Source organism: Ambystoma mexicanum, chromosome 3p (genome assembly GCF_040938575.1).
Source record: "Ambystoma mexicanum isolate Mex_15411 chromosome 3p, UKY_AmexF1_1, whole genome shotgun sequence".
NCBI lineage: Eukaryota > Metazoa > Chordata > Amphibia > Caudata > Ambystomatidae > Ambystoma > Ambystoma mexicanum.
The window spans coordinates 1,182,516,563-1,182,804,920 of NC_090925.1; the positions used below are offsets into that span (position 1 = coordinate 1,182,516,563).

The 288,358-nt window shown below is 44.2% G+C and overlaps 1 protein-coding gene across 4 annotated transcripts; it reads left to right on the forward strand.

The window, feature by feature from the left end:
• Positions 1-61,525: 61,525 nt before the first annotated feature.
• LOC138581337 (F-box/LRR-repeat protein 21-like) lies at positions 61,526-211,851 on the forward strand. Of its 4 annotated transcripts, XM_069652598.1 has the most exons (7): positions 61,526-61,687; positions 77,479-77,574; positions 113,169-113,244; positions 174,896-175,271; positions 180,264-180,386; positions 187,823-187,994; positions 209,316-211,851. In XM_069652598.1, exons 1-7 carry the CDS (start codon positions 61,531-61,533, stop codon positions 209,957-209,959), a joined length of 1,644 nt encoding a protein of 547 aa, XP_069508699.1. In that variant the 5' UTR covers positions 61,526-61,530; the 3' UTR covers positions 209,960-211,851. The 4 variants fall into 4 exon arrangements, with proteins under 4 accessions (XP_069508699.1, XP_069508700.1, XP_069508702.1 ...); XM_069652599.1 differs by lacking the exon at positions 77,479-77,574; XM_069652602.1 differs by lacking the exon at positions 113,169-113,244 and having other exon boundaries at positions 61,551-61,687.
• The last annotated feature ends 76,507 nt before the right edge of the window (positions 211,852-288,358 follow it).

Below are 288,358 nucleotides of genomic sequence, written 5' to 3' on the forward strand. Positions count from 1 at the left end.
CAGTGCTGTGAAGTTATAAAAGAGACCCAAAATTACAACCAAAGCTTGTAATTTATTATTTTATTGTTTTATTTCAATTTATGTTCAATGCTGTCTCTGCCCAGAGGGTCTCAGAGTGCCTAACAAAGTTTAAAGTTTCATAAGGTGGGAGGTAAAACAGAAGTTACATTAAGTTTCCGGGATAGGATAAAAAGATTGGGATAGACAAGTGATAGCAGGGGCGATGCAGGGACTGAATGACATGTCGGGAAACAGGAATGTTTTGTGGCTCTTTTGAAAAGTGTTGTTGGAGGCTGCAGTTGTGAAGTGGAAGGCTGTTCCGTGCTCTGCGTCCCACTGGGTAAATGCTTTTTTTGTGAATGTTAGTTTGCAGAGTGGAATGTTTAGAAGATGTGGGCTTGCTTGTCTGGTGTTTGTTTGGGTGATGTGTTTGAGTTTGTCTTGAAGGTAAGGTTGGGATTTGAGGTGAAGGGATTTCAATACAAGGCAGACAACTTTGAATGCAATTCTCTGGGACACAGGGAACCAGTGCAACTGGGTGATGGCAGGGTAAGGTGTTAAACTTTGATTAGTAGAAGGATCACCTGGCTGTAGAATTTGTTATGGCTTGCAGGGGGACAACAGTGTTGTTTGGGAGTCCAGTGAGGCGAGCCTTTCCATTAGACAGAACCAGTGCTTGGACTGCAGGGCAGAAGTTGTCAGGGGGAAGATGCAAGGAATTAAAGGTCAAGGTAAACTTATAAAAACAGTACATAGTGAATACATGTCATATCAATACGTGGGGTTGAACCTGGTGACAAATTCATTATGATGGTTTTCAGTGGAGCTCTATGAGTGGATGAACATTGGTACAATAATCATTGTTTTTTATAATGTGCTTTAAACCAACAGAGTTTCCAAGCCCGGATTTTGCTTCCAAGACGAGCGCGTTGCCACTGAGCTATACTACACATATCAACGATTCTTCTGCATGTCTTTGTTACTGGACTTGGATGCCATCATATGGCATGTGAGTGTGATGACAAAGTTACCGTCAGACCACCTGCAATAGTTGTCAGGGTGCATTGCATTTGGGAATATCATAATTTAGGTCTGAGGTTAGTTCCACAGCACTATTTTCTCTTGCAAAAACCATTGGTGAAGCACACATTTATACTGGAAATGACAACAAGTATTCAAAGTGGAATAAACCACTGGCAGGCATTGAAGCCATTTGCAGGTCTTGAACATTCTCAGAGAGGGAGAAAATGCATTAAGGGCGATGAAGCCTGGGGATGTGGTTGATGGATTTCACGGTGGGGCATTTCGATGGTGGTGGGCAGGATATTATCATAATAGTTTGGCGGCAGCCTGCATCTGATGAAGTTCTACTATCCATCGATGGGCCGAAAATGCTTCCTCTTCCATCCCGCAGTTCTGATTTCCCAAGACATTGTTGCCAGGTGTTAAAGTCCAAATAACACTTGCACTGACTCAGAATGTACTTGGGGCCAAACTTCTGCTTCCAACTATGTCCCCAGAAAAGTTGTTAGAAGCAAAAACCCCTCTGCTGGCCTCTCTGGTGACTGCATGAAAATTATTTGGTGAATTATTTTCCTTTTTCCTAGAAGCACTTAGGCACCGCTTCGCCGGCCACTGCTCTTTAGCGCTGTGATCAGTGGTAGGCGTCTACTGAAAAAAGTAGTGGAACTGTGGTCTCGGCAAGTGAGAGGGTAGGCGGAAGCACAGTGCAACATGTGACAAGATGTTGCGTCCGGGGCATTGCAATAGTCTACGTGACTAGTAACTAAACGAACTAAAGCTCCTATTTCAAGGTTACTCTTGCACAGGGACATGAATGGACAAATCCTCTATGTAGAATGGTGAATATGTCCGCATAAAGTAGAGGAATGGCATGGTAAACAGAAGGAACAACGCCCCCGACCTTTCCCGCCCATTTCCATCACTGGCTGTGATATATTTAAAGTGCAGCAGCAGGTCTTCCCCACTCTCTCATGATGTGGCCATGGGCTGAACATTCTTGATGGCTGCAATGGGATCAGTCTTTCGTATTAGTTATTAGGAAGACAAGAAAAATACCTTTGAATTGGCACGTAGTCTTGTGAACTGTGAGAAGTGCACAGTAAGTGGCCCAAAGTGTGGTGTTATTTAGGCTGAAAGATAAAATCACCTGAAGTATAAGCTGGGAAAGGAACATGGCTACCTGCAGGCTGATGGCTGTTAAACGCAGCAGCGCTCCTGTTAGTGCTTCAAATGGACAGAAATCATCTTCGGTACAATGCTCAGACAGATGGCCCTTCTAATGGTTTATCTCTAAATCTACTCAGGAAACGATAACCTAACAAAACAGTGCATTGGAATGTGCTTTAGCTAAAACCAACACAGGTTGCTTAAACGTACACAATGTCAATATCTTGTTACAATTAACACCATGCAAAAACTGCCCACTGTATGCACACTTTTTGTGTTACTTTGTACATAAACTGAACTGCACGTTTCTCAAAGGTGACTTGTGCATTTGCAGTGTAATTGATGAGCTGGCCAGGCCTATTTGCATACATTCCCAAACTACATTTTGACAAAGATCCCAGCATGCATGTGGGTGCTGGAATCACATTTCAGCGATGGGCCCATAATTCTAAATTTTGTAAAAAATGTAAACAAAGTTTCCCTGTTTGGGATGATAGAAATGTGAGTGTGATAGCGGCTGTCCATACCTCGCTCTCCCACTAAAAATGCATGAAAGAGCCAGAATTGACGCTTTCATGCATTGCATATCCTCTTGGACCAGCTCAAGCATGAACATGGGAATGGTTATTATTGCAGCTAATTTTTTTGTCAAGTTAAACTGCACTTTAAAATGCACAGAAACACCCCTTTATTTGCAGAATTGTGTGGAACATGGCATTTGAAAGCACACAACTCTGACACACATTCAGACATTTTCTGTGAATTAGGGCTCAGATTTGTTTGGTGCCAATGATGCCCTGTTCTCGTGCATCTCATCACTTGTGCCAAAACAAAGGTCTGAGTATCTGGCCCTAGTTCTGCGAAAAGAGCAAGTACTGCTGACAAAGGAGTTAGGAGACCCCCATTAATGTGCTTTGGGGTGGCATGTTTGATTGCATGACGTGCTTAGTATGGAAGTGTAATGAGTGGGTAAATAGGCATTGGACCCTACAATGTATGTGCCACTCAATATATGAACCCACTCTAATCCTCTCATGGGATTCGCCCTGCCTCACTAAGTGTTATTGGAGTTCCACCAATGAGCCAAAACTAAACAACAACATTGCCTTTGGGTGCATAAACACCCTGTCCCTGAAGGTATTAAGTGGGGCATTGTACATGAATGCACTCTATTGTTGGACACATCAATTCAATTGTGTCTGCACCTTTGTACTCATTACAGAATTCCACATTTCGGAGTTAAATATATAACAGCACCTGTATATCATGTGTCGAGAATTTGGAGGATGACAATCTTGAAGGGGTACTTTTGAAAGGCAACGAGCTTAATTTCTTACACATATTCAACACACTATGGTGTTAAATTATTGTTCAGTGACCCATCTCCTTTTTTGTGCTTAAGCCATCACTGAGAGATGAGGGACGTTCCTTTTACAGTAGTTTTCCTGCCTCAGTTTGTTTTGTTCAAATCTAGTCTAGAATAATCTACATTATACAATCATTATATCTATAATTGCACTAGTGCTCTGCCAGGACAGCCGCAGTTTTAATTTTAAAAAAAGGAACCCGCAGATTGCACTGAATGACTTGACCTACAATGATTAATTGCAGGCTTTTGAAATTCATGGCAATCTGACCTATTTGTGGAGTGCCATAAAAAATCACTCTGCCTCTCTGTAATAATACCTCATGGCCTACAGTAAATTTGCACCGTCGAGTATCTTAACAGCCGGGTTCATTCTGAAAGGCAATGCAGTTTTTTCTCTTAGTTTTTGTCCAGGATTCCCAGATTTCGATGCCAAATAAGAAAAACATTTGGATAATGATGTGTTATTTATATAGCGCCTTAATCCAAAGCACATATTTGCATATAATATCACCCAACCGAAATTGGTATTCATTTATCGACCTCAGAAGGAAGAAAGGCTGAGTTGGCCTTGCCGTGAATCGAACCTGCGACCTGCAGATCACGCTCAGATCGCAGGAGCGATCACTCAACCCGCTGAGCTATCTTACTGGCTATCTGCTGAGTTTACGAGCATGCCCTTTCCACCTGCATGTTGGGACCCAATGGAGAAGCAAAGATGCTATAAAGGGTCACTGTAAATCCTTCAAATTATTTTATCGAAAAAAAGAAACAAGAGCAACAGGTCAGAGTTCTTGAGGGAGGAATGATGCCCATGCATAAGTTAAGTGCATTCATTTTCTGGGCGAATAACTATATCTTACTGCATCGGGCCCGATAATTTGCAGGCGCAACCATTTGTAAGGCGAGCTCAGTTCCCAGACTTCCTTTAGTTTAAAGAGTTGCCATTCATGCACTGCCGATGACAAGGTTGCATCTCATCCTCGTGTCATATTCACTCGTGTGTATTGTGAACCAGCCACAGGACCGGCTGTACAGGCGCCACAGTAATGGTTAAGGCGGAGCTGCTAGATGCCTCCAAATAATAGCCTCCTCTGCACAACCTTCAACTGGGAAATGTCCTAACCTGATGATGCCCACACATGTGAACCATACCAGATTCACAAGGCACTGCAGGATCGTCATAAGTTGTTTTCATCCTTTGACATTCAATGCATTCAAGATGCTTTATGGTGTTTGGAATATTTGCTTTAGCCTACAAAACAGCTTAATTGTGTGCTTTCTAGAAGCACTACCAATGTACTTCTCTCTCAGGAAGCTGAAGCACATTAAGAGGGGCAAAGCATGTCCTACAAAAACCTTACAATTAATGTGTAACTATCAAGTTTTCAAAATCATGATTATAACTCGAAGGGCTGTAGATACACATACATGTAAGCAGATATTATTAGGTATGATGTATTGTTCATCTATGCCTATTACCCAAGCATTTTTTTTGGTTAACATTGCAATACTAGGCCACTAGGAGTAGTATTGTTATATTACTATTGATGCATTATTTATTTGGAGTTGTGTAAGCCACATACGCCCTGACAATCCATCCTGGCTTTGTCTGCCACCAGACATATGCTTGCAAAGCCTCTGCTCTGAAGTACCACCCCCTCCACCCATATGTAAGTGTCATACATTCCTAATACAGAAATTGTGTCCCACTACAGTGGCCGAAAACTGTCCCAGTAAGTTACCATCCTTGCCCTCACCTGTTGTGAACCCAGGTGACCTGCAATCCTTTGGCCTTGCTTTGTCTACCTTATGAGAGAGTGGACATCGATGCAATCAAAGAGAGCGGGTCCACCATAATGCTTGTGAAGTCTCTGAGCCCAAGCAATCCCCAAGACGCCCACTTAGAATCATCATGGTTCTTTGGATGTAATGCATCTGTGAGACAGTGCTCCCACCCACCTGCTCCCACCCACCCACAAGCATCATGGAGTGCTTAATGGGCATGTGTGTCCCATATTATCAGGCCTTGTCAATTCATGTCTATTGAGAGTAGGCCAGCACCTCAACAGCCAAGGAAATGGCAACTTGGTCAAGGGAAACACCTGTTTGCCTGGCTTTCCCCCCATTGCCATTTTCCCAGAACCATTCCAATATGGTGGCCATGTCAACAGACATGAACCACAAGAATATTATGCCCAAGATTTTCTCGTATGCTCAGACATATGCACTACAACCCCCACAAATGCAGCATGTACCGCTTCAAATGCAATCACTTCAAGGGCAACCACAGAAGCCTCCTAAGCAAACAAAACAAGCACAACCGCAGCAAGCACAGATACAGCAGGCTCTGGTACAACAATGGAACATGACTTCCGGAACACAACAGGACCCATCACCCAAAATGGGGAGTGTAACTGTGGTTGAAGGAAAACCTTTCTCAGGTACGGGGATTAATTTATATTCAAAATAGGACAGCCCACAGAGTGTCTTGATGTGTTCAGTGCTACACCAGACCCCCAAGAGGAACCAAGGGTCAAGGTGAAGATAGGTGGTATGACATTTTCATTTTTAGCAGACACTGGAGCCACTCGTTCCTGTGTCCGTGAGGGAAAATACCCAAAGTCAGGCACTGCCATGAATGCTCAGGGGCTCTCTGGAGCAACACATTTAATTCCTTTTGCAGATGAATAACCAATTTCCATACAAGAGCATGATATATATATATATATATATATATATATATATATATATATATATATATATATATATATATATATATATATATATATATATATATATATATATATATATGTCAATGCCATTATTATATTCTAGGCAGATGCCAGTCAATATATTGGGACGTGGCTTAATGACAAAGCTTAACATGATGATATCTTTCACTGACAAAGGACTAGTGTGTGTGCTCTACTCCAGGAATACACTATATGAATATGGGAGAGTTTACACTCGTCTTTACAGGCCAGTAAGCTTTAAGAGGAGAGCCTTTGGATTCAGACAGGTTTTTGTATGGAGTGATTGTTTTATTGTTATGACTAGCGAGGTTGAAGGTAAAATATTGAGAATACCTGATGAAATTCTGTTCTGACCAGAAATCCCTATGGACGATGAGAACGGGCAGATCATTCCCTTAGAATTAGAAGGAACAGTGGTCAGAGAAGAAAGGGTGATGTTACATGGGACAGATGATGAAGGAAGGGGATGGGAAACAGTGATAGTACTTAGTGAAGGAAAGAAGTGGACAGATTTGGCAGACAAATAACTGTTTAGATATGACTATTCTGATGATGAACTAGTGTTTTCTATAGGTATCACTTATTTGATTAAAGTAAAGAATATAGGAATAGTGCATAGAATGGCATTGGTAAAAAGAAGGCTGCCATTTTTTCAGGAAGACTTGAAGAAAGACCAGAGATTTTGTGGACCAAGAGCCCATGTTATGTGAGTTTATTGCAAGAGATAGGTGCAGTTAAAATTAACTTAAAACCAGGAGCCCTTTTACCATGAGAAAAGCAACAACCCTTGCATAGAGAGGCGGATGAAAGTATATTTAAAACCATTTACGCTTCAATGAAGCAAGACATATTGGTGCCATCAGACTCATCATGTACCACGGCTGTGTGCCCTGCAAAAAAATCAAGGGGGGTTTGTGGCGCTTTATTCAGGTTCTTGCCCCTCAACAATATAGTTGAATCTGAGGTTCCTTTGGTTCAAAATCCTGCAACTATACTGTGCAACAAAAAATCAAAAAATAGTCCATAGGAGCCCCTCTGCGAGAACGAACATGGTCCATTGACCTGTTCTTTGGGAAGGTACCCACTCAAGAGTCTGCAGCCACACTTTGGCTCACTGTACCTTTCACAGATGGGAAATGTCTATTTGCATATCAGTCTTTGTCCCACCCATATGGGCAGTCCAGCACCGAAATGCTATGGCAATTCCCTTCTGAACAAGAGTACCAACAGCAACCCCATACAAATGTTTTAGCTTTCTTAGGCCTCATCAGTGAGGTGGAGCTGTGCCTTCTTCAGCAATGAATACTCCAAACTTTATAAACCGATCACTTCCTTCCTGGCTGCCGCCTGGTGGAATCACTCCTAGATTGTTTCCTCCCACACATACAAACACATTGGTTCCATCTTTGCTGATTACCTCGGCTCTGGGCTGTCGCTCCCGGGTGCTAGCCTGTCTGGTCTTCTGAGCCAGCAGGATGGTGTCAGGGCAGTCTCACCCTTTTCTCCATGAAACCAGAACTACACAGAAAAAGGAGAAATCACCCACAAAGAAGAAAACAACAAAGACCAAATAGATGAGCCAAGAATTCAATCCTCCGATTCTGACAGTTTTAGACGCCAAAGGATTACCACAGCAGCAAATATGGAACCCTCACTCCAGGATCTTTTGCGTGGTATGCAGGAATTATCTACAGAGGTCCAAAACCTCAAGGCGAAGAACGCAGCCGTGCAGCGACTCATGCTCTCCCGAGACTCAGCATTCCAGCAGAGTCCTTCCGAGGGAGGCATAGTGTAAAAGTACAATGGAGCATCTAAAACATTGCGCTCATTCCTGGATTCCTGTATGGTACACTTTCTCTTTAAGCCCTACTATTTTTCCACTCATAGGGCTAAGGTGGGATTCATAGTGTCGCACCTCGTTGGCAATGCCCTTGCTTGGGCTACACCGTTGGTAGCCGCTGGAGACCCTCTGTTGGATAACTACGATGGGTTCCTCATTGCATTTAAGACCATGTTTGATCGTCCTGATCAAGTGGTTTCAGCCCAGGAGAAGCTACTCGAATTCCAACAGGGTAGACAAGACATATTAACGCATGTTACTCGTTTTAAACAGTTAGCTAAGGAGGCTGATTGGCCACCTGAAGCATGCTTCCCCTTGTTTCTCAAAGGGCTCAACAAGGAAATTAAGGAGTGACTCACTCTGGTTCCTTCCAGTCCCTTCTGGACTCTCTACAAATCGACTTCAGACTCCAGAAAAGGAAGGCAGAAAAAAGAAGGGTTCTTAGACGTCAACTGAAACCCTTGCCTGTGTATCCTAGTCCCAGAGAGGCTTCTCAGTCCTCGCAAACAGAATCAGGACCCATGCAGTTGGGAACCCTACAAGGACCCCTGATGCCACAGGAAAGAACCCGAAGGATCAACAGCAGATTGTGCATGTATTTGCACCTCGGATAAACATATGGTCAGGAATTGTCTGATTGCCCCGCAAAGGTGTTCGGGAAACGCCAGCTCCTGATCCTAATGGAGCCCAGTTTCGGGAGGTCGACACATGCTCCTCCTTTTCTGCTTCTTTGGGCCCGGCCGAGAGGTGTATCCTGGTAATTCTCCAAGTGACTCCGGCTTCCACCACAGGAGTAATCCATCCGGTCCTGGCCTTGGTTGACTGCGGTGCCATGGGCATCTTCTTGGATGATGAATGGGCCCAACAACATCAGATACCCAGAGAGTCCAAGGACATGGTACAGGCGGTGGAAGGCATCGACTGGCACCCGCTATCTTCTGGACCCATTACTCAGCAAACGGCAGAACCTCTGCTATCGATCAACAAACACCAGGAATTTTTGTGCTTTGACATCATAAGGGCCGCCGACTATCCAGTGGTTTTGGGTATGCCATAGTTACAATGTCATAACCCATACATCAGAAAGGCAGCAGGTTCCTTGTTCCTTGGTTCTGATTTTTGTCTTTCACATTGCCTCTCCACAAAAACCCAGCTTGTGGTGTCTACCAATAACGATCAGCATGAAAATCAATAAGTTACTGTTTCCAATATCAACCAGGTTCCTGAGGCCTATTGTCAATTCTCTGATGTCTTTTCAACGGCCATTGTACAGACCCTGCCACCTCACAGGCCTGAGGATTGTGTGATTGAAATCGATGAGGATGCTGTTATACCCTTTGGTGAGATGTTCATTTTGTCAGAACCCGAGAAAAGAGCTCTCTCGGAAAATGTGGACACTAACTTGGCAAACGACACAATCCATCTCTCTAAGTCCCCCACTGGGGCATCTTTGTTTTTTGTACCCAATAAGGAACTCCGTCCATGCCTGGAATGCAGAGGTCTGAACCAATGCACCCCTTGCCTCTCATTACAAACATCCTGGAAGCCCTCCGGGGAACTGTGCTATTCACCAAACTGGATCTGTGTGGGGCTTACCATCTTATTTGCATAAGGAAATGAGATTAATGGAAGGCCGCCTTCCGGACACCCTTCGGTCATTTTGAATACTTAGTTATGCCCTTTGGTCTCTCCAATGCTCCCGCTGTGTTCCAGCGTTTCATGGACAGAGTATTTTCGGACAATGTTGTCCCTGTTTGTTATTGTCTTCTTAGATGAAATATACTGGTTAACTCGAGAGATCCGGCCTTGCACCAAGGACATGTCAACCAAGTCTTGCAAACTCTACGGGAGCACCATTTGCTAGCTATGCCCAAAAAATGCATCTTTCATGTCACCAAAGTGCGATACTTGGGATTCATCCGAAGCCTTCAAGGTGTGGCCATGGATCCATCCAAAGTCACTGCCATCACCTCATGGCCTACTCCTTTCTCAGTTAAACAGATTCAGTCCTTCCTGGGCCTGGCAAACTTCTATATGAAATTCATTCCAACCTTTTCATCACTAGTTCAGCCGATTATTTCTCTTTTGAAGAAAGATAAACCTTTCAACTGGTCAACAGCACTGGAGTCGCATTCAAGACACTTAAGGGGAAGTTTACTGAGGATCCTATTCTGAGTCAACCGGATGTTTCCAAACCATTCATGGTAGAGACTGACACTTCGGAATATGCCATAGGAGCTGTCCTGAAAGAAACACAAGATGATGACCTTGAACATCTCATTACATACCTCTCCAGGACATTTAGCATCAGTGAACAACAGTATTCAGTCCTCGAAATGGAGTTGGTAGCTGTTCGTCAACCCTTCACTGATTGGGCCACCTCCTTCTCTGTGCCAGATATCCAGTACAAGTAAGGACCGACCATAGAAACCGACAGGTGCTCCAGTCCTTGAAGTGCAGAAACAGCCAACAGGCATATTGGGTGTATTTCTTTGCCCAGTTTCAGTTCAAGATATCCTACATTCCTGGTTCGTCAAATGTTTTTGCCGATGCACTCTCCAGGCGCCAGGACTATATTCCTGATGAACCATTTCCTCTCCAAAGGATGTTCCCGACAAGGTCTTTGTTGCCCAGGCCGAGGTACTTTTGGAGAAAATCCGATTGGAAACCCAAATATCAAACTTATAGAGAGACGTTTCCAGCACAAATCCCTGGGCTCTGACAACCAAGGACGGCTATCTCTTTAAGAATACAGCCTTAGTGGTTCCCACTCAGAACCTAAGAGAAAGGGTAAAATGCCTCAGTCATGATACTTTCTTCTCCGGACATCGAGGAATCAGAGCCACACTACAGACCCTCAAGCGACAATACTAGGGGCCAAAATTGTATCCTGATGTCCAGGGTTACATTCAGACATGTGCTGTTTGTAATACAAATAAATACGAAAACAAGCGACCAGCAGGACTTCTGCTTCAACCAGAGTTTCATTCACATCCTTGGGAAACTATAGCTACATTTTCATTTCAACCTCCCTCCATCCAAGGGACACACCACCATCATGGTTACCATCAATCTCTTTCCGCGTATGGCATATTTCACTCCAATGACAAAGCTAACTTCAGTCAGTGAGATGGCAAGTATCTTTGTAAAGGAAGTATTCAGACTACACGGGCTGCCATCCAAGATCCTTTCTGATCGTGGTCCCCAGTACACCTCCCGGTTCTGGAAACACCTGTGTCATCTGCTGGGTATTGAACGAGCCTTATCCTCTGGCTATCACCCTCAGACCAACGGGATTACCGAGAGGGTGAACCAAACCGTTGGACAATATCTTTGGTGTTTTTCCTACCAGGTACAGGATGATTGGTCAGTTCTAGTTCTGGTGGCTCAGTTTGGCTATAACAATTCAGAACATTCTGCCATGAAAACCAGTCCTTTCTATTGCAACCATGGATTTCATCCATCAGTTCTTCCAACGCTCCTACCTTACCCCAATCTTGTCCCTACAGTCGATGCCTGGATAACTGATCTGGTGAACCTACACAAGAACGTCAAAGAACACTTACAAAAGGCCAGGTCAAACGTCAAAAGATTTGCTGATACTAAACTTCGGCCTTCTCCAGCAAACATAACCGGGTACAAGGTCTGGCTGTCCTTCCGACATCTGCCCAGACATTTAAGACCCAACAAGTTATCACCATATTTCTATGGACCATTTTCTATTACAAAGATCATTAATCCAGCAGCCTTTCGACTGCATCTTCCCGAGTAATGGAAAAGGATCCACTGTGTCTTCCACACTTCCCTGCTGAAGCCCTACCATCCTTCCACAAGAAGAGAAATCCGGCCTCCTCCTCTCATCTCCAACGATCAGATTGAATATGAAGTCTCAAGGATATGTGATTCTCTGTATCGACGAGGGCGACTATAATATCTTGGGGAATGGAATGGCTATCCCCCAAGTGATCGATCTTGGGAACCTGAATCCAGCATCCATGCCCCATGCTTGGTCCATCAGTTCCATCAGATCCATCCGGCAAGCCCTGTGGAGCAGGGTTTCAGAGGGGGCATGCTGTCATGATTCGCTTTCACTGCCCCTTTTGGACTGCTTGGAAGGTCCAGCGCCACTTTGCGGCGTCCATCTTTACTCCCAACTGTACAGCCTTTCTACCTATGTTTCTGGCTCTGCTGCTTCCTGGCTGCTTGCCGCTACCTTACCTGTGTTTCCTAGCTCAGCTGTGTCCTTAACAGATTCCACTTACATGGACTTTGTCTTCAGCTCTGCCGCCATACTGGCCACGTGGCTGTGCCTTCTTCAGCAATGGATACTCAGAACTTTATAAACTGATCACTTCCTTCCTGGCTGCCCTCGGATGGAATCACTCCTGGGTCCATCTTTGCGGATAACCTTGGCTCAAGGCTGTCCCTGGAGCTAGCCTGTCTGGTCTTTTCAGCCAGCAGTGTGGTATCAGGGGAGTCTCACCTTTTTCTCCACGAAAGCAGAACTACAAAGAAAAAGGAGAAATAACCCACAACAAAGAAAAATACAAAGACCAAACAGGTGAGCCAAGATTCTCAATCCTCTGATTCTGACAGTTTGAGATGCCAAAGGATTACCACAGCAGCAAGAATGTGTCAGGAACTGCAACCACGTGGTCTATGAAAACCTCAGTCGCGAAGCACCAGTCAGTGAGATATAATAAACTTGCTGACCTGTTGTTAGGGCCACAGGTAAGTGAGAGCAGGAACACAGGAACCCGGATCGCTGTAAAGAAAGGCAGTGATTAACTACTAATAGTGTATTGATTGATTGATTGATTTATTTATATAGCGCTTTATACCAAGGCTCTGTACAGTGGAACAACATAATACAAAATAACAACAACATTTAACAATGAGAGTAAAATTTACATCATGAATCATTCAACAAAACAGTGCAAAGAGCAATTAATTTAGGAGGGGGGTGGAAAGGAGAGAAGGAAGAGGTGGGGGGGAGTAGGAGATGGACAGGGCGAGGGAGAATGGAAGGGGAAAAGAGAGGAGTAGGAGAGCGGAGAGAGGAATCAGATGAGGGTAAGAAGAGGAGGGTGTGGGGGGAAGTGAAGAGGGCAGAGGAGAAGTTTTCAAGTAGGGGAATGGAGGAGGAGGGATTGTAAGGTTATTTGGCGTGTTACAGCACAGAGTACAGCACTACTACACAGGTAGCAAACAGCACAGAGTACAGCACTACTACACAGGTAGCAAACAGCACAGAGTACAGCACTACTGCACAGGTAGCATTTTTTTTTTTTGCAGCACCACCACAAGGGTGCGGTGCATTGCTATATGTGTTACCAGATTAACAAGAAAAGACAGGCTATTCAGTCAAAAACGATTTTAACATATAAGATGCAAATCTATTCTTACAGTTAAAAGCACACGTGCTCATTTAAAAATGCACACTATTTTTCACCTGAAATGCCTATGGTGCGAGAGACACATTTGAAAATAACAACTAACATAACTTATAACTAACCTGACTAATGAAACATAATCCACTAATAAAAATGTGTCTCCACTGCAGAATTAGGCCTATTCTGAAAGTGAACTTTTAAACGCACATCCATTTTTTTTTCTGTTCACTCTGCTGCCCTGTCCACATAACTACAGGAAGCAAATGGGCTCGAAAGAACAGGAAATCAGTTGGTTACAAAGTATTACTATAAAAATGAGCCATTGTGTAGAGAAGGAGGAGATGGCGTGATTAATTCTGATTGGAGCAGCGTCATAGCAAGTATCATGCTAGAGGGAGTGATCAGGTTTTTGCTGGGGGGAGTTTGAGGAAGAGGAAAGTCAGTCAAGATTTGGCAGAGCTGGGAGGAAGACCTTTTCCTGGTTGGAGCATTCCTATCTGCAAAAGCTGAGAATTCCAGGCAATGACCCCGGTTTGAGAAGGCAGGCGTTCCTTTTACTGGGGTTAATCTTCAAGGGAGCCACATTCAGAAAGAGAACAACTAAAGAGATAAGGTAATTACAGAAGTGTGGGAGCTGAGTGTGTATGAAAATATGCAGTCAGTGTAGGGAAGGAGACTCCTGTGCGTGCCTTAATCAAATGCTAATGTTGCGATTTGAGTTCTGTTCTCCGCCACACTCTTTGCAGTGTGTCATAGACAAAGCTGTTACTGTGCTATTGTATTTATTTCTGTAAAGAATGAGATTGTGTTTAAATGCAACTTTTATAATACAGAAAAATATTTGAAAGCAGACGGGTGGTGTGTTTACTATTTACCATTACAATGCTGATGACGTGGGGAGATTTTTAAACAATGCAATGGTCATTTTAAGACAGATGTGTGCATGTCAGATTCAGTATGAACAGTTGTGAGTGACTGTAGCATAGCTCGTTGGAGGTACATGAGCCAACGGGAGGAAAGACTCTCTGGACATAGTTCCCTACCGTATATAAGGTAGTGGAAATTACCACAAAATTACAGCATATAGCTCTCTGTCGTAAATAAGTCAGTGAGATTGCCCATGGTGGCACACTAACACTAACACTAACACTGAAAATGTGGTATTCCTGAAATGTAGGCCTGAGGTCTCTCTAGTGATTACACGAAAAATCTAAGCAAAGATAAGGGATTCTGGACATTGGGGCCACTAATAAAACAAGGGAATAATGCTCACCAACCACGCATACCAACCACGCATACCAACCACGTATACCAAATATGCATGTCTAGGTGCTGAAATAATGCATGTCCACTGTATTATTGTTGCACATGGCCAAATCTGAATACAAGGAGTAATTATTGCTAAGTTATTTTTCGGCGGTAATAAAATACCGTCAGGCCCCAAATCTCCACAAAATACCCTACATATTTATGGTGCGTTGCAGGCCGGGAAAGTGATCATAGAGTACCTACTGGGCGTGGCAAGCGTGTCTCACACTGCCATTTGCACATTAATGGGAACCCATTTTATAATAGCAGTGTGCCACTAAAAACGAATTTCAGAATGTCACAAAGGGAAACCACATTCTCAGATCTAGTGCAATATTTAGAGGCAAAGTTATTTGCACATGGGAATTGGTCTTCGAATAGCACGTTAGAATGGAGTAACCGCATTCAGGGTGAGGTGCAGAAAGAAAAACTAGACAATATTTTTGCAGAAGGCAGCATAATTCAGGTCTGCCTTACAAGATTATTGAATGCAGCCGATAAAAGTGCAGAGAAAGACTGTTTAATACGGCTATGCGGCAAAATATGGTTTATTTTAAACAAGACCCTGCGAATGCAAGAGAATGATACTCAGCTAATTAACAGGTTAAAGACTGAATTAGAGGGGGCAAGTAAAAATCAGGAAATGTTGAGAGCAGAATTGGATGTATGCCAAAAAGACATGCAATTAAAATGCAGAGACTTTGATACTCAGTTATCCAAAAGCAAGAAACAATTTGAAGATAGTGAGCAAGAATTGGCACACTTAAAAGCCTTAGTGGATCACATTAGGCAGGATAAAGATGAGGTTGTTTCAGAAATGCAGATTTTACAAAAAGAACATTGTGAAAAAGAAGGTGATCTCCAGAGTGCAGAACAAGAAATGATTAAAATGATCCAAGAAAGAGACAAGAGAAATAAAGAGTTCAATGAATGCCAAATGCAAATGTGCGAAATGCAGGAGGTGATTAATAAAATGAGTGATGAAAATAATTATTTGCAAAATGAAGCAACCAGACTCCTTAAAAAGTGTAAGGACTTAGAACAGCAAATGTGCATTCCCAGGTCCCAGGAGAGGCGGCAGGGTACCACATTCAATGGAGTGGAGGTGAATTCTAGCTCTGCCCAAAGAGCTAGTGCTCCAGTGACTGGGCCGGTGACTGAACTTGGTTGCAGCGCCCTTGGGGGATTTGATACTCCCATTGGGGGCAGCCAACAATATCATACACCTGAAAACAGGATTGAATCACAAAATAGTGCAATTCCATGTATTGCAACAAGTAGGCCGATAAAAATAATGAAATCCGTTAAATCCCTGATCAAACCATTTAAAAAGGGAGGTGAATGCTGCATTGAGGATCACTTAGAAGCGGTGCATGACATTTTTAAAGCACTCCAGATACCTAAGGAACAGTACAGACAATATTTTCATTTAACTTTAGATGCCCCGACGGCCAGCATCATAAGGGGATTAAATGAACAGCAGAATATGACATGGCTGGAGTTTGAAAAAGAAATTAGGCGTCATTTTTCTCCTTTTCAGTCATTGCAGGAGGCAAAGAAAGTCGCGTACACAATTACTGCTGGACCTAATATATCCCCTTGCCAATTTTTACAAGACTTAAAAAGAGCATTTTCTCGCTTTGATGTATCTTTTGACTCAAATTCCAATGAGTTTAAAACTGCATACTTCTATGGGCTACAGAAAGACATCATATCCCAATTGGTCCGTGAATTTGACCGTGACAAGTCCCTTGAATGGATTGTACATCAAAGCACAAAACTATATGAGGTACTCTATTGTCAGGGTAGAGAAAGTGATAAAATGAAAGATACTAGACCTAAATCTAAAGAACCCTCAGCCACAGTAATGGAAATCAGGTCAGCCAAAATGTCCCTTGACTCTGCTCAAAGCCAAGGTACAAATAATGTGACACCTGAACAAAGGGGTAATCAACAAAGATCGCCATTTCCTGTACCAATGTTCCAATCACATGATCCTAGTAATAGAGAGAGCTACATCAGCCCTAGGTATTTAGGGGACAGACCCCTGGTAGGATACCGGTCTGATATGGCAGGTATGAACAATAACCAGAGACAAAATCAAGATCAAAGAAATGATGGTCCCTACCAGTCATTGGGGACACAGAGCAGATTTGATCCCAGCACCATGATATATGGTAATCAGGATAGGCCCCGATATGTGGATCGATTTACTGATAATGGAAATCAACATAGGGGCCAGTATCCACAATCTGAGAGACAGGCCATAGAGGCTCACAAAAAACATTAGAAATACTAAAGGATTATGCTTACTGGCCACATATGTCCCAAGATGTGGAATTATATACTAGAGGATGTCTAGTATGCGCCCAATTTAAACCTGCTTCACCAATGCATAGAGCACCATTGATGAAAAGAGGCCTAACTCTCCCATGGTCAGATTTGCAAATAGACTATGTAGGTCCTTTAAAAAGGTCGAGCAGGGGACACCGTTATATTTTGAGTGTGGTATGTTTGATGTCGAAGTGGATTGAGTGCATTCCTGCACCAGATTGTAGTGCGCATACAGCAGCCACATTGCTGGTGAACCATGTGTTCTCAAGGTTTGGGTTGCCACAAAGAATTGAGTCAGACAGAGGAAGTCATTTCACAAGTACTCTAATGAGTAAGGTATGGCAAATACTAGGTGTGAAAAGGAAACTACATATCGCATATCGGGCGGCGTCTTCAGGTACAGTTGAAAGAAGCAATAGGTCTGTTGTGGATATTTTAAAGAAATTTGTGGCAGAAGCGGGTTCCAGCTGGGATTTGCGTTTACCATTGGTTTTGATGGCAATCAGGTCGACTCCTGCCAAAGCAACAGGTGTTAGCCCCCATGAGGTCTTAACAGGTAGGAAAATGGTGTTACCACAACACCTACTATACAGAACACATGAGCAAACCCTTGTGAGTGCATCCACAGTTCATGAATATATTGATGAACTGAGGAGGCATTTGCAACATGCATTTGCTTTTGTGCAGAGAAATCTGGAAAGAGCTGCTGACAGTGCAAAATCGTATTATGATAAAAAGACATCAATAAAGGAATACAGTGTAGGGGATCAGGTATACAAGTTTCATTTTGGAAAAAGTAAACAGAAAAATTCTAAATTTCTAGCAGCCTGGCAGGGGCCATTTCGAATTATAGATAAGGTATCTCCTGTGGTTTATAAAATTTTGAAAAATGAAGGTGAAACAGCAATAGAGCAGTTTGTCCATGTAAATCAAATCAAACCATGCCATCCCAGACATGAGATCAGGCAGCTTGAGCATGTAGAAACAGATAAAGTCCCTTGAACACAAAAAGAGAAAATAAATGGGTGTAATCAGGAGGCAGTGACAAAGAAGTTAAAAAAAGTTGATTGTTATAATGGCACATAAACACTGTAATATATGTAAAAATAAATAAATAAATAAATAAATAAATAAATGAATAAATAAATGCACATATAATGGAAGCTCATGGTTGGTGTGCAGAGAGAAAGTGTGTTAAATATTGAATATCTGCTTGTTTTCTTTTAACTTGTGTTTAATTTCAGGAAAAAAAAAAAAAATGAAATATTTTTACCAAGCATGTTTTATTTTTGGCAAAAGGATGAAGTTAGTATTATGCTATGTACTTAATTTGTTTATTTTCTATTTTGATTTAGACAATTAACATTATTTGGTCGGAGGTTCCGGGATCAGAGCCCACAGGAGAGACGATGGAGTCCTGGAGTCCCCTGGATGAAGACCAAAATATGCCTGCCTCCAGGTGGAGGTGAAGACAAGATAACCAGAATGCTAAAAAGGATGACTCCTATGGATCTAAGATTGCCAAGATGAAAGTGTACTCGAATGAACCGAATAACATCGCTGGTCGGGACATATCAGAGGCAGACAAGAGTCCTAACATATGGAGTTCCACGTATTTATTATTTTAATTATTTATTTTAATTTGTTATATTAATTATTTGTTTTAGTTAGTTGTTTTATTTCTTTGTTTTTAATTGACTTGGAAAATCTAAACTTAAAGTAATGCCACTTCAACTGAGAAGGCAAATGTAGAACATTTTGTAAACTAATGAACTCAGATGAATACTGTGTTGATTGCAAATTTTTCATTGATGCACATGAATATTCATTTTGTTGGATTGCTATATTGTAAAAGAAAAAAGAGAGAACAAATTGTTTTTAGGAATTGGCTTGGATTATAGCCAAGTTCTAAAAACAAAAGGAGGGTATGTAAGGATATTTGGCGTGTTACAGCACAGAGTACAGCACTACTACACAGGTATGTAGGGTATTTTGTGGAGATTTGGGGCCTGACGGTATTTTATTACCGCCGAAAAATAACTTAGCAATAATCACTCTTTGTATTCAGATTTGGCCATGTGCAACAATAATACAATGGACATGCATTATTTCAGCACCCAGACCTGCATATTTGGTATACGTGGTTGGTGGTATTTTGGTGAGCATAATTCCCTTGTTTTATTTGTGGCCCCAATGTCCAGAATCCCTTATCTTTGCTTAGATTTTTCGTGTGATCACTAGAGAGACCTCAGACCTGCATTCTAGGAATACCACATTTTCCAGTGATAGTGTTGGTGTGCCACCATGGGCGAACTCACTGACTTATTTACGACAGAGAGCTATATGTGGTAGTCTTGTGGTAATTTCCACTACCTTATATACGGTAGGGAGCTATGTTCAGAGAGTCTCTCTTCCCGTTGGCTCATGTACCTCCAACAGGCTATGCTACAGTCACTCACAATTATTCATACTGATTTTGACATGCACACATCTGTCTTAAAATGACCATTGCACTGTTTAAAAATCTCCCCACATCATCAGCATTGTAATGGTAAACAATAAACATCACCCGTCTGTTTTCAAATATTTTTCTGTATTATAAAAGTTGTATTTAAACACGATCTCATTCTTTACAGAAATAAAATGGTACAGTCAAAGCATTGTCTGTGACACACTGCAAAGAGAGTGGCGGAGAACAGAACTCAAATTGCAACATTAGCACTTGATTAAGACACGCACAGGAATCCTACACTGACTGCATATTACCGTACACACTCAGCTCCCACACTTCTCATTACCTTATCTTTTTAGTTGTTCTCTTTGTGAATGTGGCTCTCTTGGATTAACTCCAGCAAAAAGGAACGCTTGCCTTCTCAAACCGGGGTCATTGCCTGGAATTCTCAGCTTTTGCAGATAGGAATGCCTCAGCCAGTGGAAAGGTCCTTCTTTCAGCTCTCCCCAATCTCGACTGCAGCAGGACACAGGAATCTGCATTCAGTCAGGAGCCCCACAGCCAGGTCTTCTCCCCAATAGTGCAGAAAGATGTCTGCCTGTCTTTTTTCCTGATACTGCCCACTAAAACTTTCCTCTCAGCCCTCTGTATGACGTGTCCCAATGAAATCCATCATCTCTCATCCTCCTACTCTTCAACAATAGCTTTGCTTATACATTTGCAATTGTTGCAAATCTGACTTCCTTCTTCCTGCAGTTACTGTGCACAAAAACACGGAGAATCAGGCAGAGAAGAGAAGAAAAAAATCTGCACACGCATTTAAATGGTTTTCAGAGTATGCCTAATTCTGCAGTGGAGAACACATTTTATTAGTGGGTTATGTTAAATAAGGTTTTATTAGTCAGGTTAATTGTTAATAGGTTAGCTGTTAATTTTCAAATTTGTCTCTAGCAATATAGGCATTTCAGGTGAAAAATAGTGTGCATTTTTAAATGAGCACGTGTGCTTTTAACTGTAAAAATAGATTTGCATCTTATATGTTAAAATCGTTTTTGACTGAATAGCCTGTCTTTCCTTGTTAATCTGGTAACCCATATAGCAATGCACCGCACCCTTGTGGTGGTAATGCAAAAAAAAAATGTGCTACTTGTGCAGTAGTGCTGTACTCTGTACTGTAACACGCCAAATATCCTTACATATACCCTCCTTTTGTTTTTAGAACTTGGCTATAATCCAAGCCAATTCCTAAAAACAACTTGTTCTATTTTTTTTACAATATAGCAATCCAACAAAATGAATATTCATGTGCATCAATGAAAATTTGCAATCAACATTTCATCTGAGTCCATCAGTTCATAAAATGTTCCACATTTGCCTTCTCAGTGGAAGTGGCATTACTTTAAGTTTAAATTTTCCAAGTCAATTAAAAACAATGAAATAAAACAACTAACTAAAACAAATAAGTAATATAACAAGTTAAAATAAATAATTAAAATAATAAATACGTGGAACTTCATATGCCGGAACTTTTGTTTTGTCTCTTTTGTTATGTCCCGACCAGCGATGTTATTCGGTTCATTCGAGTACTCTTTCATCTTGGCAATCTTGAATCCACAGTAGTCATCTCTTTTGGCATTCCGGTTATTTTGTCTTCACCTCCACCTGGAGGCAGGCATCTTTTGGTCTTCATCCAGGGGACTCCAGGACTCCATCGTCTCCCGTGGCCTCTGATCCCGGAACCTCCGACCAAATAATGTTAATTGTCTAAATCAAAATAGAAAATAAACAGATTAAGTACATAGCACAATACTAACTTCCACCTTTTGCCAAAAATAAAACATGCTTGGTAAAAATATTTCGTTTATATTTTTTTCTGTTTTTTTTTCTGAAATCAAATACAAGTTGAAAGAAAACAAGCACATATAAAACAGCATTCAATATTTAATACACTTTCTCTCTGCACACCAACCATGAGCTTCCATTATATGTGCATTTATTTATTTATTTATTTATTTATTTATTTATTTATTTATTTATATTTATTTTATATTATATTTTACATATACTACAGTGTTTATGTGCCATCATAACAATCAACTTTTTAACTTCTTTGTCACTGCCTCCTGATTGTACCCATTTATTTTCTCTTTTTGTGTTCAAGTGATTTTATCTGTTTCTACATGCTCAAGCCGCCTGATCTCATGTCTGGGATGGCATGGTTTGATTTGATTTACATGGACAAACTGCTCTATTGCTGTTTCACCTTCATTTTTCAAAATTTTATACACTACAGGAGAAACCTTATCTATAATTCGAAATGGCCCCTGCCAGGCTGCTAGAAATTTAGAATTTTTCTGTTTACTTTTTCCAAAATGAAACTTGTACACCTGATCCCCTACATTGTATTCCTTTACTGATGTCTTTTTGTCATAATATGACTTAGCACTGTCAGCAGCCCTTTCCATATTTCTCTGCACAAAAGCAAATGCATGTTGCAAATGCCTCCTCAGTTCATCAATATATCCATGAACCGTGGATGCACTCACTAGAGTTTGCTCATGTGTTCTGTATAGTAGGTGCTGTGGTAACACCATTTTCCTACCTGTCAAGACCTCATGGGGGCTAACACCTGTTGCTTTGGCAGGAGTCGACCTGATTGCCATCAGAACCAACGGTAAACGTAAATCCCAGCTGGAACCTGCTTCTGCCACAAATTTCTTTAAAATATCCACAACAGACCTATTGCTTCTTTCAACTGTACCTGAAGACGCCGCCCGATATGCGATATGTAGTTTCCTTTTCACACCTAGTATTTGCCATACCTTACTCATTAGAGTACTTGTGAAATGACTTCCTCTGTCTGACTCAATTCTTTGTGGCAACCCAAACCTTGAGAACACATGGTTCACCAGTAATGTGGCTGCTGTTTGCGCACTACAATCTGGTGCAGGAATGCACTCAATCCACTTCGACATCAAACATACCACACTCAAAATATAACGGTGTCCCCTGCTCGACCTTTTTAAAGGACCTACATAGTCTATTTGCAAATCTGACCATGGGAGAGTTAGGCCTCTTTTCATCAATGGTGCTCTATGCATTGGTGAAGCAGGTTTAAATTGGGCGCATACTAGACATCCTCTAGTATATAATTCGACATCTTGGGACATATGAGGCCAGTAAGCATAATCTTTTAGTATTTCTAATGTTTTTTGTGAACCTCTATGGCCTGCAGTTATGGCATCATGTGCATGGTGTAGCATTAGTCCTCTGAATGAAAGGGGTACTACCCACTGTATTTGTCCTGTTATGGACTCTCTAATCATGAGTCCATCCTGTAATCTGATTCGTGTTTTGTTCTTTAATAACACCCTCAACTCTTCTTTTCCCATACAATCTTTTTCTGTGAAAGGATTTTGTTCAGGATCTATCAAATGATTATAATAGATTCCCAAAATTTGATCATTCTTTTGTGCCTCAATCAAATCTTGGTCTGGCGTGTCATGACGCCACTGCACCACCGGTTGATCTATCTCCTTTGGTGCTTTAGAACGTGTCACTGCATCAATTTGTATTTCACCCATTAAATAATCAATATGTAGCAATTCTCCCATCACAGCCCCAATCTTAGCCAGATGGTCTGCCTTATCATTTCCCTCCTTATCCTCTCCTGGTGTTTTTAAATGCCCACGAATTTTTCTCCAGTATATTGTTAAATTATTTTCTGACACCAATTTGTCTATGGCTTGTATCATTTTTCCATGTTTAAGTGGCTTTTTGTTGTATGTAACCATGCCTCTTGCTTTCCAACCAGGCAAATACTCCACAAAGCTATTCCGTGCATAGTCAGAATCAGTCACCAGGACAATTTCACTGAACTTTTTATCAATTGCAGTAGCATTTGCTTTATAGATGGCTGCCAATTCCGCCACCTGACTGCTCTTATCTCCAATCCTCATCCCTATACTAGGAACGCCTTCACATTTCAACCAGACATTTCCTATTCCTGCCACTAATTGTTTATTACTGTCATTTTCAATGTGAAAAGCACAACCATCCACATATACAGTTGGCAAAGACTTGCATGTTTTTTCATCAAAAGCTTTGTGTGGTGATTGTTCAAATTCCTGTAAACTAGCTTCCACTTCCATTTCATTTGGTATTTGTTCAGCTGCACAGTCATGTAAATCAGCTAACCCTTGAGCAATTGGGCTCTTTTTATTTTGTCCATATCTTACTTCTACGGGAAAACCTTGTAATGCCAGCGTCCATGAAGTGATTCTGGATTGCGCTAGATTGCCTGATCTAATTCGTTTACTCTCTAAAAATTGCAAAGGTTGATGATTTGTTTCAATAATCACCTTTTCTCCCTGAACAATGGGGCGAAATTTTGTAGCGCCCACACAGTGGTTAATAGGGCCTTCTCACATTCATTACATTTCATTTCAACTTGGGAAAATGCCTTACTTGCATATGCAATGGTTTTGTGATTCAAATCGTGTTTTTGTGATAACACTGCTGACATACAATGTTCAGAAAAGCCTATTTCTATAAAGAAATCCCTGTCCTTTATGGGGTATGCTAAACATGGTGCCTTTACAAGACATTCCTTCAATCTAGCCACTGCATCAGACTGCTCTCTTTCCCATCTCCAGGGAGTATTTAGTTTAAGCAGTTTAGTCAATGGTTGAGTGATTTCTGCATAATTCTCAATGAACTTTCTGTTATAGCCTGTCATCCCTAATAAACTTTTTACTCCTTTCACATTTTTAGGATCTTTTAATCTTTGTATGGCCTCTATTTTCTTCCTTTGTGGATTTAGCCCATGTTCAGTCACTTCATGCCCTAGAAAGTTCACTTTTTTCTTGCACCATTGTGCTTTTTGCAAAGATACTTTGGCGCCTGCTTTCTGCAATTGGCCAAGCACATGTCTTATTTCATCAAAATGGCTTTTAAGGTTTTCATTTTTTATCAGGACATCATCCACATAAACTATTGTTCCTCTTTCCGCTGCATCCGGCATGGCCTTTCTCAAAAATATGCCAAATTCACTCCCACTATTGATGTACCCGAACGGAGCTCTAAGCCAGGCATATTGAGTCCTGTCAAATGTAAAGGAAAATAAGTGTTGTATCTCCTCTGCCAATGGCACACACCAATATCCAGAGGTGAGATCTAACGTGGTAAATACATTTGAACCATGTATCTGAGCTAGGCCCTGATCAATGAATGGTAGTGGCCATCTAGATACTGGTACTCTTTTATTTAACTCTCTTAAGTCTGCACACAGCCGCCATTGACCATTTGGCTTTAACACACCTAAAATAGGCGTATTGGATGTGCTATGAATGGGCCTAATTATTCCCCGTGATTCCAAATTTTTAATAATCTCTGCCAATGATTCTAAACATGCCAGCGGTAGTCTATACTGGCGTACAAACACTGGATTTCTGCTACAACCTTCTGGTAGTGTGGCCACATGTAAATCAGTTAAACCACAATCATAAGCATCTTTTGCAAATACATCCTTAAACTCCATAAATATTTCCCTCAGGTTGCGTCGATCCTCATCGCTGTCACATGCATCCGCTAAGGAGATCTGCTCTTCTACCATTCTGGAAAATTCTGGAAACTCTTCTGGTAAAGGAATCTCAGCGCTTTCCTCTAACTGTGTGGCTGTGTCTTTTTGTAGAGCTGCCACTTTTAAATATTTTGGCATATCAGCTTCCACTTCAATGGGCTGATTTCCTGTTTCATTTTCATTTAAATTAAATATTATGCAATCCTCTTGATGGCAGCACACTGTCTCATTTGAATCATAAGGATACACAGAATGAATTTTAAATATTCCTTTGGGCTGAGAGTCCAGGTGTTCTGGCAACTCGCCCTTGGCATCTACATATTTTTCAGGAATATTCCCAATCACCATGTTATTTAAATCTGCCGTATAATGTGATTTTTGTATGGCCATTCCTAATGGGGAGTTTTCCTCTAAATGAATATCCTGATAACCTTTATTATTTACCATGATTTTTACAGATCCCTCACCAATGTCTACCAGTGGAATGTATTCATAATCCAGGCCTTGCTGTTTTATGGATTCATTCAGGCATACAAATGCATCAGAGCCTTTCATCTGCTGCCCATTTTTGCATTTCAGTGTTATTGCAAACTGTTTTGTAAATGCAGGAATAATAGTATCTTTCCTTATTTGTAATTCGATGGCATAAGGAACCAGTTGTGCACAATGATAAGCCCTTCTTTTGTCTTCAAATTCAGGTGCCGGCCCACCTAGGCGTGACCATATTTTTTGATTAAGGAAATCTAACACCATACACATTCTGTGCATGATGTCATTGCCCATGTAAAATTCATTTTGTGCTCCATTCACTATCCATACATTATGGTAAATTGTTTTCTGCCCAATGCTAATTTTAAGCATGCATCTGCCTGCAATTCGGTTTTCAAAGTCTGGATTGTCCAACCCAGAAACATATTGGTTTTTAATCCTAAATTTCGGGATTTCTTCCCTCTCCATAATTTTTTGCAACAATTTCTCATTAATGAAACTCCTTTCATGTCCAAGCGCTAAAGTGGCTTTTATTGTTTTAAGATAATCATTTATACCAACATGAACCCATGGTTGCTCATCTTCCATGTGTATTTCTGCGAGAGTGGTAATGTGTTTTTCTGAATCTGTTTTAGGAACAATATTCTGTTTGCATGTTTTCTCTTTTAAATAGAAACGTAATGTGTGCTCATCTATGGCAGTCTGCCAATCTTTCCTTGGGTCCAAGTATATTTGTACAGGTAGTTTTTCATTGTCGCTCTGATCTTTGTCTTGACACATTAATATAACAGTGACACTAGGTATGCAGCTATTCTGGAGATATACCTCCACAGCATCATTTGTTTTGGCAACGGTGTGACATTCTTTTATATTGCTGTTTTGTGATTTTAGTTTCTTAGGCCTCAATGGTTTTTTGGTTAAGGACCACAGCACTCCATTCACCCCATCTATGAGAGGAGACAATCTTTTCAGGCAATCTGTCCCCATCAGAAATGGAATTTCACAAATAGATGTGATCAATACCTCTTGTTTCATTCTGTGCTTTCCTATTTTTATGTCAACCTCAGTTACACCTATGATGGGCACCTCCTCCCCATTAAAGTTATGCACTGGGCCTTGATTTGCCTTCACTGTGATCTGACTCTGTGGAGGCCTCCCTTCATTGATACTCTTTGCCAGCTCCTTGGACATAATTGTGGCCTGTGCGCCAGTGTCAATCATAGCGAAGGTGTGGCATTTTTCTTCTACAGTGATGGGTGCATAATATCTGTCCTCAACTTCCTCTAATACACATAAGAAATGTGAATTCTTACTGATTTCAGGGCTCACCTTTCTCAGGTCTTTTTCACTTTTGGCTAAGCACATTGGTAAATGAAAAGACATTTTTCCCTCCTTTTTACCCATTTCTGTGCGAGATATTTTATTCATTTCTCCATGTTCAGAGGTTTTTTGGAGTGTGGCCACTGTTCGCCCATCCATCTGGGTAACATCAGAGACCACATTACAACCTTCCAACTGAACATGTGTAACAACATCATTCAGCAATTTGTCATTTTTTAATTCTGTGCATTTGTGATCATTTAGTGTAATACCAGCCCTTTCAGCCTCTTCAAAAATATGTGGCTCAAAGAATTCTTCAGGTGATTGACTTGTACCCTCCTTGTGAGTATTTCCTTTTTCTGTCTGTGTTTGGTCATTGTTTTGCTTGCCCAGGGAAGGAGCTATGGCATCCCCACTTACTCCCTGTTCACTGGTATTCCCCATGCATGAGTCATTTTTCTTAAATCTGTTCCTTTGTTCTTTTGGAATTCCTAATGTTTCTTTTTCATTTGTGCAAATCTTTACTGTTTTATTTAGCTCTAAGTTAAACCGTACCTCTTTTTTAGAAGTATTTGCACTTTCTGTCACAATTTCATTTACTGGTACTTTCATTTTTAACCCATTAGTCACCTCAGAGTTGTTATGCAAAATTATATCAGAGCAATCTGTCATTTTGGCACTGCGATTATCATGAGTACTTAGTCACTTTTCGGAAGCCCCCCGGTCATTGCTATGGCCATCAGCCCCCTCTTTGGAAGGTTGTTTTTGCGCTGTATAGAGCTTTCCTATTTGCTCAGCTAACATTTTCACTTGGGCCTCAAGGCACTGGAACCTTTCCATCTCTCTAGGATCCTCTTTCTGTGGCCTAGGTCTATATTGGTTGTTTTCCCCCTGATTGGATCTATTCTGATACCTCTCAGGTGATTGATGTCGGTTGGGATGGTTTCTGAACTCTTGATTCATTTGTGGAGGGGAGCGGGTTGCACCCATCCTTTGATTATAGTCCCCTGGTGGGGAATCATTGTACTGGCGTGGACTGTAGTTCACGTTTTGCCTCATGTCCTGTCTCTCAGATTGTGGGTACTGGCCCCTATGTTGATTTCCATTATCAGTAAATCGATCCACATATCGGGGCCTATCCTGATTACCATATATCATGGTGTTGGGATCAAACCTACTCTGTGTCCCCAATGACTGGTAGGGACCATCATTTCTTTGATCTTGATTTTGTCTCTGGTTATTGTTCAATCCTGCCATACCAGGCCGATATCCTACCCGGGGTCTATCCCCTTGATACCTAGGGCTGATGTAGCTCTCTCTATTACTAGGATCATGTGATTGGAACATTGGTACAGGAAATGGCGATCTTTGTTGATTACCCCTTTGTTCAGGTGTCACATTATTTTTACCTTGACTTTGAGCAGACTCAAGGGACATTTTGGCTGACCTGATTTCCATTACTGTGGCTGAGGGTTCTTTAGATTTAGGCCTAGTATCTTTCATTTTATCACTTTCTCTACCCTGACAATAGAGTACCTCATATAGCTTTGTGCTTTGATGTACAATCCATTCAAGGGACTTGTCACGGTCAAATTCACGGACCAATTGGGATATGATGTCTTTCTGTAGCCCATAGAAGTATGCAGTTTTAAACTCATTGGAATTTGAGTCAAAAGATACATCAAAACGAGAGAATGCTCTTCTTAAGTCTTGTAAAAATTGGCGAGGGGATGTATTAGGTCCAGCAGTAATTGTGTACGCGACTTTCTTTGCCTCCTGCAATGACTGAAAAGGAGAAAAATGACGCCTAATTTCTTTTTCAAACTCCAGCCATGTCATATTCTGCTGTTCATTTAATCCCCTTATGATGCTGGCCGTCGGGGCATCTAAAGTTAAATGAAAATATTGTCTGTACTGTTCCTTAGGTATCTGGAGCGCTTTAAAAATGTCATGCACCGCTTCTAAGTGATCCTCAATGCAGCATTCACCTCCCTTTTTAAATGGTTTGATCAGGGCTTTAATGGATTTCATTATTTTTATGGGGCTACTTGTTGCAATACATGGAATTGCACTATTTTGTGAGTCAATCCTGTTTTCAGGTGTATGAGATTGGTGACTGCCCCCAATGGGAGTATCAAATCCCCCAAGGGCGCTGCAACCAAGTTCAGTCACCGGCCCAGTCACTGGGGCACTAGCTCTTTGGGCAGAGCTAGAATTCACCTCCACTCCATTGAATGTGGTACCCTGCCGCCTCTCCTGGGACCTGGGAATGCACATTTGCTGTTCTAAGTCCTTACACTTTTTAAGGAGTCTAGTTGCTTCATTCTGCAAATAATTATTTTCATCGCTCATTTTATTAATCGCCTCCTGCATGTCGCACATTTGCATTTGGCATTCATTGAACTCTTTATTTCTTTTGTCTCTTTCTTGAATCATTTTAATCATTTCTTGTTCTGCACTCTGGAGATCACCTTCTTTTTCACAATGTTCTTTTTGTAAAATCTGCATTTCTGAAACAACCTCATCTTTATCCTGCCTAATGTGATCCACTAAGGCTTTTAAGTGTGTCAATTCTTGCTCACTATCTGCAAATTGTTTCTTGCTTTTGGATAACTGAGTATCAAAGTCTCTGCATTTTAATTGCATGTCTTTTTGGCATACATCCAATTCTGCTCTCAACATTTCCTGATTTTTACTTGCCCCATCTAATTCAGTCTTTAACCTGTTAATTAGCTGAGTATCATTCTCTTGCATTCGCAGGGACTTGTTTAAAATAAACCATATTGTGCCGCATAGCCGTATTAAACAGTCTTTCTCTGCACTTTTATCGGCTGCATTCAATAATCTTGTAAGGCAGACCTGAATTATGCTGCCTTCTGCAAAAATATTGTCTAGTTTTTCTTTCTGCACCTCACCCTGAATGCGGTTACTCCATTCTAACGTGCTATTCGAAGACCAATTCCCATGTGCAAATAACTTTGCCTCTAAATATTGCACTAGATCTGAGAATGTGGTTTCCCTTTGTGACATTCTGAAATTCGTTTTTAGTGGCACACTGCTATTATAAAATGGGTTCCCTTTAATGTGCAAATGGCAGTGTGAGACACGCTTGCCACGCCCAGTAGGTACTCTATGATCACTTTCCCGGCCTGCAACGCACCATAAATATGTAGGGTATTTTGTGGAGATTTGGGGCCTGACGGTATTTTATTACCGCCGAAAAATAACTTAGCAATAATCACTCTTTGTATTCAGATTTGGCCATGTGCAACAATAATACAATGGACATGCATTATTTCAGCACCCAGACCTGCATATTTGGTATACGTGGTTGGTGGTATTTTGGTGAGCATAATTCCCTTGTTTTATTTGTGGCCCCAATGTCCAGAATCCCTTATCTTTGCTTAGATTTTTCGTGTGATCACTAGAGAGACCTCAGACCTGCATTCTAGGAATACCACATTTTCCAGTGATAGTGTTGGTGTGCCACCATGGGCGAACTCACTGACTTATTTACGACAGAGAGCTATATGTGGTAGTCTTGTGGTAATTTCCACTACCTTATATACGGTAGGGAGCTATGTTCAGAGAGTCTCTCTTCCCGTTGGCTCATGTACCTCCAACAAGCTATGCTACAGTCACTCACAATTATTCATACTGATTTTGACATGCACACATCTGTCTTAAAATGACCATTGCACTGTTTAAAAATCTCCCCACATCATCAGCATTGTAATGGTAAACGATAAACATCACCCGTCTGTTTTCAAATATTTTTCTGTATTATAAAACGATCTCATTCTTTACAGAAATAAAATGGTACAGTCAAAGCATTGTCTGTGACACACTGCAAAGAGAGTGGCGGAGAACAGAACTCAAATTGCAACATTAGCACTTGATTAAGACACGCACAGGAATCCTACACTGACTGCATATTACCGTACACACTCAGCTCCCACACTTCTCATTACCTTATCTTTTTAGTTGTTCTCTTTGTGAATGTGGCTCTCTTGGATTAACTCCAGCAAAAAGGAACGCTTGCCTTCTCAAACCGGGGTCATTGCCTGGAATTCTCAGCTTTTGCAGATAGGAATGCCTCAGCCAGTGGAAAGGTCCTTCTTTCAGCTCTCCCCAATCTCGACTGCAGCAGGACACAGGAATCTGCATTCAGTCAGGAGCCCCACAGCCAGGTCTTCTCCCCAATAGTGCAGAAAGATGTCTGCCTGTCTTTTTTCCTGATACTGCCCACTAAAACTTTCCTCTCAGCCCTCTGTATGACGTGTCCCAATGAAATCCATCATCTCTCATCCTCCTACTCTTCAACAATAGCTTTGCTTATACATTTGCAATTGTTGCAAATCTGACTTCCTTCTTCCTGCAGTTACTGTGCACAAAAACACGGAGAATCAGGCAGAGAAGAGAAGAAAAAAATCTGCACACGCATTTAAATGGTTTTCAGAGTATGCCTAATTCTGCAGTGGAGAACACATTTTATTAGTGGGTTATGTTAAATAAGGTTTTATTAGTCAGGTTAATTGTTAATAGGTTAGCTGTTAATTTTCAAATGTGTCTAGCAATTTAGGCATTTCAGGTGAAAAATAGTGTGCATTTTTAAATGAGCACGTGTGCTTTTAACTGTAAAAATAGATTTGCATCTTATATGTTAAAATCGTTTTTGACTGAATAGCCTGTCTTTCCTTGTTAATCTGGTAACCCATATAGCAATGCACCGCACCCTTGTGGTGGTAATGCAAAAAAAAAATGTGCTACTTGTGCAGTAGTGCTGTACTCTGTACTGTAACACGCCAAATATCCTTACATGTAGCAAACAGCACAGAGTACAGCACTACTACACAGGTAGCAAATAGCACAGAGTACAGCACTACTGCACAGGTAGCAATTTTTTTTTTGCAGCACCACCACAAGGGTGCGGTGCATTGCTATATGTGTTACCAGATTAACAAGAAAAGACAGGCTATTCAGTCAAAAACGATTTTAACATATAAGATGCAAATCTATTCTTACAGTTAAAAGCACATGTGCTCATTTAAAAATGCACACTATTTTTCACCTGAAATGCCTATGGTGCGAGAGACACATTTGAAAATAACAACTAACATAACTTATAACTAACCTGACTAATGAAACATAATCCACTAATAAAAATGTGTCTTCACTGCAGAATTAGGCCTATTCTGAAAGTGAACTTTTAAACGCACATCCATTTTTTTTCTGTTCTCTCTGCTGCCCTGTCCACATAACTACAGGAAGCAAATGGGCTTGAAAGAACAGGAAATCAGTTGGTTACAAAGTATTACTATAAAAATGAGCCATTGTGTAGAGAAGGAGGAGATGGCGTGATTAATTCTGATTGGAGCAGCGTCATAGCAAGTATCATGCTAGAGGGAGTGATCAGGTTTTTGCTGGGGGGAGTTTGAGGAAGAGGAAAGTCAGTCAAGATTTGGCAGAGCTGGAGGAAGACCTTTTCCTGGTTGGAGCATTCCTATCTGCAAAAGCTGAGAATTCCAGGCAATGACCCCGGTTTGAGAAGGCAGGCGTTCCTTTTACTGGGGTTAATCTTCAAGGGAGCCACATTCAGAAAGAAAACAACTAAAGAGATAAGGTAATTACAGAAGTGTGGGAGCTGAGTGTGTATGAAAATATGCAGTCAGTGTAGGGAAGGAGACTCCTGTGCGTGCCTTAATCAAATGCTAATGTTGCAATTTGAGTTCTGTTCTCCGCCACTCTCTTTGCAGTGTGTCATAGACAAAGCTGTTACTGTGCTATTGTATTTATTTCTGTAAAGAATGAGATCGTGTTTAAATGCAACTTTTATAATACAGAAAAATATTTGAAAGCAGACGGGTGGTTTGTTTACTATTTACCATTACAATGCTGATGACGTGGGGAGATTTTTAAACAATGCAATGGTCATTTTAAGACAGATGTGTGCATGTCAGATTCAGTATGAACAGTTGTGAGTGACTGTAGCATAGCTCGTTGGAGGTACATGAGCGAACGGGAGGAGAGACTCTCTGGACATAGTTCCCTACCGTATATAAGGTAGTGGAAATTACCACAAAATTACCGCATATAGCTCTCTGTCGTAAATAAGTCAGTGAGATTGCCCATGGTGGCACACTAACACTAACACTAACACTGAAAATGTGGTATTCCTGAAATGTAGGCCTGAGGTCTCTCTAGTGATTACACGAAAAATCTAAGCAAAAATAAGGGATTCTGGACATTGGGGCCACTAATAAAACAAGGGAATAATGCTCACCAACCACACATACCAACCACGCATACCAACCACGTATACCAAATATGCATGTCTAGGTTCTGAAATAATGCATGTCCACTGTATTATTGTTGCACATGGCCAAATCTGAATACAAGGAGTAATTATTGCTAAGTTATTTTTCGGCGGTAATAAAATACCGTCAGGCCCCAAATCTCCACAAAATACCCTACAGGATTTAAGGAAAGTGCGAAATGAGGTGAAGGTTGTGGTAGAGCGGATTGTAAGACGGAGCGAGTTCCAATGCAGGGGTGCAAGGAGTTGGAATGAGCGGAAACGGGAGGAAGCGCAAGGGGAAGGAGGAACAGTGAGAAGGAAATGGTCAGTGGAGCGAAGGGAGCCGTAGGGAGTAGAAGGAGAGGAGGGAGGAGAGATAAGGAGGAGCAAGACCATGGAGGGATTTGAAGACAAGTCAGAGAAAGTAGAACTTTAGTTGTGAGTGGAAAGGTAGCCAGCCAAGGTGTGAGAGCGAGGAAGAGATGGAGTCACGGGAGGTAAGGAGACAAAGGGTACGGACAGCAGAGTGATATATGGATTTTAGAGGGGTAAGCTGAGATGCGGGAAGTCCAAAGATTAGAGAGGAGCAGTAGGAGAGGCGGGAAAAGATGAGAGAGGAAATTAGGAGTTTTGTGGCGTGGAATGTGAGGGAGGGACGGATTTTGCGTATATTATAGAGGTGGTATTGGCAGGAGCGGGAGGTGAGTGAAATGTGTTGTGAGAAGGTGAGAGAGGAGTCAAAGAGAACGCCTAGATTACGAGCTTGGGGGGAGATATCACAACCAGAAAATGAACACCTACCTAAGGATGGTGGTGATGTGCTGTGAAAGATGTTCTGTCTCTACACCTGAAGGGGAGTTTAGGAAAAACCAGGGGAGTAGGGAACAGGAATGTGGATCCAGCAGCAGCAGATCTATGGCGGCACATAGCGCAAAAAATTCTGTTGTCCCGAGGGACACAAGAGGGATGCCAGGAAACGTAGGTGGAAGGGAGCCGTAGCAGGTCCCTGCAGAGAGAGACAGAGGCTTCTTGCAATGACAGCAGTAATGAGGCTAGACTGAATCAATCCGGTAAACAGTCCGTGATCAAATAACCTTGCAGGTTGTCAACAAATCCAAACGTGATCCGAGCACAGTCCAGTAAACAAAGCGTAGTCGTTAGCAGAGTCGGGTGAAATGTTCCAAGAAACGTGAAGCAGAAGCAATCCGGGGTAACTGGATGTATGGGTGGAGCTATGCTAGAGGGACATGATGTGAAAGGCATGACAGAGCCCCCCGAAAAGGCCCACAACCCCCTGGGCTGGACGGATATTCCCTGTGAAACCAGGAAACCAAAAGCGGGGCATTAACATTCCCAGCAGGTTCCCAGGACCTCTCCTCGGGGCCAAATCCCAACCAATCCATGAGGTAAAACAGGCGACCCCTAATGTGTCGGGAGCCAAGGATAGCACTGACCTCAAATTCCACGGGAGCACATGGAGAGGCCTGAGAAGGTGGTAAAACAGCCCGAGTAGTGGGGAGAAAAGGTTTCAGAAGGGAAGTGTGAAATACTGGGTGGATCTTCCACGTGCCGGGAACCGACAAGCGATAAGCCACTGGATTGATCACCCTAGAGATCCTATAGGGGCCCACAAAATGTGGCAATAACTTCTTACAACCAGGAATGCCCAAATGCCTCGTCGATAACCAGACCTTGTCACCAACATGGTACGAAGGAGCTGAAGTCCAGTGCCTGTCAGCGGCTTGACACATGAGGGACTGAGATTCCCGGAGATAGGACAGTGTGTGGTCATGAATGGCAGACAGGTCCCGGATGCAAGCGTCTATGGCAGGGGTGCCTGAAAAATGAAGGTCAGATAAAGACAGAGTGCAAGGATGTTGGCTGTACAGAACATAGAGGGGGGAAAAACCAGTGGAGGAATGGGGGGCGTTGTTTTACGCGAACTCAGCAAAGTGCAACACACAATGCCATGAATGCTTGAACTGTAAGGACAGGCAACGTAAGTGCTGTTCGAGTGATTGATTGACACGTTCAGTTTGGCCATCGGATTCCGGATGATAGGAAGAGGGTAATCGAGCATCAATACCAGTGAGTTTAGTGAGGGATCGCCAAAAGCGTGAATTAAACTGGGAACCCCTATCGGAAATGAGGACAGAGGGGAGACCAAACAGGCAAAAGACAGAACGAAAAAATAAATCAGCCAAGGTGGGAGCAGAGGGCACCCCAGTACATGGAATAAAGCGGGCCATTTTGGTAAAGGAGTCAACCACGACCCAAATGAAGTTGTAACCCTGCACTTTGGAAAGATCTTTCACGAAATCCATGGATACCGTATGCCAGGGACAGAGTGGGAGGGGTAATGGTTGAAGTAAGCCCAGGGGTTTGCCTCTCCGGTTTTTGCACTGGACACAGACAGGACAGCTATTGACATAAGTACAGACGTCTTTGCACATAGAGGGCCACCAACACCACCGTTGCAATAAAGCCAGGGTGCGCCTTTGACAGGGGTTTCCATTAATAGGGGCATCATGTGACCATTCCATTGCACGAAGACAAATGTTGTGAGTGGGCAAATAGAGTTGTCATGCAAAAAGGGTAGCTCGTTGTGAATTACTATGTCTCAATCCTGTATTTGGTCAGGATTACGGGACGTCCATTGTTTGATGGAATCGAGTAGAGGGTCTCGAGGGGTACATAAACAAATGACATGTTGCTTGCCTAGAAGGGATTCAGGGAAAACTGGGAGAGAGTCACCACCAGGGAGGTGTGACAGGGCATCTGCTTTGCCGTAGATAACACCAGGGCGATGTCTCACAACGAAATCATAGGCGGAAAAAGAAAGATGCCAGCGTACCTGTCAATTGTTGACACATCTAAAGGTAGCCAGATCCTGCAGATTTCTATGATATGTATACACAGTGATTTGGTGTCTGGCGCCTAATAGATGATGTTGCCATACTTGAAAAGCGTCTTTCATGGCCAGTAATCCTTTTTCAGTCACTGTATAGTGAGATTCCGCTGCAGTCAACTTACGAGTATTAAAGGCTACTGGATGAAGAAGACCGGTGGAGGGACAAGATTGGGATAGAACAGCACCCAACGCATAAGAGGAGGCATTAGCCTCGACAATGAAAGGTAAGTCTTCCTTGGGATGTTGAAGAATAGGTGCTCTAGTGAAGGCAGTCTTTAGAGTGGTGAAAGCTTCTTGCTGTACATAGGACCATAAGAACAGTGTTTTGGGACTGGTAAGAGTGGTTAGGTGGGAAACTATGGAGGAAAATCCTGGAATAAAACCCCGATAAAAATTGGCAAAGCCAAGGAAAGTTAGAAGCTGTTTTATGGTGGTGGGAACGGGCCAATCCAGGACCGCCTTGACCGTCGAAGAATGCATGGATAACCCACTCGACGAAATGTGGAACCCTAGAAAGTCTACTTCAGTTACATGAAATAGGCACTTTTCAGGCTTGGCATATAATGCATGGGCTTTGAGTCTTGCTAGAACATCCCGGACGTATAGTAAGTGTTCACTGATGGAGGCAGAGAAAATCAAAATATCATCTAAGTAGAATATGACATAGGTGTCCATGATATCATGAAATATCTTTTCCATAAACCGCTGGAAAGTGGCAGGGGCGTTACATAGTCCGAACGGCATTACGGTGTATTCGTAGAGCCCGTGTCAGGTACAGATCACGGTTTTCCATTTGTCGCTCCACCAAATGCAAATTAAATTGTAGGGACCTCGGATGTCGAGTTTTGTGAAAACCGTAGCCTTGTTCAAGCGGTCCAATAGGGGGCTGATAAGCCGTATCGGGTACCGGTTCTTTATGGTCACCAGGTTAAGCCGCCGATAGTCCACACAGGGACGGAGGTCCCCTTCTTTCTTTGGCAAAAAGAAGATAGGACTAGCTGCAAGTGAACGAGACGGCCTAATGTGTCCAATACTGAGGGCATGCTGGATATACTCTCTAAGGGTCTGCTCTTTGGAAGGGGACAGCGAGTATATTCGACTAGTGGGAATGACTGCATCCGGGACCAAATCGATAGGGCAGTCATAGGGACGGTGTGGTGGAAGATGTTCAGCATATTTCTCATCAAAAACCTCTGACTACTCTTGATACTCTATGGGAATGCAGGGCACCGAGGCTCCTATCATGTGATTAGGAGAGTTGGAGTCCATAGAATAGGACTCATCAAACCCTACAGTCAATCGAGCCAGGGCACCCAAAACCTGGGAAGGAGAAGTCACGGTATCTGGTATCATAAGACAATGTTCCTGGCAGTAGGGGGACTCAAAGAATATCTTCCCACTTGACCAATCGATGGAGGGGTTATGAATACACAGCCAAGGGATGGCCAATATCATGCCGAATTGGGGTGTAGTGATGAGGTCAAAAGAGACTGTTTCCTTATGAGTGTCTTGAATGATTACAGTCAGAGGGGCCATGTGTTGCAGGATGGGGCCAGACACAAGGGTGGTACCGTCTACTGCCTGTATGTATTCAGGTTTTTTCTTATTTTGTAGGGGCAAATTCAAAAAAGCTTCAATTGTAATGTCAACATTGTTGCCAGTAGCCCCTGAATCTACAACCAATTGAACTGTGTGTGTAAGATTATCAGAGGACACAAGGAGAGCAGTAAGTACTATGGGATGTGTGATACCAGAAGAAAACATAGGGCTTGCCATGGGCTCATCCGGGCCTCTGGAATTAGGGACGAGCCTTCTGCAAATCCTGTGGTTTGGGACGTGGGCGTCTTGGACATTCCCTAACATAATGTCCTTGCAGTCTGCAGTAGAAACAAGCATTGGCACTCCGGCGTCTCTCCCTTTCCGTGGCAGTGATGGGGCTCCTGATGCCCCCAATTTGCATTGGCTCACTAGGTGCAGGGACAGATACTGCAGGGCGGGGGAATTAAACCAACCAGAATCCCTACCTACTTTGGATTTACGCTCAGCATGTCGGGCGTCTACTTGCAAGGCCAATTCGACTAACTCTGGATATTGAGCAGGCAAAGAGGGAACTACTGCCAGGGCATCTTTCATATGGTCACTTAAACCTCGGTAAAACACCACTGCCTTTTTGCTCTCAGGCCATGAAGTCTCAACCGATAGTTGATTGAAACGGGTGATATAATCAACCAAAGAAGATTTTCCTTGGGTTACGTCCAATAATTTCAGATCGCGGGCTTGTGCTTTGTGACGGGTGTCGAATACACGTGTCATTTCGGTAACCTAACAAAGTCGTAAAGTACAGGATTATCGCCTTCAAGTAGGGGGTTGGCCCAGGTTGGCCCAGGTGGCAGCTATTGCACTTAAATGAGAGAGGGTGAAGGCAGCTTTAGTAGTGGAGTCCGGGAATGCTTGAGGGTGACAAAGGAAGTGTAGCTTGCATTTATTGATAAAGGTACATCATTTTTGGCGAGCTGCCAAGGGGAATGGGGTAGGGACATGGAGTTGGCGGGCTGGGATCACTGGGAGCACTAGGGGTTGGTTGTGGATCCCCAAATTCTGGGTCTGCGGGCTGGGCATGTCTTTCATTTTGGATGGTATGCAGTCTTTGGTGTATGGCTGCCGCAGCGGCCGCCATATCCACCCGCATGACTGTAATTGCCTGAACTAAAGTGGTTACTGGGTCTCCTCCGGTGGCTTCCATAGTCCAAGTAGAGGCTTATCAATATGTCAGGAACTGCAACCACGTGGATGTAAACGTCAGTCCCGAAGCACCAGTCATCGAGATATAATAAACTCGCTGACTGGTTATTAGGCCCACAGGTAGGTGAGAGCAGGAACACAGGAACCCGGACCGCTGTAAAGAAAGGCAGTGATTAACTACTAATAGTGTATTGCAACAATAGTATATCACAACCAGAAAATGAACACCTACCTAAGGAGGGTGGTGATGTGCTGTGAAAGATGTTCTGTCTCTTCACCTGAAGGGGAGTTTAGGAAAAACCAGGGGAGTAGGGAACAGGAAAGTGGATCCAGCAGCAGCAGATCTATGTCGGCACGTAGAGCAAAAAGTTCTGCTGTCCCGAGGGACACAAGAGGGCTTCCAGGAAACGTAGGTGGAAGGCAGCCATAGCAGGTCCCTGCAGATAGAGACAGAGGCTCTTTGCAATGACAGCAGTAATGAGGGCTAGACTGAGGCAATCCAGTAAGCAGTCTGTGTTCAAATAACCTTGCAGGTTGTCACCAAATCCAAACGTGATCCGAATGTAGTCCAGTAAACAAAGCGTAGTCATTAGCAGAGTCGGGTGAAATGTTCCACGAAACGTGAAGCAGAAGCAATCTGGGGACGAAGCAGAATTCCAGAAACCAAAAACAGATGCAAGATAACAAGGTCGAGCAGCCGCGTAGCAACTGTTGCGAACAGCTGATAAGCAAAGTTGTAAGTGAGGGACTTCCTTATGTACGTCCCGTTCCAGTCACGTGATCGGGAAGTGTGTGGTCACGTGATTGGTTCCGCGTTACGTGGCCATCTGGAAAAGAAGAAACAGAACGCCTGACAACAATATGCTGCTGCTGGGTGCACGCAGGGGGGCTCAAGGTAGAGGGGTTGCCTGGGGTAACTGGATGTAGGGGTGGAGCTATGCTAGAGGGACGTGATGTGAAAGGTGTGACAGTATGGAACCCTCACTCCAAGATCTTTTGCCTGGTATGCAGGAATTATCTACAGAGGTCCAAAACCTCAACGCAGAAAACACAGCCTAGAGGCAAATTGTGCTCTCCAGAGACTCAGCATTCCAGGGGAGTGCTTCACTTATGAGGCCCAACTATGCCAAAACACATGTATGGGTTTGCTATTGGTACTCGCGTTCAGAAGAGAATTGCCATTGTATTTCGGTGCTGAACTGCCCATGTGGGCTGGACAAACACTGATATTCAAATGGATGTTTCCCTTCTTTGAAAGGTACAGTGAGCTTAAGTGTGGCTGCAGACTCTCAAGTGGGTACCTTCCCAAAGAACAGGTCACTTAGCCGTGTTCTTTCTCACAGAGGGGCGCCTGTGGACTATTTCTTCATTGTTTAAGGGACTTAGGTTTAGTCACCCTAAGTTTCCTAGTGTCATCCAGGTGTTGACCCCTTGCTCACTGTTCCACAGCTGTTCCACAGGCACAGCTCCACCTCACTGATGAGGCCCAACAAGGCTGAAACACCTGCATGGGGTTGCTGTTGGTACTCTTGTTCACAAGAGAATTGCTATAGCATTTCGGTGCTGGAAGGCCCTTGTGGGCAGGACAAAGACTGATATGCAAATTGATTTTTCCCTTCTGGGAAAGGTACAGTGAGCTAAAGTCTGGCTGCGGACTCTCGAGTGGGTACCTTCCCAAAGGACAGGTCATTTAGCCATGATCTTTCTCATAGAGGGGTGCCTATGGACTATTTTTTCATTGTTTAAGGGACTTAGGTTTAGTCACCCTAGGTTTCCTAGGGTCATCCAGAGGTGGACCCCTTGCTCACTGTGCTCAGAGTGGCACAGCTCAACCTCACTGATGAGGCCCAACAAGGCTGAAACACGTGTATGGGTTTACTGTTGGTACTCTAGTTCACAAGAGAATTGCCATAGCCTTTTGGTGCTGAATGCCCATTTTGGCGGGACAAAGACTGATATGCAAATGGATATTTGCTTTCTGTGAAAGGTAGAGTGAGCTAAAGTGTGACTGTGGATTCTCGAGTGGGTACCTTACCAAAGAACAGGTCATTTAGCCATGTTCTTTCTCGCAGAGGGGCACTTCTGGAATATTTTTTAATTGTTTAAGGCACTTAGTTTAATCACGCTAAGTTTCCTAGGGTCATCCAGACGTGGACCCCTTGCTCACTGTGCTCAGAGAGGCACAGCTCCACCTCACTGATGAGGCCCAACAAGGCTGAAACACGTGTATGGGGTTGCTATTGGCACTCTTGTTCAGAAGAAAATATCCATAGCATTTCGGTGCTGGACTGCCCATGTTGGTGGGACAAAGACTGATATGTAAATAGATATTTCCCTTCTGTGAAAGGTACAGTGAGCTAAAGTGTGGCTGCAAACTTCCAAGAGAGCATTGCTTTGAATTCCTTTTGTTTTTGCCATATGGAGTTGTAGTGTATAATTTCCTTCTATGTCACAACCTTCCATGCTAAATAATTGCATAGATAACGCCGACAGTGATCTGTTTCCTGGTGCCCAAAGTAATAATTGTGAGTTTGCTGTCAGGAACCCTTTGTAATGATAATTTGCTGTGATTCACCTATGATACACAATTCAGTTAAGGCTCTATGGTTATTTGAAGCGGTGCCCAAAGTAACATTTGTATGAAGGGTTCCCAGATACCACACCATTAAATACAAAAATACAAAATACCATGAACTTGTAGCATCAAGTGTTGTTTTTTAGAGACCCCCTCCTGTACGAGGCTCCCTCCATAATCTTTTCGGGAATACATCTCAATCATTTTCTTCTTGGTACCCACTTCTGCTTGCTTCCTCTGTTCCCCCCCCTCACAGTGCTGCCCACTATCATCCAAGATCACGTGTTGCATTCCACATAATAATACCATGGCGCCTCTGCACGCCTCATCACCATCACCTCACTCAACGAGCAGTCCCCATGATAGATCGCCAAAGATATATAAAGGACACTCTAAATTGCTTACCGAACCCTCCAATTACCTTCTGGCACTAACATTCCCAAATTCTCCACTCGAATGCACTGTACACAGACCATCTAAGCCAGTCACACAGGGCAAACTAACGATTTCCCCAAGCGCAATCCTCTTACATTCCACACCCACTGCAAGTGCATCCCCTCCGGATGGGCACACACGACTCCCCTCTGGCTAAACATGCTTCTATGATCACCAGACAGTTCACCTAGGGTCAGACCCACATGCAGAGCTCAGAGTTCTGGTCTTCAAGCCTCAGCACAACAGCAGAAGCTATCTTGCATGCTCCCCCTTTTCTGACTAACCTAACCCGCACACTTTCCTGACTAACCTAACCCGCACACTTTCCTGACTAACCTAACCCGCACACTTTCCTGACTAACCTAACCCGCACACTTTCCTGACTAACCTAACCCGCACACTTTCCGTTTTAGATCCACAAGAGTGCATGGAAACCACACACATTTCCGTGGTGCAGGGATACATCGCAAATACCATTTTACAACTGCCATTTATTTGAGAAAGTGTTGGGTTCGTTTATATATGAGTAATGATAACCATTACATCAGACAATGTTTGACTCCAGTTTCAGGGCAGAAGCAGGCACTGCACTTTTTCTTTCCCATACATAGATTTTCCAGGGGTGTAGTATGGCGTGACGTTAGTGAGACATTTGGAAAATAAAATGTCTAATTTTTAGACTCCCCAGTGGAAGTTTTCAGGCAATTTGTCAGCTCAATCTCTTATCTCACTCCAGCCGGATGCTACTGCCTTATCTCTGTGAATTACGATAAGGCAATCTAGTCAATTGATTAGCGAAAGTGCTGTCATACTCCCTGCTCACTCAGTCAGCCCAAAACCATCTCAGCATCTCAGAAATAGCTGCAGACAACTGTTTTTATAAAATATTCTAAGGGCTACGTAGACATGAAATGGTTTGTAGTTTAAGGAACTGTAATAGGAGTAGAACACATAATTAGACACAATAAATATCAACACTACTGATTGTGCTTCACCATAGAATGTATAATCGGGAATTGTATTTCCAATATTTAGCAATTCCAACTCCTTTCATAACATGAAACATTAAATATTTTATTTATTTATCTTATCTGTTTCTAACGCGCCAAAGCCTGCAGGCATCAGGGCACGGAGAGAGATCACGGATGGCAAACTATGCAAACAAATGTGTCACTAACCTGAATTATAAGAAATATTTATGAGAAAATAGGTGCCTTTACAATATATGGTCAATCATATTAGGCATCATCACGACTTTGGCGGTTAAATCTAGCGGTCGCGCTATTACCGCCGGATTTAACGGTCCGCCAAATCAGGACTTTGGCGGATTTCGCCCCAGCTCTTGGCTGGGGGGAAATCCGCTGAAAATTTGCGCTATTACCGCCGGCGGGAAATCTGCCGGCGGTAAGAGTGCACATTTTCCCCATTGAGCCCAATGGGGAATGGGGCATTCCCGAATGGGCTCAATGGGAATGAGGAATTACATTACCGCCGAATTCGTGATCCGGCGCTATTAGCACCGGGGAGTTCGGCAGTAGGGTTAATACCGCTGGCGGTAATACCGCCGCCGTTACCGCCAAAGTCGTGATCAGGCCCATAGCAGGGTTAAAATGCCCTTGAACATTGATGCCATGCCTTTGATAATTGCAGTCCCTTTACACAATATGATCATACATATTACAGAGCTAAACAGCCATGAAAACTGTAAACATGCCCTTGAACATTGTAGTCGACACGTGTTTCGATCCCCTAGGTCTTTCTCAAGACTAACACTCTAATCAAGGTACTTGCTGGTAACATACCATTTGGCATGCTAAAAATAAGTAAATCGAAATATCATACAATGACATAAACATACATTGACATTGATCATAGATCAATAAAACAATTTCACATTCAATTGGTAGAAGAACACAAAAGAAACCACACAGAAAAAAACAGAGAAAACTATTTATGTCGCCTGGGTTCAATTTATCTCATTCCCTCAACTCAAACACTGCTTGTGTCAAATTACAGCTTGTGGCACTCAGACCTCCTAATACTGTGTGTACTCGAGCAAGAACTTCCCCCACCACACCACTGTGACATGCACTAGGTTGCCTGTGCCTAATTTATATTGTTCCAACTATGAAATGATGTGTGTCATGCTCAAGTCCTAGTGATGTTAAAATCTAATTATTGTCCACTGTCAATCTCTAGAACTCACCAAGAGATTTCAAATATTTAGCATATTTCTTGTCAGGCAATTCAAATCATCCATTGCTACTGAGCTATATTCTGAAACATTATTAACATGCTTGGATCTCCAAATTACAAAGTGTTGGGTTAGTAATTACTTGTAAAATATAACTAATCAATAGGTTTGACCACTTGTCCTTCTTCTCAGTGGTTAATATACCCATTCAATTCTATAGATGAAGTTAAAATGATACTGTCAGTCTTGATCAATAAAACTCCCTCTCCTGAAATGAATGTGACTAAACTGGATTGTCAACACTAATGATTGTGCTTTACCATAGAAAGCATAACCTGGAATAATATTCCCAAGATTTAACAATTCCAGTCCCTATCATATCAAGACTCTTTAAAAAGGCTGCTTTTACAAAATACGATCAATCATATAGCACAGCCAAATTCCCTTCAACATTGATGTCATGCCCTTCATGATTGTAGTCCCTTTAAAAACTATGCTCAGTCATATAACAGAGCTAACTGCTCTTCAAAATTGTACACATTCCCGTAAAGATTATAGTCATTGCATAGACTATACTAAAGTACTGTCATTCATGTTAGCCATGTAGTACTCCTGTTGTCTTCTCCATAGTGGTATTCTCCATATCATTAAATGCTAAATGAATCATGGTTAACTTATCATCCAATTAATTGAATGATAATCAATGATTATAATTGAATATTGGTTCTGATTGTTTGCACATTAGTCAAGCTCTTCCTGTCTTAATAACCTAAGTGGGATACCTAAGCATTCTGCATGTTTTTTCCTAAATAGGATGAATCATTAATTGATAGCTTACAAACTCTAAAAACCCAATCGCCCAACACGCCTACTTACCTTTTTTCATTAACAACCCTGTTTAAGGTGTAGTTCTGGCGTGATTGGCATGCCATGTTAAATCCGACGCAGCACCATGTTGTTTACCTTATTATATATGCAGAGTGATGTCATGGGTACGTAACGCATGATGTCACTTGCCTTATTCCTAATGTTATGTAAACAGAAGCATTATTACCAACATCGTGCGTTTAAATCCATACTTTTGTGTATTTAAAAATAAAATGTATCCTTAATATCTGGTGTAACATGATACTGTAAAGCTCATGTTACCCTTTGAATATTCATGTGACAACTTGGAAACGTCTGCCATTCCTGTCCATATTTCAGTTATACTCATATGTGTGAGCAATGTTAAATATGGATCCTGATGGGCATAATAATATTAGACTAATAGTGATCTCTGGAAGTCTCTGTCCATTGTTGTTTGTTATAGTATTCATGGTGTCTTGGGGATTGGTCTTCCCTATCCAAATATTTTGAGAACATGGAATTCTGGGATTCTTGATCCAATTCAATCCATTGATTGCCTATCTATAATTGCATACTTGGCTTATTGTCATGTGCAAATATGTACATCCTCAATTCTAGAAATACAGATACCAAGTCATCCTGCTGGTAAATTAAATTAACATTTGCTAGAATACTTAGCTTATTAACGTATATATTATAGGGGGCAATAGCCACCCTATCGTTAAGGTGATTCGGGCTCCCATAGGAACCCCTCAAAATTCTATTGTTAATAACTTTTGATTAGAGTAACGTATCACCGAAGGTGATTAAGGACTTGCGCCACCCCCGTCTTTAAGAAGATAACACTTTGTTTTCCAAAAGTGCGGCCTACTTGCCATTAATTTTCCCTTAGACAAATAAGATCAATTTTTTCCAAAGCGCACAGCACAAACCGTTGGACGGATTTGGATCGGGTCCAAAACAACTTGGTCACAAAGCATTGACTTGCGATCCATGCGTGGTTTGGAGTTATTACGTGCATCAGCTATTTAAATATTTGACAGAGAAGGGGGGTAAACCCTTCTCAAAAAGAGACAGCTATATCTTGGGGATTTAACCAAAACAAGGGTTTTTGGGAAATGAAATGACCACCATCGATGCGAGAGATATTCGAGGTTATAGCTGAGGATACCGGAACATGAAACACAGGAAAAAAGATATTTGCAGGTAAAAAAACATGCAAATGCCATCAGGCTGGAGGTGGGGGGTGAGTAGAGGGCACCAAGTGAAATTTGGGAGTTGGAGGTGGTCTAGGCACTGAGTTTGCAACACAAATCTTTCTGTAGGCTTGGCCATCACCTCGAATACAGGACTTTAAGTGGAGTGTGAAGGGGTCTGAAATTCAACATACCTAAAAGTGATCACAGCCTTTCAATCCAGCTTCCCAACACAGGCCTTTAAGTGGAGGGGGTCTGAATCCAAAATTTCAAGAAATCATCCCAATAGTTCTGTCCAGCTTCAACACACAGGCCTTTATGTGGAGGGGGTCTGAAATCCAAAACTTGAAGAAATCATCCCAGTCTTTCTGTCCAGCTTCCCCAACACAGGCCTTTACGTGGAGGGGGTCTGAAATCCAACATTCGCAACAACAAAAAAATCCAATTTTTCTGTCCGACTTCCCCAACACAGACCAAAATAGGGGGGCATCTAAAAAACAAACTGCTAAATCACAGTGTGCTTATTTTAAAGCAAAAGTGTGGATAAAATAATAATTGCCATATGCATTTGTACAAATCTGTAAACCAAACTGCTAGCCTAGTAAGCGCTGTGAGAAACCTGAGATCATTCTCCCACCGACACCTTCGGGATTTTCCATTCTGTTGGCCAAATAAGGGCCATCGCATTTGGATCATGACCCTGGTGATGGACAAGTGAGGGAGAATCACCTGAGTGGAGGGTCACGAGGGATTGGGAGGAGAATGTCGAAGTGTGGCACATGGTATTTCCCCAGTCCCAGTAATACACCAACCCACTCTCCCTCTGCCTTCATGGAGTATTTTCAAGCTCACCCCATCTGCCCCTCCCCATTTCCAACAAAAAAATAGACAAATAGGAGGCAACTAAGAGCAGTACAGTTTACCCATTGACATTGCATGGGAAAGTAAGGGAACATGACTATAGAAAGAACTTACTCTGTCCTGCTGATAGGGTCAGGCAGAGTCAGGCCTTTACTAATTATCATTCACACCTGACTCAACTTGACGGTTTTCACAACTATAAAAGGTGTGGCCTTTTTCGAGAGAGTGAGTGAGCTGAGGATGCTGTATTGCACAGAGGAGCCAATGAACAGAGACTGAGCAGAGCTGAGGGCTTGAGGAGAACGACATGCCGATATGCTGGCCTGGTGTCTGTGAGGGGCTGCAGCATGGCAAGGGAGCAGTGGCTCCATGGCACCAGAGTGAGGCTGGCTGCATCCTGCTGGTGGTGTCCAGGTTCCCTTGGGACTTGTGCCAGTCCCAAGGGTGACTGGGGGCAGGTGGTGAGACACTGACCTCAACCCAAAGTAAGGGATTGCCGGTCAACTTGATGCTACCTGGTGAATTTCACAAAAGCAGTGAGCAAGAAACTCGGTAGCATGCGTGTGACTGTAGCGGGAGAAAGGCACGGAATATGAAGTGTCATGGAGCGAAAGGCAAGCGACAGAAGGTACATGATTTTTAAGACGAAAGCAATTGGAAAAGAGTGTGAAAGACACAAAAGCGAAAGTAAGAAGCGGCAAGTGTATAAAAAAGCGCTGAGAGAGCAGAAAGCAAAGGAGAGGACAGAAAGGTGTGGAAAAAGGTTGCAAGTAACCCGCAACAAAAAGGAGGGTACAAGTGAGCACCGAAAGGATAAGAGAAATGTGCGAGAGGCACGGAAAGGAAAAGGAAGGTTCCAGGGGCACGGGAAAACTTATAGGAAAGTGAGAGGCAGTGCAAGTGTGCACAAGATAGCAAGAATGGTACAAGTGTGTACAAGAAAGTAAAGGAAGGTGCAAGTGTGCACAAGAATGAAAGCCGAAGACACAAAGGAGAATAAGAAGGGGTGCAGGAAGCACTTGAAGGTGGACAGATTAAGAAGGAAGCTCAAGGAATAAAGAGTGGGGTTACAGATTTGAGTGGTCATGCCTAGGAGGAGCAAAGACCCAGGTGGTTTTGAAAGTCTCTGATTGTTCCCCTCAATTGAAGTGTGTATTAAAGAACTGTGTTTAAAAAGAAAGGTACATCGTGATAAGTTGAACTTCTATTTTAAACCAGTAAGCTGCCTGAGCTTGGGGAAGGGAACCCAGAGAGGCATCACAAAGAAAGCAAAGTGCATCCTTAAAAAACGGAATTTATGTTGGAAACTGTAAGGGGCATCTGCTTGAGTAAGGGAACCCTGAGAGGTCTAACCAAGTTGGGGATGTATTGTTTTGTAGCATTGAAAGGATTGAAGCTTGGGGAAATGAACTCTGAGGAGCTTCAAAAGGAACTGTGTTATATTTCTTTTGTGGTTTTTGGAACTTGAACACGTTGAACTTTTGGGTAGGGAACCTCAAGGAACCCAAAGATATTGGAGGTATTTGTGAGAATTGCAAGGGCTTTGTGGAGAAGGTTTTTATGAATAGCTCTGTTTTAATTGAACTACATTTTCATGAAACTGACCAACCTACACCTGGCGAGAAGACCACATGAAACCAACCTTGGCTTCTGATTTTTTGTTGAACCCCTATCTTTTTCTTTTAAGAGATTTCCTAACACATTTTGTCAAAGAGTGAGTGCAAGCATAGGTTTAGACAGAGACAGATTTTTACTTTGCACTTTAAGACTTCGACAGTGCTTAGAAACACCAGTTAAGGGAACCATCCTGGGAGAATAGCTCAGCGGCAGCGTGCGCGTCTTGGAAGCAAGACGACACGAAGCAACAACAGGTTCGATCCCCGGGTCCGCGCTTAGAAACCTCTGGGTGTTTAAGCGCGTTATAAATACGTAACTAAGAAAGAAAAAAAATACGCAACTAAGAAAAACAAACAATTCCTGTAACAGCGCCTCGATGCCTGCGGGCTGTGTGAGCGCTTTATAAATGTAAAATAAAAAATAAAATAAATCCCTTTAGTGTTAGGGCCAGTTAGGCATTACACCAAACAAGGAACTTTAGTAAATAAAGTTTTGAAACTGACATCTTTGAGTCTGTGTCTCTCTCTTGATACCATGCCTATCTCACATAGGGTGTCAGGGGTGGGATGCAACTCAACTGAAACAAGTTGGAGGACCCTGAATTATGAGAAGTTAATTGATAGAGCCTCCAGCCCCACAGTGGCCACTAAGGGGTCTGTTGGGTTTGATCTTTATAGAATCCAGACAGAAACCATCCCACCAAAGGAAAGACATCTTATCCCTACTGATCTTGTTCTTATTCTACTACTCCGAACATCCATCAGGTTGGCACTCATGTCAGGGCTTGCGTGGAAGTTTGACATAAATGTACTGGCCGGGGTATTAATAGTGCCTGAGGTACTTGAAAACAATTTAGAAATCTGAGCTTGCATCTGCTCGTTTGGTGTGGATTGTTGGTAGGTTGGTGGTTGTGGGGAATAAGGGCAATCATCTCACTGGTTGGGTGAGTTATTCAAAATAGCTGGGTTGTAAATGTACAAAATATCTTCAGGTTTTTTTTTTCACTGAGTTTTCCCCTTGGAAGATAGGATATAATCATTTGTACCCAGAATAGTGGGTTGGGACCTGTAGGATTTAGTACTCAATCTTCAAGAATTTTAATTGCTTTTGCGGTCGTTTTTGTACCCGGGTCTTAGATTCAGTTTGTCTCTTACTGGCTTTGGTATACCAACTGAGTTAGCTGTCCTATTGGCGTTGGTGTACACATGCATCTTTCTTTTTCAATGTCTTTCGTAAATTTGTTGTCCTGTTTATATCAAATGTGTGTTCCTGTGTAGGTGACTCAATCTTCCAGGAACTAGCATGCTTTTCGTGAGTAATGAGTAAACATGAAGTGTGCTGAATTGCCATTAGGAGGGAGCATCACGTGTCTAGATTGCCCTGATCCGTTCTCTCAGAGGGTATTGAAAGGTCTGACTTATTTCTTATTTATGTCCATTGCTAACTCTGTCTGCATCAGGAAACTTTTCAGTCCCATGGCTGACAATCTGGGTACGCCTCATGTACTTAACTGCTCTGCCACGTCTGTTCAGTGACTTGGGCATTTCTCCCAATCCCTGTTTCTCCCCTTACAGAATTTTCAACAACACCCACAGGTGTTACCCAGATTTCAGATGAATGCTGTTACACAGCCTATATCCCACATTACTCTACCCACAATGAAAAGCAGTATTCAGTTCTTTCAGTTCTCCAGAGACATGGATAGGTAAGGGTCAACAACAAGAAAGATAACAAGTAGAAATATAGCCTGTTAGAGCTCCTGTACTAGAGTGTGAAATACAGACCTGTCTCTCAACTTGCGTTGCACATAAAAGGTTTCAAGTGACAAGGTCTGGGTTGAGAAAAGACAATCACAGAGCTTGCATCCAAAATGGTCTCTTTGCATTCATCCAGAACACATTCACCTTTGTCCCTACTCGGTACTACAAGACTACGACGGACACTACAGTCTCATGATTTCTTACATCAGTAGGGAGCATGGATGCCCTGCTTTTAAACGGTGGTGGCCAACCACTTTACTTTATTTACTTTAGATAGCTAGTTCTGTAGGCAGGGTACTTTCCCTCCTATTACTTCAAGCAGATTCTATGCTTAAAATCCAAATATGAATATTTTGACTAATTACATAGCATCACAATACATTAATGCAGTTACCTGAGTTCACCAACACACGATTTGTTGATCGGCTCTTGCTTCTGCTTCTCCTCTGTCTGCCTTGCTTGGGTCTTTGGTTGCTCCAGATGGTTCCCCCTCTGACTAAATCATCTTTTCTGGGCCTGAGTGGATCACCGAGAAGTGCTCCCGGTGGCCCAGGTCTGGCCGCATAGCAGCGGGAATCTGACCACTCATGATTCCAGTGAATTGATGAACACTTTATTAGTAAAGCAGAAGCAGACACATAACCAACGGAAACACAAAACTTTGCTGCAAGTGAAGCCCCCTCCCAACTCCGGGTGTGCCTCTTATACCCACATGAATGCATGAGTTTCAATGGACGAGAAGTGGTCTCAACCTGTCAAGGTCACACCTTGCAACATTTTGGTGACAGAGTACAAGTCCTCATTATACAGCCTTTGATGCCAGCTGCACTCTGTGATGCTTACTATTTATTTTGTATTTATTTTATTTCAATAGACATTTGTAAGTCACCTATACACAGATGTTGCCAGGCACGACAAAACAGGATGGGGGCTGGGGGGACATGGGAATCATACGAGTCCAACAACAAGAACAAAGAAACGGTTATATCAGCATTGTGATAATCCTACTGTGCAAGTGCATGACAAGGTAATAAGTGAAAGGGGGGGGGGAGTACAAGACTGGGGTATCCCCACGGGAGGGGGCTGGCAAGTTCTGGTTAGGCCATGGCGGCAAGTGCCAAGGGAAAGAGGGGAGAGGAAGAGTGCAGTCTACAGGAGGACTTGGTTGGGATAGTCCTGGAAAGCGAGCCAGAGGGAAAGTGCTGGCAAAGAACACTGGGAGGGACTGGTGGGGGTGGTCTGGTCCCTGTATGACTCTGAAGGGATCAGGGCCCAGTCGCAGCGGCAGGGGAGAGATTAGTACGGGAGGGGGAGGGGGAAAGAAAAGGAGACAAGGAAAATCTTTAGAAGTTTCTGGGAACTTAAGAAGATCTGGCTCACGTCTGCGGGGGTGGTGGATGCTGTTCCAGATAGAGGCACCAGCCGAGGAGAGGGATATTCCTCCCACACTCTGTTTGGAGAAACGTTTGACCTGCAGAAGGTTGGAGCCAGAAGACAGAAAGATTCTGGTTGGGAGGAATGTTGGGAGAGAAAGATGGATGTAGAGAGGTCCAACGGTCAAGAGAGGTACCAGGCCCTGTTATCATTGAATGCAGCACAACATGATACATTTCACCAAGGTGAATATACTCCCTAATAATTTGCACTCGCTCTGAGGAAGGTGAGAGTCCTTGTAATATGATGACTTCCACCAGTTAAAGCCGCTTTTCAGTAGAGAAGCGAGAGCAGAGAACGTAGCTGGTAATACCAAAAGGGATATATGCAAGAAGCATGAACAGTGAAGGTGAGCATTCATTCATGATAGGCAAAGCGCTTTTCTACCTGTGACATGCGCAGTACAGGGTCCCATTTCAACTCATGCAAGTTAAAGACAGTAGTTTAAACATGGCAATTGGCAAACAAAATACAGTAGTGCACCGTGAACAGGGGTACATACATGCATATGATTTATTGCTTATTTTTCCTCTGCATGATGCTAATAAATACCCTACAGTGACTAAGTACCACAGTGTCAAGATATGATGCTGGTAAATATATTATAGTGGCTAAGTCTCAAAGTGTCTAATGCTTCCTGCTGTAAAACATTACATTGGGAAAATTTCAGAGTGGCAAAACTTTATAGCTGCTTAATCTCACAGTTGCAAAATATGATGCTGGTAAATAACTTACAGTGCCTAAGTATCACAGTGGCAAAACCTTCAAGTGGATAATTCTCACAGTGCTGGTAAGTATCTTAAAATGGCTGCCTCATAGTGGCTATATATCACAGTGGCAAAACATGATGCTGGTAAATGTGTTAGAGTGTCTACATCTGACAGATGTTAAAACTTATAGTGGCAAATCACAAAGTGGTAAAACCTTGCAGTGTCCAGATGTCAGAGTGGCAAGATATGAGGCTTGTAAGGACGAAGGTGAAGGACGGCTCTCCCAACCAATTTCCACCTTTTGTGGAGTAAAACAAGGCAAGGCTGCAGACTAGCAGCAACATTGTTTAATCTTTATCTAGCCGATTGCATGAATGATATAGACAAAAACATCGTCAACCCAGTGCGGACGGGCACAATAGAGTTACCCTGGTTAGGCTATGCCGATGATTTGGTTCTATTAGACTACACACCGGCAGGTCTTCAATCAAGATTAGATTGTCTACTCCATTTCTCTGAAAATAATGGGTTAAAGATTAACATCGCAAAAACAAAGGTAATGGCATTTCGAAGCACTACGAAGCAAACACGGTCTAACAACTTTAAGTGGATGCTGAATTCAGAAATACTTGAAAAAGTCGACTGTTACCGTTACTTAGGAGTCATAATTGACTCTAAGCTACTATGGAAACCCCACTGGGAGGCTACTAAACTGCTATGTTTAAATAACACTGGTGCCATTAGTAAATTTATAGGAAAACAAGGAGGCATCTCTGTAAATACAATTTTATTACTGTACGCAAGTAAGATAATATCCTGCTTATTATATGGTGCTGAGATCTGGGGGAGTAAATTTACCAATGAAATGTGTTTATTAGAAGGAAAAATTTTAAAAACACTGTTCAGGTTACCTAGTTCAACATCTTGTGAATACATTTTATTAGAATGTAACATTCGATATGCGAAAGACATCTTAGAATACAAATCCGCAATGTTATACGCTAAATTAAGTATGCTATCTATTAGTACTTTTGTGGTTGAACTGATGAAAACATTTACCAAGGAGGGTCATAAAAAACAGTTTGTATCCTTAAGCAGATTACATACGATATATGAGAAATGGGCGACAGTTAATTCAAAGAGTTGGCTACTCCTCAAGCAAACTAAGATTAAAAACGTATTACAAGGAACTATATATAGCCATGCAAAAGAACGTGATATGATTACTCTGTCCACAAAATCCACTAGTGGCTTATTCCTAGAATACTGGACGCCAAAAACTGTGAAACCTAAATATCAATTTGCGTTTCCGACCGCAGCCACTATAAGACAGTACTTTTTGTTTAAGTTCAACCGTTGTGATACTCTGGAAATTTTAGGAGCTAAACTCAAGCTCGAGAGAAATATAAGGTTCTGTCGATTATGTGGAACCCTAGAAATCGAAAATGCGAAGCACTTAATATGTTACTGTGAAAGTCTTACAGTTATTCGTGGAAAATTTCTCTCTCGCTATAATAACACCAGTATCACTGAGGATGTTGAAATTATTTGGAAAAAACTACTAGAAGGATATGATATTAATTTAATATATCATATGATGAAATTTTATAAACTAGTCTTAATAATTTTAAAGGATTTATCTGAGAGTATTTTTGTATGAAATTTGTTTTTAACTTTTATGGATTGTGTGATTTTTGTATGTTAAATTGTCTGTGTGTGTAAATTGTTTGTATATGTAAAGCCATTATTTGGCTATGAGCATATTAAAAATAAATAAATAAATATGAGGCTTGTAAATACTTCTGAGTGGTCAAGTCTCACAGTGGCAACATATTATACCTTACAGTGGCTACGTCCTACAGTTGTAAAATATTATAGTGCCCAAATCTCACTGTGGAAAAATGCGATGCTGGTAAATACTTTACAGTGGCTAAGTACAACAGTGGTAAAACCTTATAGTGGCAAAATCTCACAAAGGCAAAACCATATAGTGGCTAACTCTTACAGAAGTAAATCCTTATATTGGCAAAAAACAGTTGCAAAAATATATAGTGACAAAATATGATGCTAGTAAATAGCTTACAGTGGCAATATCTCAAAGTTTCAAACCTTATAGTGACACATCTCACAGTGGCCAACCCTCACAGTACCTAGATCTCACACTGGTAAGACATGATCATAGTAAATAACCTGCAGTGGCTAAGTCTCACAGTGTCAAAATATGATTCTGTTAAATACCTTACAGTGACTAAATATCAAAGTGTCGCTATATATGGCTAAGTGACTCATTTCTTACAGAGGTTAAGTCTCAAAGTGGCTAAATCGTACATATTGAAAAACCTTGCAGTTGCACATGTTCACAGTGGAAAAAACTTTCAGTGGCTAAATCTCACAGAGACAAAACCGTATAGTGGCAACATCTCATAGTGGCAAAATCACACAGTGGCAAAACCTTACAGTGGCAAAGTCTCACTGTGGCCAAATCTTACAGTGGCTATATTGAAGAGTGGTAAAACCTCACAGTTGCAAAATCTCACTGTAGAAGAACCTTATACTGGCTAAATCTCACAGTGACCAAATGTGATTGCAAATACGTTTCATTGGCTACATTTTGCAGTTATTAAACCTTATAGTGGCAAATCTCACAGTGGCACAACCTTACAGTATCTAGCTCTCACAGTGACAGTAATGATGCTGTTAAATACCTTAGAGTGGTTAAGTCTCACCGTGGCAAATATGATGCTAGTGCATTCTTACAATGGCTAAAGCTCACAGTTGTAAAACCGTACAGTGGCTAAATCTCAGAGTGGCAAAATATGATGCACATAAATATCTTACAGTGGCTAAATCTCAAAGTGGCTACATTGCACAGTTCTAAAACCATAAAGTGGCAACATCTCACAGTGGCAAAACCTCATAGGGGCTAAATCTCACAGTGCAAAATATAATGCTGGGAAATACCTTACAGTGGTTACGTCTCACAGTTTTAAAATTGTATAGTGGTAAAATATCACAGTGGCAAAACCTTATAGTACCACTCGCGTCCCCTGCACACTCAAGGTACTGTCACTAGACAGTCAATAGGTATGATTATCTAGGGATGGCTCTGTACAATCATATAAGTCAACATGTTTAAGGAAGAGTTTTAAACGGATAATTCTAAGAATAATTATTTTACTAATACAATGTATATTAGGTATATCTACAAGAAAGATTTAAAGGTGTTATTTCTACAACCAGTTACTATTTAGTAATGTTTAGAACAGATAGTCTTCACAGTAATTTCAAGGTACAAATATTTGTTCACAAATATTATTCTGTTGGTAATTGTAGAGTTTCATGTATTCACATACATCAAATTTTATCAACAAATACATTTTATATAATGCAAAATTGTGCAAATATGTAACAGTCTCTGTTATTTTTCACAGGTAGCGGTACGCAGTATTCTCAATGCATTTTGGGGAAATTCCCTTCATCAGGAGTAGATATTAGAGTTTCTCAAAGTCTATTAATCTCCATAGACCTTCTTCATTTTCTAAACTTCAATGTTGAGTTTTCAGGATATCTATAAGAGAGATCATAATTCTCAGAATCTGACTTGCTACATTTCACAGCTGTTTCTTTATGATTGGGTCTACCATACATTATAGAGTTTCCTACCTCGCATTGGTGCCCCGAGGTTGTCTCTAATGCTATAGTTACAGCAGTAGTTCAAGATCACTTCCAGTAACTTGTCTAGGTAAGTAAATCACCTATAATTCAAAAGTGAATCTACTACCAATGCGAGTTAGGAAACTCTATAATGTATGGTAGACCCAATCATAAAGAAACAGCTGTGAAATGTGAGCAAGTCATTTTCTGAGAATTATGATCTCTCTTATAGATATCCTGAAAACTCAACATTGAAGTTTAGAAAATGAAGAAGGTCTATGGAGATGAATAGACTTTGAGAAACTCTAATATCTACTCCTGATGAAGGGAATTTTCCCGAAACGCGTTGAGTATACTATGTACCACTACCTGTGAAAAATAACAGAGACTGTTACATATTTGCACAATTTTGCATTATATACAATTTATTTGTTGATAAAATTTTATGTATGTGAATACGTGAAACTCTACAATTACCAACAGAATAATTTTTGTGAATAAACAAATATTTATTATCTTGAAATTACTGTGAAGACGATTTGTTATAAACATTACTAAACAGTAACTGGTTGTAGAAATATCACCTTTAAATCTTTCTTGTAGATATACCTAATATACATTGTATTAGTAAAATAATTACTCTTAGAATTATCCGTTTAAAACTCTTCCTTAAACATGTTGACTTATATTCTTATACAGAGCCATCCCTAGATAACCATACCTATTGACTGTCTAGTGACAGTACCTTGAGTGTGCAGGGGACGCGAGGGGTCCACAACCTGTGGATACCCTTCCTTCTTTTGTTTTCTAAAACTCACAACCTAGTGTCATGGTTGTGTCTCTCTCCTCTGCACCTCATTACTAATATAAAAACTATCAAACAGGTCCATTCCTGAACTACTCAGGTGTGCATATGTGTTCATCGTTTCCCTGTGTAAAACCTTATAGCACCACACTCTAACAGTGGCAGATCACTTAGTGTCTAAATCTCAAAGTGGCAGATATGAGGCTAGTGAATTTGTACACTGACTAAATTTCACAGTTGTAAAACCTTACAGTGGCTAAATCTCACAGTTGCAAATTATGATGCACATGGATATCTTACAGTGGCTAAGTCTCAAAGTGGCTACATTGCAAAGTTGTAAAACCTTATAGTGGCAACATCTCACAGTGGCAAAACCTCATAGGAGCTAAATCCCACAGTGGCAAACTATTATGCTGGTAAATACCTTACAGTGGCCACATAGCAAAGTTGTAAAACTTTACAGTGGAAAGATCTCACAGTGGTAAAACTTTATAGTGCCATACTCTAACAGTGGCAACTCTTTTAGTGTCTTAATCTCAAAGTGGCAGATATGATGCTGGTAAATACCTTACAGTGGCTAAATCTCAAAGTAGTAATATCTTATAGTGGAAAACTCTCACAGCGGAAAAACCTTATAGTGCCAAGTTCTCACAGAGTCAACATGTTATAGTGTCAATATTTCACAGTGGCAAAACCTTATAGTGGCACAATCTCACCGTAGCAAAAGCTTATAGTGCCAAATCTCAAAGCAGCAAAACCATATAGTGGTCACATCAGAAAGGGACAAGATCGCACAGCATCTAGATCACAGCCTTTTGTATGTCTCAAAAACCTGTATGTATATGTTCTTTATTTTGAAGCACAACAGGTGCTAGTATCAGAAATGTACCTGCACCAGATAGTGGTTGCTATAAAAGCTAACATAGCATCACTATGGTGAAGGTCTACAAATTGATATCTTCAGACAAGGCATTGTAAAGCCTAGGCACCGCCCCATTGATGATCATAAAGTGTTAGACCAGAGTGTTGAGTAGGAAGCATAATTCAAGACTGCAGAAGCAACCCGTTCATGCTCGTATCCTGGCTTGCCAGCAGACAATACAGTGATCCTGGACAAATCATATTGTATGACTTACATTACTGTGCTGTCTTCTGTGAAAAGGGTTTACATTCTCAAATAGTGGTAACATTATTTATCCCATTACCTGGTCATTGTTTTTATGTGTGCCACTTGAGTGGAAGAGCTTCTTGAGGGACACAGAACATATATCTAAGGCCTCTGGCAAGCATATGTTAAGGCCTACACATTTGCAACAAAAAACGGTTTGATTTTTTGTAAAAGCAAAGGATTTTCTGTGTGTTTATAATTAACAAATTCACAAGCCTGTGTTTTGGATTTTTTTAATCTTAAAAATACACAAGAGAAATCCAGAAGAACTCTTTGAAATCACTCAATTAGCATGCTGCTACTTACATACTTCCCTTGATGATGGAAACAATGAAGCTAGAACAATTCGTTTTTTTCATACTATCTATATTTATAAAAGTGAAAATATGTAGATTTGTGGCTGGATTTGTGGCTTTGCAAAGTGTTGTTCCTTTTACAATTACACACCGTTTCACCATCCTGTACCACATTTTGCATAGTTACCTGTTAGGATCCTACGGACAATACTGGCTAAATGACATTTGGACACACCACCCTGTCCCCAGATTTCAACAAAGAATTGTGGGTTTGTAGCTGGGCTTGTGGCTTGGTGAAGCGTTGTTCCTTATACAATTCCATACAGTTTCACCAATCTGCACCAGCACCAAATGTTACATAGTTACCTGTTAGAACCCTCCGGATAATTCTGGGTACATGACATTTGGACATCCCACTCCGTTCCCTGTATTTCAGCAAAAGTAACATTTGTTTGTGGTTTTGTGGCTTGGTCAAGTGTTGTTCCTTATACACTGTTTCACCAATCTGCAACAGATTCTGCATAGTTACCTGTTAGGACCCTCCGGACATTACTGGCTACATGACATGTGGACACCCCATCACGTTCCCTGGATTTCAGCACAAGTCAAAATGTGTTTGTGGGTTTGTGGGTTGGCGAAGCGTTGTTCCTTATAGAATGCCAAACTGTTTCACCAATTTGCACCAAATTTGCATAGTTACCTGTTAGGACCCTCCGGACATTACTGGCTACATGACATTTTGACACCCCAACCCTTTCCCTGTATTTCAGCACCTTCACACATGAGATGGTTGCCTGAAATCGATGACACATCAATGTGGTCATAGAAGGACAGGTCCTCAACCATAGAATGCATAATTTCTGGGACATTTGCACCACAGTACACCGCAAGGAGCTGCACTACACCAGGGTGAGGCAACAGGTGGGGAGAGAGCACAGTAGGTCCCAGTATGCAGCAGCACACCAACTCTTGCCTTCCCCCAACGCCTTCTCTGGGGTATGTCATCCAGTGAAACACAGCCATTCTGAGTGCAGTTTACTTCAGAGTGCAAAGCACATCAAGCGATAAGCGAATCGGAACAGCGACCTACGGAATCATTGATTTTCAACAATTGATGAGAGTGTCGTCATGTCTGTCCACAGAACCTTTTTGGAGAATGGGTACTTTTTTCTAGTAGGCTTCTATGAAATTTTCTTTTTAAAAATGGTCATGTTTGGTCATGTGATTTGTGTATTTTCCAAGTCAGATCTACAAAACGGGCTTATTTTAGTTCATGGTAATAACTGGAAAAGAAAATGTTAAAGAGCAGAAATTGCAGAGTGGGCACAAATCTCAGTGTCTACTCTTAAACAATGTGTCATCTTGAGCATTTCATTTAATCTCATGCTGCCCAACCTGTCAAAATTGCCAGTCCCTAAACCTTTCAGAATTGTCACCCTTCATAGTGATTTCGTTCTGAGGGAAGGATCTTCAAAAGTGCCATACTCATGGTTTCACTGGCTACTGTGTTGCTTCCTCTATAACTGTGAGCATTGATCTATTGCACACCACAACTGTATTATTTCTTTGCTCTTTACTGTCAACACTACTTGAAAACCATGTCCCTCTTTTAATCTCAGTTTTCTGGATGCTGACTCCTTCCTGATAGCGTCTAATGTTCATCCAATCGCTATTCTATGGTATGTGTAGTTTTATTCTTGCTGCCAATGGGTTTCCTGTATGATGGAGCACGTTTGCATTCTGTGAGGCCGCTCATCTGAGCCCTCTACTCTGGATTATGTACACCTTTCGTGAAATATTGTATTTATTGTTCAAATGTTATTTTACAAATATATTAACATAGATGCTTTCTAGGCGGCCCTCTGATAAAACAAATTTTATTATAGCCTGCTGTCATTGGTTGGAGTGTTATGTCTACCGTTGTTTTACTCCAAATGCCAATTTGTTAGTGGACAGATGTAAGAATAGTTTGGTGCTCATGTTCGGTAAATTATTAATTTGACGGCAGGGAGCCATTACATTTACACTGTAATGTAAGCGGCTCCACACCGCCCAATTTTCGTCATTTATACTGCTGGGTGAAAATGTAAAACGCTAAGGCCGGCATACAAGGGTGTATGCCACCTTTTGCCCCTCATATTTGCACTACGCAGTCCAGTAAACGATACTTGGGATGCTGGCAAGTAAGGCAGTGTTTACATTTCTTTGTGAGCACCGCTTGCCATGCTCGCATGGCAAGCGGGGCTCACAAATGAAATTAAACCTTCCCTGACTGACATACTCGCACGTCGGGGAAGGTTTCATTTCATTTCAACTGGGTACACTGCTTACCATGGATGCATGGTAAGCAGTGTTCCCAATTGAAATACAACCCTCCCTGACATGCTTGCATGCTGGGCAGCATTTCATTGCAATTGTACACGCTACCTGCCATGCTTGCGCTTGTACAATGGACCCCTATCAAAGCAGGTGGTAACCATAGGGATCTCCAGCATTTGCGTCGGCATAAAAACCCATGCCTGCGCAGATAGTGGAGCATTTGTATGCAAGCGAGGAAGGAGGTGGCGGAAAAAGCAACTTGAGTTTCGCTCCGCCACTCCACCATACAAATGACTGAATATGTGGCCTGGCGTGATTTAAAGACGTTAAAGCCTTACTCAAGGATTTTACACCTTTCAGTCACAGTAGCCACAATGAGCTTCTTTGTGTACTATTATATTTGTTTTGACTACACCTATTAGCGAAAATCTGAGCGAATTTTAGTCACCTTTCCTGATTCGAATGGCCATGTGATCCAAGCAGGCGGGTTATTTCTGAGTGGGTCTTGGTGCCATGGTTCTGTGAGCTCACATGTGGCTGCGCTCACTGTCTGTTTACCTTGTTATTCCCTGGGATCCTAGCCAGCTCTTTGCTGACAAGGCACACTGACCTACATTCTGTAAGAGGCTGGAAGAAGAGGACGGAAGGGAGGGGCAAAGGAAGAAAGAGAGAGAGAGATGACACAGGTGCGTAGTGCGGCTATTTGTGGATGGTTTCATCAAAACACCTGGCGTACTTGGAGAAGCAGTCCTCGGGAGAAGACGACTCTGAGCTCTCCAGCTTTTCAACCCGCGGCCAAATTCACTGTAAACAGCGAAATCGCCAAGGACCTAGGTGAGTTATCACTCTGTTAACTGTCACTGATTTTAAAGCAGGAGACTTTTACAGGAGGAGGAAAGGGAGCCGAAAAGAGGCACTGTTTTGAAAAGTACATTACATGTCGATCCAATTAACCTCTGTGTGAGCAATACCGCCATTACCCTCAGGAGATCGAGAACGTGCTCGCAACATGTGTGACGCACAAACCGAAACGTGAGGGTATTACGGCCCAGAGCACTAGTTAGAGAATGTGTCCCTCAGGGGGACACACGGATTTGCTGGCTCAACGTATGCACCCGTGACGTGTTTTTGGAAGAATGTGTGTGTGTGTGAGTGTGGGGAGTGCGGGGGAGTGTGAAGGATAAACCCAATCGTGTAGGTGGGGATGTTGGCGTCTAGTCTGCTTTGGGGTACCACATCTGCCAGACTTCTTGCAAAGCTTTCGCCTAGAGATGCACTTCAAAACTCTAACATGCCTGTGTGCAACTTCACAGATTTGCTGTTAGGTGCTGACTTTAACGCAACCAAAATCAGCCCCTCTCAACAAATACACCAGGTAAGAATTCCATTTTATGAGAAAAAAAATGTGAAGCAACACTATTTCGTGAACAGTGTGTTGTTATGGAGACCTTTCATGGCAGTCAATACTCTTGCATCGTGTAGGTGTAGTTGAGGCAGTGACTTGCAGATTTAAAACCAGGTCAAGGGAGTGACTCATTCTGCAAGGCGCCACGTTTTTTTTTTTTTTTTTTTTACCGATATATGCATTCGTGAGTTCACGCTGAGATGCGCGGGGATTTTTGATGGGGAGCAGGAATAGCCGAACAGAGCACCGTGCTTTGACCATAACATCATTCAGCTCTTCCGAGTTGCATCCTGGCCCTTACAATCCACATGGATGTACCAGGTGGCTTCAAAGGTTGCTGAAACGAGTCCCCAGGTGTATTAAATAAGATGGATACAAATGTGACCAACCGGTATTTCTTACTCAAGCCCATTTAACAAAGGCTCTGTCATACCCCCAGTCAGCAGAAGTTCATTGGATTTGCTATGGGTCTTATACTCTGGCACGTGCTCTGATTTCCTCTCAAAACGGAGCTAAGAGAACCAGACAAGATACTATCAAAAATGCATATGTTCTCTGCGCATCATGATACATGTGCAACAAAAAGAAAAGTATGTTTCCTTATTTTTGGGGGTATTTATAATGAAGATATATAGTGCTGAACGAAGTAGGTTGGTACATAATTACCAACGTAAACGTTTTATAGAAATCTGTGAACTACAAAGCAAAGATTGAGAGCAAAGGTTCCTTTAATTCCCAGAGAATACGAGAAACGGAATCTACGGCTCTAATAGAGAGTGGTGATTGGTTCCAGTGTTTAGGAGCCGAGAGAGAAGGAGCAGACACCAGATCAAGCGCATGGAGGTGTAGGACTGCAGGAATGTTATGAGATTGTGACTAAAGAGAGCCTGAAGGCCTATAGAGAGATATGAGTCAAGCAATGTCTGTGGGGAGCTAGGCCATGAGCACCCATAGAGACAAGGCAGAGAACATGGAAAGGTAAGCAAAGGAAGCCAGTGGAGAAAGGCGTGCAAAGTAGAAATAGAGTCATGGCTAGAGAATCTAAAAAGCAGATGCATGGAGGAATTATACGTAAAACAAAGTGGGAAGACTTGGGAAACTGCAAGACCAATCAAGAGTGGAGAGCAGCGAGAAATGGTAGAACATGATGGCCTTTACAAACATTTTAGAAATGGAAGTGAAACAGTTGCTAACAACATTTTAGTTTTGCGTGATTATTGGCGCAAGACACCAACACCCACACGTAGCTACTACACAGTACTGGGTGTGAGCACATCAACTTGACTGAGTACTGAATTTCACAACATTATAATTTAGTGGTGTGGGTATCATTTAGCATGACTAAATTGTACATAACACACACACACACACACACACACACACACACACACACACACACACACACACACACACACACACACACACACACACACACACACACACACACACACACACACACACACACACACACACACACACACACACACACACACACACACACACACACACACACACACACACACACACACACACACACACACACACACACACACACACACACCCCCCCCCCCCCCCCCCCCCCCCCCCGCCCCCCCCCCTCCTCTCAGGGGCACAAGTCAACCAGCAGAAATGTAGCCTTATACGAGGGAAGCATTACACATTTTATAATGGAAATGGTATCGTGGACACGTACATGTTGCGACCCCTGGTATGAGGTGGGAAGACAGGAAAGGAATGGGAGTGCCTAAATAAATATAATTAATGGAGACTATTCCACAGCTACTCTGTGCCATGTCGGCTCTCATCCCTGCTTGGCATCACTAAATAACTGCTCAAATAAAGGAAACCTGCAGAGTTTGCTTGGCCAATAGTGGCCATTGTTGATTGGGATTTGGGAACTTTGCTTATATTAATTTTGACTACACAAAAACAGACAGTTATGCTCAACAACAACACTATGAACATAACTCAAGCACAATATAAAACAGGGCTAAAGTGAAAAACACTTCAACAACCCAAGCACAAGGGAAACAGAACATGCTTTTAAGAGAATGTTTCACAAATCTCTCTCTACTTAGACAGCCCCACTAACTTAGGGAGCTCTCATACTTATACATTAAGCACCCATCAATCAATGGAGCAACCGGGTTCCATATAAATATGTACCCGCAATAGGTTGGCAGAGAGCATGCACTCTCTTGTCAGACCTAAAATCACATGAAAGAATACATGGTGTTCCCAGCCTAAATTTAGAAAAGAGGCTAGAGAAGCAAGCATAACTGTTGCCATTGTCTTTTTTGTATATCTGTTTCTAAAATAGGATACAACATATACATGACTATGCGTTTACTGGTGTCAGTGATTCACAAATCTCTCCCTACTTAGACAGCCCCACTAACTAAAGGGCGGACACTAGACTGGGTGGCCAACCTGAACTGTTCCACCACCATTACCAAAAGAACCCCTCAACACTGGACTGATCACCACCTCATTCGTTTCTCCTCCTCCTTAGAGCCATAAAAATCAAAACATATTGACATAGCTCCTCTTCTACCAACCAGAAGTAAAAAAGACATCACTTCTGAAAAATTACTCTCTCTCCTCTTACCTACCCTCTTTTCTAATACCAACAATCCAGACCCCTATGCACTATTAGAGACCTTCAATAACACTATAACTAAGGCCCTCGACTTTATTGCGCCAGTCAAACTACGCAAAAGCAAACTAAAGTCATACCTCAACACCTGGTTTACATCCCAACTAAAAGAGCTAAGACTTCAAAAGAGGAAACTCCAAGCCATCTGGCGACATTCACCCACAGTTAAGAACAAAACCCTACTAACCGACTTCGCAAACCTGTACAAGAAAGAAATTATCCTCACGAAGCGAAATACATTTAATGAAAGAATTACGAAGGCTAACTCCAATACCAAGGAGCTTTTCTCCATTCTGCGCGAAATGGAAAATCCAATTCCACCCACAGATAATATCCCAAAAGACAAACAATGGTGCACCAGCACCCAAAATGCTCTTTCCAATAAAATAGTCACCCTGCAGTCTAAAATAGCAAATAAAAAAGCCTCATTGTGCTCTACTGAGATGCACCCCACCCCACCTACTGTTATTCCAAATAGTGTTACACCCTTCAGATTCACAAATATTTCCATACTGGAAACGGAAAAGGTTATACTATCACTGAAACCCTCCAACTGCCAGGGAGACAGCTGCCCAGCACAAATAATTAAGGATGCAGCCAGAGATCTAGCACCCTTTATCTCCAAGCTAATCAGCGCTTCCTTCAATTCATGCTCTGTCCCTATCAACCTCAATGAATCTTGGGTGTTACCACTCCTCAAGAAACAGACCCTTGATCCAGCCAACCCCACCAATTACAGACCCATTACGATGGTCCCATTCCTCCTCAAAATTATTGCTAGAGTAGCCTACCTCCAAATCCAAAGCTTCCTTGAGGCCAATCTCTTACTAGGATCATGCCAAATCCTGTTTCTGACCACAACACAGGACTGAAACGGCCCTGATTGACCTAAAGACACAAATCGACGATTTGAAGGACAATGGTAAAACAGCTATGCTACTCCTCCTCGACCTATCTGCAGCATTCGACCTGGTGGATCATGCAGTGTTATGCAAACACCTAGCGTAAGCTGCACATTTCTCGAGTGATGACATAGCCTGGGTACAATCCTTCCTAGCCAACCATACGATGAGAGTGTTTTCCCCCCTCAGCCTCAGCAGACCCAATCCCAATCACTGGTGATGTTCCACAAGGTTCATGCATCTCACCGAAAATGTATCATATCTTTATTAAGCCACTCATCGACAAACTTGACAGGCTGGACATCACATACACTTACTATGCTGATGACGGTCAGATCCACATACCCCTTTCAGGCAACTTTGTGAAAGACACAGCTCTGGTAAACAGCATATAGCTCATCATTCAGGCATGGATGGCCTCACATGGCCTCTGCCTGAATGACGACAAAACCGGGATTCTGATCCTTGGTTCTGACTCCAACCTAAAGAAACTTAGCCCCAACTACTCAGCCTTCAATATCGACGGCAACAATATCAAAGTAGTAACTGAGGTAAAAACTTTAGGTTTTTACATTGACTCTACACTTTCACTGAACAAACAAGTTAGCTCCATGGCCTCATCTACAGCGTATACTTGTAAACTGATTAGGGCCTGTAGACCCTTCTTATCCGAAGCCAGCTTCATAACGCTTGCCAATGCATTAGTAATGTCGAAACTAGACTATTGTAATGCCCTCTATGTAGGTGCTAACAAAAAATACTAAACAAAATCCAAATATTACAAAACAGCGCCCTGAGAGCAGCGTTGAACATACCCCAAAGAGAACACATATCCAACTTCAGAAGAGATGAGCACTGGTTAAAACAGTTTCCCTCACCTTCAAATGCCTGAATAATGCTGCACCCCCCTATCTCTCTGCTAGAGTGACCAGGAAAACCTCCTCACATAACACTAGACCATCTAACCATCTCTGCGTTGATATTCTGAGATTGAGAGTCGCCAAAGCTGGTGGAGGCAGCTTCCCTGTCCTAGCGGCCCTCTCCCTCTCCTGGAACTCCCTCCCTACGGCCCTCAGAGTGGAACAGCCATATGCTAGATTCAGATGCAACCTACTGAATTGGCTCCACTCTAAGGACATCTAGACATCGCTCCGCACTTAGGACACCCAGACCCTTTGTTAAGACACACGCTGCGTTTCCTTATGTATGATACTACTAACGCCATGTCTGCACTGTGCCTGTACTACCTACCACATTATGTTTCCTACTGCATGCAATGTAAATACTCTATGTCTGTACTCATCAATGATGTTGTAACTAAGCTTAAATATTCTTGTATTTGCTGCACCCAGATACCCGAAGGTTTGGTGTGCATTATCAAATAAAGAAAGAAACAAACAAACAAACAAGATTAGCCAGGATATTTTATTGGCATGCACTTGTTCACTTCAGCCCAGCCTCAAGATTGTGGATAGGTCATTTTGAAAAAACATGATCCTTCATTATAATCAATCTAGGTTCTTCTCTTGGTTCCATTTTGGTTTTGGCACTCTAACCAAATGAATTGTTACAGCAAAGGTAAGGGTTGGTGGGAAGCAGAATACCAGTTTGGCTTGACAAGCTGCATTGCTCCTTGTATGTGTTGGCTGAATCATTGACTGTTATTTTATGCAATTTCTGCCATATAAAAGGCTTCATTTACTATGCATGTATGCATAGTAAGGGTGCCCGGAGTACCATGTCTGGGACCGGGAAGTAATAAAACACACTTGCTTACGCCAAACCTTGAAAAAGCATCTTGGAAGTGGATACCGAGTTTTAAGGTTTAACCAGGGCTTGAGGTTTTTGTACATTGTAATCCTTGGCCATCAACCAGTAGAGCTTGTTTTTTATGCTTTCTTAAGGGGGTTTCTATGTACTCAGGTATGCTCTTTGAAAATACTTTGGATACAGACACACTTTGGATCCAGACACATAATATATCAACAGATAAAACACCTCTAAGTATGAATACAAATAAAGTAATGGTAGGAAACCAACTTTAAACATCACACTCTTCAATGCTCGTTTGATGGACAAACAGGCCACCAACATTCGTAATTATAGCACAGATAATCAGGTGGATGTCATGTGCATTATGGAAACATTTTTAAAGGACCAGAGGGCTATACATTTTTGGGGCAAAAACAGGGAGAGTAACAAAGGGGGGGAGGAGGGTTTAGCTAGGCAAGAGCTTAGTTTCTTCCAGGTCCAAATTGCCTGTGAGGCTTGTGAAATGTTACATTGGAAGATGACTCCGTCCCCCAATCATTGTATTAAAATAATTCTGGTATACCGAACACCCAATGAGATACCTAACCTTTTGTGAAGAAATAGCCAACATCTTACCCCCTTTGAATAAGCCAAATAGTTCCATCATCATACTGGGAGACTTCAATAGATGGCTAGGTTATGTTTTGAGGCTCAAAAATATGCTTCTAGAGCAGTCGCTTCGAATATGGACATTAGTATTCACAGTAAAAAACCTACCCACAACAAGGGTAATGTACTAGACTGGGTGGCAACCAGGAATTTGCATTTAAGTTCCTTGGAAGTTATGCCATGTGTATGGTCAGACCATTTTGTTGTTAAATTTAAGGTCAAGCTACCCATCAAGTTATGACAGAAAAATAATGAGTTTATAAATGTTACCAGTAGGAATGTGAATGAAATCTACAAACGTGACTTGGAAGGCTGTATGACCCGGTTAATGTAGGCTACATCTGATACCGACCTACCACATATGCTAGCAGTGAATTATGTCACATTTCTGTATAATGTAGGGGAGCAGACGTATACATCCACAGGAGATCCTACCCCTCTATCTTCCCTGTATTGGAGTCATGAGGCCATGCCCTGTCTAACTTCAGCTACTGCACCAATATTACAGCGAGCATATGGAAGAAGGTATCCATTGAGATGACAATATCGAATGTATCCTTGAGTTGATGACAGCCTACAATAGGAACTCCCTCAAGGAATATGGGAAAGAGCTAAGAAGATTAACTGATGATGTCATAAGAAAGTATGCACGATATCCTGAGATACGGAAGGAAGATGATGTATGGATACTAGAGGAAACATGACAGAGTAAAGCATCCAGTGAACTATCAAAGTGGAAAAGAAGAAGACTACACAATAGTAAAGTGCTGCAGAAAACAGAAGCATGAAGAATGTACTGATGCTGAAACGCAAGGTAGATCAAGTCATAATGTAGGCTAGCTATAAGTAGCAAATAGAATGCAGGCATAGCCGCCACTGTATAGAAACTGGACATTGGTATCATGAAATAATAAGTCAAGGAATCATTGAGAATTACCAAAAAGCTGTGTAGCAGTACAATAGCAGGTTTGAGGAGTTGCGTGGCAAGGCTGTCTGGCCTGGAGTCAAGAACTAAGAAGTCAAGGTCAGCTATCTACTCTGAAGAAGAACGAGTGTCTGGAGAATGAATCCTCTCACGTTAAGGTGCAAGAAAGAACAGAAAGGATGCCAAGTTTTAATTAATTAAAGCATTTAAAAGCTTGCAGAATGAACATAATTGTGGTCTCTTGTCACGTGATTCAAGAATGGAAATAGAGTTCGAACTTGGAGTTCCGGGCACGATAGCGAGTGCCCTCACTCCTGTGCATTCCTAGGATGAGAATACTCTGCAAGGCCAAGTACAAAGACAATTTCATGGCAGAACGCATGGGTGATTGTGTGGTGAGGTAGCTTCGTGTCCTATTTCCCTGCAACTGGGTCTTGGCTTACGTGCTGCTAAATGAACAAAATGTTCCAGACTTGGCACAAGCATGCCAACCAATTGTATTCGTTCATATAACGAAGGACCTTATAGTTTGAGAGATCAATGCAACATTGTGTATTTGATTTGTCTTAAAATGACAAGTATGAAGAGGTAGGCATAAATTGTCCACCTGATATCAGACAGCCAGTAACAATCATATATGATTGAATATCTATATGTTTCCCTTAACCAATCCCCACCCCTGATAGGTTTTTCACTATTGCCACATAGCATGACGTCACTCTGACACATAATGAAGTGTATACATTGTATTTTTAGTAGAAATCATTGAAAGACTAAATGTACATCTGTTGATGTTCGTTGTAACCTCCCTGTTTTAGATCATTGTTAATAAAGCAGTAACTTGCCATCTTCTTGAGTTTGTCTGGTTATTTGGACTCAGAATTATTCTGGTGTAATCCCATCAAGCCATAAATGCACGTTCGACGGGCCGTAAACCCAATAACTTAGTAGAGCAAGTCGCTCCTATGAAATCTAAGAAAATTAGAGAACGATCCAGCAACCATAATTGGTATACTTTGGCCCTAACCAATAGAAAACAGGAAAAGAGGATAGGTGAATGTATTTGGGAGAAAGATAGAATGGAGGAAAATAGGACCATTTGGACATCTTTGGCCAAATTATATTGGAGTGAGATGCATGAGACACAAAACTACTTTTTTAATTCACTAATTGAGATATCGGATAACTACACAAAAAAACATTTGAAATCTTAAGGAAACTACAGAAACCTCAGGCACAACTGTACTCATTTATTCCTATGATAGACAATTGTACTGAGGTCCAGTGGGATTTTGCAGAAAATATTCAATTAGCCCATGGTCAATGAAGATTGCCAAAGCGCTTAGCGCAGGGAGTCTTGATTCTATTAAAGACACGGAGGCAAGCATTATGCTTATTCTTCTTTTTTACTACCAAACACAGCAATTCAAATATAACCATTATTTTATTTCTTTTTTCATATACTTTTCATCATTCTTTTTTTTAATAATAAACCTTTCATAAACATCTGAGTGCAAACATATCCTCATCATGAGTCCTACTACAAATCCCATGAGGCTCTCTGCCATCGGTAGTCCCTGCCTCAGTCTTGCCCTCCAATGAGAGCCCTCCTGCTGGTATAAAATACCTTTGAGTACAGGTGCCTTCCTCTTCTTTTTTGATGATTAATTCTCATGTAACTTGACATAGATCCTAGGCCGCTGCTGAAAACCTTGCTGCCTGCCTTTCTCTCCTCTTGCCTCCAGCTCTGTCTTGTCTTCATAACTACTCTCGAGAGTTTTTCTGCTCTTCCCTTTAAGTAAAAGAGAGACATAACCCATTAGGGAGGGGATTTCTCTGAACTCATCATCTCTGTGCCTGCAAGCAAAGTGTTAGATTTACATATCTTACATTAATCCATTAGCGAAATTCCCTCAGGGAGGGATAATACTCGCCTCCGTGTCTTTAATAGAATCAAGACTTCCTGCGCTAAGCGCTTTGGCAATCTTCATTCAATGACAAGAGCGGAGACGAGCATTATGCTTGTTCAAAGCTCTGAACTACAGCCATAGCAATATTTTCTACGGGCTTGAAGTAGAACGTTCTGAAAACTGAGTCACTAGACCAATCTGCTGCCCTCAGAATCTCCTGCAGTGGAACTCCGGCTGCAAAAGCTCCTGAAGCCATAGATCCTCTTGCCGAGTGCGCTCCGAAGACAGAAATGTCTATGCATGCTTGTTCCATAAACTCTTTCACCCATCTAGCTATAGTAGCTGATGCCACAGCTTTAAAAGGCTTCCTGCACGCTGTGAGCAATTGCGTTATGCTGTGTGGTCTCACTGCTGCAGTCTATGCCTCGTAACATTTGATGCATTTGGCCACACAAAGCTTACTATTGCTAGGAAAATAAGGGTAAGATATCACCTTAGAATTTGTCTTAGTTCGCTGCGCAATGTTAAAGGCTATCCCTTCCTTTCTCTAGAGCCTTCACGTCGGATACCCTTCTACAAGAAACCAAACAGAGTAGAGTAGCTAGTTTCCCGGATAACTGCCTTTTTGACAACAGATCGTTCCTTGGCCATTGCTCGTATAGGTGTAGTACTTTGTTGACATCCCACAATACTAAGTACCTAGTCCCGGGGGCTTTGTCATCTTGATACCCTTTATCAGCCGAACTACCGCTGGGTGTTCCCCTATTGGCTGTCCATCTACTAACTCGTGCCCTGCTGATATGGCTGATCTATATACTCCAACTGTCCTGAAAGCTTTCCCGGTAGTTGAAAGGGACGCTAGGAAATTCAATATGTACTCTATAGGAGCTGAAAAGGGAGAAACACCCCTCCCCCTGCACCATAACTCCCAGGCTTGCCATGCGGAATTATAGCTCCGGATTGTAGAGGGTGCCCATAATACTTTGATAAGCTCTGCGGCTTCTTCTGAAAGGCCTGACAAGCACCATCTGTGCCTGAAACTCTGCACGATATCAGTTTGAGGCTGTTGTCTAGGATCAGGGGATGAGGCATGCCTTTCAGATCCACTAGAAGATCTGCTCTGTGGGCAATCTTCTGCGGGAAATCCGTAGAAAGTTCGATCAGAACTGGAAACCAGGCTTGCGACTAAGACTTGTTCAGCCTTGTCTCTGCGGACCTTTGCTAGTGCCCTCACTAGAATCACAAAGGGGTGAAAGGCATAATGGATGTGATCTTTCCAGCAGTGAAGGAAAGCATCCGTCCCTGTCACTCCCGGATCTGGCCTCCAGCTGAAATACTTGGGGAGTTGTGAGTTTAGCCTCGACGCATACAGATCTGAGTTGAACGGCCCCCACTTCTGCTGTAACCTTTCGAAGACCGATGTGTGCAACATCCAGTCGCTCGAATCTGTCAGGTACTGGGAGTTCCAGTCTGCTACCTCGTTCTTCGTCCCTGGAAGATATTCTGCTTTGACTTCTAGCTCTTTCTCTAGGAAAAAGTGCCAAAAATCCTTGGCTAGTTCTGCCAGCATCTTGGACTTCGTTCCTCCTAACTTGTTGATATATCGAACTGCCGATATATTGTCCATTCTGAGTGAGATGGAACATTTCGCTCTCCCTCTGGAGAAAGCCTGAATCGGGAAGGAACCCGCTAACAGTTCCAGGCAATTGATATGTAAAGCTAATTCTTCTCGTGACCATTTGCCCCCTGTCTCCACTAGGCCTCATCTTGCTCCCCAGCCTGACCTGGTGGTGTCTGACTCTATAATAATCTCCGGTCTGTTCCCGAATATTGAACGCCCGTTTCAGGCTTCCATGTTGCTGAGCAACCATTGGATGTCTGCTCTGCTCTCCTGATCTAGCGTAACTAACTGGTGGTATCTCCACCCTTTGTGTAGGTATCTTATCTTGAGTCTCTGAAGAGCTCTTTAATGAAGGGGACCTGGGAAAATCGCCTGGATCGAGGCTGCTAGTAAGCCAACTATCCTGGCTGGATTCCGAAGCGTATATAACCATCTTCTTTAGTGTCACTCTCAAATCTCTTTTTTAGATCTGATCTTTGTCATAGGTAGCTCTAAGGTGGCTTTTCCTGTGTCTATCGTAAAGCCTAGGAATTATATTCTTCTGCAGGGAGACAGGGCTGACTTCTTGTGATTTATCAGGAATCCTAGCTCTGATATCAGGGACATGACCCACTGGACTTGCTGAAGCAGCCTCTGTTTGTCTTCGGCCATAAAAAGAATATCGTCTAGATATATGATAGTTCTTAGTCCCTCATCTCTCAACGCCGCCGCGAGAGGTCTCATCAGTTTGGTGAACACCCACGGGGCAGAGGCGAGGCCGAATGGAAGCGTCTTGAACTGCCATGTCTGCTCCCTCCATGTGAACTGTAGGAAGTACCGACACTGTGGTGCTATGGGAACTGTCAGATACGCATCTTTCAGATCTAATCGTACTAGCCAATCCTCCTTTCTGAGCAGGTCGGCCAAAAGATGGATTGCCTCCATCTTGAAGTGTTTGTAAACTAGCCAGCTGTTCAATTCTTTCAAATTGATTACCGGACGCACCTTCCCCTTTCTGTGCACTAAAAACATATTGCTTAAGAAACCTTGTGAATTGTGCTGGGCTCTTACTATGGCTTGCTTGTCCACTAGCGCCTGAATCTCTGTGCCTAATAGATTCCTCTCCTCCTCTGAGCAGATAATGCCTGGCGGGGGTCTTTCCTGCATGGGCAAGCTCATGAAATCTAGGTGATACCCCTAAGCTGTCTGGAGGACCCTAGCGTCTGACGAAAGCTGTCACCAATTGTGCATAAATAGACCTGTCCTGCCTCCTACTGGTGGGTAATTCGCATTGGGCTCTCTCACCTGAGGTATTATTCTGGTGCCTGAAGTAGCCTCTACCTCTTCTTCCTCTGAAGCTTCTACCTCTGTTCGGGAAGAACGCGTCCTGCTGACGTGACTCCCAGTATTGGGCACTTGGTCCTTGGAGCTTTCTGTTCGAGTTGAAGCGGCCGGTCGAACGGCCTCTGAATCGACCGGCCCCGGCAAAAACTCGCCCGGGAAATACTTTTTTAACCAAAGCCTGTGCCTTCTTTAGCGCTGCGTAGGTCCCCACAGACCTACTCATTTCTTTGACAAAGGTGTCGCCAGATAGAAGAGCTTGGGAGCCTTCTCCCGCTTCGTACGAAGCTAGATCCCCTAGTTTGGCGTCTATCTTAATCAACATGGACTTCCTTCTCTCTGCTGATAAAGCTGAGTTAGCGTTCCCGAGCAGGCAAACAGCACTTTGTGCCCAGCGTGCGAGAATGTTGGGGTCTACCGGCTCTCCTGTGTCCTTGGATCTTTCGGCCAATTCCATCATTTTGGCTATGGGGCCTGTTAGGTCGAGCACCTTGTCCTGACAAGACCTCCAAGCGTGATCCATACCCTTCCTGAGGTCCTTGCTTGCCTTTGAAACGAAAGAGAGCATTTTGGGGTCTTGTTCGAGCGTCTCTGATGCTTTGCCTTTGAGCTCTGACCTGGGGCACACAGCTCTAAATCGAAACTGTGTTTCCTTCTCTAAAGGCTTCCTTATCTTTTGAGCCATATAGATAGCCACTCTAGGTGACAGGGTCCATTCAGTGGACCTCGGATGGTGGATTGCGTCTGTTCGAACCTATCCGAAGTATCGTCCTCCGGGGGACACTCGACTGTGCTGGCTCGAAGGGTACCTGCTTTCGGGTAGTCTAGTACCTTATCCATGCTTTGAACGTCCTCCTCCTCCTCCTGATCGAACTCTCCGGATGAGGACACAGCATCCCCTATATTTTCTTCCCCTGGAGTAGGGGGGGAGGCTGGGCATAGCTGATCTGGCCAGGAAGGCGTCTTTTAATCTGAGAAATGCATCAGCTGCCTCCAGGGGCTTCTCTCTAGTCCCTTTACTTGAGCCCAAGGGGGTAGAAGAGTGCTTCCTCTTCCAGACTACTTTACACCCCCTATTAGATTCTTCCACCGGCTTTGTGGAGGTCCCCTCCTCAGTATCTTCTTGGAAGCCAGCATTATTGCCCAAAATATTTTCGAGAGCCAACAGTCTCTCTTGAATGGGTTGTACTCCCTAAGCTACAGCTCTGGCAAGGGAGTCCCCAAGTACTTTCTTAAAACTGAGAGATAAATATCTGTCTTCTTCTTACAGCTCCTCCTCCTGCCCCTCATATTCCTCCCAATATTCTTGGCTCCTGTCAGATGCCATACTGCTGCCTTGAATGAGTGATTGTAGCCACTAAGGGTCGAGAGGAAAAACTTCCTGATGTCTCTGCAGAGCAAGCAGCCTGGGAGTCTATGAAAGTGACACTTCAGATGCGCCTGTTAACAACTTTAAAAAAAAAAACAAAATGTATGCCTCTGGATGGGAGGCGAGCCTTTTGAGTGGAATCCCCAAACGATCGTGAGCTGCGCGACCTTTACGAGTCTTTAGAAACTGAAATGGGCTCTGACCGCACTAATGCGCATGCGTGCGCATGCGCTGAACAAGATTTTTTTACGCAGCGCCACAGCCGTCTTCACCGATCGGCCTGTTGCTAACCGGCCGCGTAATATGCAACACTGGAGGGGAAACAGACCCAAATGCTAGCGATAACGCTCACGGGCTGCTTCCCCTCCAGTGAGTAAATAAATACAGCTAATTCTCAACATTCGGCGACGCGCGTTTGAAGGTATAATCTAAATGATTAAAACTGCTACAATAAACGCTTCTGCATCAAGTAACGCTGTGCTTCGCAGATAAACAAAAATCCATGACAGAAAAGCCTTGCTAATAGCGGATAAACCACACTCTAACTAGAAGTAGTATAATCGCAAGGCCACTTAACTCGTGCCCAGCAGCAAAAAAGAAGAGGTAGGCACCTGTAGTCAAGGGTATCTTATACCAGCAGGAGGGCTCTCATTGGAGGGCGAGACTGAGGCAGGGACTACCGATGGCATTGAGCCTCATGGGATTTGTAGTAGGACTCATGATGAGGACATGTTTACACTCAGATGTTTCTGAAAAGTTTGCTATAAAAAAAAAAGAATGATGTAAAGTATATGAAAAAAATGGTTATATTTGAATTGCTGTGTTTGGCAGTAAAAAAGAAGAATAAGCATAATGCTCGCCTCCGGTCTTGTCATAGAATTTAATGCTAAGGTGACCCAGGCTGTAATACCAAATGTTTTTAAAGAATCCTTACAAGGTGCTGCATCTATGTTTGTTTTTAAACATTTTTTTGTGGATCGGATATGCTTGGAACAATGCGCACAACAACATGGTTGGGCAATACTATCTCCTCTAAGATTATATGAAATAATGCTGAATTGTTTGCCCCATTCCTCAAACATTTTGTTAATGGCACTTTTTGTCACAACACTGTACCAGACAATACAAAAAATGTATCGGTTATGCCTTCAACACAGAAAAACCCTGCTTTAGATCCTAAGGTGTATTGCAATCTAAGACCAATAAGAAATGTCCCATTTTTATTAAAAATGGCTGATAACATTGTGACTAAATACTTCCCGGGACATTTAGGGAAACCAATATTCTGCACTCTATGAAATCAGGTTGTACGTCAAACCACGGCACCGAGAGTCCATTGGTAGACCTACAAAACCACATGTTGGACATTGTAGGCAAGCGTAAGGAAGGGCTGCTGATGTTATTGAATTTATCTGCAGCCTTCGACCTTGTGGATCACGAGAGGCTTATTGCAACCCTTTAGGATACAGGCTTTTATGCATCTATAGCAACAGCTGATTATTAACAATGCATATGGGCTCATAGGCCCAATGCCATCACTGAAAAGGGAAGACTCAAGGGATGGAGATATTTTCACATTCTGTCAATGTTGAAAAAGGAGTCTAATGCAGTATCAAGAACATCAAAGTCAAACGCAGAAGGTGGTTAGCTGGGCTGTGTAATAAAAGGCATATCATGATCTATTTATGAAGAACTGAAATAAGGTTGCACAAGTGGAAGTCTCATCCATGCCAGCTATCTATGTGAGTGTTTGAACACTCATCTCTTTCACGACCATAGAGTAGCTTGGCAAGGTATGGTGCAGAGGACAAAGTCTGATCGGGTTGCAAAAAAATTCTTTCAGTGGTGAAACATATTATATATTTTGGCTTCTTCAGCAGAACATTTATATTTATATGAGCTTTGTTCTGCGAAGGTAACAGGCTATTGTATTTGAATATGGTTAAGTCGAATGATCTAGTTGGAAATACCCTCCCAGACTAAAAACCCATACAATGACGATGATTCTGATCTTAACTTTGACACATAAAATCAGAATTAATTTTAAAATCTATGAATTCTGATTAGTTTGTTTTCGTGGTATTTTACTGAGCCAGGAAGTGAATTTAGACGGATGCCGGTGAATGCTCCATGGCTGCGGCTACGCCAATCTGTTCCTCCAGCGCCAACTATAACCTGGAAGCGTTCTTTAGGTAAGACATTGTGCTTGTTGTCGACGTGCAAAGGCACAGACATCCAAGATATGTGCCATTAGATCTATCTGCAAAATGCTTTTTTGAGACAAGAATTGTACAGCTTGTGTTTGTTAGATGATGCATTATCATGTTGGCTCTGCCCTATCCCTAAAACGTAGCAATTCCTAGCCTATACCCGTTATTATTTACTGTAAGAACGTCCTGAATGTAGGCACACAATGAGACCATGTACAGCCCTTGCACAAATTAAGTAATTCTGTGACATGTACTAGAAACAGGGCAATGCGCTTTTATCCGGGAATGTTGCTAAAGTGTGTATTTAAGTTAGCCACAGAAGTCTATATATTTCTAAAACATGATTAACTTATTATATATCGATTTGCTTATTCTTATTTTAGTTGGACGCACACATGCAAAAACACCTAATTTAACGCAAACGTATGCCAATCTGGGAAAAAAGCACATATCTAGTTACGGTCTATTTTGTCTATTGTAATGTATGTACTTGTATAATTATCTATTTAAGAATTAACAACATTTCTGGTGAGTTCCACAGCGTGTGCCTTTTTGTGTCCAGGAAAGAATGCTTTATGACTTTTCTCTGGAAGGGTCTATGATTTGAATTTGCAATAACACAACACAGCTGTTTACCTATTATTGCACTCTCTGGTGGTGATGGTCTCTTACTGAGTTGTACCACTTTTATAATTTATAAAATATAACCCCCAAACCTCCTCCCCACCCCCCAATCCAGGTGCTTCTTTGCAGAAACGGTTATTTTATTGTTTCATAGATGGAGCAAAGGGCTCAAGGAACCCCTGAGAGTAAAACACAGATGTTGTTCAGTAATGTAAATGATCCCATTATGCGTGCAGTGAGTGAATTGGAGGCTTAGGCCTCGATTCATGGAATTATTCACGCAGACTGTGGGCGAGGCCTGCGCAGAGGGCACAGTAGGGGGCGGAACATGGAAAATAAGGAAGAACATGCAAAAAAGTGGGTGTTACGTGTGACGGCCTGGAAGCAGTCCTTCACATGCCCACAATTGCGTGGCATGAAACGTATTCATGGATTTGAGCGTACAACCTCTCTGCATAGGAATAGACACGCAAATACCTCGATCAATACTCCACCCGAATGCAGGTGTAAGTACACTTGCGCAGAGGATTCGCAGCACGGAGGAAGGTTTGCATGTCAGATTTAGGGGTGCATGTACGCAACCAGGGTTCCCATCTAACTTAGGGGTGTGAGTAAGCTGTGTAGCAGGGTGCAGGAACGGTTTACCTGGGTTCACAGGAAGATTTTCCGAGTTAAAACAGATTTATGATTTTTCATACCATGTTGTCAGGGTGCCATCAAAAATAACGGGGGATCCTGCGCAGTGTCCCCAAAATGTAGGCCTGCTTGCAGGGAACCCCATTCACTGTTTGGATGATGTGTGTATTTGCGCCCGGGGCTGCACGCAAAGGTAGCTAGCTATTCTGGCTGTTTATGCTTTGCATGTGGGCATGTCAGGGGAATTTCGGCGCGACTTGCGAATACGGTTACTTTGCACAGTAAAGTCCATGAATACGCGGGGGGCACATTTTTCATTCTGTGCACAGGCTTGTGCAGTGTCCTTCTCGATGCGTGGCCCCTGTGGGATTTCTGCGCACATTTCCATGAATTGGGCCCAAGCCTATGCAGAAGCTTCAGAAGCTTCTGCAATGTAAAGGGGCACCTCCATCATGAGGGTGGTTTGATTACCTACAATCAGACACACTGAGGACAGGAATAGCCAGTGGCCACACGAGAGCCAGTAATGAATGGGAGGCCTGGCTCCTGATTTCCTTGGATGTATGTTTTCATTTCTCCTGCATTCACTTTGCCAGACAGTCACTTAGTCACATATACTTCTCCATACCCTTATTTCTCCTGTCTTTCACTTCCCCTAGCATTCACTTCATTGTTGCAGGGGGACACCCCATGTTTTCTACCCCCTGCCACCTACAGACCCCAACCCCAACCTTTAGCTAACCTTAGCCACATACTTTGCCACCTTCACAATGTGAAGATTCAGACAATCTAAGCTTGAAGAAGTACATGTACGACAAAGTGAGGGCATTAGGAAGATTGTTGGATTATTACATATCAAATGGATGACAATACAAGGGGGTATCGCCAATTGACATCTAAAACAACTGCATTTTGTCTTACTGTCAACTTTGAGGTCACACCAAAAAAACAGCCAGTTGCTTGTGGTTGATTTCTCAGTTGGATATGTAGGTGTCCTGTGTGAGGTTGAGTTTACAGCCATGTGAAACACGTAAAATACTATACATTATCTGTAGGTTTTCCCTCATAGTAATCTTCAGTCCAAAATCGTGTTTATTCGGAGTCGCTATACTCATTTTCCAAACTGGGTGCCGCCTCGTGTGGATCCCTAACACATAAGCATGTGAGCTGCCTGTCTGGCACAATGGACTGCCAGAAGGCCACGTGCATGGCAGTATTGCTCTGACATGTACCGATCAAACCTTCAGCTGAATTAAGACGCTATGTAGGCAATTTGTTCTTGTGAGTATTTCTTCCCGCTCTACAGGGCTTGTATTGTGGAGGTATAGGGTGCCTATAACACTGCTGGCCTACTTCATGTGTGTTCATTTTCTGGAAACATGTTCTCTAGCCTCAGCATAGTTTCTAAAGGTCATGTTAGTGAATGACAATTGTCTCTCCCTCTCTGCATGGCCGTTTGGTGCACACGTTATGGTATTACAGCTATTTCAGTGCATGAAGTTTTTATTTTTCCGAAATAATAGCTAATGTAGTTGATGACATTGTTTAAACTCGTTTTTAGTTACAATAGTTTAACACAATATTGCAACATCTCTGTTCTATCGACAAAGCAGAGAACGCATTTGTCAGAAACATGTTTACATTTTCCTGACTTCACACGATGTCATCACCCATGGCTTTTTGCCAAGCATGAGACTTTCTTTACGAACACATCTCTGACAGAACAGAATGTGATCCTTGAACCAACCAATTCACAATCGGAAACTCCCATACAACTTGTTGTGTTTTTTGAGCAGGGATGCCCGGTAGACATTTGTGCTTGTGTGCCTTAATATCACAAAGGGAAGTGATCAGACAGACCAACAGAATATGCAGATCTCCTTCCTTCCTCTTCATTATTGTCCCTTTTCACAGCAGGAGCAGGTCCTAGTGCGGTCCAGCTGGTCCACCAGAGTGATATGCCTCCTACTCCATCTCTTTTGCCTGCCTATTTTATTTTAAAACACATGGTGTGAAGTTTGAAGAGTAAAAACTCCCTTACTTGCCAAAGTTACTTCAGTGTAGAAGTGCCCAGAAGGAGCAGTTCCTAGCGTTCTGTGGAGGGAAAACCCCAAGAGTTTGTGAAGAAAAAGATGAGGCCCAGGAATGAAGAACAAGGAAAATGTCTGCAAGCAGTGGTAGATGACCAGAAGAGCAATACCCTGTGACTACGTAAGCGGTTCTGCAAGATGCATTTGGCAGTTTCCAAAGGCAGATGCTGTGGATATTGGTCAGTGACTAGTAAGAGCTCCAGCGATGGCACTATGATGCAAATGGGCTCCCGAGACCCTTGCGAAGGACCGTTAATCATGGTTTGGAGAGTCCAAGGTCACAGGTCGGATCAAGGTGAAAAGAAAGGCAAGACAGCGATGGTCAGCCATTGTCGATGATGCAGGGTTCCACCATTGTCCACAGGTACAGAATAAAGCTTCAGTTGAGCGGTTCAGTATGGAGGTTGCCGACGAATAGTGTAAATGGAAGAAACATTGAATAAAGAACAGCAGAGAAGATCCAGCTATGGATGAAGTCCTGTGAAGGCAAGTTTGGCAGGGCAGTCACAGTTTGTAAGAAAGCATGACCTCTGGAGCTTCCCATGTGAGGGGAGACAGAAACCGCTGATGAATATGTTCTTGTTGTATCAGCAGGGAGAGACTTCAGGGTCCTGGCAGTGAAGAAGCACACACATCTTTGTCTGGTGATGCAGTCACAGTCAAGAGCTCCAGGAATGTAAGGCCTTTGTGGTGGAGGTGCAATCCCGGTGTCCCCACTGGATCAGGGGGAAATAGTGACACTGAGGGTTCCATCTGGTCTTCTTTGGAGAGGCAGAGCTTCACTGTTGGATTGTTTGAGTCATCAATGTGTGCTGGTATAGAGCATTAGTCCTCCTTCAAGCAGCAGTTTTGGTTCAGAGATCCAGCTTTAGACAAGATGAGTGGGCAATGTAGTCTTCTTTTCACCCCTCTCAAGAACAAGGGAGTTAACACTGCACCCAATCACACACCAAGCATAATTCAAAGAGAGTTGTGGTCAGCCAATGGCAGCCCATCCCTCCAAGCACATGCATGCATTCTGGAAAGTCTCTCACACAAATGAATCATTGCACATTGTCCCAGACAGGCATCCACATATGACAGCAAGAACTGGTTTCAGGATGACTACAGCTCCCAGTCCTGGGGCACACTCACTCAGTGGCCAAAGACGACCACATCTCATACACAACGAGCGCCAACCAATATTATGTGCTACCTTGGGTCTTTGAGGCAAACAACTACAACTATATTGTGTTGAATCGAACTGGGGGACAATAAAGGACACCCCAAGATAAAATGGAGTCCACTCAGCTGAAGCATTTTACCTAGGGGAAGAAGCCACCACCAGCCTAGCCATGTCTAAAAGAGAGATCATACTCGCTCTGCCAGACTAAGGGTACCCTTGTGGGTCCCCTGTGTTAGGAATCATACAGTTTCTTAAGGCAGACCACACAAACACTGAACCACACTCACTCAGGCTTGGTACCAAGCCTGACTTAGAGAAAATCAAGTATCAAATCTAGAAAATTTAGATAAAGGTGCAGAGGGCTATCATAGGTGGTGCAATGTCTGCCTTCTGCCTAAAATTAAAAAAGAAAACGAAAGAGTAAAAATAATATCTTCATATATTTCATCATTGAACATTCTTAAATAAAACTGGCATTTGGAGGATAACTACCAGCCAATCTGGTGCAATTAAAGCAAGCTGGAACTACTAGAATGGGGTTATGTTCCCCGGGGTCTCCAGTACCACTTCCCAATTCCTCCACTTGTCCTTGCCTTACTTCTTTTTCCCCAAAGCTGCACACCAGATGCGTTGCATCATAGCACAACTGCATCATCCTACAGCGGTCATGAAAATGTAAAAGGGTCTGTTCTGCCTTGCCTATCCTTCTTTTTAAATTATTTGATCCGCAGGTCACACACTGACCGAAGCCCAAGTTATTTTCTCTTTTCCTTGTTGTTGTCACAATGATGATCACCCCTGCATTGTTAATAGCAATAGCAACCCATTCCATGGGCTGTAGTCGGTGGTAATGGCCCAGAGTCTCTCATTAAAGGCTAGGGCTGCACGGAGGCCTATTAACCAGGGCCCCAGGCTCTTACCAACTACTGCAGCACATGGAATGTGTAATTATTGCTTAAATAACAACATCATTAAATACATGGCATTATGTTCCGCTGTTCATGGATGGTAGCAGGCTGGGATCAGTGTGCATCCTGGCCAGTGAAAACACTGGAATCTGCTTTCAGAAGACAAACATTCATTGTTGTGGAAATGTGGTGTTTCCAAATATGAGAGACACCAATACTGTCCATCCACTAAAGTCAGAAGATTAAAATCAAGAGGGAAATTGAGTGCCTCACAACCCTTAGATCCGATCAGTGTGCACTATGAATGGGCAAAGAATCTTACTTCTCATGCTACATTCGCTGTACTAGTTTATTTTCTTGTGTGCCCTTTAAGAATTGCACTGTCAGTGGTATTATTTGCCCTTTCCTTGAGGAAAGCCGTTTTTGATGTATGTAACCACTTGTACGTAAATGATGCGCCCAGATGCCCCTGGGCAAGGTGCACAATACAAATAAATACTAAACATTGCAGGAAACTGAGTGGGCCTTCTGAGGCACAGCACCCTTTCTATCCTTGGTGCATCTGGGCATTGACAGAGAAAGTGACACTTGTGTATTCGTGTAAAAGTGATTCATTTCCCCTCATAAGTCAGACACACTGACCCTATTGGTCGACACTGGATGAGGACTCTTACTCTGTGTTGAGACACCGGCCTTCAATCTTTTTTAAGGGATTATGTACCGTCATATTCCCCCAGAGGTGGCACGATATTCCCTCCCATTCGTTCCTTTCTCAGAGCACATACTCAGAGAATCAGAATCCACAATTCACAATTGTGTTGACATAAAGGTATTTTGCAGGCAACGAAAGTAGAAAGGCTCGTCATGAAAAAGAAAAGTGTTGGCACCTCACGTCTTCTTACTTATATTGACCCCAGACACATTCACACACCCGTATGGTACTCTGTGAGAACATCTTTCTGGAAAACACCTTTATTATTAACAAAAATATTTTACGACTAATTTAGGCACAAAAACCTTTTTTGAGAAGATGTAAAATGGTTAAAAGGAAGAAAATAAATATAGGCATTGGAGTCATGGAGAACGGTAACTTCAGAGTGCGTTCAGGGTGGAGAATAATCTCCCATGCATATTGGACAATAGGGAAATTCAACGTTGTATAATTGGTTATTTAGGTCTCTAAGCGTGGATCCGGGATTCGAACCTGCGTTGCTTTGATGCATCTTGCATCCAAGACATACGCGTTGCCACTGAGCGATACAACGCTTAAAAAATAAAAAAAAACAACAACGTTCATGGCAGTCTACTTATTTTCTTCACCCCAAACACTCAAAAACAGAAATCTGTTTCTTCCTAGCTACTTCTGTGTGTAACCCATTAAAACTTCCTCCCTTTCTTTCCCTCCTTCATCACTTCACTTCTCTTGCTAAACCTGTATTATAGGAATCATCTTCGACCCATCTCTCTCCTTCCCTCTACACTTTCCTGCATTGCCCAGACCTGTTATTTCTTTCTGTTTAACATTTGTCATGCTCACCTTTTATTATCATTCCAGGCCAACAACTTTCTTATTACATGTTTCAGTTATTCTCGTATTGAATATTGCTCTGCTCTAGTCCTTGGTCTCCGTGCTTTCCATCTCACACCTCTTCATTCTGTTTCTAATTATGCTGTTCATCTCCTATTTTCATTTCTTCCATGTATTACTATGATCTCCTCTCTGTTGTCTATCTCACTTTTACCCTTTGACTCTCGTATTCGTTTTCACTTTCTATCGATTGTTTACAATTGCATCCGATCACTTAAATCTTTCTACTCTCCCTCATGTTCTCTTTGCTCTCAAAATCAATTATTGCTCCATGTTATTTTATTATTTTAATTTTATCATAACATATAGCAACGCACAAATCCCTCATCTAGGTGCTAGTTACATAAATGGAAAAAAACAAAACAGTCAATGGTTACTTACAGGATAGTGCAGTGTGGTCAATGGTCAGTTGGTAGAAGTCATAGGTTAGTTAAACGTGTGTTTTAATATTTTTTCTGAAAAGTTGGTAGGAGTTTTCAGAACACAAGTAAGGTAGCAAGTTGTTCCAGACGTTGGCCAAAACCACTGGAATCCTGTTTGTTTCTGTCTGAATCTTGGGGTAAGTAGGAACTGACTGTGGGAGGATCTGAGCGGTCTTCCTGGTGTAAATTTGGTGATCCTGTGGGTTATTTAAGGAGGGGTGTCTTTTGATAGACAGCGATGGGCAATTGTGAGGCACTTGAATTTTATTCCGTCCCGGACAGGAAGCTACTGGGCGGCTCTTCTGGCATCCGAAATGTGGTTTGTTTTATTTAGGTCTAGTGCAGCTCGAGGGGGATTGTTTTGGATTGTTTGCAGCCTACTCAGGTTCTTTTCAGATGTTTGCAGAGTAGGGCATTACAATAGTCCAGTTTGGGCCCTATCAAGGCTCGGTCCTCAGTAAATCGGTTTGAGGTAGATAGGAATGGTCTGTTTGCCCTTACGAGTTTAGTGGTGTAGGCCGTTGCAGAGGAGATATTGTTGATTTGGAGGGTCACATTCAGAGATGCATCTGGGTAAACTCACAGTGTTTTTACAGAAGTGTAGACCAGGATTTTTTTGGCCTTCTATTTAAAAAATCTGGTAGGTTGGACCAAAACTGGCGAGACGGGCCAGATGTTCTGCCTTTTCATTGGTCAGGCACAGGCTGTGCTCAGCCATTCATGTTTGGATTTTTTATAGACAGAGTTTAAAAAGGAGCAGTCTTGTACATAGACACCTGAAAGAGGGATGAGAATATGTGTGTCATTCACATAGTTTGTGAAGGAGATGCTGAGTGTGTCTAGGTGGTCAAACAGGGGTTTTGTGTAGATGTTATAGAGAGTGGGGGAAACACAGGAGCCTTGTGTGACCCCACATGTGTTCAGTGTTGGAGGTGCAGCTGCCTTGCCAACAAAGACAAGGATCTATTGTCGAGAAAGGAAGCAATCCAGCTGGCCTCTTTCTGGGAGAATCTAGCCAATGATAGCAGGTGGTGGCATAAGGTTCTGTGGTCTACACGGTCAAACGCTGTCGAGAGGTAAAGTAGTAGGGGGAGAGCGAGTTTCCTGACATCATTGGCTTCATCTAGCTGATTCTTTAGATCTAGCCCCCTCAGACAAGGTAACCCTTAGGGTGCCACTCTATTACGCAACTGCCACTACATGTACATCGTGATGTGGGACCAAGATTAATACAATTCCGAATGTAACTTGGATGTAGTCGCACTCTGCATTTGACTAATCCCAAAAGTAACTGGATATAACTAATTCCTTATGCACAAGTTTACGACTAAGTTTGAAAGTAACCGGATGTAACCTATTCCCTATGCACATGATCAAGACTAAGCCTGATAGTAGCTGGTTGTAACCAATTTCCTTATACACAAGATCAAAAGTAACTGGTCAGACTTTCAACTGGACTGTAACCATATTCTTAAGCACAAGCACCGAGATGCCCAAGTGTTAGGTGCGCTATATAAATGCAATAAATAAATAAATGATTAAGACGGAAGCCAGATAGGCGAGGGCTGACGATGAGGCGGTCTTCCAACAAGGTTTGGATTTGAGTGTAGGCCATTATGTCAAGGGTTTTCAGTAGGAACAGAACGGTGGTGATGGATCAGTAGTTTGTATGGATGGTACGCTCAAGTGATGTTTTTTTAAGCAAGGGGGTGATCCACAATTCTTTGAAGGAGAATGAGACAGTGTTGGCTGTGAAGGAGCCATTGATTATGGCAGTAATAAGTAGAGTGAGAGGAGCTAGGCATTGTTTGATCAGTGTGGCGTGGCAAATGTCCCCTGTGCACCAATACGGTTTGAGGCCTTTGACTATGGTGGCCAGGTCAGGTTCCGATATGGGGTTGAAGTGAAAGAGCTGGGTGTGGATGGGCAAAGTCATGGGGTAGTGTGGTGTAACAGTATTTGCAATGCTGTCTGATTTAGCTTTGGTTTTGCATCTCAGTTGGTTGAATTTTTCCTGTTAGTGTGTCTTGGATGCTGCTGCACCAAATGTATTTGGTGATGGACAGGGAGTGGGGGGTGTGGGTGATAGGCGATTCAAGTTCTCGGAGGATACTGAATAGCGCTCGCAAACATAAGGAGGCTTCTGAAATTCTACTATTGTATGAGGCTGCTTTGGTCTCCAGGACGGCGTGTTTGTATTTAGTGGCTTGGACAGAGATTAGAGCCTTGTTTGCTGTGCTGGGGTCCTTCAACCAGTTGGCTAGTAGGAAGTTGTAGTGATCTATTAGGGTGTGGCTATTGTGGTTCCTTGGGATGTGTGTGTTGAGCATTGGGAGTAGGTGGTCCCAAGTTAAATTGCAGGTGCTTCATGCTAATGTTGGTGGAGGGAACAGATGGGTCCATGTGAGATTCTCAGCTAGGGGGATGGTGAAGGAAGTGCTATGGTGGTCAGTCCATGGTCAAGGAGTGTTGTGGACAACTGATATGTTGCATTTGTGATCTAATAGCCATTCTTGTGTACGGCTATGGGAGTGAACCGGTTTGAATATTCGTTGGGTGCAGGCGAGGGCAGTGGTGGTGTTGCCAGGGCTAAGCATCTACATCTGAGGGGTCATTGAGGCCTAGGTTGAGGTCCTCTAGGACTATGTGCTGAGTAGTAGTTGTGAGGACGACAGTTATGATTTGGGTCAGATCGTCTTCAAAGGTGTTAAGGGGGCCCATGGGAAAATATAGCATAAGCAGGGCTATGGAAGCATGTGGTGAGCTGCTAAGTTTCATGGCTAAGGATTTACAGTGAGGGATTGGTCGTGGTTGTCGTCCTGCAACAGAGGATTGTGTCCTTGTAAATGAAGGCAATGCCGCCTCTTTTACGACAAGTTCTGTCTTCTCTGAGAATGGCATAGCCAGGAGGAACTGCAATAGATAGGGCTGGTCCCGCAGAAGTGTTGAGCCATGTTTCTGTAATGGCCACGATGTCGGTATTATTGGTGACACTGAAATTGTGGAATCCCTTTGTCCCTAAACTCTGTTGTGCGTTATCCTTTTTCCTCCCATTCTCACTTTTGGCTCCAAAATATTTGAATTCTCTCCCTCTGTCCATTCGCATTTCATCTTATCTTGATGTTTTTCGCATACATCTTAAGGCTCGTCTTCTCTCTGCTCTCAGTAACAAAGGACCTCATATCCCTTCCTTCATTGCCCGATAATATTTTGTCATTGTTTTTAGATTTTTCTACAATTTGTAGTCCTATTTATTCAGTCCTTTTGCGAAAGTGCTTCATAAAGGCAAATAATTGCACAATAAATAGAAACATTCAGAAGATTTTATTGAGAGAGATGTTTTTCAGGAAGATGTTTGCTCGCTGAACCCATTCCTATTAGCAAGGGTTGAATTTGTGTAACTGGGGGGGGGGTGACAATATTTCCCACAAATATGCTGAGTGGCTGAGCATAGAGAGGGAGCCCAAATCAACAAACAAGTGTTCTAATGGTTTTTATTGGTTGGTTTTTATTGGTTCGTTTTACAACACACTTTCTGTGAACATTTGGGTAAAAAGCTAGACAGTTTGCAATTGGTTTTGTAGGGTAACTCCAGTCCAAAAATGCAATAGATGCAAGTCATGCAGCATTACCCAACACATTTTCATGATGCCTTTGCCCACAATATACGGCTTTATATAAACATTTGCAGGCAGGCTGAGCCCATACATTTCCATGTTGGATGCACCAATATATGCCAGTATTCCTATATAAGAACAAACTCACATTTGTTTTTCACATAATGAAAGTAATTATACTATAAGATCGCATTTCCACCATGGCTGTGCTGATACATGGCAGTATCCCCAAGTACAAACATACAGCTGTCAGCTTTGCCTTTAAAAATGTGATGCCACAATAGGAAAACATGTAAAAAATGGCTGAATAATATAGGCCAGTCTAGACACATAATAACACTTATCATATTGGTTTTACGTTTGTTGCCCAGTAAAATATGCCATGCCACAGTAGGAAATAGCTAGACTGGCTGCACCAAAATGGCACTCTAGCCATGTAATAACACTTAACATGCTTGCTCTTTCATTGATGTCCAGTAAAGAATGTCATGGCACAGGAATAAATGGCTAGACTGGCTGCACCAAAATACCAGTCTAGCCAACTAATGACACTTATCATGATTGTTTTATTATAAAAGTCCAATTAAAATGTCATGTAACAGTAAGAAATGCTTAGACTGGCTGCACCAAAAGGACAGTCTAGCCACATAATAACACTTATCACGCTTGCTTTCCATACATTCCCATTAAAAAATGTCCTGCCACAGTAAGAAATTGATAAAGTGGGTGCACCAAAATGCCAGTCACACCACGTAAAAACACATAGCAATCTTGTTTGTATCCAATGCATTTTTTGACAAGACAAGAACTTATCCCATTACTCCCATTATGTACCTTCTATGGGCCTTCCAGTTGCTAGCGAGAACATCGGTTTTCTGCCTGTATCTTGAACTGAATAATTACTGCATGATATATATTCTACAGGCCTTGATCTTTTGTTCCATAATCTATGTTGCGAAGAGGTTAATTTGGTAACTAGTGTATGATCTAATGGCTGTTCATATAAATAATGCAATATTTTCTATCAGTTGATAAATGTAGCAATGTGTCCATTAAGAGTTTATTTGATATGATATGATATGATATGGCATTTGTAACGCGCCTATACACAAGTGCAGGTTTTGTATTAACACGAAGTAAATGTAAATTGCAGGCCGAGGGACTCACTATTGTTGTAAAGCTACTTGGAGAGAGACATGAAGATTGTGAGTTTTAAAGATAGATGGTACTTGAGGGACAAGGCTCCTTTGCCACCATACCTTCTTGTGTCATAAATGCGTTAAGAGAGTTGTGGAGGGGTGCATGTGCCCGAACTGCTGCTGTTAAGCTAATTCTGTCTTCTACTCAGTTCCCAAGCCTTTACATTGTTATTTGCTGTGCACGCGTTAGTGGTTGCTCCTTTTGTACTGAAGACCCAATTCCTACCACATTTCAATGGTGCAGATCTATATTGCAGGGGGGCTTGACTCTCTGACTTTGGAAAACATCAAAATGTGTTTTCACAATACGACTGCACTCACTGAGGCGGGCTACCTCTTTCTAATGACCTACACTCATGCTTTGTTAACCACCCGTTTGTAAAGGGGTGTTAGAATTGTGCACCCTGGTATGAGACAGCTAGCCAGAGGTCAACTATGAGGACGCTGTTAGGAAATCTCATAGTTGCCCAAAATGAAAGACTGAGAACAGTTTAAAGATTTGAAAGATGAACCGGAAGAAGGACTGCCACTTTAGTGAAGCAGTTGATTAAAGAAGATATGTTTAACCAGAGGTGCCTGGATAGCTGCATGACTCTGCCCCTCTATAGGGCTTGAAAGTTCTTTAACTGTTTCTAATCATTTTAAGGGCTGCCTACCTCCATTTTATATGGGCTGAAATTTGAGTTGAAATTCTGAAGGTCTACAAGCAGACATAGCTTCACTCGCCAGCAAACATTTCTGTCCTTAGAAAGTGTTCATAAAGTCTTAGCGTTTGGGAACATAATTGGATGAAGTTTGTACATCCTAGGCTATGTTGAGAGAAAGCTGCTGAAAGTGGACTTGGCAAAATGAAGCTGTTCTTCCTGCAGGGTAGTGCATCCTTGGGGTGGAGAAGATGGGCACGTGTTTAGTACTTTAATACATGTTTACATTGATGTAGAATGTGGAAATAATTATGGAAAAGGGGATACAGTTTGATTCTTTTTCCAAGAGGTCACAGATCAGTGCTCCCCAACATTTGTTTTCAGTTACTATGTAGTGCTTTCCAGCCGAGTCATAATAATTTAAGAGTGGAACGGAGTGTCGAGACTAAGAATGTTGAGAAAGGATCTTGAGCTACTGAGCACGCGACTCAGGCATGGACTATAACAAGGCACGGGCACTGAGGGGTGCCCGATCAATTATGTACCACTGCTCAAGTGCTTTCACAAAGAGGCCAAGACTACATCACGACCTGAAAGGAAAGCACTCGCTGTCTACGCTGAGGTCCTGGTTGCCAAGAGAAGAGAGCTCAGAGAAACGCTGCGGCGAGCCAACAATTCAACTAAGGCAGACGCCTTCCTGTAAGTGAAAATCGCAACAAATCATTATGAAAATTGTCTGCAAGCCCACAGACCAAAAATTTACCAACAGGACTAAGAGTCCACGCTGAAAACAATCTGTGCATGGAAATCGGGTACATTTTGATCTTTAATAAATAACCATCCCGGGAACGCAACTTTGATGCAGGAAAACAGTGTTTGGGAGGAATCCTGTGTGACCCACTTCCGATCCCTCTATGTGGGAAAGAGGGACCCTGCACCCTTGGACCCACGTGATAATACTATCCTATGGAACATTCCCCATGGAACTGAGGATATTCTAGAGAAACTAAAAGAAAACAGAACGGCTTGCATGCCCCCTGGACCGAAGGCCTTACCAACACAATGCTAAAAGAAAACACGATGTACTGGGCTAATTTTCCTCACCTATTAATCGATCGGATTGTTCAAACACATACCCTCCCGAGTCCTGGAGAAAGGCAATTGTAGTCCCCATATTTAAAAAGGCAATAGGGACAACCCTAAAAACTACCAGCCGATCACTCTTCTGGACGCTATTGGAAAGGTCTTTGGTTCGCTACTTCTTGCTAAACTGAACGAGTGGTCACATCATGAGGACTTTGATGACCCTTTTCAAAATGGTTTTGTAAGAGGGATAGGGACAAGCGTTAACCTACTGCTACTGAACATCTTAAAGGGGAGAGTCTGGGACAAAAAACCTCGGCTATACCTGGAATTTGTGGACCTCGTCCAGGCTTTCGACAGGTTGGGAGGAGACCGCCTGTGGAACAAACTGTGGGGGTGGAACTGCCTGGGTACAATCCTAGAACCCGTAGTCTCGCTCCACTCTAATACCTGCTTCCAAGTGAGACTAAATAAGAGTGGCTTGCTGTCTCAAGAAATAGAATCATCTAATGGTCTGAAACAAGGGTACCCCCTGGCACCAGCTCTCTTCAACCTCTTCCTAGGCGACCTGGACCGAACACTATCGACAGCCAGATGTTTCCCTCCTTGTATAGGGGGAGCGCTTCTGAGTCGTCTTCTCTATGCAGATGACCTGATCTTAATAGGCCAAATGCCCATTACAGTTACAGATAAACAGAGAGAAGACGAAGATTTTCCTACTAAAAAAAACAAAGCTAAAGAAACCAACATTTTTATGGCAGCTGCGTTCATCCCAAACCGAACAAGTCGACTAGTTTAGATACTTAGGAATAGTGATAAACAACAACGGCTCTGATCCACCAATGATGTTAACCCTGCGCCAAAAGGCTAGAACACTGGCGACTCAAGCAATTATCCTAAACACCAAATGTTGTTGTTTCTCCCACTACTGAAGTTCTATAAAATAAAAGTCGTCCTACAGCTCGGAGGCAATACTCCTGATGTCTAACAACTTATGGCAACTATTGGAGAGCATCTTTTGGTAGACAGTCCGAAAAGTCCCACTCTGTACCCCATTCCAGCTGGAACGAAGAGAACTGGAACTTCTGTCATTAAGGACAACAGTGGATTGGAAGTGCCTGACACTCTGCAAACTGACACTCTGCACACTCTGCAGAAAATACCTCCTAGGCTCTGCAGTAAGAACCATCAAGATGATACACAAGGAAATCACGAAGGGGCATAACGGGGCTCTGAAGGCCTGGGAAGTGTCCAACCAACATAAATTGAAGGATGCAGGATGCTCAGACGAGGAACTGAAATCAAACCGTCCCGGTTAAAAGTAATCTGAGTAAACTAGACTGGATAATTACAGAAAACGAGGCAAACAGTTGTAAACTGTTTTACCAACTCGAACAGGATTCCAGGGCCCTGGGTGAATTGCCAGACTACTTGGCCAAATTCCCGAGCAGAATTCATCGAGATCAATTTTTTGAGGATCCGACAGACCCTCTATGCCGATTTTGCCGGGAAAAGGAAATGGTGGAATCTCTGAAACACCTCTTCATAGCATGTCAGAGGCTGACTGAATTAAGGACAAAGCACTTTGGGCACTTGCCAGCGGACACACGATCCTTGACCCCTGAGCAGTGGTGGGAATTAGTAGTTAGAGGAGAAAAGGTGTTGCTGGTATTAGCTGCAGTGTCATTCATAGAAGAAATCATGGCGGAATAGGACTGGAAAGTGGAAAACCGAACGATGTCATGTGGACTATTTCATTCTTTATTGTTCGTTTTTTTTTGTTGCTAAAATTGATTTTATTTATAAATGAAAGCAATACAAACAAATAAAAACGTAAACACTAATTTTATGTATGCAAACTGTTTCAATTGAACTATTCAGCTAGGTCACATAACATGAAATGTACATATCATAGTCATTTAAAAACCCGTAAACAAAAGCATGGATGTGAAAACATGATATCCTTTAAAGAAATAATATTGATCATTGATCAATAAATACACTCTTTATTTTACATTATTTTTTGGACGTGCCTTCGAATCCGCTGCACAATATTGAATCAACATTATGCAAATTCTAATTATATTCTACATGATATTGTAGTTTTTCAAAATGCCTTATGCAATCCGAATTCTGACAGATTCGAAACCCAGGGGCACGGTGCAGAGTGATGAAGCCGTCACCCCAGGTGTGCACGCTATGGTTAAATGGGAAGCAAACAAAGGGGGGTCTGGGAATCTCTCTACCAGCACGAACACAGCCCAATGACCTGTTCTTGGGTGAATAACCCCTGGGAGAGACTCGACCAAGTCTTTAGCTCACTGTCCTTTTCACAGAGAAGACATTTCCCTGCATATCAGCCTTTGTCCTGCCAGGGGCAGTCCAGCGCCGAAATGCTAGGCAATTCTCCTCTGAACAAGAGTACCATCAGTAACCCCATACACGTGTTTCAGCCTTGTTGGGCATCATCAGTGAGGTGAAACTGTTGCCTCTCTAAGAACAGTGAACAAGGTTAAATGGGAAGCCTGGGATTAGAGCCAAGTTCTCTGGGCTCTTAAACTGAAGACTTAAATACTGTAGACCACTAGTCATTTGCGAGACAGTTTTACAATTTTAGGAACTTTTGTGGATACATTTTTGTAATAAGCGCTATAAAGGAAGATATAGAAACCACGGGTCAATATATAAAAAATGTAAATAGATGCCCACTGCGTGAAATATGCTGATCTAGTGGCATGTGGCTGTCAGGTGGGTGAGAGTAGCTTTGCCATTCTCTCTCTCTCTCTTTCTCTCTCTCTCTCTCATTCTCTCTCTCTCTCTCTTTCTCTCTCTCTCTTTCTCTCTCTCTCTCTCTCTCATTCTCTCTCTCTCTCTCTCTCATTCTCTCTCTCTCTCTCTCTCTCTTTCTCTCTCTCTCTTTCTCTCTCTCTCTCTCTCTCATTCTCTCTCTCTCTCTTTCTCCCTTTCTCATTCTCTCTCTCTCTTTCTCTCTCTCTCTCTCTCTCTCATTCTCTCTCTGCTCTCTCTCATTCTCTCTCTCTCTCTCTCTCTCTCTCTCTCTCATTATCTCTCTCTCTCTTTCTCTCTCTCTCTCACGCACACACACGTGTTCTCGCTCTCTGCTTCCTCATTGCTCTCTTCCTCTCCTTTTCTCTCCCCATGTCTCTCCCTGCCTCTCTACCTTTCTCTCTCTCAGAGCAGGATCGGCTGTTTGTGCAGGTGATAACAACGCTTTTTCATTTCCAGAGGCTGGGACTGGTTCTTTGAAGCTGTTTCTGGGGTCCGGAGCCATAGGTGCTCTGTCATTGCCTGAGGCATATATGCTGCTGCGAATTGTGCTTGTGCTGGGGGGAGCAGCCATGTCATCACAGGTTGAGCCAGTGGTCAAGTGTACGAAAATAAGTAGCAGAACTGTATCCCCTGCTGGCCTGCACCCACTCCCCACACTCCCCATCACCACGCCCCATCCCATTCCCAAAACAAGCACGTAAACAAATGCACCTGCTGTTTAAGGGAAAGTTAGCTCACTGAAGTGCAAGCTTCAACTTCGCCCTACACTATTGTTTCAAAACAAAACCATTCCGGAACGCCAGCTTTTTAAAAAATAATACAGGAACAATACAACTTAATTAAACAAAGTAGAGGAGCAGTGCTTAAAACCGCTCCCACAAACGTTGACCCCTGGGATGAGTGGGGAATCCGAGAATGATGGCACGCCGTCAGGTAGAGCCGCAATGTCATGGACTATAGCAGGGCGCCGTGGCTGGAGCCACAGGGAGTGTGTGGGGTCCACACTGCTGAGACGTGCTGCCACCGGCTGAGTCAGAGGTGTTTGTGTGGTGCTGGGTGTGCATACATGTGCAAGTCCAGTCGTCAGTGCTCACATATCCTCATCCTTTATACTGGATGGGATTTAAGTTGTGATTCTTTGCCTTTTTTCATGGAAAGAAAGACAATTTGGCAAAAGAGTACCGAGACAATCATGAGATACGTTTGAAAATGAAAGAATATTTTGAATTTTAAATCCAATTTGCACCAGTTGCTTATAAAATGATGTATTTTTTATAGCAGTCATTGTAAGTAGGGGCAGGAGTTTCCCTCAAAGAAGATCAATACGAGAGTAATACAAGTGTGTATACTTATTTATTTACCAGCTGACTACATGTCATCAGGCACCCATTTATCGAAGTCATAGCTTGTTACTCAACATCACTTTGCATGCTGGGACTTGTCTCTGCTTTTCTTATATGAAGATTCACATACGGATCCTGCATGAAAAGTGCCAAAGGATAAAGGTAGGGGCTGGATCAAGGCGAATGATGGCATGGTGCGGCTGGGACCACACCTGGCTACGTGTTGATTGCACGGCATGCAGCATGGCTGGGACTGCTTATGTGTAGGTAGGCGTGAAAGCAACCCTTTCCTTGCCCTGACATCCTGATTCTGTTTGTGAATGGGTGTAATTAGATCCTGAAAGTCTGGGTGGATACAAGTTTCTGTATTACGGTGACACCCATTCACAAAAAGCACTGCGAACGCCGCCGCCTGCCATGCCTGCGCACACCAGATGGCATTTACCTGATGTCTTGTGGAATCTGCCTGGGTTTTGCTGGTGGGAAATGCAGGCAGTATTTCTTGATGAATCACGCAACTCCGCCTGCGTGAAAGTGTGATATGGGGTGCACGTGGCTCCTCTGCCCGGGCCCCACGTGACAGAAGCACCAAGATCACACAGATCGTGATTTACAGGGGAGCGGCGTGAATGACACGGTCTGCGACAGTGCATGTGTGTCCGTGAAGGGATCAAAAGGATCTCAAATGTATTCCACTGCTGAAAGTAAGCAGCAAATGAAGCATCCCACCAACATGTCGAGTGTGGAACTGGTTTATTTTACAGGGGGTTTCTATTCCTCAGATCGGGAAGTTTAGTCATTTACCTTGAAAATACATAGATCTAACACGCCTGGGTGAAAGAGTATGGCTTGCTGCATGCCACTCTTCCAAAAGCGATGCCCGCACTCCCTTTCTTGTTTTTACACATGAATACAGGCAGAAATCACTGTTCGTTCTCCTTTCAGAATGTATTTGCAAATAATGGATACACGCGGAAACGTATGTCTCTTGGATGTGTCTTTAAGCTGTCAAACATGCATTGCAGGCCCGTGGCTGTGTAAAGCAACTCAACAGGGAGCTTGAACGAGGAAATGAATTCCTTTCTAAGTTGTTGAAACGGCTGCAGGTATGCAGCCCTTGACTTGCTGAGCAAGTATGCCGCTCTACGAGCATCCCATTGCAGGCATCCGAGGGCTAAGCTGATGTGTTTCTTGGAAAGAAACGTGGAACACGACTACTTGCAGCTTATCCTTTTGCATAGCACAAACAAATATGGATTAATTCCCAAAAATGACACAACAATAAATATGCATACACACAGACAGAAATGGTGCACCAAGAAAAGTCATACAACCGTGAGCCTTACTTATATGATAGTGCTCAATGCCAGATTCCTCCCACTTCTGCACGCCGTAAGACTGATTATTACTATAACCAAAGTTAAAGGCAATCAATGTATCCCGCTTTGATGGATTAGGTGTTGAGTAGGCCCCCACGATTTAGGTCAGCACTTAACTTACTGAGCTGTCCTTTCAGACATTTGTGAAACAATTGGGGCACATTAAAAAGTGAGATGAAACAGAAGATTTCTCTGCATAAGTCTTCAATGGTCACCATGGTAACCCGTAAAGCATATCCCTCCAGTAGCCCTTAAAGAACAGTGTTCAACCTAAAACCAGTTCACCCAAAGGAGAGCTGTGTTTGCACAATAACAATGATTGTGCTCCTTCAATGGACTCAAGAAGTGTGTTCAGAATATGTTTACAGTCTCTCGACTGATGTTTCAATTGCAGTAAGGGGCAGGGGCATTTCAAAGTGCCCCATCACTTGCAGGCACACTTGTTCTCTATATGATTTAGGGGAAATGAAGACTGGTGATGGCTGGTACCACATCAATTCAAGATTATGAAAATGCACTGAATCCTAGGCATGCTTCCTACCTCCCTGCCCTGGAAACCTAACATGCAATTTATAAAACAGTAGTTATGCAAAATCACATCAGACATGTATGCTCTTTTCATTTTGAGGCCGGTATATAGAAGTAGTACACGCCCATATCCAGAAATAGGGCAAAGCCCACATTGCAGGACAAGCATACTCCTGTGCGTCAGTTTTTGACCGAAGTGGGTCATCACTTCATTTAGTTTTGACCTGTGTTACTGAACACATTTTCTTTAAAATGCAAAGTTTCAAACACAATTTGCAAACAAACTCCCCCTCTCCTCCCTCCCCCAGGATACCAATGAAACAGTCTTTGACAAAAGGAAGTAATTGTTTTTTTTTTTACTGTGGGCCACTTTTTCATTGGTGCCTGAGCCAGCCAATACGATGGCCCAGTTTAACATTGTATACGCAGGTACCTTCTAATGAGGTTATGCTTCTTGTGTCTGAAAGCCAAAATTGGCCTCATTAGCCCGATTGTGTAGCACTGTGGGATTACTTTTGATTGAATTACTTATATATTTGCAAGTGGGAATTGGGAGACCAGTTCTCTGCGCCGAGCTGTTCATGCTGTCGCTGTATCTCATCTTTGCTTTGGGTGCTGGCAAGCGGAAGGTAACTTTAGAGCTTCTGCTGAGTTTGTACAGTGTCAGGGAAATGGCACCTGCTGAACTGCCACGGGGATTCGCAGTGAATTACTGTACATCATTCCAGATACTGAGTGTCTAAAAGTAAAGAGCCCTGCCCACAGAAAACTGACGCCTAAGTTAATCTCAGCTTGCAAACACGATACACCCAAAGAGAGCGTTCCTTTTTCTTTTAATACCTAGTTATCATTCTGTCTGATTGCTGGCCATGCCTTGTCTCAGCTCCATGACTGGTGCTCATGCGTCTGCAATGTCCAGGTCTCTATCCAATCCAATCGACCATATTAAATCAACAGGCACTAGGAATTGATTATGCGGTTTGTGCAAAACTCAAAACCCCAGAACTGGCGCTGGGAAACACTTGTGTATAGGCGCCATAAATATGTCCAATACTTAAATAGATAAAATAAAACTTCCACGGGTTTGACCAGGGTGACCCCCTTTGGTTTTCCCTGTGATTTAAGATAAGAGGTTTTACTTTGCATCTAAGTAAAGGCAGTGGAGCAGAATCTCTGAACTATCACTGCCGGGTCTTTAAAATGAATGATCGGCCCTGTCTAGTCAAGGAAGGGAATTGTACCTAGGATGGATTAGGCTAGAGTAGAACTAAATCAATAATGGAGCATGCACAGAGTGAAGGAAATAGGTTAGAATTTTGGGTGGGGGTTTGGCAACACATTATGTTGATTTGTGGGTGGACAAGCAACAAACCAAAACCAGTTGGAGTGGAGAGGTGTTCGTTAAGTATGCATTTTCTAGACAGAGGAGAAGATCAACGCACGGAGAACCCAGTGTGCATTTTGGAGTTGGGGAAGAATGGCAAGGCACAGGGAATACTATGTGCATTTACTTGGCATTGAATAAGGCCACACAATGTACACATCCACATGAATTTAGCAGGCACAGCAGGAAGCCCTAATATTTAGATCTCCATGTGCATATGGTAGCTCGTGGAGAATGCCGAAGCCTGGAAAACCAGAAGTGCATTTAGTGGTTGGAGGAGAAAGCCAAACGTCTGAGAACCCAGCATGCAATTCGAAGGTGGAAGAGAGTGACAAAGCAAAGAGAAATCCACTTGCATTGTGTAGACAGAGGAGGACTAACCACTGAAGACCCCACATGAATTTAGTAGTATGGTGAGGCGGCCAAAATATGAGAAACCCTCGTAGATTGTAAAGGTGGGGAAGAAGCCCAATCCCTGAGAACACCAAGTGAGTTCAGTACTCAGAGGAGAAGGCCAACAAACAGAGAGCACCACAGGTGTTCAGTGAGTGCATGAGAAGGCCAGCACACTAAAAGCCCCTCATGCATTTATTAGGCTGGGGATGGCCAAATAACTGAGAACCCTTGTGCCTATAGTAAGCAGAGCAGACAGAAAAAGCAGTCAGAGACCAATAATCATTTTAGTTGGCAAAAGGGAAGGCCAAAAGACTGAGAACCCCGCATACATTGAGTAGAAAACTCTGTGTGCATTCATTAGGTTCAGGAGAAGGCCACTGCAGTGTTAAGCACACATGTATGTAGTATGTGGAGTAAAAGGCCAAAGCACTGAGAAGCCCACATGCATTTAGTAGGCAGAGGAGACAACACAATGGGAAACCCCACATCTATTTAGTAGGCAGAGGAAAATGCAAAAGCAGTTTTGGGCAGTCAGCCTATTGAAAGGGGAAGTTAAAAAATGTAATGTCTGTATCGGCTGCAGTAGCCAAACATGGTATGGGGCTGCGGTAGGTGCCAAGGGAGGAATATATCATTTGTGAATTTTCTACAATATCTCTATAGATTAGGGAAACTCAGAAAGTACCAGGGACCCTGTGCCAGCCACACAGATTAATCAGTAGGTGCATATCTCATCCTTTACACCTATTTCAAATGCATCTGGTCCATTGGAAAGACAGGTAAGCAATCATGCACCATTGTTGCACTTGCATACAGTGACTGAGTATGGCATTCAGGAGGATGAGTAGGAGGAAGTTAAGACCTGACTATCGGAGGCACGGAGAGGAGACATGGCACTCCTCAGAAACAAAGTGCAATGCGGTGGGACGGTTAAAAGAAGGACTTCCTGAAAATCCCCAACCTTTGATTTCCTTGAAAACAGATGATAATTAAGAAAATGCAAAGATTATGGTCATTCCCATGATTCAAGTGTGGGACTCTGACAGAGCTTTTCTGCAGATGCCATTGATAGTACAAGAGGGTGCAGGCAGTTGCAAACCCATGCACATATCAAGTACAAGCACTGTTTACTGGAACAAAGCTACAGATACTCAATTATGCCAGTGCACATCTTTTCCTAAACATTCTGGAAAAACGCAGACATGCTAGTGGTAGTAGAGCTGTGCAGACAATCACACAAAAAACACTGACACTGTAGATGACATCACCATTCAGCATCCAGAGTAGAGTACACTGAGAAGAACCCAGGATGAAGGTAGGTGTTAAATCATGTGTGTGAAATTATTGCACAGCAGAAAAGCGACAACCGCATCTTGCTGCCTACCACATATGCAAAAAAAGTCATCTATTGAGGGAAGGCAGGTTCTAATCTGGGTACAGGTGCCCTGTTGGTCCACATTAGAAGGTATAATCTGCATGCTTGATAATAGGAATGGGCAACAGGTCAGCCTCCCAACCCTCTAACCCTCTACTTTAGGCAATAGACACATTACACCATAATACTGCACAAATACACAAATACACCAAAGAACCTTGCTGGTTCTAAGATTTTACAAGCCCCTTTGAAGAACATCGTTTCCCACAGATCCCAGACAACTTATTTCTCCATCAATGCACCAACCCATGGTTCATGAACCCTTTGAGGTTGTTATAAAAATATCACAAAAGCCACCTACAACTTTCCCTATTTAATTACGGCAATAGATTTACTGCAAAATGTGGCGTTTGACACCCTAGCATGTGTCCTTTTGAATAAGCTCCTTTAAGAGATTGCTGGAATGTTTGACAATGCGGTTTTATGAATTTCATCCATCTTGAAGGAATTTCCATGGTGAACCTCTGCCAGAGGTCATAATCTGTGGTGTGCCTCTGGGCTCTTGTAACTTATCCTTGTTGCTTAGCATCTATATAAAACCTCTAAATGACCTCTTTGGAGATTTAGGGCAGTATTTCAGAATTATGCTAACACACGGATTCTGTTCAATCTAAGGAAAAATAATTTGTATTTTCGTACACGTGGACATATGGATCAGGGTCTAAAGGTTATGGTGAAACTCGGGCAGAACTGAGCTCCTATTCGAATTATCCTGGAATATCTTTTTTTGGTGTCACAAGTCACTTTTCCCATTCAACACAAGGTCCAAACCTTGGCAGTCACATTTGACTCCACCTCTTCTATGTTACCATAGATTAACTCCATCCATGTTGTGACTAACTACGGTTCTATGTGATTTGGTCGAGATTATTTTGTTGAATTCAAATTTGTCGAATGTGTTCTTTCTGGTTTTTTTTTACATTTGACTGCAAATATATGGCGGGGAGACCCCCTGCAGCCCACCTAACTTCCCCCTTTCTTAATTATCACAATTACCCACCCCCACATATATTTTCAGAAATATTCGATTAAAAATATGCAACAAATTTGAATTCGCCGAAATCTCCTAAATTGTAATCTTCATATCCCACTATCATTTTTTGATTCTGAGACAAATCCAACTACTGCTCTCAAAAACACATTGTTCCCCAATTGTGCAATTCATTATTTGCTCTGACACTGATTATTGTAACACACACACAACCACACACCAACAATCTTAAAATATTTGCTTTGGATACCTGTTAAATCCAGAATTATCTTCAAATCCTCAACATCACGCACAAAGCACTATTAATTTCCTAAGATCAAACCTGTGGTATGTCATCCAAATAGCATGTTATAAGGGTACTGACGGCCTCAGCATTACCTGCAAGGTCACAGCCACCGGATAATTGAGCAGCACACCAGAAAATATCTGCTTCTCCTCTTGTACTGTTTTTCTGATTCACTCGTGCCTTGTCTTAATCGTGATTACCGCTTAGATGCCAAATGGGCCAGGGATGGTAGATGCAACAATATTAATAACAATAAATAATCACATGCACATAATTTACAAGTTTCTGCCACCATGTTCAGGAAGCAGTGGGAATTACAATGGACCACACGGGGCTAAGTAAGTCCACTTGACAAAGACAGGTGAACCAATTTTCAATGTACACTTTTCATGGAAATCACTTGATACTGGGTCACCATTCGCTTTGCCAGTCATCAGTAAAGCCCTTACCATTTTATTATTTAAAAAACAAAATAATTAAACCATGTATCTCTAGGCATGTTTCATACAGTTTAAAACAATTCTGGGCAGTATAATAGCCACTGTCCTCCTTGTACAACACAGTTTTACACGCTAGGACACATGAAAATCATGTCTAGAGAGGGCAATCAATGTTTCTGTAACCTTAAATCTGCATAATATCAAATAGCTGGCACCCTGGCCACACACAAACCTAATATTTTCCTCTAGCATGTCAACAACTGTGAATCAATGCATACCTTAATATATACACAGTCGGTATAAACCATTCGATCTTGAAGGTACATAGACCTTAATGTTATGTTATGTTATTTTGCATTTATATAGCGCCTTATATACCATTGGTATGGTCTGAAGGCGCTGGTAGGTTGAACGCCCTTGGGAACCGAAGTTCAGGTCAGTAGAGAGAGTAGGGGGAAGTCAAAAAGTGCGTGTGCGCACCATGTATGTGTGCAGCTGGTGCGAAAACAAGTGGTAGCTGCTTCTTAGCTGTAGGTGTGGTGGTTGAGAGATCAGGAGTATGTGTTCGCTCTGGTCGGCTTTATCCGGAACGAGTGTGGCTGCGTTAGGCCTGAGAAGAACGCCTGGCTGGGTGGTGAGAAACCAGCAGTGTTTACTTAGAGTGATGTGGAGTAAGCGGGAGATGTAGATATGAGAACAGTTATACCGAATGGTGTCATAGTATCTCTGTGTTCTAGATGAGTGGTGGTGTAAGGGAGAGAGTAAGCGTGGGGTGTGGCGTGATGTATGTTTTCAAGAGTTTCCTTCATTCCAAGGCATGTTAAGTATCGTCCGTTGCACATAATCGTCCGTTCCTCATACTCGACCGTTCCACACATTCGTCCAGTCCGCACCCTACGTTTGGTTCCCACCCTCATCCAGACCGCACCCTTGTCCAGACCGCACACTTCGTCAGGTCTAGACACTTGTCGAGACTATATGCTCGTGTAGTTTATCCACTCGTCCAGTCTACATACTGGTCGAGGTAGGACACTCGTTCAGTCCATAATCAGTCGTGCGCTCCCCACACTCATGCGCTCCCCACACTCATGCGTTCCCCACAATCATCCGCTCTCAGTCATCCGCTCTCCACTCTCGTCCGCTCTCCACACTCAAACCGCTCTCCGCACACTCACCCGATCTCCACTCTCACCCGATCTCCATACTTATCCGCTCTCCATAGTCCTCCGCTCTCCACAGTCCTCCGCTCTCCACAGTCCTCCGCTCTCCACAGTCCTCCGCTCTTTTCGGTTCCTCATACTAAGCCGCTCTATACACTCAACCGTTTTCCGCACTCAACCGTACTCCGCGCTCATCCGCTCCCCACAACTCGTCCGCTCACACACACTCATGCACTATCCGCACTCCCCACACTCATCCGCTCCCCACACTCATCCGCTCCCCACACTCATCCGCTCTCCACGCTCATCCTCTCTTCACTCACCCGCTCAACCACACTCACCCGCTCAACCACACTCACCCGCTCACCACACTCATCACACTCGCCCGCTCTCTACACTCACCTGCTTTCCACACTCACCACACTCGCCCGCTCTCTACACTCACCCACACTCATCCGTACTACGCTCTCGCTCTCATCTGCACTACGCTCTCGCTCTCATCTGCACTACGCTCTCGTTCTCATCAGCTCTCATCCACTCTCCTCCGTTCTCATCCACTCTCCTCCGTTCTCATCCACTCTCCTCCGTTCTCATCCACTCTGATCTGCTCTCCACTCTCATCCGCTCTCCACACCCATCCGCTCTCCACACTCATCCGTTCTCATCCACTCTCCTCCGTTCTCATCCACTCTCCTCCGTTCTCATCCACTCTCCTCCGTTCTCATCCACTCTCCTCCGTTCTCATCCACTCTCATCCGCTCTCCACTCTCATCCGCTCTCCACTCTCATCCGCTCTCCACACTCATCCGCTCTCCACACTCATCCGCTCTCCACACTCATCCGCTCTCCACACACTGCAAGGACTTCACGGAATGCTTATGTGGGCAGAATCTCCATCGAGTACTATTCACTCCGGGTCACAAGAGTACCCGCTCTAGTGGGAGATGAAGAGCATTAGCTCGCCTGTTTAAACTTCAATGATATGAATTTACATGTTTATGTATTGCAGCAAGCTTGCCCTACGGCCCATGTGTTTTGTCCTTCATTTATGGGGAAATTTCCCATGTCCTGTGTTCATCCCGCTTGCTACTACATGCGAATACTTGGTTCTCTGTGTTTGTTCTGAAGTCAAGTGCATACGTATTAAGGTGCGTCTTGGTCTATGCTACAGGGTGTTCAGGTATTAGGAAACAGGTATTAGATAGGAAGGGTTTTTCCCCAGTGCTTCCCCCCTACCTATCCAATTTAGGTTTGCCCTAACCCTTATCCGGTTTTCCTAACTTCCCCACCCCATCCACAACCTCTCTCTAACGCCTCTTCCCCCCATTGGCTGCCACGTGGTGTCCTGTGCATTACTTCAGGCACCTGTGCCAACCACGGTGGGTCGGTCGAATTCATTCGGCTTCTATGGTTCGGGGAGAGTGTTGATTCCTCTCCTCCATCACTGTGTGTTCTGACACTATCCCTCCTTACGCCACTGTGTCCCCATTCCTCCTTACACCACTGTGTCCCCATCCCTCCTTACGCCACTGTGTCCCCATCCCTCCTTACGCCAGTGTCCCCATCCCTCCTTACACCACTGTGTCCCTATCCCTCCCTCCAGACCCACACCACTGTTTCCCTATTCCTCCCTCCAGACCCACACAACTGTGTCCCCATCTCTCCCTCCAGACCCACACCACTATGTCCCTATCCCTCCCTTCAGACCCACACCTAGACCCGCACTACTGCGGCCCAACCGTCCCGGTCCCCAGACCAGCACCACTGTGCCCCAAGCCTTCCCGGTACCCAGACCTGCACCACTGTGCCCCAACCCTCCCTCCAGACTCGCACCATTGCACCCCAACACTCCCCCCAGACCCACACCACTGTGTCCCTAACCCTCCCTCCAGACCCACGCCACTGTGTCCCCATCGTTCCCTCCAGACCCACATCACTGTACGCCACCCTCCCTCCAGACCCACACAACTGTGTCCCTATCTCTCCCTCCAGACCCACACCACTGTCCCCAACCCTCCTTCCAGACCCACACCATGTCCCTATCCCTCCCTCCAGACCCACCAATGTGCCCCAAACCTATCCCTAGACCTGCACTACTGCGCCCCAACCCTCCCTGTCTTCAGACCCGCACCACTGTGCCCCAACCCTCCCACTCTCCAGACCCGCACCACTGCGCCCCAACCCTCCATGTCTCCAGACCCACACCACTGTGCCCCTACCCCTCCCTCCAGACCTGCATCCCTGTGTACCTATCCCTCCATCCAGACACAAACCACTGTGTCACTATCCCTCGCTCCAGACCCACACCAGTGTCCCTATGCCTCTCTCCAGACCCACACCACTGTGTCCCCATTCCTCACTCCAGACCCACACCACTGTGTCCCTATCTCTCCCTTCAGACCCACTGTGCCCCATCCCGTCCAAACCAATGTGCCCCCACCATCTCCCTCCAGAGCCACACCAATATGCCATCCCAACCCACACCGCCGTCCAGTCCCACTATGCCCCATCCCTCCCATCAAACCCACACAAATGTGCCCCCACCACCTCCCCCCAGAGCCACACCAATATGCCATACTACCCTCCCAACCCACAAATAGATGACCCATGCCACCCTCGAGACCCACTGTGCTCATCCCTCTCCCAGGCCCACACCAATGTACCCCAAACCTCCCCCCAAGCCCACACCACTGCCCCTATCCCTCCTCCCAGACCCATACTACTGTTACTATCCCTCCCTCCAGACCCACACCAATGTGCCCCATCCCGCCAGACCCACACCAATGTCCCCCTCTCCATCCATTCAGACCCCACCAAGATGCCCCATCCATCCCTCTAGACCAATACCACAATGCTCCATCCTCCCCCCATATAGCAAGATGGCCCATTCCCCTGCAACAGATGCCCATGTGCCGATTCTGAATCACACGCAGATAGCCCCAGCCACCCCCTCTAACACCACCCATCTTAGTATGCCCCCCCCAGATCCACACCAATGTGCCACAACCCTCCCTGCAAACCCATACCACTGTCCCTAAACCCCCCCCAGATCCACACCAATGTGCCACAACCCTCCCTGCAAACCCATACCACTGTCCCTATGCCCGCCCCCCCCCAGATCCACACCAATGTGCCCCATCCCAGCAGACCTACACCAGCATGCCCTATCCAACCATTCAGACCCCACCAAGATGCCCCTTCCCCTTGCAACAGATGTTCAGTCGCAGTCGACCCCTCTAAACCCACCCGTCTTAAAGAGACCCTCATGAAAGATGAAATCACTCTATGAGCCCCCGCCACCACCCACTGTCTCCCTGTTCCTTTTCTTAGCCCTCCACACCTTTCATGATGAACAGCTGAACGTGATTTTAAAATAAACGTAATTTCCCGCTCCCCTGTGGGAATCTGGTGGTGTGCAGGAACCTTCACGCTATCTCGGAAGAAAATGCTAATTGTATTGGCAGCCAGAGCCTTGCCCAGACAAGAGCAAGTCCGACGCTCCAGGACCTCGTAGAAACGTTTCCGGCCTTCAAAATGAAATGCCCACCCCAAGCCGAGGGCATTCACTGCGGCACCGGCACCGGCAGCCTCAGCCTTCCCACTCCCCGCCCGCTGCATCCCTACTTCTTCTTCTTCTTAATTAACGAACGCGTGGGCGGACCCACGCAGGCGCTTCCCCATCCTAAAGGATGATGTGCACCACCTACACCAATCAACACACAGGCCACACTTCCACACAAACCACCCGCAACCCCACCGCAAACAACCACACCTCACCAATCCACACCAACAGACACTACACCCCAAACTCACACCACCCAGCGAGCCCGGAGACCGGCGCGCAGACCCGCGAGACCCCAGCCCGTACGCCTACACATGCGCTGCAGGCGAGGCACCGCGCGCTGCCACCAACCCACCGCGACCAACCCGAGCGACACCCACACTCGAACCTCCAGCCACAAACAACCACTACCCCAAAACAACACCAGCCACCAGCAACCCCACCGCAAACAACCACACCCCACCAATCCAACACCAGCCACCCGCAATCCCACCGCAAACAACCACACCCCACCAATCCACACCAACAGACACTACACCCCCAAGTCACACCACCCAGCGAGCCCGGAGACCGGCACGCAGACCCGCGAGACCCCAGCCCGTACGCCTACACATGCGCTTCAGGCAAGGCACCGCGCGCTGCTGCCAACCCACCGCGACCAACCCGAGCGACACCCACACTCGCACACGAACCTCCAGCCACAAACAACCACTACCCCAAAACAACACCAGCCACCTGCAACCACACCGCAAACAACCACACCCCACCAATCCAACACCAGCCACCCGCAATCTCACCGCAAACAACCACACCCCACCAATCCACACCAACAGACACTACACCCCAAACTCATACCACCCAGCGAGCCCGGAGACCGGCGCGCAGACCCGCGAGACCCCAGCCCGTACGCCTACACATGTGCTTCAGGCGAGGCACCGCGCGCTGCTGCCAACCCACCGCGACCAACCCGAGCGACACCCACACTACCACACGCACCTCCAGCCACCAAACCACAAACAACCACCACCCCCAAACCAATACCACCAGCCACCCCACCACAAACCACACCCAGCCAATCCACACCAACAGCCACCCTACCACAAACAAACGCCCCCCACCAACTCACTCCCCGACCCCAGCTCCGCTACTCCCGCCACTACCAATTGCATCCGCCATCCACTCAACAGCCCAACCACCGACCCGAAACACGCCGACCGCACTCCAACGTTCAATCCCCAAACCCCCGGGGGCCCGCACTCCGTCTGCCGCCCCGCTGCATCCCCGGCAGATGTCATGACTACAGATAGAATCAGCGGGCTGGTACACCCCTCTGCACCACTTAGGGGTAGGTTGCTTCATTCTTACACCTGTGGGACACTCAGGCACAGGAAGTCTGGTATGAGGACCGAGGCAAGTTGGTCTTATTGCTGGCGCGCCTGGCGCTTATTGCAACCACAGACATTGTAGAGGCTACATTGCAACCACAGACATTATAGGGGCTAGGTTGCTTTAAACTTCCGTGTGCACTTAAGATGGCGGAGCTTAAGGCCATAGGAATCTGGGAGTTGCTGGGAGTGGCTGGCTATTTAATCTATATAAGCCACGTCCAGACTGCCAGCCATGCTTCGCGTTATACTGCTAACACAGTGTAACGTTTAAAGGCAAGTATCTGTCCTGCAATCAAGATATCCACTCCTGCTAATACTGGTGCTCCTAGATCAGGTAAAAGATGCACAAATATATACCAAATTGGATCTCAGTGGGGCATACCATCTGGTGAAAGTAAAGAGCGGGACGAATGGAAGACCGCCTTTGACACCAAATATGGTTTTACAAATATCAAGTAATGCCCTTTGGGCTCTGCAGTGCCCCCGCAGCATTTCAAAATGTTATGAACTACATGCTACGGTAGTTGTTGAATGTGTGTGCCGTGGTATACATCAATGATATCTTGATTTACTCCGCCACCATTCAAGAACACATTGTTCATGTACGATCTGTCCTTGAAAAACTGCGGCAGCAGCAGCTTTATGCAAAACTGGAGAAATGTTCCTTCCATGTCTCAGAAGTCGAGTTCCTGCGGTTTGTCCTAACACCTCAGGGAATACGAAAGGATAATCGAAAGGTGGATGTGATCGTCAGCTGGCCTTCACTGACTTCCATGAGGGGGGTCCAAAGTTTCTTGGGTTCGCAAATTTTTACCGTCGTTTTATTCCCATATTCTCCCAGTTAGTACACCCGATTACCTCCTTGCTTCGAAAGAACAAAAGATGTGACTGGTCACAAGTAGTAGAAAAGGCCTTTCAAATCCGTAAGCAGAAGTAGACCACGGCTCCAGTGCTGCAACACCCAAAACCGGATCTCCCATATGTGGTTGAGACAGATGCTTCCAATATTGCCATGGGAGCAGTGCTCTCGCAGAAGAACCCAGATACCGGCCAGTGACATACTATGGCATTTTGGTCAAATACGTTTTCTGCATTTGAATTGAACTATGCCATCACAGACAAGGAGCTGTTAACCATCAATGCATGCCCTCAAAGAATGGAGACACTACCATTACCGTCATCACAGACCATTGGAACTTACAATACCAGTGATCAGCCAAGGCACAGTCATCGCATCAACTTAGATGGGCACTATTCTTTGCAGAATGCAATTTTGTAATCACGTACTGAGCTGGAGTACGCAACGGCAAAGCTGACACGCTATCGCATTTAGGAAAAGGAGTGGGCGTTTAAACAATGCCCGAACCAGTAGCCATCATTCCAGGGGACAAGCTCCTTGCGGTACTAAGAACCGCCACCTCTCCTCTGGTAGATCTGAGAGCAGAAATAAAACTCAACATGCCTACAAAAAGACTACAGTAATGGGCTACTGAGGATTCTCAACGTACCGTCCAGGACGGCTTGCCATATTATCAAGGGTGTTTGTACCTCCCCACGCCCACATTGCAGGAACAAGTCATGACAAACTATCATAGCACATTGATGGAAGGACACCTTGGAATCGCCAAGACTATTGCCAAAATTAAGCGTTTATATTGGTGGCCTACTTGGCATAGAGACGTCACACAACACATACTATCATGCAGAGTACAACCATTAGCTATCCTGCCAATGCGTTGGCACACCATTTCGTTAGTTTTCATCACAGAATTACCTCCCTGTAAAGGACATACTACCATTTTGGTCGTGGTGGATCTTTTTCCCAAAATGGCTCATTTCATAGCCTTGAAAGGGCTTCCAACTGCGGCCACCCTGGCTAAAGTCTTCTTGTGATCAACTGCTTTTTGGTCACCCTTTAGCCTGGCTTAGTTAGACCTATCCAAGGACTTTTACTTTCAATGATAACTTTCTACAATTAGAAAAACAAAATATATTAGCAGCAACAGAATGTCTTTATACTTCTGTCAGCATGCACATGTATGACTTTGTCCTATATTTTGCTACATGTCTCTTTTTTCTATTTTTTTCTATTTGTTCTATATTCGTTTGCATTTTCTATGTGTGACTTTGGTGAAAAAATGTACACACATATATTTTGTACTTACAATTTCTTTACAAAAAATATGTAAAAGAACAAGGACAGCCACTTAATAAAAGCTGTTCTTTTGCAGACTAATGATCTAGCATAAGTTGATTATTATGGTTCTCTTATGTACTGCTATCCTTGGTAAATACACAAATTGTGACACCCAAGGATAACGCATTGTCTTTAAACGTAGACTGCATTCAATAAGCGGTAGTCGGCTTAGACTTCTCCAGTCAGGACACCCCCACTCTTTGTACACTAAGGTCTTCTTGGAGCAGATAGTCAGGCTTCACGGTTTCCCCTCCATCTTAATATCAAATTGGGGCAGCCAGTTTTTATCTAAATTCTGTCGAAAAAGCTGCAAAGTGGCAAACATTGACTTACAGTTATCCGCTTATCCATGAGCCATCACCGTCAAACCGATGGACAAACAGAGCGAACCAACCAGACACTGGAACAGTATCTTTGATGCATGCTTCACCGAACAGAAACTACGTGGGTGGATGTGTTATATATAGCAGAGTTTGCATACAATAACTCAACACACTCCTCTATTGGACATAGACATTTCTATGTGCTTTACAGGCGGCATCCACGAACCTCCATCTATGATCCACCGGAAGCATTGGAGATGCCTGCAGTAAAGACTTTACATAATACCATTTCTCAGGTTTTAAAGAAGGCTACCGAACAGCTGTCAACGGCCAAGGAAGCACACAAGAAATGTGCCGACCGTCACCAAAAATAGGCTCCCAATTATCAAGTCGGTTACACCGTATGGCTGGCCTGTAGACATGTTCCTCTCAAAGGGCCACGAAAATTCCATCCCCGGTACTTGGGCCCGAAACCGTGATCAATCCTGTGGCAATGAAACTGACTTTACTTTCGAATCCACCCAGTTTTCCACAAGTCCTTACACAAACCAGTCCAACCCGGCACTCGTGTAAAGGCACCCCCAGCTCCAGTATTAATTAAGAATGAACCTGAGTATGAGGTCAAGAACATACTGGATTCCAAGCTAATCCGGAATACCCTATATTATTTAGTTGACTGGAAGGTGTATGGGCCGCAAGATAGAGCATGGGAACCCAGTAGTAATATTCATGCATCACGCCTAAAAGCTAGGTTCCATCAAAATCATCCAACCAAACCCGGACCCGGGACTTCGTCCTTGAGAGAGGCATTGGGGGGTAGTGCTGTCATGACTACAGATAGAACCTCCCTGCAGGTACACCCCTCCAAACCATTTAGGGGTAGGTTGCTTCATTCTTAGACCCTTGGTACACTCAGGCAAAAGAAGTCAGGTATGAAGGCAAAGGCAAGTTGGGCTTATTCCTGGTGCCCTGGCACTTATTGCAACCACAGACATTGTAGAGGATATATTGCAACCACCGACATTATGGGGGCTGGGTTGCTTTAAACTTCCTGGTGCACTTAAGATGGCCCAGCAGTAGGCAACAGGAATCCTGTGGAGGGTGCTTTCTAGGTGCTGGGAGTGGCTGGCTTCGTGTTATACTCCTAACACATCGTAACATTTACCATCTACTCTCCGTCCTGCAACACAAGACGAAACAGCATTTAAGAGCCAAAGTAGTCAGCTGAAAAGTGAATACAACTCTTTTGAAATGACCCTTTACGCCGCGTAGGCCTTCTGAATCCTGTGTCACCTCCAGCGGCATTTCCAGCACTTTTGTCCCTCATCAGACTTTCAGCAGAGTCAGCTGTTTACTCCTCTTCAGACCGCTGCATCCGAACACCTGAAAAAGAAGGACAAAGCAAGGCAAGACAAACAGGCAAGCAAACCACGCACGGTCAACGCGCAGACAGCTGATAGCTCGAAATAAGCATACGCTAAGAACTTACCCATTAAGACTTCATTAATCAGCTGATATCAAGCTGCTCAGTTAGCTGAACTTTCACTGCAAGCAGCTGGCTACAATAAAGGGAGGGAAGCGCTTGGAATGCCGAAAGCATCACGCTATATCCTAAGCCATACTAGTGTCCAGGTTCCCGTGGAGCAATGTGGACCGCTGGGGACACGCAAAGACAGCACAGAAAAGCACAGACAGAGCGCTGATCCCAATACAAGGCCACTTAAGATTATTTGGCCATACTACAATTGCTATCCACCAAGGACAGTGATGCTGCACCCTCGAGTCACAGCAGGCCTGGATTTGAGACCAGTGAGGAAAATGGTAGTGTGCATTGGTGCCCCTGCGACTGAAAGCAGGACAGAGGGAGTGCCCATCATCTTTTACAATTAGATGAGCTGAGCGCCCATAGATACATTAGAGGAAGGGAACCAGGGAGAGGCTGGGAAGGAAAAGGAAAACACAGAGGCTCATAAGATGTTGTTTGTTCTCTCACATTAGGTGCAGTCCTGACATCAATCCAACACTCCAGTGTTACCCACCATCTTGAGGCTCCAGGAGTTCGTGCAGAGACCAGGTAAGCGTAACACAAGATTCTATAGACAAACTCTGGCTCTACAATAGCCTTCATATACTTAAACTCACCCCTTTATACTGAGAGTACTTGAACAGGTGTGTGCCAGTGAAGCTCACAAATATTTTTATTATTTTATTATTATGCATTTGTAAGGCGCTTATACAGCAATTATAATCAGAGTGCCCAGCCCACAGCACACATCTGAGGCACGGGGTAGAGGTAAATCTTTTATGCTTACTTTTCACCACTCTATAGCTCCCAGCACTGTACTCACAAATGGGAACATATACCTCAATATAATTGGCTCTACCCACAAGAAGAGCCATTGTCTAAGTCATAGCAGCACACTAACAGGGTTCTGTTCAATTTATTTGGTCCAGTGAGAAAATTCCCTCATTGAGTTCAAGTGCTATGCCAACAAACAGGATGATGTACCTCAGTTTATTTGGCTTTGTAACCAGCACAGCCCCTCTCTAAGTCCAAGTTCCATGCTCAGATTCTGGATCCTCAATATATTTTAGCTCTTCCATCCCCCAGCGCCACTCTGTATGTCCTAGATCCATTTTCACAAACTGGAGGGTCTAGCTCAATACAATTGGCTTCATCAACCAACCAGTGGTACTACTCTCCAAATCCTCACAACCTTCAATGTATTTGCCTCTACGGATGGAGCCACTACTTCGTTTTAGTGCAATCTCCCACTTTTCCATATCTTTCCGTTGCTCAGTCATATACAAGGGTTATGGCTGTGCTCAGTATGTGTTTGTCCAAGCATCCTATGACACACAGATGAACAACAATGTATCTCTCCTGCCCTAGCTACATGGAGCAATACGCTGTGCTCTACAACCACCAAAATAAGGCTATGGTACTACTGTGTGGTATGGTTACTGGTGCCAGTGTGTCAGGTGGATTTGTGCCAGATACGGGTGTTGCTGGTTTGGGAAGACATTTGAGCAAGCTTAGAGTGAGGAAGTGATGAGGATCTCTTGCTAGCGCATGACTGGCAATTAACTAGTTTGTTCTTTGACACTCCTTTATTGCTGCGATCACTGATGGACAAGTATGCTGCAGTAGCAGGGTCCATAGCATATGTTATGCGCTCCTTAAACACATCATTGTGTCACAACCTACCGTGCTTGTGCATGAAGTAGATGCTCAGGGCACTTCTCTCTGCGTTACTCTCTTAACATCTGTATTCTGACAGAGATGGCTTAATCCTCTGCCTTCCTCCCTCTTGACATTCTTACCCTATGGTAACTTGAAGTAGTCACACACCTGCAACCATATTTGCAGCAATGTCTTTAGTAGAGGTAACTTCAGGCCCAACTTCACCTTTGCAAGGAAAGCCTGAGTCTGCCGTATCTCCTCTACCTGCGCAGCCAATGGTCCAGTGTCCCTGGTCTCCTCCTTTTGAACCATCCATGTTGGGACCACATGCGACTCCTATTTAGGGTGATCATTGGTGTCCTGCAGCACCAACACCTGCCACTCTCCCATATGCCTGTTTTCCTTCTGCACCTCTGTCGCTACTTCTCCCTGCTGCTGCGGGGGTACTGCCAACACAAATCCAAGACCAATGTACATGCACATGTTATGTAGGTGCAAATGATGTGGCCCTGCAACTATTGCAATCTCTATGTGATTGGTAGCCTCATACTTCACAGCATGCAACCAAGCCAGCTCCTTCGACAAATGAGTTTGGGCCAAGTTCACCCTGTCCTGAAATGGTCACCTCCAAACGAATAGCCTCTGCCACCTACTTCTAAATCTTCATCTCACCCTCCACACCCACATCACTCATTCCTTATAATTTGTCCCAACCTCTTTCTACCCCATCTTTACCTCTGTATCCCGACTACCTAAACCCGTGGTACAGATATTGAGGTGTAGTCCAGCTCAATGTGATCTCCCCAGAGCCTTCCTTCAAATAAATGGACATGAAGCCTAAGGTAACAATGTATAATACCCAAAGCAAGTGACACGCAATACTCTCACAACATTTATTTTATTGCTAAATAACGTATTTATAATGGATGATTGGTCAAGGGGAGGAATCACACACAAATAGAAAAGAAAAAAGGGATAAAACAGGGATCAAGAAACACCAAACACCACAAACAAATACATACGGATTAGCAGGGTTGAAACAAGATGTACAAATGCCACAAACAACTAACACCATTCAGGCCCTGGCATGGCAGACTTCTTTCCTCTTTGACCGACCCTCCAAGGTCCAACTCAGGCCCTTTCTCTCAGCTATCTTTTTCTCTACTTGTGGTGTCCCCCAGGGGTCTCCCTGGTTTTTCAACCTATACCTGGCACTTCTTGCCCACTGCTCTGCTGCTCTAACTTTCATTGCTATGCGGATGACACTCAGCTCATTTTCAGGCTACACTCGGCCACCTCCACTCCGTCTCTCATCTCTGAATGTCTGTCTGCTATCCAGGAGTGGTGTGCTGCCAATGACCTCTGCCTTAATGCCAGTAAGACTGAGATTCTCCTCATCGGCACACCCACTCCCTCCTATCCTGTCACTCTCTGCCCGGCCTCTCTTTGCCCTCTACCTGCTCCAACATGTGAGGCTAAAAACCTTGGGGTCATCTTTGACTCCACACTCTACTTCTCTCCTCACATCTCAGACATCTCAGCTGCACCTCCTCAAAGGTATTCTGCCTTTCCTCTCCTTCCCCCAGAAGCTCACTGTCTCCAGAGCTCTGGTTCTCTCTAGGCGGACTACGGCAACAGCCTCTTTCTAAATCTGCCTTCCTCTACTCTCCGCCCTCTGCAACTCATCCAGAACAGGACTGCGAGACTTGTCCTTGGCCTCAAGCCCAGGGATTGTATCTCTCCAGGACTTAAATATTTGCAGTGGCTCCCTATGGCTGTGAGGATCAAGTTCAAAACCCTCTGCATTGTCCACAAGGCGTTCTGGAGCCTGGGGCCTCAATATCTTCAACTCTCTCTTGCTAAATATCTTCCTTCTCGAGCCCTTCACTCACCCGCCTCCAACTCCCTCAGGGTCAATCGCTTCTCCAAGCAACGAGTTGGTGGTAGATCTCTTTCTTCGGCTGGAGCCTCCCTCTGGAACAGCCTCCCTGCCTCCTGAATCTTGAGGAGAACCATCTCCGCTTCCGGAAGCACCTCAAAACCTTTCTCTTTGCTTCTGCCTTTTCTCCTCCTCTCCCCTGCTGACCTCCTGGCTGATTCGGAATCTGCACTGGTTAAATGGCCACTCTCTGATCCTGGTCCCAGGTCCCAGCCCCGCCAGTCACAAACACCTGCACTGCCTGCCTGGCATCCCCCGCACTTGGGGACTGTGTCTGTATCCCTTCAATCCCATTTCCAGTACTTGACGCCTGATGTCTGCACTCACCTTTGCACTTGCCACCTGCTGGCCGTTACTTTCATTATTGTTATTATTCTATTCCCATATACTGCACTGTCCCTTCACCGTTTCCCCCACATTTTCCCCCTTCCCCCATCCCATGCACTTGTGCAATCTGAATGACACCTGGCCTAGTATGATCGTTGTCTGTCGTCCCTTTGTCCCCCCCTTGCCTCGTCGTGCCTTGAAACACTTGTGTGTAGGCTCGTTATAAATGCCATAGCATATCATATCATATCAACACGTTCCTCAAAACTCTCCTAAAGCACTCCAAAACACGTACGCTTGTTACCCTGTCTTAACAGCCAAACTAAACCCACATAGGTAGTAGGAAGTAAGCTGGGCCTTAGTAGGATCTCTTTGGTGCCAGATCCAATTGTATTCCTCAGTCCAACAGTGCCTTACCTTGCCCTTAAGTATTTCAAACTCTACCTGCCCCATCCAGGGCAACAAAGGGTGAATGTTGTCTGTGTTTGTGTGTGTGTAGGGTATACCCTCCACACAATTTTTTTAATGACTGCATCTTAGTGTTAGTATATGTATCTCCATCTGCGCAAATATTAATATTGAGGTGATATGACCCGAAGCAGCCCGTCACCATAGCTAAGGGTGTGAGCAAAGCCCGGTGCCAAGGGTCATATTGCCACTAGCACTCGCGAGTAACTACACAAGTGTGCTAAGTGGGATTGAAAAATGTGATTAATTGAAAATAAAAAAATTAAAAAACGTACCTTTAGTCAATCTTTTGATGTTGCGTCAGGAACAGGAGTCCGTCTTCAGTGTTGATTAATATAATCAACACTAAAAATAGACTCTTGCTGTGGCTTGGAGGACAAAAGAAAGCTATGTTTATGTGTTATTAATCTCACTTCGCCTTTAGCACCAGCGTGTAGGTACTCATGGGTGCTAAAATCCGTATGGGAGGTGGGACGGAGCAAGAGACGGAAGGTGGAAGGGTTCATACCCGTGGCCGAGCTTGGAACGCAGGCTTATACCTGAGAATACAATCCACCTTCCAAGCTTCCTGATTGGCCATAACCCCTGGCCAGAATGCTAATGCTGGTTTGTTCATAATAAAAATAAAACAAACACCCATTTCTTCTGTTTAATTATTCAATCACCCTCTATTTGATGGAAAAACAGGACTTACATAGTTCAAATTCGAACTTATGCAGATAAGGCACAATGAGATAACATTAACTGACCCGGATCACACACTTCAGATACAGGGGATTTAATATAGTCCACAACTTCCAGACTTGACCACATCTTCCCAGGTCTAGTTGGCACAAATGTGTTCATGTTTGGGATTGAAAGAAACTCTATAGAGTTGACTCATAAGGTACAAAACGCATGCTAAAGAGCTTGACAAATATATGAGCCTTTAAAGAAATAGTTTAAATAAAAAGACTATGTTTTGGTTCACCCCTCCCCCATCTTGATTGGAAGACTACAACTACCACAATATAAACTCATTTGTGTCAGGTAGCCTATGTATTGTAACAGCATGCATCCTCCGAGCAATGCTCTTCTGGACAATTAAATACAGTGATGTCTAAGTCTAAACAAGCCCTCCACCCCCATTATACACTTGATGGCTTCTCTACCTCTCTTTGAAATTGTGATACGGTCAAAACAAAACAAAAACAAACAATAGAATCACTAAGAGCTACCTCTGCACGATAGCTCGCCATGCTGTGTGCCCCAGTACAAACTGTGGTAACCCAGGTTCAAATACTGTCAGCTGACCCAAGCACACTTTTTAGGGGCACTCTGTTTCAATTCGGCAAAAGGAAGGGGTGTAGCCTGTCAAGTAAGTCCTGCATGGCCTTTGCCCATTTGCAGCCCTAATCTGCCTCACTTTTATTTATGTATTTAGTTTATTCAAGTTATACAATTTAACTTTACACACATAAGGATTCATCAAATTCGACAGTAAAACAAATGCAGCACATTACACATTAATTCCAATTCACATCAAATCAAATAGTATGACGTATATAAAATCATATCACATAGTAGAAATCGAATTAATACACTAGAAGGAGAAGAATGAATACTCATATCTATAAAATTCATCATCAAGTACATAATGCAGTCAAATAAAAAAGTTTGATACAACCAATCACGGCCAACAATTGGTGCATTACATAGAGGGAATTACTTTTTTAAAATGTATTTATTTATACTGCGCCAGTAGCCCGTGGGCATCGGGGCGCAACAATTACACGCAGGGAACGACCATTAAAGACAGGACAAGCAAGGTTGCTGATTCAAAGAAAAAGGCGCGGGTAGGAGCTACTTGAACAGGGAGGGCTTTGGCTTCTATCACATTCCTTACTTTTGTTACCACCAAGGTTAATGATAAACTCTGTCCCGAGACACATCTTAGCTGGAACCCTTCACAACTGATGTCATCTAGGTCATTTACATGCGACTTATAGAAGACCAGATGTGTGGGCCCCATAGTGGAGCATGATGTCAAGACATGACGTGCAGGTTCCGCTTGATTGCCCCTGTGGCACAGTCTACATGTCCTTTTACCCAAGGGTTATCCCTACCATTCACATATGTTCCCCAACACTTTCAATGAATTCAAACTTATTAGCATGAAAGTCCTTCTTAAAGCGGGGGCAGGACATTGAAATAGATATTGCTTGAAGGCATGGTCAAATGTATATAGTCTTGACACTTGGCTCGGTTTAAATTATGAAATTAACCTCCACAGTTGTTGAAGCTAGGAAAACATGACCAATTCAAACCTCAAGACATTACCTTCAAACCTGGGGGCAGGTTATCTAACACTTCTGCCTGTGCTGCAAATTTAGCCAATGTATTTAGTACTAGTTTTGCCGCTCGGGTACTCTAACATGGAGTAAAACAAAACGGTTTTTTTCTAAGCCGTATTGCACTAAGGTACAAATTCATCAGAATGCTTTTGTGGCTAATGCACTGTATACCAATAAAACGAAGTATATTTACTATATCTATGCAGATAACATGGTCAAAAAACAGACTGATTCTTTTATGCTTTAGGCAAAACATTTATATATAAATACCAGATACCCTTGGGTTATGTGTACCATGTAACTATAAAACGGATTGTACAAGCAGCAAATCTAGTGTTCTATTAATTTGCTCATGTTTTTGCAGAAGCAGAACAGTTAGATAATCTGTTCCCTAGTCTCAAAGCTTCAACTGTACTTTCTTGCATTCTCTCAAGTGTTCAGAAACAGTTGAACTGCAGGATGCTGATGCTTTAATTGTAGCATAAATGGGTACGATAACACATATTAGCCATTTTGCATAAACTAGTATTTTAAAGCAAAACGTGAACCTATTGTAGACCCAGTGAAAAGGTCAGTTTTTTATAGTATTTACACAAAGGCAAAACTATCCATAGTGCAAAATAAATATGCTTGTGATTTATTTTGCACCAGAGCCAGGTTTGATATAATGCTAACGTCATTCTATATTAGCGCTAGGCAAACATTTCCCTGATGCAAACATGCATTCAAATTATATTTTTTTCACTAGTGCAAGTTTTGGCCTTGTGCTAATACATTGCACATTTGGACTTGCATCAGTGCAAAGTTTCTGTTTTCTGGCGCCATATCTGCAGATTCCGATGCATAATTGCTTTCAAAATTGAAGCAATTTGACATTGTTCGAAATTGTTTCTTTTATCAGAAACATGTTTTCTCATATGGTATTCTACTGCGTTGCCTTTGGGCTGTTCACAGTCATGCTATATCACGTGGATCTAGTTTCATTGCAACGTGTATCTTCCTGGCCTAGAGCTGAGTACACCTGTGTATAGAAAAGTCGACAAACCTGTATGTTGACTTCATTGCTTGAACGTTTCTCATACAAACTGCTTCTGAGGTGAAAATTGTGAGTCAATCAGTCAGCTACATAGCCACCATGCCATTACCATGCGTCACACCCTCATGACTTGCTTTATCCCAGACTCACAATTTGACACATGCTAAAAAAAACAGAAACACACAAATACAGGGCTGGTTTAAGGCCCGAACTGGATGTTGCATGTGCTGTGGGGTGTCAGGGTGCACTCTCTGTGACTTTAGCATCCCATCAGCATTTTGGTGGAATGTTAAATCAACACAAATGCTGGGTTAGCGTGGTACATCACCGAATTGGCATTGTGACAGATTGCGACGCCGTAGCAACTCTAGGCCCTGTCTAGCAGTGAACAAGGCCCCTCACTTAAGGCAGGTTATATTCTGGGAAGGGTACCCTGTGGCGCAAGCAGTACATTTACCACCCGAGGTCCTCGGAAGCAATGTTTGATCCGCGCCATAATCTTGTGTTTCCCCTTCATCTCGACATGTTGATTTATTTTTGTTAAAAAGATGAAGCAAAGGGGACATTATGCACATTTCATAAAGCTTTTTGCACTGTTAAGAAGACACACGATCATGCTGTGTGAGGTTCAGTAGCATGACTGAGGCCATCGCAGATAAGTGAACACAGCCAAAGTGTGCAGCGGCCTTTATTCAACCTCTGTTTACCACTTGTCCGACATATGAGCGCATTTTGAAAAAGAATTACCCGATGAGTTAATTGATGTTACTGCATACGGTAATTTCTGAAATATGTGAAATCTGCGGTAGTACTACTAGCGGTAGGCACTGCCCACATGCCAATGGAAATCAAAAATGGGTACGAACTGAAGTGGGTGCAGGACTCTGAATCCTGCAGCCCTTTCCTGCTACCGCATGCTTACTGCTTGTGCTAAAAATAAACCAGTTTGGCAATATTCTCGAAGGCTAATGTCCCCAAACTTGTTATGAGGCCACGAGTCTCTTTGAGCATGTGTGTAACCCTGTGTTAGCTTACACTCCTACTTGAAGTACTGTTTGACCCATTGTCAGCGAGTATTTTTTATAAATATAACCAAACAATTATACTTTACATACAATAAGCACTCTTTAAACCAGCCATATGTTTGACTTTGTCATCATGATCATTCCAAAATACCAAATCGTTTGATGAGTCTTTTGTGGTGAAAGAACCAGAACTTCGTCACACGAGTTGGGGTGGACGGAATCTTAGTAAGGTGCCATCATGGCTATTTGATATGGGGCATTGCCATCTCCAATAATGTATAACTATACCCAAGGTTTCAAGGGCTGATGGACTTTTTGCACTTTTTGAAACAACCCGCATACTTGTCTATCTATTTTGTTTTGAGTAAGTGCAATACTGGGACCCTAATATGCCTAGAAGGCATCGTCATTAAGCTGAACAGAGAGCTGGGGTACAGTCCATCGGGGTGAAAGTGAAAGGCAAACAAGTGACAACTAAAGTCAGTCCATGAACAAAGATAATGCAATCTGCATAAAGTAAAAAAAAAAAAGAAAGTATGTTAGCATAACATTAATAAGGATTACAATCCAGTACAAACTGAGGGTGAGGAGAAAATAGCAAATGCAGCACCCCGAACATGGTACACTGCATTTAAGCAATAGTGTCTGCCTCCACGGCCACTCAAATTGACAGATTACACCACCATAAATATTAAGCTTCACAAAGCTATCCTCAAGCACCACAGTGAAACAGAAATAACCAAGACACCACCCCACTTGTAGACGAGATGTTTAACTCCTCTCCCAGTCATCCACTCTCAACCCTTCACCAAACATCAGCACCCTGATCAATGCACACGACCACATGCAGATGGACACGGCACACTCAGTGCAGCCACTCGGTTTCAAAGTCACCAGACGCATGCACAGAGTGACAGCAGCTGCCTTTGCCTCCCCTACTCTCCTCCTCATACTCCTGCGGCTGACTCCCACCCAGACACAGCCCTCGCTAACTTCAATCTCTCTATCTCTAACACCCTTGATACTCTTGCCTCTGTCATGAGGGTCTGACTGAAGCCTTCCAAAAAGTGCAATGCGTGGGACAACTCTGATCTGGCTGCCTTTAAACGCAAGTGTAGGACAGCTGAGTGGAAATTGAATGCGTCAGGCGGACCCTCTGATAAACTGGCCTGCTGCCTCCTTCAAAGTAAATATCGACTCTGCATTGACACCAAGAAAGGAGTCTTTATTGAAGCCTGCATCTCTGCGGCATCAAACAACACGGCTAAACTTTTCAAATTCTGTAAAGAACTGGACAATCCTGCCTCAGCCTCCTCTTCTGTCACACCCATCCAAGAGCTTAGCTCGGTCCTGGCTGGACATTTCACCGCAAAACCCAAGACATCCTTTCCTCTCTCACTTCCACACCACCTCATGCACCAACACCTCTGTAGCCTCCCCTGGCCCTTTCACCACTTCTCCTCTCTTCTCTCACTCCCATCACACCTGATTAGGTCACCAGAGAAGTCCAGTCTATGAAGTCATCATCCAAACAAGTGGACCCCTGCCCATCCAAAACCATAAAGGACAACATTGACTCCCTCACTCCAGCCTTGGCTGATCTCTGCAATCTCTAATTTTGCCACTGGAGTTTTCCCAACTTCTCTTAAGCACTCCCTTGTGCACCCTCTCCTTAAGAAACCCTCTGCCGACCCCTTCATTCCGGCAAACTACCGCCCCATCTCTATCACCCCTTTCCTTGGCAAACTCGTGGAGAAGCTGACTATCTCTCAGCTAACCCTCCTACTGAATCTGCTGGTTGCACCACGACCATCAGTCTGGCTTTAGAGCATCCAGAAGCACCAACACTGCTCTTCTGAACATCCGTGAAGACCTACTCTCAAATCTTTACACTAACGTTCCCTCTGCCCTCATTCTGCTTGACCTCTCCTCTGCCTTTGACACAGTAAACCACAACATCCTGATTGCAAGTCTCCGTGACACCCTGGAAATCACAGGTCAGACTCTGGCATGGTTAACCTCCTTCCTTTCCAAATGCCCATCCCAGGTGGAACCTGGGTCCTTTCTCTCTACTATCACTCTGTCAACCTGCAGCGTTGCCCTGGTTTCCCACCTATCCACCTTCTTCAATGTCTACATGGCTTCCCTGGCACATACAATTGCCACTTTCATCCCTACCTTCCAGTGTTATGCTTATGACATGCAATTATCCTTCAGGCTACCCTCTGCCACCTCCTCTACTTCGCTCATATCTGACTGTCCGCAATTTAGTCATGGTATGCTGCAAATGACCTCTGGCTCAATGCCAGTAAGACTGAGATTGTTTGCATTAAGACTCCTGCTCCCTCTTTCCCACTCTCACTCAGTCTGGCCTACATTGGCCCTACGCCCGCACCCACCTGTGAGGCAAAAAACCTTGGGGTCATCTTCGACTTCACTCTCTCCTTCTCCACTCACATTTTGGACATCCCTAAAAAGTCCAACTACCAGCTGCACCTCACCTGAGGTACTGTTCCTTTTCTTATCTTCCCCTAGTGGCTCACTGTCTACAGAGCCCTGGTTCTCTGGAGGATGGACTACTGCAACAGCCTCTTTCTCAACCTCCCTGCCTCTGCTTTGCACCCTGTGCAACTCATTCAGAACAGAACCGCCAGACCTGTCCTTGGCCTCAAGCCCAGGGACTCCATCTCTCTGGTGCTGACATCCCTTCACTGGCTCCCCGTGGCTGCAAGGATCAAGTTCAAGACCCTCTGCATTGTCCACAAAGATTTCTGTGGCCTGGCACCTACCTATATTAAACAATGCCTACCTAAGTACTGTCCCTCCCGACCCCTCCGCTCATCTACCTCCAATCTTCTGTGAGTGAGCCGGTTCTCCAATCAGAGATTTGGAGGGAGATCTTTATCCTCCGCAGCGGCCTCCCTCTGGAATAGCCTCCCTGCCGCCCTCCATCTTGAGCCTGATCTCCTTAAGTTCTGGAAACTCCGTAACACATTCCTCTTCTCTTCTTCCTTCTCTCCCTCTACCCTGCTAACCTCTCTCTCTGCTCTATCCCTCTCTCTCTCTCCTTTTCCACACAGCTTGCCGACTGGCCACAGGGTGTACCTCTGAGCCTCACAGGTCCCTGGCACCCTCGCCAGTCCTCTCACACTTGCCTTCGGGCCTGCACTTGCCTCATCGCTACTGCACTTAGTCAATGACCCATGAGAATGCCATCTCTCAGCACTTACACCGTTTCTGACTGACTGGGCACACTTGGATTCCCCCCCACTGCAATTGCCCCACCTCTCCTGTACCATCCATGCACTTGCACAATCTGAACATACCATGCCTTGAAGGTCCTATATCTATCTGCCCTGTCTCCCCTCCTTGCATGGTGGCACCTCAACGCACTTGGAAAAACTGCAGAATCGTTGTCAGACCTATTTGCTGTTATCTACACTGTTAATTGTATTATGTGCACTTACTCTGTCTGTGTAGACTTGTATCTTTCAGAAATTCAAGGGGTCTGAATGACTATTTTTTCCCCTTTTTCCCTCCCTCCTTGAGTGCTTTGAACACTTGCCTTGTTTATAGGCGCTTTACAAATAAACATTACCACACCATACCATACCACTGAAAACAATGGCTCAACAGACCTATGTGCTCTGCAATCAAGTATGAGTAAGCACTCACTGATGGCAAGTGGCATATCCTCAAACCAGAAAATGTAGCTGAAAGTTGCAACTATAAAAGAACCTCACCATCCTGAAAACATTCCCTCAGCATGAAGGCAAACTATCTGTATAGCCAAGGCCACCATATATAACCACTGCCTCCAACAAAATCATCTGCTCTAGCAACTTGAAGCGTTGTTTGTGCTAGATGTAATTACAAATAATAATCTCAGACCAAATAATCGGACAGACTCAAAGAATATGGCAAAGTACTACTTTATTATCAATTTACTAACACAGGGTGATCTCGCAGACATCGGACTGATGCATGCACACTTGCATATCATTTTGATTACATAGAGGTCTTATACCCCAATATGCGTCATCAATGCCATCATTCTACATGGCAAAATACAAAACCTATCAAAGGAAGGAATTGGTTAATGGGAACATATCTACTTATAGAACATATAAGGATTAGTACATCATTGACTACCCCTTATCTGTAGGGCACACCCTGAGCTACCTCTAAATATGTATAGAACTGATTATAGCGAACAGAACAACAGTAGATTTTGATTGGTTGGCATAGTATCCCAACCTTGGACTTCTGACTCTTTAGCAACAAGTATGTGAAACAAAAACAAGGTGTTTGAATCCCATCAGACTACTCCCAATTTTGCCAATTAGACTATCATCTCTCGTTTGTATGCCATAAACCAAAGTCTTTCATTTGTAGTTGACCTTGTTGCCTGTTCACTGTCCTGGAACATTCAAGGGAGTGTGAGCATACCACTATCTTAGCTTAAGGATCTAATGAATAGCCTTTATTTTTGACTCCTGAGTCACGATTGAAGAGACCACGAATGTGTCCATTTCAGCCTCCTATTTACTGCTATTTTATTTAATTTTGCAGGGTGCTGTTGCTCCTCTTGCGCTCTAGAGACTTGCTCACTCTATCTCACATGAACTATGTATACTTTTAATTGACCAGCAGTTTGGCTCTCACAGATGTGTTCTTTTTCTACTATCTATAAAGAATGTCCCCCTTTCGGAGCTTATGTGCATACACCCTTTGTGCTTTGTGCTCATCCTTTAAAAATAGTATTGTTAACTCAGGGCCAACATTGACTCATCGTTGGCTCTGCACACAGAGCCATTTATCCGTGTTTTCTGATTCTACAGCCTTGGCCTGTCTCTGAGGTTGGTTAAGTTCAGCGTGAGCCAGCATCCATTTTCCTACTATGGCCATCCTTGCTGTTATATATTCCTCCAAAGCATGCTTTTATATGTTTTCTTTCTAACTTGCATATTTACAGCTATTGGTCAGTAAGTTGCTTCATCTTCTTTAGATTCATGATTACTCTAGCTTCAGGTACATGTTATTTTCATATCATTTTAATATAGGTTAATATCTCTTCTTTATGACATCAATTTGTCCTCAGCAGATTTCACTTGAACGTACATTCATAAGATTCATTGACGCATTCTGTCTTCTTGGTAGGTGACATCCTTCCATATAGAATTCTTCCATGCAACATCCTCCAAACTTTCAGTGTGAGGTTACATTCCGTATGGCTGTTTGAGTGCATACCATATCTCATACACTACATGCGGTATGGGAACCAGGCAGGGGGTCCCATTAATTGCTTTTCTCTGACTAGTCCAATATGACGGCTGTGAGGGGGTGGGAACTGGCAGGATAACGTTGATCTGCTCCTCTACATTCCCCCTTCTGTTCGAATTTCCAACCAAATTCTCTTCTTCCATGGTCCTTTTCTCCTTTTCATCACGTTTCAGCATCTTCTCTTCAACTTGCTTCTTTTGTGGGATCCAAATCTTTGTCATACCTCTCAGGTGACCTGCATTTTTTATGTGCTCATCCACACACCAGGTCCTGTGGCAGCACTCTCCAGATGGTGAACAGAATATCCAGTGTCCTACATATATTTTCCAATCCTTGGGGTAACTGGAACTTGGTTCCTGGAGGTTAAAGGGTACTTTTCTTTATATTCTCATGGATACCAGCTTTATTTTGCATTCAATGTCAATCATTATCTTCATCCCAATAGTTTTCTTGGCTGTCTTCTGACACTGTCCTAAGATGAATTTATTTATTTATTTACGTTTGCAGTTGTATAGCACACACAAACCATCAGGCATCAGGGTGCTTGTGGAAACCAGTTACATGTGGCACGCAGACAGATAGGGTATATATTCAAACATATTGTTTACATGTGATAGAATCAAATTGAAAACATAACAAACATGTATCAGAGCCGTTGCTGGGAGAAGGTTGGGTACATATTTAGACACATAGCGTTACATATGCAAGAAGCATGTTGAATAGCATACCGTTACTACACAGCCACGGTCCCAAAATGTATTTTTTTCTCATAGACATAATTGAGCTACAGCTCAAACCGGTGGACGGATTTCCACCAAATTTGTGGCAGGAGCAGCAGCTTAGTCCCAAAAACGTGCTTTTGTTAATTTGGTCTAAATTTGTCCAGTAGTTTTTTTTATATACGGCCAAAACGTAAGGCAAAATAATTAGTGATATCTTTGTCTGCTCCGCGACACACTTCCCTGTTCGCTCCGTGGACAGGACACCGATTGGCTAGTCAGCTTGTGTCATGTCCGCGGACAGGCAACATGTTCTCTGATTGGCTGGGGTGAGGCGTGAGGTGCGTCACATTGTTTTGATGCGCCCACCATCTTGGATCCGCTGACAGCGTGGCTCGAACAGAGGGAAAATGCAATTTTGGGGAGTGTGGTTGTGTGCAGAAGTGCTTGGGGAGGGTTGGGGAGTAAGAGATGGGTAAAATAATGTATTTGTTTAGGTGGCAGGTGCTCCTGATGTGTTCACCATGTCTGCCGTCATAGCAGTTGTCCACAGACATAATCAATGCACTACTGGCTATTTTACTTTAGTATGATGATGGTTTTGGGTTGTTAGTAGAAGATTGTAATTAATATCCCCTATAAGCAGCCCACATACTACAGTCATAATATTTGGTATTATAGGTGTGTTATGCTGTGGTGGTTGTGACCAGGGCCTAGAGTCTTGGGTGCAGGGCCGAAGGCTATAGGCCGTAGACCATGCACCCAAGATTGTACTCCCTGGACACAACCACCGCAGCATAACAGACCCATAGAATCAAACACCCATCAATATCCAGAACGCAAAAGTTTGCGTACTGTTTCATTTGTAGAGTTTGTATGTGAAGTTTTGGTTAGGCTATGCAGTTAAGAGTGTAGAGTTTGTAATAAGACTGCGTAATAAGATACCTTTGGAAGTAAATATTTTGGATTGTGGTGTATGATTGTGTACATTTTCTTTGATATCCAATGGTAAATAAACTACTTTGCCACAAATGCCTTACACTAATTTAGAGGGAGGTAATTTTGCTGTTTTTGTTGAAGGCGCACTGACAGCGCAGTGGTGAACAGAGGAAAAATGCAATTTTGAGGAGTGTGTTGGTGTGCAGAAGTGCTAGGGGAGGGTTGGGGAGCAAGAGAAGCGTCAAATACTGTATTTGTTTAGGTGGCAGGTGCCCCTGATGTGTTCACCATGTCTGCAGTCATAGCGGTTGTCCGTGAATATAATCAATGCACTAGTGGTATTTGACTTTAGTATGATGTTGGTTTTGGGTTGTTAGTAGAGGGTTGATTGTAATTAATATCCTCTGTAAGGAGCCCACATACCATAGTCAAAATGTTTGGTATTATAGGTGTGTTAGGCAACACACACACATGGTTTGGTACTTCAGCTGAGGTACTTTTAAACTTTTGTATTTCTGTTTTGTATGTGTTTAATTGAAGGTTGCTATGTTTACAGTAGTTGGTAGTTTGTGGTAAAGCTAATGCATTTTTTAAGTGGCTTTCACTTCCAAAATACTTTCTCTGGATATGCTCTATTTCTTCGAGTAGTTGTTCGACTGTACCATGTAGAAGATTGTTATTTAAATTGGCTAGTGCTAAAGCAGGACTTTTAGCATAGTAGTGTTTATGGACCAGATGTTTAGTTGCATGATGTGTTGATATCATTTTGATATGATGGAAGGTGGTTTTGCAAATAGGTCCTGAAAAGCAGGATAATGAATGTGCTTGTAGTCCTGTGTATTTGCGCACTTAACAGGCATACATATATTGTAGTAGTTTCATTTTGATTTTGTCTTTGCTTTTTACATACTGATTGAGGAAGTGGCATAAAGATTAGAAAGATTTTTTGGCAATGTTACACATTGATGTGTACGGCCATTTGTAGACTGGACGTTTTGGTTTATTAGAATGGAGAGGTGATACTGAGTCTTTTGGGGATATTTTTGTGAGCAGAGTTTCTTGTTTCATAATGGTGTTATTATGTTTTTCATACCCTCGTCCACAGCTATGTATGGCAATTGGGTTTGTTTGCTTTTGTTTATATGCTTCTTCATGAAAATATGGTTCTGTTGTCGTGGTGTGACTCCATTCACCTCCACAGATATTTAAGGAGTTATTTTTGTTGATATTCAGTTTATTGAGAAGTGTTTTTTGTAATTTGGTAGTTAGTTTTGTTAGTGGTTTCATTCTGTTTAAAATAAAATAGATAACTTCCTTTTCAGAGAGCTTATGAGAGCTTTTAGGATTACTTTTCTATGGTAGGTTTTAAGGGTTGTCCATGATTTCTCTCCTGTTTTATAAAGTTCTGAAGGAGTCTGTGGCTGAACTTTTTTTGTAAAATATTTTTTTTGGTATGGTTAGTTGCTACTTGTCAGGTACTGTTAGGATACAGTGATATAATCTGAGACATTAGGTCTGGGGAAAATTAGTATAGAAAGGTTTTTGGAAGCTATTATGAGTTTAATTTTAAAACAGCCAATTTTGCCCTTAACATTCATTGCAGTCTATGGAGAATGCCCCAAGCCAAGATGGAGGTCCTCAGTCTAAGTTCTGATTGGCTGGTGATTGTTTATAGGGAAGACAATGAACATTCTAAACTGCCTTTCATCGTCTTTGCCCAGCTGAGAGGTCGCATATTAAGCTGCTCCTGCTTAACTTGTTCAGGGGTTTCAAGTTTCAAGCGGTCGAGCGGCTTATTTGGAAAAGCAAACAGGAATCTTGCGGAGATTCATTTTGGCACTGAACAGGAGTAAGAAGATTTCGAGTTATCCAAGAAAAAAGAAAGGTTTCAAAGACTCTCCACAAGATAAGTTCTTTTAAAACTCAAGACTCTTTCTATATTGTCATTGTAGAAGATTTAATCTGATTTTCAAGTTCATATGAAAAATATTTACTAAGAACTTTATTGCTGTCGCATGTTTGGCTTTGTTACGCTATGTTTTCTATCAAGCGCGTGGTTTTTCCGTTAACAGAAGCCTGCGCGTGAGAGACTTCGCTTGAGTATCTAGCGCAAGCTCTTTGGTGTCGCGTGATACTCTTGTGCGTGTGTTTTTTACCCGCGGTTGAACTTCAGCGCGTGTGCTCGCATATTGGATTAAGCGCGTGTGGATTTTTACCCGCGGTTTGTCGTCAGCGCGTGTGCCCGCATATTGGACTAAGCGCGTGTGGATTTTTACCCGCGGTTTGTCGTCAGCGCGTGTGCTCGCATCTTGGACTAAGCGCGTGTGGATTTTTACCCGCGGTTTGTCGTCAGCGCGTGTGTTCGCATCCTGGACTAAGCGCGTGTGGATTTTTACCCGCGGTTGAACTTCAGCGCGTGTGCGTGCTTTCGTTTAATCGCGTGTGGATTTTTTCTGTGGTTTAATCTACAGCGCTTCAACGATCTTCACTCAGTTTGGATCCCTATGCGAGTTCAAGAGATTTCTACGTGAGATTTTTGACGCAAGTTTTCTAAAAAGAAATTTATAAGAAGAAATATAAATACTTTCCAGAAACACTAGAACTTCCATTTACTTTTAATGAACTTAAGACTTTGTTCAAGCTTCTTGAGTTTAAAGAAGATTACCTGCAAAGTTAATTTCACATTCATGGACCTACTAAGAAGGCTGAATGATCGTTGAGATTCAAGTCAACTAGTAAGGAAGTCTAGTCAGCTTATCACTTCTCTGGGCATATTGTAGAGAAGTTCCAGGTATGGTTTTACTTTATTTGGTAAAGGATATTGACACTTAAGGTTAGTATAGTGCCTCATGAATAACAAGGTGTATTATATGTTTATGTTTTACCACAGGTGAAGAACCAGCTAGTCTTAGCTTCCAGCCTGGTGTTTGTTAATTTGTCCCTTCCCCCTTTCCCCTGGAAGTGAGGTAAACTGAGCAGTTTATAGTATCAGCTCAGAGTTCCACATTTTGGGTGGATTGTCGGGGGCTCAGCAGCTTCTGCAGACACCAGGATCTCAGCCTGACAGAATGAAAGGCCTATAAAAAAGAAAAAGTCTGCCCAAGCTGTATGAACCCCGACGAGACAGCCATGGAGGCGTTGGGAGAAATGGTTAGGGAAATTAGAGAAGAGTTACGGGTGGCTCATCGAGAATACTCAAATCTTAATAAAAGAATAGATGAGTTAAATTTAAAGGTAACACAAATACAAGAAAAGGAAGTTTCGGAAGGTGCAGGAAACCCACCTGAGCTAGTGAGAGTAGGGGAAGAACAAGAACCTAGACTTTCAAGGGAAGTGGTGGGTGGTTTAGGAACTTTAGTTATGCCTGTTCCTTTGGCTGCTCCTGAGCGTTTTTTGGGAGATCCGAGAAAGTTTCAAATTTTTCAGACTCAGTGCGAATTACATTTCTTAAGTCGTCCCGAGTTATTTTCAACGGATGCTTCCAAGGTCACATTTACATTATCTTATTTATCAGGAGAAGCATCTGCGTGGGGAAGTCTCTTGGTGAGTCAAAAGAGTTTGGCTTTGAATAATTATTCCCTGTTCCAGGCCGAATTTAAAAAGATGTTTGATAAGAGACAGGTATCTCTAGAGGTAGATGGAGAACTACTGGAGTTGCGTCAGGGAGGAAAGGAGTTGATTTCTTATATCACTCAATTTAGAACTTTAATTTTAGAGAGTAGATGGCCAGAGGAGAAGAGGGCTTCCTTATTTTATCGGGGCTTAAAAGATGAATTGAAAGATGCTTTGGCTGGTGTTTTGGAACGACCAACTACTTTAGATGCTCTAATTGATTTGGTGGTTCGGTTAGATTTTCGTTTAACCGAAAGACGTTTAGAGCGTAGACGTTCTCAGGGGGAAGTTAGGTTTCCAGGAAGAGTAGAGAGATCTAAGGTTGAGGTGGTGAACAGGGAAGTTAAGTCAAAGGGAAATGAGCTGCAGAGTCGGGTGAGAGGTCCGTTGTCAAAGGAAGAGAAGACAAGAAGAAGGGAGAATAATTTGTGCCTATACTGCGGTAGGAGTGGTCATTTCCTTGAAAACTGTCCTTTTACCTCCAAGAAGATCTTCAACTCTTCAGGCAGAGTACAACAAGTTGCTAACACGATACAGACAGCTGTTCCTCATATAACTGTGAACGTATCCTTAATGTTTGAAAAGAAAATCTTAGGTTCTGGGCCAATTATTATTGATTCAGGGGCTACAGGAAATTTTATGGACAGAGGATTGGCAAAGAGTTTAGGTGTTCCTTTAGTGGCTAAGAAAGAAGTTGAGCAGGTAAGGGCAGTTGTTGGTACATCTCTTTCTTCAGGTCCAATCACTCATAATACAGAGGTACTTGAGATGGAGTTAACTGGAGGTCACAAGGAAACTATCTCTTTTGAATTAATTGATGCTCCAATCTTGAAAATAATCTTGGGTATGCCCTGGCTTACTCTGCATAATCCTAGAATTGATTGGAGTGCAAGAATTGTATCCCTAGAATCAACTTTTTGTAAGGAACATTGTTTCTTAGGGAAAAGTCATGGAGAGGAAGAAAGAGTTGTGAATTCTGTTTCGTTTTCACTTGCAGAAAGAGGGGCAATAGGTTTTGATGTTGGAGCAGTAGTGGGTGAACTTCCTACTTGTTATCAAGATTTTTGGGATGTATTTGATGAAAAGGAAGCTGGAGAGTTGCCTCCTCATAGACTGTTTGACTGCAGGATAGATTTGGAGCCTGGAGCTATTTTACCTAGCAGTAGGGTTTATGCCCTGACAGAAAAAGAGAATGACTATTTGAAAGAATACTTAAAGGAAAATTTGGCTAAGGGTTTTATTCGGCACTCTCAATCGCCGGCTGCCTCACCATTGTTTTTTGTGCCAAAATCTGACGGTTCCCTCAGAACTTGTATAGATTATAGGGCGGTAAATAGAATGACAGTAAACAATAGGTATCCGCTCCCTCTCATCTCTGAGATGTTAAATCAAATTCAAGGTGCCACCATTTTTTCTAAATTGGATTTAAGGGGGGCTTATCATCTGGTACGAGTTCAAGAGGGGGATGAGTGGAAGACGGCATTTAAGACCAGATTTGGCCTGTACGAGTACCAAGTGATGCCATTCGGTCTTTGCAATGCCCCAGCGGCTTTTCAATTTTTTATCGATGAGGTTCTTCGGGAATTTCTTGATATTTTTGTTATTGTTTATATTGACGATATTTTGATTTTTTCCCAAAGTTTGGAGAAACACAAAATTCACGTTCGACAGGTCTTGAGAAAATTGAGAGAGAATAATCTTTACGCTAAATTGGAGAAGAGTCAGTTCCATACGAATTCGGTGGAATTTTTAGGTTTTGTGATCACTCCTAGTGGTCTGGAAATGAATCCGAAAAAGGTGGAAGCGGTTCGTGATTGGCCTATTCCAACGAAGGTGAAGGAGATCCAGAGTTTTTTGGGATTTGCCAACTTTTACCGAAGATTCATTGAAGGCTTCTCCAGTTTGGTGACTCCAATTACTCAACTTTTGAAGAAAGGAGTTCCTTTTGTTTGGGACGTTAAGGCTAATGAGGCTTTTAAAGTATTGAAGGAGAAATTCATAACTACTCCTATCTTAATTCATCCTGATACTTCCAAGCCATTTTTTGTAGAGGCTGATGCTTCCAATGTGGCAATGGGAGCAGTGCTTCTGGGTTATTGGAACCGTTGCCCGTTCCACCGCGGCCTTGGTATTCAGTGTCTTTAGATTTCATCACGGATCTACCACTAGATAAGGGGTGTACATCAGTATTGGTTGTAGTGGATTTACTCACTAAAGAAGCACATTTCATTCCAATGAAGGGAGAGGTTACCGCTGATAGTTTAGCTCACAGTTTCTTACAAGAAGTAGTTAAACTGCATGGAATTCCCAGTCAGGTCATCTCAGACAGAGGGTCTCAATTTATTTCTAAATTTTGGAGAGCTTTCTGTAAGAGATTGGGAGTTGAGGTATGCCTATCATCCGGTTACCATCCCGAAACCAATGGGCAAGTGGAAAGGATAAATCAGGAGTTGGAGAAATATTTGAGGTGTTATCTGCAGACAGGGGAAGAGTGGGTAGATATGTTGTGGGTGGCAGAATTTGCATATAACAACTGTAGTAAGGATGCCACCTCAATGTCTCCATTTTATTTGGGACGAGGTTTTCATCCTCGTTTTCTTAGTATAGAGATCGATTATGATGCTGAAAACCCGGAAGTGGAAAAGAGACTAGAGATCATGAAAAGAAATTTGGAGAAGGCAAAAGGGGTGTTGGTGGAGAGTAAACAGAAATATAAAAGATTTGCGGACCTTAAAAGAAAGACTAGTCCCCAGTATAGGGAGGGAGATTTGGTATGGTTATCAACCAAATTTTTGAGAATTAAGGGAAGAAATAAGTTTTGCCCTCGTTTTGTAGGGCCGTTTGTGGTTGAAAGGGTGATAAATCCAGTGGCTGTTCGCCTTAGATTACCAAGACATATGAAAACTCATCCAACTTTTCATGTTAGCTTGTTGAAACCAGTGGTTAAAGGAACTAGATTGACACCTACTCCTTCACCAGTTGTATTTGAGGAAGATGATTCAGAAGAATTTGTAGTTAAGAAAATTCTGGACTCTAGAATAGTGAGAGGAAAGCTACAGTATCTCCTTGATTGGGAGGGTTTTGGTCCTGAAGAACGCACTTGGGAGAAAGCAAGTGATGTACATGCTCCTCATTTGGTTAAAAAATTCCATAAGAAATTTCCATTGAAAAAAGGCCCAGGGACTGGGCGTTAGAAGGGGGGTACTGTCAGGTACTGTTAGGATACAGTGATATAATCTGAGACATTAGGTCTGGGGAAAATTAGTATAGAAAGGTTTTTGGAAGCTATTATGAGTTTAATTTTAAAACAGCCAATTTTGCCCTTAACATTCATTGCAGTCTATGGAGAATGCCCCAAGCCAAGATGGAGGTCCTCAGTCTAAGTTCTGATTGGCTGGTGATTGTTTATAGGGAAGACAATGAACATTCTAAACTGCCTTTCATCGTCTTTGCCCAGCTGAGAGGTCGCATATTAAGCTGCTCCTGCTTAACTTGTTCAGGGGTTTCAAGTTTCAAGCGGTCGAGCGGCTTATTTGGAAAAGCAAACAGGAATCTTGCGGAGATTCATTTTGGCACTGAACAGGAGTAAGAAGATTTTGAGTTATCCAAGAAAAAAGAAAGGTTTCAAAGACTCTCCACAAGATAAGTTCTTTTAAAACTCAAGACTCTTTCTATATTGTCATTGTAGAAGATTTAATCTGATTTTCAAGTTCATATGAAAAATATTTACTAAGAACTTTATTGCTGTCGCATGTTTGGCTTTGTTACGCTACGTTTTCTATCAAGCGCGTGGTTTTTCCGTTAACAGAAGCCTGCGCGTGAGAGACTTCGCTTGAGTATCTAGCGCGAGCTCTTTGGTGTCGCGTGATACTCTTGTGCGTGTGTTTTTTACCCGCGGTTGAACTTCAGCGCGTGTGCTCGCATATTGGATTAAGCGCGTGTGGATTTTTACCCGCGGTTTGTTGTCAGCGCGTGTGCTCGCATATTGGACTAAGCGCGTGTGGATTTTTACCCGCGGTTTGTCGTCAGCGCGTGTGCTCGCATCTTGGACTAAGCGCGTGTGGATTTTTACCCGCGGTTTGTCGTCAGCGCGTGTGTTCGCATCCTGGACTAAGCGCGTGTGGATTTTTACCCGCGGTTGAACTTCAGCGCGTGTGCGTGCTTTCGTTTAATCGCGTGTGGATTTTTTCTGTGGTTTAATCTACAGCGCTTCAACGATCTTCACTCAGTTTGGATCCCTATGCGAGTTCAAGAGATTTCTACGTGAGATTTTTGACGCAAGTTTCAAGAACTGTTAATTTAAGTAAAAACACTCTAAAAAGAAATTTATAAGAAGAAATATAAATACTTTCCAGAAACACTAGAACTTCCATTTACTTTTAATGAACTTAAGACTTTTTTCAAGCTTCTTGAGTTTAAAGAAGATTACCTGCAAAGTTAATTTCACATTCATGGACCTACTAAGAAGGCTGAATGATCGTTGAGATTCAAGTCAACTAGTAAGGAAGTCTAGTCAGCTTATCACTTCTCTGGGCATATTGTAGAGAAGTTCCAGGTATGGTTTTACTTTATTTGGTAAAGGATATTGACACTTAAGGTTAGTATAGTGCCTCATGAATAACAAGGTGTATTATATGTTTATGTTTTACCACAGGTGAAGAACCAGCTAGTCTTAGCTTCCAGCCTGGTGTTTGTTAATTTGTCCCTTCCCCCTTTCCCCTGGAAGTGAGGTAAACTGAGCAGTTTATAGTATCAGCTCAGAGTGCCACATTTTGGGTGGATTGTCGGGGGCTCAGCAGCTTCTGCAGACACCAGGATCTCAGCCTGACACTACTATATCAAGATTTATAAGTGCAGCGTTAGTAGTAGTGGTAAGTGAAGTCTTGTTAATCACCTTTTGTTTTGTTTTACATTTTGATAGAGGAGGGAAAGTTTCTGTAGTGGAAGCTTGTTTTGTTTTGCATAATGACTGTATTAGCTGTTTTGTTTGAACTTTTTGTACAAAATCTAGTAGAGATGGATGATTATTTTGGACACTTTTATTTTGATTTGTTCTACTTCTGCGTTACTTTCTATGGAGTTGCTTTTTGGTACGCATTCTTTGGGGTTTGTTGGAGAAAAAAAGAAAGTGTGGGTTGGGTTGTTGTGCAGTGTATGCGTGCTTTGTGCATGAGTGTCTGAGTATGATGTAAGGATGATTGTGGAGGTGCGTGATTGTGCAATGGGCAGCTATATTCAGTTGGGAAGGTTATTCTTGTATTTGTGTGTTAGTATACTGGGATTGAGATGAATATAAAGTATGCAACAGATAAGGGGGAGCGGTAATAATACATCTAATGGGAAAGGGTTAATATACTTCTTTGTTCTACAACAGTAAAATGCTAGTGTGTTTGAGTAACAGTTAGAAAATTATCTAAGTATTGTACTTACTTTTTGTATGGAAAGAGTAGGTTTCTTCGAAGTCGTTGTTCGTACTTTAGACGCTGCTGCTTTTCAGGAGAGTGGTCTTCACTGCAATTGTAAAAGAAAGAAGTTAGTGAATATGTGTGCTTAAAGCACTTTTGTTAATGTAGACATTGTTTTTTTGTTTTATTGTAGTAGTGTTTTCTTACAGCTGAGCATAGTATGCATATGCACTTTCCTTTGTTTATGTGCATCTTGTATATTTTATTTAGAATATGTTAGTTGAATATGTTTTATGAATGAGTATAATAATAAACATATAGAGCACACTTGTTTTTTTAATGTTATGTTATTCGATTGTAAGAGGTGGAAGAAATAATCATATGCATGTTTTGCTATTTTTACAGGGTAAATGGCAGAGATTGTACAGAGAAGCATGCAATGTATGCATTTGTGAAGGTGTGGGAAATAAAGGAGTATGATTTCATATAGAGGCAGTGGTGTTGTTTGAGCTGGGAGCCTTTGTAATTATATTGTCTGTGTTTGTGCTTGAATGAACATGCATGTACTCATCCTGGCTGCGTGTAATTTTAGAACACACTAGACAGTCTTTTTCATAATTATACTGTTATTTCTCCCATCTTTTAATATGAAATAAAAAAAATGTAGATAGCTGTGTGAGTAAACAAACATTTAGAGAGGTGCAGGTTTGCAATTGATACTTCATCATAACCGATGGGATACATGAAGTAAGGTAATTTTACAGTTTAGACAGGGTAAGTGGAAGTCACTCTGTTTAATTGTATTCTTAGAAGAGCTGTACATGTGCTGTGTAGAAAATATTCATGTCTGTAGTCTGTGTTCGTGCATGAATCTGTAAGAAGAAATATTGGCCAGTTTTATAGTAGTTGTAGGTCTGTTGCAGGGACAGCGGAATTGTACTGAGAGTGATCAATAGTACATCTAAAGTGCTGATGTGTGATTATAGAGTTAGATGTAGAGTTTGTGGATGTGACTGGTGGATGATTGTGTGACTGTTTAACAGTAGTCAATGCGGAAATGGTGCAGAGGGTGAAGTGGAAAGGGTAGAAGGGTTGCCCCAATGTTACGCGCTCCTCTAACATCTTGGGTGTCCATGGGCAGAGTGTGCTACATCTGGGGTTTCTCAGCAAATGCAGCATGTAAAGGGGACTGTAGGGATGAGCCAATCAGATGTTGAGGTTGTGTTTTTTGTTGAAAGAGGCTGTGTATAGTGAAGATGGTAGAGGTGGAGAAAATCAGGTTGTTGATGGTTGGAGATATGTTTGTGCAAGGTTTGGAGTGGTATGCTAAATGTAGGAATGTGGCAAACAATTTTGATGTTAAAGGAGTGGAGGTGGTGTGGAGCCCTATGCCTGGTTTTAATCTGCAGGGAATGTGTGAAGTTTGTGGAGATATGGGCAGGGTAGACATTGCACATGTAGTTGTGTTGCACTGTATTGCTTTTTGTTTGGGGTATGTCAGTGCCCCTACTTTGTTGGCAGATTTTGAATATTTGGTTCAGGCAGTAATTTTTTTATTTTTATTTTTTTTATTTAAAATTTTGAATTAACAAACTTTTCATTTGTCCCTACATATACAATATACTTCAATTTACTCATCTATGTTTCCTCTAGTAATGTCATTCCAAAATTTGATTTCCTCTGTTGTCAATTATTTTATAGAAATTTTAAAGAAATCTTTGTATAAGTCTCTTTTCTCTTTCAATGCCGGGCATATCATAATCAAATGGAATAAAGTTTCTGGTCTCATTTGTTTGCAGAAGCAACAGGTATCCGATTTTATATGTGTTTTATCTATCAATGCTTGGTATTCGCAAGTCAGCAATATATTTAATCGAAAACGCAGAAACAAGTCACGAATACTGCAGCTGGGGAATTGTACCAAATATTTTGGGAATTGGTTAAGTGACCTCACCTCTGTTTCTGCATGCAAGTGTCGTTTGTACTTTTCTGTGCTTCTATTGTTCTTAACCAATCGTTCATTTGTAATTTCTGTTTTGGATATTGTGGTCTATTAAGTAATAATTCCTCTGTGATGTCTTCCGCTCTCATTTTCGCTTTGATTTCATTAGACCATTTCAATAGTGCTGCTATTTGAAGAGGTTCCTTTTTTTCTCTTTGAATCTCCAAGGCTGGTATTTCTTCTTCAGACATGATTTTACTTAACAAGTCCATTTGTTTTCACAGTACTATTAATTGTACTGATTGTAAGGCTAGTTCAAATCTTGGTCTGTTCATTGGAAATGTTTTCGGTAAGGCGAGGTTTTTCCTCCAGAATAGTGCTTCATAATACGGCCATCTCATTATGTTTTGATTAACAATTGTCTCACTTGCATATGTCAGAATTGGGATTACTTTCTGTTTATACAGCAGAATTTTGGCTTTTAGAGAAAAGGTCCCATATTTTGCATGGAAGAACCGTCCTTGTTGTGCCAAAGAGCGCGCTTTTGCTTCAATGTGATGTTGCCATTCTGCTTCATTTGCTGATGGATTGATTAAGGCCCCTAAATATTTGATTGTTTTGGTTGTCAAGATCATTTGGTTTCCTATTTGAATCTTCAAATTAGGTTGTTTCTTTGTTTTTAGATTAATCAGTTTCATTATTCTTGTCTTGTCAATATTGATTTGTAACTTATTGTCCACCATGTACTCTTGTGCTTTATTCACTGTTTGTTGCAATCCTTTTAATGTTTTGTCCAAAATAATAATATCATCTGCATAGATTAGCGTTTGGATTGTTTCATTGTTAATTTTTGGTGGATTCGCAATGTTTTGTATTTTTTCTCCAAAATCATAAGTAGGCAGTAATGAAAATAATTACAAATGTCAAAGTTATTTTTTCTGGTTTAGTACCTATGGCAATATGGGACAATAGTTTTGTTTTTTGTGCTCAGCAGATGGAAAGAAGAAGATGTAGGGTGTTGTTTATTGAAGTAGATGGCAGAACTTCTCATTCTCTGTTTTACAGTAATGTTGGTATCATTATATTTGACCCATCCACAATTCTTTTCTATATATGTAGTATAGTGACGTGTATTGTTTGTGGCTGCTGCGTGGTAGAATATACCTAATGGTGTGAAGTTTGTTTTTACCAAGTGAAGTTTACTATTTGTAAATCCAGTTAGCTTGCAGTTGTTTTTGGTACCATTTGCATTCTAACGTGAAAGCATTACTATTATGTATTTACTATGTGTCTGTATTTGTAAGGTGGTAAGAGGCCCACACCGTTCATTTCGCTAGTGACCGAAAGTGGGATAATACAAACACATGTGTGCAAATTATAGGCCATTAATATATAAGTGCGGTCATTGGGGTCAGGGTCCGCGGCATGGTCAGAAGGGGTTGTAGCAGGGTTTGTTCGAACATTCTCATACAACCACTTTTTGTCAGGGCTCGAGACTTGCTCCTTTCAAAAATGTTTATGTGAGTTGCCGTGTGAAGAGGAGATGCAATGAGGTGACAGGTGGTGTGGCCTGACTGTGGGAGTCGCTGGGAGAGTGTGAAGTTGTCCAGAGGAACAAAATAAATCTGTACAAATGTCGTCCGCATTGGTGAATGGTAGCAAACAATTCATATGTTTTTCAAAAATATTTGTAATGCCACTGTGGTGTGAAGCGCTATCGGCTCCCATTCTGAGTGAAGGTCAGCGCCGTTGAATTTTTTGTTTCCTAGCTGAGCAAACCCACACATGGTATACAGTATAAGGTTCAATTGTTTTTTGACCTTGAAACAAAGGGAGGATTGCAAACGGAATGCATGAAGGGAGGGATGTAAGACTTTCAAATATGATAATGTTCACCATTCAAAAATGTACATGTAATTTCATTTTATGAAAATTCGTTGAAGTGAACAGAGTGTCTGTTTTACGCGATAGAATGGAAATGCCGAATATTATGTAAATTTTACTTTGGACGATTTTATACACAAACTAGTCAAATTATCATTCAGTGACATTATTGGTGGGGTACATTGTATTTATTGTTGTGTGTGGTATATTGCAATGACACGCAATTACAACTTGTGTGTGTAGTTTGTTTTGTCGTGGGCACATGGGCAGTGCAGCATCAAGATGGGTGTAGTTCAGTAGTGGGTTCCCCAGGTTCATAAACGCGTAATTGAACGCTAATTTTTAATAAAAATTCTGTGTATGTGTTCTTCTTGGTTTTATTTAGCTCTTTGATTGCAGTGTCAGCCTTAGCATCCCATTTCGAGCTGACCATACTCCGTAGCAGTAACTTGTACAGCAAACTGAAGAGTACTTTGCACGTTGTTTCGTTTGAGTTATCATTGTTTGACGTCCGTGTTTATCCATAGTTGTAACAGGGGCCCAAATGAAATGGTTAAAATGATAAACTGTAATAAGATTGGTTACTGAGACATATTTTTGTTATCTTTTTTTAAACAGCTACTTGACTTTCTGCGATTGTCATGGATTCCAGATACAAACTGATGTTTTTTTAACCGTCAGCTACAGATACACGTGAGTGGTTAGATCACATTAACGCTTTTTTGGGATGATCGACACGGGCCCATATGCCCAAACGCCATACCAGCGATAAGGAGCAACTTGATATCATTTATGGTGCCCTAGCATAAAGTTAATGCCAAAGTCTTGCGATTCACAGTGCGTCCAATGCGTTCTTATATCGAAAAGGAACACCGCGTGACTCACTATAAACATTTGTGCATGGAGAACAAAGAAAACAATTACCTATTTGCTTGCATATGTAAGTCTCCGGATATTGTCAGAGCGTTTATTGTGAAAGAAAAGTACTTTACAAATTGTGCAGTTTTGCTATTTCCTTTCAAAGTATGGTTTCATATTCAAAATTGGGATGCGCTGTGTTGTGAGATGATGTGTGTTGATATTCTGTGTTCTGTGTCAAGTAACGTTAGAACGTAGGTGATGATTGGGTGCATTTTATTACGCTGTGTAGTAATGTTCTGGAGATAGGTGGAGCATATCACTAGGTTTGGTGATGTTAGCCTCAGGGGAGGTGCATATGAATTAGTGCCGCCAGGGCAGTCCAACTTGGGCGATACATGAATGGATAAGATCATCATGAGTTGGCCGCGCCCTGCTGCCTGATTTCGCATGTGTAAAAAAAGAAGAAAATTACGGTAAGGTGCATAGGAAATGTTTGTACGATCGATCAATGTGTGCTTAGAAGTAAATGCCTGAACACTTTGGAAAATAATATTTATGAGTGCCCTATTATTTTAATAGATCCATTCTTTGCTGCATTTGATGCAGATGATTTGATTTTCTAAGGTCTGTTTCTGTATTATCTTTAATGTCTGTATGGTGTGTTTAAAAATAAAATTGGAAAGTACACATAAAGTAATGGGTAATAATTTGTTTATATAGAGAAGTGCGGTGTCTTTCATTAGGAGGGCCGGTCTTACACCTGATTGTACCACAGGCAGGAAGCATCATTGGCACCCCTCCCCGCAACAAAAAATGACAACAACATAACGTGGGTGCAGATGAGCACAGACCCTCTTACATTAGTATTTTAGCAGCGTGATTCAGGGTGGGCTATGTTTAGAATTAATAAACTAATTACACCTGCATGATCTTCCCTGCAGAATATTCCCACCATACAATGCATTATTCACCAACATAAATATGTTCTCCATTCTCTTGAAAACTGGTTATAAAAAGAGGCATGTTAGTATGACTTCAATTCTACAGTTCACTATACAAATGGGGATCTTGCACCAACTAAATGCGAGGTTAGTAAGATGGAGAGAAGTAAAAGGTATTGGTAAATCATATTGCTTGAAAATACTGTGATACAAGCGTCATTGCAGGTGTTTGATGGGTCCAATTTCCACATACCTTTACAATGCACAGGCATTTACAAAAGGAATGCCACAGAGTTGTCGGTTGAGGGGGTGCACACTGTGAGCCTTCTTAGCAGACTTCTGCTAAGAGGTTGTATACAACTGACTATGCTGGCATTTTCAAACACGACAAAGGAGGATTTCTGTGCTATCAAGGAAGTTGTTCCAATGCATAAATACACACATGCTTCCAATCACTGCATCAGTAACTAGTCTGCCAAACATTGGTTTCAGTCTGATATGATTCACGCTGCATTTAATGGTCGTCTTCCTATCCTGCTGTCCAGTCAGTGCACTTTTGAGCCTTGTTTGCATTTCCAAACTCCCTGCCACTACTTGATGTCCAAGTGCATAGCTGCCATGTGAGCCACTAAGACGCATTCCTGGCTTTTCTTGTTGCATGATTGGATTTGTAGTTTCATGTTTCCCTTGCTAAGTATGGGCCTATAAATTCAACATGTAAAGCGAAAAGCAAGAACAGGCTTGTGTTATCAGGCATGAAATGGGTCCACTTGACAGCTATGCAAGTGTTCATCAGAAACTCATGCTCCCGGCAGGTTTTGCGACTGCTCTTCACACTCTGCTATGCCCAGTCGTGTGCTTTTAAATGCTCCTGTAGCAGATGTGTTGCCACGTGTGGGTTTTTAGGTAAACTAAAGCATGTGTGCGCCCTATATTTTTAAGAAGACTGTCTCTTATTTGTGATGTCATCTTTGATGTCCTGGGTGTTAGTCTTAGCAGTGCACTGCAGTGGCGCGAGGGATAGTTGCTTAGCTTACCATAACTTGCGAACTTCAGGGGTTTTTCGGTTTTACTTCGAAAAATAATATCCCTTTAACAAAGTTTTTTTTAACTGATTTTCATAGGTTTTTAGTAGCGCACCTTAACCATAACGTCCGTTTAACAATGTTTTTTTTCACTGAATATATATAAGGGGGGTCTTGCAGCTGATCACTGTAAGACGGAATCCTAGCAATACCAACACAAGTATTGCTCAGAGTATTTTGAAACCATTGGACAGCCAGGTTGGAATCCCTGACAATATGAAGGAGAACCAGTCATCTCCTGCCATTTCCTCAGCTTCTTCTTCCATCTTTGTATGTAGAACTGTCAACATCATTATTGCTTCTGTCAGGGTTCCATTCTCTTTATCATGGAATGTTTTTAATGTCTAGCAAGAAGGCCCAATGTTGGGGCACACACCTCCTTCCACTGCTGTAATTAAGTCCAGGTGCTGTAATTAAGTCCATGACATACTTGCTCTGGAGAGTCATCAGCCTTATGGCCCTCAGTTCTTCTCTGATTGTATCAAATCATTTCATTGTTGCATTAATCGTCTGTAACAGCTTCCATCTGGTAATCTGCAGCCACTTGGTGTTTACTTTCATCTGGAGTCCTGGCAGAAATATACATGTCATTATCATTGCCATCTTACTAAACAGTTTATGCCCATCTAGAACATTCCATAGGCCTCTATTGATTTTGCCGAGGAATAATTGCTTCTCTTCTTGTGATAGAGGTTAAGCAACCTCTTCTTCCTCATATGCTCATCCATTTTTGGAAATGCATCAATATGGAGATCAGTTTGAGGAACCACTAATGCTGGAACGTGTATAATTACAATAGAGCATATTCCTCCCCAATTCCTAGGCAACTGCATGTAAGCTCTGGATCCAAAGGCCCAATATCGGTCCATCAGTATTGAAGTACCTCCATTCATTCCTGGCATTTTGAGCACCTGCTCACATCATTTATTTTCTCCAAGCAGAACAAGCCTTCAATCCTGAAGCATGTTGTGGCATTCTATAATGGTATTATGGATCCTGGTCCTGCTTCATTGTTGACCCATGTTAATAACTTAGAATACTTGGCCCATGATCCTAGGCATTTGTCATTCACTATTTTCACTATGGCTACTGGTTCTTGAATAGTTGTGCAGGGCAAGATAATAGTCCTTCTTCCCATCCGGTACTAGTGGCAGCACACCCATATACAAATAGCAGAGGTCTGTCCCAGCTTCCTTGCTCTCCTGATCTCTCAGTCATGACTGAGCACTCCATTCTCTTCATCTCGGCAATCTTTATTTGCTCTCCAATCTTAAATGGATACATGAATATTTTGCTTGTCCATCCCATCCCACTTTCCATCCTTGTTGTCTTTATATAAGTATCTTCATATGGAAATGTTCCTCTTGATCACCATTGTAAAGTTGCCATTTTCCTTTGAATTGCCCGCTGGTTGTACACGCTGCTAGATGACTGAGACATATTGCGTCATCTGCAGACATCTCATTGGCAATAAATGTCCTTGCTGCATTCATGGTATACGGTATTAACGAACAGACATAGCAACTTTCGTCTGATGTTCTCTATCCCGCTTCCTTAATGTGCTGATACCATAGAATAATGTTTAAATGAGCCTAATTAGCAAGATACGTATTTATGCCTTCATGGTTCTCCTCAACATCCCTTTAAACTCAAAATTACCTCCTTGTTATATTGAACAGCAGGCTGTATATACTTTTAGTACGGACAATAATATATGTTTCATTAATATCTTTCATATCTGCACTACATTTTGCCACACCATTCGAATTGCCATAATAATAAGGAGAAAAACATACATCATAATATCAACTGATATCATCATCAATATTCCATGAAAACCCATCTACTTTCTGGGTGGCAATGAATGTCTAAAATGGTGATGCCTCTCTATTTAGATTTTACTTAAATATGTACATTTGTTATCTCCTTTTTAATCACTCTTATATCAGAAACTGGAGTATTATTACAATTATCAATCTCCAGACAACACAGTTATTGAAGTGCTGTTCAAGAAATGTGATAATATGTATTCCCCTTTGTATTAGGGCTGGACAAGTCTACAATATGTAGGAAAACATAACAGAAGAAGATTGTGTATACTAGTGTAATAATTGGTATAATAAACAAAAGTCAATACTCTTCTTCAAATTCTGGTTTCTTCTCACATTGTTCCTTGAAGCCTGTCTGAAAAGAGTTCCAAAGTAGCTGAAAGTCTATTTTCTCCTTGTCAAATTTTGAGAAACTCTCGTCTTTAGTTGATTTTTGAGAAACGCTGGACCCTAACATTTGGTGCTTATGTGCACTTAATTGTCCTTGTTCTCGTTTCTAGCCATTAGGCAAGTTTGCATGCATGGAACTTCTTCTATTGCTTTGTTTGCATGGGTCTGCACCCCTTGCTTTACTGCAGATATCTTTTGGAGGGGTCGATGTTTTGCCTATATAGGGTTTTATGTCATGTAGATGTAGCCACGTTCTTCGCCCCTTTCATTTGACAGCAGTGGGGTTTGCTTCTTCTACCTCATATGGCACTTAAAGCGAGGTGTACTCGAGGTGCATATCCATTTGTGCAGTAGCACCTGGTCCCCTGGATAGAATTTTGGAGGTTTAAGCAAATACTCTGTTTCACAAGATGAATTGTCTTTGTTACTTCTTTTTGACCCCTCCCTTCTGATCTTGATCTGTTTTAGACTAGAAACACCTGCAATCATTGTTGTTAGATAATCATGCATCTTGTTGCCTAATGCCATCGCTAAACTGTGGGCATCAGTTCTTACCGTAGTTGGAGGAGTTAATAGGGCTCTCATGCATCGTCCAGTCACCAACTCATGAGGAGTTAAATAGTGATAGTAAAACAGAACCTCCCTTGTTTTTGCATATTAAGTAGCTTTGGGTTTTCACCCTAAATTACTAGGGTAATCCAGACGTGGAACCCTTGCTCACTGTTCTAAGAGAGGCACAGCTCTACCTCACTGACAAGGCCCAACCAGGCCGAAACACGCTTCTGGGATTGCTGTTGGTTCTCTTGTCCAGAAGAGAATTGCCAGGCATTTCGCTGCTGGACTGCCAGTTGGGCAGGACAAAAACTGATATGTAGTGGAAATTTCTCTTCTGTGAAAGGATGGTGAGCTAAAGCCTCTGATTGAGACTCTAACCCGGGATATAGGTTGGAAGTAGAGATACTCCCAGAACCCCCCTTGTTTTTACACTATGCCATTTACAATGAACTTTGCCACATGCTCTAGGAGATTGGTCGAGAACAACTCTTTTGCAATTGTTGCAGCTAGACTCTCTTGAGTTCTGTAATGAATCTGCTTCAGTGCTACTCTCAATAATGCTGGAAGCATAACTGGCTTTCCATTGCTATCCTGGCTCCAAATTGCCTCAGCGGGGGATAAAGAACACCCCTTCTTTCTCCATAAATTCTGTTCTTCATGTGGACCTCGATCTAGTATTTCAATTAACTGGATAAACGACTGCATGTTAAAGCCCTCCTTTACCAAAATGCATCATCTTTTCATTTGTGTAACATCTCTTTCCAAACTAGATGTGAGTGGATAATAGGCTGCATTTTTGGCCTCTATGTTTGCGGCTTTGTTTCTGCAGGAAATTAAGTCAGTTTGTTTAGAATGTGCTGAGCATTTTAAGACTGCTAGAGTCAATGCGAGACTCAATGCTTCTAAAAGTCTATCTAATAGAGATGGATGTTGCACTGGAGTGCCGTCTGCGTGGAGGAAGCCCCTCCTTTTCCAGTGTGACAGACCTGCATGTGTGGTTGTCGTTAAAAATAGGCAGAGTCAGAATACATCTTCACCTCCTCATCATCGAAGATCTACAGTCAGTGCTTCGATGAGCGCCACTAATTCTGCAGCCGGTTCTGAATAATTCTAAGACAACCACATGCTTGTTACTACCACAAATTCACCTTCTCTATTCAATTTCACTTCTGTGCTCCCAAATGCCTTTCCCCAGTTGTCTCATCAATTTTTGAAGAATCATCATTAAAAAAACTTGCCTCCTTTCAAGGGCATTTTCTATAGCTTGGGGAATATCATTATAAAAGTCAGTATACAATACGTTGTGCAATCATGTACATAATCATCCTCTCCTACTGGTTCTGCTATAACCATTGCTGGATTCACTGTCTTGCATATAACAACTTTAGTTGCAGGGTTGGAAACAATCACCTCGTACCCCAATGCTCCTTGTGTGGTCAATGTACATTTGGGCTTCTCTAAAATTGCAAATAATTAATGCGCTAAAATAATGTTATTGGGCATCACATTGTTATAATTGAAGCTTTTTCAATTGAAAATGCAGCAGCAGCTAAGGATTGCTTCACTTCATTAATGCGTCTTAAATTTGACTACAATATGTCAATGGTTTATGCCCAAGTCCTAATGTCGTCTTCTGTGTAAGTGCTGCTGTCATCACTTCTCCATCTGAATGGGAGAATACATTACATCCTTCATTGTATTCTGGGATCCCCAATACAGGGACTGTACAGAATGCCTTTTTTAATTCTTCAAACCCTTCAGTCATCTCATCTGTCCAGGTTATTGTTCTCTATCTACCTTCAAGTCCTTTTAAAAGTGGTCAAACGTACTTACTTTAATCAAAGACCCAAGCCCTGCAATAATTGGATAAACCCAGAAAAAGTTGAATTTCCCTCAATGTTTTAGGTGCTACTGTTTACATGATTGCTTCTGCTCTTTCAGGTGTCACTTTCCTCCATTTGTGAGAGATTAATTGTCCTATGTACAAGACCTCTTCCTGACAATATTGTAATTTCTCCTTGTCTACCTTAAATCCTTTCTCTCAGAGTATAGTCATGAGTTTAACTGAGTCTTCTCTGGATCTTTGCTCTATCCCACTACACACCAATGCATACTGCATTATTGCACTTTTGAGTTGGACATTACGCAAGTCCATCTGGAGGACTCTCTTAAAGATGGAAGGGCAATAACAGCACACTTGAGGCAAATGAATGTGTTTCTGGTACATATTTCTACACACAAAAGAAGTCAAATTGTGTGAGTCTTCATGAAGGTGAATCAAAAAGAATGCATTCTTACAATCAACAACTGTAAAATATTTAGCTGTGGATGGGATGTTACACAGTATCATCACAGGATTTGGAAATAAAGGAAACTCAGCTTTGACTATATTGTTTAGAGGGTGAAGGTCCTCAATAAATCTCCACAACCCCCCTCATTGATTTTCTCACAGGATACACGGCTGTGTTATATGATGAATCTGATGACACCAATAAGCCTTGCTTCATTAAAACAGAAATGGTCACATACATACCTTCATCTGCCTCTCTGGACAGAGGGTGTTGCTTTGTTCATGGAGAAAGAGCTCCTTGTTTTTATTTGATTTTTACTGCACCTGTCCTTTCTAATAAACTCACACCATATGGGCTTGTAGTCCATCAGATCTCTGGCACTTTGTGTAAGTCTTCCTGAAAGAATGGCAGTCTTTTTACCAACGCCATTCTCTGCAGTATTTATATAATCGTTACTGTAATCCAATAAGTGAAACTTATAAAAAAAAACACTATTTCACTGTCTGTGTAATCATCTCAAACCAGTTCTTCGTCTGTCAAATCTGACAACCTCGATCTTTCACTGAGGGCTATCGCTGTCCTCCTTTCCCTTCCTTCATCGTCTGTCCCATGAAGCATTATCCTTTCTCCTCTGACCACTGCTGCATCCAATTCTAAGGGAAGGATGTGTCCTTCCTCATTGTCCATGGGGGTTTCTGGCCTGAACAGAAATTCATGAGCTATTCTCAATATTTTACCTACCAACCTGGGTAGCAATGTTAAGAGGATAGTCACTCCATTCAAAAATACTTTAGGATTTAAATCCACTTCTCGTAATGCTTTCTGGGCTGTAAAGGCTAATATAAACTCTCCCACATTCATATAGTGTGTCCCTGGAGTAGCGCACACTATTTCTTCATCAGTAAAAGATGTCGTCATTTTAAGCTTTGCCATTAAGTCACGTGCCAAAATATTGACTGGCACCTGCCTAGAGTATAATAATGACATTGCAATGTCATGTTCTCCTACAGAGATTGGTAATTTGTCTGTAAAAGAAACTAAACTAAAATTGGGGATCAGATTTGTTGCAGAATGATTAAATATGATTGCGTACCCTTCATAGCTGCAGCCGTTTGGTAAACACCTCTGCACCTGAGTGCCGTTGCTCCGTGCGTATTCAGATAGCTATTAAGTGTGCCAAATCCAGAGAAAGAAATAAACGCTTAAATGCGCGAGCACTGGTCAGGGTACGCAATCATATTTAATCATTCTGCAACAAATCTGATCCACAATTTCAGATTTTCCATCTGGATGCACCAGAATGAAAAAAGACATGGGGCCTCATTACGACCCTGGCGGTCCCGTAATGAACGGTGCCGGTACGGGACTGGCACCGTTCATTACTGGATGCCTGATTACGAGGTCCACTAGCGGGACCCGGAACAGACATCTGGTAAAACCAGACGTCCTTTCCGGGTCCAGCGAGGGGACCAAGGTCGCTAATAACGGTCCCATTATTAACTGGCCCGTTATTAGCTCCATCCCCATTCCCATTGAGCCCTATAGGGGCTCAATGGGAATGGGGAATGGTTTTGTGCATGAGGAATTACTGGGTCCTCCAAAGTTGGAATGACCCGGTAATTCCTCATTCACAGAACCCGGTTTTGGAGCCCGGTATGGAGGCAGCCATGCCCTTATTAAGGGCATGGCTGCCTCCATACTCGTAATGAGGCCCATGTACTTTTTGGACGGGCCTACTGCCATGGATAACTAGTTCAGAGTCATATTATAGTACTTCAAAATACAAAGAAAGTTGTTTACAGCTGTTTGTCTCTGACATAGAATTGTATTGAGTACAAGAGTAACCAATCTGCCCTGATGACAACCCCTAGGGGGTGAAACGTGTCAGCTTTAGGCACCCAGAATAGGCTTTATATTTGAAGCTTATACTTACCTCATAACTTTATGCTAGTGGTGATTGACACAAGACTACAACAAGTTGACTCTCTGAACCATTCTGTGCATCTGTTTTGAGACAGCGATACAATGCTTTTGTGATTCACACATGTTTTCAGACAGTGGCATCATTCAATGACACAAATATTTGTGATTTACCACATCTTTTCAGACAGTGATATTTTGTCTATTGACCAATTATTGCAATTAAATTGAGCACTGATCACAGGCTATTTGCTGTTTAGCGATGCATTATTTCATCTATTTAATCTGCAAAGTGTTTGAGCGCGTCAGAGGAGGAAAACCAGTATCTCATTCCTGATGTCATCCTCTCTAACTCAAAAATCAATTTTCCCACACAAGAAGTGAAACTCAGCAATTTACACTTTAAATTGTCTTTATCCATCTGTGGCCATCGGACATATTGTGGTCGTCCTCCCCTTCTCCAATAATGGAAATTGTGAAAATCCTGGTTCATAATCATATTTACCTACCCTCCTTGTCTTCAAGACAGAACTAGCCTTGCCCATTTCTTTCCTTTCCCGTAATGATATTAACCTGCTTACATATGGCAGGGATAAATTCCCTGCACTACGCAAATGTACTTGTAGTCACTCAGTATAGGGTGTTGATTCTGGTGTCCTTTCTTTAGGGGCCTCTAAATCTGACCATTTTACCCCTTTCTTTATACTTGATTCCTTTGAAAACCAGCATGCACCCTCTCTGTGTGCCTTCTCATTCTCCTCCCTTTCTTGGTCGGACATCATTATGCCCCAGCTTGTGTGCTATTGTCCTTCTCCGCCTCAAAAAGATCTAATCTGTTTAAAGACAATATTCTGTACTCGTCTGTTATGACATCATCTGACACACCTTAAGTCCCCCTTAACAGGGAATCTTCTACATTTTCTCAGTCTTGTACCTCCCTTTTTCCCTCATTTGCCAAAATAATTTCCCAAGACTTAGCTCTCTTTCTACTGTATCCTGTCGATCTTGTACGTCAATCGCCACCATGCTCCTATGGCATAAATGTTCAATTTCATCATCTTTTAATCATGTACTCTTGCTCATTTCTTCTTCTCTTCTCCTCCTCTCTCTCATATCATCTTCCTCTTGCCTTCGTTGCAAACGATGTACTTTCATTCTTTGTGCTTCTATCTCTTCTCGTTGCTTCACTTATAATCTCTCCCTTTCTTTCCTTCCCTCATATCTTGTTTGTTCTTCCCTTCGCTCACATTCTTTAAGCCTCTCTTTTTTTCATACACTTTCTTCTTCCTTCTCTTTATTATCCCGCTCTTCTATCTCCTCTTTTTCTGGAAACCCCATCAATGCCCTTATCATCTATCTTATGCAATAAATGTCCTTACATCCATTCATTCTGTACTATTGTTATTCCCTTAGCTTTGTTCTTTATTTCTGTTTCCCTGCGTCTTCCTCTATTTCCATTCATCTGTCCTTTCTCTCATCACGCTGTTTACTTTTATTACGTGCTGATATATCTTTGCATTCTCTGCTCTTTCTCTCTACCACATTATCCTCACTGCTATAAGCGGGGGGATGCATACATTGGATTAACATACCCCACAACTGCTTTTAATTCCTATTAAAGAGTAAAATCCCTTCTCCTCTGTGTCTTCACTCTTCTCTTCATGAGGGGAAAGGGGAGCCAAAGGCATTTTATTATCCCCTTTATGCTGATTGAGCAACCAATCCCTATAGGCTGGTTCTTCCTTCTCACTCTGGTACATTTTCCAAAGCTCTAAAATGGCCAGCCTTTTCTGCAACTTTTTACACTTATAGCTGACATGCAAATATGTCGTCACATGCCGCAATACATCTTTCGACAGTGAACCCTCCTGAGGCCACGGCATGAGTGTCTTATTGGTTGTGCCTCGATCCCACTCCAAATGATATTTCCTTATTTTCGCTGTGTATCTCGGTAATGTCTTACATAAAAGTAGAAGAGTTGTATCCCTCATGATAACAGATCGATTTAGATCATCAATACTTACATGTTATATGTAATTCTTTATTTGATCAAATATGCCACTCCGGTCAATCGGCACAAGCACCATCAATTACTGTTTATAATCCCAATCAGGATATATTTTAACTGCTCACGCTTTTATTTAAAAAAATCTATGCAATGATATTCTCTTTCCTCCTTCGTTTTCACTTTCTATAAAATTGTATTATGTCATTCTTTTATTATTAATATTTTAAGAATCTCTTCTTTATTTATATATTACTTTGCTTTACTCTCACCTTTATTGACTGACGTCAAACTCTTGGTCCAAATTTGTCACCAATCGCTTTCATTTTGTACTATCATTTTATATTCATTTGTCTAAACACAACAACAGATTTATATTCACAGTTTTATAACCCCACACATGTGCACTTTTTAAATGTTTTACTGTGTACTGTAAGGAACAAATGGTGGCAACAGCAAAGATAGACACAAGTGATCACAGTTCAGGGGTGTTTATTAAACTGTATGCATGAGCGAGAAAAACACCTAATCTAAACCTAAAGCAAAAATGTAAGCAAGCTACAACCATCAAATAATAATAAGGCTGTCCAAGAAGGACTTGTCAAATAAAAAGGGCAAATACTTAAAAACCTATTGCCAATCCTTAACACTAAGTTGCACAAGAGTGTGGGATAATATTCACCAGAAAAGAAAGAAGTGTTCACAATATGTTAAGTCGGGATGGCATGGCTTGGTCTCCCTTCCCCGAGTTTTAAACACGGGACAAGGCGGCACTTCGAAGCACAGCACACTACTGGGCCCGTACAGCATGAGGCTCCCAATTTCATTCAACGATATCAGAATCTTCAGGGACCAAGTCTCTTTCCTCAAAGTCTCTTACCTTACAAGGCCTGCTGCATCAAAAACAACAAACAAACAAAGGTTTCTTCAGTGATCCTGCATGTTAGGCGATTGCTTTTCGGCCTGTGGATTTCCCTCTGCCAGGCTCAGATCCTTCTTGCAAAGTGGGCCTCCCTCTGCCGGGTTCACTATGGCCTTTCTCTCTGAATATCAATACTATTACAATGCAGGATTTACTTCTCTTAGCTTTTACCTTGACATCCCTTTGTCGGGTTCACATAGCCATCTTCAACATAGTTAATGAATTTCTGACCTAGTTCAGGATTTGCTTTTTTTAATCAGAAAGCATGGTTTTCCTTCCCCAAGCTTTCTTTTGGCATCCCTCTGTCAGGTTCACACTTGCCTTATCTTATAATGTTCACAATCTCTTCAGAAAGTGGGGTTTCCCTTCCCCAATATTTCTTTTGGCAATGGGTCAGAGACTTTTGATTGTCCAAGGGATTTAACATCACCCTTTTAGGACCGCTCTGACACCTCATGTCACTCTTTCCTATGGTCTTCTGGTACTTGCAGTTTCAACACAAAACAAAAGGGGCCTGCGAGATTCCTTCGAATGAGCACTCCAGTGGTGCCTGACTAATGTGAGGCTGGCCCGTCTCTGGGCTTTCCCAAATGTTCAAACACACACAAGTTCGTTGTTCCCAAGTTCCTTGCATTCATATAATGTTGCCACTTGCAACCTTGGGCTTAAAGACAGTTTGGTTTGCTTTCAGCTTCCTCCGACTCACCGGCTGTGCTGAACCCGTTGGCTTGTCTTGCTTATGGAGTCAAGGACAGTGCAACAGTAGCCAGCAAGCCTCCTCGACTATGCTATCAATGCGAGGTGCCCCCATGCAACGTTGACATCGATTATTGCACACGCCAGCTGTGAATCCCGGTATTTATCATTCCCTTTTGGAGGCTTTGCGGGTCTGAGTTGAAAAGGGCAAAGGCAGATCCCCCTTCATCGTGCCTCCAGTTCTCGCCGCCTTTCTCCTCCGTTTGAACTGCCGGTCCGGTGTAGCTGTTTTCTCATGTGTTTGGCCTTGCTCATATTGTGCTCTTGTGGTCCTCCTTTTATCCCTGTGGGGAAGGTAAAGGGCCGTCAAATGTGTGTGATTATTGTTAATTGCCTGACTCTGCCTGGCCCTTGGGTTGGGGCATGTCAGGTAAACAGGTTTGGTATTTGTCCATTGTTTGTTACAGTGTAAGAACGTTTTTGTCTTGGTAAAGGAGGGGGTAGAGTTTCTAGATATGCTACGGGGTAGGATGTGGAAAGGATGTCATAAGGAAGGGAGAAGTTGGTCAATTCAGAAAGGTGAGAGTTGTAGGATTTGTGAAATCCATAGGGGGATTCGGGGAATGGTAGTGTTTTGTCAAAGTATACAGGGAGTTTGGGAAATAATAATCAGAGGGACGTGGAAAGAAATGACTGGGATTATTTGAGTAGCAAACAGGAAAACAGGAATTCTGTGAAATGTGATTCCTAGGGCATTTATCAAATATGAAGAGGTTGTTGATTTGGATAAAGGAGATTCTTTGAATGGAAGGGAGGTAGATGTGATAAAGCCTACAAAAGCCTCAGAGACCTTGTCCTCCTCTCCTTCGTCCACAGTATTATACTGCATATCCCTTGGGGTATACCCCCATGCATATCCCTGGTCTCCTCTACACAGGTGATCCTCCCTCGTTCATCCGCTCCCAGGGTTAGGATCTGAGTGCGCAGACCTTCCCTGGCCACCTGCACATAGGATCCCTGCGAAAAACCTGAGAGAACCACCTCAGGTTTCTCAGTCTACACCTTCCTTTACCATCTTAGTAATTGTATCCCTTCTCTGTTTCACTCTATTTAGGAGTTTGATACGCACACTTCTGCGGGCCTTGCCTCAGGAATCCTTAAAACCCTTTACTTTAGTGAATACCCTTCTGTCCGCTTGAAACCAGGAATCAAGGTATTTATTTCTCTTTATAATCTCCCGGAAAAATCCTATTACTTTATACACCTATTATTTACAAAATAATCCCTCTGCCTATTTTTGCCACCTTCATCGCTCTACTTACATCTGTGACTCAGTTCGAGTTCTCCAGCATCGACTCTCGATCAACCAACCAGTTTGCCTTCCATCCACGGGGCACCTACTGGGTCAGGACAGGAATTTCGTCAAAGGGTGACCTGCCGAACAAATCTTCACACGTGACTCTGTGTCGCGATCTCCACAGGAAGCTCGATGGTCTTCTGGCTAATGGTGGGAGTAGTTAAGCATTTGGTAGTCTGGATATGGCCTACGTCGACTAGACCATAACCATCTGCACTGTTAGGAAAGATTTCCCTTAGGTTTGAAGTTTGAAGTTTTGTTTATTTATAAAGCGCAAACCAGGCCCAGGGGCAACCGGGCGTATAATCGTGCAAGCAGGTACAGTAAACAGTGCATACACAGTAACTTTACACACACAAATATATACAATAAAATGTACAGCAAGAAAAACATTGGCGGCAGATTAAGATACAAATACAAAGTAAGGTGCATAACCCATAACTTATATTACAAGTGGCAGGCAGGTCTGAGCGGAGAGCCTTATAGATCATTAGAGAATAGCCAAATTTTGGCGTTGATCTTGAAGGTTTGGAATGACGGTTCAGCTCTGATAGGAGTAGGCAGAGTGTTCCAGAGTTTGGAAGCTAAGACTGGGAAACTCACGCCACCCGCGTTTTGGAGTTTGAATCTGGGCAGGGTGAGGCTGTGAGTTTGGGCTGATCTCGTGGGTCGAGTGGAGGTGTGGGGTGTAAGGCGGGAGGAGAGGTAGGGTGGGGCATTGTTATTCGGGCATTTGTGGGTCAAGGCTAGGGTTTTCAAGGCAATTCTTTGTTTTACCGGGAGCCAGCGTAAATCAGCTCTGACAGAGGAGATGTGAGAGTGTCTCGGGATGTTTAAGGCTGCCCTTATGGCTTTATTTTGTACAGTTTTCAGTTTATTGAGGTTGGACAGACTGGTCCCAAGGTAGAGAGCGCTGCAGTAGTCGATTTTGGCCATAATGAGTGTTCTGGCGAGGGTGATGCAGTTGCTGGAGTTTAGAAAGGGTCTGCAGGCGGTGATAAGTTTACAGGTATAAGCTGATGCCGACCTTACTGCATTTGTTTGTCTGTTCAGTGAGAGAGTGGAGTCAAGGTAGACACCTAACCTTTTAGTATCATTGGAGACCTTGGTGCAGTTTTTCCTCCATTTATGAACCCCCAAAACCTGTTGCTTTTTTTTTGGCTTACCTAAGCTTGCTTTTCCCAGTGCAGCTCAGCCTTCAGCTGCACTCCTCAGTGCTTTCGCTCATTTGTTATGGGGAAACTGACACATCGTTCAGGCTGTCAGTACTGGGAAACTATGTTTCCCTTAGTCTTCGACTACATTGCCATTTCTTGGTAACTTTTTGTCTATGTACCAAGTACCTTACAGGAACGCACATAGGGGTCCTTTTGTTTTATGGCCAGAGCCACCCTCAAAGGATTTTTTGGTGGTTATACAATTGTGCATAGGATGAACTGGTGGCAGGAGTCTACTTTGAAAGTATTTTTACTTTGTTTTTATGGACCATACCGCCTTTGGCCCAAGACTGTGGCCAGTGCCGAAAAATGCCATGACACAAAGGGCCTCATCACGAGTTGGGCGCTAACCCCGTTGGTATTACCGCCAGTGCTATTAGCCCTACCGCCAAACTCTCTGGTGCTATCAGCACCGGATCATGGGTTTGGCAGAACTGTAAGTCCCCATTCCCCATTGGGCCCATTTGGGAATTTCCCATTCCCCATTTGGTCCAATGGGGAATGTTTGGCGCTATTACCGCTGGTGCTATTGCCACCAGCTGTAATTGCACTGAAAATCAGCAAAATCGCTGTGGATTTGCCCCAAGCTCAGAGCTGGGGGTAAATCCGCCAAGCCCATGATTTGGCGGACCCTTAAATACAGCGGTAATAACGTTACCGCTGCATTTAAGGGTTACTGCCAAACTCATGATGAGAGCCAAAGTCTTTTGTTCTGACTAATGCCCATTTTGCCCCTTTGCCTTCCCACAGGTCGAGAGACCTGGTATTCCTAATTTTGGCAAGGAGCCTCCTGTGGAAACCGCATCTTTCGTGGCCTCCTGCATGTCACGTGTGCTATTGCCCAGGAAGATGGTTGGGACTATCTGGTCCCAATCCACACTATTGGTGCCAGTATGTCTGGTAGGCCTGAATGACTGTAACCACCGTGTGCCACAATTGGCCCATGCCTGGGGTACATAAAAGAGAGCAGATCTTTCAGTTGCTATCTAAGATTTGGGTGTGAAATGCATCTTGGATAAGAGAAGGGGCTCTGCATCCATTCCAGGTCGATCACCAGTAGTTCACACCAAACTACAGAAGGAGCCAAGTATCCTTAATGAAAGAGCAGAATCGAGGAACCACCAGAAGCGTGCTAGGAAGGATTGGCACCCGGATCCTGCTGTTGTCCCATCGGACCCCTGCTTTTGCATCACACCAAGAAGGCCTGCAAGGGCACTCCGAAGCTTTGGAGTAGTGGGAACTACTCTCTGCACCCCCTAGTTACTCTCACAAAGAGCCTCTTCAGAAGTGTTCCAGGGCCATGCAGTGAACTGACCAGCTTGAACCTGGACTACCACACAGGAATGCCCCTGTCCCAAGTTGAGACGCAAGACTTTGGGAATCGCTTGCTTGAGGTTATGTGCCCTCTCCCACCAAAACATTGTCCTAGCTCCTCTGGGTCACAATTTATAAGAGAGCACCATGCTGCGAGCATTTGCGGTACCTGTGTTGCCCCGCTGTGATGACTGTCGCTGTAAGTGCCTGCAGACCCATCCCAACGTGTGCTGAGATGTGCTGCAATGGAACTTTCCTTCTCCTTTCTTCGAGAGTTGAGAAAAGGCTACTGTCCCGCTACTGTCCCGCCACAGATGATCATCTCATCCCAAAGCTGCTTACAGCCAGAGAGTTCTGTAACTGTAGGGGTGAAATCTATTAGCAAAGTGGACTAAACTGGTCAAGTTTGGTTTGGAATGTGTCGAGGGTCGGTGAGTACTTTCATCACTTAGTGGTGGCACACTGGCACATCCATCTGTATTCGCGGATGAGAATCTCATAAAAGATACTCACCTTGGCTCGGCTAGCCTGTGATCCCCAGCTATTCCCGAACTCCGAAAGTCAAAATATCTGCAAGGGTAAACCATTCTCAAGGATTAGGGATTTATTCTTCATCACCTCATCCCGCTTCCTAAACAGCTACAGCTCCCTGAAGAGAACCCGCTGAAGAGGAGGTGCCAAGCACAATTCGCACTCCGACTGCCCATTTCGAAGTACCAGGAACATTCACACCAAAATATGTGACGTATGATGAGCAAATAAACCAGCAGAGAGCCGCAGTGGGGCTCTGTCTAGTACCTATCAGAATAACAGCACCTATTGAAGTACCGACACCTAAGAAAACCCGGACAGTAATGTACCCATTGAGAAAACCACATCGACAAATGAGACAGAATGACGATCACCAGAATGTAATACCCAAAGAAGCTAAGAAGATGCTGAAGGACGACGAATGATGACATCATAAGAACCCGGAATGACTCACATATAGAAAATATAACGACCTGAGAATGATGACAAACGAGATTTAACACCATGAACAAGTGACATCCTAAGCCAAAAGTAAACCAATTGATGTCAGGATGTCAGAAACTTGTGCCATGAGCACGATGAAGATATTCAGTTAGATTAAACGTGTACACATGCAAAGTAACCGCAAGAAGCACAGAAATCATGAGACTTGCTTATGTTTAGTAGTAAGATAGATTCCGGAAAGCGCCTCCTGTACACATCTACCTCAAAGAAGCACTTTATGTAAGTAAACTTCCACTACGCACAAGAGAAGAAATAACCAAAGGTTACTAATGGTCTCAAGAGGAGAGCTTTGCAGCAAACAAATCGAGAATTAAAGACAGAGAGAAGCTCAGACGAGGGTAACCATGCCAAGAAGCCAAGGCCCTATCCGCTGAAATAGGCCAACAATGGATACAATTAATGAGAAGAAGAACAGAGTATCATGTTCAGAAAGGTCAAGATAAGCCACAGATGGCAGAGGACTGTCAGAATTAAATCAAATACACAAAATTGCATGATGGAAAGACCGATTTCTCGGTGTTGGTATCATGTGACTGAGCAAACAGAAGGGATGAGACTTTCACACCTACGCATGGACCCTTGCCATCCCCAGGCGCCTTAATGTTCCCAGACCAAGAAGCAGACTCGAGGCCAACCACAAAGAAATAATTGACACATGACCACTGAAGTGATGATTGATTGTAACTATAATTGAAGGTAAACTGGGGTGCAGACAAACTCCCTGCACCTGGCTGGCTATTCTGCCCACTGCTAAGCGCAAGTGGAAAAGTATGAGTGGGGTTCATGACAACCCAATCATAGTGGACCATGTAATCTAGGGTCCTATAGTTAGTAGAACCAATGAAACGTTGTACTTTTAGTGATGTTTACAGTAGCCATTTTAAAGGAAGTGCTTAATTGCCCCACCTGACATTGTCTATCCAATCCCCTCACCCCGTTACCATATACCGATATAGTACCTATATTAAAGTTACCTTCCTAGAACCAATCAAGTTGCATGCTCAGTTTTAAGAAATTACACGTCAGTGATGATGAGTTTTTTGGTATAAATGTTATGTTTTTTTCTGAAGTTAATTGGAGTTGAAGCGAGAAGGAAGATGGAGTGATTGCTGATATTCATGAACTCCCTGTTTTTTGTACTTGTCATTAAACGGACTCCCTTTGCCAAACTATTGAGTTGTCATTTTTGATTTGATGCGAGAGTATTAATCTGCATCCCCATCCATCTCAAGGATGCTGCTACTCATCTTAAAGTGCTGTTTGGAAACCCCCAGTCCTATGGACTTTCTGGGGTCCCTACTGCACACCACTTTTTGCTTTACGCACAACTGTGCGTTGTTAACGCACTGCTGTACTTTCAGCATAAGGCTCCTCTCTTCTTCGGCTGGACTGCATAAGCTAGGGATTGACTACGAAGAACTGCCTCATGCAATATATATGCTGAACCTGCCCCTTTCTATTGCAGGATGTGGTTAATTTCCCAACTTTCATCAGCATTAGGCTAAATGCATTTTGTATATGGGCGGCATAGTGAATAAGCATGTGTGGTAATTGTTTTCTTGGTATAAAATGTGTGGGGCGAGTCTCCTAGGATGATGTGGATGATGTGAATTGGAAATTGCACAAGATGGTCTGGCACATGCTAAAGGGGAATCCTTTTTAAGGCTTATATGTGGTGTTATATCTTTACTGTAACTGTGAGCAGTGATTGTGCAGAATTAACCTCACCTATTAAAGGTGCCGCCAGCAACAAACAGGGTCTTCAAACACTGGCAGCACTCGAACACTCAATTTGAAGAGTTATTAGAAATGCTAGAGAGGTTCAGAGAGGAGGCTTTTCATGAAGTGTTTACAGATGTGGTGCTCCTATCTGCAGTAGTAGCACTTGGATGAGCGACAGAGGTATTCCTAGGATCTTTTCTTTCTGATGCCATGCATCTGTTGCAGGGTTTCATCCACTTTATCCTGGGGTATGAATAGTGTATTTATTTGGTTGAAGACACACCAGCGTTTCAGAACTGAGAAAATAAAATAAAAAGATGTGGGATGAAACTTGGTAACATCAATTATGATAAAGCATTTGGTGAACGTCTCTTGGGATGACTTGTGTTGAAAATTGCATGAGATGGTCTGGACCATACTGTGCTGCAGTCTTTTTTGGCTGATATGTGATCTGATATGTTAATTGTAGTTAATTGTAGCTGTCAGTGATGGTTGTGCAAAATCAACCCCCACCCATTAAAGGTGCTGTTAGCAACAGGCTGAGTATTCAAACACTGGTAGCACTGGAGCACTGTATTTGAAGAGTTATTAGAAATGGTAGAGATGCTCAGAGAGGAGGCTTTTCATGAAGTGTCTACAGATGGGCTTTATGTCCTTCATTAACACTTGGATGAGGGAGAGGACTTTGCAGGATCTTTTTTTTCTTATGTAATGTATCTGCCGGAGGTCTTCATCCACTTTATCCTGGCGTACTAATAATGCTTTTATTTGGCTGTATTGATAAATTATTTGGTGCAAATCTTCTGGAATGACTGGATGATCTGTATTGGAAATTGCATGAGATGGTCTGGACCATATTGAGCTGCAGTCTTTTTGGACTTATATGTCGCCTTATATCTTTACTGTAGCTGTGAGCGCTGGTTGTGCATAATCAACTTAAACAGTGGTGCCAACTGCACAGACTTCTGTTTTACCAACTCCCGATCTTTTCATGATGCAAGCCATGTGTAGATGATGTCTTGAATGGGTAATCAAGGGAGTTTCTACATTTGAGGAATGGTAGGAGTTAATCGCTGAAAACCTGATTACCTGTAATTCTTATTCCTTTTAATTGGTAGTCTCCCCTTTTTTCTAAAAATAAAATAAACATATATACATATAAACATGTTTCTTTTTATTTTAATTCCCTTTGTTAGATGTTTTATTCTTATGTATTTTCCTCCCCTATTCCACCGCCCTCTTTCAGTCCCCCAAAATGGCCCTTTTAAGGGTCACCTTTTAAGTTACAAAAATAGATAAAATCGAACAGACTGCAAAAATATATTACAATATCTATTGTACATATGTACATCTGTAATGTCATCAGTGTTCTCATACAACATGCAATTAGTGATGTCATCAGTGATTTGATCTGTGCATCATTGTGGCCATAGGCTGTGCAACAGGGGGCGCAAAGTTAATGTGGCTTTATCTAAATTTCAGGGGTTTTGTTGCATTACATGCTCACCTTAACGTCCCTGCAACTAAAGTGTTTGGCTTAAACAAAAAATATATATAAAGGTATTTATATTCAATGAAAAAACTTTGTTAAAGGGAATGTTATGGTTAGGTTGCACTAATAAAAACCTATGAAATTCAATGAACAATCTTTCTTAAAGGGACATTAGAGTTACAATTATAACTGAAAAGCCTCTGAAATGTGCTAGTTATGGTAAGCTAAGCAATCATAACTAGCGCCACCACCATGCACTGCTAAGACTAACACTCAGGACATCAAAGATGATATCGCAAATGTAATTGATGACATCACTGATGAAAAGTCCCTACAAGGGGTTGTGTTTATATTGTTGGTAACAAGATGTTAGGGGTGATAGGGAGACCTATCAAGAACTATGTAATCTATTAAACAATGTACTCTTCTAAACAAACATTATATTGGAGTGTTGTTGTTAATACAGGAAGGTAATCATACATAAACATAGGCAGAAACATAGGCAATGGCTGTAGCATGCACCATAGAAGTACAGTATTTGCACCATGAGCTGAGACCAAACCCTAAGGAAAGTAGTTTAAGAACATACGAGAAGGTTAACGTCTATATATAAAGCAGCTTTTGAATTTTCATATTCTGACTGTCAGTAAACAAAAACAAGTGACCTAGATATGTGATGTCATCAGTGATGTCATCAATGACATTTGTGATATCATCTTTGATGTCCTGTGTGTTAGTCTTAGCACTGCACGGTGGTGGCCCGAGTTATGGTTGTTAAGCTTAACATAACTGGTAAATTTGTGAGGTTTTTCAGTTTTACTCGTAACCATAACGTCCCTTTAAGAAAGTGTTTTCATTGAATTTCATAGGTTTTGATTAGTGCAACTTAACCATAATGTTGCCTTTAACCACATTTTATCAGTGAATTTCATGGGTTTTTACCAGTGCATGCTAATTTTCTGCAATTGACTAATATCATACTTTCCCCAATATAGCCACATTTCTTTACAATTTACAAAGTTTCCCCTTAAAACTCTGCCATTTCCCACCTTCTACAATCATTTTTAACACTTCTATTTGTTTTTCGTAACTTTTTCTAGTTTTTTGCATCTGTCGATGTTTGCGAAAGTCTGACGTCATCGTGAACCTTCCAGACAGTGTCACGTGACCACGCGCTCGCGGGTAACATGATGACGTGTTTGTGAACGCGTCCCAACTTCGCAATCAGGTCTGTGTTTTCGCAAACCGTTCAGAACTGCACTTTATTCTGATCTAGGAACTTTTAAGCTCAAAAAGTATTCTTGCAGAGCTCCTATTCGTACTGATTATATATTAACACCCTAGTGCACAGCACATACTTGGAGGAATATTACAAAAACTGCTATTTATCTTATAAATGGCATCAGCTATTGCCATCCCTCCTCCCCAAGAGCCACCACCACCAACCGCAGCACCTACATAGCAAATAAACAACAGTACTTTCAAACACAATTAAAAGGACCAAGAAGATGGGGTAGAGAAAGCGCTCACCTCTAGCACCCAGAGAGAATCATGAGTGAAACAGTTCTTTACCACTGTTAGGAATGTACCAAAGGCTAAAGCTACACTGAGAGCAACATTGTACTCAGTCATGGACTACATGGACAGTACTCCTACGGGACCACCTCCATGCACCACCACACCCAATCCAACCACTACAAAGCTGTCAGAAAGGCTGTTCCTTTCTTAGCAAGTAGTAGGCTGTCTTTCTTCACCTCAGTCTTTCTCCACCTCATCTTCCTCAATCAGTACTATAACCACAAGGCCTACTTCTGTGGGACACAAAATCCCATCAGCTACTGTGCAAGCGTTAAAAGAGACTGTTGATCCATATCTTTCTAAGACAACAATACTCTGTATGTACTGCAACACACCACTCTGCAGGGGGACCAATTTCAAAGTGCTTTTGAAGTTGTAATCAAAGAGCATGAGAAATACTGCCCCCTACCTTAGCTGTAACACATGTGCAACATCTTCCCCAGTCCACCTGCCTCCCACCCCCATATTAGTACTTGGCACCTCTTTCCTCATTTCCCGTTGTAGGAAGGAAAATCTTTTTAAAAGATGGCCACCATGGAAAGGAAAGGCAGAGCTCTGTACAGAGCCCCTCTTCCCTTTCCATGGAAGCCTACAGAAGGTGAAGAGAGAACCCTATGACCATGTTACCACAAGCACATGTTCGTCCCTTTCAAATCCATCCCAATTTCAAAAACATTTACCACAGAGCTGGTCCAAGGTGGACATGACCACTTTATCCCCAATGGTTGTCCCTCATGGTCATGGCCAGTAGCTAGATTGTCAGGGTCATGACCTTATGTCATGACCCGGACAATCTGGACACTGCCCATGGCCACAGGCTTTACCTCAGTCACCAAAGGTATATCACTATTTTTTGTACCTAAATTATGATACTTGTCAAAAAATAGAACATAGGCACATTTGCAAACCATGCTTTAAGGTCCTTGCCAATGCTCCTTACACGAGTTTGCTTGAAATCCGCCCATGTTTTATTTTTTTCAAAAGTGTCAAAATGTATGTATATACAATAGTCATATAACTTAGCCTCCACTTGACAAAATCCATTCAGTCTTTACACAAACCTTGAAGGTTGGGTCTACACTCTTTCTCAAAACCTTTGTCCACATTTGTCACACGCCAACAAAGTTATAGCGCATCTAAAAATGTTGCGACCCCCCCTCTAAATATCTTGAGAAAATCCCACCAAACTTTAGAGAAACATGTAAATCTCGATATAAAATCTGTGTGCAAACTTTTGTATAGATTTGTCAAATAACACCACATTTATAAGCCTTTGCATTACTTTGGGACCCCCCCTCTAATTTTGCCGCCTCTTGACAGAATCCCACCAAACTTTGCAATACCATTCAGAATTCATGCAGTTTCATTGAGTGGCGCCAAAGTTATAAGCCACCCAAAAACTGCTTTTCACCAACGCTGTAATGCAGAAATAGGCACAGATGTCCCAGGACATCTGAAGTATCAGCGGACACCACAGGACTGCCCCAGGACATCTGGAGTGTTTGTGGACTGTCGGGGATGAAACAACCCGTTTTTTGGCTTCTTATGGCCATATCCCATCCCATCCTCATCACCCCCAGAGATGGTCTCTTGAGTTTGACAAGTGAAATGTTGTGTTTGTATATTTTCTCTCTACCGCTGTGACACCAGCAAAAGTCTGAGAATCCAACATGGTGGGCATTTCAAGAAAACGGATGCATGTCACACTTTTCCCCATCCAATCGGTGGGCGCAGACCGAACCCAGATATCACAATTTTTTTTTTTCTTTTTAGCCTATTTTAAAGAAAGCTACTGGACAGATTCACACCAAATTTACAAAAGCACGCTTTCGGAACCAAGAGGCCGCTCCTGCCGCACTTTTGGTGAAAATCTGTCCAGCGGTTTGGGCTGTAGGCGTGAGCAAAGTTTTTTCTTTTATGTAGATGGAAAAGAAAAAATGTTGGGCCCCCTTTATAACTTTGCCCCCCCTTGACGAAACCTCATCAAAGTTACCAAATTCAGAGCAAGCCATACACTTTGTTTGCAAAGTTTGCTGAGGATTCGTCCAGGCAGAGCAAAGTTATAAGCGGCCCAAAAAGTGCTCAGCCTAGGGGATGAGCATCTGAACCATAACTACAGGGCCGCTACCGCAGGCCCTGTGATATATTATTCTTATAGTGGTTGGTTACGTGTTGTATGATAAATAACAACAACAAGCACAATGAAGCATCTGAGGGACTGTCTGCCAAAACAGTGTTTCAGTTTGTCTGTGTACCTACGCATACTCATCATAATGTGTCAAAATGCATGAAGGCCTTTCCACACTCAAAGAACATAATATGTTAAGATGCACAACGACCTCCTAACAAAAGAGCACTTGCATGTGCCCATCTGCGATGCCCACATGCGCCTTTGAAATCATGTTGCAATCTGATGAAATATGAACCCTGGGTTTGCTGCATCTGCACCCTTGATTGCACGTTCCATACCTAAGTGGGAGAGTGTTTGCAAGTGCAAGTCCAGCCCTGTCTCTCCAATACTGCTTGGAACATGCGCAGGCGAAAGCCTAAAGCACAGAGGTGTAATTCCTGAATCTTCAGAGTCCGCCTTTGCTTGGCACCTGAGTGGCATGCTCTGATGATCACCCTAATACATGTGTATGCCTCGGTTAGTGGTAGAAATGCATTTCTTTCACTATTGGAATTCTGCATAATGGGCCCTTTTGTGACTGTCACGGTGCATTGGGCTGCAAGGATGGGAGGACCTTGTCATTGTTCTGTCAACAGATGCAGTGACTCCACGCACACGAAGCTGGCTGGTGCCCGAGGACTTTAAACGTGTCGAATGCACAGCAAATACTTAAGTATCCATGGGGGTTGGCTGGGCAGTGTTGCCCCACCCATGCACCCTTCTGAAAATGTGCAGGTCCTCTTTTTGAATTAAGTGGCCTTTCCTTGTCACCTTTATCATTGCCTCGTGCAAGTTTCGTACTGCACGGTAAGCACCTTGTTCTGGGATTTTGGGTCACTATTCGGTATAGGTGCTGACTTTTTATATACACCGCATGACAATGTTTTCATTTGTATTCATACAAGCAAGCACAATGAGAGTGTTGGGGCTGTGAGAACCACCTGTAGGGGGCGACACGCATGGTGGGTAGCCACCTGACATCAACGCATCCATGGCAGTAGCTTTGAGCGACTTTACAGGTGGAGGACAGGCAGGCCTTGCTTGGGGCTCACAGCCTACAGAGACGTGTTAATTAGGGCTGTCAAAAAGTTAGATGCACGCCGGGCTTGCCTCTCAAGGGATGAGGGGATTGAGGCAAATCCATCCACAAGTTAAGGCCTCACATGTATGTTTAATGGTGTGGGGCTGTGATTGATACCGCACTCTCCTGACATGCCATTGCCTTGAGATTCCGAAAAAGAGAAGGGGCAGTACGTTAGTGGGGAAAGAGGGAAAATGCAAGATAGTTGTGCTGCTGCGTTGATGTGTGCAGACCGCAAGCACCCTGAGCTCTGCATGCAAAGCAGATTCTCAGTGTTCTGTGTTGGGAGCATGGAGGCATGTGCTTCCAAAGGAGAGCCCCATGTTTATTAGGATGCTTTGCTATGTAAGTTGTCAGTAGAGGTGTTGTGTTGTGGAATGGGTGTCCATTGCCATGTGTTGATGGTGTAGCATGTGCAGTGGAGTAACTTTGCTGGAAATGTTGGGAGGGACAGGAGAGGGATGGAGGGAGGGAGGGTGGTGGCTCTTAGGGATCGTTTTAGCCAAATTGTTAGATACAATTTGGTTGAATGGTAGATTTGACTGAATTTTGTCACCGCCATTAGTTCGAAGCCGAAGATAGCGAACATGAAGAGCTCGAGTTGCAGGGTTTGTCCCTCACTCCCCATGTTTGGTATTTTTGACTTCGGCAGTTGCGGGGGTGACCCCTGCTTCCTCAGCATTTGTGGCAGGGGACCCAAGAAAAAAAGAAGAAAAAGGGACCCTTCAGCGAAAGATCCGACCTGCATTAGATGGATGGATCTGAAACTGCAGGGTACAAGAGAGGCGGCGGATGGTGAAAAGGTAAGTAAGGGGGGTTTGTGGGTGTACTGGAGGTTTGGGGGACAGGGGTTTGGTTTTTTGTACTGAGGTAAAAACGTATTTGCAGCGAAAATGACTATGGTCAATTTCGCTGTGATTTTATACCTCGTTCAAACAACCTAAATCCCTGAGGGATAACACTAGACTACTACACCACAACACAAGAGTCCATTGCTGACGCTCTGTTATAACTTTCATAAGACTGGTGGCCTATTTTTAAAATTCAATTGGTCCCCCACACATCTCCAGCCGGCCTGCCATGCACCCAGTGACACAACATAACATTCACAAACTTAATTCCAATAGAACATACAAACAATGCATTATTTATCATTCATTCAGACACAAAAGTCAACACACATATGCTTGCATACACTCTCACTCACACACAAATGCACCCAGCACCCCCTTGACATACACTGTGTGCACACAACATGTATATGTACATATACAATAACACATTGAAACAGTGGCACAACGTCCATTGAGCAGACCAGACTTTATCACCCTCTGCTCCCTGAAATTCTGGGCTAAGTTGACTTGACCCAGCTGAACTATAATGTCATGGCCAAAAAGGAACAGATTCACTGGAATGTCAGCAATTCCCTTGATTTTTCCTTTCATTAAAAAGGCAGAAGCCATCGGTTAATGCAGTGCAGTGGGTGACCAAGTTAACTTGGTATCAATGTTTAAATGCCATATATCTCCAAACCTGCGTTGTGCACAGCACCTTATATGTGTACGTGCTAATAGATTTATTCTACAAGATTCTGACTGATTAAAATAAAGGAATGGTTTCCTGTGTTCAAATTGCTCCAAGCAGTGGAATACCAAGCGAGAGAGGCAGGGGGTCAAGCTGTCCTCACGGCTCTTTTAAGAGCCAGACCAGGACATTTTTCATTGGGACAACTCTCGCATTCAGCACATCAAAGAGGGCGCCCAACGGTAAAGGTGTCCTGCTGGCAGCACAATGTGTGCTGAGCAATCCCTGCTTAGCAGGCACATTGTCCTGGCAGCAGGACACCTTACTCGTTCCAAATGGTAGAGGTGTCCAACTGCCAGGACAATGGGCCTCATTCCGAGTACGGCGCTAACCAATGGCGTTATTAACGCCTTGGTTGACGCCGTACCCGGAACGGCAGCGCCTTGGTGGATGGCGGAATCACCGCCCCATTCCAAGGTTGGCGGGGCGGTGATTCCCCATTCACCAAGGCTCTTCCCCATTCCCAAATGAGCCCCCATAGGGCTCAATGGGAATGGGGAAGATGCAAATAACGGTGACCGTTCATTACGGTCACCGTTATTGGCTTGGGGGCCCCTTTGCGCCCTCGACTTTAACACCTGCTCAAAGCAGGCGTTAAAGGCGAGGGCGCAGAGGGAACTCGGAGTATGGCGGTAAGGGAATACCGCCACCGGTCTCGTTACCGGTGGCCGCTATTCCTTACCGCCATACTCGGAATGAGGCCCAATGTCCCAAGGAGCTCCGGGCATTAGAGGGTCCTCACGTTGCTCTTTATCAACAGAGAATTACAATGTGAGTGATTAGGCGGTGATGGGAGGGAGGGGGGTACTATTAGCAGGGGCTTTTGTCCCTTTAGAAATGTGAATGGGAGGGATTGAGCAGAAGTGAGAAGGGTGCATAATGTTGAATGCTTTATGAAAGAATGACTATGGCTTTAAAACCCAAGGGGATTTGTTAGGCTCACATTAATCTACACGATGCTATTGTGACTTTGCATGCAGAATAGGGAGAATACATCTAAAGCCATACTCCCATTGCTCAACATATTTCTGTGACAGTGTGTATAGTATATGGTTAGTTTACTATGAAAGGCTAGTTTATTATGTAATGTGGTTTGCTTCCAAGGCTTTGCTATAAATAATTATTAAAGCACATGAAATGTAAAGCAAAACCTTAATAAATATCTATATCAACTAAACCTGGAAAGATGTGCACGGTTGCTTAAATTGTCCACATCCCATTTTCACCATTTAACCAAGTGTGTGATCCTGAGCAAACCACTTAATCACATTGTGCCTTATCTGCAGCTCTGCAAGTGACTCTGATTCACTTTAAAGCTTATGTTAATGTATCATGGTATTATAATGGAAAAGCCTAATGACTATAGGGTTTCTCCACATATAACAAAAGTGCAATTTAGGTACTTTGCACGACAAAGTTATTTGTCACTTGGCTTATTTATGGCAACCTATTCTAAAGTCACTTTCATGGTGCCTCCAAGTATCAAAGACTGATGAGGCGCCTTGCAATTTCCTTTTCTGTGAAGTCACTTTTGTTGGTGCAATCCATATAATATTTAGGAAGTGTGCATGTAATTTGCCTTATAGGGCTTGGACAGAGCTCTAATAGATGAGTTTCCTGCACCTGGAATGGTCCTGCAGTTTTATTTGTGTTCTTGTGTGTTAAAATGCCATCTTCCACTAATGTTACCAAAAAAGTAGATTGGGGCAGGGGTGGGCGGTTTGGGGGCGCAAATGAGACCATGTGGAATTCCACACACTGTATTTCGTTGCTCACCCCTTCCTCCCCACTCTTACAATGCTGGATACTCCCCTGCTTAGTTTGGTAAGTGAAGATGTATGTGGTGACCTTTAACCTGAACCATGACACACATTTAGTAATTTGCACCAAATCGTTCTGAAAAAGTGTCTGAAAAACTCCAAATACTTTTTGGTAGTTTGGTGAAGATTATTTTTGGCGGCAGGAGGAAAAGTTATACAGGGCTCCTAAAAGTGTGCTTTTAACACAAAATCCCATACAGTTCCTTCTGTGTAACTAGAGCAAAAACTGTTTAAAAAAAAGTTCACCATGTTTGGAACGCGTATAGCACTCAAATTAATTTAACAGAATTTGCAGAGTATGACAGTTTTGGGTCACTGGTTTTCTCAGCTTGACTCTTTCCACTCTACTCGGGGAGGGCGCACCTTCCGCCAACTTTATTTTGAAATTAGGATGGTGGTGCTTTAGTAGTATCTGGAAAGTGACATTGCAGAGCTGTGGCTTGCCATAGAGAATGCACCAATTGTTATTGTTAGTGTGTCCTTATACCTGGGACCTTAATGTGTACTGTTAGCTCTGCTCACATTGTCCAAATGTGATACGCGCCCTCATTTGGGTCAGCCTGCAGCCCAGCCCCCCAACAAACATACACAAAAACCATTTTATTTACATGTTTTTAAAGTACCTCTGCTCTGTTTTCATATGCCGCCCGGGCCACGTCTCTTGTTACACCGACCTAACATCTTTGTACTCACACACCTCCAGACAGAAACCAGCAAGCTGAATGAGCTTCCTAGTTCCTGTCTGTTCCTGTCTGTGTGTCGCACGAACACAAAGCCGGAAAGTGATTCTCTGCACTGCGGCCCCTGGGAGTGCTGCTGCTAGCATGGCAGCACAGGTGCCAGTCCCTGCAACACCCAGTTCAGCCCCCTGGCTGCTGACTTTGAATCAGGCCAGCCAGGGTGAGGGACTGAGCCATGAAGGGCATCCCGCCCCTGAATGTGCTGCAGTGCGGCTGCCTGGCATCTCAACATTATGTAATGAGACAGCGCAAGCCTTCCTGGGCACCCCAGCTGGGCTTGCGCTGTCCAATTATATAATTGATGATTGCGGCCCCCCTGCCCTCCCTCCAAAAGTTGGGGGGACAAAAAGGCATGCCACAGAAGTTGGGGGGGACAAAACCCCCTGCCCCCCCCATAATTACGCCCATGAGCATGTGTGCAATTTGTGTGTTAGTAGGTACAATTTGGGCACGTTAGTTCAGGGAGCAGTCCGAGGCTTTGATGGGCAGTGTTGGGAGGGGCACAGACCATATCATAGAAGATCATAGGTTTGTACAGCGAGACATAAACGACCATAAAAGGCATAGCGACGCACTTTAAGTTATAGAAATGCACGAACAAGACCTACCACACATCCTGCTGTCCTTCCTATGCCCCGACGAGGGAGCTTTGAAGAGGAGTCAAGGGCAGTCTGGAGACTCCGCTCATTACCATAAGAGAAGTGCTAAGGGTTATCGGAGGAATACATGATTGGTTCACAGAAAGGGTTCAAAATGTGCCCATTTCACCTTCCTTAATAAGTTGGTTGGAAGGGTGAGCACCTTGTCAAACCTTCCTCTAACTTACTGAGGTGCTGTGCTCAATGCCAGCTGCAGAATTTCACCACTATATCCCGCAAATAGGTGAGGGGCCAGAATCCCTTTTAACTTCTCCCAGAAGTCCACCCATGTGTCCATCACAAGCCTTAAACTCCTCTCACACCTCGACATTCACAAATGAAATGACCACCTTCCCTCTCACCTGGACATGAGGTCGCGAAACGTAACTTCATTTTCAGAATGGTGGCAAAACCCTGTAGGCGGGTCCTTCTCAACGGTACGAGGAGCAGAAAGGATACAAGGTGGAGTGTGGGTCCTTCAAAGTGTCTCTGGTGCTGAGTGCACACCTTTTATCCTAAATGGAGTGTGGTGCTTCAGGAATGTGAAGAGAGGCCAGCAGACTGCGGATGAAGGGGGATTAAAACAGGAAGGAAGGGATGGACAATCCAAAAACCTTGAATTCATAGTATCTAAGGTCCCTTAGTCTGTACTGAGCGTTGCCAGAGGTCATGGCCTGTATTTTTGACGGAAAAAAAGATAAAACCAAGGACTGTTTCTCTTTAGTCAGTGAGATCAATGCAAAACATTTCTATTGCCAACACAGCCAGTGAGTTAAGTTACACAAACACACAGAGTCCCATTAAACACGATATTACAAAACAAGAAAATGTAGGTGCACTAAAACCTAGGGATTCGGCAATATTCCTGCTTTCAGTTAAAATAATCTCAACAATTCAAACATTAAACATTTACGAATTGAAAATGCATATATTGTGGCAAGCCATAATTTTAGCTATAAACACTGGTCACTCGTTTCTGCAATTCTTGCAATACAAAATACCACCTTAAGAATAGAAATCACTCCCTAAAAGAATCATTTGAATGGCAACTTCAACCCATAGTGAGTGCAATACTTCCACTTCAGATTCTTATCTGCAGCCCGGGCTAGATGTGTGCTATATATAACCAGGTGGTCACAAGCAAATTTGGCCATTATCCACCTTCTAAAACATGTGTTTTCGAAAGCTTCTATGTGTGAGAGGTGACTATTACGTAGCCCTTTCTGTCTGTAGTGATGGAAATTACTATTGTTGGCTCTTCAGTGGGAAGTTGCAATCCACTGCAATCTGTTGGAATAGTTCTGCCATTTTAGAGACGAAAGGGTGTGAACATGTCCCATGCCACCACCAAGACATCCCTCTCTCTTTCAACCCTTTCTTCAACATTTCCACCTGCACACAACATGCAGATGGATTTACTGCTGGCATGTTCTTACCCTCCCACACCTCTTCTTACTGCAATGACCTTACATCATACCTCTGCTGCGCTGCATGCATAAGTTCCCTGCTTCTGTGTTCTTCTACAACTCGCATACCCCCAAACTGCCTGGTCTTCCCAATCTCCTTCTCAGTCGCTCTCTATTGCCACTCTCTTCCACTCCCTCTTTCTATCTTCACCACACACCCTTTGCCCCTCCTAAACCACAAGGTAATGATGTCAACACGAGCCGTCCTTTACAGTACCCACCCCCTCCTACATTCTTTGTATGTATGATACCCCTTCTGTTACCCAGCAATGGTATCCTGCTTGGCCACTCTGCCTCTTCATGCCTACCGCCCAATCCACAATGTGTGCATGGCCTCATACCTAGCATACACAGCTCGCCCCGCCACCACCCAAGCCTCTCGGCCTCTCCTGAATTTAATTTCGATTCCTTTAGCACCCTTTTCTGCATTAGTGTGTGTCATGTATGCCTCCAAAACAATGTTGATGTATCCATTCCTCTATATTTTTTTGGGGCCTGGGTCACATGCTGACCAACTACATAAACAAATGTTGCAGGTCCCCTCAATGGAGTAGACGGGATACGACGAATAAACATGATTGCATTGGAAACCACCCCCTAAGCCCTCTCTATATCTATGTACATGTCCACAAGGGCAATGTGATACTCCTTCTAAGTAACAGAGAGATCGGTTTCCATATTTGCCCATGTGTGTTTGACACCTATGCACACGTTCACCACGGAATCTCTCCATCTATTGGGAGTCATGGATAAAAGATAACCAGTTGATATGGAGAGACCATTCTGGCTCAGCACCTTAACATTGACTATAAGTCATGATCTGTACATTTCTATTTACCTCTCTATAGCATAACAATCTGTCTTACATTGGTTTCAAATTATCTGATGAATGCGATCACTGCTGTTTGTTTTTTTTCCAGAATGAAGCGAGGTCGACTGACAGTGACAATTGATAGCCAAGTTCTTCAACTACAACAGACCATGAAGAAACAGAAGACTGGGCTTCACCTGTCCCTGTTGAGCGATGCTGACCTCCAGGACTCGTGGATGGACTGGGGCAACCTGCCACATCATGTTGTCCTCCAAATATTCCAGTACTTGTCCTTGGTGGACCGAGCTCGCGCATCGTCGGTGTGTCGCCGATGGAACGAAGTCTTTCATATCCCTGACCTCTGGCGGAAATTTGAATTTGAACTTAACCAGCCAGCTACGTCATACCTGAAGTCCACTCATCCTGATCTCATTCAGCAAATTATAAAAAGACATGCCAAGCACCTGCAGTATGTAAGCTTCAAGGTAAGGGTGGGAATCACAAAAACCTGGGTGCTCAGTGCACATTTCCCTTTTGTGGCATATCCACCTTAAAATGAAAATGTAATGTTGCACATGCAAATACAAACAATTTGAGTGTGCCAAATTTAAATACAGTGGGCCTAATTCACAGAACGTTTAGCACGGAGCAAAGTGGCTATGCACTGCAAAAGTACACTTTGCACCAGGCCTAATTCACAGAGTGGGGCAAAAGACTATGCACTGCAAAAGTACTCTTTTCACTGCGCTAAATCGGCCTAATTCACAAAAAAACACTAATTCCACTCAGGCGTTCTGTGAATTACCCCATTATCGCTATCATTATTTTTTTTTACTATATTCCGAAAATATTTATTTCCAAATTGCTAGATAATTCAATTGAAAATGGTCTAATAAGCATTGCACAATACATGAATATACTAATTAATTAAACATATAACATTACCCTTTTATTTTAAACCGAGATGTTAATTACATGGACAATACAATTAACAAGTCCAGCTTACACTTACATGTCCATGACCGTATCTTGGCATTGTCATACCTTTCTGGCTCGGGAGTAAAACAAAGGCATTGGAATCCAGATTACAGTGCCTTTTTACTCCACGACCAGAAAAGATTGTTAAGGTCATCCGCCATGGACATGCATGGCAGCCAACATTATTGCAAAGTCAGAGACTCTTGCAGTTGCAGCATGGAGCAGGGGAAACATGCAGAGCAGATTACATGCTCAATGCCTCTGCTCCATGCAGGACATTCATCTAAAATGGCCCAGAGCATATAAAAAGGTAGGGAGGGGGCTGTTTTATCATCCATGCTATTTAGTGACCAAATAAAACACGATCAAGCATGGGTGAGGGTGTGATCTACAACAGATGGTGGGTGGTCTTCATGTTTAGATTGCGTAAGCCACATTATATCGAAACATTGGTGACTTCTCTACAAGACTGGATTAGCAAAGTGAGCAAGATAAGTCCTATTTTTTTGTGCAGTGGGCTCTGTGGATGTGGCCAAAAATGCTGAGATCAACATACAAAATCCACAAGTAGCTACCCAACTTTTATACAACTAGACCATGGATGTAGCCCTAATGTCCGTTCTGTACGTCTATGTTAGTTACATTCAATAGTAGTAAGGTGGGTCAGTCAAAAACACATATCACTTTCATTGTGATACCATTATAGAAAGTACATAAAAAGATAAAAATAAACTTTTGTCCATACCTGCCACACTTTGAAGTAAAGGCCCAGGTAGGATATGTTGCAACACATTGTACAGGCACCAAATATCCCTGTAGAGACACACCCATTTTTTAACTTTAATTTCTTTGCTTTTAGATGTTCCACCCTAGGGAAACATCAATGACACTACTCAGACAACGTCACCAGTCCTGAAGACAGCACTAGCACAATAACTTTTTACTATATGCCAGAAACACCATCCAGTGTCGACTAGATAGATGTTTGGTCACCATGACCTCGTTCTAAGTCACTGTGTATACTAACCCACACTGTTAAGAAATAAGGCACCCTCGAAGTAACAGAAAGTTACAGTGTTAGCCCTGCGAGGATATTTTTAAATCACATGAACAAATAAAATTTGTTGATGTGTTACATGCAAATTGGGTGCTGTTCTGATATGTACCCGTCGTAAGTCACGATGTGTTAAATGTGTGTTGCATCTACCGCCGGCCAGTGGTAGACAGGTGGGGTAGTCTTACAGTGACATGTACACAATCTTCTCCTTGCTACTGGTTACTCGTCTTTGACTGTAAATCTAAACCTGAAATATGGGTATGACAAATTAATATCCATTAACAGAATAAAATGTGCACGCAGCTTGATATCTCTGTGCGTGCAGCGTGACAGGCGGGACGGGACGCACATGGATTGCCAAGCAATCTGCCTGCTTAGTGCAGGTGGATAAGAAAGGCAGATTCCATACAAATCCAAAGCATCTCCAAGGTGGACCAGAATGTGGTTGGGTTTTTCTGATGGAGGAGGCGTGAGGGTGCGATTTGGAATTCGACATTTCTATCCGTGCCCTAAAGCCATCATAGAAGTCAACCAAAATCGCACGCTGCATCGCAAACCTGCATAACAAGTGCTTGGCAAGTTTCTAAGCATCGTGAATGAACTCTTTAGAGTTGAACATGAAGAGGCAACCACAACCATGTTTACAGAACAACCAACCCAGAAATCATTACATGTCATTTGGCTTTATATATTGATAGTCTCGGGAGGATAGCTCAGGGGCAACGCGCTCGTCTTGGGCTCGTCTTGGAAACAAGATGACACGGAGCATCACAGGTGCGATCCCCAGGTCTGCTGAGGTTTGAAACCTCTGGGTATTAAGAGTGTTATAAATAACCCATTACAATTACAATTGTAGGTAGCCTAACACCTGTGCATGTGGTCTCCAGGCATGGCATTGCACAGGGTGTTGTTTGCCTTCATTTTTGGAGTGAGGATGATAACACCAGAACTGCACATGGTATGAGGCTGCCTCCAACTTGAAACACTTGTGTATGGGCGCATAATAAATAATCAATCAATCAACTGAAATAAAAGGAGGGACAAGTCGATGACAAGACTCTAGACGTGCATGCATGAATGCACGTGTGAAGGAAACAAGTGCATTCCGACACTTTTATGAAATCAAGTGAAACCCATTACTAAGCATGAATTGCTTGCTAATAATGCCATTCACCACTTTCCAAATATAAGAAAAAGCTCGTGTAAACCGAAAGCCTGGCTGCAAATGTAAGAGTTTGCATATACTATGTAAGGTATATAAATAGAATGTGACACATTGAAGCACTCATTTAGGGCACAGAAACTAGTGTGCAGTGATGTGCAGGTACCAATTGTTACAGCTAACCTCGTGCTATAACTTAACATTGCCACTCTATTTAGTTCCTGATTACGTCGTATAGAACATCACAGCTTCAAAGATGGTCCTATTTGATAAATAGTGAAAGTGGTTTTACACTGCCCTCTAGTGGTCAAAGCATATATGTCGATTGGAAAATAAAAGTGTCTCTCTCAAAGGGTTATTTTTATCAGAAATGATAAATGGATGCAGGGGACTGACAACGTAGGAACTTATTTGCTGGTGGGACCCCTGCATGCAATGTTAAATATTCACAGTACTGGGGGAGGGGTCTGGGGGGGGAGTACAGGGAGACAAACTCGCACTTGCTCTTTTATTATCCAGCATGTTGAACAAACAATGAATGCCTGTAAATGATGCTTTGAAGGCAGCATTTGGTAGTAGATTTGTATAGAATCCACTTGGTCTTGGGCAGGTGCAAAAGCAAGCTGATTTCATAGACATCCATTTGTTTTTTGACAGCATGAAAATCTCATGCAGGCGTAAAGCGAAACACACTGACAAGACAGGGTAGGGCAGCACATCGGAGAGCTTATCCCCACTCCTTGACCCCACCTCACCTTCAGAGTGCCGGAAAGTGGGGCAGAGAGGTCAATCAAGACATACAAGCATTATGCTCTGCTCTACACTCTGATTTAACACTCGGTCCCATTTAAAATGACCGTGACAGTGTTCTTGCGTAGAAGAAACAAAAATGTACAATTAACACATCGGAATACAATACAAAATGCAAATCCTTATGTGTCTCTCGTGTTTGTGATCTGTCCAAAGACACCTTTGCAAAGATACAAACATTGTCAAGAGAAACAAAGGCACAGAGAGTGTGTGAGAACAATATGACAATTTAATTACTGAAGAAAGGCAGAATGAAATGAATGAGAACACAGATAGGCCACAAACAGACACATCTGATATATTGAAAGCATGAATGCAAAAACCCGACCTCCCCAACAACTTGCATGTGTGCTTGATAGAATTCCTAGCCTACCATTGAATGCCCATAAGGTGGGCCACCCCACCTCCCCCCACCCCCCATACTGAGCAAGAGAGCTAACAGAACATGCACCTCTGTATTTCCTAGGTATTCTCGGGGAATTTCCTCATCATTTCAATAGGAACGTGTGGAGATCGTGTATGCCAGGATTTCTAGAGCACAGACACTCTGGGCCTGCTCTACAAACGCCTTCTTCAATGGGAAAACCCTGTTGAAAAAGGGTTTGTAAATCAGATCCATAGTATTTCATAACAGTTGCTATGGTATTGCAGTGCATGTATTGAAGCCAGAGGTGCAATTTAGAGCAGCACTGATGTACAGAGTAGACATTACAGAAGGTGGAAGCAGGGCCAGAAAGGGGTGCATTTACACTGGTAGCAAACGTAGAAAGGATGGGGAAGACCTGGTGTTGAAGGGGTGCTATTAAGAAACACAGATCAGGGACAGGCACTAAGCACAGGGCCGGTGCCATATTTCCTTATAACGTTTACAGTGGGATGTTAGCAAAGAGTTGAGCGGGGTGGTCATTCGCAGGAGGGACGGGTGGGTGAGGGGGACTCTTACTCAAAAGTAAAAAGAGCGTGAGCCTTGTCCACGTCAGCTTGAGCCTGGAAAATAACTACCTGCTGGGATGTAAATTAAGAGAATGAAACGTGATAGCAACCAACATGTTATCTCTAGACAAGCCTTGTTTGGAAGTGTATCCCGTGAGAAATTCTAATACAAATATTCTGTTGGTTTCCTTGATTCTGTGAGGAGCGTTGTAGGGCATATCGGGGGGGTGGGAGGGGCTCTGCTTGCATCTTATTCCCAGCACGTGCTTTTTAATTCCATTCATTATATGGGGACATTACTATGTATATTTGTTTAATTGATGTGCCCACTGCTGGTTAATCTTGACCATGTAAAATGAAAGCCACTACATTTGCTACATGAATATAATATTTCATAATATCTGGCCAATGTTGGTAGGGCAGGGCATGACACCCTGTATGCTGAAAGTGCACTCTTACCTTTGTGATTATGAAAGCTAGCACACAAAAACATGACCACAAAGGGTTTATTTTAATGGCATCCTTGCATCCTTGCAGGTTGACAGTTGCACGGAATCTGCTGAAGCAGCCTGCGACATCCTGTCACAGTTGGTGAATTGCTCCATCAGAACCCTGGGTCTTATTTCAACAGCACGGCCAAGTTTCATGAATGTTTCCAAGGTCAGTGGTCAAGGCAATCAGTAAAGTGTTTTGTAAAGACATGTGTCCCACTGCATGGCCAATATTTCTACTTAAATCACCCTAAACGCAGAGAAACATTAAATATTGTCGAGTGCCGTAGGGCATACTTGTTGCCCATTTTGTATTGCAACTGAAACAATTACTAATGAAAGCAAAACAGTTGAGCATATAAAACAAAATACATTATCTTGCCACAATGGGAAACAATACAAGCCACAATGGGATGTCATGTATGATGTGATTAGCAATGTCACCAGTGATGGCATCAGTGATGTAATTTCTGATGTCATCATTCTGGTCATATGCTGCGCAACAGGCGGCAGAAATTTAAGGTGGCTTTGCCTGAAATGTCTGCCAACGTCAGGGTTTTTTTTGCATGAAAGTTTCATCTTAACGTCCCTGCAACTAACGTTTTTTCCCTGAATTGCAAAGGTTTTATCAAAAATTGTACCCTGCGCGCTGCAAATTCAGAGAAATCTTTGCTCCGATTGGAGCTTTTCCGAGCCTTACCTTTCTGTAAGCATGATCGCCTTGCAGTGTACTTCTCACGCCGCTCTCTAGCCCGACATGGAAAGGGAGAACGGGCTATGTGTAGTCCCTTCTCCTTGTTCCATGGCGTCCTTTCTTTTTGTTTATGTTTTTTTCATTTGTTTTAACGGCCACCATGGAAAGGGAGAAGGGACAATGTATAGTCCCTTCTCCCTTTCCATGGCAGTAATTTTCTTTGTTTACCAGGGCTGACATGGAAAGGAAAATTGACTATGTTTCCCAGTCCACTGTGGCCATTTAAAAAAAAAAAAACAGCATTAATACCCCGGTTTAACGGGCCGGGGTAGAAATGGCAATAAGCCCTGTGTCATGTAATGACCCTACGGGCCTTGGGGGCATTACCTGATGCAATAATGCCCCACGGCTCATTGCCTAATTAGTGGCAAAATAAAGTGCTGCTGTTTTGGGGCTGTATTGCTACCTGCAGGATTGTTTTTGGTCCTCCCCTGCGTTGCCCCGTCCCTGAACGAAGAGGAAGGGAGGGGGAGATATAATTTCCCAACACAACCCTTGCAGTGAAGCCCGATTGGCAAAGTCCAGTGCTGCTGTTTCCGGGCTGTATTGTTACCTATAGGATTGTTCCCGGTGCTCCCCTCTGTTGCCCTGCCCCCTGGACGAAGAGGAAGGGAGGGGAAGATAATACCTCCCAGCACAACCATTGCGGCGAAGTACGACTGGCAAAGTCCAGTCCTACTGTTTTCGGGCTGAATTGTTACCTGCAGGATTGTTCCCGGTGCTCACCTGTGTTGCACTGCCCCTGGAGGAAAAGGAAGGGAGGAGGAGATATAATCTCCCTGCACAACCCTTGCGGTGAAGCCCGACTGGCAAAGTCCTGCGCTGATGTTTTCTGGATGTTGGGGAGGCTGTGTGGGGGCTGAGTGAATACCTGGCTGTCTGATCGTCTGCTGAGCCAGCAAAGAACGACAGGAATTGCACGCATAAACAGTAAAGTGAAGTGAAGGAGCCAAGCCTCCATGCAGTAAGTTACAATCCCCAATCCTGCAGCTGATCCTGTGCGAGCAGCCAGGCCACTGGGAGTGTGTGAGCAAGGGGACTGTAAGGCAGGGATAACTGCATGGGGGAACATCTATTTGATCTTGCTGAAACACAAATTATTTAACTGTCTACCTGTGCGCAGTGACAGGATTTATTTCTGGAAAGTGCAAACCCTAACTTGTTAAAAGGGATTCAGATACTTAGACATTGACTGTGAATGTTATAATATGACAAGGCTCTGCTTGGGAGCTGTGTAGTTAGTTAAAATTCCGGTCCTGGTGAAGGCCGTTTTTATCTATAGCTATTTGAACTGCTATAGGCCGAAACACAGACGTGTCGACTCTTTATGAATATTCATGTCCGCCGCACACACAGGACACCAAATATCTTATGTTTAGTTCAACACTAATGCCAAATCCTATATAATGCACAAGTGGATGTATGTTGTTTGTCACCAGACAGTCAAAAAGTGTATTCATGTATGCGTATATTGTTGTATATGTTTATTTGTTGGGAATATGCTGGGTTCACTTACCTGTGGCGATGATTTCGCCTATATGTAATGCACAGTAGTATTTTTCAGTTATAAATCATTTTCAATTTGTGGTGTGTCTTTTTGTAAAACCGGCGTCGCCCTGATACAGTTTGATTTAACTGGAGAGATCAGGGAATTGCCAGGCACTCCTCTTTTTCTACCATGGAAAGGTTAAAACATTACTTTGTTTCCAAAAACCCATTGTGACCTGCCCAGTTGAGGTAGCCACTGCAAGTGTTAAACATTTTTTTTTTGGTGCTTTTTATTCCTGTAATAATTTCACAGTAATAATTTCCAATAACAGAAATTCCAGCGGGAGTATCGGTTTGCCATTTCTGGGAATAAAGGAAAATATTGCTCAGAATTAAAAAGTCTTTTGTGTCCTCAGTAGCATTCAACATGTGTCCCCCTTCATCTTTTCAGGTCACATCACTCCACTCAATTGCTCCCCCCCCAACCATCTCCCATTTCTCTCTATCATTCATCACTTTGTGTGACACACATTCTTTTCTGAGCACATTTTGCAGCTTTGCTTCTCTAATCTCGTGAGATTCCTGTGGTATTCCCCTGTAAAACAAATATGTCCTACCTGTAACTGGCTCTCCAACCCAACCGCAAATCCCCACCTTCCCATGGTGTCTTCTTTCCCACTCCCAGCCTATAGCCTTATGTGATTGTTATTGCCATTGGCATTAATAAGGCGCCTATGGCCAGGCCATCTAAGTGCTGTGGTTCAAAAATCAGTGTTCCCACAGGAGTGACTCGATAAACAGAAGATTTGCTAGTCTCTTTCTGAAGTCCAGAACGTTATTAGACTCTGTAAAGTTGTGGGGGAGTTCATTTCAGTTTGATGGCATCCTTTTTCCTCCTCCGAATAGTGTTTTTGATTTCTTTCAATTGTAGCTTCTCCCAGTAATATTGTAGGAATAACTCACATCGAGTAAAAGGAAAAAGGTGACTTTTCATTTCTGAAAAGTCTCTTTGCTGCAAAGCAACAAGGTGGATATATATAAAGGTTTAAGAAAAAGAGGGGCACCCCATTGTCTCTGTCAACTATTTGAAAACATACTGGGTGGATTTACCCCAAACTAGGAAAGGCAATGAAGTCAATGCTTTGTGCCCAAATTGTTTCTTATTTTGTCCAAATCTGGCCAGCAGTTTGAACACTATGGCTCTACAAAAATGTCACCTTTTCTCTATGGGAAAATGAATGCGAGTAGGCTGAAAACAGCATTGTTATTTAATTTTTTTTGTAAATTGTTCCCACAATGTGTAGTTTTGTGGGGTGCCCGTGACAAACGATTGGTTTAGAAAGTGTCATCCCAATCCATCGACCAAGTCAAAAGTTAGCCTCTGCGACTGAGAAGGGACGACATCCCTTCTCCCCTAGGGAGGAACCTTTCCCATGGTGCCAGGGCAGTGTGTCCACAGTACAATAGACCCTGTGGGGGTGGCGCAGCGAGGGAGGATCACATGGGTGATGAACGCAACCCCTTCTCCAATGTTTAATCCTCCCTCTCACCTTTTGACAGATCCAGTATCTGGTATTGTCAAGTTAGTCCAACTAATATACTTGATAAGAGTCCATCCTCAGAGAGTGCAAAGTATATTACATATGACTCTATGTCATGTACTGAGAAGAAGATGATGACCAGGAGTCCAAGGATCACTATGGAGAAGCAGAGTGAGTGTTCTACCTTCTCAGCAACTGTGATTGGCCCAAAGCACTTTCATTTTCCAACAAAGGAGATTAAACACTCCACAGCTAAAATGCAATGGTAGAACAATCCTCCAAGTAGGAAACAGGCAAGCTGTGCAAGAGTGAAAAGCACAGGAGTGAGCAGGAGGGAAGCCGAGAGCCGAGGAGGAGAATGCAAGCAAGTTCCCAGAAGCAAGGACTGCTCATGTTACTGCCGTGTGGAACCTCTGGGCATCCAAAGCATGGTCACAGTGCTAAGGAGAGTGGACGCACTGCCGGGAAGAAGCATGCATCAGGAAAGCGGCTGATGACTGCAACAAAGTCCTGAATGTGATCGGAGTCTCCAGAGACGCATCAACTGCCTGGGAAACACTGGTACCTTCCACAGAGAGGTAAACAGGTATGCGGGTTACCCGTATGGCGCAGGAGGTCCGGGGGAGCAAGGAGGTGAAAGCGGGAGCTGCAGCAAGAGTGTCTGGGTCCCTGGGAACAAAGTGTGAGTCTGGTATAGGCAACCATTTGAAAGCCATAAACAAAAGCCAATCTGAATATTCTGAGTCTGGGACCCACATCCAAAGAGAGATAGTCCATGCTGGGACTATTGCATGGCAGGAGAGTGAAACAAGCAACTGTGCATATTACAAGTTTGGAAATGAGAGGGTGAAGGCTTGGCTGGAGAGTATACCACGCTGATTTGAATATTGCAAGTCTAGGACCCACACCCAAATGACAAGTTCATGAAAGGTTTATTTCTTGGCAGGAGAGTAAACCAAGCAGTTATATTGCACATCTGGGACCCGCACCCAAAGGAGTGGCAGTTCATGAGGCAACAATTGTTTGGCAGTGAAGCAAAACAAGCCATTCTGAATAATGCGAGTCTGGGACCTGCTCCCAAAATAAGTGAAGAATACCAACTGAACCATTTCATACTCTTGGCAAAAGGAGTTTGCCACGTTGGTGGAATAAACAGGAGAAACATAACAAGTACATTCTTGTGAACTGCCTATTGACATTTGTATGAGCAAGTACAGGTCCAGGAGGCCCAAAAGAGAGAAAACCACTATAAGAAGGAATCTAGGGTGAAGGATTACAACCATAACCCAGGAATCCTAAATGTTTGAACATTTCTTTATTTGTGCCACTTGTAAATACCAGAATGTGAATTCTAATCTTATGTCTAAACGAAACCCTACCAACCACAATTATGACCCGATTCCTGCTATCTGGTCAGAAGACATGTGGCAACCCTAAGTGCACCCGTGTTGACTGTTGTTAATGCGTCTTTAACACAGGGCTGCATTCCAATGGAATTAAAAAAGTCCTATCTCACGCTCCAATTAAAGAAAAACACATTGTATCACAAGGTACTTACCAATTACCATCCCATTGCAGGTTTATCCTGGTTATGCAAAATCCTGGAGTAAATTGTTACAGTACATTTACAATACTTTTTGGAAGACCGGGGGATTTTGGATCTACACCAGCAGGTTTTAGACCAGGTCATGGGACCAAGACGGCACTCCTGTCAGTTTGGGATGACAATCTGAAGGCAGCCGATGAGGGTGAAACCAGGAAGCTACTCATGCTGGACCTCTCAGATGCTTTTGATACAGTAGACTTTGAAATTCCTATCTCAAGACTTTCTGCAGTGGCCCAGGTTTCCAAAGCATCATTACAATGTTTTACCTCGTTTCTAAATAATCAAACTCAGCAAGTTAAATTGGGTACTTTTATTTCTGATTCTTTATCATTTAAATATGTAGTCCCCCAGGGTTCGTCATGCTGCTTTTTAACATTAACATTTGTCCCCTGCTGGACATTTTTGGGGAATTTTGATTACTTTACCAGAATTCGAGTCAACACTTTGTGCCCAAGTTGTTTTGTTCATACCTGGTCCAATTCTGTCCAGTGGTTTTCACTGAGCGCTTGAGCAAAAATTGGGCTTTTTCTCATTGTGAAAAGGAATGGGGACTAGGCCGAAAGTGTGTTTGTTTGTTTTCTCAATAACCTTTTTATTTTTTAACAGATCTGGATGGAATTGGACCAGGCAACTCGGGCACAAAGCTTTGACTCGACTTTTGGAATGGGTCTGGAGTTATTCCATCGACTAGTTAAAATATTTGATGGAGACGAAGGTGCCCTTTCTCCCAAAATTATAGCTATATCTCAATGGTACTTTGCAGCAGTGAGAGATAACCAGGGTTATTTCCGAAATAACCGGGGTAGCTGAAAACAAAACGTGGACCAAATGCCATTTGGACGAGGAACATGGATTAAATGGAATCTGGCTAGAGGTGGGGAAAGAAATTGTGAAGTTTGGGAGGTTGGGGTGGGATGGGCTAGGGACCATGTTCAGATCTCAAACTGTTTGTCATAACAAGGGTTATTTTCGCATAACCGGGGGTATATTAGAAAAAGGGATCGGGAATGAAAATGTGTCTCATGAATAACTGTTTATTTTATTAATAACTAGTGTTGTTTTATTAATAACTGGGGTTATTTGTAGGGAATTACTATTATCGGGGCTATATTAACCATTTTATGGGAAAACGTTTTTTCTAAAAAGAGAGTCAAAATAATTTGATTAATACCCACAATAAAGTGGAATGTTACAGCTACTGTGAGGTGGGTCTAATGGTTGTGGCCAAAGACTATGGCTGCTGGGTTACTTTAAGGAGTCAAATGGTGCAATATGGAAAGTGGACACAGCCGAAAGGCCCTTGATAGTGGGCCTGAAAGACCTGTATAGTGGCCGTGACCACATTGTGAGTCCAAAAGAAACATATTGGGGAATCATGTAAAATAGACCAGGCTGTGGCACTGGCCAGTGGTCTCTAAAAAACTGCGGGATAAGAAAACCTTTGAAATTCACTGAAAAAAGCCTTAGCTAAGGTGTAGTTAAGTTGTGCACATTTAACACCACAAAACCCTTGCAATTCAGCAGATGTGGGAAGTCATGAACAGCTTAACTTGGTAGATCACCATATAATTCAAACAGATTGCAGTGGTACAGCAGTTCATTTGAAAACTGGCATTAGTTTTAAAAAATGATTATCTTTTCTCACATTTCTTTTATTTTCTTTGAAATTGTGAATGTATTCTATCTTTGGCACAGAGTTACCCAAATACTGCTTGGCAAAATTGCTGCACCACTAGACGCCAACAGCTTTTAAACACTGTCTTAGATGGTTATAAATGTTGTCACATCTTTGTGATGTCTCCCTGCTGCAAATAGTATCATGTGTTTCAATATAACTGTATGCATAGCATCTGTGTTATCAATGTGCATTTCAGGCTGAATTAATGTGTTGTTTTTGTTTTAAAAGAAATGTACCAAACATGTTTTCAAGTTTGATGAATCTGACATCTGTTGTCAAAATATGTGCCATAATTGTTTGACAAACTGCATACAATGGAATATGTCTACTCATCTCATAATGGCTTTTGTCGATGCTTATATACAGTAAAATGCAGTGTCAGCTAACCAGACACAGTGGAACAATTTTGCCAATGTACAAAAAGCCTTCTATTATACCTCAGACTCTATGTCGGCCTATACATTTTGTAACCATTACTTCTGAGCACGTGTTGTTGTTTTTGAGTCCTTACATTGCCTTTCCCTTATTATCTCAACAGACTCATTTTGTGTCCGCGCTCACCGTAGTCTTTGTCAACTCAAAGTCCCTGTCATCTGTTAAGATTGACGACACACCCATAGATGATCCATCTCTGAAGGTTCTTGTGTCCAATAATAGTGACACCCTAAAACTACTGAAACTGAGCAGCTGTCCACACGTGTCTCCGGCAGGTGAGTGACCTATTCATGGTAATGTATATGTTTGTTTTGTAGGCAATACAGCTTGCATTTTATGAGTTGAAGGATGGCAGGATACACAGGTCATGCAGGTATGAACCAGCCAGAGAGACCCAGCATATGTTGCTTGCCAGAAAATGCGGTGTAGATACTAAAGTGCTGACTTAGGAAGGCAAGGCAGTGATCTGCACTCTCATTTCACCATTTCCATTTTATGAACCATTGTGGGAATGTTAGCGAATTATGTTTTCACTGTGTTCATAAATTGTTAATATGTGTAATGGAAAAAACACTGTACTGTGTGCTTTCTAGTTTCTTCCCACTTGCAGATCAGTCTCATCTTGAATTTGGTATTATGATATTAACTACACCCTGTACATCATTGTTTGAGATGCTCGTTCTGCTATGAAGAATGTGTGTAAAGGATACTGATGGTCCAAGGAGCTAGATTAATGATATGTCAAATAGCTAGAATAAAAATACACATTTTAAATATATCTTTTTTTAATGTAAGAAATACATTTTGTATGAAGTAAAACATCATGTACCTTATTAAAGGGTAACGTAAATGCACTCACATCGTAACAGTGGATTTACAGGTCTAGTGTATATTTATTCTTAAACGTTGTGGGATTCAAAATATTGAATTAATACAGAACTGATTTTGCAGTCCCAATACATAGTAAAATGGGTTCAATGTAAATCTTTCACTTGGCGAGTGTCTTCAATTACTCTCTTTCAGTTGGGCGCTGGAATGCACAGTCTATCCGCAACAAACACACATTCCTCACTGCCACTTTTACTCACAAACTTTATTAACACTGCAGGACCCTGCTTCCCCTGATACCACCTTTGTACACTCTTTCCATACATCCAAAAGAGGAAGAGGTAGTGGGGATGGTCCACTGATTTGCGAGGCACACCTTACCACACTCTTCACCATTTGACTTGTCACCACCCTCCTGTGAGTTCACTGCTACCCAAATAATTCTACCGCCCCATACACCATTCTCTTGATTCTTAGAACCTTGGGCCTGCTCAACTCCTACATTCGTGATCCTGACCTCCTTTACTCCAAAACCTCGAAATCCCCTATTGTACTCAGGAGTGACACCACCATCCATGCAATTTCCTCTGCCCTCAAATTTGATCTGATTCTCTTTCCTGTGACAGCTCTCTAACCCCAATCTCCAACCTACCCCACATTTCCAAGGGAACCCTCTTTATCTTATCTTCCATTCCTACTCATTTTCCTATATAATTAATTGATCCCTCGCTCCATCACTTCAGTATTCCTGCATATCCCCTTTTCCCTCTCCCAACTCTTCAATCTCCAAATGGAACTTTAAACCTGACTGCCTAACCCTCTCCACAGGCAGAGTCAGAGCCTTCTTTCTATCGCTCAATTGGTTCCTCCCTTTTGTAAGGCCTTCTTTGACTTCAACTAGGCTCTGAGCTTCCCCTTTCAGAACCACTATCCATATCAAGCATTCACTCCTATCTCTTTTCCACAACCATGCATCACTTGGATTGATGTCTTTAAGACAGACATGCAACACTACCTTTGCAAGTGGTGCTATAGCTGCACGGCCCATCTACTCACATAAAAGGAACTTTACTTTAGAAATGTATACCGCACACCTCAGGACCCGGAGGCTTATGGGGGCAAGCGACAAATACAAACACACAACGTGGAGGGTAACTGGAGGGAATGCAATTAATAAAACCTAAACATAACCCTTCAGTTACTTGAAGAGAAGAGGATTTAATTTCTTCTTAAAGTTTTCAATCAGGCTGGTCTTTCTGAGCTCTTCAGGGTGGGCACCCCAAGCCGTAGGAGCTGCTGCATAGAAGGCACCTTTTTCACTTGAGTGAGCAAACATCTCGGCTCTTTTAACTGTTGTTAATTATTTGAAATGAGCATTCTCGTATTAGTCTTTACAGACAAAGCCTCACTCAAATGCGAGGACCGAGTACACGTGAGGCTTTTGTGAACCAAAATAGGTAACCAGTGTACGTTTTTTTCTTTTTTTTGTTACGTGATCACTCTTTCTGAGCTCCGCAATCGCTCTTACTGCGCTGTTTTTTATGACCTACAGTCTAGCATACTCTGACTTGTTAATGCCCACAAGAAGACTACTAAAATAGTCTATCTTAGACCCAATAATGGCTCTTGCAATTATCTTGCAATTTGGTTTTGAAAAGAATGGCTGGATTTGGGTAAGCAATTTTATTTAATATGCTGACGATGACACCAGACTACTCACTTGCGCCTTCATGCTAAGATGTTTTAACCTTTGTTGTTGGTTTCCAAATTATATCCTGCCATTCTAAACATCTTATAATTGTCCCCTTGCATTTTGATTTTATTTTCTGTCTCGACTACCATAAGTTCCGTTTTTTTCCTAGTTTAACGCAAGACCATTCTCCACCTTCCATGCTTGAATGATATGATAAACCTCAGTCAATCTTAAGGTGTCCTCCTCATATATGCCAGATAATGGGATGACACATTGAAGCCATGATTCACAGAAGTGTTTTATAATGGTGTCATCCAGATAGTTGGTGAACTTAATGCCTTTTTTATCTAACAAATCGAAGAGTGGAACATTGAAAACATTATACCGAAATGGTGACATGCATGCACCCTGTGGACCTCTGAAATGCATGAGACTTGGTGATGCTTTCCCCGAATTACTACACACCGTAAGCATTCTGCTTCCCAGGAAGGATTGTTTCCAGGCTGTGGCGGCTTCAGAAAATGTTGCCACCTCCTTCAACCTGGAAATCAACACACTGTGATCCACCAGGTCAAAGGCAGCCGACAAGTCTAATAGATCAAAATGACTTTGCAATGCCAACAAACAACACGATTCACAGAACGGTGCAAAGTGCCTTTTTGTGGTGCAAAGTGACTTGCTACGATCCATCGTAATATTGGGTCTCCTGCTTACTCTCATGCAAGAGATCTTCCATTTGCTGATACACATAATAAAGGCAGAATCTGTTTGAATTAAAAAAAACATTACTGTGCAGTGTGTAATGTGTTGCAAAAACAAATTTCAAGCACATTAACACAACATTTTTAAACAGTGTTTTGTAGTACAAAATAGCTGACAAATTGTAATTGTAGGTAGATTCTTGAATTCTTGCTCTTCATACTGCCATAAACGTTTTCTTATCTTTCTGCAAAATGTCACGGAAAGCTATTTTAGAAGAAAGGACCATGAAAAGCAATAGACAGTCTTAATTAGGTACACCACTACAAGCTGTAATTTTGTTGGCTGCACTAGGCATTGGGATTTCACAGCCCAATATGGAATAAGGTATTACTGTTACAGTAATTATGTCATTTTATTTTAATTATAGGTGAATAGTGATGTCAATACTGTAATGAGAACATTATTTGCAAGCCTTAATCTGGATATTGCAGGCTGATATGTTTTATAATTCTACACTTTCATATATTCACGTGGGCATTGTGCATGTCAAATCAACCATTCAAGACGAAGATATTTAGGTTTGCATGTTTGTTTCTATGGGGCAGTTGGTGCAATATATATTTTTTTAATTGTGAAAGGCTATTCTAATGATGAACATGCATTAAATATGACGTGTATTCTATGTGCACATTTTGGACCTACAGGGTTCTAATATAGGACAGGAAATATTTATCACATATTTTTTATAAATGATTTTTAGATATCATAGTTATGAGTGGTAAACTAATCAATGTACAGATGTTCACAGAATATGAGACGACATATTAGAATAGACGTAATCAATAGGTTGCTAATTTTGCTGCACTTGGACTTTTCTGACTATATATATGTATCAAATAAAATCTTTCAACCTTAAAGTACCGTTAAGGTAGTGGTTAAAGAGTAAACATTAGGTAAAATAAACTATGTTAGAGCACATGGTCTGTATAAGGTGCAAAAGATGCTTTCATTTTATTCACTCATAAAATCAGCATAGAAACAGTTGTTAAAAACTAACATGGACTTACAGAACAGTATGTGCAGTCCTGCCATGTAAAATTACGCCACGCGTTCCATCCCTGACTCAGGGATTTCCTCAGATGAAATTACAAATTGTTGTTATCGGCTGTTTTTTATTTCGACACTTGAGTCAGCTGATCAGACACATCATGTGACTTACTCTTATCTGGCCCAGATAGTCATGCAAACCTGGCAACCATTTTATAGTATGTTTTTAAAGTTAGCTCAATGCTAACTTCCTGCCATTTTTGTATCACACTCTAAAATAGAGAGGCAGTATTATTCATAGGTGACTCTATTGTGGGGACAACTATTAATTTATATTATATTAGCCCTTTTGTCTGGTGGCTAATATTAGTCAATAACTTTATGACTTTGGTCTAATTCTGCATGGCACAGCAGGGAAAACAAAATGAGAAGCCTAAAGTTGAGCAAACTAGCACAAATTGAACGTATTCGCCAAAATGGGTTATATTGTGCTGTTAACATGCATCGTATTCTAATGCCAACTTTACTCATAAAGCCCCAGTGGGCTTAATTATTGTCTAAAGTGCTGCATATATATATTCAATGAAAAAACGTTGTTAAAGGGACGTTATGGTTACAAGTAAAATCAAAAAAATAAATCACCAGTTATGGTAAACCAAGCAATCAAAATTCGCGCCATCACCGTGAACTGCATACACTAACACCCTGGACATCAAAGTTGACATACCAAAGATGTTTAATCGAATTTCACAGGTTTGTATTAGCACAAATTAACCTTAATGTCCCTTTAACAATGTTTCTTTTTTCACTGAATTTGATGTGTTTTTACCAGTGCGTCCCAATTTGCTACTTCCTAATATCAAACTTACCCCCAATATAGCAGTATTTTAGGCCAATGTAGAAAGTTTGAACTTAAAACTGTGCCATTCCCCACCTCCTTACAAAGTGTGTAACACTTTTATGAGCTTTCTGCAACTTTGTGCAATGTTTTTATAGTTCGCCGACGTTCATGAATGTCTGCCGTCATCGCTGACTTTCCGGACAGTGCCACGTGACCATGCATGTGCGTTGCGTGATGACGTGTCTGCTTACAGATCCGTGCTACGCGAACAGTTCAAAACTGCATTTTCAGCTGATCTAGGAAGCTCAAAATATAACCTTGCACAGCTCTTAGACCTTTTCTTACTGATTATCCATCTGCAATCGAGGACACAGCACAGGCTTGGAAGAGTAATAGCACAACTGCTATGGCCATCCCTCCTCCCCAATCACCACCAACACTATCACCAACACCAGCTGGAAGGCCTAGACAACAGAAAGAGCGCAATGATACAGAAAACAATCAAGAGAACCAGGAAAATGAGGTAGAGGAAATGCCTAACTCCAGCAGCCAGAGAGAATCATGGGTGTGGTGCTTCTTTATCACTGTTGGGGGTGTACCAAAGGCAAAGGCTACCAAGGTGAATACACTGAGTACAAGGTTGTACTCAGTCGCAGAAAACCTGGGCAGTACTCCTACAGGACAACCTCCATGCGCTGCCACACCAAATTCAACCACTGGGATGCTCTCAGAAATGCTGTTACTTTCTCAGGAAGTAGTACGCTGTCTTCCTCTACTCCAAATACCTCAACCAATACTTTCAACACACAGGCTACTTCTGTGGGTCATAAAATCCCACCAGCTACCTTGCAAGCAATAAAAGAGGCTGTTGATCCATATTTTTCCATATGTTTCCAATGCAACAGCATATACTGCAACACACCACACTACAGGGGGAGCGTTTTCAAAGTGCTTTTGAGGCTATCATTAAAGAGCATGAGAAACACTACCCCCTCCCTACCTTAGTCCCCTTTCCAGGCCATGCATTATTTAAAAAAAAAAAAACAGATTGCATGTGAACACCATCGCACAGCACAGCAGTTCTACACTTTTTACTGTTATGTGTGTAACACTCAATCATTGCCTGCTTTCAGTTACACATCTATCCACCAATCAATTCCAAAAAATCTACTTAGAAACATATCAACATAATAAACGTCCACACACAACTACCACGTACAATCTTCTGTACATCTTTTGCATCTACATTCCCCTTGCTTATCCCAAAGAATTGTACACACTGCTGCTCTAAATACACATAGGCATTGTGCAGTAAGAAAAGTGCATGAATACAAAGGGAAGTAGGGATTGCCAATTGCTGATAGGAGCCCAGAAGGAAAGTGCCAAGAGACCACTGGCTAACTGTTGTGGCAGAATAGTTCCAAGGATGGGATACCCAGCCACCAGGTGCTACACCCACAAGGGCAGTGCTAAAAGGGGGGAGGTGTACAGGTGTCAACTAGATATAGGGCATGGAACCTTTCAGGTTCATGAGGGACCAACCCACCAGTCTCAGTAGCATTGGTATGAGTTAGAAGGGAAGGGATTAACTCAAACACGAAGAGACAAACAGTGTTTTCCAAGGTTTCCAGAACTTAAGGAAGTGAAGCTGAAGTATAAAAGGAGCCGGAAGGCTGTTCCAAAGAGAGGTGTGGCCTAAGAGAGAGACATTCCTCCTGCTCTTTGTTTTGAAAACCATTTCACAAGTAGAAAATTAAAGTTAGAGGAGCAGAGGGCTCAAGCAAGGGAGTATTTAGGGAAACAAATTCAGAGATGGTGTAGTCCAAGTCCCCACACAGCCTTCTCAATGGTAAACAAGATCTTGATTTTCATCCTTGCAACCACCAGGTGCCAATGTATACATTTTAGGGCTACTGCGAGACAATCCCTGGGCTTGTGGCCAAAGATAAGTCTTGCAGCCCTATTCTGGATTAGCTGAAGGGGGCGTATACAACAAATGGGGAGTTTGATTTGATGTCATGTTTTTTAGTCTTAGCAGAGCACAGTAGTGGCATGAGTTATGGTTGCTTAGCTTACCATAACTGGCGAATTTCTGGGGTTTTTCTGTTTTACGTGCACCCATAATATGGATAGGTTGCTGTTACTGCAAAGTAAGTAAACATCCCTTTACCAAAGTTTTTGCACTGAATGTGCTAGGTTTTTCTTAGGGCAACTGAACCATAATGTGCCTTTAACAATGTTTTTTCACCGACTTTCATACTTTTTTCCATAGCGCAACTTAAACATAATGTCCCTTTAGCAACTTTTTTTCACTGAATTTCATAGGTTTTTACCAGGACACCCTTAGTTTGTATAGATGTACCATACAGCATGCCAAATGGATATCTGCATGCTGATGGCCAGAGTAACCGTAGACTGTCCGTCTGTTCGCAGATAGAAGCTAGCAATCAAACTGCAGAAAAAGGCAGGGGTTCTCTTACATAGTGGTACCATTCAGCAAAGAGAAGGAACGTGTACAAAGAGCACTGTGTGTGTGCATTGCAAGGAAAAAAGGAGTAGGTCTGCAAACTCTGTACTTGTGAAACAAACAGAGCAAAGGCATAGAGTATACATCATAACGGAATGTGCCAATAGGCGAAGTAATGTCTGCGTGCAACAATATTACTGCAATGCTGCTTTACATGGAAACAAAGAAGGAAATGGCAGACTAAAGACTCTAAAGTATTGACGGCAAAACGTCACTACAATGCAGTAAGTACACTGAAGTTTCTCCTATAATTGCACAGCTTCTGCAGTGTACAACAGTGAAAAACCATGATATTTTTTTTGTTGTTGTGTATGCAGCAATGCGAATCACCCTATAATGGCTGGAAGAGAATTTCCCTCTTAACGAAATGAATAACGATAGTAACTCCACTGGTACGCAACACAGTGTAAAAGGTAAGACAGTTAATGTGTATTGCTTCATATAGACCTAACAGATCATTTTTATCGTTAACAGGACATACTGCAAATGAAAGGAATGCATCACAAGCGACACCTCTTCCACAACAGCATATGGCCACAGGAAAGGAAGCAAACGCTGTAAAAAGCAACTTAGATGGCCTGGATGTCAAAATGGGACAATTGTTAAACAATTTAGCCACCAAAAAGATATTGTACAAGGACATACTATTGGAAACATGAAATGCCACTGACCCACCTTCACATGTATCCCTTCCCCATTTCCCAGCCCACCATCCCCAACAAAATACCTGTTACCTGTGAGCAGAGACATTACGATGAGACCACAATCCTTGGCTCCCCTCATGACAAACTTGTTGAATTCCCAAATTCCCCTGTGTATATATCAATTTGGGCTACCCCTTCCCTTTCCTAATAGTGTCTATGTTTCTTAGAAATTAAAGGTGTACTTGTAAAGTGTTGGTGAGTGTGTGAGTGGCTTTTCCTTTTGTGTTAAAATTGCATGGTGAGTCTGTGGCACACAGTATTTTCCGAGATGGCTGCCGTTAAGCAAAATGCAGGTTTCTGTACGACTGAAGTACTAGCCGCATGTCCACATCTTCAAATGCACTTTTAAATAGTTGTGGGAGCGCACGTCTGTCCGTTCCACAGCTATGCACATGTGTATGTCATCCTCTGTGTCCTGGTAACACTGCCCCTGTCGTCAACCCTACCGATTCATGCGGTAGGCTACAGCATTTCAAGCAGTCCTACCTCCTACGGATTTTGGTGTCCAGACCTACCGATTTATGGCTGCAGCAGGCCTGGCTAACTGAGGCCCAGTGGGAACAAGGAACTGCATCGTCGAGAGTATGGTGGGCGTGTTAAATGTCCCATTAATTTGATTGATGTGCTGCTTGCCCTTGCATGACCCGTGAAACGGACACACCGTCTCTACACTGAGCTCTGTTAGGTAAAGTGTCAAGTTCTTGGCTATGGCTTGTAGAGTTGAAGAAAGGATTGCACTGCAAGTGTGACAGTCTCTAGTCAGTCTGGAAAATGGCATTGCTGTTGCTGCTTGATTACTCCCATACAACTAAATCTAAGGACAACTAAATAAACAGCAGAATCTTCGGATCTCAAAGAATATCAGTGGTGGTTTCAAAAGTACTGTGGCCGCATGGGGCTGCCTGAATAATCATCTTCTTGCTCCACATTGTGAAGCTGTGTTTCTCCTTGTTGAAAGCATTCTTGTATTTCAGAATGTACTCATCTCCGTGAATGCTGGTGCTACATCTAATGCCATCAAGTGACCATACTTTCCCTTCAATCCACATATTGCTATATTTGAAGACTTACAATTACCCGTTTTTTGGCATGACAGATGTCATAAATGATGCTGCAGTTCAATATCTGCGATAACCTGTTGCCCGTGTTCACAGATTCAGAGATATGGCAGCGTCACTGCACAACTTCTTTATGATTAGTGCATCAGGCATTCGATATATACATTCGATTTAGTACTGTACTGTTAATAGCAACCTGGATTCGGTCACTTTGCTGACAGGCAAGAAGGAGGCAACAGAGAGGTTATTGGAGGCGAGTTAAACACATGGGCTTTCATTCCCAATGCGTGTCCAAATCCCTGCCCACGCTTTGTAATAGCTATAGGAATTACCTCCTACCAATAATATATACACTGCTATAATGTTGAATTTTTGACAAAGTTTACATTCACAGTTGAATTTTTTAGGGGCCCTAAAAATGGAAAAGTGAAGTAGCAATGCTTATGTTTTGAGACAGATTGGTTTACAGGACAGAATGGTCTGAAATGCTTTTGAAAAGTAGATTTTGTTTCAGACGTGGAAAGCGATAGAACGCTAATACCAAATAAACACATTTTTTAACAAGTCTAAAAATATTCCTGATAACTCGTAACATAATATCAGACACTAATGTTCTTTCAACTCCTGGTACTTTTTAATCAGAACTTGGAGGCCGATTCATTCATATTTTGCACGGTTCAAAGTGAGTTTGCACTGCTTAAAAGTAACTTTGCACTGCCGACACAAAAACGGATTCATGGAACTATGCACAGTTTATTTTTACAGTGCAAAGTCAGTGCAAAGTCATTTAGTACTGCAAAAATAGCCACGTGCCCTGACTTTGAACTGTGCAGATACTCCATGAATCTGGCGCTTGCTGTGTTGTGTTATTTGTGCAGTGTCACTCTCACTATTGTGAACCTTTCCCTGAGACTTATGCCACGTTTTCTCCTTTTCACTAGCTCAGCAGGTAAGGGGTCGTACATGAGGTGGACATGACAGTGCACTTTTCTATTTGGTTTTAAACAATTGTTGAATGCAATGGCTCCCAGCTGCAGGGCACAGTAACAAAGATTCCGTCTTTTAAACCAACTTCTTAAAATTGTTTCATATATAATACAATAGCGTAGAAGTCTGTAACCTTTGGTGCTATCACTGTCAATGCAGAGGGCTATTGAGATTTGTAGTCCAAAACATCTGGAGATGCACAAGTGGACTCCTGTAGCAGCTCGGGCCCAAACATCCGGTGCATCTCATAGCTACCTGTCTGGGCACTTCCATGCATACTGTTTGTTCAGAGCTCCAAGCTAGTGCTCTGTCTCACTACAACATCAGGCCCTTTCCACTCTTTCAGTCGAGAGGAGTCCTCAGCAAGAGGGGTTTTGGGGGGGCAGCAACTGTCCCATGTTCTCAGCCAGCAGTCTCATAACACAGCAATATAGTTCCCTCTATATTACTTTCATTGTGGTGCTTTAAATGTATGCTTTGCAGTGCTCGTCTTACAAGGTGCATGTGCTGGAGCCTTTACGGCTGTAACTTCACTTTGGGTATACAGAAGTGTTATCACATCAATGCCTTTTCCCACTGCCATGCGTTCAAATTAATATTTGCCAATTCATGTGTCAAAAGGAGAGATGGCATCAGGAACGTTCCACTCTTTTAGTGGAAAGTGGCCATGAGGTGCAGGGAGACCCTCAGCAACTACCTAGTCTAACAAAACAACAGTACATTTCTCTCTATATTACTTTTGTTCTGGGGTTTTAAATGTGAGCTTTGTAGCGCTCACTTTACAATCTGCATGTGCCCGTGTGGCCGTCACTTAACTTGGGGTATACAGATTTGTTATCACCTCATTGTATGTTCTAAAATAAAAATATGTCTTAATGTGGACGAACCTGGTAACAATGCTTACAGCTCACACATTTGGTACATGTCTTTCTCATGTTGGGTCAGAGGACAGGCAGTCCTTTCCTGCGATCTCTTCAAGGCCATATGGCAAGTGAAGCCATTTCCTGTGATGTTGTACATTCAAAGATCTCGTGACATAATTTCCTGTGATGTCATCTCCTGTAATTTCATCAGATCAAGCTGATGTGACATAATTTCCTGGGATATTATCATTATGCTAATTACTATTTTTTAAACCTTAATATTCCTACACATTTGTAGTCACAAAATGTTGCCATGTATGTGTCCAGCATGGTAGGAAAAAGTTGCAATGTACTTTCAGTAGGTGGAGGCATCCACGCACGTCCTATGGACAACTGTGCAAACGAACATTGCACTTGCTGTAGCCTAAAAACACACAGCTTGTGTGAAAAAGAGTCCTGTACATGTCTCACACTTTTAATGAGTCCAGGGAGGCCAACCCTGTTCGTAGCACACGTATGCACAAGTGCACAAAGTATTCCACCCAATACGTGTCCTATGGACAGCCGTCCCATTTGACACCATTTGCAACATCACTATGTGACTGCATCCACGCTGCGCGTGGGCCTTATTTCCCTGACACAATCCGGGCACTCACACATCAGAAAAGTACTGTGTTCTGCAATGTACGGAGCGTTATTGTGAAAGTACACACTTACAAACGTCCCACAGTGTGCTGTTGCACTTGTAAGTATTTGTTTGAACGATTTAGGCCTCTTTTATGGTTGCAAGGCCTCCATAGCAGCCCTACAAAAGGCCACACCCCAGAGCTGCTCCGCATTCTATTTTTGGCTTTTCAGATCAGAGTAGCAGGCGAGAATGCCTTGACCTGGAATTGCTTTCGGAGAAATTCTACTGTGCTATATTACCTTTGCAACTAATGGTAACCATGGCTGCTGCCTCTATGACAGCAGCACCCGTACTGCCCTTCCAACAATGCAGTAGGTTACTTTCCTCTACAGCATTCTCTGCAGCAGCTCCTCCTAAGACGCAGTGCACTCCTTTAGGGCAGCAGATCTCTAAAGCTTCCTTGCAGACCATATGCTGCGCAGCAGACCCTTATCTGTCAAAGGTCATTGTATTGTACAGGTACTGCAACACGGCACTCTGCAGGGGGGAGCAACTTCAAACTGCTTACAAAGGTTCTGTCCGTGAGCATAACAATGACTGCTGCCTAATTAAGTGAGGGCCACCCAACATCTTCGTCTCTCTGATCCTTCCATGCTATGAAGCTGGGCATGTGTTATTCTTGCAGCTGGTTATTTTGCAGCTTGTAGCACGCTGCTTAACCAAAGTGTGTGATGCTCTGCAAATAATGTAATCACACAGGGCATTAACTAAAAACATTCTGAGCCTCAAAGCCTGCAATCATTTATGAATAATAAAAACAATAGATATTTTTACAGCTACAGTGACATCAGGGGTGAAAAATTACCAGTGACCCAGGTCTCCCATCCAAGAAGTAAGCAGGATCAACCCAGGTAATCTTCAAAGTGAGGAAAAGGCCAGCCCCCTAAGGCAATGGTGCCTAATAAGTGACACAATGTTACAAGCCCACTTAGAGCAACATGGCCTGAGGGGGCCGGCCGCTTAGTCACTTTGAAAGTAAGCAGTACTGTGTGTATATTTATGGGTGACAGCTTTTGATTTTTGCAGAAAGCAGCCTGGCATATGTTTTTCTTGAAACCTAGCCAAGTTACATGTCTTGTTTATATTGGTATATGCCACACATCCCTTGTTATTTGCTAAATGATCATTCAGATTTCCTTTTTACTTTGCATGTTGGGACTTGTAATACAAGACACTTGATGGACCAAACAAAATGACAAGTCACAATATGCACACAAAAAACAAGAACTGGATGGGCATGTCCCGAATTACATGGAGACAGGCACACACGCACACACTGACTCTGAAAGCTCACACTTGATGTGTCACCAATGCACACTACTAGCATAATCCCTCACACACACCTTCACACCAACAACACACACACACACACACACACACACACACTCACATCATACTCAAAACACATTGCATGCACACCCTCCCAGATAACTTGCACACCTTTACACCACACATCCCCCTTAGACTGCACATATATTCAAAAAGAGGACTACACCGACTCTGGTCAAACATTATTAAACAGAAAAAATGAAATAAAAAAGCATCACATTTATGCTGAACACTGCGATTGGAGAACCCTGGTCTGCAGACGCTCGAGATGCAGCACCGTTATTCTACAATTATGTTATCATTTGGATTTTCACAAGTTCTTACCTAGTCTTTTATCATTGAACATATTACATTATTGGCTACGAATGAAATGTATGCTCTGTGAAGCAGCAATCCATTGTGGCCTGGTGGTTAAATGCTGGGTCTAGAACACTGGCAAACCAGGGCTCAAAGCTGTATGTTTTTTTTGTTTTTTATTTAACTAATTTAATTGAATTAAAAGAAAAGCAACAGAACTGGGATGTGGTGAGGTGTGTTGCAGTGCAGTCCTGTGACCTTATTTGACATGAGGGCGTTTAGATGTGGCTGCAATGTCAGCCATGTCCAAACATTCCTCATGCCAAAATAACGGCAGCAGAATGGCTTTCACAGCAAAAAGGGTGCACCGAAAAGGGTGCTGCAGAGGAATGGGGGTGCCAAATCGGCACTCAGCAAAATGAGGGCCACTGAAAAGGGGTGTACTGATTGGAGCATGCTGCTTAACCAAAGTGTTTGGTCATTGGCATATCATTTAGTCTCACTCTGCATTGCCTAAAAGCATTGTGCGCTCTCAAAGCCTGCAATCCGAAGGCCATGGCTAGTGGTCTGGTAGCATTTTAAAATGGACAGTGGACATGTCCAAAGGCCATGGCCACTGACCATGGACAAAGACCATGCTAGTGGTCTGGAAGTGTACTAAACATATATGGAATAACAAAACCCTTTAAATTCAAGGAAACAACTTTAGTTGTAGGGATGTTAAGGAAAGCAATACATTGTAACAAACCTTTGAAATTCAAGGAAAAAACATTTGTTGCAGGGACGTTATGGTGAGAACTTAATGCAACAAAACCCCTGAAATTCAGAAAAAGCCACATTAACTTTGCGCCTATTACCACAATAATGACATCACTTATCACATGCAAGCTTTGTATCCCTCCTTTTATGCCATTTATATGGTACTACCTTTTTACAAAAGAGTTTCTCTAAATTGCCTTTCACTAGTGTCTACTATTACTTTCACTCAAGCTAGCATAGTGCCATACCAAGGATGACACAAGTTGTGTTATGTATCTTTGATGGTCTCATGACTAAATCTTGTTTATTGTCTCTTAATGATAAATGATAGCACCATTTTTATACTAGATGAACATATTCTTTATTAGGTAAAACATTAAATTTAAAGGATATGCAGATGACAGATCAGGGGTAACAGAATATTGTGATCGAGTCACTTTCTCTAGAGTTCATTTCAATCTCCCAATACTAGCTGTTACATATTTAGTACACAAGGGTGGTCAGCTGATCAATCTGCTTGAATATAACACATTTTTCTCAACAGATGAAAACCTGCCTTCCCAGTTGCTGATTTGCTCTGCATCCCTTTGCCCTCCAATGTTTGGTCTTGGTCCACCTCCCATACTCTCCTTCCATGCTCCCTCCCTTCTACCACACTGGCCCCTTCCCACCTTAACTTTAGCAGCCATCGCTCTCCCATGCACCCCCTCACTCCCCGTCCTTGCCAGGCCCCCTCACCTGACACTTGCCTCTACTTCGTCAAGGGAAGAGGGAAGAGGGACTCCACTTGGAGCCTGCCTTTCCATTTCATGGCAATAATGTATATTTTTCATACACTTTTTGGGTTGGCACTCCCCACCAAATGTGTAAATTGTTCATATCCTTAGCCACTGGGAAATTATAGCAATATTGTTCTCCTTCTCTCCCCTTGGCCCTCGTCAACTTGGGCCTAGAGCCAATGACACCTGGTAATGGTTTGGAATTCAGCATTACTAGTTAATGCACAGTTGTTTCCCAATGGTTGTATTCTATTGCCATATTGAATCTAGTAGGCAGAGGGTTCTATTGTTAATATTCAGACTTCAAACAGAAAATTCAGAGAGAGGTTTGATGATCATAATGGCAGAACAAAAGAAACACCCTTAGGTCAGATTCTTTTCATAATCCCTACACATCTTGAACCAGTGGGTTTTTAAATGATTGAGGAATCTCGCTCTGCTCCAGTACTTTAAACTCTTCTTCTTCATAATGTTTTATTAGGGTGCAACACCCATTAAACACCAAACAATAGTACAATACAGATCGAAATTCATAACTTAAATTAAATTACTAGCACATTAATATGCTTATTAGCTTATTAAAATATCAATATCAAAATCATACAATACTGAAAACAATTAAAAGCAGAATGTACATTTCATAGACTTCCTAAAAATGACCAATTAATACTTTAAAGCAACTATGGCTATACATAGTTGGATGGGATTTTGGCATATTTAATTCTGGCTATTTCAGACTGTTCTAAGTAGTTAGCAACACCAACATGTTCAGCTTCTGAGTGTGTTAATCTACAAAGTTGCAAAGCATCCATAACTGAACATATTGATGCAGTTCCCAAAACGTGTAAGAGCCAGTGACACCTCTGCTCAGCTCACCGGGGACAAAAATAAATAAATGTAACTACATCTTATTTAAGCTGCTTACAAAGAGGGCCATTGAGGCTTAATTTGCCATCACAGCGTGCAGTCATAGAGGAGGTTCTGTGCAATCTAGATATCATTCAGAGCCATACATAGATTTTGAGATGAGAAATGGATAGGATAAGCTGGATCCGCTAAAGGCTGAAATAATCTCATACAAAGACCACTCTGCTTAGTTTTCCCTGAAATCATTCTTGGTATGATCATCAGTAGCCACAGGATCATCCCCAAACTGGCTCATTCTCAACTTCATCAACAGGTATTTCACACATTTTAGCCATTGGTATGATGAAGCCCTGGGGATAGGAAGGACATCAGTTAATGCCTCTCAGTACATGATACACTACTGGAATCTGTATAATTTAATTTAACAAAATAAAGGTCTTACTGTGTAGGTAATACCCAAAAAGGATACAAAGACTCTCGCACTCTAATTTGATAACTATATTCCTGGTCTGTCATACCCCAGGCCCTCTGCTCTCATTTCAATAGGACTTCCTGCACCTCCTCTTGTCTAACTCCAAACCTTTCTTCAAGATGCCACTCCTTGGAGACTTCAATTTAGGCTTTAAGGATGAGACTAACACAAATGCCTTATCCCTAGCCAGTTCCCTCAAGGTGTTAGGCTTGACACCATGTATCCACAGCCCCATGCACCTCAAAGGCTGTATCCTTGATTGGCTAGTTGACCTGAACTGTAACATCATAGTCAATTCCAATCTGCCCTGCCCTTGGACCGACCACAACAACATTTCATTCACCATACCAGCGTCCAGCCACTTTCCAATAGCGGCTTTCCCTATGACACAGACACAACCTACATCTCACAACATAAACAAAAGTGTCATTTCAGAAAGAGATCAAAGAGCTCACCCCCTCTGACAGAACCTGACTAGTGACCATGGGGTTCTGATAGACATTTAAAACCATACACTCACAGAGGCCATCAACACCATTGCTCCCCCTCACCCAACATGAAGCCAAACCTACCTCACATCTCGATGCATGGTTCTCCGCTGACCACAAAGCCTTCTGTCTGAAGAGGCTGAAACCAAATGGAGGAACAACCCATCTCATTATAACAAAGCCTCCTTCACCTCATTAGCGAGGGATTTCAAACAGGCAATACTCCTAACAAAAATCACCACCTATAATAATAATACAAGAATCTCTAATGCAAAATCAAGCTCCTGTGAACTGTTTCAAATCCTGCACGAATGTGAATCACTCACCCATCCGAATGCACCAATGCACCTGGTGCTCCAATTTCCAAAATGCCCATCCAAATAAAATGGATAAACTCCAGAAGATGATCCTAATAAAAACTTAAAAAAACACCCTGAGCAGTGTCATTCAAAACTCCTTTGCCCCGTGCCTCTGGCCGGCACTCAAAACCTACCTCCATTTAACTTCAAACCAGTCTCAACAACTGGGTTTATCCATATCATCAAAGGCATTAAACTTTCCCGGTGTCAAGGGGATGTCTGTGCAGCCAACTTCATTGAGGACTGTTTTTAAGCACTTGCAACTTTTATCACCACCCTCATTAATACCTTGTTCTCCACCTGCTCAGTGCCAACTAGCCATAAGGATGCATTGGTCCTTTCTCTGTTGAAAAACCCCACTCTAGACCCAGCCATACCAACCAACTACCACGCAATCAAAAATGTCAATTTCCTCCTTAAACTTTTGGATCGTGCTGCATACCTCCAGATCCAGCTACACCTGGAATTTAACAACCACCTAGCCCTATGCCAATCCAGATTCCGACCAGGCAATGGCATGGATTTCACATTTTTGGATTTGAAAAAACAACTGGACAAGATCAAAGATAGTGGCAATTCAGCCCTCTTCCTTCTACTAGACCTTTTGACTGCCTTTGACCTTTTGAACCACGAAATTCTGTTTCAGCACCTTGCCTCAGCAGCTCACTTCTCTGCTGAAGCTATCTCCTAGATCTCCTCTTTTATGATTCAGATCTATGAGAGTTTTCTCTGCCAATGCCTTGGCCTCTCCCTCCCCCATTACATGTGGTATCCTACATAGCTCATGTGTATCACCAACCCTTGACAATATATTTACCAAACCCCTATTTGACCCTCTAGATGACCTGGCCATATCCTACACCAATTATGCTGATGACACACTGATCCTCTTCCCACTCACCGGAAACTACTCTACTGACTACAACACTCTGCACTCAGTGTATCAAACCATTCAGGCCTGGATGGCCTCCCACTTTCTTTGCCTCAATGATGATAATTCTGAACTTCTCCTGGTCGGATCACAAGCCTCACTATACAAATCCTTGGCCATCAATGGCATCCCCATCCAAGTTTCTAATGCTGTAAAGACCCTGGGCATCTAGCTGGATGCCAACCTGTCCATAACGAGACAGGTCTATATGATTGCATCTGCTCCTGCACACACCACACAGTTAATTAATACCTACAGACCCTTTCTGTCTATAAACAGCTGCCTCACCATTGACTGTGCACTTATTGGTTCCAGACTGGATTATTGTAATGCTTTATTTGCAGTTACCGGTACTGTTAACATCAACAAACTCCAAGTTCTTCAAAAAATTGCACTCAGGGCCACCTTAAACATCCAGAGGCACAATTACATTTCAGCAGCCAGAATAAATGTGCATTGGCTGGCCATTTGTGAGCGCTTTATCTTCAAAACATTAGCCAACACCCACAGATGCCTCTCGCACACTGCACCTAAGTACACCTCTCAAAAACTCACAAAAGTACAATCACTAAGACCCACCCGTTCTGACCACACTCATCGACTTATCATCCCAAGATTCAGGCTGACAATATTGCATACAAGAACTGCAACTATCTACCCCTGACACTAAGATCATACCAATCTTACTGGGTCTTCTGAAAACAACTGAAGACATTGCTCTTCTACAGGAGTTGACCCCCATCGCATCCAACTACAAATGTGTATGTCCAAGAAAATTAAATGTATATTGTTTCACCTGCAGTAAAAGTCTGCAACCAGCGCCTTGATGCCTCTGGGTTTGGAGCTCTTGATAAGCACAAATATAAATAAATAAATAAGTACTTATAGATGTTTAGGTATGTTAGAAGTATCTGTGGGAAGTTCAAGTAGCCTCATTCTAATGTCACTCCAAAGTATTTAGAACATCCCACGACTACCCCACCTTGTCTTGACAGTATTATAGTATTCGTTTCTGTGTGTGCTGTCCAGCGTGCATTATTATGGAAGCACACTCCCAGATATTCAAAGCTATCACAATCCACAGTTTTCCTTAATAAAGCTTAATATCAAGTTGAATGTCCTCTTGTGTGCTATTGCTTTGGTTTTAGCCAAAATAATAGAACATCTTTCAGAAGAACATGATTATTACAAGAGATAATGCAGACGTTGGAGGCCAGTCAATGTTGTTCAAATTAAAACCACATCACCTGAAAAAAGCAGAATCCCCAACTTGCAATTACCCGGTTTCGGTGCATCTGCCTCTTAACCTTCACGTTGGGTTGCAAGATCATTAGTATATAATAAAAAATAGGCGGGCAAACGTAACACCTCCGTCTCAGCCATCTCTCAATTTGGACAGGTTTGTTGTAGGCACCCCCCTAGCCCCAACCATCTACAGCAATGCTGTCTTTATATAACCAATGTATAGCAAATAATACGGTTCTTGGTAATTCTCGATTTTCCAAAGTCTGGCAAAGTAATTCCCAGGGTAGTGCATTAAATGCTCTTTTACTGTCTACGCAAACCATATATATTGCTTGCCTGTTCAAAGTCACACATGTCAGGGCTGTTAAAAACAATGTAAATGCTTGATCAGCTGTAGAGACCCCATGGCTGAATCCTGCCTGGAGGTAGGATGACAGGGCGTTTTCTGTGCACCATACTTCCAGTCTCCAATCACTATTTTACTACATAATTTGGCAAGGGAACAGGGACAAAAGTTGGATGGAACAGTCCTGCCAACTTTATTATGAAATGACACTATTATTGCACCCAGCCATCTTCGAGAAAACACCACAGTTCTGTTGAACCGTTAAAGCATTTTACACAAAAAGCAATCCAAACTGTTGGCTCAGGCTTTCACAGACCAATGGGTATACAATCAGGATCTGTGGACTTGCCAGCTTTTGGTGAGGCCAAAGTCTCCTCTATTTCATCTTTTGTAAACACCATGGAGTCAATCAATGCATCCTGTGTCTGCCAGTGAACCCTGAGGAAGCTTTCCATGTTATGATGCACAGCAATACAAAAGAAGGCTCCATCCCATAGAGAGGTTTAACATGTATAAGCCACATGTTTCCGTGATTGACACTGACACTTTGGTGAAAATCGGCCAGAAATCGTTCTCATTCTGTGTGAAAACTGAACTCCATAAAGCCTCTCACGTCTTCCCATGATCGTCTGACTTTTTATTTGATGTTAATGTTCCATACTCCGAGAGTTCTGCGGGATTCTGTGCACCCTTCATTAGCCTTCGAGGCCCCTACATGTTCTTTTTTCAGCTGTCTAAAACTTGCGATCAAACCAACTGTTTGACTGCTGGTTCCAAACCCTTAGATCAAACACAGGCTTCAGAAAGTGGGGTTTTGAATGTTCACTAGTTTGTCAGATAAATCAATTGAAATGGCTTCATCAGTGCTTTCATATACCATTCATAAGAATCTTGTATAACAATGCACACAATAAATCCTGCCCAGAACATATGCATTCATAAAGTAAGCTATTTCATTAATCATATCAGTGATTTGTTAAACCATCACCATTGGTGTGAATGTTTTTCTTTTAAACAATACAAAATACTAACTTACTAGCGAGGGAAACTGAAATATACACGTTACATTTTGCCTCAAATAGATGACATTTAATGGGAAGACTTCATATTCTACCTCTTTTAACTTGATGATTGGAGTTGAAGGTAGACATCACTACTGGAAGGCTTGCAACTAATTATATAACTTGCATGGGCCTGAAATGTATACATTATTTGGGATAGCAGATTTTACCAAATGTTGTATGTGGAACACTATGTAACTATTTATTTCTGCGCTTTGTTCATTCTATTGATTCGTTTCCAGGTATATAGTGGGCCTTGAACCATATAGAAGATGTGTTTTATGAAACAGATTGTTGTAATAAAAATTCTCCATTACATTTTAGGCATGCACACTTCTTACTCTTTGTTACTTGCACAAATGGCCCTTGTTGGATATCATCTATAGTTGAATATACCATTATTTGATTTAACCAGGTGTTTATATTTTCCTTACACCACTTTAACTAATTGGATCTTATGGTTTAAACACAGATGATGTGACAATTCAAGCATCAGGTGTATTTCAATGTTCATGTACATGTGACATGCTAACAATTTACCTCACGTGAAGTAGAAACAAGTGAACACAAATTAGTGATTTTTTTGTATGCTTTAATGGTACAACAAATGTATGCCATCACTAATTAGTGACTGTTTCAAAGGCTAATTTTCTAAAATGTTGCTCTAATGAAAACGAACCGGTGTGTTGATTTTTAACATTTCCTCCTGTTCATGTTCCTTGCAGGAATTCTTTGTGTGGCAGATCAGTGTTACGGTTTAAGGGAGCTGGCTTTGAACTATCATCTTCTGAGTGATGAATTGCTTCTGGCCCTTTCAAGCGAGAAGCATGTCCATCTTGAACATCTTCGCATTGATGTTGTCAGTGAAAACCCTGGTCAGACCCACTTCCATGCCATCAAAAAGAGCAGTTGGGATGCACTTGTTCGTCACTCTCCTAAGGTGAGCATTGTCATGTATTTCTTCCTATATGAGGAGGAATTTGATGTCTTCTTCCAAGAGGAGAATCCTGTCACTCACCTCTACTTCGGTCGTTCAGTAAGTAAAGAGATGCTTGGCCGGATAGGTATGAACTGCCCGCGTTTGATCGAGCTAGTCGTCTGTGCTAATGGACTTCAGCCCCTGGATGATGAGCTTATTCGTATCGCAAAACGGTGCAAAAATCTTAGAGCAATGGGTCTCGGAGAGTGTGAAGTCTCCTGCAGTGCACTTGTGGAGTTCGTAAAGATGTGCGGCGACAGGCTTACACAACTTTCAATAATGGAAGAGGTGCTTATCCCAGATAACAAATACAGCCTAGAACAAATTAATTCTGAAGTCTCTAAACACCTTGGAAGAATGTGGTTTCCGGACATGATGCCTGCTTGGTAAACCAATGATAAACAGCTCCAAGAACCTGGAACCTTATTGGACTATGTTTTGTTTTATTGCTATGCAACTACAAACTGTGAAAAACAAAAATGTGAACGAAATTCTTAAATGAGATAAACTATCTCCAGCCAAAAGGTGTAATACAGACTGAGCAAGCTCCAGTTAACAATGCTGAATTCTCCTAATTACTGATATGATGGACATTCTTGGATTAATATGACAGCTTTTGGAACTAAGACTACATTTTCATTTTCTTAATTCAGTTCATTCTCAAGTGTTAAATACTAAATATTTTGCACTTGAAAGTTAAACACATTAGACATTAAGATTAGTATGGACACACTGAGAAAATAAGAGCTGAATCATATATTATCAATGCAATCAATTGTATTATGTATTTTTTGTGTTATACCAAATATATTTTTATTGAGAAAAAGAGGCGCACACGATGATTACATTGGAAAATACCCGTGGATGTGATCTCTGTTTGTCTAGCAGCTTTTCGACTTCAGATTCTGTCATTGTGCTGTAGCTAAACTTTTTTTTTTTGGTCCAAATAATTTTTCAAGGCAAATACGATAAAAATAATGAAACAACCAGATGCTGTACTTTGTAGATCACCTATTATCTCTGTTGTTCTTGTACTGATATCTAGTAAGATTGGTTAGATCAAAACATATTATGTCCACCTTTAAAACAATACATGCTTACATTTTTATTGAAAGTCTATACGCTTTTGTTTATAATTTCTGTCGTGCATATGTGTAACTGTACAGGAAATAACAATATGTTTGAATTATGTATTTATTGAAGATTTCAATATGGTTTTATGAATTCATTTATTGCACACAGTGGGGCCAATTCATAAAAGTCATGCAGGTACATAATCCTCAGGACATTCTGATTCGCAAAATGTCTTGTGGGTATGAAAGCTGGCACAAGAGACCCAAAGTCAGCCTCTCCACCCATAAGTGTCCAACACACGTGTTTCTGAAACTTGCATATAAATCAGGTAACCTCACTTTTTTTGGAGGGGCAGGGATGTAGGTCCTTCCCACATGAGAGTAGCATGTGCATTTGCAGTGATGAGCCTTTTTGGGCTTATCACTCAACATTTCATTTCTACATGTTCATCCCCGTTTCAGAAGAGGACATTTACAAATAAATCGTATACACATACATGTTTTGTGTGAATATTTCTATCCAGGGAAGTCAAATGCAGGCATAGTTCTCTGCAGCTGTCTGCAAAATGCCTTACCCTATGCATGGCCTGTCACCAGGAACTTCAGGGGCAGGTGAAACCGAAGGCGTGACTGCCGGATCACCTTTTGAATCTGAGATTTCATTTTGGTTGTAGCAGCCTCTTCCACAGCATTTCCTTGCATATACACATTCTACAGGTGTTAAGATCCTGCCTGTGCAAAGACCTCTTCGAGTCCGCACCCTCAGATTGAAGGAGTCTTCTCCACTTGTGCATGCAACTAACATCTATAAGCAAAGACAACTGTGTGAATTGACCCCAACATGTTTCAGAAGACTCCATGAGCATCCTGTTACTTTACCAGTTGTACTTAGGTGAGTGCATGACTTTGCATGTGTAAATTGCTTGGTTAATGTTTGTTATTTTTGTACACTATTTATTTCCTTTCATTTAGAATATACACCTCAAAGCAATGTATACAGACATGAAAGAGATATTGCGTGAGAAGTGCATATATTTTGCTACCAAAGAGCACTTGACACAAATCGTTCTTCCTTGTTTCTAAAAGAGAAGTGCATTTTTATGTTCATATATTATTTTGAAGAAGTGAACATTGTATTTTGAGCTAGAGTATATGCATTGTTTTGTAATCTTTTGTAATAAATATTTCTTATTGTATCCCTGATCTATAGTACAAAAATGTAGTTTTGAAATTTTTTCAGAAATGTCAATCCACGTGTGCATTTATAGCAAAGCCAAAATGGTGATCTAGTTTGTTCCCACAGATTTTCCTCAAGCATATCTGCTTGGTTTCCAAGATCAATTGACTGCTGGAATTGAGACTTCATAGCAGTACACCTAGAATTGTATGATGCAATGTGCTAGAAAATAATGAGCATCTATATTCTGGGGGCTATGCATTAATATCCATCAATAAGTCATCTCTCTTCTTTCACAACTTCCCCTCCATCACGAATAAGAAATATCTGTGTTCAAAACATTACATTGTAAGTAGTACACATAACATTTACGAGCAACCAAGTGGGCGTGTGCTTCCCATCATGTTTTTCAAAATGCAGGCTATGCATGAAGCTAGAACTCAACCACCTGCCTTTGCCGCACACTCCCAAATCTGTCTGACAACTGATCATCTGCCTCACCATTGCGCTCTCATTGTCACCTCCACCTCTTGTATACTGCCCCCTCCGTCTCTGCACACAGAAAGATGGTCTCTGGCTTGAACCCTGGCCTCTGTTTCCCTATTGGGCATCTTTATAGTGATTTTGGTTTGGGGACAGAAATGTGCCCTTAGCACCATGGATGGTAGCTCAGACAGGAAATGGGAACCCCTGTGCTGGCAGGCTGTACCAGGGTCTAACATCCCGGGGCCCTCAGAAATGGCATAGAACACAGCTCATAGAAATGGTGTTGAGGTAATGAATCTGAGATTCAGCACTAATGCACACTTGCGTTCTGAGAATATGACACATTTAGCAGTGGCTATACCATTCTTGGTAACAATGTTCCCCTTGTTCTCCCTTTTCATTGGTATTTTAAGACAACCAGCCACTCATACTGCATTCCGAAAAAGCTATCCTCTTTTGTGAAATCAGATGTAAAATGTGCCCTTGTTGGAGATTAATGAACCTTGGGACTTCCTTAAGCATTGGAAATTAATATGCACCACTTCTCCAAACATATTACTATGCGCTATCCCTCTGAGCCATTCCGGATTTGTTATCTGTTTACTCAAATCTTTTATTCCAATTCCATCCAACAAGGGTTTATTGAACAATCTGATGCGTTGCTACTTAAGGATTCAAAGAGCAAATGCAGGCACCACATGTGCAATGTTAGCTTGACTTAGAAGATGCCACTGTTCACATATATCTGATGTTAACCGTCATATCCATGTTATTCTCCTAGGGCAGCAGTTTGAGGCATTTGGCACTGGTCATTGAGGTACAATTGAATTTCCTTAAATATTAACTGTTAACATTTCATGCACCTTCCATCCGAGACATTTAAGGACAGTGATTTCTGTTTTTGTGGTGATTTGTTTTATGAACTTGATTTCAGGCAAATGGAAGAAGTAGTCAATTACTCTTAAGTACCGCTTTGCTATGTGCTCTGGACCTGCTTCTATCCTTGTGTGGCTGCTTTTCCGAGGACTTCACAAACTACACACTTTAACACAGTGTTCACTGTGCGTTCACTGTGCATCCCCCGTGACTTTGATTGACATTTGTCCAAAAACAACACCCACATTGTGGGGACTGGCTACTGGGATTCTCCCACATTGCATTGCCATATTAGCGAGATTACATGCGCACAGCGCGTGCGCACATGAGCAAGTACTCGTAAGTGCAGCTTTGCCCTGTGCTCTGTACCTGCTTCTATCCTCGTGTGGCTGCTTTTCCGAGGACTTCACAAGTTACAAACTTTAACACAGCTGACCGAACTTTGCAGCTTGACTTTACTAGCATTGCTGCCACTTTAACGCTGTTCTGACGTGTGTTTTCTGTTTTCTCCAGCGCTCACTGTGCGTTCACTGTGCATCCCACGTGACTTTGATTGACATTTGTCCAAAAACAACGCCCTCATTGTGGGGAGTGACTACTGGGATTCTCCCAGATTGCCACTCTTTATAGAGCTTTAAATGTTAGCATGTCCACTCTTAGATAGAAGCGCCAAATGTGATTGTTAGCATGTGCCACACTTAGATGGAATTTCTCAAGTTTAGTCTGCGCCAAATCTAGACAGAAATGTGATTTTTAACATGTGCCACACTTGCATGGAATTCTCAAGCTTAGCCCGCGTCGCATCTAGATAGAAATACGATGGTTAGCATATGCCACACTTAGATGGAATTTCTGAAGTTTAGTCTGCGCCAAATCTAGACAGAAATATGACTGTTAGCATATGCCACAGTTAGATTTAATTTCAGAAATGTGATTGTTAGCATATGCCACACTTAGATGGGATTTCAGAAATGTGACTGTTAGCATATGCCACACCTAGATGGAACTTCTCAAGTTTAGTCTGCGCCAAATCTAGACAGAAATATGACTGTTAGCATATGCCACAGTTAGATGGAATTTCAGAAATGTGATTGTTAGCATATTACACACTTAGATGGGATTTCAGAAATGTGACTGTTAGCATATGCCACTCCTAGATGGAACTTCTCAAGTTTAGTCTGCACCAAATCTAGACAGAAATATGACTGTTAGCATATGCCACAGTTAGATGGAATTTCAGAAATGTGATTGTTAGCATATGCCACACTTAGATGGGATTTCAGAAATGTGACTGTTAGCATATGCCACACTTAGATGGGATTTCAGAAATGTGACTGTTAGCATATGCCACACCTAGATGGAATTTCTCAAGTTTAGTCTGCACCAAATCTAGACAGAAATGTGGTTGTTAACATGTGCCACACTAAGACGGAATTCTCAAGCTTAGCCCGCGTCGCATCTAGATAGAAATACGATGGTTAGCATATGCCACACTTAGATGGAATTTCTCAAGTTTAGTCGGCGCCAAATCTAGACAGAAATGTGACTGTTAGCATATGCCACAGTTAGATGGAATTTCAGAAATGTGACTGTTAGCATATGCCACGCCTAGATGGAATTTCTCAAGTTTAGTCTGCGCCAAATCTAGACAGAAATGTGACTGTTAGCATATGCCACACTTAGATGGAATTTCAGAAATGTGACTGTTAGCATATGCCACACCTAGATGGAATTTCTCAAGTTTAGTCTGCGCCAAATCTAGACAGAAATGTGACTGTTAGCATATGCCACACTGTGAAGGGTGGAATTATAGTCGGAGACAGACACGTGCTAAAACAATATTTATTCTGGCTTTAAGGCAGCAGATGCTGAAAGAAAAGTCTTAAGTCCTCCCGGTTAGCTTCACCGGTATCTTGTCCTCCTGTAATACCACGGCGTTGGGCCTGGCTTGGTCCTATCTCGAGCCGCCGTCCGGATAGGCCCACCACTCTGGTTCGCTCTCCTCTCTCCTCCCCGTATCCTGTGTAATGAGAACAACCCGTTAGTCTCCCTGGGTGCTCTTTTATCACAGCTGGAGGTATCAAGCCCCCACCAATCCCTGAGGGTTTGAGTTAACCCCCTTCTTATTGGTCCCTGGGACATGGTCCCTCCTCTCTTAAGGGTTGCCATCCCAGCGTGTCGCTCTTCCCGATCCCCTGGTGGTGGAGGACGGTGGTGTTGGCCCCGTTCCCCTGGTGGTGGAGGGCGGTGGTGTTGGCCATGCGGTTGTGGCCGCGACGCGTAGGGACGCGTCCTGAGGCTGGGCCCTCCCCCCCTGCAACGTGCAGCTCTGGCAGCGTCATGAGCAGCACGGGGCCAGCGAGCCGGGCGCTGCTCCCCCATATCCCGTCGCCGCCGTGAACACTGCTCCCCACCCCCCGGACCAGGGCGAACAGGTGAGTGCCGAGCGGCCCCGCCGCGGCTGCACATAGCGGCTTCCTGCGCGGCCCCGCCGTGTCCACCCGTAGCGGCTTTAGCCGCGCGGCTAGCCTCCGCGGGTTTCCCTTTCCCCTCTCTGGCCGCGGACGCGGCAGCGCCTCCCGACTCGTGCGGGCCGGCTTCACGCCGCGGCCGCCGCGGCACCAGCCGAGGCGCTGCTGCTTCACACATCCCCACCCCAATCCCAGGCCGTTCGGGCCAGGGTGAACACCTAGACAGATAGTCAGCCACCAGCTGAAACCTGGCAGGCCTGTGCAATGTGACGAAATCAAATGGCTGAAGGGAGAGAAACCAGCGTAGGACCCTCTGGTTCGTGTCCTTGTGTTGGGCCAGCCACTGGAGGGGTGCATGGTCGGTGTACAGAGTGAACCGGCGACCCAACAGATAGTACCGGAGCGAGTCAACAGCCCACTTGATGGCCAAACACTCCTTCTCAATGGTTGAGTAAGCCGCTTCATGGGGCAACAATTTCCGACTGATGAAGCACACCGGTTGCAGGTCCTCCCCATTCCTCTGCGATAACACAGCTCCCAGGCCCTGGTTTGAGGCGTCCGTTTGTAAAAAGAAATGTTTCTGGAAGTCCGGGCAACAGAGGACCGGGTTGGACGTGATCCTTTGTTTTAGGTGTGCTATGGCGTTCAAGGCCTTCGGGTCGTTGGTCAGGTTGGGATTCCCCTTGAGTCTCAATGCGTCCGTCAAGGGAGCGGCTATCGAGGAGAAGTCAGGGATAAATCTTCTGTAATACCCGATCAATCCCAGGAAAGCTCGTATTTGTTTCCTGTTGGTAGGAGTCGGTATATCTTGGATAGCCTGTGTTTTGGATAACTGTGGTTTCAGCACTCCCCCACCCACTATGTGGCCCAGATATTTGGTTTCATTGGTTCCCATCGTGGTCTTCCTGGGGTTGATATGTAGGCCTGCCTTCTGCAAATCAGCCACTACTTGTTCCAGATGGTACAGATGCGATTCCCAGGATTGGCTGTATACCACAATATCGTCCAGGTAGGCAGCGGCGTATCCAGTATGCGGTCTCAGTATGATGTCCATCAATCTCTGGAATGTGGCGGGAGCCCCGTGAAGACCAAAGGGTAGGACTTTATACTGATATAAGCCTCGTGGGGTGGAAAAGGCAGTTTTCTCCCTGTCCTGGGAGCGAAGGGGTATTTGCCAATATCCCTTGGTTAAATCGAGAGTGCTTAAGAAACAGGCTGCTCCAAGGCCCTCCAGGAGTTCGTCCATCCGAGGCATCGGATAGGCTTCGTATCGGGACACCGCGTTCAATTGTCTGTAGTCCATACAGAAACGAACCGAGCCATCCGGCTTAGGGACAAGCACTATGGGTGATGACCAAACGCTGACCGAAGGCTCGATGATGTCCATCCTTAGCATCTCGTCCACTTCGGAATTGATGATGGTTCGCCTGGCTTCGGGTATCCGGTAGGGTCTAAGCCTCACAGGTGGTCCGGGATCTGTTTTGATAACATGCTCAAGAACATCGGTTCTTCCAGGTAAGGCGGAGAAGGCATCAGCATAAGGGGACAACCGGTTCCTGATGTCCGTCTTCATTTCGAGGGTTAGGGTGTCTCCCCAATTGACTGAATTCAGTGTATCAGGAACGGTGTTCGGGATCTCGTCCGGTTTGGCTTCCTCGATACATACAAAGGCGCTCAGAAGAGGCTCATTCCATTTCTTTAGAAGGTTGATATGATAGACCTTTTCAGGGGTGGTACGATCAGGCTGGTGTACCCGGTAGGTTACTGGGCTTAGTACTTCAGTGACCTCGTACGGCCCTCTCCATCTAGCCAACAGTTTATTGGTGCTGGTGGGCAGGAGTACCAATACCTGGTCCCCTGGGTTAAAGGTTCTCATACGGCTCCCCTTGTTATAGTTTCTTTCTTGAGTTGTTTGGGCACGTCCAAGGTTATCTTGGGCCAGGGTACGTAGGGCGGTTAGGTGTTCCTTTAATTCCTCTGTATACTCGGTTAAAGACACTTCTTCTGTGGTTTCCCATTCCTCTTTAACCAGGTCTAGTATTGTTCGAGGTTGTCTCCCAAACAAGAGCTCGAAGGGAGAGAAACCGGTGGACGACTGGGGGGTGTCTCTTAACACCATTAACACTAGGGGAATCACCCGATCCCAGTTTTTTCCATCTGGTCCCGTCACCCTTCTTAGCATCTTCTTGATTGTTTGATTATAACGTTCTACCAGCCCATCAGTCTGGGGATGATATACTGAGGTTCTCAACTGGTTGATCTGGAACTGTCCACATACTTGTTTTAAGAGGGTCGACATAAAATTGGTCCCCTGGTCGGTGATTATCTCGGAGGGAATCCCTACTCGGGCAAAGAATGGAATTAGCTGGTCGCATAACAACCGGGCCGATGTTCCCTTTAGGGGAAAGGCCTCGGGGTATCGAGTAGCGTAGTCGACTACGACCAGTAAGTATCTATAACCCCGGCTGGCTGGTTCCAGGGGTCCCACTATGTCCATGCCGATCCTCTGGAATGGGATTGAAATGAGGGGCATTTTCTGTAGTGGTGCCCTTGCGGGTAGAACCCCGCTAGTCAATTGGCAGGTGGGGCAGTTCTTGCAGTGTTGGGCAACCTCCCCATAAATGCCGGCCCAGTAAAACCTCTTTAGTAGGTTTTGTTGGGTTTTAAGAGAGGCCATGTGGCCTCCACAGGGATGGTTGTGGGCCAGTTGTAGCACTATAAGTCGGTGGCTCTTTGGTAGCACCAGTTGTTCCTTCATGGCGTCGTCGTCACCCTTATACCTTCGGTATAGGAGACCTTGTCGCAGTAGAAACCCTGGGCCTCTGGCGATGTTGGGTTCCCCTTCCCGGGCGGCCCTTTCTCTGGCCACTCGTAGGGTGGGGTCAGTCAGGGTCTCCCCCCTTATGGTGTCTTCGTTGTCTTCTAGCTTCCAGTCGATAGGTCGGGTCATATAACTGGCCTGACACCATGCCATCCGGGTCCTCCTCTTTCGCCCGGGTGGGGGTTCCTGGGAGACGGGGTCGGTTCCTGCCACCTCGGTTTTGGACGGGGACTGCCCCTCCCTGGTATCCCTTAATGTCCGACCGAAACCGGGGAGGTCGGTCCCAATTACCACCGGGGTTGGGAGACAAGGTAGGACGGCAACCCTCAAGGGAGAGGAGGTTTCATTCAAGTCAATCACTACATCCTTCATCGGATAACATTTGGTGTCCCCATGAATGCATCGGATAGGTACAGTTACGTTAGGTAAGCAGGGAGCGTTACTCACGATTGGTGATATGGCGGTCTGCCTGCTGCCGCTGTCCAAAAGGGCACGTGATGGTCTGCCGTCGACTCGAACGTCCACCACATATGGTCCTGGGACACCGTTCTCGTCCATCGGGGTCAGATAGCCGATGTCCATGGGTTCGACTGTTCTTCTCCTGGGACAAAACCGGGCTATGTGGCCCCACTCGTTGCACTCATAGCACTGCGGTTGCTTGTAACTAGGGGTCGGTGCTGGGGCCTTCTCCTCGTTTCCTGGTCTCTTGTCTTCGGGTCTCCTGTTGTTCTCATCGGGAGGTCTCCATCTTATGGGTAAGGCTCGGTTACCCCTAATCATATGGGGGTCGGATATCGGGATGGCGATGCGGGCCGATACCCCTGTAGCTGGTAGTCGGAAGTGGCCTGCCTTCTGGTATGCCGATGCAATATCCACGGCCTCGGTCAGGGTGGGTTGATGGTGCTGCCTAACCCATTTTTGCATCTGGCCGGGCAGGGCTTCGACGAATTGTTCCAGAATGATTTTATCGATTAGGGATTGGTTAGCGGGGTTTGGAGCCAACAACCACTTCTCTGCTAGGTCCTTTATCCTATAGTACAGCTGGCGTGGATTCTCCCCGGTCCTGAGCCTGGTTTCCCTCAGTCGGATCCGGTAGGCCTCGTCGTCCAAGCCCAAGCGGTCTAGTACGGCAGCCTTGATCTCCCCGTACGGCGTGTTGCCGTTGGGGTTTACCGCCTGATAGGCGCCCTGCATCACCCCGGACAGTAGGGGGGCGACGTACTGACCCCACCGGTCAGGAGGCCACTGTGCGTTTCTGGCTATACGTTCAAAACTGGTAAAGAAGAAGGCGGGATCCTCTCCGTCCTTATACTTTTGTAGGAGGGCCGAGGGCACCAGTGGTTGATTTCTAGTGCTGGCCACTGCATCGGTGAGACGGGACATGGCCTCATGCTGGTTGTCCTGTGCGGTGGTCAATATAGAGCCCTGCAGCTGTATGGCTTGTTGAAAGGCTTGCCGATCCGCAGCTGCTTGTTGGGAATGCAGTTGTAGCATCTGTTGCAATTGTTGTTGGCCCTCAGACAAGGTCTTTATCAACGACTCCATCGCGCTGTCTAAAATCCCACCTTCGTCGCCAGTGTGAAGGGTGGAATTATAGTCGGAGACAGACACGTGCTAAAACAATATTTATTCTGGCTTTAAGGCAGCAGATGCTGAAAGAAAAGTCTTAAGTCCTCCCGGTTAGCTTCACCGGTATCTTGTCCTCCTGTAATACCACGGCGTTGGGCCTGGCTTGGTCCTATCTCGAGCCGCCGTCCGGATAGGCCCACCACTCTGGTTCGCTCTCCTCTCTCCTCCCCGTATCCTGTGTAATGAGAACAACCCGTTAGTCTCCCTGGGTGCTCTTTTATCACAGCTGGAGGTATCAAGCCCCCACCAATCCCTGAGGGTTTGAGTTAACCCCCTTCTTATTGGTCCCTGGGACATGGTCCCTCCTCTCTTAAGGGTTGCCATCCCAGCGTGTCGCTCTTCCCGATCCCCTGGTGGTGGAGGACGGTGGTGTTGGCCCCGTTCCCCTGGTGGTGGAGGGCGGTGGTGTTGGCCATGCGGTTGTGGCCGCGACGCGTAGGGACGCGTCCTGAGGCTGGGCCCTCCCCCCCTGCAACGTGCAGCTCTGGCAGCGTCATGAGCAGCACGGGGCCAGCGAGCCGGGCGCTGCTCCCCCATATCCCGTCGCCGCCGTGAACACTGCTCCCCACCCCCCGGACCGGGGCGAACAGGTGAGTGCCGAGCGGCCCCGCCGCGGCTGCACATAGCGGCTTCCTGCGCGGCCCCGCCGTGTCCACCCGTAGCGGCTTTAGCCGCGCGGCTAGCCTCCGCGGGTTTCCCTTTCCCCTCTCTGGCCGCGGACGCGGCAGCACCTCCCGACTCGTGCGGGCCGGCTTCACGCCGCGGCCGCCGCGGCACCAGCCGAGGCGCTGCTGCTTCACACACACTTAGATGGAATTTCAGAAATGTGACTGTTAGCATAAGCCACACCTAGATGGAATTCTCAAGCTTAGTTTGCGGCAAATCTAGGCAGTAACATGATTGTTGGCATGTGCCACACTAAGACGGAATTCTCAAACTTAGCCCGCGTTGCATCTAAATAGAAATATGATTGTTAGCAAATACCACACCTAGATAGAATTTCAGAAATGTGACTATTAGCATATGTGACTCTTTGTAACGCTCACCTGGTTCCCACGGAGGCGCGGCGTCGAAGGCGCAGAACTCTGAAGATGGACAGGAAGGGCCCCTCTATTCTGGCTTCCCTGGCTCGTTGGATACCCTCCTTAGGGTTTGGAAGGATGAGCTCTCCATCCTGCTTCTGATGCAGGGGCGCGTTGAAACCCAGTTACTTCACTGGATTGAAGATTGATGGGAGTTCAGGTAAGCTTGACTGTTCAGGTAAGGCGCTGTAAAAGTTCTGTTCAAAAGTTCAAGCTTAATAATAATGTTCGTTGTCTAATTGCAGCAAGCGCTAATGCTTATGTCTTTTTCCCCTTAGGGGCCGGGGTTCGGAGTGCCGGACATATGGCGCCGACCCGAAGTGAAACAGTTCTGGATGAGCGCTCAGGTAATGTCTTTGCATTCGCTCATTCAATGTCTTTGGCCCTCATTACGACCCTGGCGGAAAGTGACTGACCGGACCGCCACAGCGTAAATAGCGTTTCCGCCATTGCACGATGGAGCAAAGTGCGGCCCATTCCGACCCATCGGGCACGAGCACCACGGCATGGCGGAAGTGCAAAGTCCGCGATGGCGGAAATGACCCCAAAACGGCCCACACCGCCGCCGTACGGCGCCCTAGGTGCAATACCGCCACCCATCACAGCGGACACCGCAGTGAGCGCCAACCGGAAAGTACGGTGACCGTAAATATACGGAAACGGAAGTAAAAACATGGGCCCGGAACGGGAAACATCCCACCGTACACCTATAAAACCACAAAATCCACACAACCACTAAAAACACTACCCTGAAACACACCCCAACCCGTCATCCACCCTAGCGAAACCAAGAAAAATGGGAAAAGTAGCGAAGAAAGCGTGCGACCGCAAGCGGCAGGTCCACTTCTCCCGTGAGGAACTCACCGTGCTAACAGAGACCCTCCAGGAGAATGCTGCCGTCGTCTTCTCCACGCAAATGACCAGGACGGCACTTGCGAACAAGAAGGCCATATGGGCACTGGTGGCACAGCGGGTAAGTGCGGTGGGGACCGCACCCCGCAACCCACAGCAATGCAGAAAGCGATGGGACGACCTGCGGATACGCGTCCGTAGCATACTTTCTGCCAACCGCAACATTGCCACAGCCACCGGGGGAGGATCGGAATCACCCATCAAGTTGACCCCCTGGGAAGAAATCTGTGCCTCCACCATTGGAATGGAGAGCATAGAGGGAGTCGGAGGGATGGAGAAAGGAGTGCAGACATCCGAAGAATCTGGTAGGTGGCCCAAATGAAACAAAGCTACATCCACAATGTCCAATCATGTGAAGTACCATGTGTCCACATAGTGCAACAGAAACACATGTCCAGGAGAACGTCCACACACATTGGCCTGATAGCGCACTTTAAAACTCACAATAAATACATAAATAATTAAAAACCCCTAAAACACCCACTACACGTGCAGCAGGCACACCCTAACTGCAGGCTGCCAAACAACTGCACCCTCACTCCACACACAAATGAAAGCACCTCCAAGGCCCCGACCCAAATCACCCTCAGGTACCACCCCAATGCATGTGATACATTGCCATTCCAATTCCCACAGACCCATTAATAACCCTCGCCCTCCTTTACTCCACCTCAGGGTCCGATCCAAACGACGAGCATCAGGACACCCCTACCAGCACACCTGCAAAGAGGGCCAAGACCAACGGCCAAAGACCCTCCACCTCAGCTGCACGCATTAAGACACGGCAGCAGCACAAATCAGATGGCAGCACAGAGGAGGGAACATCAACAGGCACCCCAGCAGCCAGCATGCCCACAACACCACCACCACAGGTCCCCCCAATGGATGCCACAGAAGGCACTGCCTCTGGTGGCAGCAGCACCATAGGTGACACCCCATTGATGGCAGCATGCTCCGACACAGAAGACGGGGATGTCGAAGTCAGATCCATCCATGACCTGTCCCAATCCCCCTGTCTGTCCCATCCCGTACAACATGAGGATACCACGCAGGGGCACCCACAAGACAACGACTGGCCATCCCCCACAAGCCCTGTGGCAAGGCAACATGAGGTCACCAGCCCCTCTGTGACACCACCGCAAATGGCCATGGCCCAGCAGAGGCAACAGTCCCTCGACCAGTTAATCGTGCAACAGCAGCAACTGGCCACGCTCCTCAAGGACCATGCCGATGAATGTGGGGGCACTAAGGCAGACATAGAAACATCAACTGAGACACTTAGGGCAGAAATGGAGAGAAGTACAGAGACACTAAGGGCACAAATGGAGAGTAGCACCGAGAGCCTGAGAGTCCAAATGGAGAGTAGCACCGAGAGCCTGAGAGTCCAAATGGAGAGTAGCACCGAGAGCCTGAGAGTCCAAATGGAGAGAAGCACCGAGAGCCTGAGAGTCCAAATGGAGAGTAGCACCGAGAGCCTGAGAGTCCAAATGGAGAGAAGCACCGAGAGCCTGAGGGGGGAACTGCATGCGACGTCCAAAGACGTATGTGCCGAACTTGCCGCAGTGCGCCGTGTGCTCACTGAGCTCTCACAAACCCTTAGGGACATGCATGGACGTGAGCAGGCAGAGACATCATCCGTTGCAAGTTCCGTCCAGGGCAGCCCCCAACGTAGATCTGGGAGGAACCTGCGCTCCACAGGCAGAGGTGCCCCTGATACCCGCAGAGGGGGCTTGCAATAGCGACTGCCCACTGACAATGAGCATCTTTGGACACTGGTGTTCGGGGGGGAGGTAGGAGGGTGGAGGGGGTGTTTTGGGCTCACTTGGGTGGCGGGTCGATAGGGTGTTCAACATGATATCACATATGCCATAAACAGTGCACGATCAACCAATGAGATGTGTGGACAATGATCTTTGTGTACTAGGCCATCATAGGCGTACAGTCCATATTGTGCATGTACCAGACACACACAGTGCCACGAGTACCGTGTCCATGTATCAGCCACCAGGCGTGAGTGCTAGAAGCATGCATCAATGAGATGCTGACGAATGTCACGGCCCTCCGGTGCCTCGCAGACTCCTTGAGGTGCTGCCACATCCCCACCCTCATCATGACCATCTTCTGGTGCTTGCAGTTCTGCGTCAGGGGGCATGGGCACATTTCTACGTACGCACATGTTGTGGAGCATGACACATGCCATGACCATCTTTGCAACCTTCTCATGGCGGTACAGGAGTGCCCCGCCAGACCTGCTGAGGCAGCGGAAACGAGTCTTCAGTAGGCCGAATGCCTGTTCAATGACTACACGGGTACGTGAGTGGGCATGGTTGTAGTCCTCCTCATGCTGGTCCCGTGGGTTCCGGACTGGTGTGAGGAGCCATCTCTTCAGTGGATATCCAGCATCACCTGTATGTGGACGATAAACGTATGATGTGGAATGCCATTGCTACGTACGCACACCCCCCCCCCTTCCTGCCAGGTCATTGCCGAATCACATACCCCACATTATCATGCATGAAATGAGACTCACCGAGTAGCCAGGATCTGTTCCCTGCGTGTCGCTCCATGTAGCGTGGTATTGTAGAGTTCCTCAAGACCATAGAATCATGGGTTGATCCAGGGAATCGGGCACAACAATGTGTAATGATCCTGTTGGAGTCACACACCATTTGTACATTCAGGGAATGAAATTGTTTTCGGTTGCGGTACTGGGCCTCCATGGCATGTGGTACGACCAATTGCTCATGGGTGCAGTCGATGGCACCAATGCAACCCGGTATGCCGGCAAGTGCATGGAATCCCACTTTTGTGTTGGTAATTTCCTGCTCCGAGCGTGGTAGGGAGATGTAGTCGTCTGCGTGCTGCAGGAGGGCATCGAGCACTTACAATAGTGTCTGTGAGAACAGTGGCTGAGAAATGCCATGCAACTGTCCGACTGTGTGCTGGTAGGTGCCTGTGGCCAGGAAGTGTACTACAGACACCACCTTCAGTAGGGGTGGGATGGCGGTTGGGCTATCTATCATGCTGACAAGGTCAGCCTGTGTCATGTCCACAATGGCGGCTATGGTGTCCCGGTCCAAACGGTAGAGGGTGTGGATCTGCTCATCAGTGAGGTTGAACGGATGTGCTCGGAGGCGTGGGATTGCGGGCTGCCTGCGTGGTGGTAGTGGCTGTGCTGGCGGCCCTTGCTGGCCCTGCCTTGGCCTCCTCCTCCTCCTGCGTCTCCTCCGTGCGGCCGGTTGTAGTTGGTGTTCGTCTTCTTCCTGGAGTTGGAGTACTTGCAGTGCTCTCAGGTCCCCCAGGGCCAACATCGCGAGTCCTGCCGGTAGCATTTTGGAGTGGGTGTGGTTGTGGGAGGAGACTGGGTGTGCAATTTATGTGTTTTCAGGCTGTATGGCCTCCACCTGTGGTGATTCATTCCACCTGTGCAAGCTGCTCTCCCCTTTGGCCGAGCACGTCCCGCACACAACGCTGCAATTCGAGTAATGGCATCTTGCTATTGCAATCATGTATTTGTACCCAATGGCCGTGTAACATTTGTTGATATGTACATTCGGCTATGGTCCCATTGTTTCACATGCAATCTTTGCAGTCGCGAACAGACTTGTGAAGGGTCAGTGGAACGTAGTACTCGAGTAACGGTGGGCCCTCATGCATCACTGTACCGAGTTGCACCGACGGGCGGGGCGTCCCATTTGTGGGTGAAGGCAGTTGCCATTTTCACACACAGCCGCACTAGATGGATTAATTTGTGATTTCAAACGGCCACAGATGCCTTTTCGACGTGATGTTGCAAATGAGGAATTCGAAGGGCGGCGCTTTCGGTTTTCAGCTAGCGGCGAGGAGATGCCCACAGGTCTGACTGCAAATATAACGTTCTATTGTTCAATGTCCTTGAGACAGGGGCCATGGCGAGGATGCAATGATTGATATGAATAGTTTGGGATGCGCAATAGCGAAGTGGACGGTGAGGCCGGACGTTCCCAAATACATGTTACTTCACAACACTGGAATTACGGGCTGGGGCACTGTGGATTTTGCAGGCTGCATAACGCACAGACTCAATGGATATTTCTAATGTTATGTGAGTAAATATTCAGGCGTTTTTATACCGGGATGAGGGAATGATGAATGGATGCATGGGCAGATGATTTGATACAGAGTTTGCCATGTACAGGGCTTCTTGGAATCTGTCCGCCTCCCCTGCGCTATGTGATGCAGGGCTGCCATAGTGGGACCATCGTCTATCTGGCCTTGTTGAGCCCTCCCTGTCTCGACGCGCCTTCAGACACTTGTGTCCATGCACGTTAACATTCCCATCTGATGGATTCTGTTTTCACAGACGCATGCACAGGTACACTCGTTTGTGATGGTGTTTACACCTCGATATAGATGGTTATGAGTCGCAAGTGGTTTTGGGGTGGTGATGATCCTTTTGAGTGGGCTAGCATGCATATGGCTGTGGATTTAGTGTGATCATTGAAGTGAGTTGTTCGAATGTAGTTCTGATGGCCATTCTGTTCTTTTTCTTTTCTTTTGGTTGACAGGTATCTCCTCCCCTTTTGCCACTGCCATCTGTATGCCACTCCTGCAGATGGCTTTTACTCCCGACACCTGCTGCTTCGTGTTAATCAGTGGAGAAGCATTACGATCTTATGGGACGATCGCCAATGGGCCACATGCCCTTACGCAGTACTAGTGGCTCGGAGCAACATTTCGGCCTTTCAGCTGGACTAGTGCCTCCCCATTGGGACGGCCCTGCGGTTCTGTGCGCTTCCATGTTGCCTTTTCGTACTTGAATGTGGCTCTGTGTACCATGATGGAACAGGGCGTCACACAAGTAGTAGCTGGTCATTTCTTGCGGATGCAGCCCACAATGGTGAGATGTGTTTTGGAGTTCATGGCCTAATGGCTGTATGGGCTTGGTGATTTTGTTGTGCATTAAATTTCTATTCTGATATGGGCCGTGTAGCGTTCTTCTTTGCGAGTGATGTGGCATATTCCTATTTGGGGAGCGATGTATTGTGAGGAGATCTGCATTGGGTTCCAGCTTCGGAGTTTAGTTGCGTGGTACTGTGCTGGGCGCGTTTGCCTACGAAGCCCAGTGAGGTCAGGGATGGGGGCTGCCAATATGACTGTTTGAATGTTGTCATGCTCAGGGGCGGGGGATTGGGTTTTGTGTAACAGATGCCGGTCAGCCAGGTGGACTGGTGGAATGATGTGATTTTCTGAATATTGCTGGTCACAGGTGCCTGTGTTTGCGTGCGTTTCTTGGTGGGGGACTGTGGTCATGTCCATTGGAATGGCTTCTGTATTCGTGCCATCTGTGCCCTGCAGCTCCCATTGGCCCCTCTTGTGATTCTTTTGTTCGTTGGCATGCATGGGTGACTTGTACATTTCACTGGTTGCATTGTGACTTCATTGCACCTACGGGGAGTTGTACTTTGTGGGCAGGGAGCGGTGTACAGGCACTCAGTGGGGCCGTTTACGGTTGATTCGCGATGCCGTACTTCTCACCATGGCGGAATGGTACTTTCCGCCGTGCTTGATGGCGTTAGGTACATGTCCGCTAGGGTCGGAATTCGCGTACCCTTGCGCCATGGTGGTATTTACGGTTTGGCATGGCGCGCGCGCGCGTATTTGGTGCAGTTAGCGTTGGCGTTCACTACGGTGTCGCTAATGGCTTCGTACTTTGCGGTGACGGGTCATAGTCGCACCGAGCGCTATTCGATGGCGGTATTGCATTCCCGCCATCGTTTTTCGATTTCCGCCAGGGTCGTAATGAGGCCCTTTGTCTTTTTTCCCCATAGGGGCCGGGGTCCGGAGATGCCAGGAAGCGGCAGGACCCGAAATGCAGTGGGAATAATCCAACAGGTAAGACTTAAAAGGAAACTGAGCTTTCCTTATTCCTTTTCTCCCTCTCACCTTTGTTCTTGTCTTTTTTCCTCTAGGCGCCGGGGCGTAGCTGAATCCGGAAGATCGCTGCTGAAGATGGAAGCGCCTTGCCAAGGTGAGTAAAATGCAGCGCTGCAGCGATCGAAACGAAATGCCTTTAAAATGATGTCTTCCTTTTCAGGGCCGTTGGAGAAATGACTCCGGGATGCAGATTTAGCAGGTAAGGGCTTTTCTTCTCCTATTCTCTTCCTTTCTCCCCTTGCAGGTGTCCCAGGGTGCTGGCAGGCGTGGCTGAAGTCAGGATGCAGGAGCTGACACGGTGAGCGTCCAGCTGCTAGGTGCAGAACAACGCGAAGCACGTGTGGCTGTTCGGGTGGGGTTTAAATAGCCTTGGAAGAAGTTCCTGGTATGTATCCTTCCACCAATCAGGTACCTATCCTTCCCCGACCACACCCGGGTGGTGAAGTAGTCCACAGGTAAAGTAGTCCCATTCAGGCCTCAAGAGGGCCTGGATGAAGCAGCAAGGTCTGCATCAGGTAAGTGTGCACCCAAGCACTTAAACACATATCCTCTTCTATGAGCCTGGCGCCTAAGGCGCCAGGACTGGGGTCCGCTATGAGCCTGGCGCCTAAGGCGCCAGGACTGAGTCCACAGGGCCCCAACTTGGGCCCGCTGAGACTTCCCTGGGGAAAATGATGTCTGCCTTTGGGGTTGCTGGGCCCGGCCTGGCTCCTTAGAGGTAGGCATCATGACACTCTTAGCATGCACCACACTTAGAATTATGAACCTAGCTTGCGCGGCATCTAGATAGAAATGTGACTGTTAGCATCTACCGGACCTAGATGGAATCCCACAATTGCAAGGACAGCAATGCCAACTAACCAACCAACTAACAATTCCATCCCTCTGCATACACCTCTCAAAATATAACCAAACACAACCACAAGCCTTAAACGCAGCAATCCGCACAAACTTCACAACAATGCAACAAGAAAACAAACCATACATAGACTTGCACAACAGCACACGATGACTACGGACCATAAAACACCCCAAGCCCAGCCGACGGACCCACCGGGCTGAGGCTGCCAACAGCACATCACTGCTCTCTTGCACTTTTCCAGCTTATTCCTACTAACCCACCCCCCCTCCTCCCCTTTTCAGAGCCGCCAGTGCGCCAGGGGACCACTTCGGTGGTGATAGTGCGCGGTACAAATGACATTTAACATTAACATTAACATTAACATTGCTATATTAGCAAGATTACCCACACACAGCGCGTGCACACATGAGCAAGTACTCGTAAGTACTGCTTTGCCGTGTGCTCTGGACCTGCTTCTATCCTCATGTGGCTGCTTTTCCGAGGACTTCACAAGCTACAAACTTTAACACAGGTGACCGAATTTTACAGCTGGACTTTACTAGCATTGCTGCCACTTTAACGCTGTTCTGACGTGTGTTTTCTGTTTTCTCCAGCGTTCACTGTGCGTTCACTGTGCATCCCCCGGAACTTTGATTGACATTTGTCCAAAAACAACGCCGTAATTGTGGGGAATGGCTACTGGGATTCTCCCCGATTGAATTGCTATATTAGCGAGATTACCCGCGCACAGCGCGTGCGCACACGAGCAAGTACTCGTAAGTACCGCTTTGCTGCTTAGCCACGCGGCAGCGGAGTTGGCCCTGACGCCTTTTGGCAATTTATATTTTTTGGCCTTGCAGTTTTCTTTTTAAAATATAGTTTTTATTAGCATTTTTTTAAGGTTATTACAACAATGATGTCATTTCAATCAGATGCCATCAGATGCGTTCAAACAATAACCCCTCCCCCCCTCCTCCACCCTCCCCTAGCTAGTGAACAGGTGCCGATTTCAAGCTTATCTTGCAGGGACGCGTTATGCATTTTTCAAGTTTGGACTGTTGAATAGATTGGTACACACATAGTCTAGGGCTCAACCCAGCAGCACCCCATGGGGGGGGGCGCGTGCCTTGTACAACGGATACCTAATAGGTCCTCCATTTCCTCTGGATTCCAAACCCAAACAGGCCAACTGTTAATGGGCTCACCCCTCAGGTCGATCGCTCATACTTTTCAAAAAAGGGAAGCCAGAGTTCCTCAATGTTGGATCTGGATTCATCCAGGACGTGGGTTAAAAATTCTAAGTCATATATCGTCCGCACCTTCGTTACCCATTCCCTCTCATCAGGCATATGCGGATTCCTCCACTTCTGGGCCAAGCAGCACCTGGCCGCTACGAGCATGACCTGCAACATGTGGCCCTGGGTGTCCTCCTGGTCATCACCCACCTCAATACCAAATAGAAGCAACCAGGGACAGAGGGGCCTAGAGACACCATCCACCCCCTTAACCCAGGATAGGACCTCTCCCCAATATGACTGCACCCTCGGGCAAGACCACCACATGTGCATGTAGTCCCCTTTTTTCTTTTTGCATTTCCAGCAGTGTGGGTTGTAGCCCGGACTCATTCTGGCTATCAACTGTGAGTGGTAGTGCCATCTGTGTAAAACCTTGAGAGCCTGGTGTCTGTACTGGGGGGAGGTTGTTGAGCGATGGGCCCGGATGCACATCTTGGTCCACCTTTTATCATCTATTGTCGTGCCCAAATCTTTTTCCCATTGTATCCGTGCTGGCGGTGGATCCCTGGGTATCGAAAGCAAGAGAAGTTTGTTCAAACGAGATAAGACCCCCCTGGACCCCTGTGTGGAGATGATCGTTCTCTCGAAGTCTGTGAGTTCCCTCCTGAGCGTGTCCCCCCATGAGGGTTCGGAGAGGACTCCCTTCAGTTGGAGGTAGTGAAAAGGTGAAAGCTTGCCCAGCCCCAGGGCCTCCTCCAGGTCCAGAAGGGGCATGAAGGAGCCACCCACCCACAAGTGGCAAGCCCTAACAAGGCCCACCTCATACCACCTCTGAGACGCGGCTGGCTCCGCAACCTTAGCTATGAATGGTGGCGCTCAGATGCAACTTAGTGGGGAAGGCCAGGTTGTGAGCCATCTATAGTAACCCCCCTCCTTCCAGACCGACCACAGGACACCCAGTACCGGGTGGTCTAGAACACGCCTGGGGATGTGCGCTCTGGGGACCCACAACCACTCATCGAGCGTGACCGGGGCAAGTAACAGTGCTACCAAGTGCTTTTGTGTCCCAGGGTTGAAATGGTCGACCAGAATCCTCAGCTGGGAAGCCCTGTAATATGTATCGAAGTCCGGTAATCCCACCCCACTGTCTTCCTTGGGTCTCGTTAGGACGTCGTAGGAGATCCTACGTTTACCCCCCCCCCCAGAGGAACCTGAGTAGGGTGTGCATCATGGACTGTAGGAACGCGGCTGGGACCTGAGTGGGGAGCATCTGGAAGAGGAATAGGAATTTGGGAAGTACCACCATTTTGATCAGGTTGAGTCGTGCCATCCACGAGAACCCCGAGACCACCCACCTCTCTACATCTCTTTTGACCTCTGTCCACAAAGGGGTGAAATTGCTCGGGAAGAGGTCCTTTGGGTCCGGTGTTATTTGGATTCCCAGGTGCCGGAACCCCTCTTTCTGCAATTGGAAGGGAAGGCCCTCCACATACTCTCTCTCAGTGTCCAGTAGTCGACCTCCCATAAAAGCCACAGATTTGCCCAGGTTGACCTTGCATCCCGAGAGGCTCCCGTAACGCTCCAGTGCCCGCAACACATGAGGGATTTAGTAACATAGAGGAGAGCGTCATCGGCGAACAGGCTGATCTTACAGTGGGAGCCATCCAACTGTACTCCAGTGATAGCCTCATTGTTACGCACCGAGATCGCCCAGGGTTCCCTGACAAGGGCGTATATCAGGGGGGATAATGGACAGCCCTCTCTCGTTCCTCACTCTAGGGGAAAGGCTTCCGATTCCATCCCGTTGGTGGCCACCCTAGCCGTGGCGGCTGAATATAGTGCAGCCATCCATCCCAACCATCTCTGGCCCATCCCTATTGCTGAGAGGACCTCCCCCATGAAGGTCCAACTCACCCGGTGGAAGGCCTTTTCTGCGTCTAGGGACAGCAGGAGGACCCCCTCATTCCGGGTTTCCCTTGAATGCAGCACATGGAGGGTTTTGCGCATGTTGTCCGAGTCTTGTCTGTTTAATATAAAGCCCGACTGGTCTGGATGAACCAGGCAGGGCAGGCATTTCTCCAGGCGAGTGGCCAGGATCCTGGCAAATATTTTAGCATCCAGGTTTAACAGGGAGATGGGTCTGTAGGAGCTACGTTCTGTGGGGTCTTTTCCTCGCTTGGGGATTACCGAGATGAGGGCCTATAGGAATGTGGGGGGATCGTCTCTTTATTGCGAATGTGGTTGAACAATTTGGCTAAGGGTTCCGTCAGGATGGGTTGGAATTGTTTGTAGAAATCAGCCGTATATCCATCACCTCCGGGGGCCTTCCCTGCTTTAAGTCTCTTGATAGCTGCCTCCACCTCCTCCACCGTTATGTCCCCCTCCAAGCCCTGCAGCTAGGCCTCTGTTAAGCGGGGTAGCCGGTGTTCTTCCAGATAAGCCCAGATCTCCTCCAGCGATTCCCCCTCCTGTTTTGTGTACAGGTCCCTATAAAAGGTTGCAAGGAGCCCACTATCTCTGCCTTTTTGTTGAGAGCCCTGCCCTCCCCATCTTTAATAGGTCCAACCCTCCTCTCCAGTCTACAACCCCTAGCTCTACGTGCAAATAGGGTCCCCACACTGTCCCCCTTTTCATAATACCTTTGTCATGTATATCTCAATTTCTTAACCACCTCCCCGATGATGCCCTCTCTCCCGCTTGCCCTTAGAACCCTCGGCTATAAGGAGACCACGGAGGGTGGCCTTCGCCGCCTCCCATACTGTCGCCATATCCGTCTCCCCATCGTCGTTTATCTCAAAATACGCCTCCATTTCGCCTCTCAGGAATTCCCTGAAGACCGGGTCCCTCAGGAGCGTATAATTACACCTCCACCGGGTCGACCTGGGGGATGGGGGAGTGACCAGTCCGCCACAAGAAGCTCGTGATAGGACTATGTTATTGCCTCGACCCTCTGAGCTGTAGCCACCCCACTCCCCTCCTTAGAAGTCAAAAGGCAATCGATTCTGGTGTAGGTGTGGTGTGTGGGGGGAAAGAATGTGTATCCCCCGGGCTCCGGGTGTGTCGTTCGCCAGACGTCCTCCCAGTAGTGCTCCCTCAGCAGGGTCTGGAGCGTTAGGTTGTCCTTGGTTATCCCTTTCGGTTCAGTTACCCGTGCCGTCCACCAGTCCAGCCCGGGGTCCAATATGGGATTGAAGTCCCCCCCCCAGTATCATGGCCCCTTCAGCCCATTTATCCATTACCCCCAGAATCTGGGTTAGGAAACCTATCTGGCCTGAGTTGGGAGCATAGAGGGTGGCTAGGGTTATGCGTTCCCTTTCATAAGTACCCTTGATCCCCAGGAACCTCCCCCCAAAGCCTCTCTTGGTTTCTGTGTTGGTAAGGTGGAGTGTCTTGCTCAAGAGAATCCCCACGCCTTCCTTCTTCGAGCTCCTGTGGGAGGCCCAGAAGTTGGCGCTGATGTCCTTCCCCCTGATGGGTGATTCCCTCCCCTGTCTGTAATGGGTTTCTTGGAGGAACAGCACCATTAACTGCTGTTTGGGAAACATGTTGCTGGTAAGGGACCTCTTGTTTTGTCAATTGAGGCCCTTGATATTGAGTGTGCCTATCTATGCCTTCAACCATTGTCGTCTAGGTAGTCCATCTCTAACTTCACCGTAGTGTAATGCTTGCGTATGGCACGTTGAAAAATGGAGGATTCCTGTTCGGGCTGGCTAGTCCCCCCACCCCTCCATGGACCCCTCTAAACGTTCCCATTTTGGCCTTGATGATGGTTGTTCTCCCCCATGCCCCCTGCCTCTTTCCCCCACCCTCCTCCCCCCCGTCTTGAGGCGTTCGTCCATGTCACCCAATCTTCTTCGGGGAAAGTCAACGAACCACCAAGGACTCTACCCCAGCCCCGGGTAGTGTAAACATGTAGATAACCCCTTCTCTTTTAAATCAGAATAAACGCGTATGAACCTTTAAACAAAACTTGTGAGACGTAACTCTGTTCCCGTGGTCCCCCGTGTCCCCAGGCACAGGCCCGACATGGAGGTCCATCGAACCAATCACAAACATTATGAAAAGTTACAGTCACTTCAGGTGGTCCTCAGAGGCCAATGATGGGTGCCTGGTTTTTTTAAACTTGCGTGCCCCCTTGACCTTGGCCTTGCTGCTAGGTTGTCCCAGTCTGCCGGGGCCCCGCGGTGGGTTCCTGGCCTTCCCCCCGCTCCGCCGGAGGGACCGGCACGATCTCCCACCAGGTCACCAGTGGGATGCACGATGTCCTCCTCGGTCACCATGTGGTGTCTTTCTCCCGACCACTCGAATGCCAGGTAGAAGTGGTGGCCACAGCGGTATCTGACCCCCTTGCCCTGTAACCATCTGGTAAGGGCCCCGCATTTCTTTCTCATTGCGAGGGTGAGAGCCGAAAGGTCCTAGTAGATTGCCACCTTAGAGTCTCAGCATTGGATATCGCCGAAGTTCCTCGCCTTCTCCAGGATCCTGGCTTTGTCTCTATAGTAGTGCAGTCGAGCCAACACTGACCTCGGGCCTCTGCCACCTCCGCCGGCTCAATGCACCCTGTCAAATTTAATCTCGATGTCGGCCTCCTCCCCCATGACGATTCTTAAAATGTTGTGGACCTTGCCTTCCAGTGCCTGCGGGCTCTCCCCTTTGGACTCCACCAGGCCAAAAATGCGCAAGTTGTTCCTCCTTTCCCTGTTCTCCATGTCGTCCACCTTGAACCGTAGTTCCTCCTCCCTTCGATGTACCTCCTGAAATCTGGCCTCCATTTGCATCTCCAAGATCGCCGTGGAGAGCTGGTTGTTCTCGACTCCCTCCATGCGATCCTCCAGGGTGGTGACCTTGATGGTAAGGTCGGCCAACTTAGCACCCATGTCGGTTCGAATCCCACGTATCTCCTCCAAAATCATCTGGATGTTATTTTGGATGGCCCCCAGGTCGGGAGGCGGCACCAATGGGGACCCGGCGGCCATTTTGGCCCCTCCGGCCGAAAACTGATACTTGGAGAGGGCCTCCTTCCAACTCATGGGGTGTCGGTTGCGGCTGAGTATGTGGGGAGGGACGCCGGATTGGGGGGGATGCCCCCGGAGTGACTGTCTATGGTTGTGCCAGCCGAATAACTGAAGGGGTTCAACTTCAGTGGAGAAGCGGCCTATTCATGAAGTCCTAGCCCGAGGGCTTCTCACCTGGCGTGTGCCTTCTCCAGTGCCCTCTCCAGCATCCCCAGCTGGATTTGGTGTGGGCGCGCCCCCGCGACGGCCCAGGCTGGGGAGTTCTGGCATGCGGTTAGGTGGGCCTGTTCAACGCCTTTGGTGGGTGGGGTGTCGGGGCGATGCAGTGCGCGTGCGGCGCCTCCGATGTCTTCGTTCAATGTCGAGCGCGGCCTCGCGCCGGTTCCACGCTGCCTCACCCCTCCGGGAACGGGGCACCAGGGGTCTCGGGGTGCAGTGGAACCTCCGAGACACCCCACCTCTGGCTTCTCCTCGCTCCAAGTGGGTACTCCCTCCGCAGGCTTTCCCGCTGCTGTGCTCTGCTGCGGCCTCGGCGAGCCTTGGCGTGCTCCGCCTGCATGCTGTTCAGGACGCGGGGGGAGGGGCCGCGGAGACCTCGGACGGTCGAACTCGGTCCGTGGGTATCGTAGAAACTCCTGGTTTGGACCCCCTGGGTGGGCAGGGGTTCACACAGCCTTTCTTGAGATGCTTGCGAGAGATGGGCACCTTCTTCCTGCTAAACTCCGCAAAATTCCCAGGGCTGGGTGCGGAGCTGTCGGCTCAGGCGGCCATCTTGCCTGCGTCCCCTGGTGGCCTCTGGCCTTGCAGTTTAATCCTTTGCTTCAAAAGGTACGTGTTGTGTGTATTTCTTCTCTTTTATGGTAACACCCTACACCATGTCTACTTCTATCAACTGTTTAAAATCAGGCATGCCTAAAATTGGTGCTGACCTATGTAACATCTCGCCTTTGGACTCTCAAAAGATCTTTTTTGCTAAGAGACTAAAAGAGAATCAAGAGGGAAAAAAAACGATCAATTTCGTTGAATGTTGATATTTGTTCCTTTTGTCAAAACGATGGTCTGAAGAAACAAAATGTAGTCTCTATAGAGACATCCCCTGTTCCAAAACTAAAATCATTGTGTTCCCTGTCTGGTGCTATACCTCCTCAGGAAGCTCCAGTCCAGGGAAATGTACATGAGTTGACAATACTCTGAATATGCCAAGTAAAGAATTAGCTGATGCATCCGTTGCTTTGGCATGCAAATCAGGTGAAATATGTGTAACCCAAATTCCTGAACTCATTGCTAAATTACCAGTGTTTTTAACTGGGTCACCGTTAAAAAATCCCCCTTTGTGCTCAGTGCAGGTACAGTGTTTATTAAGAAATGAATATGAGAAACTGACACTAGTTGGTGAAGTTGACGCAGAGGCGATTTACTTCATGAATATATCAAATGCTCACGAAACGGCTACTCCTGATGTGCTATATATCTGTTCTAATACAGGGGATTTGATACAAATAATGATGGCTCTGCTAGACAGAGCTTGCCCATTAGCGAGACTAATTCAGTTTTGCAGGATAAACATGAGGATAAGGACAAACAAGAACTATATAAATCACCTGTAATGTTCGATAAATCGTCTTCCAGTGGTTCTAATCGGTCACTCTATTTTGTAGCACCCACTCCTATGTTTATGTTTATTTTCATGTTTATTATTTATATTGCACTCCAGGTACCCAAAGGCAAAAAACAAACAATACAAACAATTCTTACATGAAACAAAAAATGAGCAAAAAGTGTATCCACAACAATATACAAAACATACGACTGCAAGAGGAATGGTGTAAGGGAACCTCCTTAAGACGAATGAATAGTAAAATGATCAGATTACAGCTGGTGGATCCCCTCAGGATGTATATGGATAGTCTTAGAAAGGCCGGTAGGAAACTAGTCCCACATCCCACTAGGACGCAATCCTTGTTGCCAGGTGAGCTCCAGTCTCTCAAGTCCATCCTACGGAGGATTTTAAGATCTGATAATCTGACCACACCCGGCCCAGTTCTCTGTCTAAGCCAGGCTAGGGCTTTAAACCGCAGGGCTTCTTTAGGTTGATGACCATTTACCTTACTGATGTTAGTAATAATGACATTTCTCTGGTCCGATACAAAGTCCTGAGTGCTCGTGTCTTCTGTTTTGGGCATCCGACACTTTCTAGTACACAGGTTCTGGGAGGAACTCAACTTGGAGAGGACATTTGTCTGTATGGGGGTGTTATAGACCTCTTGAACCGGTTTCTGTGCAACTGCTGTAATGGCAGGAGAAGGTTCAAAGGTGGAATTGACAGTGTTGGACCTTGTGATTATGCTACTTTTATTTATCGAGAGACTGTGCGTTGCCATAACTACCTTGCTACAGTAGTCCGACTGTGAGGCCTTATCTAATAGCTCTTTTTGAAGATTAAATTGACAATCCCATGAAAATATTCTTTGTGAGATAGGAATAAAGATTCAATCTGTTACCAATTTGTCATCTGACCATATTAATCAGGAAACTCATACAAACATAGGTGATAAGGTCATTTCCACTCATCCTGTCCTAAAAGAGCACGTACCATCTGCAACTCAACCTGACATTGTTGTTATTAATGGTCCTCAGGAAGCTACTCAACTAACTTTGAAGGAAGGTCCATCCATAACAATTGAGCTTCCCTTGAAAACACCAATTACCACTCTGGCTCCGATGTTCATCAATACTAAAACTTCTTCCTCAAATATTACAAATCGTAATGAACAATCTAATTCAATGCAAATTACTAGTGAACAGCCTAGTAGAATTAAAAATAAAATAGCATCAAGATTACTTACGGCAGCTAAAAAAAAAGATGTTTGCACTTTAAACAGGATATTCAGTTGCAAAGGAAGGAGTCACTAACATGCAAACCGTTGGATGACTTACTGGCTGTTTCAGCCTCCTCATCTTTCTTGCAAGCTCTAAGTTCCATTTCGAACTTAAAACCAACAGCTTCTACACTTTCAGCAGAAATAGGGAAGAAGTCACAAATAAAAGTGTTCACAGGCACTCAAGCAACAACAGCTATCGAAGATATTACCTTAATGCCAGAATGTAAATCGTTTTCAGACATTCATCACTCACATGAATGTCTAGCTACCAATACTGAGTGTACATTGCAAGAGCTACGAAATTAGATACAAGCCTTTTTTGCAAACTATAACAAAGAAAATGAAAACATCAAACGGCTCATGTTGCTATCGAAGCAAGGGTTGAACACTGATGCTAGTCAATTGCTGCAAACCACCTACCCGAATGTTAAACCGCTTCTGAAAGGCCCGGGTTTGTTGAGTCGGGACTATGATTCACAGGTGAGCATGAATTCTAATCTGGCACCCCCACAATCATTAGATGGCAGGTTAAATTCAGTACCTAATGTTGAGCCTGCATCATTTCTATCCACCCATAAGGGCCAAGCTCAATTTAAACAAACACCATTGCTTATTGATCACCCCTTCACTAAATATGATCTCAACCATGATAGTGTGCTCAATCTCTGCGCAGAAATAACGGCTTTAGAAGATCTCACCTCAGCAGACATTGATTTAGTTAAATTTGTAAATCCCCCCCAGACCTCACTGAGGCAGGACTGTACATCCGATCGGGTGTGATACCTAACACTTTATGGTTAGCTCGGACAGCCTTTTACAATCTAGGCTTTATCCTATGTCAAGATGTGTATGTACAGGAACAAACGATGGTTAAATCAATTCTACCCCAAACTAGAATTTACAGGGACAAAAGTGTTGCTCAAATGAATTCTGAACCAAGCTCTAACGATGCAGGGGGGAATCGAAGCCATGGTGGAAGATCATATCAATCCCAGACAGTTGTTTCTGTTAACCTTGTCTCCTGGAACACTAGGGGATTCAAACACCTCATTAACAGCAAATGTAAGGATCTTTTACAATATGACATTATAGTACTCCAAGAGACATGGCTTCGAACGGCCCCAATATGGGATCTTTATGACATTTATCTGGTACCTGCCATTGCATCTCTAATGGGCAGGCCGATGATAGGCCTAATGATGGCTTTTTGCAAGGAGAAAAACTTTGCTGTCATATGGCATAGATCCCTGTCGCCTTGTTTTCAAATACGACAAGGAGTAACCTATTGTGCCATAGTAAATATCTACTGGGGCAGGAAACATCTCGTCTCGGATACATTTTCAACTTAACAGCACCTGGATCAGCTTCTTTTGGATAATTCCATCATGAACTCTTTCATCATGGGTGATTGAACTGTCCGAATCTACTGTCCGAATCTATGTCATCTAGAACAACCAATGAACATTGCTGGTTAATGCTGTTGGCCAATAGAAATGTTGTAATGCTGAATGGTTCAGTTCAGGGAGATGTTCCCCCCAGGGCCACATGGCATAACGAGAGCTGTCATTCCACGCTGGATTACATGTATGTCAATAACCAGTTTTTTTCTAAAATTCTATCTTTCAATATAAAAGCTACAATAATGTGCGATCATAGTCAACTAAGTTTGACCTGCAATTTGCTGTCAATACAATCTAGGATCATTAATTCAAACACAAGTTTACTAGTCAGCAATGCGGGTAACCGTAGAAAGTGGTCCAGATCTAAATTACTTCGCTATAAGAAAAAATTGAGTGATGCATATGGTGAATCCAATGCTTCTGACAGCCCTTGTTACATCCATGCTATGCAATTATTTTCATCTAAAGGTCCAAATGCTCACGGGGACCACTCTAATCATATTCACAACTTTGACCTAGAGGTAAACATAAGAAGAGTGATTTAAGAAAACACATAAAGATGTTGTCAAAGGACCCCAATGATTTCTTAGTGTTCAAACATGAGCAGATAAAACAACTAAAAAAATCATATAAAAGATGGCATTTGGGCCATCGTGCCCTCCAATATCAGCGTGATGGTGAGGCCATGTTGAAACAGATTATTGTGAAATCGTCTGGGGGAATCTGGGCACTTTTGAATACTGCTTGTCATAAGCATCAGACAACAGTCCAGATCAATCCCATCCCGGATGCGATTGGAAATCTTATTTTAAAAACATCTATCGCGCTCCATTTCCGGAGACTTCTTTAGAGTGGGATGAAATTGATGTGGATCATACGGTAAAGTTTGATATAGAGGACATATTACATTATATATCCAAGTTGAGCACCTCCCGAGCATCTGGCTCGGATGGGCTTCATAATTTGTTGATCAAGCAGAACAAGGTCATATGGGCAGATATTCTACACCTTATTTTCTCTGATATTATGAGAACCGGAAATATACAGCTCTCTTGGAAAACATCTGTGATTCTCCCTATATTCAAGAAAGGAGATCATACAAATCCAACATCGTATAGACAATTGCTTTCTTGGATTGCCCGGGGAAAATCTTTTCCCGTATGATTCTGTGTGAATTCAACAAATGGTTAAACAACTTCAATCATAGGGACCCGTTTCAAACGGGTTTTATTCCAGGGGTAGGCAGCGCCATCAATTTAACAACTCTGAATGCCATCATTGACCAGGGGAGAGGAAACAAACAGCCAATATACACTGCGTTTGTTGATTTCAGGTCCGCCTTCGACCTTTTCCCAAGAGAACTATTATTTAAAAAACTGCTGGATTTGGCATGTCCCTGGTCCATCTTAAAATGGATCTTGGAATTCCACTCCAATACCTCCATTCGAATACGGCTGAACAATGATGGATTATTGTCGGAACACATAAAAACTACTTGGGGCCTGAAACAAGGATGCCTGCTGGCCTCTGCCCTTTTTAATTTCTTCATTCTGGATATTGGGCTGGGCTTTCGTGGCATGATTACCGATCCTGTGAAGTTAAATGGCTCATCCATTAATTGGCTACTTTACGCTGACGATATGGTACTCATATCAAAAACCCCAGTTGGAATGCGTAATATGTTGAATGCTTTGGATGTTTATGCTAGTAAAAATTGCATTAGTATTAATCTTAAAAAGATACAAGTCATGCAATTTGGAGCCAAAAACAGACAAAAATGTTATCACTGGAGCCTACAAAATATCGAATTACGGGCAGTGCATACATACATTTATCTTGGTATCTGTGTGAATGATCACATTCATGACAAGCCGTACAAAGATTATCTACAACTAAAACAGAATACGGCTTTGTCTCAAATGAGACTCATTCGCACAAAATATTGTAAATTCTCCATCGATCCCTTGATTGTATATTACAGACAAAAGTACATTCCAACCATTCTCTATGGCTCCGAAACTAAAAGGTGTCAAACTTATTCCTATTGGTCGAAATTTGAGAACCATTACTGGAAGAAGTCCTTGTTGTTACCCATGTCTGAATCCATGCCTGTCATCAGAGATGAGCTGGGGCTTAGCTCAGTATATGCAATCTACAAATGGAAAGTTTGTCAAATGTACAGGAAATGTATAATGCAAGAAAATAATAATGGTCTGCTCTTGATTTTGTCTAATTATCTATTAACGTCTAAAGAATCATTTGCTATGAACTGGTGTATCTTTGCTAAGAAAATCATGATAGGTGCAGATATGTCTCAAGCACTTTTAATAGAAAACCCAAATAAAGCTAAAATAAAGCTATGGAGATCCGATTGGATCAAGACAAGATCTGCATGTATGAAAATACAAAAATTCAATCGGAATCCGTTTACACATAAAGCATCTGGTCAAGTTGAAAAATACTTACACCAATCACCCAATCCGGTCCACCGTTCTGATTTCATGAGATTCAGATTTAATATATGGCACACAAAAGAAATAATGTATAAATGGGGAAAAATATCCAAAGAAAATACTGACAGGGTAATTCATGGAAATTCGCACAAAAGGGGCGCTGGCGGCTGGCGCACAGTGTTCCTGTGCGATAGACTGCACCAGCCGCGTGCGATAAAATCCATTTCAGTGCACAGCGTATTCATGGATTTTAGCCTCCAAAACCAGCCGTGGCGCAGAGTGGCGCAGCAACCCGGCAGCAGCGCCAGTTACGCCCCCAAGAACGCCCTTGCGCAAGGAAAAGGCATCAAAATCCCCAATCCAGCGCAAAGGTCTGCGACAACCCAAAACAAGTTTACCGGACTGCCAAACAGCAAACGCCAAGCGGGGAACGTGTATTACGGGTTTCGCGGTACCTTCCACACGCGAAAGGGCCTGTGCGAGCGGGTACGTGTATAACTGGGGTTCACGTGAAGTTACACACGCGATTGGCCTGGGTACGTGTATTTCAGGGGTGCGCGGGAAGTGTTACACACGATTGAGCTGGGTACGTGTATTTCACGGGTGCGCGGGAAGTTTCACACGCGATTGGGCCTGGGGGAGCGGTGTACGTGTATTCCAGGGGTGCGTGGGAAGTTCTACACGCGATTGGCCTGGGTACGTGTATTTCAGGGGTGCGCGGGAAGTTTTACACGCGATCGGGCCTGGGGGAGCATGTGCGTGTATTTCAGGGGTGCGCGGTCAGTTTTACATGTGATTGGGATGGGTACGTGTATTTCAGGGGTGCGCGGGTGTCTTCACACGCGATTGTCCTGGGTATGTGTATTTCAGGGGTACGCGGGAAGTTTTAAACGCGATTGGGCTGGGTACGTGTATTTCATGGGTGCGCGGGTGTTTTCACACGCGATTGGCATGGGTGCGTGTATTCCAGGGGTGCGCGGGAAGTTTTAAATGCGATCGGGCCTGGGGGAGTGTGTGCGTGTATTTAAGGGGTGCGCGAGAAATTTTATACGCTTGGGCTGGGTACGTGTATTTCAGGGGGCGCGTGTGTTTTCACATGCGACTGGCCTGGGTACGTGTATTTCAGGGGTGCGTGTGTGTTTTCACACGTGACTGGCCTGTGTATGTGTATTTCAGGGGTGCGCGAGAAATTTTACACGCGATTGGCCTGGGGGAGTGTGTGCGTGTATTTAAGGGGTGCGCGAGAAATTTTACACGCGATTGGGCTGGGTACGTGTATTTCAGGGGTGCGCCTGTGTTTTCACACGTGACTGTGCTGGGTACATGTATTTCAGGGGTGCGCGTGTGTTTTCACACGCGACTGGCCTGCGTATGTGTATTTCAGGGGTGCGCAAGAAATTTTACACGCGATTGGCCTGGGGGAGTGTGTGCGTGTATTTCAGGGGTGCGCGAGAAGTTTTACGCGCGATTGGGCTGGGTACGTGTATTTCAGGGGTGCACATGTGTTTTCACAGGCGACTGTGCTGGATACGTGTATTTCTGGGGTGTGCGTGTTTTTCCACACGCGACTGGCCTGGGTACGTGTATTTCAGGGGTGCACGTGTGTTTTCACACGAGACTGGCCTGTGTACGTGTATTTCAGGGGTGCATGAGAAGTTTTACACGCGATTGGCCTGGGTGCGTGTATTTCAGGGGTGCGTGGGAAGTTTTACACGCGATTGGGCTGGGTACGTGTATTTCATGGGTGCGCGGGTGTTTTCACACGCGATTGGCCTGGGTGCGTGTATTTCAGGGGTGCGCGGGAAGTTTTACACGCGATTGGGCTGGGATGTGTATTTCAGGGGTGCGCGGGAAGTATTACACGCTCACCTACAACACGTATTCATGGAATCGAACGTGGCCAATCCGGAAACACGTACGCCAGCAGGAAGCAGGCGTACGTTGACCCGCACAGCATAAAAGTGCGCGCAAACAAAAAACAAGCTCAGACGCCAGGATGAATATACCGTTCCTAGCAGCAGTGGCCGTGGGATACAACAGGAGGAGGAGGAGGATAGTTAGGGCCAGAATTTTTACACCCAGAACAAGCCTTTTTGGGATGCCTGATGACCATGTGTATGGGAGGTACAGGTTTCCACCTCACATAATACTCGACCTGGTCAGTGAGTGGGAGGATGACCTCACATCAACCACCCTGTGCTCCCAAGCACTCAGCCCCCTGGAGAAGGTCCTTAATGTACTGCAATTCTTGGCCACTGGATCATTACAGCGGACAAGTGCCATAGTGTGGGGGGTGTCACAGGCCACGCAGTCAGGCTGCCTACACCAGGTCTTGGCCATCCTCACTGCACTCCCATCAGTCCGCAGGCACATATACCTGCCCAGAACACCTGCAGAAAGGCAGGCTGTCGCCCAGGATTTCTACGGGGTGGCACAATTCCCCAAAGTGCTAGGTGCCATTGATTGCACCCATGTGGCTCTACGTCCCCCCAGGGCAACTGAGCACATCTACAGAAACCACAAGCACTGGCATTCCATCAACGTCCAGGTAGTATGTGATGCCAAGGGAATCATCACCTCAGTATACGCCAACTATCCAGGCTCCACCCACAACAGTTTCATTTACAGAATGTCTACACTAAACCGGGACATAGAAGCTGGGCGGCATGGCTATACAAGGCTGCTCGGTGAGTATAAATGCCACTGCGCATGCATACATGTCAGATACTGAGTAATGTCACAACCCCACTAATGATACCCATCACCACCTCCCCAGGGGACAGTGCCTACCCTCTCAGCACCCACATGATGATGCCAATTCAGAACCCCACCACGCCACCCCAGGTAAGATTAAGATACAACACAGCCCACATTGCAACCCGGGGCATAGTGGAGCGCACATTCGGAATGCTCAAGTCACGCTTTCGCTCCATTGACCGTTCTGGCGGGCAGCTGTTATACGTTCCCCCAGTAGTGTGTAGGATCATAGTGGCAGCATGTGTTCTGCACAACATTGCAACACGCCAGGGCCTGGCCGTGGACATGGTGGTGCCCCCACATCCCCAACCACATGCATTCCTGCTGTGCATGGGAGGGGAAAGGGCACGGGGTGAGGCAGCCCGTACGCAGCTGGTGGCTAATTACTTCACATAAAATCACACCCCTGTGGAGTGCACACAGCCCTGGCACATACCAGCTGACAATCAATGATGAATCAATCAGACAATGATGATTCCTCAATGGACAGTCAACTGTCACAACCATACCAGCCTGAGATTGTACATCTGGAAGTGTTCCATTGTGTGCTTCCCTACCTACACAAACACAACCAATGCTGTGTCATCAAAAGACACACTTCTATGCTGCTAAAATCATTACCCCCTTGCAAGATACAACATGACAACAGTGCCATGTCACCCAACCCCTCCCCAGCACCACCACCCAACACACCATGGCATGACATGCCATGTGAGAGCAAAAAAAGTCATCCCCCAAACATGACACAAGTGTCACAAAGTACAGTGTCCCGAAAGGAAACTGGCCACACACAATATGCCCACATAAATGTAGAAATAACAACACACATGACCAAATACTTACCACAATATAATCCACATAGCATAAACATGACAGTACTAAGGTGTCTAAAGTACTAAAGGATACGTAGTCTTACAACATGAGAATGCCAGCACATGCACCACCTCCAACTGTACAGTGTTGTTGCCACGCACATCTGGAAGTCCACTGCTCACAACATGAACTCCATCTCCAAAGTGGACGGCCTTGTGAAGACATGAGGAATGAACCTGCAAATTAGGAGGGAGACATGGATGCACAAGCACACATCAATACACCATGCAGTGCACAATACAACAACAATATGCACTAGGAATGTATACAGAGCATTGACTACAGACTGCTCACACATGTCGTGGGAGTCCAACGTCACTGTGTAAGTCACTGTCACTTGGGCACACTCTTTGCAAGCCCATGGAAACGGGAAGCAGGAGGGGTGTGTGTCTCACGAACCCAGGCATCTAACCCAAACTCATGACAAGCCTGCATGTGCCCAGCCGGAATACACTGGATGCCCACGGGAGCCACACAAGGCAACACACTGCAACAAAAAATCAAAAATCAAAAATCAAGAATCAAAAATAGCCATGTGTGGGCCAGGGGCATGGGGGAGCCCACCCAGGAGTTCCGAGGACAGCGGGCTCACCAACAGCCACCTGTGTGGATGTTGCAAGAAAAAAAACACCTCCATGGGCTCATGGCCTGCACGGCTACGACATTGTGGGAGATTCAGCGCTGGATTCGCTCTCCTCAACCTCTGCTGCTGCTGCCACAGGAGGTTTATATATATATAAACAATAAACAGAGATATATAATTCAAAAGGCTTCATTTTGGCAGTTACATGGTTAGGCTGAATTAAGAAGTATAACGAAAAAACACCAACAGGATTGCTTCTTCTTATGATAAGTGAAATAATATAAACCGTAGATTCCCACCCGGGTTCTGTTCCCCAATACAGGTTGGCCCTTCTCTGTCACTTAGTCACTTAGTTGTGTGGTTTATAAAGTGTTCACACACTCCTTGCATGGCTGCTTGTTCTGTATTTGTTAAGACGGATTTCTGAACTCTGTCATGGTGGCGCAGAAGTTCAGAAGGCCAACCTAATTACTTGGAACAGGGTAACCTCTGGACGAGCCAGACCAATCAAGGTAGCGATCGCGGCGGTCAAGACTAGGTCTCAAGAGGGGTGAGGGTGACTGAAAGCCCGCAATGAGCACACAAAGCAAGAGCGCTTACAAACTACTCCAAACAGTTGTTATATCAAAAATAGATACACATTTATTTTAAGGCCTTTAAAATAATGACCGTAGAGAGAAAATCACAATATCACAATATTAAACCAACACATACCATATCAACACAATATATATACAAATACACAGTCGCAAGCGTTTAAAGCACGAAATATGTAGTCCACCTGAAAGGAAAGGAAAACAGGCAGTGCGATAACGCTTTAGACTCAGTTCGCCTTCAGAGGCACCTAACTAGATGGAAGTTCGAGCCCTGCGAAGAGTGGAGCCTTGTGCTCAAAGTACCTGCCACGCCGGTGCCAACGGGCAAAAGGGGAAGCTCTTCGGAGGAAGTCAGGCAGTTCGGGTTAGTGCACAGCAGAAGGAGAACAGGTTCCGCATCTCAAGCGCAGCCTCCACAGCGGGCAGAAGCAGAGCGCGAGTACGGCCAAAAGGGTGCTGTTTTTACACAGCAGGGAAAAGCAATGGGATACTGCAGGAGGGCGACCAGATCCTAGCTAAACTACTCACCGGTCCCCAAAGCAAGCAGACCCAGGCTTCTCCACGTTAGTTTCAGCAGCTGGCAGGTTCAGAAGAGCAGGGAACGCCTCGTAGTCGTGTAGAGCAAAAAGACGTCCTAATCGACGAAACCGGCACAGTTTGTTGCCGCAGCAGGACAACGGAGCGGCCGTGTGTATTCAAGCCAAATGTACACTCCTCCCTTCAGACTTGGGAACGCCAAGTGTACGAAGCGTGGGAGAGTGACAAGGACTCGAAATACAACACAACCTGGCGGCAGTTACAGAGCAGGACTCCCTTGTAAGCTGGTCAGTCAACTGGATGGCCCAGAGACACTTCCGAAGGCTTACTTGGCAGGAGATGATGAAGTCGCCGGGAATAGCTGTTCCTGCTATTCCAAAGGTCGAAGCACCAGTACAGGCCTTCTGGTTCGATCAAAGGAGGAAAGGGCTTCACAGGACGACAGCAGTGCAAAGGAGGATTCCTTCAGCGGGTCACCAGCGATTCCTCGGTCCAGCCTCTTGGTTGCAGGATACTTGGCTCCTGTATTCCTTCGTTCGTGAGAACTCAGGAGATCGACATGGTAGTGGTGTTTCCAGCTCCCTCTTATCCACGGTTCCCTTCGCGCCAAAACGGAGGGGAGCCAATGGGAGATCCGCTCATCAACACACATACCATACGTGGACCAATCACAGACCACGGTGGTCCCAGGCATTCACACCACCCTAGACTCTCTGGCACCCAGGATGTGTATTGGGACCAGACATCCCAGCCCACACCCTGGAGGCACACAAACGACATGTAGAAGCCCGCGAAAGCAACCACGTTTCGCGGGAAAGTACATGCCCAAATAAGGAAGGCCCCGGGTCGCCCGACCTGGGGAAGGTGAAGGGAGCAAGACGGTCAGTGGACAGGACAAAGGAGCCACGTGGTCTGGCCATTTTGGGAGCCAGGCCACCATTTTGGGTTCAGTGCGAAAAACGTGCTCAGAACGCCAAAAGGAGCTCAAAATAAACAAAACGAGCGCTGCCACCATTCCAGTCCCTGAATGACTTGCACCGATCAAAATACCATCCTAAAAGAGTATCTAGGGCCTGTAGAAGGCTAGAGACCCAAGAGAGCTGTAACTTAGCTTACAGTGCCCTCTTGTGTCATGTTGCACTAAAGCCGCAACATGATAAAGGAAACTACGGGAAACAGCGTTCCCCGGTACTGACTGTCTTAAGGGCATGTCAGTTTCCCCGTAAGAAAGGAGCGAAAGCCCAGAGGAGTGCGGCAGAAGGCTGCACTTCTCTGGCAAAGTCAAGAACAAGGTGAAAACAACAGCAAAAAGTTTATGGGTTGCCACATGGAAGGAAAATTACCTACAATTACGAAATCTTTCCTAACACTCGCCCCTCCCAGACTATGGACAGGGGGAACTAATCCACCCCTGGATGAGTCTCTTGTTCAGGTCGGTTAAACATTCTGGACAACCCATCAGCATTGCTATGTTGGACACCTGGCCTATGCTCAATAGTGAAGTCGAAGCCTTGTAGACTTATGGACCACCTAAGCAACTTTGGATTCTCCCCCTTCATGTTCATTAGCCACTTTAACGGCTTATGGTCAGTCTGCACAGTGAAGTGGGTCCCATAGAGGTAGGGCCTCAGCTTCCTTAGGGCCCACACAACAGAGAAACATTCTTTCTCTACCGTGGACCATCTGAGCTCTCTGTCCTTAAGCTGGCGACTAATAAAACCGATAGGGTGTTCCTTACCCTTCTCATCTACTTGTGATAGTACAGCTCCTATCCCAGTGTCAGAGGCATCCGTCTGCACGATAAAAGGTCTTTGATAATCAGGGGCCCTGAGCACAGGGGCCTGGCACAAGGAGTCTTTTAAGCCATTGAAGGCCTTCTCACACTCGTCGGTCCAAGTTACCTTCTTGGGTTTCTTCGGAGTTGTGAGGGCAGTCAGAGGAGCAGCTATGGTGCCATAGTCTGCCACAAAATTGCGATAATACCCCGTGAGTCCTAAGAAGGCTCTCACTTGGGTTTGCGTAGTGGGGGTAGGCCAGTCTTGTACTGCTTGTACTTTACTGGGTAGAGGCTGTATCCTCCCTCCACCTACTTCATGTCCAAGGTAAACCACTGAGCCTTGTCCAATCTGGCATTTACTAGCCTTTATGGTCAAGTGGGCTTTCTGAAGAGCCTGGAGCACAATCCTGAGGTGTTTCACATCGTCTTCCCAGGTGGCACTGAAAACTGCTATATCGTCTAGATATGCAAGACAGAATTCGTCCAACCCATTCAACACATGATTCACAAGCCTCTGGAAAGTGGCAGGTGCATTCTTCAACCCGAACGGCATTACCCGGAATTGGTAAAGGCCGTCTGGAGTAGAAAATGCTGTCTTCTCCTTGGCATGTTCTGCTAAAGCTATTTGCCAATAGCCAGCAGTGAGGTCAAACGTGCTGAGGTACTTGGAGGCACCCAAAGTATCCACCAGCTCATCTGTTCGAGGCAAGGGGTGTGCATCTGTCTTGGTGACAGCATTCAGAGCCCTGTAATCCACGCAGAACCTCAATTCAGAAGTGCCTGCTTTTGGAACCAAAACCACAGGACTGGACCAAGGACTACTAGAGGGTTCAATCACCCCAAGGTCTAACATCTTGTTGACCTCGGTCTTAATATAAGACCGTACTTTATCTGACATCCTGTATCCCCTACTTTTGGTAGGTACACTGTCTCCTGTGTCAATGTTATGTTTGCACCAAGGTGTCAAACCAGGGGACTGTGAAAACAGGGGGGAAAACTGCCGAAGCAAACTTTTCACCTCAGCCTGCTGATCAGAAGTCAGGTGAGGGGCCACTCGGACACCCTCAACGGAGCTATCTGAAGGACCGCTTTGGAACAGGTCGGGGAGAGGTTCTGACTCCTCTTCCTCAACATCTGAAGCCAGTAGCAGTGCTGCGATTTCGACTCTTGGGACGAAAGCCTTCAGCCTATTCACGTGAAACACTTTTGGAGCCTGTCCAGGCCTTCCAAGGTCCACTAAATAGTTCACCTCACCCAGGGGCTCCACCATTGTGTAAGGGCCTGACCATTTGTCCTGTAAAGCTCGAGGCCTTATTGGATTCATGATCAGGACTTGCTGACCAGGTGTAAAGTTGATGAGGGAAGCTTTCTGGTCGTACCAATGTTTCACCAGCGCTTGCCCTGCCTTCAATTTATCACTAGCCAAGCCCATCAGAAGTACCATCCGTTTTCTGAGCCCTGGCACATAATCAACTACATTGGTAGTAACAGGGGGAGTGGGCATCTCCCATCCCTCTTTGACGATGGCTAAGGGTCCCCGTACGGGATGACCGAACAGAAGTTCGAAGGGGCTGAAGCCAACACCCTCCTGTGGTACCTCTTGGTAGGCAAATAGCAAGCATGGTAAAAGAAGATCCCATTTTCTTCTCTGAGGCTCCTCCAGAGCCCCAATCATGCTCTTTAACCTTCTGTTGAAACGTTCCACCAGACCATTGGTCTGGGGGTGGTATGCAGAAGAGAACTTGTAGGTGACCCCACATTCTTTCCACATAGCCTGCATATACTTCGACATAAAGTTGCTGCCACGATCTGACACAACTTCTTTAGGGAAGCCAACCCTAGTAAATATGCCGAGTAAAGCTTTTGCAACTGACTTGGCAGTCACAGTTTTCAATGGGATGGCCTCAGGATACCTGGTTGCATGGTCGACCAGCACCAGGATAAACCTATTGCCCGAGGATGTTTGCGGGTCAAGGGGACCAACGATGTCGATCCCTACCCTTTCAAATGGTACCCCCACAACTGGGAGCGGTACCAACGGAGCTTGGATTGTCGCGCCAACCTTACCAGACAACTGGCAGGAGGCACAACTCCTGCAGTGACTTTCTACTTGCACCCCCATCTTGGGCCAGTAGAAGTGCATGGATAACCTTTGCTTGGTCCTCTTCATACCAAGGTGACCAGCAAGGGGAACTTCATGCGCCAACTGCAGGAGGAAGGGCCTAACAGCAAGGGGAACCACCAACCTCCTATGGTCTCCTTCTGTAGACTCTGTGGGCTCACTATACAGGAGTCCACCTTCCCAATAAATCCTATGCTTCCCAGGAGGTTCACCCTCAAGCTGGGAGCAGGCCTGTCTCCTTAGGCCTTCCAGAGATGGGCACTCATGTTGGCCTTTACTGAATTCGTCCCTATCAGGACCTCCTTCAACTAACAAGTCTTTTAGTTCAGGATGATCGTTGGGGTCGAATACTTCAGGCATCGCCACCTCCTCGTCAGGCCCGGGCGATTGACCAACTTCCTCCACCGCTGTGGTAGGCGAGCTCGGGGGAATATTCTCTTTCCCTCGTCTTGACTTGTAGACTCCTTTCGCCTTGGGTTTCCCCTTCGGCTGGGGCGGCGTATTGGACTTGGCCAATGCTGCCCGTGCTTGAGACCGTGTGTAGGGTCTTTCGGCAGTGTCTCCTACGAGCCCCAAAGCTCTGAGATCATTACCCAACAAGACCTTTCCCGGGACGTTTCTCTGAATGCTCACTGGAATCCTGACTGCTGTACCATTTAAAGTAAGATTTACAGGGATCACGGGAAACATACGGAGGGGGCCGTCAGCCAACTTAGTGGGCATCAGAGTAGCTCTGGCAACTTCCTCTGAGTCTACCAAGGTAGAATCCACTACAGTGCGACTGCACCCACTATCCCTAAGAGCTGGAGTATCCACTCCATTGATCAGCACACTGTCTTTAAAGTAGTGCTTGGTATTATCCGGAATCCTAGCATAAGCCTCTGCGACTTTAGGCTCCCAGGAACCCAGGGACACTAAAACTACCTCAGCCTCTATTCCGCTGGGAAATGAGTCTGAGGAGAAGGATGCTCCTGTAATCTCTTCTTCCTCGTAGGAGGAGAAGGCCAGATTAGCGGAGTGGACCCCCAAAGGTCTAACCTTACAACGGGGATCCCCCTTCACATGGTCAGTTGCTCCACAAGAAAAACAAGCCCCAGTGGGTCTTTTTACGTAGGGAGGCTTATTGTAACCAGAGTTCTGTTTCGGAGGCTGACCTCCACTACCCTGTGAGTTCTCTTGTGTCTTACCCTTGTTTTTCTTTTTGTGGCCCGTATGGGAAGAAGATTTAGCAGATTCCCCACCCTCCATATCTTTGGACTTTTTCCCTTCCTCCTGCTTACCAGGATGAGTTTTGTCCTTATGGGACACTCGATGTGACACCCATAAGTCTGCTGCAATGGCCAGCTTCTTAGGATCTATCTCCTTCGAATCGGCCAAATGCTGCTTAAGCTCCGGGGAAGAAGAAGCAAAAATATGTTCCAGCATGACAAGATTTATCATGCCTTCGAAGGTAGAAACCTTATAACCTTCAACCCAGCCAGTTAAGTTTTTCAAAGATTCAGCGACATAAGATACCCAAGTACCACCTTCCTTTTTCTTATACTCTCGAAAACGCTTTAAATATTGGGCCGGAGTCTTCCCAAACTTTAAAATGAGAGTTTGCTTTAACATTGCGAAATCAGCCCGCTCAGCCTTCGACATTTCCATAATGGCACTGCAGCCAGAATGGGGCAGTCTACTGAGGAACCACGCAATCTTATCAGCATTGTCAACTTCTTGAACCTCGCATGCATACTCAAACGCATTCAGCCAGTCCATAATGTCATTCCTTTCTTCATACACACTGAGCAGATCTTTCGGAAACCGTGGATGAGAGGAAGCCCCAGACCCATGTCTAGGACCCTTGGATCCATTTGCAACCTGAAGCTTGGCCAGTTCCAACTGGTGATCCCTGTCTTTCTGTTTTTCTGCCTGTTCGATTTTTAGTTTGGCTATGCTGAATTCAAGCTCCTGCTGCCTAAACCGCAGCTCTTGCTTCTTGAATTCAAGCATAGCCTCCCCATCAACACTGGCAGAGGAAACATTAGACATCACATCCTCCCTGTCCTCGTGGTCGCGATGGATCAGTGCAGCGGCAGAACCGTCGGTTCTGCCAGTGAGAGCAGCCCCACCACCTTCTGCACTGTCCTCGGAAGTTGTAGCGTCAAGCTGCGCTTCTTGCCACGCCACGATTCTCTGGATCATTTCCAATTTTGTGCCTTGAGAGGAAACACCTCTCTCCGCACACATCTTTTTCAGCGTTTCTGATTTGGAAGCATTTAAAGTTAACAATGTATTTGCTTCCATACTGTTTGATAGGACTATGGCCTTTTTAAAGTTATACTACAACAATTCACTACGTGTTTGGTTGGAATAACCTGCAATGCCTTATTTCGAGCGCAACACTGGATACCTTCAGTCGTATCCCACCGCTGTACACCAATTTGTTAAGACGGATTTCTGAACTCTGTCCTGGTGGCGCAGAAGTTCAGAAGGCCAACCTAATTACTTGGAACATGGTAACCTCTGGACGAGCCAGACCAATCAAGGTAGCGATCGCGGCGGTCAAGACTAGGTCTCAAGAGGGGTGAGGGTGACTGAAAGCCCGCAATGAGCACACAAAGCAAGAGCGCTTACAAACTACTCCAAACAGTTGTTATATCAAAAATAGATACACATTTATTTTAAGGCCTTTAAAATAATGACCGTAGCGAGAAAATCACAATATCACAATATTAAACCAACACATACCATATCAACACAATATATATACAAATACACAGTTGCAAGCGTTTAAAGCATGAAATATGTAGTCCACCTGAAAGGAAAGGAAAACAGGCAGTGCGATAACGCTTTAGACTCAGTTCGCCTTCAGAGGCACCTAACTAGATGGAAGTCCGAGCCCTGCGAAGAGTGGAGCCTTGTGCTCAAAGTACCTGCCACGCCGGTGCCAACGGGCAAAAGGGGAAGCTCTTCGGAGGAAGTCAGGCAGTTCGGGTTAGTGCACAGCAGAAGGAGAACAGGTTCCGCAACTCAAGCGCAGCCTCCACAGCGGGCAGAAGCAGAGCGCGAGTACGGCCAAAAGGGTGCTGTTTTTACACAGCAGGGAAAAGCAATGGGATACTGCAGGAGGGCGACCAGATCCTAGCTAAACTACTCACCGGTCCCCGAAGCAAGCAGACCCATGCTTCTCCACGTTAGTTTCAGCAGCTGGCAGGTTCAGAAGAGCAGGGAACGCCTCGTAGTCGTGTAGAGCAAAAAGACGTCCTAATCGACGAAACCGGCACAGTTTGTTGCCGCAGCAGGACAACGGAGCGGCCGTGTGTATTCAAGCCAAATGTACACTCCTCCCTTCAGACTTGGGAACGCCAAGTGTACGAAGCGTGGGAGAGTGACAAGGACTCGAAATACAACACAACCTGGCGGCAGTTACAGAGCAGGACTCCCTTGTAAGCTGGTCAGTCAACTGGATGGCCCAGAGACACTTCCGAAGGCTTACTTGGCAGGAGATGATGAAGTCGCCGGGAATAGCTGTTCCTGCTATTCCAAAGGTCGAAGCACCAGTACAGGCCTTCTGGTTCGATCAAAGGAGGAAAGGGCTTCACAGGACGACAGCAGTGCAAAGGAGGATTCCTTCAGCGTGTCACCAGCGATTCCTCGGTCCAGCCTCTTGGTTGCAGGATACTTGGCTCCTGTATTCCTTCGTTCGTGAGAACTGAGGAGATCGACATGGTAGTGGTGTTTCCAGCTCCCTCTTATCCACGGTTCCCTTCACGCCAAAACGGAGGGGAGCCAATGGGAGATCCGCTCATCAACACACATACCATACGTGGACCAATCACGGACCACGGTGGTCCCAGGCATTCACACCACCCTAGACTCTCTGGCACCTAGGATGTGTATTGGGACCAGACATCCCAGCCCACACCCTGGAGGCACACAAACGACATGTAGAAGCCCGCGAAAGCAACCACGTTTCCCGGGAAAGTACATGCCCAAATAAGGAAGGCCCCGGGTCGCCCGACCTGGGGAAGGTGAAGGGAGCAAGACGGTCAGTGGACAGGACAAAGGAGCCTCGTGGTCTGGCCATTTTGGGAGCCAGGCCACCATTTTGGGTTCAGTGCGAAAAACGTGCTCAGAACGCCAAAAGGAGCTCAAAATAAACAAAACGATCGCTGCCACCATTCCAGTCCCTGAATAACTTGCACCGATCAAAATACCATCCTAAAAGAGTATCTAGGGCCTGTAGAAGGCTAGAGACCCAAGAGAGCTGTAACTTAGCTTACAGTGCCCTCTTGTGTCATGTTGCACTAAAGCCGCAACATGATAAAGGAAACTACGGGAAACAGCGTTCCCCGGTACTGACTGTCTTAAGGGCATGTCAGTTTCCCCGTAAGAAAGGAGCGAAAGCCCAGAGGAGTGCGGCAGAAGGCTGCACTTCTCTGGCAAAGTCAAGAACAAGGTGAAAACAACAGCAAAAAGTTTAGGGGTTGCCACATGGAAGGAAAATTACCTACAATTACGAAATCTTTCCTAACAGTAGCTTCAAGTATCCTTTACTGTAGGTTGAAGTCCTCTGAACCTCAATCTCGACGCCATGAAAGACTTCTTGTCCAGGGCCCGTAAGCTGTACATGAGTTTGCAAGCTAGGCCAGAGGACAGCAGAAACTGGGACTGGGTTTCAGAAACAAAGCCCCACATATTTCAGCAAGAGGCAGGTGATGTAAGCTTCTGTGTGCTGGGCTGTTCATTTCTTACATCCTACTATTCTTAGGGTCCTGGTCATACTTCTCAACAGTCTGCCATCCCTCCTCTCCTTGTCTTGTCACCTCCGACCTCTTCACTACTCTTTCTTCTCATTTCTGCCTTAGATTTCATCCTGACTCCTCAATGCTCAACCCAACCTTCTTCTTCACTAACACCAGACTCTTGTTAACCTTCTCTCACATCTCATCCTTAATGTTCCCTCTCATGTATTCCTTAATATTATACTCCACATCTCTCTTGACATGTCATTCATCCTCAATATTGATCTTACCTGCTTCCGCCTCTGTAATGTGCTCTCCAACATCTGCCTTGATGCCTCTTCCAACCTCCTCCTTGATGTTACCTTCTGCCATGTCCACACAGATCCATCAATTTCCTTTTCCTCTCCTACCCCATACATCCACCTCTGGCTAGCTTTTTTGTGTCTCCTCATCCTGCTACACTACAGGCAACTTTTCTCTCCATCATCAAGAACTTACACCACTCAATCAGAACACCTTAGTCTCACACCTTTGTCAAACTTGCGGGTTTATTCATTTATTTATTTGTAGTTATTAATGTATTTATTTATATATACAGGTAAGGAACAATGTTCTTTTGATCACAAAATAACATACAATATATAGCAAATCAGATTCGATAGGAAGCAGTGAGCTTCTTAAAAGGAGATAAGTACGAGTGAAATTCTGACCACGTTGTGGTGGGGGAGTAAATGGAACAGTCAATGTGGGCAATATGTGAGTAGACATACAAAGATTAAGGACAACCAACATTAGAAATGTTTAAGTGCAGGTAGGTTGTACGGCCAGCTAGCTGTGTTAGGGATGTAACATGGAGAAAGTGAGGGAAAGAGGCAAGTTAGAGGTGAGGGAAAAATGACATCTAGAAGGCAGATGCGAGGTAGGTTAAGAGAGTAAGCCTGAGTCGAGGGTGTAGGCTTTATTTTGATTTTGAACAAATCAGCGTGGACTGTTTCTCAGAGAAGAGAATTCCATGCAAGTGGAGCAAGAAGAGAGAAAGAGCAGAAGCAAGAAGAAGCACAGGGAGGGCAAGGTGCCACACGCATAGTTGAGGAGGCAGCGCGAAGATTCTGAGAAGGCTTGTGGTGTTAGATAGATACAGTGGTGTCTTTCCCATGGATAGATTTGTGAACCAGGAGAAGAAATTTAAATCTGGCCCTGTTTTACATTGTCTGCCATCCAGCCTTGTGACTGTATGGGGAAGTAGGTTTGAAGTGAGGGAGTTCAAAGAGAGTCCTGGTAGTGAAGTTAATGATCTTGTAGAGAGGACAAAATGCATAGTTGGGGAGACCAAAGCCGATGCTGGCACAATGGACCCATTTTCAGAAGACAAGAGTGGTGATGTTGAAAGGAAGGAGGTATTTAAGAGGTTCAGTTGAGCGACCATTTCAGTTTTAGAGATGAAAGTAGAGAAGTTCTGAGAAGGGCCATAGGCAACACTGTGTTTTCTAGCTGAAGAAGATTAGGGGAGAGTGTCAGGTGGGAAGTGGAGAGACAGGGGAAGAGATGAGAGAGTATTTGGCAGGGAAGAAGAGCGCCTCTGTTTTGATAGAGGTTAACATCAGATAGTGTGAAGCCATCCAATATTTAATGGCAGAGAGACTGGTTGAAATTTTGATGAAGAGATCATAGGAGAGTTCAGGAAAAGAGAAGAAGATGTGGGTGTTGTCTGCAAAGAGTTGGTACACAAACCCAAGTGAGGAGATAAGTGCCCCAAGAGCAGAGGTGTATAGTGTAAAGAGGAGAGGACCCAAGACAGAGGGCCTCATTACAAGTTGGGGTGTGCAGGAAAAGTGCTGTCTTAAGTGCTGGTAATTCTGTGACGAGCACTTTTACTGCACTGATAAACTACAAGTTTGCTGGTGGGGGGGGCATTGATTTACCTCCAGCCGAGAGATGGAGGTAAATCAGTTCCCATGGGCAAAAGAACTGCCGGTATTACTGGCACCGGTGATAGGAGCCGGTAATACTAGTAATCCACTCCATGGGGTACTTTGGGACTCCCTGGAATGGGGTTTTACTGCCCTTTCTGCCACCTGTAGTATAGGCAGCGGAAATATTAGGTAAGTTTGCCGGACCCCGCTGGAACTACCGGCGGGATACCAGCAAACCTATGAGGTCCAGCACCTTTTGTAACACTAAAAGTTAGAGGAGTGAGTTGAGAACTGTTGTTGTTTCAATAATTGGCAAGGTGCCAGGCAGTGTTCAATCCAGGAATGGGCTTGATTGCGAATCCTGGGAATAAAGAGATTAGAGTGATCCGCAGTGTCAAAAACATCAAACATGTTGGGGAGAATTAGGTTAGGGGATAGGTTGGAATGTTTAGCAGAGGAGATGAAGTTAGAGACATTCATGAGAGCTGTTTCTTTGGAGGGACAGGAGCGGAAACCTGCATGTAGGCAGTAATGAAGGTTGTGGATTTCTAAGAAATTGGTAAGACGGTTGAACACAACAGTTTCAAGCACTTTAGAGTAGTGCAGAAGTAGAGAAACAGGTCAAAAGTTAGCTGGTAGGTTCGTATCAGCCCTTGCTTTTTTAGAAGAGGGATCACCATAGCCATTTTGAAAATAGAGGGAAAGCAAGCAGAGTTGTAGGATAGGTTGAAGAGTTCAGCAAGATGAGAGGCCACTAAAGATTAAATTGGCTTGCCTAGGTGAGGAGCAAGAGGGTTGATGGGGCCCAAGAGGGGTTACTCTTCATCCGTAGAGGTAGGACTTCTTCAGTATTAGTGTGACTAAAGTGCGAGATAGAGGCAGAGGATGATGGTAGAGTAGGTAGTGTGTAGAATGGAAGAGGAGGGGGTGTGAGGAAGGTTGGGAGAGAGTCTATAATAATGGACATTTTTGCAGTGAGCTTTTTTGCTAGGTCATTAGCTGTGAGAGGGAAGTTGATTCTTATAGGTTTAGGAGTAGTGATGAGTGAGTTTAGTGTACACTGTAGCCGGCAAGGATGGTTGGACTGAGAGTCAATGAGGGTGACATAGAAATCCGTTTTTGCTCTATCAAGAGATGCCTTGAGAGAGTTCAGCACCAAGAGGTAGAGATGCAGGTCCTCATTTGAGTGGGAATTGCAGGTTCTCATGTAAGTGGATATGCCTCCATTTGCGCATCAGCTGGCATCATGTCTGTGAGGAGACATCATAGGAATGGGGTGATCCAAGGTTGAGGATGCTGAAAGTTAGCAGCGGAAAGTGAGAGTCGAATGAGTCATAAAGTGTGGATTGGAAGCTAGAAAAGGCAGTGTTAGTTGAAGAGGGCTTGGGTGTGGATGAGGAGAGTGAGGATTGTACATGTGGGAGAAAGGGAGGATTGCAGAAGGTTTTAATGTCCCCTTAGTAATAGGTGAGGCAAGTGGTGCGGAGAGATCAGAGGGTGGAAAGGAGATGGTGTTGGAAACAACGGGGTGATCACATACAGATGGTTTGACAGTAGTATTAGTGGCTGAGAGAGAGGACAAGATGAATAAACGATCTAAAGGGGTACCCCTGGTGTGGGTAGGTAGGTTATGAATTCAGTGGATAGCATGGTCACTAAGAAAATACGGAAGTTCAGATTTCTGAGAAGTGATTGGAGTGGGAAGGTTAAAGTCACCTAAGAGAATGAGGTGATATTTAGTGATATTTAGCAGAAAGAGAATGAAGGAGTTGCCCATGTTCATCAAAGAATGGTCCAGTGTTTGGCCAGGAGGGAGATAGATGGATATTATATGAATCAAGTGAGGTGGAGAAATGGCAGGGATGGTGAATTCAGAAGTAGAAGAGGCCATGGCACTGGATATTTGTGAGGCATTGTGGCGAGAAGAGAGTAGGTGCCCAACACCTCCATCTCTGCCAGTCAGACGAGAAGAGTGAATGAAGGCTAGTTTGGAGTCATGTAGGGCTGGCAAGGTGGCAATGTCAGAAACAGAAATCCAGGTTTCAGTGAGAAAAAGCACATAGGTGAAGAGGCAAAGAGATTGGTCAACGACTGGGCTTCACCCCTCACTGTTCCACTCTTAACAATAAGGCCCTTAGCTGGACATCACTAGGTTTTCAGAAGTGATGACACAATCTCTCGTCACCTGGTCGCCTAGTCCATCAGTGGTTGGTCTCAGATTTTGTCCATGGTGTTGCTCGTATAAGGCTATTACTCCTGAATGGTGTTCCCAGGTGAGCCTCTTGTGGTCTTCAGCTGGAGCGTGGGTCAACTCAAGATGACCGCAGCATGTGATCTCAGTGATCCAAGATGGCCACAGTAAGGGATGTTACTGATGCGACATGGCTGCAGAAAGTGATGTTACAGACAGAAATTGAAGCCATATCCAGAAATAATAACACATGCTCTTGTCACCTGATGGCCTAGTCCATCAGTGGTTTGGTCTAATATGTTTGTCCCTGGATGTGCTGGAATCAAACAATTACTTCCTTATTCTTGTTCCCAGGGGAGCCTCATTTAAAGTTAGTTAACCCTTTCATGTGTGCAATCTTGTTCATGAGCGAGCATGCCTCTTCATACTTATAAATACTGAAATTTGATTGGAGATGAAGCTCCACTTTGTCATTCACACCGGGTTGAAATGTGGCTCGGGCAGGTAGCTGCATGGGTTGAGCCAACAATAGGCTCAGCACCAATCATGTAATCTATCAGCAAGTTGAGGATGTTGCAGAGTCATCTTCTCCAATGTTGCTCTTTCCCCCCGTTTGGGAGGAAAGCTTGTGCTGCCTCCATTGCTTCTGACCTTCCATGGTGTCCCTCAGCACCTGTAAATGCCTCTCTCTTTCTTCTATTACTATTGACTGAGCCTGAGGCTGTTCATCATACAAAGGGCTCTTAAGTTTGAAATAGACACTGTAAATATAGGGATCATTGAATGGCCTGACATCATGCAGCAGAGGTGATAGCACTTGGACTCCATGACAATCCCATCCTCTTCTCTTAGGCACAAGCCTGAGTGTCATCAAAGTGCACCGTTAGGTCTGAAGGTCAAACAGAATAAAGCTTACACCACACAACACACACAAACAACTGCAACTTGCACATGCAATATGGAATGCAGGTATAGTAAGCATCCCCCACAGACACACCACTCGCTCACCCAAACCACAAAGCACCCCTATCATTAAAATGGATATAAGGAAACAGTCACAAACAAAATATAGTGGCATTTTGTCCCATGGTACAGGTCACCAAAAATGGGATGAAAATATACATTGCAAGACACCATAAAGGATTAATAAACAGAGGGTTACTGCAGCACAGAAATGGTCAGTCCCAAAGCCAAATGTAGTCCACAGAGTACTCAACTTGTTTGGAATGAATGGGTTCCAAATGGCGTCAATAAAAGAAATCCTTCTTGCTTCAGAAAATTAAAGGCATCTGAAAGAAATATCTCTTGCACAACTCACAGTCCCTTTTTCATTATTCAGTGTGGTTAGCAACTTCCTATTTTCCCCGGTGACGTTCTGTTTGTAGCCTCCAGCTGAGTAGCATTTTTCAGGTGGAATCAACGCTGTTGTTGAAGTTCCCAGCAAGGCGTGAAATGTCTCCTGGAAGTGAAGAAGGCTGTTGGGTTTTTCATGTGTTGAATGAGGCGCAATCGTGCTTCCGTTTTCTAGGGAGATCATCTGTTGAACTAAGTCTATTTTCCTTTTCTCCTCTTGTGCTGCCACCCATGTCTGAAGACCTACTATTAGGCCTTTGTCTTGTCCCTTACACTGTATGTAGGCTAACCACCTTGATTTGCCAGACTTCACATGAGCAGAGCCTTTGACTAACTCCAACAATTACCCCTCCAAATGGCCTATCTTTTGGACCTTTCTTGGCCAACATGTGATAAAGGTGGTAGCCCTCAATATATACAGGACTATGCAACCAGGTTTCCTGTAACATAATCACATCATTGCCTAATAGTAAATTCATTGATCCATCCTTATCAAGTGGATGTTTGTGACCACTTGTTTTCCAGCTAATCAAATTGATAGGTCAGTCGCTTAAGTGAGGATATTGGTTCGATATTTCGGTTCCTCTTGAAACAACTTGTGGTCCCTCTTGTTCCCAGTACCCAGCCAAACATATCGCATGTCCACCTTTGGCAGGTTCCTGGAACGCATTGTGATGTAAACCAAGAGATCCCACTATGTTGTAGATACCTTGTACTCCCAGTTTTCCTTAACTGCATTGACCATAAGGTATCCACTAACCGATAGGCTCAAACCCATATCTTCAAGGGCATCAGCATTAGCACATAAAAAGTCAGCCACAGCCGGACTGACCACATGAAAAAGTACCCAATTAGACACACTATCCCATTTTGGAAGTGCCAATTCAACGATGTCCTACTGATCTAATTGTGGTCAACCATGGCACAGTGGCCCACAGCTGCAGCAGTGTAGACCTATTCAAAAATGACTCCCTTTTGTAGGGTGATTTTCTATCAGCTTGACCATACAGCCTGGTTTAATTGATTCTGTTGTCCTACTATGTCAATTTTCAATAACTTTAGAACCAGGCTCTACTACCATCGCAGTATTCAAATCTATGGGGGTGTCTACCTCCTTAATTGAGCCTGAGCAAACTTTACTCGGGACCTGTACCTGATTTTCGAGATACCCTCCTTACTGATCCTCCCATTACCTGTTTACAGGGTAGTGCTGGGTACTTGCTTAATAACTTTATCTTCAGTGGTTTTAGGCAACGAAGGCCTTAGGGCCGCCATCACCACCCCCCACGCCCCTTTGCCAGTTAACAGCCCTCCAAGGGGTTTAGGGAGAGTCCACCTATCCAGGGGCCCTTGCAAATTAACTCTTCTTTTAGACCCATCAGACAGGGTATGGGTTACTTTTTTTAAACTTTAGATGGTGCCTTGACTCCCATGCCATTTACCACACTCAGTTTCCTGCAATCGTCCCCTTCAGGTAACAAAATATTGGTCTGATCTCTGGGCTTAGCATTATCTCCAATCATTGTTATGTCCATAGATCTCTCAGAGTATGGTTGCACAGATCTCTCCATCACCGATATCTAACGCGTCATCTTCATTTGCAGCAGCTATGTTGCAGCTATGTTGACGGAATCTTCCGTCCTCCAGGTGTTCCCAGTCTCATCCAAAGTTATATAATGATTTTCATATTCCCCAGACGTGAGCTTTACTTGTATATCAATTTTCTGGGGAGCCGAATTTTTCTCCGTCTCCTCCGTTAGTTCTATTTCGGGAGGCCTTATACCCATAATTTTGACCACCATGTACAATGATTGTTGTATATACTTCTGGTTATACACCATTTTAGAAAACATTCTGAGTTCCTCATCCAGTCTCTCTGAGATGGCTTTAAGTTCAAAGTTTAAAAATCTATCAATAATTTGTGTAGGCACAACCCACTCTGGGGGGTTCCCCAATTTGTCATTCTCCCCTGTTCCTCTGGTAACGGTATTACTAAACAGACTATCCAAATCAGGACTGGAGGATAGATGACCTAAAGGGCAAACATCATTTAGTGGGGGTCCAACCCCTTTGGAATTACACTACAGGTTCTACATAGGTTTAACAAAGAACCATTATTGCGTAAAGAGTGGGTAGAAACTGTGATGTTAGCTAAGGGGTCCTTGTTCTTATCCGGGGCTTCCTTAGTTCAGGAATATCTTGTGATTGACTCTCTGCCATACTGAACGCTATAGGAATCCCAATGTAAGCTGCCTGCACAGAAGGCAAGCCCGATCCAGGCATCCCAACATCCTGCAATGGGACTACTTTCACCCGCTCCTTACATGCCCCAGAGAAGTAGCCTGTAATTTCAGTTTGTGTAACCAGGGGTTTCCTCTTCCCCTTTTTCTCTTTGGAAGGTCCTTAATCAGATGGCGGGAAGGCCCGGGGCTCTGCTGTCATTTACCTTTCTGTGGCAAGTCACTCCTAAAACCCGCCCGTCCCACTGGTTTTAGTTTCATTGTGTAGCCAATGGCACGTCAGGATATGGGGCCAGAGGTTGTACCAACTAGCAGGTCTCTGTCCTTGCAGTTACGTGGAGTCAAATCCCCATCAATATTCCATAAGGCAATAAGATTGCAAACAGAGGAAACGCTACTCAGAAACCAGGCAGTTTCTTTAACAAACAATCGCAGTCGGCCCCCTTCAAGCTTTGTTGTTCTGCGTGTATGCAGTGGGTTGTGGCTTTCCAAACCTCACCTGAGTTACGTAGTACTGCAGTACACGTTCCACGAGCCACTTTGGCTTTGAAAAGTAAGAGAATCCTCATGCACCGAGCACCCCGCACCTTGTCACCGGGGTCACTCATCCATCATTCCGCTGTGGCTCCACGGGAAAGAGAGCATTATAAACTAATGCCAACAGCACGTTTCACACGCCAAGCAGTAGAGGCTGTGAAAAGACTTCTCGTCACCGGGGTCACTCAGCAGTCACTGCACTAACATTATAAACACAACCACTTTTAGAGACTTTTTATCACAATTAATTTCATATCTTATGTCATTGGTGATGTCATCAATGACATTTGTGATGTCATATTTGATGTCCTGGGTGTTAGTCTTAGCATTGTATGGAGGTTGCGCGAGTTATGGTTGCTTATCGCACCTAACTGGCAAATTTCAAAGATTTTTTGGTTTTACTTGTAACCCTAACGTCCCTTTAAAAACATGTTTTCACAAATATATATTTATAGAGCACTATTTGGGTGGTTTATGAACCCCCCCGGATCCTTGGACAAATCATCACAAAACTTTGAAAAAAGTATATGAACCCATCAGATTGATCCTGCGAAGTTTGGTGAGATTTCGTCAAGGGGCGGGGCAAAGTTAAACGGGGGTCCTAAAATATGTGGTTTTTCCCATAGACGCAATGGAAACAAAATGTTGCTCATGCCTACAGCCCAAACCGCTGGCCGGTGCATCATATTTTTGGGAACTCCTGCCAGGTTGGATTTGCGGACAGCCGCCGGTGTCTGTGGACATGGCAGTACAAACATATACAAAAATGTAAGATTGCACTTGTCAAACTAATGGAACAATGGGGGTCATTCCGAGTCTGGAGGTAAGGTACAAACCATGCTGTTATTGATTTACCGGCATGGTTTTCCGCTCCATGCCATTCCGACCCCTCAGACCGTAAATTACGGCACCATAAACTACAATGCCGTAATTTACGGTCTTGGGTCGCGCGTGCGCACCACCATGGTGAAATTAACGCCATGGCGGAAACCGGAGCTGATTCCAAGTAAGGACCACACGTAAATTACGTCCTCCTCAAGGCCGTAAAGTACCTTACCGGCATGGAGTACATACAGGCATCTCAGAGAAGGAGTAAAGAACCCTGAGCAGTGGGACCCAGAGCCACAGGTGCACATATGCAACACAGACGGAGGCCAGGAGTCTGGCATAGTAGAAAAGGAACACACCCACACACCACCACCCTCCCACACCAAGATGACACCAATTGAACAATCAAGTCCACAACCACACAAACCCCTGCAACAACACCAGGCCCCCCCACTGAGGAGACACAGGGGTAGAAGGAGGGGGGAGACAGGCCATGCATCCAGCACCAGTGCATCCTCCGTTACCACCCCTGCAGCCCCCATGCACACGTAGCATGACTTGACGCTCTAGGAGAAGGCCTACCAGACAGACACCCCTGACCACCCAGACTGTGACACCGTCACCACCATATTGCGGCACAGACACAAGACAAGCGAGCACCATACAAATGTACAGTGCCAACCCTTCACAAGTGATGGTGTTGCCTGTGCCCCACACCCATGCCAAAGGCACCCACCAGCACACAGTGGCATGTCACAACTGTCCATTATGCGGCCACATATCCAAGTGCCCTTACACCCCCCAAACACATCCCCAAACACACAAGGGTCCATCGATCCCCAACATGGATCACCCATGAGACACACAACAGTAAAGCTGGACCAAAAGCAAATGGAGGCATGGCAAATGACAATGTTGCCCCTGACAGCACCCACCGGTCGTATGTGGACCAGCTTGGCATGCACGTTGCGGACATCAACTGCAAACAATACCACTCCCCCTACGTGCAGATGGAATGCAACACTACCAAGAACCGCACACATGGGTGGGCCCGACACCAAACAACTACACATGACTCAAAGGGCCTGCTGAAATGACATGATATGATATGATATGGGCTTTTTAACGCGCCCATACAAAAGTGTCTCAAGGCGCAACGAGGCAGGGAGGGGGGAACAAGGGGAAGACAGACAAGGATCCCACCAGGCCAGGTGTCACACAGACCGCACAAGTGCAGGGGTAGTGAGAATGGAAAAAGTGCAGGTGCAAGGGGACGGGGAAGTGCAGTACAAAGTAAGTCTAATATCCAAAAATAAATTAATAGGGCCAGCTGGTGGCAAGTGCAAGGTAAGTGCAGACAAGTGCTGGGAAGGGGGGCTTTAGGGATAGAGAGACAGTCCTGCAGTGCAGGGGTTGCCAGGGAGGCAGTGCAAGTGGAGAGTGGCTGGGCCCAGGACCGAGGTCGGCGAGAGTGGCCCAGATCCAGATCCTGTGCAGTTTCAGTGAAGAATTCAGCAGGGGAGAGGGAGAAAGAAAGCAGAAGCAAAGAGGAATGTCATGAGGTGCTTCCAGAACCAGAGATGGTTCTCCTCAAATATCAGGGATGCAGGAAGGCTGTTCCAGAGGGAGGCCCCTGCCGCGGAGAGAGATCTACCCCCAGCTCGTTGCTCTGAGAAGCGGCTGACCCTGAGAGAGTCGGAGACGGATGAGCAAAGGTCTTGGGAAGGAAGACATTCAGGAAGAGAGAGTAGAAGGTATTCATGCCCCAGGCCCCAGAAGGCCTTGTGGACAATGCATAGTGTTTTGAACTTAAGGGAAGGAGGGAGTGGGTGTGCCGATGAGGAGAATCTCAGTCTTACTAGCATTAAGGCAGTGTTCATTGGCTGCACACCATTCCTGGATATCAGACAGACAGTCAGAGATGAGGGAAGGAGAGGAGGACGCCGAGGGTAGGCTGAAAATTTGCCGGGTATCGTCCGCATAGCGCTGAAAGTTTGGGCAGAGGGTGGCGATGCGGTGGCCAAGGAGGGCCAAATATTGGTTGAACAGCCAGGGAGGGAGATTAGATCCCAGGGGAACACCACAGGTGGAGGAAAAGATGTCAGAGAGGAGGGCCCCAAGTTGGACCTGGGAGGGTCGATTGAAAAGGAAAGAGGTCAGCACGCTACCGCGCCACATGGCCCAACATGCAGGATGACCTGTCTGGCTGGCTGTTGAGTCGTCTGACTGTGTCATGCAAGTGCACTGGTGCCACAGGGTGGGTGCCTGCCTGAACCAACTGCGTAGAAAAGATGGAGCCATTGTACGTTGTTCACCCTGACAACAAACCTGCCAAAGAACCAGGGCAACGGCACATATGAACATATTTTCACTTTGCCAGAATAAGGCACCCACATCACACTACATCTACACCAACTGACAAGGGATAGGCACACTACACCAGCACCCCTCATTGGCGGACACCACAACCGCAAGTGCATATCCGAGGGCACACTGCACATTCACATTGCGGCATCCCCCAGCCTGGCACCACATTGGAGACCCACCCTTGGAAGTGGAGTTCACGGAGGACAGCAGGGGTACGATATCACGTCACCGGCATGGCACCCCCATAGGAGTGTTGGGAATCACCATAGAATGGATCAGAGCTGGATGATGGACATGATCCACATCCAAATGAGAATGTACACAGTACACAGCACCAGAATGATCCGACGTCAGAACAGCAGCATGCGACAAAGGAACATGTACCCCAAGATGTCCACACCACCGTTCACGGACCATCATGTAGACACGACACCCCACAGCATTGCATTGCATCGGACACATATTTGTGTCCCTGATCGTGCCGAATATATCTATGTACGTGTACATATGGCCATCATCGAAAGCCTGCCATGACATCCAAGTGCTGTTCACCACCATGACAGTCCACACACCCACCTCATTTTGCGACACATGCAGCTGTTGGTGGATGTGCCCTAACAGCAAGCCACATGACCCCTGTCATGAACCCCCTGAACAGACCCATGGGGCAACCAGACCATGGCCATACCCGTGCATGCGTGTAGATGCAGCAGTCACCAGGTTTGCGTGATGCACATATGTGCCCGCGAACCAGGACTGGTGGCTGACCCCTCCACTGATATCTGGTGTCGAATGGGCCCATGCCATATGTGCAGATGGACAAAAAGTGCAATGAAGAATGTCCACAACGGTTCAACTTTGCAACACCAATTGTGTATTGAGATAACAAGAAATGAAAAAACAGTGCTTACTTCAGCAAATGCCCATCCCCCCTCCCCCCTCCCCCCAACTCCAGAACACAACGCCACCCCCCTCCCCCCAACCCCAGAACACAACATCACCCCCCTCCCCCCAAACCCAGAACACAACATCACCCCCCTCCCCCCAACTCCAGAACACAACACCACCCCCCTGCCCCCTCCCCCCAACTCCAGAGCAGTCGTCCCATGTAGGATCTTGGGACCACATGTGGCAGGAATGGCTAATGTCCCTTGGAGCCCTTGTCTGGGGGAGGCAAATCCCGTTTGCGCAAGGAACGCCGGAGGCGTCTCTCCGGGCTGCCCTGCGTGGCCTCACTTGTCTCGGACGTGCCCTCCTGCTGCGGCTCCGTATTTTGACTCCCTGCCTCAAGGGCATTAGCAATGCGGTTCAGGACAAGGCATAGCCGGGTTGTATTGTCCGTCAGGGAGTCGCACAATCTGGTGGTGCAGTCGTTGAGGGACTGGCGCATTTGATCGAGTTCCTCATGCAGTCCAGCGCTGGTCTGGCGATTATCCTCAATATAGTTCCCTATGAGATCGCTCAATTGCTGGACTCTGAACTGGTCAGTTGAAGGGGGGCCATCGGATGATCTACTTGCACCAGCATGCTGTGCAGGGGGTTGTATGGGTGGACTGGGGGAAACGACGTCACACCCCAGCGGGTCAAGTTCAAGGCTGTGCACTGGTGATGGTGCATCCCCGGAGTCACTGCATGACGCCAGTGTCACGGGGCATGGTTCCAGCATTTGCATGCTCTCCTGGTCGTCCTCCGACATGGGCCCCTGGATGGGTGGCGGGCTGGGCTCCCACTCATCTGGTGCGGTAGCGGCAGCCTCCCCTGAAATGCTCGATTGTGCTGAGGTAGGGGTCTGCTCGGCTGCTGCCACGGATGTTGTGTGGCTTGCTGGTCTGCCAGCTTCAAGTGGCCTTTCCGTAGGCTGAGGGGTGGTTTTCTTGGCTGCTGGCTTCGGCCTGGCCCTGCCAGTACCCGCGGAGGTGCTTGGCCGGCTTCCTTGGGGCTCTGTGCTGTCATGGTCTGTGCCTGTGGGGGTAGGAGAGAGGGACAACATTAGTGTATGTGCTATGTCCTATTTGCATACATGGTTGCATGGACATTTCAGTCATTCACGGGTTGTTCAGTTTGGGGGGTAGCTATGGCAGTGGTACATGTGCATGGTGAAGACATATACACATGTTTGGGAGTGATTCGTTGTGCCCTCTTCATGTACATTTCGGCAGGTACTATGCCTACCACGCTGGACGGTGTGCATGATGGGCTGTGCAAGTCAGTCCAGTATGGTTGATGTGCGTTATGTACTCGCACTTGGGCCAGCATTAGGCGGCACTTGCCTCAGCATTTGTTGGATGGGGGGATGCGTTAGATGGGGGGAGGGCAACACGAGAGGGTGCCTTCGATGGCCCCTGGGTCAGTTTACATGATGCAATGGACATTGCCAGTGTGCACTGTCAACACTCACCTCCTTCTGCAGAAGTCGTTCCGCCGCACTCCATGGTCCCCACGCCCTCTATGGATTCCATGCCAATAAGTCTCCTCCCACGGCTCTAGTTGACCTGTGTACTTGGCCCACCTCCCGTCTGCAGGGCCTGGCTGCGGTTGATGGAGAGGTGGCACCGCACCCGCACCCGCAGGTCGTCCCACCTCTTGCGGCAGTCCCTTGGGGTGCGGGGGGTGCTTCCAACAGCGCTCACCCTCTGTGCCAGTTCCGCCCAGATGGTCTTCTTGCGGAGGGTTGATTCCCTGCGCATGTCGCTGCTGAAAACTACATCAGCATGCTCTGCAAGGTGGTCTACCATGACCTGCAGTTCATCGGTGGAGAATTTCACCTTGCGGACGCGATCCGCCGCCATTTTTGGTGCTTTCGGCATGTCCTGCGGTGCCTGGTCCGGTTCACGACTTTACTTTCCTCACAGGGCTGCTGGCAGCTGCGGATGGCAATGGATTGTGTTTTTAAAGATGGCTGCCGCTCTCCTTCCCGTTCCTGTGCGATGTCATAATTTCCAGATCCGTTTTTCGGCGGAGACCGTAATTTACGGTTTCTGTAAATTACGGTCACCGTAATTTACGGTCACCGTTATGCACTGTCGCTAATGCTTACAGAGCGGTGTAGTACTTTACGTGTCGGTTGCATGCCGGTAGGGGCTTTTCGTGGGATTTTGCGGCAGGCCGCGCGGTCCTTTTCCGGCATGGCGGAAAGCGCGTGTCCGTGAGCTCGGAATGGGCCGTAATTTTCGGACTTCAACCAGCACGGTGTCGTACTTTACGCCATGCCGGAAAATACAGTTACTTACCGGCATGACTCGGAATGAGGCCCAATGTCTGGTGTCTGGGGAGGTGAGAGGTGATGAGGATGGGAAGGGATATGGCCTTAAAAGTGTTTGGGGGCATCTATGCTTAGTTGTGGGTTGGTGAAAAGCAGTTTTTGGATGGCTTATAACTTTGGCGACTCTCAATGAAACTGTATGAAATTTGGGAATTTAATTTTAGATCTGATACTGAATGGTTGGTGCTGTTTTTTCAAGAGGCAACACAATTAGATGGGGGGAGGGTCCCAAAATATTGCAAAGGCTTATAAACATGGTGGCATTTGACGAATCTGCACAAAAGTTTGCAAAACGAATTTAGATCTAGATGTACATGTTTTTGCAGAGTTTGGTGGAATTTTGTCAAGAGGTGGCGAAATTAGAGGGGGTCTCAACATTTTTAGATGGCTTTTAACTTCAAATTGTGGTCTACAATGAAACTAAGCTGTGAGATGTCCCATCTTTCAGTTGCAGAAATATTCACTTGCATCCCCATTGGAACATTACTGGTAAAGCTCTAGGGGACACACAGGGAAAGTTTTATCAACCATCTGAACATTTCTGGCATTCCTCTTTCAGGTAGGTCAGATTTCCATTACTTCCATTGCAGAATCATTCAGTGTCATTCCCAATGTTAAATAAATGCTCGGGTTCACAGAAACTATGAAATATATGAAATATATGAATGCTGATTACATTCAGGGCATCCTTGTTCATATATTTGATTATCCACTGTCACTGGTACACTTTTTAAGTGTGTTTCTTGGTCGGGAGGATCTCATTGTTCTCTCAATTTGACAAGGCCTCCCTGTCTAAGGCAGGGATCAGCTATGGAACCTCCACATGACTATGGGAGCTCCAAGGCTGCTTATCCTGTTGCTTGGGGATCTGGGAAGAATCCAGGGGAAGTTGTATCAAATCAGGGAGCATTTCTTGCATTCTTCTTTCAGGATGGGTCTCATTCTTTAGCCCTATTTGGTCTGTTGGACTGATGCATCCCACCTCTTCGCCTAGCCATTTTTTCTGCATTCTTTGCAGTATTGTAGGTGAGCATCCATACGTAAACCCTCTTCCCAAACTCCCCCGCTACCCCAAAAGTCATTGTGAAATATTCCCCAACCTGCACCTCTTAGAAAAGCCTAAAAATGTATCAAGCGGCTGTTTCACCATTTGCGGTGAAATAGTAAAAACGAGATGAGCGGGTATTATTAAACCACTGCACCATGGGAAGTTCCATGCTTGACTTAATTTCCCTCTACCCATAGTCATCAGTGTAAGGTCCTGATTCATGGAATTATTTGTGTGTAAAATGGAGGTCTGAGTGCCATTCTGCCCGCAAATCCCCATTTGTCAAACATGGATTTGCGGGCAGAATGGCACGCAAATCCCCGATTTACACACAAATAATTCCATGAATCAGTGCCTAAGAGTTTTAGAGGAGTGTTGGGGTGCCAATAATCTAAGGACTGGCGAGGATGATGGATCCTTCATGTGCCTCCTCTCGGTCTTGCGCCATGGAGCGGGTGATTGTACCGACCACCCAGGGTTACCCCAACCCCTTCACTGAGGCTACTACATAGGACCTCTCCAAGGAAAACTACATAGAGATTGTCTAATCTACATACTTTTAAAATATATAACTCATGATGTAAAAATAAATATGTTAAACACTGAAAGTACAATTACTAAACAGAGGTAGATAGACCTATCAGCAATTAGGTCACAAACTTATTTCAAAAAACACACAAATGTAGAAAAAATACAATACATACATAAAAATACAGTTTGTCTGTGTGACAAAAAAACCTTTACAAAAAGGCTTAGTTATACAATTCATTCATTTTATATGGAGAAGCCTCTTCCACGTAATGATGTTCTGATGTTAAATATCAAGTTATTATGTTTAGCTATGACAGTCCAATAAACAATGGGCTGTCAAAACTCGACATGTTTCAGTCCTCAACTTTTAATCAGGGACTTTCTTCAGGAGTGATGTCACGTTATTAAAAAATCTCATTAAAAAGATCAGAAACTCGGCCACCAGGGGGCACACGGATGGGTTTACTTTCCGTGTAGGATCCGTGCAAGGGCCACGATAAGTGGATTGAGCCCCCACCATGAGAGCCCCCGGCTACAATATCGATGGAAATTAGCGTTGGAAGTGTTCAGGGCACACTAGGAGAAAACCCGGACTGAAACAGAGCTTTTTTCTTAGAGAAACCCCCTCTGCATGATTGGGTGCGCGAAGGCAGAGCAGGCCTGCGTGTTCCCGCCGCGCCCTCCAGCGATCGCAGAGCCGTGATACGCTGCGGAACCAGGGAGAATTCAGCGATGCACACCGCTGCCAGGGCCCACCGACAAGTACAAGCACACAGGTACGCACACCCCCACCTCCGAGAGCCGTGGACCGGGAGGGGGCCCGCTTGAGCACCGGGTGTGCCCATGGGGGGACTGCTGTGGAGCAGGCCCAGTTTACACAGCCTCGGCTATCGCTTCCAATACGAGCGCGCACCCCGGTCACATCTGCTTGAGTTGTCCCGGCGGCTCTTCACGTGTGGACTCTCCTCCTGCATCACGATCAGAGAGGGCGGAGGGTCCTCTCCCGAGTCGCAACCTAGCTGGAGAGTTGCACAGAGCACCTGGACCCCGGAGACTTTGAGCAAGCCACTGCGCCTTGGGTCCTATTAAGGGCGCTAGAAGATCTTAACCAGGATACAAAACTCTGAGGGTTGGGCCCCTGTCTGTCAGGGCGTGTGCCCTCCTTGGATCCCACGCATACTCCTAAGCACACCAGTCCCAAGAACAGTACCCCGGCACCTCGCTTGGTGTGGGCTGCGCAGGCCTCAAACTGATATCTCTCTTCCTTGGGAACCGTCCCAGAGTCTTTTGATGTCCTACACCACAGGAAGCTCCCCATTCGGATAAAGCAGAAACAAGAAGAACCGAAGGGCACTTAGTCACATGAGAGAGGCTATCTGTTATCGGAGCTTTTAACAACATCCCCTGTCACACATCGCCACCGGAGGACAAAGCCCGTATATACAGGCGTATACTTCTCAAAAGATCATTCTAGTGGGGCTATCTATGTATAGCTGAGACCCACACACCTCGCCACTGAGGTCCCGCCACCCATGGACCTTTAGGGCAAATTGGTGAAATACAGGTTTACACCAACCCACGAATCCCTGAGGCAACCCGCTGAGTCCAAGATGTTGACTGCAGGGTCTGACGCTGCTGCCACCAAGGCGGATGTTGCTGACCTGCTTACCGAGATGAGAAGCATGAGAGCAGATATAGGCAGCAAAATTGACAAAATTACACAAAGAATGGACAAAATGGATGACAGGCTGGAACAAGTCGAGCACAACCAAACCTCCCTGAACACGTTGGAGGCCCAAATGGACCACCGCATTGCATAAATAGAACACAGGGAAGAGGAAATACGCCTAAAGGTTGATGATCTCGAAAACAGGGAGCGCCGTAACAACATACGTGTGTTCGGCGTTCCCGAAAAGGAAGGCGAAACCGACCTTGACCTAAAACAAACTCTGCACACCATTCAGAAGCTCCTCTTTAGGGATGAATCAGTGGATGAACCCAAAATTGACCGCATCCATAGGGCTGGAGGCAGACCAGGAGGCCCGAGATCAGTACTCGCTCGTTTCCACAATTATGCGGACAGAGCTAGGATCCTAGAAAAGGCCAGACACGCTCCAACTTTCACTGGCTGAAGTGAACATTTCAATCTACCAAGACTTATCATCGCTAACGTTGGCAATGAGGAAGAAATGCTCCCCAATTACAAGGATGCTGAAGGACAAAGGTATCAGGTACCGGTGGGACTATCCGTTCTCACTCAACTTTGAGTGGGAGGCCTCGACAATGAAACTTGTTTCGGAAAAGGACATTGCGGACTGCATAGCGGACCTGTTGGGTCCCCAGGGAGAAGGATCCTCCCTTGCTGAGTCGAAAGGAGGGGAGGGTGAGTGGCGCACTAAGTGCCCGCGGCGCAGGAGGATTCAGGGATCCAGAAAATTACGGAGAATGATCAATGGACATGGAGAATTAACCCAATTTCCAGACTGTCACGTCAAGCCGCGAGGCAAAGGAACAATGGGGTGAGTGGTATGGCTGAAGCTGAGCGCTCAGGGGCCACCCGGGAGAAAGTGGAGGGTTTTCGGTATGACGGATGGGGGAACTCACGCTCAGCATGCGCTAACGGTGCAGCCGACCCCAGGGTCAGACTTTAAATCTAATTGTTTCATTTCTGTTACACAAACGACAAACTGGGGCCTGCATGTTTAGGGTGCTTTGGTGGAAATGTGGGGTAAAACGGACACTGGAACGATGCCTAAGAAGGGGGTCAGAATTAATACTTGCAAGTTGCTTTTGCGGGGTTACGAATACACGGTTGGGGGCTCACTGTTAAATATGTTTACATTAGGATAGGACCGCTTGTTTCGCGGTTTCCATTGGTGGTCCGAGACCGACTGGGTGATGTCAACCTGGACGGGTCGGACACTAAATGTTGGGGAGGGGGAGGGGAGGGAAGGGAAGGAGGAGAGGGTGGGCTGGGAAGAAGACATATAATCCATCAGAAGATAGATCGGGGGCGGAAGAACACAAAGTGGGACCATGAGGGGTCAAAGCGCGAACAGGAAGGGTCATCCCTTGGCCTCTTCAGGACTCGCGGAGACCCGATTCACAAGAAATGAACCACACATTCTATTATCAAACATGACAAAGGACCATGATGCAGACGACATGGTCGCTTAAACACTTACACGACACTTAAGATGTCACCCATACTCTCTAATGACACACTACGCATATGCACACTTAATGTGAAGGGATTGAACTACCCCACAAAACAATCCATGGTGGCCAGAGAATTCAAGAGGTCAAACGTAGATATTATTTTTCTGCAGGAGACACGATACCAAAGGGGGGAGGAGAGGGTGATTCCATCACATGAGGTAGGCCCTTCCTACTGGAGCTCGGCAGGAGTGGGGATTCTAATTCGCAGAGGCCTCCGGATGACGACTCTTGAGACTTGGTGAGACAAGGAAGGAAGGGCTCTCGTGGTTGTGGGAAACATTCAAGGCACAATCGTCACGCTTGCCATGCTCTATGCACCTAACCAAGGGCAGAATAGGTTCCTCCACAAAATCACTGAGAAGGTTTTTTAGCATGGCCAAGGGACACATAGCTCTAGGTGGAGATTTTAATACATGGATGGACAGCTCTGTGGATAGACAGACTAGATCCGATGCACGTGACCCACCCACCTCCCGTGATGAAGCTGAAATCAAAATAACCCTTGACCTATATGGCCTCACTGACAGTTGGCGCCATTTGCACCCGGTGGATAGAGGCTTCACTTTTCACTCCCTCCCTCACGACACGCTCACACGTATTGACTACATTTTCCTCTCCGATGTCCTCCTGCGAATACTTTGCACGGCGAACATACACTCCACGGCATGGTCGGATCATGCCATGGTTACGGTGGATATATGCTGGAATTACCTGGCCCCCGGAATACTAAATGGAGGTGTAATGACTCCTTATGGGCTGACTCCGTTTTCAAGGAAACTCTTGAAAATGAGATTGAGCAATTCTTTGCTACTAATGACACAGAAGAGGTTGGGAAGACGTCCGTATGGGAAGAAGCCAAGGCCCTTGGAGGGGGTGCTCATTAGGGAAGGGGCCCAAAAAAAAAGAGAATGTGCCCTGATAGAAAAGAATATTAGGAAGAAGCTCTCTACAGCCCAAACATTGGCACAGTCCTCCCATGTGAGAGACCCAAGTATATTGCCGAAGCTAAACAGCTCAGAGAGGAGCTGAAAATATTTATTGTGGGCAAAGCAGATCAAACCCTACAATACCTCAAACAAAATTATTATGAAAAGGGCGACAAGGCAGACGCCCTCCTGGCGGCTTGTCTCTGTACACAGAAGGCAGAGAGATGGGTCGATCTCATTGAGAGGACTGACGGCACCCTCACAGACAAGATAGTAACATCCCCCGAAGGCATACAAGAAACATTTGCCTTCTTTTATGAAGACTTATATACATGTGACCCCCCCTCCCGAGAGTATTGACACATACCTCAAAGAAGTGCAGATCCCCACGCTCACATCCATTGAGGCCGAATCCTTAGATACACCAGTCACAGAAGAGGAAGTCACGGAAGCCATAAAACGCCTAAAGACGGGAAAGGCCCCTGGAGATGATGGTTTCATGCCTGGTTTTTATAAGACATTCTCCGCATTCATCGCCTCCTTCCTTGCATCCTTGTTCAATCACATTTTTGACACAGGCCAAGTCCCCCCATCCTTCTCTCAGGCCCTGCTTGCTGTCATTCCAAAGGAAGGTAGAGACCCCAAATATTGTAGCTCCTATCGTCCCGTCTCTCTTCTCAACATTGATGCTAAAGTACATGCTAGAGTCATTGTGGCCCGGCTTGAAATGCACTTACCTCGACTAATACACTCTGATCAAGTTGGCTTCATTATTGGGAGACAGGGTGCGGATACCATGAGGAAAACACTTCATTTAATCCATGAGGCACAGGGAATGGGAGGGAATCTGTCTCTTCTGTCATTGGATGCCGAGAAGGCCTTTGCTAGGGTGTCATGGGACTTCCTGCAAAGGGTTTTGGTCTGGAACGGGCTCAGGCCAAAGCTCCCCGTGCCATCAAACCACTGTACACATCGCCCACAACGTCAGTGGCAGTGAACGGAGGCTATACACGTTGGTTTCCCTTGGAAAGGGGAACAAGGCAAGGCTGCCCACTGTCGGCAATACTATTTGTGCTGTCCCTTGAGCCGCTGGCGCAGAGGTTAAGGAATGATGGTAAAGTTAAGGGAATCACAGTGGGTGATTGTGAGTATAAACTAGGCCTCTACGCTGACGATATCTTACTACAACTAACTGATCCCCTAAATTCTGTCCCAGCTGCAATCGATATAATCGAAGAATATGGCGAACGGGCCGGCCTGAAAATCAACACTGGAAAGTCTATCCTCCTCCCAATTGATAAAAGTAGAGACTCCAAGGTGGAACGCTTTGCTCCTTTAGGAGTAAAGGTCAGCCTCTCCACACTCCGATACCTAGGCATCAATGTTACTTGTGACTTGGATTCCCTATACGGGGCTAACCTCCCCCCTCTATCACTTGCCCTTCAAAACGATATCCAAAGGTGGTCCAGACCCACCATCTCCTGGCTGGGCCGTTTAAATGCAATAAAAATGGTGATTCTCCCCAAAATACTGTATTTGTTCCAAATGCTCCCCATCAAAAGGCCCCAAGAATACTTATGGATACTAGAAAGTCCCTTTTAACCTTCCTGTGGCAAAATCAAAAGCCTAGAGACCCAGATCTTTGCTCCAGCTTCGAAAAGACAATGCAGGGGTAGGCCTCCCAGACATAGAAACATATTATAGGGCAGTCCAGCTGCGTGTCCTTGTTCCGCATGTCAGGAAGCAGTCAGAACCACAATGGATAGCCTTGGACAATTACCATCTCCGCCCTTTCATTTTGGGTGAATTGCTATGGGTTCCGGGTCGCCAGCTACGTAATAGTGTCAAAAATCACCCCATTATTGGAACAATATGGGCAATATGGAAGCCAGGCAGGCGAATGGTGGGAGTTACGACATGGCCCTCCCCGTTGGGACGCCTCTGGTCGCCAGGGATCCGGGATGCAATCCCAGACCCAGGGAGCTTTGAGACCGTATATGACAAAGGGTTGGAAAGGGCGGGTCAACTCTGGAGAAATGGCACCGTCATCACTATTCAGGAGCTTCAGGAGGCACTCGGCATAGGCCCGCTATCGGTCTTCCTCTACCTGAGACTCAAGGGGGTGATGACAAGGGCGATATGGAAAGATCAGCTACAAAGGGACCTCACCCCGTTCGAAAGAATTCTTGACACCTGTACGAACTCTAGAGGTTTAATAAGTGCAATGTACTCGGCGTTGATTGAGGTCGATATTACACCATCCCTCACACTAAAGAACAGATGGGAATCAGATATGGGCAGGCAGATCTCACAAAACTTATGGCTACAAATTTGTAGACGAACGGCGAAATCATCTATATCTTGCCAATACAAATTACATGCCGTCAAGTTGATGTATAGATGGCAGTATGATCCGATCCGGCTGGCTAAAATGTATCAAGGGGTAAGCCCACACTGCTGGAGGGGTTGTGGGAAGCGAGCAGACTATTGGCATATGTGGTGGGGATGTGAGGTGGTCTAGCTTACTGGTCAGAGGTTCTCAGCTGGATCAAGGAATTAGATTATGATGTATGGGAGAAACAACCACTGCTGATTTTGTTCGGCCTGGTTAAAACGGACGACACGACCTTGAAAGCACCCAAAATGATACAAGGCCTTTTTATGGCCGCAAGAGCCTGTCTCACCATAGCATGGAAGAGAGCTACGCTCCCTAGCAAAACTGAGTGGTTCGGTGTTGCACTGAACATATATAGAATGGACAATCTGACTGCGGCCCTACATGGGGATCACACCACAGTTGAGAATTAATGGTCTGAATTTTGTGCTAAATATGTCACATAAACAGAATGTGTGCAAAGTGTTACTACACTCAGAGACAAAGTTGTCTGCTCTATCGAATTTCCAGGTCATTTTGTGCTCATGTGCCCTATGTTATAAATATGAGAATGGTTCTAATATAACATCTGGTTTCTTCTAGCCCGTCAAACGGCGATATGGGAATAAGGGGGAGGGGTCGGGTTGTAGGCAATTGGTTTGGACGTTGCTATTGGAAATGTGTTCTGCAAAGACTTTATATGTTCTATACACAGTTGCTCTTTTTGTGATAATTTGTATCTGGCTTGTTGGTGGGAAATGCTTGTAAATGATTGCCAAACTTCTACCTCTTGAAAACTAATAAAACAGAAATTTGAAAAAAAAAAAAGATCAGATAAATCTTCATAGATGGAGATGAAGTCGTTATCTTGTTGGAATCGACGTAACTGCTGGTAGAAAAAGATTAAAAATCAGGAAAAGTACTTACTGCTAGAATTCCTATGCCTTTTTAAAAAGGTATGCTCAGAAAATGTAAACAATTACCTTTTCCAGCTTGTGGATTGGGTTCTTCTATGGATGCCAAAAGACCTCTATTGACCAGGAAATGGCTCGTTTTCAGGTGGATTTATCGTGACCCTGTCAACAAATATATCAATTAAACTAAAGAACTCCACATTTTTTACTCACATGCTAAACATCGGCACATACAGTGCATTAAAACCTCACTTTTGTTAGTTGAAAAACACTAACTGTATACATGGTGAGGTATGCATTTCAGGGATGAACTTTAAAATACAGGCACTCATTATTCATTATGGCAATTCAACAACTAGGGAAAAGTATGTAGCATCATTTTGAAAAATAATCCTCCTGTTATGAATGCAATGATCTGTATTTATATGTGAAATGTAGATCTCTCTCTACACACTTAAAACAGTATTTGTTGCACTAGAAGGACCCAGTTTTAAAACATTTTTAAAAAGGGTTTGCAAAAATGAATGTCTTGCCCATACCAAATCTCTCACACCCACTATGAATAATACATCATACAAATTGAAGACACTACCTTAAACTGTTATAGGAATTTAATTCCAATGATACATATCAGTCTGGCCTATAAAGTCAAATTCAACAATAGTCATATATACATATGTAATTAAGAAAAACATTTTTTACAAACAACTATTGATACTGAAAATTAAACTAATCCAATACAATCAATGTATCAATTTAAATAGCAAAAAGCTTACAAATAAGATTTGCAGGACACTTCTCTTTATAATTCTGTTTGAAATAAAAATAAATATACATTTCAATAGTTTGTATAGTTTAATAACCCAATAGTGCTGCAACTATTATTGACAAAGATGTAGCTTATATTACTGTACAATCTTTTATTGTAACACTACTGGAATCCTTAAAGAAACTAAGATTGCAAATTAATGAAACCCATAACCCACACCAAAGGAGAGATCAGTATTTCTCAAAATGTGGTTAGGTTTCTTTACATATGAAATGAATCAATGTATCAGTTTTCTATTCCAGTACTCTTATAGAAGTCCAAGTATAAGTTAGAGTTTCTTCAAAAGTGTGATGTCTTCTTTACCAAATGAAGAAAATCTTTTTGTGAAGGCTATAAAGTCTATATTATCCTGGATCTCCAAATTGAAATGGCCATTGATTGGATAATTCCTGCCAATTAATCACACTTATTATTAAAGGTAAAGCAGTAACTTTCTGTCAGGTGTGATGGGCTTCTCAGCAATGGAATCTTCTAAATCCGTTAAATCCCCCTCCTCCTTCTCTCACCTTATCCATCCGAAGTCAACTCGTCCCTCTTGTCTCTTTTCCTTCTGCAGGTCTTCTTTTTCTGGTAGAGATACGGCCTTCCTCGGAATGAAGCCACTGTGTCGCCGGACAATGTTGGAGAACACAGGACCCCTTTCTGAGAATGGCCAGAAACAGAGGAAACAAGCCAGAGGCAAAAAAAAAACTCTTGTATGAAGACCGCAGAAGTTCCACTGTGGACCGCGGTAGGAACGAAGCGGCGATACCAACAGAGCCTACGTGGAATAGGCGGAGTGACAAGGAACAGCAGGAGAGCTTCACAAGGTAAGTGTCCAAAAATAACAAACCCAGATCTGTGGGGGCACAGAAGGAGCGGAGAGCCGTTAGAAACGGAGCACAAAGGACAGAGGCAGAGACTAATACAACACAGGAGAGAAAAGCACAATGAAAGAGACCAGAAACAACTGATAGGGAAGGGCAGAAAGTGAAACGAAAACAAGGGCACTGTAGCAGGGTTTGCTACAGGAAAGAATAACAGAGAAGGGTGAAGGGCCAGGTACCAAAAAGGACAGAAGAGCCAGTAATGAAAGAAAGTGCAAGTAAGAAGGCAGCAGCAGCTGCAAGCGGAAAACTAAGGAGCGTTAACCCAAAGTGAAACCAATCTCAAGGGGTTGCAACGCACAGTCGAAAGAAAGGGCAGTGCTAAAGTAGGAAGCAGAGAGAGATAGGACAGAAAACTAGACCGTCAAGATGACGGCGTAGGAAACGTGCCAGGTAATTCAATGGCGGCGCAAACGCCATGAAGACCACAAGCGCCAGGTAGGCAGGCGTGTGACACTTTCTTTTCACCCAACACTAAACAGATGCTATACTGTGCACATGTGTCACATCATAAAATGTATAAAAGCACCATTTATATGAATGTACAAAATGTCAAATTTAGGGATATCTAATTTAAATAAAATATTACAATTTTTGATATATGCAAGAATATAAACCAATTTGGAATACTTAAGTTACATGGAAGAAGCAAACTCAGAAAACCTTTAATCCCTCCTAAGGAATTGATTACTGATGCTGCAGGTAGCATATTGGAAGACTATATAATTGCAGGACCATATAATTGAGTACTAATAAAGTAAACATCACTATTGTGATCACAATGGTTTGTTTAATCCAATATTACATTGGAGTACTACACAGTTGAATACTAAGCAATTTTGGATCACTGAATTAATCACCAAACTGTATTCACAATACTGCACGTGTGAGTACATTCCTTTTTTTAAGTATTGTTATACGAAAATCCATAGTTTACGAAATAAGGACCATCCCCTACATAGATTGGGACTGGGGAAATGTACAAAGTTAACACACAAATAATGTCCCAACAAGAAAGTTATTTATGTATGAAGATGAATCACTATTATTTTGACAAAGACGTGGTGGTGTTAGGCATTTTTTCATTGACCACCTGTCTAGTTGGGGCCAGTAATCTCTAAATATTGATTACAAAACTAATAAATCTTTTAACTTTCTACCAATCACAACATTAATGTACTGTCCATTTGATTCATTTTTGTTGAGTGTGCATTGTCAATATATTCAACCAAAACAAGTTAATAATAATTACTGAAATTATAAATGTATAGAACATATTCATAAATGATACAATTATGAAAATACATAAGGATTTAACAAAAACAGGAGAAACAAAACCCACATTTCTTGTTTTAATTTACAGATCATTCCCATGGTTCTTCTCTATCTAGCTAATAGATGGTAATGCTTAAAGAATCTTGCCCAAGGAGCAGATTAATGGGCTCAGGGGTCAGATTAATGGGCTCAGGTATCTACGTTGGTCTGAAATTCTGAATGTTCGAGACCATGAGCCTATAAGTGCATGTATCAATTTGCCACGCAAGGCTAAATACATTTTGGCTGTAGTTGTCTGGATGGTTCCGCATTCCTCAGGACCAAGAAGAGAAAGAGTTTGGAGCAAACCTTGAGGAATATCATTTTTTTAAAAATTCTGATATCAGGGCTTTTCTGCAGCATATCTCAAATTCACTTTTGTGAGATTACGTGATGCCCACTAAGTAATAGTTTGAAAAAGAAAAGAAAGAAAGAAAGAAAGAAAGAAAGAAAGAAAGAAAGAAAGAAAGAAAGAAAGAAAGAAAGAAAGAAAGAAAGAAAGAAAGAAAGAAAGAAAGAAAGAAAGAAAGAAAGAAGATAACGTCCCAACTAGGTCCACTTATAAGACATACCACACCTAAAATGCTGTTAAAATTAGATTTTTTTTTCGAACAACAGAGATTGAGGGAGAGAACAGGACGTGCACTCACAGATAGTGCATTACTCTTGTGGAACTGTAAGAAAGAGTAAGAGATCCCTAAGAGGAATGGTGACGTGAAGGTAATCTAAGTCTCACCCTATGTGCAAAAACGCTGTCTCTGCGTGGTGGCAAGATAGGTCATGTGCTTGGTAGCTAAATCATAAGGGAAACAGTAGGTAGGGCACAAAGCCTCTGTCAATTTCATTCACCGTTAATCAGAGACCGTAATGTGCACTTGAAGTGAGATCAATGTCTAAGACGGATCAGACAACATCGAATAGTACCTGTTGAGACAAACAGTACGATTGGAGTACAAGAAGGCGCTCCATTGAACAGACTTGTGAAAGCTCTGCTGTGGACTTTGAACAGGCATGAAATTAATCCTGTACAAGGGAGGAAGAAGAGATAGGGATGGTAAAACTAGATGGAGAGAGGGCAGCAGCAAATGGCAGTTGAAATTGTGAGCTGTAGCACAACCACGGACTAACCACAAACCTTTCGCTTAAGAAGAGATGCTCCTCACTTTAGAGATGGTGCTCCATCCATATGCAGCTCTGTGGCTAGTGTTGTGAGATTTCGTCCAAAATTCCAAGATATGGTGAAGTTGGCTAGAGGTACAAACGATCATTGTGAGACCGCGTCATCCCTGCTGGCTGCGAAGCTGCAAAAACAAGCAGAGGCGCACTGCAGTTAATGAGGATCCTGAAGTGATCCCGTGCAACTCCTCCTAGTGGTCATTGTTGATAACAGGCCATCGTATCAGTTCCCTCGGTTGGATATAATGTGCATTATAGAAAAGGACAAAAGTTAGAAAGTATGGCTCACTACGCACACGTGTCTCATCTAGATACATACATTTTGTAATAAACAATGGTTAATGAGCCTGGATTGAGTTGATCCAGAGGTTAGAAATAGTGTGTAAGTATATATGATTTTAAAAGGATGGCTCGCTAAATTCACAAGGACCAGATAGGTGTTGCTCAAGTAGAGAGTGGTTCACAGTGAACGACTGGCTTTCCGGGTCCTGGGTGGCATCTTTAGTATGTCGATAAAGTGGGTGCTCAGATGGCTTGTAACTCTAAGGTGTAGATGCTGCACTGTGTAATTGGCTAGAGAGGATGCACTCATAGTATTAGGTGGATAGTTAGTGGAACATGGGCATCCCTTCATTTAGGCCTCCCTGGAAGCTGTTAAATCGATGACTCCAACTGGCCTCTTCATTAAGTAATGCCCTTTGTGTGTTGGATGCATTTTTCACTGTCTATCACCCACCATCTGACATCCTCCGCTTTGTGTTGCTTCTCCAAGAAAGGAGAGACCAGCAGTGCCAAAATGTTCTTACACCTAATCCTTGGTCTGTGTTCATTTATTTTCAAATCAACTGGTCTTGGTGTTTGTCCAACATATTTTAAGCCACACGGCACTGTATGCAATACACAACATTACATGTTTTGCAGTTAGAAAGGAATCTTAGTTCCCCTCTTTCCCATTGACCAAAACAAATGTTGTTTTGGTGGTATATTTACATGCTTGGCATGTACCACAAGGGAAATGGCCTTTCAATTGACGTAGATCCCGCGTGGAAGAGGTTGCTCTGTTATTTTGTGTTTTTGATTGAACCAATTTGTCCTTTAGGTTCTTTGATCGCTTGAATGCGAAAAGAGGTAGAGAGATGTTCAGCAAACATGTCCTGACCAAAGGCCAATATTTGCAAATCATCTTTTTAATTTGAAAGGAGTTTGTGTTATAAGTCTTTAGACATGTAAGTTTCTCTTCCTGATCTTCCTTGTTTTTTGGTTCTAGTAAAATCACTAATCTACTAACTTGCAACTGCTCTAAGCACTTAGAAAATGTTGACAAACAATATTGACAACGCTCCTATTTTGCTCTTATTGTTATTTTTTTCCTTCTTCCCTTCCCCTCTCTCAACTACAATGATTCTAATCGCAATATATGTTGATTATGGTTGCTTCTATACGTGCTTGCATCAATTTGTACAACAACTAATTTAATCACGTGATGCAGCCTTGAAAATGTCCTTTTTGTGCGAAACACGTGTTGGCATGACACATGATAAATAAAGACAATTGTTGAGCAAAACAAATCTGATTCATTCTCAGTAACAAGTGGTTATTTGCATGTAGATAAACAGTAACTTGTGGTGTGGAGCGCATGAGACTTGACCCAGATAGTTCAGCTCTTCAGGGTAAAATATCTGTCAGTTTGTAAAGGTATCAAAGTCACAGAAATGCAGGACTCCTAAAACCAACCAGATATATAATAATATATGTGGCACAGAAAAATACCTTACAACCCCTTACCCCCCTGAGTTTGTAATAAGGTTGCATTTGGTAGTATGATGTTTAAAGTTATTGCACTTATTGGGGGTCATTACGAGTTGGGCGGTAAGGGTTAACGGTCACCGTTAATGATGTCGGTGCCGGTAAACCCTCACCGCCCTATTCCGAGGTCTCTTAGCGGGTTCCTGCAGGAACGGCTGGTCTGACCAGCCGTTCTCTGCGGGTCCCGTTAAGGGATCTTGGAGCTAATAACGAGCCCACAATTTGGGGGCCCGTTATCAGCGCCTTCATCATTCCCATTGAGCCCTATGGGGGCTCCAATGGGGAATGGTCAACTGAATGGGGACTTACCGGGTCCACATATGTCGGAATGTCCCAGTAAGTCCCCATTCACCCAGACTGGACCCAGACGCGGGTTTGGGGGCAGCCATGGCGCTAATAGTGCCATGGCTACCTCCAAACTCGTAATGACCCCTATTGTCTTTTTATTTTCTGTCAAAGGTTATTTTGTAATCAGAACACAATAAACAAAAGCAAAGAAAACCTTCATCCCACCGCAGGAGTTCCGGACCGTAGAGCAGGCCCATGGACATCGACCAGGGAAATACCCTCTTGATAGGATTCCCAGCCACTCACTTGACTACAACATTCTGAAGCACATCCTATTACGGGTGTGCAGAAATTTGACCGAATCACTCCCAGCCAAGGTGAACTACATTAGCTTCCTCTCCAGGCCAGGATACTGTTCAAGCCTGATTGCATCATCTACAAAGCAGTCACGAGTAGCACACAAGAGTACCTGGCAGCTAAGCTCCAAATATCTAGTGGCAGCTCTCCTCGCACAGCAAATTGACCAACCCACTCCAATCAGATCACAAGTCGTCCATAAAGAGGGGAACGACATATGATCCTTCTTTGGTACAGGTCCCACCTCCTGAAACGTGTTCCTGGTATTGGCTTGGAATGTCCCCTCAATTCTCCAATTTTGAAAATCTTTCAAAACGTGACTTTTTCAACAACACCTGAGAAAAGACTAACTGCAATGGATGCATAGACAGGTGCAGAAGCTAAAACGCGCAGTGCTGCACTACTGATAAAAGAGACCAGCCCAAATGCTGGATACCCAGACCCTGTGCACCACTCCACTGCTCTTGACCTATGCCCATGCTTTTAATAGTAAAATAACTACAAAATCAAATTAATCAAGCCCCCATGATGTCCACATTTTTAGCTGTGATAAACTTACCAACACTTTAAACTTTCTTATTAGTTATAGATTTGCTGGTCAGGGTATCAATCAGATACCTTCTGTCTAATCCCAAAAGGCCATTGTCCATGGCCATCAATCCATGCCTGAGTGTGCTCCACCTTAAATGCTTGGTTGTGCAGCTTGGCCTGTTGAAGAATCAACAAACAGAGTCCAGCACTTGAAAGGTCCTCCTACATGAATAGGCTTCTTATTTCAGAAAGATCCAGTCTGCTCTCCTCCCAGCTAGCACTCCACATACCTGCTGGGCTCAAGGCACACTCACACGGCACTCCTTCCTAGACAGTGCAGCTCTCTCTTATGCCTCATAGGTTGTTTCAGTATGCCACCTGTACTGGATCTCTCCTGAATTTCAGTATACAAATAAACGGGTGTTGTGGTACAGGTATGGCCACCATGTTTCTGGAGAATGTCACAAAGCAGAGAAGCATAAATGCCAAACTGATAGACTTTAGATTGTACTAAAACCAAATGTTGATAGCTGTATTATTTTGAATAAATCATAACCACTGGTACAGCTCAGGGCAACCCTCCATACCATCGTTGTTCAGCCTGCCACGCCATTACAGAAGAGGAAAGATCATATGCAAATCAGGCTTGGGCCCACCACAATAGGAGCAGTCCAGCCCGACCTGCAAAGTCACATCCCTTCTGCATGAGACCATTAGTATCCCCCAGACATGTTTCGGCCTTGTTGGCCATCATCAGTGAGGAGTAGCTTGGTCTCTAGGCCCAGCAGGCTCGGGACCCACATCTGGGCATACTGGTCCCAATTGGGGCGACTTTAGAAAAACCAAAGGTTGATGGCTGGAAGGTTTTCAATAAATCATAACCACTGGCACAACCTTGGGCAACCCTCCTGACCATCGTTTTAAGCCTGCCAAACCATTACAGAAAGATCATATGCAAATCAGGCTTGGTCCCACCCCAAAAGCGGTAGTCCAGCCCAAACTGATTTGTCACATCCATTCTGCACAAGATCACACGCATCCCCACCAAAAAAAAAACATGTTTTGGCCTAGTTGCGACCCATCAGTGAGGAGTAGCTTGGGTTTCATCCATTTTTTTAATGGCTTGGCAGGAGAATAAGATGGTCTGGAGGGCTGACCAGAGCAATGAGAGTGATTAATATTGATTTGAAACTTTCCAGCCATCACCTTTTCTTTTGCTAAGACTTTAGATTGTGCCATGATGAATGAAAGGGGACGTTTTGTACAGGACTGGGAACACTTTGAAGAAAAGAAAAGAAAGGTCCCGCCAGAATGGTTTCTCCTCATGGCAACAACACACTAATAAAGAGAAAATAGTTCCCTAGAGTTTTTCCATGGAGAATGTGCAAGGTAACAACACAATGTGCTATCCTTGATGATGCCCCACAGTCTATGTGATTTATAAATACAATAAAATAAATATAATTTAGCAATGTTAAATGACACTTTCCTCTTCTGGGCTTTCACAATGTCTGGGTCATTCAATGTCTTGGGTGGGGGAGTTTAAAGCGTTGCTAACCTCTTCTTTCTTTTCTCCTCATTCTTTTGGCTTCTGATCCTTTGCTTCTGATCCTCAATTCTTGAAAGTCTGCCATTCTAGGTCTCCCTTTGCTGAAATGAGCCCATCCGTAAGGAGTGC

Coding starts and splice junctions, on each gene's coding strand:
- LOC138581337 (XM_069652598.1), top strand. CDS start 61,531: ATGACACAGGTGCGTAGTGCGGCTATTTGTGGATGGTTTCATCAAAAC. Junction 113,245..174,895: donor GGAGTTCGTGCAGAGACCAG/GTAAGCGTAACA, acceptor TTTTTTTTCCAG/AATGAAGCGAGGTCGACTGA. Junction 180,387..187,822: donor GTTTCATGAATGTTTCCAAG/GTCAGTGGTCAA, acceptor TTATCTCAACAG/ACTCATTTTGTGTCCGCGCT.